This window comes from Apteryx mantelli, chromosome 30, assembly GCF_036417845.1.
Source record: "Apteryx mantelli isolate bAptMan1 chromosome 30, bAptMan1.hap1, whole genome shotgun sequence".
Lineage (NCBI taxonomy): Eukaryota > Metazoa > Chordata > Aves > Apterygiformes > Apterygidae > Apteryx > Apteryx mantelli.
Window position 1 is genome coordinate 4022949 of NC_090007.1, and position 286719 is coordinate 4309667.

General features: G+C 47.5%; 5 protein-coding genes across 9 annotated transcripts in view; 1 reads left to right on the plus strand and 4 right to left on the minus strand.

The window, feature by feature from the left end:
• The first annotated feature begins 11117 nt into the window (after positions 1 to 11117).
• On the plus strand, positions 11118 to 122499 carry FBN3 (fibrillin 3). The gene is made up of 65 exons (XM_067312582.1): positions 11118 to 11259; positions 14055 to 14357; positions 33065 to 33147; positions 35428 to 35526; positions 39400 to 39495; positions 41005 to 41100; positions 58693 to 58890; positions 59231 to 59356; positions 71031 to 71156; positions 80700 to 80852; positions 81543 to 81740; positions 82422 to 82565; positions 83224 to 83343; positions 84042 to 84167; positions 84835 to 84957; positions 85718 to 85993; positions 86879 to 86932; positions 88718 to 88843; positions 89859 to 89984; positions 91016 to 91135; positions 91957 to 92094; positions 92179 to 92229; positions 92722 to 92847; positions 93527 to 93754; positions 93902 to 94027; positions 94409 to 94537; positions 95614 to 95739; positions 96313 to 96438; positions 96848 to 96970; positions 97282 to 97407; positions 97554 to 97679; positions 98124 to 98246; positions 98825 to 98947; positions 99360 to 99485; positions 99900 to 100022; positions 100477 to 100599; positions 101262 to 101423; positions 101972 to 102040; positions 102356 to 102481; positions 102825 to 102950; positions 103487 to 103636; positions 104337 to 104408; positions 104552 to 104677; positions 105138 to 105263; positions 106459 to 106584; positions 106838 to 106954; positions 107239 to 107367; positions 108070 to 108189; positions 108573 to 108698; positions 109112 to 109264; positions 109719 to 109784; positions 110086 to 110211; positions 110454 to 110573; positions 111893 to 112015; positions 112293 to 112424; positions 113000 to 113125; positions 113564 to 113770; positions 114025 to 114150; positions 115342 to 115464; positions 116284 to 116400; positions 116669 to 116797; positions 117451 to 117570; positions 118132 to 118363; positions 118926 to 119094; positions 119909 to 122499. Exons 2-65 carry the CDS (start codon positions 14188 to 14190, stop codon positions 120281 to 120283), a joined length of 8622 nt encoding a protein of 2873 aa, XP_067168683.1. The 5' UTR covers positions 11118 to 11259; positions 14055 to 14187; the 3' UTR covers positions 120284 to 122499.
• Positions 122500 to 125277: 2778 nt separating this feature from the next.
• On the minus strand, positions 125278 to 161611 carry CTXN1 (cortexin 1). 2 transcript variants are annotated; one of them, XM_067312747.1, is made up of 3 exons: positions 161421 to 161611; positions 127967 to 128086; positions 125278 to 126966 (listed from the first exon to the last, which is right to left on the minus strand). In XM_067312747.1, the coding sequence occupies exon 3, from the start codon at positions 126742 to 126744 to the stop codon at positions 126490 to 126492; it is 255 nt and encodes an 84-aa protein (XP_067168848.1). In that variant the 5' UTR covers positions 126745 to 126966; positions 127967 to 128086; positions 161421 to 161611; the 3' UTR covers positions 125278 to 126489. The 2 variants fall into 2 exon arrangements, with proteins under 2 accessions (XP_067168848.1, XP_067168849.1); XM_067312748.1 differs by lacking the exon at positions 161421 to 161611 and adding an exon at positions 134105 to 134261.
• A 40613-nt stretch (positions 161612 to 202224) lies between these two features.
• Positions 202225 to 229226, minus strand: TIMM44 (translocase of inner mitochondrial membrane 44). Of its 2 annotated transcripts, XM_067312812.1 has the most exons (13): positions 229168 to 229226; positions 226710 to 226817; positions 226016 to 226186; positions 224908 to 224988; positions 224357 to 224506; positions 222122 to 222261; positions 221565 to 221650; positions 219641 to 219733; positions 219151 to 219275; positions 217401 to 217451; positions 214960 to 215049; positions 210211 to 210321; positions 202225 to 203696 (listed from the first exon to the last, which is right to left on the minus strand). In XM_067312812.1, the coding sequence occupies exons 1-13, from the start codon at positions 229201 to 229203 to the stop codon at positions 203577 to 203579; spliced, it is 1362 nt and encodes a 453-aa protein (XP_067168913.1). In that variant the 5' UTR covers positions 229204 to 229226; the 3' UTR covers positions 202225 to 203576. The 2 variants fall into 2 exon arrangements, with proteins under 2 accessions (XP_067168913.1, XP_013816897.2); XM_013961443.2 differs by lacking the exon at positions 229168 to 229226 and having other exon boundaries at positions 226016 to 226181; positions 226710 to 226776.
• Positions 229227 to 231566: 2340 nt separating this feature from the next.
• HNRNPM (heterogeneous nuclear ribonucleoprotein M) lies at positions 231567 to 259952 on the minus strand. The gene is made up of 16 exons (XM_067312811.1): positions 259773 to 259952; positions 255498 to 255667; positions 246630 to 246682; positions 245785 to 245792; positions 245607 to 245700; positions 242995 to 243192; positions 241762 to 241915; positions 240583 to 240632; positions 240102 to 240162; positions 237970 to 238071; positions 237345 to 237389; positions 236849 to 236923; positions 236331 to 236429; positions 233552 to 234333; positions 233200 to 233251; positions 231567 to 232002 (listed from the first exon to the last, which is right to left on the minus strand). Exons 1-16 carry the CDS (start codon positions 259928 to 259930, stop codon positions 231839 to 231841), a joined length of 2265 nt encoding a protein of 754 aa, XP_067168912.1. The 5' UTR covers positions 259931 to 259952; the 3' UTR covers positions 231567 to 231838.
• A 4743-nt stretch (positions 259953 to 264695) lies between these two features.
• The window catches only part of MARCHF2 (membrane associated ring-CH-type finger 2), a 34693-nt gene continuing 12669 nt past the window's right edge, over positions 264696 to 286719 (minus strand). For 2 of the 3 annotated variants that reach the window (XM_067312803.1, XM_067312804.1), the window contains exons 2-5: positions 286483 to 286709; positions 281318 to 281513; positions 268307 to 268516; positions 264696 to 265585 (exon numbers count right to left, since the gene is read on the minus strand). In XM_067312803.1, coding sequence (XP_067168904.1) covers positions 265427 to 265585; positions 268307 to 268516; positions 281318 to 281513; positions 286483 to 286658 — 741 coding nt within the window. In that variant the 5' untranslated portion in view covers positions 286659 to 286709 and the 3' untranslated portion in view covers positions 264696 to 265426. The remainder of the gene's footprint in view (positions 265586 to 268306; positions 268517 to 281317; positions 281514 to 286482; positions 286710 to 286719) is intronic. The other variant, XM_067312805.1, reaches the window with a different exon arrangement.

Genomic DNA, 286719 nt, shown 5'->3' on the forward strand with positions numbered 1-286719 from the left:
TGGGAGGCAAGATAGTATTGGCATGTGGATACAAGCCATGCCATGCCACTCAGCCTTGAGGCCAGAGAATAGTGTCTGGTCTATTTAGTTTCTAATATGGACATAGCCTCTGAGAGCTTACATACAGTTTCCAGTAGCAAGAAGTAACTGACATAAGATATCCCACAGAAACTTCTGGACTGATCCTTCTCCACATAAAGCAAGATAAAGTTTGGGAATGTTGCCAGGCTGTGTCCAGATGAAGTCTGAATATCTCCAAGGACAGAAATTCCACCATCCCCCTGTGCTCCTTTCCAGTGTTTGACCGTTATCATTTTAACAAAGGTTTTCTATATATCTGAGGAGAATTTCCTTTGTTCAACTTCTGCCCGTTGCATCTCAGCCTTTCACTGTGCACCTCTGAGAAGAGTCTGCCTCTGTCTTCTCTGTACCTTCCAGTTAGCTAGCTGTAGACAGTACCAGGATCCTCCCCTTTCACTTTCTCTTCTTCTGACTAAACAAACTCATTTTCCTCAGCCTTCCCTCATACATCATGTGCTCCAGCCCCTGATCATCCTGGTGGCCTCTGGTGGACTTGCTTCAGTATATCAATGTCTTTCTTGTACTGGGGAGCCGGAAACCAGAGACAGTGTCCAGATGTGGTCTCACAAGTGCTGAATAGAGGGAAATAATCACTTCCCTTAACCAGCTGGCTGCACTCTTGCTAATACAGCCCAGGATGCAGTTGGCCTTGCAAAGGTGATTGCAAGCAGTCTCCCAGTGATATTGCCCAGCACCATCAGCACCTGTGGATGCATCCCATCTGGTCCTCTGCCTATTTTTGTTTTGAAACAAAAAAGAAAAATAAAAAAATCTAAGAAATATCAAAACTAAAAGTTCTGAATTTCCCAAAATATATGTTATGTCCTTCTTTGTTTTAGCTGAAAGAATTTGCAGATGGTTCCAGAATCTCAAACAATTTTTTTTCAGCAAATTTGCTCTCCACAGTAAAATTCTACCTGTCTCAACCTCAGATCTGTTTGCAAACTTTATCAAGTTGTGCTCATTGCTGTGATGTTAACTAATCTGTTTTGTGTTGCATGTTGTAAAAAGACCAGTATTAAAATAGATAAAGTGAGAGTTCTTGCCCTCACTGCCCACCTGGACCCCTCCAGTTGCAGTGGGTTCTTTCATTTGCTATGTGTCCTTGTGCCAACTGGCTGCTCTAGCCTTGGATTGTGAACAGTGTTCACAACTCTGAACATGTTTTTTGCCCTGCTTATTTGCATGGAAAGGAAAAATAAGGATGTTCTCTTCCCTGAGGAATGACTCCAACCCATGCCTTGCTCATGGTTGGGCCCAGAAGTGTGTGGATGTGCTTGAAAGGCAGGCACAGAACTCTCCCTGATTTTTGTCTTCTCCAGGATAAACTAACTGTGGGTTTCACCTCCCCAACACCTCCACAAAGTGAGTTGCTTCCCTAAAATTAACCTCTTTTTCTTTGGAAAGTTAGTCCACATAGAATTGGTAGATTTTGGACATTTCACTGAGGAAGTACACTCACCTGGTGACTTGTCCAGAGAGCTTCAGACATTGCTGGTATCCTAAAGAAAGTTTCAGCTTCTCTCTCTGAAAACTGGTTTTAGGCTTTTCCTTGGCAGATCCCTAAGTTCATGTAAGTGGGAAGATGGCTGGAAATCCTCTGTGCAGCACTGAGCAGAAGTTGCTGGGATGTGGGGAGCTGGTCCAGTGTTCTCCATCTGTTCCAGCGCTGTTGCCAAGTTAAACTTCTGTGCTACAGTTTTCACAAAGGGGAGAAAAGAGCCTCAAATGAAAAGGTTTGAAAATGGGGAGGGTCTTGAATTCAACCAAGGAACAAGAGAATAATGTCCCGTGGGCCTCTTTGGGGCAAGAATATGCAGCAGTGGTAGGGAGACTTTGCTCTGCTGTCTGGCATCTGCCTGGAGAGTGCAGGGAGATGATGACTCCATGGCTGCAACTCCCCCACCCCCCGCAAGTGAGGGCTGCATGCAAACTCCAGCCCATCCGAGGGCAACAATAAAGGTGTTTGTATCCCTGATTTGAATTTCGCAGGAAATGGAGGGATCACCTTACTTCTGGCAGGAGAAAGAGGCAATTTTCATTCTAAATAAGGCAGCTCCCATGTCAAAAGTTCCACAGTGAAATCCCACTGCACTCACTGCATGGTTTTTATGAATAAAATCTTAATAAATGTCCAGTGCTTGATTTTTCACAGCATACTTGCCTGGCTTTGATCTATACTTGCCTGGGCTCAGCATGGCTGCTGGTGCCTGCCAAGCTAAAGAGAAAAAAGTTACTTTCCCTAGGTTTAAATAAAAGTGCGCTTTTTAAAGTCTTGACTGTTGAGTTGTGTGTTATACATCATGCCTAAGCCCCATCCCTTCTCTCCCCATCTAGCGCGCACACTGAAACAATTTCCCTGTGGTTTCCCTCCTTGGTGGAGTCAAATTCCTAGAAAACAAAAGGAATGTTGCAACTGTGATCACAAGCGCTCAGACTGGAAATGTTGCACACAGACAGGAGCTTTGGCTTGAGCAGAGCACTGATAGCAGCTTATCATGAGTGGGTACCTTGGTTCGATCCTCGCCGCTGGCTCCAGCAAACCACATGCGTCTGTTCTGTTCTGTACACATTACAATTCCCATAGGAACATCACAGTCCTGTTACGTAATGCCTCACACACATGTACAGAATTAAGGAATATTTCTACAGCCCCAGGACAGGCAGAAAACAGTGAAGATCTGGTAGCATGTCTTGGCCCCTTGGCTCCCCTGCAATGCCACTCAGTCCTCCCTGGGGTCAACTCATAACTTCTGGTGACTTCCAATGGCAATCCCATTAGGGACTGGGTCTGTCCTGTTCTCATCTAAATACCACTGACTGAATCCCCACCTTAGAATGGTGATAGACTTTCATCCAAATTAATCCAAATTTAACTTATGCAAAACTGACAGGGCCAAGAATGCATCTTGCTGGAGCTCATGCTGTGACTCACAGCCGAGCTGAACTCAGCTTTCCTCCTTCAGCCCCAGAAGGCTGATCTATTCAGGCAGGACAGCCTCACATGGGGGAGGTGGTGGAGAGGTGGACTAGCCTCATTCCCACCTCAAAGGCAATGTTCCTCTGAGGGCTTGTGCAGACAGGCCTCCAGAGCAGTCAGTTCAGCGTGACAGCAGTGTCAGCATGGCCAGCCCCATGGCTCTGCTTCTCCAGGTGTCACAGGCTTTTGCCACAGCAAACCAGGTTGGCCCTGGGAAGGAAGCAATTGGCAAGTGTGGCATCCACCCAGGCATTCAGAGCACAGGGCTGTCTCCCACTAGCCAGCACACAGTCCCCAGGTGGGATCCCTTGTTTGTCACAGAGGGAAACTTGGACTCATCTCCTCACTCTGCAGTTGCTCCAGCAGGATGTGTGAGGCCAGCCCTACTGCAAGGGGAAAGCCACAACAGACTCTATTAGCGTCTGTGAACCATCTGGAATAGTGATGATTCCTCTGCCAGGCTGGAATCAAGAACTGACAGTGTGAGCAGCATTGACACCAGAGGATTGCTCCTGGTCTGGATGTCTGGAAGAAATCTGTCCTTTTCTGCCTGACTGTAGGTCATCTCTGTCCATCATGACTGGGTAGAAAATCTGGACAATATGACCCAAAGGACTCAAGGGCAAAGAAAATAAGTAAGTGCCATTCAATGCTCTGTGTTTGGCACTTCAGTCATGCTGGTTTTAACAGACCTTTCTGCTTTTGGAAATCTATGAACTAAAAGATCATTTGAACTATTAAAATGCCCTTATCTTGGGCTTGAGAAGTTGCGGGACTTTTCACATCCTGCTCTGGGAACGGTGAGCAATGGCAAGGCTGATGGCTGTGAACCACTGTTAACACATTATTGTCCTGCATCTCTCCTGCTGCTCCCTTCTCACTTCTGGTGCCCTAACCTTTCTCTTCAGCTTTCACTCCTCTCTCCCTCCTCCCACTGGTTCCAACACCTGCAGTAACATCCCCCTGCCAGTACTCCAAGCAACTGAAACTGCTAAATACTCTGGAACAAGGCTGCTAGTTCTTTCCCCTACCTCTCAGCTGCCTTTCACTTGATGTGCTGGAAGTCAGATGACCCTCCTCAGGCCTGGTGCTTCTTCTGCAACATGTCAAGTGAACTTTAGCTTTGTACAAATACCATGATTAATTCTAAAGTGCACTCAATGGGGACATTTGCAGTATCAGATCCCCCCTCCAGAAAATTCAGCTATAGACCCTTTGCCTTACTTGGAGAAGATCTTAAAGAGAGGCATTTTTTCAGAGAGCACGAAACCTGCTTTCATGAGAGCAGCTCCTCCAGGGCTTGCTGCAGACTGCGATGGTTGGATCTGAACTGTACAGTCTTGAGGTGCAATGTGCCTGATGTATTTTAAACACCAGCCTTAGTGTGAGCCTTCGGGATGTTCAGTTTTCTTTGTGAACTATAAAGGACATCTAGACAATGCATGGGAGCAGAGATGTGTGATATTCTAGGAGGTGAAGGCCACTGCTATTTCCCATTGTCAGCAGATGGGCTCAGTTGCACCCTTTTTGGGTCATCTGCTGTCACTGACCTAAACAGATGGCTGTCTCCCATTAACCTGCCACCAGATCAAAGGGTGATTAATGAGGGCAAAAATTCCTAAGGGAGGTAGTCGATTCTCTACTGTGGAGATCAGACAAGATCACATTTTCATGATAAAGACAAGGTAAAGAACATCTCTTAACCCTTCCCATCACAGGCTATGCTGCTCTGACATTAACCGTGGGCAGGAGCATGCCACCTCAGCTGACTCCTGATCTATTGGCAAGCTGTAGTGACATTGGGACTCACCTCAGTAACTCAAGGCATCTAGAAGTAGGAATGCATTTCAGCTGTCCCTGTAATCCCTTGATAGTCACGAGAGAGAGCATCTGGCTATTTTAGATCTTAGTACAGGAATGACCTGTTCCCTAGGCTCATCTATTACCTTCCATTTACTCTGCATGAGTAGAGAAATTGGGTCATGAATCCTCTGATCTCAAGGTCTATACGGGACCTTTTAAAATATATGCTTAAGACATACACGAGTTGCTGGACTCAGCAAAAAGTGAGGTAATGAAATGATCTAGCCTGCATTATTCAGAATGCCAGACAAGGTGATATAACAGTCTGTTCTGATGTTAAAAACCTGGTGAGCATTCTAATCTGGTGATCAGATGATCTGGTGATCATCTATTTGCTGATGTGGAAAGCAAATGAAACAGTTAATGTACAGTGATTTCCCTGGGGAAACCTTTGCCTGAATTTGTTCATGTCTGTGGTGGCTGCAGGAGCAGCAGGCAGCAGGAGGAAGGGATGCCTTGCTGGTTGTTCTGGGCCTAAGGGACGTCTGTCTGTTTTTCAGGAGAAGCCCAGGTGTCACAGCTCCTCCCAGGACAGAGCATCTTTGGCTCCTCATGAAGGAGAAATGGAGCCCGTAGTCACCTACACACAGCCACAGCAGCCTGCCTTCATGGGCTCTTTCTTCTGGCCTTCCTCATCGCCGTCATCTGAGCAGCTGGTCTCACTGACCACAGCACTGCACGCTGATAGCACTGCAAGCCCAGCACATCAAAATTCTCAGGTAATGCAGGTTTATCAGCTGTATCCTCTTCACTGTACGCCTCTCAGCCCAGTATACACACTCCCTTTAAATAAATTCTCTAGCTTCTTAGTTTCAAGGCTAGACAGAGCAGCTGTGGGCCTGCCAGGACACAGTCTTGCGGAGAGCGTAGAGCAGCAGCCTAAACCCCACATTTCCTGACCTCGGTTCTCAGCAAGAATCTGAGCACAAGAGCCTGATATTGATTTTTTTAAATGGCATTATGATAAAGAAGAACTGCTGCTGCCCTAACAGCAATTGTGTCCTCTTGCAAGAAGCAACATGTACTAATTTTAGCCTATGCATTTTTTTAGATTACACAGCTAAAATGAAGTCAAAAATGGAAAAGTTAAAACTACTCAGCTTTGTTATATATTTTTGACAGTCACTGATGTCCATTGAGTAGCAAAAAGACATCTTTTCCTACACATTTATGCAAAAATACAGAAAAAGGATATAATAATATGTAGCATCAGAACTGACACTGATGAAGAGAAACAGAAAAAGCCAGGATCCTCTCTCTCTTTATACTTTTATTCATGAGATCTGATACAATGTTATAGCTCAGAGAGCCACAGGGTAGCCAAATCAACCATTAAAAAAGAAAATGCTGGAGTTAAAACTGTCTAGGAAACCTTAAACATGCTTCCCTGTGCATTTTCATGATGACATTGACTTTAATTCATGATATTCTCATGTAATTTTTCCATAGGATTGTCACACGCAGAGCACATGAATCCTAGAGCTCACCAAAATGAAGAGATTTGATCTTTTTCTCTTGCCTTTCAGGTGACCATATGTGTTACTTATTACCCAGAGGCCCGTAAGAGACAAGGCAAAAATTCCTTGGCATATGTAAAAAGCTTGTGAATTTTTACTGAGTTTGTCAAATAGTTTTGACAGAAAATTAATGACTTGCAAATCTTACATTTCACCAAATGTGAAATTATATGCTATACTTTTCATTTCAAAACAATGTTTTAGGAGTTTGATTAAATATAATAATTTTAAATGAGTTAAAAAAAAACCCTACCAAAACAAAACAAAATGAAGTGCATTGTTTGAAGTCAAATTTTATGTTTATGTCAAGCTAAAAATTTGTTTATTTTTCATTCACAAAACCATCTCATAATGATCCCCCACCTTTATTTTTCAGTTTGTCCAGAGCAGCAAAATTCTATTACTTGCACAACTCTATTCTAGGGACAGAGTTAATAATAATAATAATTGATAAAAAGTATTTTTCCATTGTGCTTCACATATTAAAACTGAAACACTTCACAAGTAGTTTGTCTTCATGACAGGCCTGTGAACTGGGAAGGGGCATTATCCTGTTTTACAGGCAGAGACCTTAAATACAGTACAGTTGGCATGAAAAGTGTTTGCTAATTTTGAGTGGCTAGCAACTGATTGTTCAAAGATGTTAATTTTACAGCATTTCATCTGCTCACAACCTAGGTGCTGCCGTGGGAGTGGTAAGCATTTCTGCAAAGCATCCCCACTGGCAACTCCTCCAAAGGTCCACAGCAATAGGAGCAGCCTCGGTTCCAGGATCTCTGAGCCCTTGGTAACAAGCTTTCCAGAGATTCCAATTTAACCAGTCATCGGAGTCAGTTTAGGCATCAGCGTCCTAACTAAAACTGGCAAGTAGATCCCCTGGCTCCCTTACAAGCTCTCTTGCTTATCGGCTAACTCATGGTTGTAATGAAGATTCATAGGTACCTGGGATGGAAAAAAAAATATTTGGAAACAGTATAGACTAATCAGGTTATTATACCGTGATTTGAATGGCTGTTAACCATACTGATCAGGAATGTAGCAATTTGGATTTTACATGTTATTTTGATTAGATGATGAAAAATGCCAGGGAAATATCTGTTCACTGTATCTTACAGTCTGTTTATACACATAGATAGTTATTAAGCTATGCAGACTCTGCACTGTCACAGCAGTCTTTGAGCCTTTCCTAAGTGAGTGTCTCAGATGACATTCACGGTGAAATGCAGGCCAGAAAGCCTGTCCTTAATTGCACAAAGTGAAAAGAGACATATATGAAACAAAACAGCCTATAAAAAAGGTGATCTATAACAATCGGTTTGGGTGTAAGGGAGAAACACTAAGTGGCGTTTCAGAGAAAATGAATATGGACTTCACATGCACTGCCAGCTCTACCAGTGCGCACACGAGATATTCCTGGAGAGCTTCACAGGATGAGATCCAGAGCATTCACACCAGGTCATTACCATTCTAAAATATGTATGATGGAAACCTGGAGACCAAAACAGGAATGTTTTCTTTTCTTCAGGGCAACATCTTTGAATTGGCCAAATTATAGAGGCAGAAAACGGGAAAGCTTTGGTGCTCAGAATTTTCTTCGGGTATGGTTTTGAAGCCACAAATGTCATGCTAAGAAAATTTCTCTAACTTAATTATTTCACTCAGTTAGGCAGTGTGAATTAAAATAGTGGATACCATACTTGTCCTGTAGTAACCTCTGCTACAGATAGATCTGTCATGTGGTTGGTATTTATCTATCTACAGATTTTTATTTATACAGATGGGGATTCTCCATCTGACTCTCAAAAACTAGAGAAGGACCATTGCTTTTTGTTTAATTATCTAGAGTAATTTTATATGGGCTAGTTACACAGTACATTCTGCCATCCTCTTGCTCCTCACACTTCAGAGTTTCTTCCCGGCAGAATTTTGTGGACCACAAAAGAACTCAGCCAAGAAATGCCAACTGTCCCACTGCTTCCACAGGCACATGTGTGGGCTCCGTGCCAGTTCCTGTTTCCCAGGGGACAAGTACATACCCCAGTACTGCCTGAAAGAAAGAAGACTTTCCTCCAGCTCCCTCCCCCATCCCCAGCTCAAGGCCTGGTGTAAATTTATGTTGGACACAGACATCGGAGGTAGATTACATGCTGTAGGTATTCAGTTACCTTCCCCACGGTGCCTAGGACCAGCTACACCCAGGAACAATCCGGATGAATAGATTACTGTGCACAAAAGCAATACCCAAACACCCAGCCATCCAAGGGGGAAACAGATGGGGAGCTAGACAAGTATATACAAACGCTTGTAACGCCTTGTGGCCAGCAACAAGCGTTTGACAGTGGGGAAATAAAGAACTGGTCAGAAGCTTGAATGAGACTTTGAGGAGATCTTGCTGGGATGCCTGAATCCTGGGGCTTGCTGAGCCCTAATCACATGCAGCTGTGCTGAAGAGCCCAGCTCCAGAAAATCAGGGAGGGAGCTAAAAGCATCACATTCATAGAGATTTGCATATGTTGGATGGATTAAAATGCTCCTTAACCATCCAAAGTGGAATGCAAAGAAAAAAAGCATGTTTCCCTAGTGTGCCAGTGATTTGTAGGACTGTGTCCCACTTGCCACCCTTGGAGAGAGCCTGTAGAGAGAGAAGAGTGAACGTACCAGGCAAATGTTAATTAAATGTGTTCCCTGAGATCAGTTACATGTGAATTAACAGAGGAAGTGGGTTGAGCAGGATCATGCCAGAGGTGAGACACAGAATAGCATCTATTCTAAGCACAAAGAGCAGTCTTCACTAGCCCAGATACCCCACACTGCAGGCCCAAATAAAATTTAACCGGCATTACAAATGCATTCCAAAAGTAATGGTCTGTGGTTGATTTTGCACCTGGAAAAGAAAAAAGAAAACTTCTCCATATACGTCACATCACCTTGTTCAGACACTTCAGAGTCTGCTTTCTAAAATATTTGGTGTCAAAAGTTGCAGTTAGAGTTCTAGGAGCTTCTGAAAATACAACTAAGACCCTATATGTATTTTTAGGTGCCAAAATAACATTAAATACCTGCTACCTGCATAAACACTGTGATGGCTACAATGTAGGAGTTAGCAAAGATTAAACTAGACTAGACCGAGAAAGGGAATCTTTTGTGTCAACAGTTGTCACCAACTTGCTGTGCCCTTGAGAATGAGGAAAATGCAGTTTCTCGTGCTTTCGTTACTATGCTGCTCTTTTCGATGACCCATTTCTGCCATTCTCAATTAGGTAAAGTCCACGTTCATTTTAACAGAAATAGGTATTGCAAGTTTAGGAACAGTATCTTGCGGAGCACTAAAACTCTTCAAAACGCTGCAGACTTCTTGACAGGGCTGCATTCCTTGAAATGCTCTATTATTGGCTGCTTGTGGAAACGAGGTCTGCCTTTTCTCTGTTTGTCTCCACAAGTTTGTTGTTAATTAGGCTGAGCGTGATTCTGACTTCTATAAAGCTAGTAGGGGGCTGATTCGGAAGAGTGAAAAGAGCAAAGAAGACAGTGAGGACATTTCAAAGAGAGGCAGGAGGAAAGGAGAAGAGATGGCGGTCTCCATGTCAGCTTGGGGCTTTCCTTGGAGTTTCTACACCTCTGTGAGCTGATCCGATAGCTGTATTTGAACCCCTATCCACGGGGCATAAAAAGGATCCCTGGGCCAGATGGTAGGATACTAGGGAGGCTTCCTCGCATTGCTCTGTGCTTTGTGCACAGCCTTTTAAGTTCCGTTTGGTGCAGAAATTAATCTGAACCTCTTTGACCTGTAAAGCAGCTTGACTCATGCTTTCTGGGGAGACTTCTGGCACGTCATCCTTCCACACTTAGGGACTTCCATTTCCTGGAAAAGTCACTGGTGTGCAGTGGCACAGAGCAGACACGGTTCAGAAAGGGGGAGGGTCACGTGCACTTTATTTTTCATTTAAAGAAAAGCCATCATAAAACAATTCCTAAACCAAGAGGCAGAGGAAACGGAGCAAAAGAGTGGAATGAGACCAAGAGCTGACATTCAGACAAAGCTCTTGCTTAAAAGGAAGATGTTATATCGCCAACATACTGATTTTTTTAATTTTATTTATTTATTTTGAAAAAATGCTTGCAACCTCAAAAATTTTCCCTTCTGGAGCTGAGGCCACTTCTGAGTGTGAAGGTCCTTGGCTGGGTCACCTTTTCTTCAACTTGTCTGTCTTCCTATAATTGTTTCACATTAGTGGTGCTAAGTGCCGGAAAATAATCAGGAAGAAAAGTGCCTTTTACCTGAAATCTTTTTCTTTTTGCTACAGGATCCTTCTTCAAAAAAAAAGGTACGAAGAATCCGCTACAAGTTGCAAATGAATTATTTTTCACCAAATCTTTTGATCTGAAATCAGTGTTGCTAATGCCCATCTGCCTCCTGCAGGTCCTGCTTAAAGTTGGAACAAACGGTCACTGCATCCAGCTGAACTGAGTATGTTCACTAATTAACTGAACCACGCGAGTCCTCAGCTCACAAGGAATGGCTAGGTGATAATCATGTCTGCATTCAAATGCCTCTTGCTAAACCCAACCTCTCCCCCCGCCCAACCCCTCCTTGAAGTTAAAAACTTTTGGCTCAAGAATGCGGTAGGGTTGTCCTCTTGCTACTCCCACTCCTCCTGCACCCCTTCTCCGCGGCAAGGCCCTCCCCCTGTCCAATTTGGATTAGGCTGTACCTTTTTTTCTCTCCTTCAAGGGTGAGGGTTTTATTCCCTTCTTTTCTGCCCAGATCTCCACTAAACAAAGGAGCTCTGGGCACATCACCAGTTCCAGGACATAAAGGTATTTAAACAGTTTCAGACTAAATCCAGACCCGCATAGCTAAGAGCTGATTTCTTTCTCTTTATCTGTAATTGACTTTGCAATTGCTTAACTGCCTTATTGTATTTTATTGTGTTTTGAACATTTTTTTGATTAATTTAATTTGGACACTTAATGGCATGGTTTTGTAATGTCTTTCCTGATCCCCTCCAAACTTGCAGATCAGTTTTAAATCTGATTCAGTGATTGATTCTCTCTTTGCTTTGTCAATGTATTTCTTACAAACAGTGTTTGATGGAATTTCTCTGAGCTGAAAATAATTTCTGAGTCTTTTTTTAAACTCTCTTCTGATGGTGTAAATGACTTTTCCATACTCTCTTAGTAAGACTTGTGTTAACGCTCTCGGAGTACGTGCCTGTGTATCGATCATTTGTCACGGTTCTAATTTCTCTGCGAGGAAATGGATGCATCTGGAGTCTCTTCAGTTTAAATTTCTGCATGAAGGCTGGAAATGTCCTGAAGTGTACAACTTTGTGCTTTTTATGAGCTCTTTTACTTGTGCGTGCTACCTTGAGAGCTCTAGGAGCAAAGGAAATGCTCCCTTTTGTCTAGCTGAAGATAATCATATCCCAGTCTTCAGCAGACAGGCATGTGCAGCAAAGTAGCAGAGCTCGCAAGGCTGCAGGAAGGGCAGTTTCTTTGTCTCTGCCTCTGCTCCCAGCCCTGCCTTTTCCTTCCCACTCTGTCTTTCTCATTCACTGCATTTGAAATATTAGAGCCTGAAAAATGCATGCCCTCAAGATCCGAGAGATTCCCAGCTGGGACATTGCTCTCAAACTGTGAGGATTTTTTTTTTTTTTTTTTTTTGGTTCAGACACATTTTCTGCCTTGTCTGGGCTGATTTTTGCCTGCTTTGGGGCTGGGCTGGAACTGGAAAGTGCTGCTGTGGTAAAGCAAGGGGGACAGTTAGGGGAGGCTCAGGGGCCCTGTCCCTCCCAGCAGGAACAGACTGAGAGTCTCTGCCTCTCTCAGAAGGAGCAGATATTTCCATTCTGGGTGGAGAGGGGAGACCTGTGAGGATTCCTCCCCGAAGGAGCAAACTTGGGGTTTTGAGGTGAGAGATGCTTTTTGACCCTCCCCTGCCCAGGAGAGCTGAGTGGAGGGTCCCCCAGCTCCAGATGGATGGGGGTGGGCAGCGGAGCAGCTGAAAACTCATTTGCACATGCCAGTGTAGGGCTGGGAGATTTGGGGAATGGGAGGGGCAGTGGGGGCTGGGGGAGGAAAGAGAAGAAGCAGGAGAAGGGGGTACGGTTTGGGGAGCAAGTTCTCCTGTGATCTGTTTTACAGAGTCTTTTAATCTGGCTTTCTCATAGCCTCCGTGGTCTCCCACCCTGAGGCCAGCCTCACAGCCCTGCGTGCTCCTGGCACGCTTTTCCCAGTATTAGCACCCTCAGCCCAAGCCCTGGGGATCTCTTACTCATCACAGATGGTCACCAAATTCTGAGGGCCTGAAGTCCCCTTTCTCCAGCACTCCCATACCTGGGTCTATATTGTACCAGTACCTTTACCCTTGCCTGGAGCTATTCTCTTTGCACCCAAAGGCTAGACCTAGGAAGACTGGAATGACTAAAATAAAGCTGCTTCGGAGATCAAAGTGGGCTCCCTGTCTCCTTGGCACCTTATGGCACAAGCTAAACCCCAGCTTTCCCTCTAAGCTCTGCCACCCTGCTTTCCACATGCTGGCCCACAGCAGAGTCTAGGGGCTGCCCACAGCTACCTGAAGACCTTCTCTCCTGTGTCACTCAATTCCTGGGAAAGGAGAAGGGGTCATGCCTGTCTCCTCCCCAGAAAAGGTTCATGTTCATCAGGACTGATCTACACAGACTTGCTTAGGGCAGAAAGTCTCTAGGGACTGAAGACCTGTGGTGTGATTTGGGCCAAAACCCTAGATCTGGTCCCTGCCCACCTATGGCCCAGCTCGTAGGCTTTGTTGCTGGCCTGCAGCCCTGGCACAGAGCATGAGCACGCTTTCTCTCAGAGAAGTGCTGGCTACCTTGTGTTTACCCTGACGTATACCCACAACAGCAGGTATGAGAGTCTTCCCTGCTTCTTCCTTTAGCCTGCTTTTAGCCCCATTTCTGCCCTTCACAAAGACTTTGGACCCTGCACCCCTCCTCCATTCCATGGCCTCTCGTGCTCAGCTGCGTGGCCAAGCTCAAGGGCTCTGTTCATACATCCCTCCCAACATGCTTCCTGCCTCACCCAAACACTGGCACCCATGTCCCTTTGGTGCGCTATTAGCACCCCCTGCGACTGCTTTGCTCAGTCAGCAAAAGATACCAGGTATCTGAGGTCCATAAATAGGATCTGGTCTTTCTTGAAGAGCTGGTCTCCTCTTGCTTCGTAGCCTTGTGTCTCATGTTGCCCCGGTGAACCCAGGTGCTATGCTGAAGTTATTATCATAACCCACTACCATGGGCAGGCCAGTGAGGACACACACTCATTGGTCACTCTTTGTTTCTCAACCAAGAGGGCAGGAAAAAGAATGGAAGGGCAGGACCATGACTTTTGGAGATCCTCTGTTGGCTTCCAGCTCTTGGGAAAGGAAGTCTTTGGCAATGATGTGGTAGGGAAAGAGAGTGTGAGCATGTTGGCTGCATGCACAAGGAGCCAAACTCAGTGTGATTTTATGACCTCACTGTATTAATTCTGGGGAGGGACAGACTGGGATGAGCAATCATTTTAAAAATGTGAAAGCCCTTAAGAACACTTGTGTGTCTCTCTCTCTTTCTTTTTTCCTCTATCTCTGCTTCTAGAAGGGGAACGGCAGGACGGCATCTTGGCACTTAGGGGCTGCTGCCAAAAACCATCCTCCACCAAGGCAGCAGGGACCCTCCAGCTGGAAGAAGCTTTCAGGGCAGCAAGGGGAATCAAGGAATCCGTGCCACCATGGGGGTATTATGGCTGGCAAGGTTCATGCTGGGATGTACAGCAGTTTTGTATGTGGAACAAGCCCAGGGTCAATATGAAGGGGACTTGCAGACAGACAGATTTGCAGGCTATGAGGAAAGACAGCCAGCAAACAGAGTGAGAAGAAGAGGCCAAGACACTTTACGAGGGTACGTTTAATGTTCTTTTCTATTTTATGATGCAGACCTTGGGTTATTATCATAGCACATAGAGACCAGCTTACAGAATTGGTTTTTATATCTTTTCCTTGAGCTCAAGAAGGAATCTGCTCTGCAGACCTAGGGTGGGAGGAAAGGTCATGCTACAGGGGATAGATAAGCAGTTGGAGAACCCCGATCTTCCATGTGAGTAGGGTGCTGCATATTGATGTGTGCTGCTTTGATCACTGGATCACAGCACCTTAGGGCTCACCTGTTGGGGCTATGAAAAGCCATCAACATCCTGTCTGCTTGCAGGAAGAGTGCTGGGCATATACATGGAGTGATGGCTGTGGTTGGGCTTTCCACCATGACTACTAGGGATGCTGGTAACTCAGAGGTTTGGCCCTGAGGTCACCCTCAGATCTCTGCTACCAGTCGAGGCTCAGGACCGTACTGAGAGATTATTGCCTCTGATGGCTGCCTTTATATGATGGACTATGTCTGGAGGGGAGGTGGCTCTCTCTACTGTTTCTAATGGGCAGGTGTCCATGTTGAGTTTCCTGCTGTGAATTAAAGTTGTGGCTTGTGGCCTCACCCATAGACAAATGGGTGTGAGAGTTGGACTTGTGAGCGTCTTCCACCCGAGGAGGGAGACAGGGCTCAGCTAGAGAAGCCTGCAGCTTGTGCTGCAGCTTAGCTGTGTTTTCATGCTCTCAGGATGGTCCCTGGCCCCAGCATCAACTGTGGGTTATTTTAAGTCTGCCTGGCTGTAGTTCTTGGAAGGTGTTCCTGTGTCAGCGGGCAGAATCAGAGCAGAACGTGTTACACGCGCAAAGTCTGGGCTGCGCCAGAGTCCTCCAGAACTTGCTGGGGAATGCTTCTTAAATGGGTCGGAGTGCCATGCATCCAACCCAGACAGTCAGATGTGCAGTGTTTGGACTGGATCTGGAACATAGATCCTGGCAATAGAGCTGCCAGGGGCAGGGCTGTGGGGCTGGCTGCATTTACTCTTGGAGTTCAAACGTGCATGGCCGCTTGCTAGTGCTGTTGCAGATTCTGAAAAGTTGGACAGTGACTGCTCTGTTGGGACTCAGTCTTTTAAAAATGAGCTATCAAAAGCAGCTATTAACTCGCTCATGGGTAAGGGATCCCCTATGTCTCCCACAGCATGACCCATAAGTACTTTGTCTGTGCTTCTCTTAGGTATCTTTGAGTGTGTTCATCCCTGAGACAGAACATCCCAAATCTTTACGACTGAAGGGGATGCGGGCCATTTCTAGAACTCAGCGACATAGGTGACCAGATCATGTTTTCAAAAATGACTTAGTAGCTTAAATCCTTTCTAATTCTGGTGAGTCTGAAGTGTCCAAATACCAAGTACGTTTTAAAAATGGAGCCCAAATTCCCAGGTTAGAAATGTTTCTGAAAACTTATGTCTACTTTAAAGCCTCAGACATTAGCCAACGTGTAAATAAAGCAATACCAAATTAGCAGTTGTGTAAGTGCCTAAAGGCCACACAGTAAGTTTGTGGTAGCGTCAGAATCAGGCCCGAAGTGTCTGGTTCCCAGTCTCCTGCTGAGAATTAAGGGCCACACTGCTACCTCTTTCATTTTCTCTTCTGCTTTCCTAACACTCTCTGAAGCAATTGCTGTAGGCAGAGAGAAGGCCCCGGAGGGGTAAGTGCAAGGTCTGTTTAAGGAAGTCTGTGCAACTGTAAATTAAGACAACTGAAAAATCATTGTTTCTTGGCTCTTGGGAGAGCAGTCTTGTTGCAAAGGATGGAATCACGATGGGCAACACAGGGAGAGCTGGCAAATCACAGGGTGGCTGGTGCCCAATGCACTTCCATGCTCTGTGTGACCCAAACCGGCTCCTAGGTTTTGTGTCCAAATCTCCCCTTTAGGATTTCTAGCCCTTCAGCTATTGAGCTCTTTCAAATCTCTTTTTCCAAGCAGTGATAAAACCACTTGAGATGAGAAATCTATTGAAGAATGATGTTTTAAGGGATGTTTTACTGGGCTCAGAAAGCAGCTACAGATGTCACCAGCTGCAGTGTTGTAGTTGGGCCTGGCAGCCATCTCCTGCAGAGTCCGAGACCCAGTAATTTTGTTTGTAGACTTCCCAAATGGTATTAATCCCTCATCCTTCTGCTGTGCACTGAAACAATTCTAGAGAGCTCCGGTCAACATCTTGCCTGAACCAGGTCTTGCTACCTTAACACATCAGAATTCCTTGCTGCTGTAAAATCTAACTGCATATGGTACCCTTCTTTGGGGAAACCAGATAAGTCATAATTTTAGGTTTGGTTTACTCACAGACTAGCATTGCAGTAACAAAAGAAGCAAATGAACAGTGAGTTATCTTGGTGCAAGTCTAAGTGTAAGTAAGGGTAGGTTGTTTTGTTTTGTTTTGTTTGTTTTTTAATTTAGTAATTTAGAGATTATACTATACAGACAGGCATACATGTGTGAGACAACCTGAAGGAAAGCCACCTATCTTGATAAGCTAGATCTGGCTTTTGCTCTACCATTTGTTCCTGTATGTGCCTCCTTTTCTCTTGAGTGAACCGTATATTCTCTCCATCTCTAAATTGTGTTACATTACAATTTGGACAAGGACATGGGAGCCCACCTGGTATCCTCCTGCCTAGAAAAGACTGGGTGGGGAGAGATTCTGCTGAACTGGAGGGCTGTGACTCAGATGTCCTTCCAGTTCCTTCCAGCTTGCTGTATGGGGAAGTTTCTACCAACTCTGGAAGAATCAAATATCCAAGCATTTATTCAGTGTTCCTTTTCTCTTAAATATCTCCTACTTCTGAACACATAGCACAGCTTCCTGCAGTACAAATAACTCTGAGGGTTTCCCAGGAAAGCCTAGAGTAAGCTCAGGGCATCAGAGCTCATGTGTTATGAGAGCAGCACAAGATATCTACTCTCTTTTGGTGACAAATGACTTAATGTGAAATCTTAGTCTATTAGTACTAATAGAAATACACAGAATCAGTTAATGTCATAGAGCTCGTGGTGAGAAACTGCCTTCTAATAACTCTGTTGTAACCCACATGAGCTCTCCTTGCTGACTGGCAGGGTGAACTAGCTGTGTGAAAGGACTGAAGGACTTATGTAGACAACCGGGAGCAGTGAGTGCTGGTTGGTTAAAAAAAAAGGTTTCAGCAATGCAGGAAGAAAGACTATATATGTTTCTGTTGGAAAATGCCACTTGCAGTTCTGTTTCCATCCCAGTCCCCTTTAATAAAGGGAAAAACATGAAATAAATGCAAAACAAACAAGCCTGTGATTCACCAATGCCATTACAAATAACAACTATTAAAGTAATATGGAGTGATAAATCACAGCCAAAGCAATGATTTAATCTGTCCTTAAACCCATTAAAATAGAGACAATTTAAAGTGACTGTCTTCTGAAAGGAACAACACTGACAAATCCATTTATAAGGCAAGATTTGAATGGGATTATTAGTTTAATGAACTATTGAACAGTTTCCAAGAGCAAGAATGTGTTTAACAAAGGGAAAGAAAAGATGATTAGTCTGCAGCCAGCTGAGCTGTGTGCTGGCAATATGATTTCCTGTAGGTTTGTGGCTGCCTGTTTTTTCAAGTCAGAATAAAAGCTCAGCTATAGCCTGAGGTTAAACACAATGAGTTATGTCAAGCCCATTACTTATGAAATGGCCACTGCAATTGAGAAGATGGATGACAAGAGGCTGTTTGGGGAAGAAAGGTGTTTATCATATGTCTTCAGTCTCTCTGACTTACACAAGAGACGGAAATGCGTCTAAATGAATCGTGGGGAATCAGGAATATGGGGAGCTCACAAGTTGCTCTACTGTAGACTTGTGACACCTTCTTAGTTTCCAGCTCCATGCTGGAGAAGGGAGAGGAGTGGCACAGGGAGACTGCACTAGAATGGCACAGACGGAGTTGCTGGAATGTAGATAGAGGCTCCACTGACACCTAAGCTTGGAGGTTCAGATCCAGCGGAAAGGGAAAGCCACGGACTGTGATTCTGGGCCACGCGGCACCAGTTTTAAACTGGAGCTGACACTGGGGTGATGTTTAATGGTAGAGGAAGGTTGGACATAGCAGAGACCAGCTTCACCGCATTATCAGTTCACTCTGAGATGTGCACGGGGAGCAGATGAATTCCAGCAGCATTTTAAACAGTCAGTTCCCGACATTGCAGTTCCACAGACATCTTAGTACAAGAATTATTAGCTCTCCTCCACTTTCTTGTCCCTGGGTAATGGATTCTTACCCCCACACTGCTTCACTCCTTTGTGTTAGGGTTGGCGTCAGCCTGGATCGCTTTCCTGACCTGGATTGCAGCCTGAATGCCTGTGGAAAGGATGGTGCAGCACTGGAGCAAGCAGCCAGGTGTGGGGAGAGGATAGGGCTGCTCTTTTCAGAGGCTAAACTAGTTTGCATTGGCCCAGAGTCCTTGTAGAACTAGAGCACAGTGAAACCACAGCCGTGTCCCTTGTGTCTCATGGTGCTTGCTGCTCGCCTAAGTGAATATTATTAACCTTCCTAATTTCACTGTAAAAAAAAAAAAAAAATCAATCTCTAGGACGTATGTTTCCATACACAAATGCTCTGCTTGACAAAGACCAGGTTTGTTTAGGACCCACAGCAACTGTAACTTTCTCCGCACAGTGACTTTGATTTTATTTTAGCAGAAATATATGCCTTCAAGATGAACTGCTGGCCCAAGCAGTACCATCACTGTCAGACATTTCATGATTCAGGGCCTGATTCTGCTCCTGCTAAGTTCAAAGACAACATTTTGGTTGACTTCATTAAAAAGAATAAGTCTGAAATGGTAGTCAGCAAATCTGTTATGCAGTGTTACCAGCTCTGCTGCTACTGTAAGTCTAGTGAGAGGTATCGATTTCCTCAAAGCCCTCGAGTCAGAGGCCTTTAAAATGCAGGAGAAACTCAACTTTCATGTCTTATAAAGAAATCATTTGCTTGACCTTGAAGGTGTAGAAAACCACCTTGAAAACACACATGTGCACAAAAAGTAACAGCGGGCTCCAGTACTTATTAAAAATTGTTGCCTGGAATTGACTGTGCTGCTTGTGGTTGCCCACAGGTCAAATATGATTTTTCTTATGAGACTCTCCATCTTCAGCAGCCAGCTTTGGGAGGCGCATCTCCCCTTAGAAACAGTGAGGAGGAATATGTCAGCAAAGAGCATGGACAAACTCTAGCAAAGTTTTCTTCCCTTCTCCCACCACGTTCCTACGCTGGGAGGAACGTCGGTGTCCATGCTCCAAGGCTTGTTAAGATGAGCACACAGCAGCTGTACAGCAGTTCAGTGAAGGTGCAATCTGAGAGTCTTTTAGTGTGATCCAGTTCCCTCTTTAGCACATCACGGCTGCTTCCAGGCCCACGTACGCCACACATGTAAACCTTGATATTTAGTCAAAAAGCCAGAGATCAAATATTACAAACCTAACAACAGCAGGAACAAAATGAAGGCGACAGATGGAGACTTCTGACTTTGAACTCTTGTTCCCAGATTTCCCTGGTGTCTTGATTTATATTGTGAAATGGTTGATCTTGGACTTCTGGGCTGGTTTCTCTTGTTATTTCTAGGAAACATGAAGGCGGGTATTGGCATGGCAAATAATTATCCGGCCTAGAAGATATAGGGGTTTTGTTTGGAAGCTTTAAGAACTGGATTTTTGATTTATTTAAGGAGGAAAAAGGATGGAAGAGTTGATATTGCTGCTTTCCAAGTGAAACTGCTGTGCAGTTCCTGGAAATCAGTTGCATTTTTAATCTAAGTCTTCTCTATAATTTCTTGCTGATGTATAGGATTTAAACTGAATTTTACACAGGTAGGAGAAGACTTTCCCTACCATTATTCATACAAAATATATGAAGATCCAAATAAAGGGAAAGAAAAAGAACTGTTGAGAAATAAAAGGTGTATAAGAAAAGACTTTATGGACACTCATTGTTAAAAAAAAGTTGCAAGCATTATTGGGCTTGAACTCAGCACTAACCAAAGTAGATGAAATCCAAAAGCTATACAGATTCTTTTGTAAGATTTTCCTTACATTTTTCTTCATTCCTTTTATGAAACTGAAGAATAACTATGCATTCTTTTAAAATTAATTTCCCTCTCTCTCTTTAATTGTAGTTTGTAGCTAAACTTGCTGTAGAGACAGGCTTGTCTTTCTGAAACAGGAGAGAGGTTTTTGGAAAGAGTCTTTGATCACATTGCTTGTCATGCTGATAATATAGGAGGAACTAACCCTCCTGACAATTGGTACCTAACCTAATGTCCTTTCAATAGATGAGATGACTCAGAAGAAAAAAAAAACCTTTTTTTTTTAATGCCATGGCATTTACATTAAAAACAGAGGTACCAACAGCCAAAGAGCAGTTTCAGCAATCTAGAATAATTCACTGAAAAGAAAAACCTTTCTTTTTGGCTCATGTTTGTCTTTTTCCAGGTCTCCATAATGGAGATAATGCTTGAAAAAAAAAGGTGAGATGTAGGGTTTTTTGGTGTGTGTGGGGGGGATGGGGGGGTAGAGTGACACTTTATGTAATTCTTTCATAAGCAAAAGAAACCTGCTCTTTTCTACTTCTAAGCAAGATGAAAAGAAAACAGATGTATTAATATGAGCATGGTTCCGGTCTCCTGCAGTATGCCTTTTCTCACCTTTATATGTCTTGTCTATTTAACCCCACAGATGTTGAGAGATAACAGTGTTAATCTGTGCAGTAGAGCCTATTCCTAGTTGCTCAGTTAAAAACTGATTTTGGGGGACTTTGTGGCAAAATTCTCTCTTGCTGCCATAGTTTAGCTGCCAAAATTCTTCTCTATGCTGCCATAGTTTAGCTGATTTTAATGCTGTTATAATTTTGTTTCCATTTCAGTCCAAAGAGAATTTAATATAAATTAGAAGTAGGAATGTAATAACCATCTAGAAAAATAAGTTCATTTCTTCCCATTTTCCAATATAATAAAAGTGAAAACAATAAACCCCTGAATAACTTCATGATAAACTGCATAATTGCTCAGTTAAAAGGTACATATTGATATCATGCATGCTTCTGGTTAATTAAAGAAAGTGCTAAATTAGGTGTCAAGGCTATCTTTAGTTTCAGATCATCCTTTATCTAGGAAAAATAGCTAAAAAATGCAAACAGGAATTAACATAATTACTTAAATTAAGACTTCCTTCCTGCTATCTCAAATTACAAGGAAAAATAGTCCCTGTTCGCTTAAAACAATCTACACTGGCTAGAGTCAGTCTTTGGTTCTGAGAGCAGGAGCAGTCAGTGACGTACTATTCCACTTCTTTCCAGATCTCCCCATTTCCCTAAGGAGAACTGTGGTGAATATCATTGCATAGGGAATAATTTCGGTTTCCCCAAGATCTTCCCATGGTTCTTTGGACTTGCACTGCTGGTTGGTGCTTTGCTCCAACCCTGCTTCTCCTAAAAAATCTCTTCAGCTCAGCTTTGCGCTGCACTGGCTTTTCCCTCCCCAGAGGACAACAGCAGTTTAACAGCCTCTCTCCCCCTTTTTTTTTTCTGCAATATTCTTTGAATCTCCTGGTTCCTCATCTTCTTGGGGGAGAGTAAATTCTCCATGTAGCGGGTACCACCCTGGGGCAGAGACCTTTCATGACTGTGCCAGACAAAGCATGAAGCAGGGCCATCCTGGAATGGTCTTTAGGGTTTGTTGGGTAAGCCCTCCCAAGAGTACCCAGCCCTTTCCAACCTCAGTGACACGGTGCCTGTCTCAGTTCAGGTCTTAGGAAAGTGATCCGTTGCTCGGCTCAGCACGCGATTTCAGGATGTGAATACTTGTGCAGTGCCAATCTCGCCCAACAAAGTAGCTGTTGCCAATTTTAAGGTATGTGGCTTTACTGGTGTTAACAGAAAGCTGACATCTCTGCACCTTTAAAAACAAATTCTTAGAACCCAAAAGAAATTGAAATCCTTGGGACTTGAACTCATTCCTAAAACCTAAACGTAAGCTGGGCTGCTTTGCAGAACAAGAGTAGGATTTCTCAGGCGGGAGAAATTAAGTACTTCCTTTGCAGGACTGAATCAATATCCTCCCATTAAAACAAGGGCTTGCCTGGTGCATTTCTCCCTCTGCGTATTTATTTCTGATAGGAACAGCTGGCTTCTCTGGCGGTAATGCTCTACTTTCTCATTTGCAAACTACTTCTCAAACTGTATCCACTTCATGAACATGCATAGCCCTGGGGAAGCATACAGTGAAAGTACGTATAGCACAGTCCTAGGCTTGTAAAACAGAGAAATCGCTCTAAGAAATGTTGGCTTCTGCTCTACATTTCAGGGATTGGATGAGTCAAGAACTAAGAGGACACAGATATGCTTCCCTTTAGGCCAAGGATACAAAAGTCATATTCAAAAAAATCTGTTCTCGTGCCCAGAGACAATAACAGATACTTGTGGGTGTGGGACATGTGACCAAAACCACTATCGCATTTGTCAGTAATTATTGCCCCCTTAGTGAGCTCCACTGAGGATGAGGGTGACTGAAGCCTGTAATGGCCCCATTTATTGTGAAAAATGATCCCTGGGGCCTAGCAAAGAATCCATCTAAGATCAAAAACAAAAAGAAGCTTGAATCATAGGAAAAGTTCCCAGCTTTGATGGAGAGGCAGAACTATCTTCCCTGGAAAAGTCACAAGCTTGAGTTGTACAAGACTAGAAAATGTAGTGTTTATATTTATACAAACTCATCTCATTGCACAGGCATGAATTTCGCTATAAGAGAACAAGCTGCAAGAGCAAATAATCTAATAAGAGTTTCCACATCTCATCTTTAAAATAGCTCTTCTGTGGCTAGGAGACAGCCCTCCTTTCTGCAATATCAAATCAGAAATTCTCACTAGCCTGGAATTAGATGAATTGTCACTGACTTGATAAATTTACAGCAATATTTGTGCTTGATGGCCATTCATAAAACTGAACAAGCAGAAGTGCACTGATAATTGGCCAAACCTATTGCTGGATGATTTGATTTCCTCATTAAATATTTCTAAACTGAAATCTGGCAAACAGGAAAAAACTGAAAACCAGAGCAAGGAAGGTAGAGACTATAAGCAAAACCTGTCTCTTTACATGCCCCAAGGGGCTTACATTCATCTCGTTTAAGATGTCAGAATTGCTGCAGCCCAAACTGAATGTGGTGTTAGAGCAGAAGAGAGTTTTACATGTCTCTCAAGATACCCATAGTATACAAAGAAGGGAATAATAGAAGGAAAATTGAGAAGAAGATGGGGCAAGCTTAATGGGCTCCTAAAATTAGGAGATTGTGTTCCAGCACGAGAGGATGTATTTAGCACCGTTTCAACTGCGTGTGTCAGGAATGGTGAAATTGCGGACTACACTTCCCATGGGGCAAGAGTGAGTTATGGAAACAAAACACCCAATTGCAGGTGTAAGAGCACATCCAGTGCTCAGTGGGGGAGGAACAGGATATTTGCAAGTTGGGGTGAATCACAGCTTCCTGCCTTGCAGCAAACTCCACTGGGGGGAAAAAAAAAATGCTTCTGGAATTTGGCTTTGGATATCACAGCCAGACAGATGAGGGTGGGAAATGTCTTGGGAATCTCCTGCTCACCTAGCTCAATCCTGCTAGAGATGCTGGACGTCTGCTCAGACAGCTTTTCTTGTAGGGATGGGAGGAAGGTGAAAATACCACTGCATCCTCTCTCCCTAATCTTTGTCTTTTTAAAGGGGAGTTTGAGCTTGTAGCTCACATGGGGCTCAGCTCATCGATGCCTTGACTGACCTGCCCAGTTTCATCACGTCGATGGTAGGCTGTCCCAGCCCATCTTCCTGAGCTGAAAAGCTCTTACTGGTACACCCTGATCTTTACTGTAGCATAGCTAGAAGGCGCACACCTTCCTTTCCAACTTATGGTCAGTTGAAGATGAGTTAAAGCTCTTGAATGACCTACATGCAGATGGGCATTGCCAGTAAGACATCTAATATATTTAACTTTAAGCATATGACTTAAATGCTGAATGAAGGCAAAAGATCTTTAAATACTTTTAAAATTTTCAAATTCATTATCTCATATGGCCAAACAATTCTTTGTCCTCACAGGACCCACACAAAGTTGAACATGTACCATGTCTGATTTTGCTCAAGAGTGTCAATAAAGGGCACATAATAAAGGGTCATGTTTATAGCCTGGATAGGTCAGCAGACATCTTGCCTAAATAGATTTCTACAATCAACACTCCAGGATAGCTATTTCTTTCGTGAAATGGTAGTTGTTTTAACTGCATAGCAGCTCTAGATGATCTTTTGGTCGAAAGTTAAGAGGAATGTTGTAAACCACTGACAATATGGAGATGTCAAGGAGGAGCCAGAATCATTCTCCATGCTTTTAGTCAATCTATGGAACTCTTTTTCAAAGGAAGCTCTGGTGCTAAACATAAGTTAACGCAGTTTTAAGGAGAGGCCAGAGAAGTTCATGGAAGACATTCACAGAAGGTTATTAGATATATAGGAAATATATTCAGCTCATGAGGTCCTTCATCCTAAAATGATTAAAATTGAAGGAAATACTAGAGGAAATAATCATATATGTGCACACTATTCTTATATTGCTCTGTAGGCATCTGCTTTTGGCCACTGAGAAACATATTGGGCTATATGGTCACTTGGGCTGATCCTGTATGACTGTTCTTACAAAAAGGAACAGACTTTAGTCAGATCCTGTGAAAAGAACTTACTGTTTAGAGAGAATGAACTTTCTAAACAGCTGCTAAGCAAGGTCTGGGGATTGATGGTTGGGAATGTTGTTCAGAGTTCATCTTGGAGATCACTTCCTTGAATCTTTACAAGAGGTTTCACAGATCACCAGTACCCAAGATAAATAGGTCCAAAATATCAGACAGTGAGATTTCAACATGCAAACAGCTTACTAAAAAGTTTACTTCTACACTGACCATAGAGGCAGTCATTTTGAAAAAAAAAGAATCAGGAATTGGAGACCTTTGGAGCAAAGTCCAGCCCTTAGAGAGAAGGAAGCAGCTGAGTAGCTTGCCAGGAGGAGAACTTAGAGCGGTCACAATGGCCATCGACTCTTAGTCCATGGGAAGTTTGTGACTGTTTGTCCCAATGCATTTAATGTCAGCACTGTTTATTGGTTTAGGGCTAAGAGTGTAATTTCACTTGTCTGCAGGATACTCAATGAGTCCAGGAAACAGGGATCAGCTTATGTTTTACTTCGTATCTCTTGGCCTGGCCAAGCAACCATTCAGTTTTCATAGAAATGCTGACTGGGAAGGCCCTCTGGAGGTCTTCATCAAGCCCCTCTTGGAGCAGGACTGTCCCAAGAATTAAATCAAGTCACCAATGGTTTTGTCTAGCCAAGTCTTGAAAACCTGCAGGATAGTGCTTCCCCACGCCTCCAGCGACTTGTCCCAGGCCTGCACCACCCTCCATGGAAAGAAGCTTTCCTTCTTGTGCAAACTGAACCTCCATTTTTGGCTCAGTCATCTTTATAACTGCCCTTTAAGTAGCTATTGGCTACTATTAGATTCCCTTTGGGAATCTAAGAGAGCTGGGATTGTTTAGCCTGGAGAAGAGAAGATTGAGGGGGGATCTTATCCATGTAGATAAATACCTGATGAGAGGGAGGAAGAAAGACAAAGACAGACTCTTCTCTGTGGTGCCCAGTGACAGGACAAGAAGCAACGAGCACAAATTGAAACTCAAGAAGTTGCATCTCAACAGAAGAAAACACTTCTTCACTGTGAAAACACTTCAACACTGGACCAGGTTTCCCAGAGATGTTGTGGAGTCCGCACCCTTGGAGATATTCAAAACCTGACTGGACATGGTCCTGGGCAACCTCTTCCAGCTGACCCTGCTTGAACGGGGAGGAGTTGGACCAGATGATCTCCAGAGGTCCCTTCCAACCTTAACAAATCTGTGCTTCTGTGATTCTGGGAAACAATTCCCTTGGATATGCCAGCCATGCTCCTCCTAATCTAGCCCAGGATGCGATCTATTCATATTGTAGTTTTCCCCATGATGACTTTGTTCAGCAGGAGAGGAAGCAGACCAAATACAGCTTTCATCTCTGTCACAGGAGGCCCAGTGTGTGGGTAGGTGGTGTCTCCTGGGTCAGCTGAAGATATCATATCCCACAGAGTTCATCAGTGCCTACTTGGTAGAGTTTAAACCCTGCACAGTTGTGCCGGAGAATACTGTTGAATGAGGATTCCCTGACTATCTCTGACCAGGGACTCAGGGTAGCTCTGTTAGCTGTTGAAGATGGTCTGAGCAAACACAGCTTACTTTGTGTAGGCTATGGACTCATATGATCCCTTTTACAGAGAGCTGTGGACCGTCAAGGGTTGCTAAGGGGCAGTACCATCTTCATTTGCTCCTGACATTTGCCAGATGAACATCTGGCAGTGTCCTGCGAGCCTTCTACACAGGGAAATGTGCCAGGTGTGTGTCCTGTGAACAATATAATTCCAGAATGTCTAGGAAAATTTCTATTCACAGCCTATCTTACTCCAGTCACTCCTTTTAAGGCTCCAGGACTGCCTTTGGCTGTATTTTTATGACCATATTCTGTCCTATCTATTTTGAGGACCTGTATCATGGAAGAAGTCTCCTGTCTTTTGATGACCAGCTTTGTGGCTGTATAACAAATGAGCTGGAGTACTTCTGACCCTGAAACCACCAGGCACTGATCCCCTGTATTGGCTGGGGAAGCTGCTCACCAATAAAGCAGTGGGCTCCAGACCTAGCATTAAACTGCACAACTGTATTTTGGCAGGGCAGGAGGGTGGTCCTTACTGAGTGTTGTGTCTGAAACAGAGAAAGAAGAATTTGTCTTTGATTGTTTGGCTGACATATCTGTGTGAGGAAAATCAGGACTGGGTCTGATAAAAATGCAAGCCATATTTTTATTATCAAAGTCTTGGTTAAAAAAACCCAAAGCAATACTAATTTCTGAGACTACCTACTCTGTATCCTCCACTTGTTCTTGCCATCCTGAGGAAAGCAGAGATTTGCAAGTGACTGACACTCTGCAGGGCGTCATTAGCTGGAATGGGGGCCCTGTACAGTTACGCTCTTGGAAATGAGAGAAGCATCACTCTCTGCAGTACTCCTGGGTTTAATCTTCAAATAGGCTTGGAGTAACCTGAGGCCAGGGTGTGAAGATCATTAATGTCAGATCTGTGTATCCAATAATACAAAAAGAATCTAGATCTGGCACCAGTATGGGATGTCATTTCTGTTGGCTCACTCAGATCACACAGCAGAGAGACTGTGTGGGCTTTAAGATCACATACTAATACTTGACCCAGCTGAAGTTAAAATGGTGCTAAGAGAGATACTTAACCCAGGATAATGTCTGATAATATTAACTTGCCAGAATTTGTCAGAACAAATCCGAACCAGCAGATTAAATAAGTATTTGAGTTGTGCTGTGCATCAGCTATTGACAGCATTTTAAACTGGGAAGCAGAGCAGTACCCTTCGCTGCACAGAAAGTTGTTCAGCATGGTCTGTGCTGCGCAGGGATCTTCTAAGTCACAGTAGTCACCGTAAGGAGTAGAAGCTAATATTGCTTCTACATGGGAACTTCATTGCTCAGTAGTGTTCTTTAGGCTTTGCTCTCAGTCCAGCTCAGTGGTTCGGTCATTACTGCAAACTCTGCCTAGTTCCCCTTTCCCTGGGACTATTTTCTATTAATTTCTATTCACTTTGGGAAGATACACCTGCAGCATATCTGCTGCACCTCTGCTCTGTGTCTGCTGCACGTCTGCTTCACATCTGTTGCACGTCTGCTGTGTCCCTGTTATGTCTGCTGCGTCTCTGCTGTGTGTTTGCTGCCTGAGCACTACACGTCTGCCGTGTGACTGCTGCACGTCTGCTGCGTTTCTTATGTCTGCTCTGCATCCCCAGCATATCCGCTGTGTACCTGTTGTGTGTCTGCTTCACGTCTGCTGTGCGTTTTCCACATGTACGTTGCATACGTTATTTGCACGAGTGCTGTGCGTCCCTGTGCACTTGCCGCGGTTGTGCCGAAGGTGGAAGTGTCCTGGGAGACTGATTCGGGCTGTGCTGGGCTCCACCAGCCTCTTCCAGCCAGAAAGAGAATGTACTGCCCCAAAGCACTGCAAGTTCTTGCCAAAATGCGGCCTGGAGCCTGGCGGAGGAGCCCCGCAGAGCGCTTTCGAGATCCGCTGTTGTGTCCCGCACCTTCTGCCTTCCCCGGCCCGGCTCGCTGTGCTGCCTTCTCCCGGCCCCCTCCGGGACACGGCAGGCTGAGCGGGCTGGGGGCAAGCCCTGAGTGCGGCCGGAGGGAAAAATCCTCAAAAAAAAAAGAAAAAGAAAAAGAAAAAGAGGGCAATGTTTCCAGACAGAAACAAAGGCAAGTTCAGGAGAACTTGGACTAATGGCAGAGCTCCTGTAACAGAGACGTCCAGGATTTGAGGAAGGGCAGGTAAGACAAGCTCTGCTGGAGTGCAAACACATGCAGCGAGCTCTTCAGGACATGGTTCAAGCGGGCTCTGCAAGGCCACAGTCAGCGATCGGCCTGTTGTTTTAAAGGGATGAGGGGCAACGGAGACAGTCCTTGCCTTGTGCCCGTGCCTTGATGGTGGCAGGATCCCAGAGAGCCCAGTTTGGCTTCTGTGCTTGTGTCAGGACCTGGGCGTGATATTTCAGGGAGGCGATTTGGAAGGAGGAGGACAGAGCAGAGGTCTGCACTTAGCTGGGTGACGCGGTGCAGTCTGTTTGCCCAAGCAAAGCCCAGGCTTTTGGTGTTTGTTACACAAACTAGAGCCGTCCAGACATTAATGTCATTTGAGACGCTTAACTATTTCAGAAGCAGCTAGAGAGAGGCGTGTGTCTTACTGCTTTCAGATATTTAGGTGAGGTGAGTGGTGATATTGAACTACCACATTTTTCCTGAATGTCACGTTTAGTATTTCCCTTTTTTTACTGTTCTCCACTGAATCATCTCAAGGAAGGTATTGGCTGGCTGGGTACGCGTCACTCCCTGGAGGTGGAAACACATGATCAGATAGTCCTTTTAGGTCCTGAAGTCTGTGAATCAATAAATGTTACTTTTTCTTTTAAATATATCCGCAGGATGCACAGACTACCTAAGAGTTTAACAGCACTTTGGTTTGGATGGGAGGTGAGGGCTCATTTTGGTAGAACAATAACATGAACAATGACAGCATCGTCTTTAGGCTTTTAATGTAGATGCTCTGATTTTAGTTTGAAAGCAGCAACCCCAGGAGTATTAAGGGTGAAGACAGCTCACAACTGGGCCTCTCTAAAAGGGCCAAATGAGGCTTGTTCTCAGGTGTGGTTTCCTCACAGCTGCCATCTACAGCAACACAGGCCAGCAGCAGAGTTGTTATAAACCAACAGGGAAATGAAAAGAGAATGTTCCCTGGAAAATAAAATGAATTTGTTGATGTAATCGAAGATCAGGGATGATTTAACAGGTTTTCAGGAAACCAAAACCAAAAAAACCAACAAACCCCAAACCCATGCTTTTGGAGTTTTTGAAAATCAGACGTTGTTGCTCCACTCTGCCGCATCCACACAGTTGCTCCCGTGCTGAGGCACCATATAACTAGAGATTTCTCCGGGTAGCTATGATATGCATATAGCTGTGGAGATGCACTTCACAATGAAATGATTTACAGAAAACATCCCAAACTGCACGGCAGAAAATGCCAAACCTGATTTGTTCAGATGACCCCACCCTTTCTGGGCAGTGATGGTGATAGTTTCTAATTGTCCATCACCAGCTCCAGGAAAATGGCTGAAGTGGTTTATGTAGAACTTTTAATTAATAAAAATTAGAATGAGGATAACGTAACGAGCATCAAAACCCAGAAATTTTGGAGGATTGATTCTGAAAAACTAAATTGATCTTTTCCTTTAGAGTGATGTAACAGTCTACATAGGTGCACTGGGGAAGAGACTTTGTAAATAAAGAACTCTTCTGTTGAGCAAAGAAAGATCTAACAAGATCTAATGGCTGAAGGCAGAAGCTGGATAAACTCAGATCCCCCCCAAAAGCATGCACTTTTAACAATGAGGATAATTACTCACTGGAAAACTTCACCTAAGTGTACACTCCATTGCTGGTGATTTTAGGTCAAATGCTGCTGCTTTTTTAAAAGATGTGATCCCTCAGGCATTTACAAAAGAGGTTGGTGATTTGCTGGTCAGGGTCTAAAAACACTCTGTCTACACTTCTCTCTCCACTGCCCCTTCCCTTGACTGTTTGATTCTTTGTTAGAGTCCAGGCTTCTCTGCTACGGGAAGCATGACTCCACACTTGGCAATATCAGAGGAGTATGGACATTGCATGGGTTTGTGGTTTTCATGGTTTCGTTCAGCAGTTTTTCTTGGAAAGTCAGTTAGTTCATTAGTGGATGTGTAGCATGACACAACATGGTGAAAATGCCATGCTGAAGTATATGCCTGGGCAGGATCTCTTGCCTTCTTTGATATGTGACATTGATTAAACCACCGAACAATCAAATGAAAGCAGAGAAAACCATGACCAGTCTGTCTGAATGACAGATTGGAAGGTGCAGGAATTTGCTAATTGCATCAATGATTTTTAAAGACTTCCGAGCTGCCTCTGCAAAGGCCTTCCATGCAACTCCTGATTCTTAGCACCCTCAGAAAGCTGCTAAATTAACACATTTTCCACTGGGTCCTAGAACCACATACAAAGGGGTGAAGGAGGGGATTTAGGAGCAAAAATTAATGGAAGAGGGACAGTGCTGCTCACATATAAGGAATGTGCATCAAGGGGGATAATGAAGTCCAGTAGGAGTAGTTTTCAGAGAAGAATGGACAGAAGAAGAGTCTGCCATCTCCAGAGCGTGAGTCAGTAAGGAAGAGCAGGGCCGTGTCCACTTTGTGCACCCACAGCACTGCTGAGCTTTATGCACAAGTAACAGATGCCCTAGTTCTGTTCGTTATAAAGGCATACACTCTCTCATGGCCTCTAGAGTTGTCTGGCACCAAGGTCTCTCTGTTCCCACGTGGAAATGCAGGTATCCAACTGGCTGTGTCTAAATTTGGGGATGTGGCCGTGTTCCTGAGCTGGAAGCCTATGCGCGTTACCCTGGTTTCATATCAGGATAGACCTGGCTGTGCCTCACATCTCCACAGAGCATTACAGGGGTCATTGTAGGGCTGTGGGGTTCTTGGCTTACCTAGGCAGGCAGTCTGGAGTGCATCAAGTCCTGGACTAGAGCTCCTTGTCTGTTTGTCTTTCTGTTTCATCATTATGACTTTTTTTTTTTTTTAATTCTTAAAAAATAACATCTCTGGGGTCAGAGCTAGGGCTATGTGAAAAGTCATTCCAATATTAAGCACCTGAGATGTGCCTGTCTGTGGGGTGGAGATGGCTTCAGCTCCTAGGGTGTTCTTGGGAACATACCTCCCCTGCAATGGACACACCTTGGAGAAAAAAATATATAAGCACATTTACTACACACATTGATAGCTATGGAGCTGTGTGCTCAGCCACACAGGGAGTTGTCATGCTCCAGGCATGCCTGCTCCTGCCAGCCTTCTGGACCTCAGGCAGCTCCTGCAGTCTCATCTGTGTCTCTCTGAGCTCAGAGGAGGCACTAAAGTTGGACCCAGGCTGCTTCTTACCCATTTGGGAGACTGTGACAGCAGTTATAAGAGGATTGTACCACAAGTCTCTCCTCTGTCTCCAAAATACTAGCTCCTAACTCAGCATACACCCTCACCTACCTTCCTGTCTTACCTAGCACAGGTCCGCCCAGCCCTCGTTCAGCATCCCCCTCCAGATTCGATCATGCCTATCAGCCTGCCTCAGCTCCCTACAGACTCCCACATCCCCGGACAGCTCAGTACAGGTCCTCTCTTGGCCCTGTCGCACTGATTTTGCTCCCGGATCTTGGCACTCCCCAAACCTCTGCATTGGAGATGTTGCTGCCAGACAGACATAGACTGGATGTTATGGGCCTCAGGAAGGAAGCTGTTTTAGTGCTCAGAGCTTTGGTGGCCTTCTGCCACGTGAATTCCCCTTACTCAGAGAACCAGTCCAGGGCTAGACCTGCTTTGCTGCTTGCCCCTTCTCAAGTCCCTCTCTCCAGCAGCAGAAGGAACTCTATAGAGTTTCTTCCAGGCAAGTCTGTATTGCCAAAGGATCAGAAAAAAACTTCTCCATGATGGCACATGGTCACTGGTCCACCAGCTGAACATCCCTGTCACAGGGAGATGACAACAATGAATTTCATACAAGCCATCAGATAGGCTCGGAGCCAGTGACTGGCAGTGAGAGCTCCATCTGCTCAGCTCTAGTTCTGAGCTCCGTGACCCCAGCACTGTGCATCTTGGCTTAAACAATGGCAGTGTCAGATGTGCCCTCAGTCCCTTTCACACAAATGTGTAGCTAACTGGGGTTGTTCTGCACAGGCAAGTCAGAAGTTAGTTATTAAAATAATGTTTGGTGACTCCTTTTGGTGGGAATTAAAAAACATGGCTTGTTTAAACTCAGAGTGAGGGAATGCAATTTGGCAGAGAAATGTAATGCAAGAGGCTGTTCAGTGTGCTCTCATATAGCAATGATACATGCTGGATTTATCCAACAGTACTGCACAGAAACAGAGGAAAAAATTTGTTTTTAATTTTCAGACCCAATGTTTGTGGCTCAAGGTTCCACTCCTACTGCTGCCCGGGCTGGAAAACGCTGCCTGGAGGGAACCAGTGCATTGTCCGTGAGTATCAGTTTTCCTGTTAAGGGCACCAAGTGAACTAACTGCCATGTGGGAAGGAATACATCTCTCACGCTCGAGCAGATGACAAAACATTTCATAATCCACTGAAACAGGAGCAGTTGTTGTCGGGAGTTCTCATATCTGCTAGCCTTGATTAAAACAGGGTGGTTGCAATTGGTCCCATTTAATGTGTGGCCTTTTATCTCCTGCCAAATTGCCACTGTGTTCCTTGTTGCTAGACAGCTTGTGGTCCTGTTTTAGAAGATCAGCCTCAAACAAAAGCTATTGGTGACTCCTGAGAAAGTTATTTTGGAGCCGCTTGTGTAGATGAAATCATTAGTTGCTAGGACAACAGCTAGTTGCTGACATTGCAAACGTGTTGTCATGAGAAGGTGTCCTGTTGTCATGAGAAGGTGTCCACATGCAGGAATTTGTATCTTCCTTTGAATGGCCTGTTTCTAAAGCAGGATGCTGATTTAGATAGATCACACCTTTGTTTCCATAGGTAGTTGTTCTTATTTGGAGCAGAGCATTATTTTACTAAGAAGTACTGATATATGCCTGTAAAAACATTAAGGGGGATAGGACCTGCAGCTGATGATTCCCATGACTCTAGGGCAAAGACATGAGCTATGGGGAGATGGAGTCAATCCATCCTTTGGAGGATGCTTCCTTGGGAAGTAAATGTCAACACTAGAGTAAATAAATGTGATTCTCACTGGAGACAATAGGGGTTATTGTCCCTGAATTTGGCCATGCTTCAAACCGAAACACAGGAAATACATGGTGTCCTGGAGACACTAGCCATATCTGGTACATACCAAACATCAGACAGCCTCCTGGTATGCTTGTGTCTCCTGGTATTTTAGATTTCTAAATGACTCTTCTGCATACTTGGCGTTGTATGTAAATGCCCTTCTCCAAAACTTCCTAAAAATAATTCACAGTGGGAAATTTCAAGCTGAGGAAAACAGTAGATTCTTTTAGTGAGACCTGCATAGTAAAGGTCATATATTTCAGAAGTAATTCCACCTTCAGAGCTGAAAACTCAGCCATCTTAGAGAGAAATGTCCCATGTTTCCTGATACACCATTGTCTGGGACCTCAAATATACAAAACTGAGCCCAGAGCTGCAGATATTCTCCTGTTAAAGCAGAGGATGTGTGGTATATTTTGAGTGATGGGGTCAGCTTTTGTGCCATTTCACACAATGAATAACCAGTGTCAGAGAATGATGTTTTACTCACTTAAAAAAAAGGGAGGGGAAATAAAGAAGCACGATGACTCAAGAGTTAAACGCGTCAGACTTCACCTCAACCTCATGTGGTGACAGTAAGATCCAGAGTCCTGTGTCCTCCCCTTTCCCCACAAGGAGAAACAAGCAAATCCACAATCCTCCTCCCCTCAGGAAATCCACTGTTCTGTGGACAGCAGACGCCCCACTGAGGATACCAGGCATAGAGTTGATGCCGGCTACAGTGAAGGGTTAAGGAGCTCACAGCCAAATAGCTGCTCGGTGGCATGCGGGGTTAGTGACATTCAGGATTGTCTGCTGACTTTTCTCATACCTGTAAAATGTGCCATCTGGGCTCACCGTCCTCAGGGAACTGATACTGTAACTGTATTTATGAAACACATGGAGATGAGATGCTTTCACAGGACTCTAATAAAATCTGTGCTTACACAGGTGGAGCAATACTGCCAGCTATGCTCTTGGCTTCCATGGCACAGGAAGGGGAAGAGATTAGCAGGGGTCCCAGCCAAGAAGTAGGGACTGATATGAAGGCATCCTTCCAATGCATCTCTGGCTGACTTAGTCTCAGCCCCTCACCCAACATGAGATGCATCTCAGTAGCAGTAAATTACCTCAAGCCAGATTATGGGATGGGAGACACTTCATGGAAACACAAAAATTCCCAGGAAAAGAACAACCTGGCTGAATGCAAAGGTCACTTGTCTCTGCTAAGAAACGTTCAAAGCAGGCAGAAATAGTGAAATATGTCACCCCTTCCCCATCCTCTGCTGGGGGCAAAAGCAATGTGATAACAGGACCTGCTACAGTCTGTGATTAAAGGAAGATGTCTCCTTATGTGTGAGTGGGTCCTTCTCACTGTTGCTCTGCTCGGGCCGAGGTCTTCGAGGGATTTCCCCAGCTTCCTCCCCGGGTTATTCTTCTTAGAAAGAAATGAATTCACACCATTTTGGCAGCCAAAAACATGTTGTGAGCAAGTTCACAGCATAGTACATTGTGCTAATCACTGTCTCCTTCTCTTCCTCCAGCAATTTGCAGGAATTCTTGTGGTGATGGGTTTTGTTCAAGGCCAAACATGTGTACATGCTCCAATGGACAACTTTCTCCCAACTGTGGTTCAGCTGGAGGTAAGAGAACATTGTTGGTAATTTTCCTCCCTCTTGAAAAGTTATTTGCTCTGCTAAAAATTTCCCACTCACAATGAAAGGTAATGAAAGTCTCTCTCTGCTTCCCTTAAATACTTTGGGTTTTGGGAACCGAATTCTGATCTAAATTGGGCAGGACTTCTCATTTTGAATGGTGCTTTTACTGAAGGGTCCTCACTGTCCCTGGTACCTAGAGAAAACTGGCAGTGTGCTCGCAATTTCTGCTACTTTGGTATGAGAAATCTTGCAGGATGCAGTTCAGAAACCAAATCTCACAGCAGCAAATAGCAACATCATTGCCAGAGTCCATCTACTCTGGCTGTTCCCAGAAGTGCAATTAAATGTGTTAGTGCTTTTGTTAACCAAATAAATATTCTCTCCAACACAAACTTTATTAAGTTTTTCTTAGGCTGTGTTTTGGATGTCAGGGAGAATTGCTGAGGTTTTTTGTGGACTTCATTGACATCATGAAGTTACACAGTGGCAGAGTCAGGAATCCAGAAACTGCATTACCACTTTTCCTGCTTTGTTCTCCCATCTCAGGCCTTCAGTGTGAAAACCTGAAAAGCTCTGGGAGAAGGACTAAGTGGCTGAGGTTTCTGAACAAACACTACACAGAAACAAACTACGGAGGGCTCGGCAGAGTGACAGTCATGTTTCCAGAAAGCAATTCCCATATCTTCCTGGTAATCCCTGAAGGATATATTCAGGGCACGATGCTGCTTGCAACCACTCTGCTACTCTGCAGCACCTGGCTTTGCACAGCAAACTCTCCTCCTGTTTGAGTCTAAACACTGATAGTTGATGGTGTTGTGTACTCTCTGGAAGGGAATTATTGCTCTTCTGTAGCATTCTCTCCTCTGGCTTATATTGCTGAAAAGGAGCTGGGAGTTATGGTAGACACCAGGTTGAATATGAGCCATTAGTCATTGTCACTGTGATTAAAGCAAACCACATCCTGGGCTAGATTAGGAGAGTTATGGCCAAAAAGCCAAAGGAAGATATTATCCCCTCTACTTTGCACTAGCAAGACTGTGGCTGGAATACTGTGTCTAGTTCTGGGCCACCAATTCAAGAAAGCTGTGGAGAAACCAGAGAGAAACCAGCAGCGGGCTACAAAATGATTAGGGCCTGGTGCACATGTCCGCTAGAGGAGAGGCTGAGGGAGCTGGGCTGATTTAGTTTAATGAAGAGGAGTCAAAGAGGGATCTAATCCCAGTCTGTAACTACTGGAAGGGCAGATACAAAGACAGTGGACCCAAACCCCTCTCAGTAGTGACAGATGATGTAAAAGAGGTCGCTGGCCTGGGACAGGTCACCAGAGGTGTGGGAGGTCACCATCTTTGGGGGTTTTCAAGACTTGGCCAAACAAAGTCTCGGCCACCCTGATCTGTGGGGAAGTCCTATTCCACATGGAGCCTGAATATGGATCTCCAGAGAGCCCTTCCATGCACGCTCCTGTGAGTTTGTGATTGTATGAAACAGTGGCTTACACTGAATCTTGGACTGGGACACCCAGTTGTTATATATCAGATGACAGTTTTGCCTTTGCTGGTCTCCTGAAGAAAGCAAAGTCCCAGACAGTTCTTTCTATCCACTAAAATAGCAGAAAGAAACAGACAAAACCATCTGGATCTTTCACAGAAGAGACCAAAAGGGACCAGGATATCACCAAGCATTGCACGACTATTGCCATTCTGGGACAGGAGCCGGTGAGGCCTCAAGGGTCTATGTGTGCAGCCCTTCATACTTTCCTCCCTTGCTTTCCCGTCTCTCCCTGGGAAGGGAAAGGATGTCTTCCTTGGAAGCTTCACTCTGCGCAAGGTGGTCTAACAGCCTCAGAGCTGGTTGGATGCAGATAATGGCCCTCGTCTTGCCAACTGGAGTGCAAACACCAGCACAGAGACCATCCAGTCAAGTCAGGGCAGGCTATGCCCAAGCAAACAGGTCTGCCTGAAAGGACTCCAGTTGTTTCTAATGCAAGTAGCAGTGTGTGAACTGGTGCTGGCCTGCACTCCAGATCTCCAAAAGTGGGCAGTGATAATGGGTGTCCCTTTGCACCTGACTGTATAAGCAGCCCATCTGCATATGATGATCCTGCTCAGAAACACCAGTTAAAAAGAAACCTGCAAGCAAAGGAACCGAGGCATGGTGTTAAGTTTTAAAAAGGCTGATTTACTAGGGCTGTATGTAAGATGCAGAAATTAGTGGGATTTTATAAAGTCTTTTAATGTCTCAGATGACCATTGCTAGAGACAACACAGATTTTTTCCCCCCATTATTACCCGTCTGCAGGCAAGCCATTGTTAACGAAGTGACTTGCAGGCATCTGATTGAAGGCCAGGGAACTAGCCCCTCAGACCTCAAAACCACATTCAGGGTGTGACTCAAGGAAAGAAATTCCCAGAATCTGATTCCAAAGTGCCACGTTGTGCTGCAGCCCTGCAGATGTCCCCAGAAAGTGCTCGGCACAGGAGCCTATGCGTGCCGCTGCTCTGCAGACCTGCCCAGTGCTTTGCTGAAAGGAAGGTGCTGGAGCCACAGAAGTTTCTGGAGTGAGGGTCCATATGTTAGCAATCAGAGAGGAATGCAAGGAATGCTGTAAGCAGTTTATACATTTGGGCACAGACCTGGCATTCCCCTGAGCCTGGGGTGAATTTCAGCATGCACTCGGGGGTAGGTTCCTCTGCAGGGGCTCCATCAAATCTGGTGTTCATTCTGGGGATGTTTGGATCTGCATTTTTCAAGAATGCTTCAGGGAGGTAAAGCAGGCAAATTGTGCATTCCAGAGGCAATAAAAGCCACTCTGCCTCTCTCTGTCATAACAAAAAGTTTGGTTTCTTACTTGAGGGAGTAAAGATGTTTTAGAGTAATTTGCAAGTGACTGTTTAGATAGTAGTAGTCAGTAAGCAGGCAGAAAACCTGTCTGCAAAATCTACTACTGAGGGCTAGCAGAACAGCTGCAAGCACTGATCCTTTCAAATAAAAGGTAGAATTAATCCAACCCAATCATGGGAAAAGTTAACTAGGGTGGGCTGCCATTCTCTTATTACTAGAACTTTGGTCTCTGCTACCCTGGAAGATCCTTACAAAGCATAAGGCCTTTAAATTCTTGGTTGAAAGATATTCTTCTGCACTCCAAATCTGCAGGGAATTCTAACAGACTCTTCAGTGCCAGCCCTGGAGATAAGTCAGATGGTGATGGGACCTCAGGACCTTTGGGACCATGGCAGAAGTAAGAAATGGGACCAGCTCTAAGCAGATCCAGTAATAATCTTTGCCAATTAGTTAGGAAAGTTCTGAATGACCATCAAGGCTCTTATGTCCAAACCCTGAACTCCCAAGATTTCTCAGGTTCACTAAACCTGACCCCTTGCTGTCTGTGTTGATTGCAAGGCCTGGGGAAGAGCTCTGACAGGTGGACAGCACTAATGGACAGATACTTTCTAGCTACCTCTTTTTATTGCAGCTAGGCAGCCCTCTCAGATTTGCTGTATGTAATTGCTCTCCCAGTGTTGATTCATTGTAGTAAGCAGTGTAGGGTAAGAATGTGCTGGAAACGGTGCCATTTCCCATAGAGACTGGTCTCATGTCTGACAATCCAGGCAATGCTTTGAAGCCTCAAGCTTAGTGTCGTTAATGATTTTACACCTTCATCTAAATTTAGCCTGATCTCTGGCCATAGAGCAGTAGGAATGGTAGACATCATGATTAATTCAAACCATACTGGAAATGAATGGATACCACTGAGACTAGAACAGATTAAGAAAGATCAATTACATGTGAAGGTATTCGGTTCCCATCACAGACAGTTTGTTGCATCCTCTTGTAATATTTCCCTGCTTTTCTCCACAGTCCAGACCTGCAGTGTGAGGTGCATGAATGGTGGGAGCTGCAACGAGGAATCTTGCCTCTGCCAGAAGGGCTATACTGGAACATACTGTGGACAGCGTAAGTACTTGCAGTAACTGCTCTTTGTTCTCCCTGCGGTATATGTGGTGAGCTAGAGGGCACGGCTAGATTTGTGTGGCCTTATGAATACAGAGGCTACTTTGCACACATTGATGTGCTGTTTGCAGCTCAGACATGGATGTCCTTGATATTTACTCCTCTCTATTGGAGTATCAGCTTACCGTCATTAGGGGATATGTTCCATCTGTGCTGCCTGGCACAGATGGCTAGGAGGAGGGTTGATGCCCAGTCACACCACTGCACACCTCTGCAATCACACCACTGGTTCCTTGTGTCTGGCCTGTGAGCTCAGATTGCAGATCCAAGCTACCTTGTGACATATGAAGAAGCCCTCAGTGAACACATCCATCCAACACAGGCTGTGGGGGCCATGGGATGTTGCTGACCTCAAAGTCAAGGCGACATGACTTGTACTTTATTCACTGAGGTAAGAAGTGAGTTTGGGCTTGAGGGAATGAGGCTGTCTTGAAATAGCAGGACCTAAGAGCATCCATTTTTCAGATCAGTTGAGAGTGTGTCATCACCTTCCAGAGAAGCTCCTACCAGCTAGGTCTTATGCATTCCTCTACCAGCTTTAAATGGTGTCTCTAGAAAGTCATTTCTGTTCTGGAGAGCATCATGTCCTGATACCACTACCAGCCTGAATGGACACGTCCTACTATAATATTAGGAAAAATGCCAATGTCATCAAGCCTAGAATGAGCTGACACAGTGATACCAGAACGCACAGTCCCTCCACCCAAGTGTACCCTGCTAGCTAGAGAAAGCATCCACATCCCCCTGCCCCCCTATGTCCTCCTGATTGCAGAAGCAGGTTTGGCACATGTGGTATGGTCAGAGCAATGGGTTTGGTTTATTGTCCTACTTTAGTCTGCAGGGTAAGTACCCCCAGAATGCATTGATCACATAATTGCTTATCTTATTATCCCTTCTCTTGTTTCTTGACCTTCCTTTTCACTGCCCTTGTACCTCCCTTTCCTCATCCCAGTCTCCTTCCTAGTAAACAACCTGCCCCTAATCACTCTCGTCCCATTGGTCCCAGTTTTGCTACATCCATACCCAAATCTGGTATTTCCGATACCATTATTTAGGCAATTTCATGTTTCACTGTTGTCATGTTCCCCTCTCCTTAGATTTGAACATGTTTTTGCCTTTATGCAGTATCTCATTTGTATTCATTCATCTTGATCCTGACATTTAAATCTCAGTGCTAACCTGAATGAATTGAGCTTCCAGAGTACAGGAAATCCTCTCAAGTGAAATGAGAGTTTAAAGCTCTTTTATAAATGGGTTCACTCATAAAAAGGAAGTCATTTTCCAGTAAAAAATTCCACACTTTTCTCTGTATGCTCATTACATGGAGGAGAGCCCTGACTTGTGAACAACACAAAGCAGATGATATTCCAAGTCCTACCAGAACCACACAGCTCACATTGTAGTATCCCTGATAGCAGAAATCCACTGATTTCTTTTTCTGTTTCTAAATAGCTGTGTGTGAAAACGGTTGTCAGAATGGAGGTCGATGCATTGGACCAAACCGCTGTGCTTGTGTGTATGGATTCACTGGCCCCCAGTGTGAAAGAGGTAAGGAACAGATTTTCATGATATTGTCACTGACAGAGCAAAGGAACATGAGTTGTATATGCAAGCCTGTGTGTTAAGGATATTCACTTTTGCATGAATTTCTGCTGGATTCCTCTGCATGATGATATGGCCTTTAACTACATCCTTATGCCTAAAATATTCTCTGAGACCCCTGATCATTAAGTGTGCAGGTTGCAAAGTGCCTAGTGACTGTGCTTTCAGTGTCTTTTTGGATCCTTCTCATTCCACATGTGGCCTCTTGTAGCTGTTTGTTACACATGAATAAACCCTGTGCTGAGTCCAGAAAGGGTGATTCTCTCTAGGTCATTTCCATGCTTCTGGTCTTGATAACCTGGGAGTGGCTTAGAAATGCCAGCAAAACCCTTACCGTGAGATCCTGATAAGAGAAGGTGATGCCTTCAGCCCCTTCCTAAACACTGATAGAGCAGAGAAGAGAAATACAAGCTGAAATTTTCCAGCTGCCAACTAATTTTGGTGCCCATCATGAGTTACCCACTGCAAGGACTTGTCACTGCATTAAGTGCAGCTCCTGTGCAGAAAAGTAATTTCTAAGGAGTTAGGGACTACAGACATTGAGGGATCACACACAAAATGCTGGTTTAATGACTTGGCCAACTCTGTCAGACAGGAATACACTTCCAGCCACTCAGCTCCCACATCTGTAAGACTATCCAGTTATTTCCCAGAATCACAGAAGCACAGATTTGTTAAGGTTGGAAGGGACCTCTGGAGATCATCTGGTCCAACTCCTCCCCGTTCAAGCAGGGTCAGCTGGAAGAGGTTGCTCAGGACCATGTCCAGTCAGGTTTTGAATATCTCCAAGGGTGCGGACTCCACAACGTCTCTGGGAAACCTGGTCCAGTGTTGAAGTGTTTTCACAGTGAAGAAGTGTTTTCTTCTGTTGAGATGCAACTTCCTGAGTTTCAATTTGTGCTCATTGCTTCTTGTCCTGTCACTGGGCACCACAGAGAAGAGTCTGTCTTCGTCTTTCTTCCTCCCTCTCATCAGGTATTTATCTACATGGATAAGATCCCCCCTCAATCTTCTCTTCTCCAGGCTAAACAATCCCAGCTCTCTTAGCCTCTCCTCATATGAGAGGTGCTCCAGTCCCTCAGTCATCTTTGTGGCCTTTTGCTGGACTCACTCCAGTTTGTCCATGTCTCTCTCGTACTGGGGAGACCAGAACTGGACCCAGCACTCCAGGTGTGGCCTCACCAGGGCTGAGGAGAGGGGAAGGATCACCTCCCTCAACCTGCTGGCAACGCTTTTCCTAATGCAGCCCAGGATGCTGCTGGCCTTTGCCATGAGCGCACACTGCTGGCTCATGTTCAACTTGTAGTCCACCAACATCCTCCTTCTTTTCAAATTTGCTCTCTAGCAGGTTGGTCCCCAGCATGTACTGGCGCCTCCCACCTCTTTCACTGTGTAGCATCAAACTTTTGCAGCAACTCGGTTAATTCCCTGTATTTGGCCTGTCCTGTGTACTACAGGAAACAATTCCTTTGGAGCGAAGGAAGCCGATAACATCAAACTTAAAAAGTTAAAGTATTGATGTCACCAGGCTAACAACTGATGATTTTCAAGTGAATGTGGTCCTGAAACCCCAAAAGTCAGTATTTCTACCTTTGCAGAATTATTTTTACAGTTTATTTCTTGGAAAATAATGAAAATTTTAGCCAGAATTTAAGATTTCCCATGAAACAGCTTTTATTTTAGTAAAAACATTTCAAAGGGAAACATTAGCCAGCACTATTTATTGTAAACCTCACACAGTTCAGAACCAGCTACTCATCCAGGACAAATTGAAACAGCTCCATGAAAAGCCACAGTTTTTCATCAGCAAGATGGCATGTAGCTTTGCTGTATTTCATCCAGCCATCATGTGCTGCATGGCTGAATCAGATTTACCTTTTGGCAGTGTGGGTATGACTGAGGTTCTGGCTCTGAGACATGGAATTCCTACCCTTCCTGTTGGCTTGGATGGATATCTCATGACACTGCTCTGATATGATGCTTGGCAAGAGTCAGAGTGGCACAGAAGTGAAACTGAAACACCAAGTAGATGTCTAAACTCCCCAAATGTGCATCAAATTGCCCTGGAAATATTCCATCTTTCTAGACTCACTTTCCTGAGATTGGGATAATTTTGTTTAACTCCCTGTCCAAGGATTGGACTGCCCTTGCCTTTAATGGCTTTTTACAGTTTGGGAATTATTGAAAACGTGATTTAGAGGGTGAGATAGGAATAGCAGCTGGTTTCCAATAGCCCAGGCATCAGTCGGTCCTGCTTGAGTAGCAGCCAGCGGAAATATGCAGAACTCAAAATAGTTGCTCAGTGTTCCCTGGATTACAGAAGTATCTACTGAACTTCATTGCACAGGTGCCCCTTAAAAGCCTTGCTCTGTGGTTTGAGCCTCACATTTATTGGGTGCAGAGAAGGGAAACCTCTTTAAAAGCCTCCATATACATTTACAGAAGCAACATTACCTTGTTCCATTCTCCTCCTTTGTATTGTGCTGCAAACATGGGTATTGGTGGAGCATTTGTACATATATATTTTTTTTAATCACCCTCCCTGCTTTTCACATACGTGCACACAAAGAGACACATTGCTTTAGTTGCAGAAAGGTGCTATGACAACAGCCTTTCTCACTTGAAGGCTTTACCTTGCAAGCCTTCCTCCCCCTGAACCCTAAACCTGAGCTCCAGAACTGTCAGTGGAGCTGCTCGTTCTTTCCCTAGCTCACAGATATTTGAAATATTGAGACTCAAAAATTGATAAGGACAGTGGCTGTATTTGAAAAGAAACCTAGAAATTTTCTAAAGAAATTTCTGGATACGTTGAAGCCAGGAGGGACTGAAAAACCTAACTGAATTTTCTCTGTCTGTATGGTAGGAGAGGGGGAAGGAGAGGGGTTGGGAGAGGCAGGGAAAGAAGGGGATTGAGCAGGGGCAGACTTTGGAGACATCCTGTATAAAATTCTTTAAATAAAGCGAGCATTTTTACAAAGCCTTTAGAGATTTGGTTTGGTCCAGACTTGTACTAAGAGACAAAACAAGCTCTCCAGCTGTGTATACACAGGTCTTCCCTGCCAAGACAAACAGAGTGCTTGCTTTCCTAAGAGATATTAAAAGTTACACTTTTCAAAGAGGCTCCTGGCTGGGTTGTCTGTGAGTTTGCAGCCAGGTGAGGTGGTTGTGACTGACCTACTGGCAATCATTAGCGTGGCAAGGAATAACTTAACCCCTCCGTGGAGAAACTGAACTCCTCTTCCCTCAGTAGGCATATTAAGATGCGGTCCCTAAGCTCCAGACTTACTGGAGACATGATCTCTGTTGAGTTTCTGTGCATTTTCTCCATTTAAAGCACCCCAGTATATGACATATTTACAAGCATTCTTCAAAGTTGCCAGTAACAGGATACTCTAGTAGCAGGCTTGGAAGCAACATGGATCATCCATAGCTCTCAGTTTAACTCTGAGTTTCATTCCTAAAGATTTTTCTGAAGAAGGATTAATAGACAGCAGAGCCTGAAACCTAATGGCTTTGCGTGTAGGAATTCCAGTTTTCAGCCCAAGGCTCCATAGTGATGCTCTTGTAGCATGCCTGGATACATGGTGGAGCACTCTGAAAAGTCTTCTGATTCCTGCCTGCATCTCTTCAGCGAGGGAGCTTCGGCTAATGCCAAAGTTATTGGCTACTGAGACATCATTCAGCTTCCTCCTTCCCACACAGTAGCTCTTGTGATGTTTCTATTGGGATAACTGTTAGCTGCTAAGTGCAGCACATGGCATTAAGCAATAAGGATGCTCTCTGACATCCTTGTGTCTGCTGTTTACAGAGTGCAAAATGAGATACTCTCCTGGCTACAGAGTATAAAGACAATAGCAGGTAGTTTAAGCTGGCTTTTATTGTCTTCAGAAAAGAAAGCAGAGGTAATGAGATACCTATGGTCCTTTCCCTCTGTTCTGTACAGAGATGTCTGCTGATAGGAACCTATCTGTCCCACTGGTTGTGTTCCACAGGAATGTGCTGGATTTCCCTTGTACTACATTGCCTCGCTTTAGACTCCTGCAGGTGGATGTGTACAGCTGAGCACAGCTCCTGTGCAATGTTATAGTCGATAGAGTGATAGGAGCGCTGGCAGGGTAGGATTCACTGAGCAAATGAAGGCATTGCCTTTAGGTTGAGTGGATACACAGGGGTGATCAGTTCTGTCACAGACATCTGCACTATTGACACACATTTAATTGAGTGAATCCCATTTCTGAAGTCTTCAAAGTAGGAAGGGCTTTCTGAGTATGTGTTGTGGCTAGTCCAGATGTAATAGGGTTTAGGCAAAGAGTTTAGAGCTCAGCTTCTATTTCTTTTCCCTGCTCTCTCAGTGTCATGATCCCAGATTGTTATATGCATGTAAGGTAATGCCATGAAAAGATGCTAAGTTGTTTCCAGGAACACAGAGCTGCATTAGTTCAGCTAATATTTGTACCAAGGAGTCAGGATTCTCAGAAAGTCTCATGAGCTTTGTGCTGATGCAGCTTTCTTGCTTCTAGTTCCAATGCTAGTGTATCCGTTAGCTGCTGTACTGCACAATGTGGTAGTGCTCTCGTACAGAGGATGGGCCTTGGTTTAGACAGGCAAGCACTGAAAAATATGCCCATCTGCGTTAATGAAAAGGAGGCATTCAATACCCACACATCTATCAGATTGCAGATGCAGTTATATTTTTTATTTCATTTGGCTATAAATCATAAAAAGAGATATTACAATTTAAAATTTAACTCTAATAATCTGAGTTCTTGAATACTAAGCAACAGCTTCTGCTGCCGTACACTCAACAAGTTGCACCTTCAACAGCTTAGGGCTCAGTAAAAGGCTGCTTTGTAATGGAAGCAATCTAACAACCTTCACACTTCATTCAGGAAATACTCCACTTCAGAGGTACATACCTTAATAGCTAGGTGCTCAGAGCATCTTAACATCATTTCCTCCCTCTAATTGACGTCTTCCGGGATGAAGAACTAGTGAAGAACTTCCCATCAAAATGCTGAAGTTTCACTGTAAATGTCATTTGCTACCTCTCATGAAAGTGTTTCTTCTTTTATTTTGGAAAAAATGAGTTTCAGAGTAACATTGTTGCTCTTTGTGGAGACCTTGATGATAATTTCCAGTATCTGTAGCTTAGAGTAGTAGGTGCAGGAGAGTCCTAAAACCTGAAAGGTCAGTAAAAATCCCAAGACCCTTGGGATTTTGCAAACAATGGGAAGAAGCAGAGGCAGTTATATGTTAATTGAACTCAGTGTGTGGTTCCTATGATTTGTCTGGTTCAGAAAGCTCTTGCTACATCTGTGTCCTCTCATTTTAATGATGTAAGATTTCCAAAAGATTAACCACCAAACTCATAGGGTGGTATTCCTCAGTACAAGCATTTCTGGGCTGATCTAAAAGCCAGTTGTGCTTTTGGAGCTTTGTGTAGCTGTTCCCAGGTCTCACATCCCAGTGATGTACAGAGGAAGTTTGTTTGCACTTTGGGATGTGTCAGAGATGCCAGGCAAAGAGATACTGAAATTAAGCACTTCAGTACTCTAGTGACTGAGCACAAGGCCAGACACAGGAAAGATTATTACTAGACATTGAATGGATCACTAAAAATATTTGTAAGTGGTTTTGGTAAATGGCAAGTGCCCAGAAACTGCAGTGTCAAGCAGAGCAAAAATATTAGCATTTTTTGGGTTTTAGCCATCTGCTCATTTCTGGGGAAACAGGAGAGGAAGAATTTAAGAATATTAAACAAAGGATTTAACTTTTTGCATCTTTAATGACAGAATTGGTCTCCATTAAATAATAGTAATAATTAGATAAAAAGCTGAAATGACTCTAAAATCCAATATCTAAGGGCAGGAGAAATTCAAAACTATCTTTGAGGTTGCCTCCAGCTGTAGTTTTTCTGATTACAGACACCCAATATCATGTATAAACAGAATATATGCAACCCAAAGCATCATCTTGTAATGTATAGATGGATGCTAGTGAGTCTCTCAGCGTAAACTGCACTTTAATCCACTCAAATTTCCAGATGGTGAGAATGTCGCAGAATACTCCTTTAGTCTTGCTTGTAAGGCCTCCTCAAGCCCTCCTCCTGAGAAGAGTTATTCAGAGAGGCTTAGTCTCAGCTTTTCTGTTTCCTCTTCATAATGTTTTTTTTTTTTTTTTTCCAAAATTTCAGTTTAATTTGGAGGTCTAGGAGAAAAGAAGCAGCCACACAGGATATGTTTGATCCCCATCTGTACATGCAAAAGCCATAACAGGAAGCAGCCAACAGTAAACACGGTCCCTTTACTCACTCCTTTCTAGCTCGGATCGTAGTCCTGAACTTCCAAACATGCTGCTCTTAGTGAAGCAAATCAGTAGAGCTGTACATATTTCATATCTTTAGCTGGGAACTCCCCAGAGCACAGGCATGCAACAACATACATCAGGATAGCAAGAAAGAGACCACAAATACTTCACTGACAACTCAATAATGTTCAAGATAATGCAAAAAGGTTTTTAGTCACAGCCTTTGTGTTTCAGAGGAAGATATGTCAAATTCATTAATTTGAGATGCCCAACAGAATTTTTGTTGTGGGGATATATCTCAGCTTGGCAAAAATATCTCCTCTAGACTGTGTATGGTCATGCCTGAGGTCCATACATGTTGTGAAGCAACCCCAATCCAGCTGCTCTTCTAAAAGGGCAGATTATGTGGGAAGACACCCAGCAGCAATCCTGGAACAATCCAGGAACAATCCTGGAAGAGTGGACAGCTCCCAGGAACGTGGACTGGGATGCGGCTACTGCTGTTGAAAGCATCAGTTTTGTTCAGGAGCTGGGAGCTGATTCCATGCCTCACTTCGAAGGAATGAGCAAAGACTTGAACCCAGCATTGGGAAGCTGGTGACAGATTCAGAGAGGGGAGGAGAGGTTACCTACCTGTTGTGCTTTTCTTCTGTGTGTGTCTCTGCACTGGGGTGTATTTTAGTAGGACAAGTGGAGCCCTCTGCTTTGGTCCTGTTTTGAAGGGGTAGGAGACACTACATTTTTTCATTTATACTGGGCTACAGCCTTGACTTTTGCCTTGGATCTCTTGGGAGCTCTTTGTGCCTCTACTTTACTGACATCCCCCAGTTAGTCCAGTGAATTTGGGACACTGGCACAGGCAGAGAAGTGTTCAATGGGTTGTATTAATGTGAGACAGAACATGAAATTCACTTTGTCTGGGCCTCCCCATGCACCCCCTGAGCTGAGAGACTATTACAGTGTTGCACGAATTCTTATTTATTTCTTGGTTTTCAGTTCTCTGGGGTAGGAAAAAACAAAGGTTCTCTCTGTAAACCACTGGCTACTGTGACTCATGTCTGTTGTGCCCACTTAGAGCTGTCTGGATGGTGTGAATACAGTATGTGGCTGAGACACAAGTTTGTCTGACTCCTGGAAAGCCACTCTGCTGGCAGAGCATTACTAGCCTGGGAGAGGTTTTCAGTTGATCTCTTAGTCCATATACAGGATGGCTGCTGACTCCTATTTCAGTGAGCTGAGCTCTGAGAACTCATTTTCTGCCAGCATCAGTAAAACTGTTAAGGTTCCCTTTTTCTGCATGTTTTTTGCAGTGTCCCCAAAAGATATTCTCCTCATTAAATGCAGAGAAAATACAAAGCCCGTCATGTAGCGTCATGAGAAACTACTGAGGAAGATGAAATGTTTCCGCATCTCTCAGTTGAGTCTGAGAAGAAGCTAATGTGCTGTGTGTTTGGTCATTCCTGAGAACTTTTTTCCTTCTGTTGCAAGATATGTTAGCTGTGGATAAGCCTCTCCAAAGACACCTTGCCCTCCCTAGCACAGGCCATGCACAGCATTGCCAACTTTGAAATATAAAACCTTTGCTGAATGGAGCAACACACTGATGACTCCAGCTCAAGCACAGTAACATGAACACAGTAAGACAAAACCTGTAAAGCCAACCAAATTGTTTGGAATTCCCCCCTCAATAGCATCCTTCCCCTTGCTCATAGCTCGTTGTCCCAGAGAGAAGGTAGGCAAAGTTCAGAAACGCTCTGCCCGTGCTCTCTGCAGACACAAGTTTCTTCTGCCCTTACTCAGCCATGCAGTCCTGCAAGAGGTCTTCTTCAGTCAACTGTCCGGTGGCAATACGCCCTAATCCAGTTGCAGCCCAGCCCAGCCACTGTCTCCATATGCTCTTTCCCCTGCTACCCAGGAGCCTGCCCATAGCCCTGATCTCTGGCAAAGGAGTCTGTGAGGCTCAAGGCTTCCACCTGGGGCAACTTGAGGAAGTGTCTGGAGCTATCAAACACCTATGCCACTCTCGACACCTCCGTGTGTGCACTAAATGGCCAGGCAGCGATACATGACAGTTCACCAGCTAGCGGTGTCCTGAACCCACGGTCTCTTCCAGAGCTGACAACACAGCTTGGCAATGCCAATCCCTGCTCCAGTCCTCCCAGATACTTCTATGATGCAAGTACTGGTTCTGTGTTGGTGTGTGTGCTTTGTGTCTGAGATGTTACTGGACTGGAGAGCCCTTGGAGGAGGGCTGTGTGTGGAGCTCTATCTCAGGTTTCATCAGGCTAAGACTTTGACAGGAAACTGTAAAAATAGGACAGGAAAACTTAAAAAAAAAATTCTCTTTACTATTTCCTTTGAATGTGTTTTTGCAGCACTTGGAATGTCTGGCCTTATAAACTGCCTCAGCCAGCTTTTTCCTTTCTGCGAATGTCCAAACAGTTAACCATAAGGAATGCGGCTGTGTGTGTATGAGGTAAGGAAATGACTAGGTGGAGAAAGTATTTCATGAGAAGGGAGCTCTTTACAGAGACCCTCATGTTGTTCCCCCTTCATCTACCATCTCCCCTCCCGCAAAAGGAGTCACAGATCTACACGGCTACAGAGACTTAACGGATATTTAGAGCTGCATTATGTGCAGAGAACTATAATCTTAATTCCAAAACCTCTATACTCACATTTAGTACAATAGGAACAATTTCAGGGCTTTTGGTGGACTTGCGCTGGCACATATCAGTTTGTCGTTTGGCTGGTGGCTTTTGCATGCTGTTCCCCTGTGTACTTTTCCATACATACCTGTTAATGGTCCTTCTGTAAGTGGGGAATGAATTGCTTCTGTAGGCATGACATCTGCAAATTATCAGCTCTCAGGTCCCCAAGGGCATTGCCAGCCTTCTCTGGGGACTGTCCGGGGAACACCCTTATTATGGGTGGCTGGCGCTGTGTGGGAGTTTTTGGGGTGGAAGCTTGCACAGGGATCTGCTAGATCTGCCTTGCCTTGGTTGCATTAGTACTTGCTCGCTTTCAGAGCTGCGTTGACTGGCTGGATGTCTGTGAGTGCTCTCTGCTCCAAGACCAAGAATGTTACAGACAGAAAGAATTGCAAGGCTGTGCTCTCCTGGCCTGGGGAGCAAGCCTCCCACTGATGGAAAATCATGCACTGACAATAGGAAAATAGATATCAGGCTTGATATCTGCTCTTCCTGTTCCTCTGAACTCATGCTGGAGCTTTCAGAAAGCAGTGTGGACCTCTGCCAAAGCCTGAGGCATGTGTTGTAGTGACCTCATCGTGGTGAGGTCTGTAACTCCCCAGGGATGACTTACAAGCAGCATTTGTCAATACTGCTTTAAGAAAAAGCCTTCAGCAAAAGCATTGTTTATTATGAGAAGGGAATTTGATTTTTAGCAAAGAAAATCTCTTCTTCCTTGCTGCTCTATTTATTTATTTTGTATAGAAGGAATTTGCTTGGCCCGTGGCCTGTCCCGCAAGGGGATTCCAGCCAAATGGTGCCAAAGAAAGGACAGTCTGAAAGAGAGAATGAAAGTATGCAGGAGAGCTCTTCAATCAATTGAAGTTCCTGTTAGCTTGGAATCTGCAGAACTGCTTACACGACTGGGGTCAGGCATATTCAGGTTTCTAGGACTGTGGTTTTAAAAAGCAATGGAAGTAGTGTGTGTGTTTGCTTCTGCTTTTGAATCCTTACCCGGGGATCTAAATTGCTGTTACAAGCATTAATTTATTTGGTGACACCTTGCTGGTTAGATGGATGTTATGGCAGCCGTGAAAACTGTCCTTTTTCTTTTTCTTGTGAAAATTTTCAAACAAAATGTTTCCCTTTAAAAATTCTTTGTCAAAAACACCCTTTTCCCCAAAGAGACAGTAAGAACCAATTAAAGGGGGAAAAATGTTAATACTAAATGCCTTTGTTTTCCACAGCAAAGCTATAATTTAAATTGGAAATTAAATGAAGTTGTAAATATCTCCGTTTCAGATGCTGTTTCAATTTGGGTGTTAAAAAAAGCAATCTGTAGTTGCTTTTAGATTTGTAATGAACATATGAAACATGTCCTTTGTGCAAGTGTTCAGTTTGGGATCTCCTTAAAATAAATCCAAGCTCCATCACAATGAGCAAGAAGTCAAGCAAAGGGGGCAGGAAACCTGCAAAACTCAAACATTAGAAGGAAGCATGCAGAAGGTGAAATCAGACTTAGTTGCTAAAGTTAATATTTACCTCCAAAATAATTGGTTTCAGTGATGCTGTATATCCAAGGGAAACACTTCATACAATACATTTCCATTGTCTTCATTTAGAATTGGGGAAACTGAGCAATAGAGAAGATGCCTTCCAACTGTACTACATGAGTGTTTGATACCTTCAGAGTGGTAATTTTAAATAGTCTGATATGGATTACTCATTTTAATCAGATGAAGCTGCATTTCTGGCATAAATTTTAGCCATGGTTGGCAAAGAGTAGCTTGTTGTTCTTTATTCCCTCTTGTAGGAGGTGAGACGTACTCTGGCAATGAACTTGGGTTAAGTAGCTCATGCAAAGCCAGGGCAAGAGCCCTGGAGGGCATAGAGCCCCAAGCGCTGGAAGCAGGGAGCTGCAAGGTTGTTTGTACTAGCTCAGCTGAACCAGAGGTACTCCAACCCCCTTCCTGCACTGAAATGTCAGACTGTCCAACATGTACCAGCAAGATTCTGTACAGCACGTGGGTGATGTCCACAGCAACTGTGAGGTGTTCCTCCACATACATCTTAGACATGCTAATTAGGAAAGTTAAAAAAACTCTAAAGTGATATTTTCAGGAAGCTGTTTGCAAGCAGAATAGCATGGCTCAATGTAAGAGCATGTGCAGTGACATGGATCCCACCCATTAACTCCCCAATGTTCTGCGGCTTTCAGTTGTCAGGAATGGCCATTCATTAGCTGTCAGGGTTCCTAAAGATCTCCATGACAACCAGCCAAACATGGAAATCAGGAATGAAGTCTATTCCTGTTACGCTTCCTTTCCGGAACACATCTGGGGCCTATATTGGCTGCAGGGTTAGGTAGATAAGACACACTGTAGCCCCAACCTGACTCTGTGGCACGTGCAAAAAGCTGCAGTTCTGGTTAGGTGGTGCTTTAAAATCACACTAGCTGTCTCAGTGGGGTCGGGGAAAAGAGTTTGATACCAAATAACGTAGCAAGGAATCAGATTTCTGGCGGCTAATGCAAACACTCCGTGCTTCAACTCTAGTTCCTTTGCGCATTTTGCGATTTAAGGATTCTTACTCCTCTAGGTGCTCAAGACAAGTAGATGTGAGTAGTAAACTAATCTAACTCTGCAGCAATAGGAAGCCTGCAGACCATGTGTGCTGAGCACAGTCTACTTTTGAGATTAATAGGGCAAGAAAGAAAAATGGGGTCAGTGCATTGATGAGGCTGATGATGGATGCTAGGAAGGAAGCTCATGCCTGTCCTATGATAACTGCTTGCAAAACTTTTTGGGGGAGCTTACGTCAAGCAGTGTCTTTGCTTGTTGTTTTTTGCAGCTACAAGTGATTAGTAACGGACTAGATATGCATGGTCCTGCTGCGTTAAAAATCTCTTCTGTAGGGGTGTAAAGATCCTGACTGAAGTTTTTCTTCCCCAAATAAGGCCTGATCTGGAATTTCTTGCAGTCCCTTTGATAAGAACTTTGCTGTTAGATGGAAAGGTGGAGTTCATCCATATTCTACCACATAAGGCTTACTATAAGGCTGTGTAAGCTTTAAAGAGGAGATAGGAAGAAATCACCCAGCTTTCAATGAGGAAGGCACCTCTGCTCTGCTTTTCTAAGAAATGTAGCTGCAAAGACCAGACGTCTGAAGGACAGCTACCTGAGACAGGGGTCCTGGAAGACGAGATGTTCTCCCCAGACTGTATCAGGACCTTAGACATCAGTTAAATGTGCCTATTTCTTTAATAAAGTTTGATTGGTGCCTCATTAATGATTTAATAATTTGACCCATTAAAATTAACACCAGATGGGAGCTAGAATGCTGCCAGGCTTTCTGGTTGCCAGACTGCGATTTTCTTGGCTTCATTCCCTCAAAAGAAGTAATCTAAATATGAAAATCTATTTTATTCAATTATTTATTTAAAATGAGATGTTCTCATTACAATGGCTCTTTCATTACCGAGCTCAAGGAATTCCTCCTGCAGCACATCCATCCGTGCCTCAGCAAGATGACGTGGGAGGTGCAAGTTTATCCCTTTTCTCTCTGCAGTGCTGCCATGGTTGTATTTTGGGTTATACATTTATGTGCTCCAACTTTATAGGTGAATCAGTGCCCTTTCTAGATACAAACCACAATGACATCAGGCACGTATTTATCTCCATGCTTCTTTTGACTAGAAAAGCCGTAAGGCAGGCTCTGTTTATTACTTGTTTCTGCATTGTCCTAGGGTTAGCAAGCCTTCAGAATAGCTCATAAAATGTATGATATTTCACTGTAAGCACAGAGGCACTGACACACTTAAACAGAGCTGCTGCCCACCTAAGCCACAATCCTGTCTATCACAGCAGCTCCATCTGCAAAGATGCTGCAGCATAACACCAAATGAAAACCAAACCTAAAATACAACTGTGCAGATTGCTTACAAAGCGGTAGGAAGGTGGATTTGGGGCCCTTGCCTGAGATGAGATAATGCCTCAAGGCTCGACCATGAGTCCAGGTTTTTTTGTGGAAATGCAGGTAGTTTCTAATGCTCAGAGCTTTCCCTGAGTCACGTTGAAAGCCGCAGCACAGGCTGTTTGGTAACACAGCCCTGCTTGACTGTGACCATCAGAGAGAATTTCAGCAGCTGCTTTCAGCTGCAACCAAAGTCAGTGTGTTCTGACTCGCGCTGGCTGCAGGGACACAGTGTGCTCTCGGGGCCAACATGAAATGGAAACTAACCTTTGGAACAATTACAATCAAATTTTTTTTCTTCTTGCACGTATTTGTTTTTAAAAGCAAACTCTCACAAGACTAATGTTATACTGCATAAGCAGCATTCAACGAGTTATTTACGCTTTACAGTGAAGCTAAACATAAGAGGAGCGGTTGACCTGGGTCAGGACGAAGATCTGTTCAGTCTCTGAAAGTGTCCATAAACCAGTGACTGGTGAACAATATAAGACCTGGGCAATCCTTTATAGCGCTTCTCCCTAAGACCGTCCTGGGCTACAAGCATCTGTAGCTTACAGTTTTTGACCATTCACAACCTCTGTTGGAAGAATTTCCCTTAACATACGTGTTGCCTGAAGAACCACTTTCTTAATTTATTTTGAACCAGCACCACCACTTATTTTCCTGTGAGGCCTCCTGATACTTGCAATGCACGCGAATACGCTGCTCCTCCCTAGGCCACCCATGATTTTGTGTCCTGCTGTCAAGTCTTCCTCCAGTTGTCTCTTTTCCAGATCGAGTAGTTCTAGCCAGCACAGTCATTCCTCACACAGAAGCTCTTCCACACCTTTCATCATCCTTGTTGCCTTTTTCCGATCCTTTTCCAGTTTTGATAGGTGCTTTCTGATATGGGGGCTAGAACTACATACAGTCCTCAAGACACAGGCAAACCATGGGTTTATACAGAGGTGTGATGATGCTCTCTTTTTTGCTTTTTAATCCTTTCTTAATAATATACTACAGTCTGTTTTCCTTTTTTTCTGTTACTGAGTTGATTTGTCCTTTGATACAAGCTCACAAAGAAATTTCTGGCATGGTTCTTTGGTTTTGATTGCTTATAAGATTTAAATTGTTCTGCGTTCAGAATTGTTCATCTGTGTGGTGATAAATGCCTCTCCTTGGTCTTTTTCTCAGAGTTGAAAATTATGAGTAAGAACCTTTCAGTTTCATAAAAAAAGACAATGGGTGAAAAAACAATTAAAAATTTGCTGATTTCTTCTCTTGGAATAAATTAGAACAAACCATTAAACTTGGCATGTCAGGAGACATTAATGAGGACCATGTGCTTTGGTAACTTGTTAAAATTTGGGTCAAAAACAATCTTTATGATTATTTGAAAATTCACCATTGCAAACGCAGTACATATTTCTCATCTGATTTCCAAACAAAGGCATTTTTATGAGATCGTGTCACCTTTATGCCAATGAAGCTTCAAAATCTTTCTTCTTTTTTTCCCCCAACCTCCTCTTGATGTTTACCTCTCAGTGACATCCAGAGGTCAAACTCCTTTTGACATTTTTATCAGCATTAGTTTCTAAGCATGACAGTGCTGTTCAAGAAATACAAAGACAAGGGAACGTTAGGCTGGAAGTAAGCAATTATTGTGCTAATTGATTTTTTTCCCAGAGGTAAAGGAGAATTCACTGTGTGGTTTCCATGTAGCTTATGCTTAACCTATTGTCAGGTGGGACAATTATAGCACAACTGTACCTCACACAGATTTTACTCGGGACAAGCAATGGGAGGGAGGAAGACACATCAGCAGAGGCATTCTCAGTCCTAAGTCTGCAGTGATTACCAGCATTTCCAGATGATCTTTTACAGAGCAGGATACAGGCACTCTGTCATGATTTCACCCAAGTGTAGACCTGCCAATGAGGCTGCCCTGCAAACATACCCAGTGAGGAAAAGCTTCCTGTCTCAAACCTTTTATTTGATGTTTGTCCTTACTTTTTGCTCTTTTCATGTGTGTGTTAGGATTTAAAAAGAAGGGAACTGCATGCAAAGAACTGGATCATGAAGTCTGAACTTTGCTTTTTTGAGTGTATATATTACACTAAGACATTTTAGAAAATGTTAAATAGAACTACTTGTAAGTAGATTTGAGTCCCAGACTGCCTGTGACTCACCACTTAGCTAGAACTACTTTCCACACAAGTTTTTTAATTGCCTCACATATCAAATCCAAGTGTCTCACTGCTAAGACAGCTGTGAGCTAATCCAGGTATTGTTGCAGGGATTAGGGTTCACAGTCAATTAAGGGGCACTCCAATGTCAAAATCCCCTAAACAACTTCAGAAATCTCAGTGAGACTATCTGAAATAACAGGCTGATTGACCAACATGTAACTTCTTTAGATGGTTAGAGTGGAATTTTCTGGTCTGACAATAACACCATTAAAGGTCCTTTTTACAGCAACAGTTCAAACACTTGCATGCAATAATCTATTCCCAGTAGAAGGGAATTGTTTAAGAATTTTGTTTCTTGAGGAATGCCTGCTGTGCTAATATCCCCAATCAAGGGTCATGAGAGCCCAGGCAGTGGCAAAACCACATTCCTTAGTGCAAACAAGCCCCTCAGACACTTCCTTCCTCCCTCCTTCCTTTCTTCCATCCTTCTCTTCTTTTTCTCTTTCCTTCTTTCCTTCTTTCCTCTTTGTATTCTTTCTTTCTTCTTTCTTTCTTTCTCTCTCTCTCTCTCTTTCTCCCCCCCCCTCCCTTTTTCTCCCTTTCTCAGGAATAGGACCCTCCTTGGTGGGAATGGGAAACAGGCTGGTTGTTTCTCCAGCATCTGGGTTTTAGAGATCTAGTTACAATTGCCAAGGGACCTTTAAGAGTTAACCAGAAGGTATGAATGATGATGAAATGTGTTACTGCTGGAGGCTGCCTTTATAAAGACTGTCAGAGGGCACAGAAACCCCTTTGCCAGCATCATTTACAGTAGACATCATGGGGAAGGAAGGCTTGGGAATTCCCTCCCAGAAGATTTTGTAGTTGAGATCTAGGACTCTCTTACTCTGGAAGCCAAGTAGCAGCAGTCTGATGTCAAGATGTCTCCATCTCTCCAATGTCTAAAATGTCTCATATTTGTTGCCCCTGTCAGTAACTTGAGGGGAAATTCCTAGCAGAACTTTGTTGTCTACAGCATGAAAAAAAAAGGCAGAGTAAGAAAAGGAAGAAATTAAAGTGATGGCCACCATCGGAAACTCAATATACTGCAAAGCACTGAATTCAGTGTTGAGATCACCCAAACAGCTTTGTCTCTCCTCCCAGTCCTCTTTAGCCCTTGACCCATGGCAGACGGTAGTATGTATATTCATCTCAGTGTCGTAGGAAGGTAACAGCCTAAATCCCTTGCTCCTTTGACAGGCCAGCCGGTTAAATTAATGAATAAAGCTACTCTAAGTGCCATAATTCCTTATGGCACTTAGCTGACAGTTGTGAATCCTGCTTCTGCAGCATGTGACTGTGAACCCCATTTATCTTTTACTACAGGGTGTATGGGAGCTAAGATCATTCCAGCTTTTGTATACTGTAGGTTAGTCACTGGGGCTCTCTGTCAACAAAGGAAGATTGGTCTGTCCAGACAGACATTCATTATGTCCTGAGATAAGTGTCTAAGCTGGTGGAGTGAATGGCACCACTCAGAACTAGGAGCACCTTGGCTGATGCGTTTAATCTTTATATACCTAGAGCTGGGTGAGAGGACTCCAAGTGTGGTACCCAGTACCTCATCTTTAACATTTTCCTTGGTGATGTATAGATTTTATCGACTAACTGCTTAGATGGCTAATTTATATTCCAATCCAGTGCAGACTTGCAGCAAGGAAACCAACATCTTGAAACATGTTCTCTTTTGTAGCTTTGGGTGACCTGTAGATACATGGCTCTCATTTGTTGACTATGACAATGTGGCACTGGAGTTTCTTCGGATGGGGAGGAAAGGAGGTCTTTGAGGACTGAAATACTATACTCATCTTGCCTGTATGTTTATGTTACATGGATTTCCAGGCCCTAAAGCTGTCCGTGAGATACTTTTACCACATCAGCTCCAAATGTGCTTTTGCCCTTAACTAGTATAAAGCTTGATTGCTTCACTAGCCCCAAAAGTTCCACAGCATAGATAAATTTGCATCCCTGAAATCTCCCTTTTGCCTGACTTTTCATCTTTGGGGTTCATCCTATGGTGAGGCATTGATTCAAGCCATAGAATGACTGTAACTCATGGGCTGAGCCTGGGAGAGACCAGGACGATGTGGCTTGGAGAGCCTCTAGGCCACCACATGAAACACATGACAGAGAAGGCCCCCACCTCCAGCACTTGACTCCAGTTTAGTCTTAAAATTTTGTACTTTCCACAATGGCAGATTTCTTTTTTTTCCAGAACTCGTCAACTCTGCATTTGGGTGGCTATGCTATAGGTTTAACATTGTTCTGGTAGAAGAGAAGGGAATAGGCACTCTGGGAGGTTAGAGAGAAGACCTTGTGTTTGTGTCTTGACCTAACCTGTGGATATTTTTGTTGTCCCTCAGACTATCGTACCGGTCCCTGCTTTAGCCAAGTAAATAACCAGATGTGCCAGGGCCAACTAAGTGGGATTGTCTGCACCAAGACCATGTGTTGTGCCACGATTGGACGGGCCTGGGGTCACCCATGTGAGATGTGCCCTGCCCAACCTCACCCCTGCCGCCGAGGTTTCATTCCCAACATTCGTACTGGAGCCTGTCAAGGTAAATACCATGAAATGATTCCATGAGGTCAGACTATTTCAGGGGAATGTGCTGCCCTCAGTTAAGTTTCCAAAGGAAACATTTGGAAATTAGTTGAATAAAAGTAGATGCTTCAAGTACAACTTTAGCATTTGATTCCATTTCCTCTGACCTAATACCTACTGTAACATGGTGGGTAATTCCTTTAGGAAGTATAAATCCACCTACCTGGAGGGTAATTGCATTAAGAAATGTAAATCCACCTACTTAGAGCAAAGCTGCTTCTTTCTCAAAACTCCAGCTGAACCTTCTTCAGTTGCAATGCCTGTACTTTCTGATGTCTTTGCTCTTTTTCCTGTAGATGTGGATGAATGTCAAGCTATTCCTGGCCTTTGTCAAGGTGGCAATTGCATCAACACAGTGGGTTCTTATGAGTGCAAATGCCCTGCAGGGCACAAGCAGAGTGAAACCAGCCACAGATGTGAAGGTAAGACTGCGGACATCTGCAAGACCTCAACAGAAAGCTCAGCAGTGGGTTCGCAGGTACACTCTGAGAGCATAAGGGCATTTAAATAACTTGAGAATCTCTCTGCATGCAGCTGATTTCCAAGGCTGGCAAAGTGGAAATGTAAAGCAGCCCCGTGCCAGCCTTGAACCCAGCCTCCATGTAGGAAGGAGTCCTACAAGCATCAAAGTATGTTAGAAAATGTACTGCAATACGAATTTCTGGTCTATTTATCTCCTCCCCAGAGTTGAGAGCATGGAAATAAGGAATAGAACATTCCTGATCTTCTTTTAAACTAGAAAGAGGGTTTTCCTGCAGGTGTTTTCTGAAAACATATTTTAATCTCAGCATAGACTCATTGAAGAGAAGGGATCTCTGGAGGGCTCTAGTCCAAACTCCTACTTAAATCAGTGCAGGCTTCAAAGCTACACAGGTTGCTCAGGGCCTTGTCTGACTGAGTTTTGACAACTCAAAGGATGGAGATGCCTGCATTCTTGGGGTTCTTGTGCTAGGGTTGCACTGCTGTCATGGTGAGGATTCTTTTCCTTATATCCAATTGGAACTTATCATTTTGCAGCTTGTGACTAGTTGCCTCTAGTTCAGTAGAGTAACTGGAAGGAAGACCAAGTGAGTGAAGTGTGACTAACTGGGATGGTGATGGAATAAGACAACCAGAACTAACATCGTGGTTCTCAGTGTACTGCAGAAGACCTGATTCTGTAAGATGAGGGTTTGGAGCATTCAAATGCAGTGTTGCTTCACTGACTTGGTGATATTATTCCAAACTGACATGTTGACCAGAACCTGAACCTTGTGCTTGAGTACAAAGCAGGCATAAATGAAAATCTGGTATTAGAGGCCTGAAATGCCAGTCAGCAGCATGGCTGTGAACATCCCTCCTTTGAGCCAGTGAGCCTGATACTGTCCCTGCCCCTCAGCTACGTGCAGAACATACCTCCCAGCAGCTCCACAGCCTGTCTGGCTGCGCTGGCATTGTGCTCACCTGACTGCTCTGCTGGACGTGAGCATTACGGAGGATTCAGAATGCATGTGGGGGCACCCTCAGCTGCGTTGGTCTACCACCTGGTAAGCTTGCCCACACCTGGAAACACGTATACTTTGTAGACATTAGCAGTCAGCAGGAGGCTGTTTTTTCTGCCTTTCTGATTGCTTTATGACATGCACCTTGCTCATCTTCACCTGAACTGTAGATGGGAATGACCTTTCCAGCCTCAGTATCTCTCCTGAAAATGATACAATGCTTCGGGGTGGGGGGGGGTTGCGCTTATAGTTTGGGATCCTCTAAGGCAGTAAAATTATCTTGGAGCCAAGCAGTAGAGAATGTAGTTTGGCTCTTCTCAGCATCAGCCTTAGCATGGAGCTGTGGACAGGCTGGGAAGCTTAGTGGACTTTCAAACTCTCTCTGTCAGCTGATGGAAGGGAGCTTTGCAGAAACTATTCTCTGCCTCTTCTGCATGAAATTTGGAGGAGTCTGAGCATTAGTTACCTTCCAAACCACTTCCATGGAGGGCCCAGCTGCCTTGATATATGTATCCAGATCAGCAGGTGCAGCTCTGCTTTGAATGTGTGAGCAAGCTGATCTGCAGTGTCAGTAGTCAGATCCCCATGTCCGCATGTAGGGCTGTAGGTGACACACAGGGTTAGACTCAGCAGCTCAGCAGGGTCTGGAAGGCAGTGCAGGGGGAATTCTGCCATTTGCAAGGGAAATACTTTCCAGATGGTTGCAGACCAGAAGATGAGTTTCATTTGCAGTAAGGAAGTCTAACTGTGTCAAGACTAGTTGTGGTGGTTAAAGCAGAACTCACTTCTAGAAGCCCCTGGATCTGCTGTTCACTCACTGATTTGGGAAAAGTTGCTCCGTTGCATTACTTAGTTAAATTCAGGACTTACCTACCCAGTGACAGGCAGTATCTTAGACACCTGTTCCATGCCATAAGGCACACACTTCCATAGTGTGTGAAGCATGGAACAAAAGCAGAGATTAGGTACAGTCAGCATTTTAACACTCACAGTGCCACCAAATCGGGAGTCTCTATGCTGTTTTGATAGCCTGACTCCAGTTCATAAGGTCTAATTTCAGCAGCTCCTTTATCACTGCTCTGCGTGTTTCTGGGAGGTGTGCAGACCTCTGTAGGAAGGACGTGCTTTCTCCAAGCATTTTGCAGTGGTTTCCAAGGGTCAGACTCATACCTAGTCAGACAGGCTGCATCTCAGAGCTAGAGGAATAAATATTCATTGTATTTTCCAAACATCTGGCAAATGAAAAGGAAAACAGCACTAAACTTTTCCTGCCTTGGTTATTTAAGGTCTTTCCTACATATCTTAATGAAACCCCGCTGACCTGCACTTGCCATTTTAGGGATGAAATGTGTTCATTTTGCTGTTGTGACTGTAGTCCCACCTAGCAGGGCTTCAGGAACTCAACATCCCTTTCATTCCTATCCAAGGCTCTGTAGTAATCAAGAAAAGGGGTGATGAATGCACTGGAATCCAGATGTTTAACCTGGAGTTTGTTTCCAGGTGACAAAGTCATTTACAGTGGCAGGATTGTAGGCAGCTAACTGTTATACAGAGAGAGTACTCAAAGGAGTCAGCATGCCAGCAACCTACCTCCATGGTGCTGTAGGTTTCACAGCATACATTGCCCCATGGGGTTTCTTCCAATAATCAGTTCTCAGGGAAAGGGGCATCACTGCTTCCAAGCGACTCTTCCAATATCCCCACCCTCCTGCAATCCAGCCATTTTCCTTGCTAGTACAATTCTAGTAGTCTCTATGTCAGTGCATAAAGTGTGACCTGGGACCAGCCCTTCAGAAAACTTTCCCAGGGTGAGGCACCAGCTACAGAGGTTAATCCTTCAGAGACCGTGGACATTCTTTTAAGTTGAGAAGACATCTGTGCCAGTGGATCTTCCTTGGCAGGATACTAAGAAGCTTTCTAAAACTTGAACAGAAGGTGGTGTCCAGCATCCAGGGACATGGGACCAGTGGCTTACCCAAAAGAGCCCTTTTATATGGATCTCAGGTGAAGACCCAGTTCCTCAGACCGAATAAGATCTCATGCAACTTGACTAGCCGATGGGCAAAGGCTGGACCACATGAGAACCCTGGCCCAAACTCAGGAGGCAAAAAGCTGCTCTTGCCTGGTCCACCTCACCCATGCTGGCTGGGGACCAGGAAAAGCACATATGAAATCAGTTTAGCTGGAACCTCCTATTCACTAATTCTAAAAACAATGCATTGTCCGAATCTGTCATCCAGATGCGAGGGGCCTCTGCATGGGTTCGCACTTCCCGGAATGCCTGCAAAAGCAGCATGGTGTGGCCATAAACAGCTTCCTTTTGCTCTCCTTCCTGGCTAGCCATAAAAATAGACATCTCCAGTGTCTACAGTGTCTGCTCCATCACTTATCATTCCTCAGTTGCTAAGGAGACCATGATGTTTTCCTTTGGTGTTATTTACTGGCCTAGGGGTCCTTCTGGGAGAATGACATAAACATGAGAGGTGCTCTAAACTAACAGTGTTGAGATGGTTTTGAAAGGATTTTTTCCCAGACAAGAATCGCCAGCATGTCCCCACTAGGAGAAGAAAAAGAGGATACTTTTGTCTGGGCCATCACTTCTGTCCCTCCAGGATATGTACCCCATGTGAGTCTCTAGAACTACATGAATAGGGGAATGCAGAGTCAGCATCTTGACAGGGGTTCATCTTACACTAACACTTTATAAAAACAGGGAGATCTAGGCCCTGCCTCAAAGAGTTTTCTCCACGCTTTGATGTTTTAGGAGTGAACTATTTGGTATGGCAGATAGAGCACCTAATTCCTGATTTGCTGAAATGTCTGTACTGCCCAGGTGGCTTGTATCAGCCCAAGCGAACTCTATACACTGGGCCAAGGGTTTTAATCAAAATAATGACAACAACCATAAAAGAGAATCTTTTCTTTATTGAGGCGTGCTCCAAATATAAAATCTCAAAGCTGCAGGAGTTCCCTTGTTGAATCTATTTGCACTAACTTCGCAGCTGGTGAAAACAGTGGTTTCCCAGCTTGCACTGAGACCATCTAGCCTTAGGAAGAGGAGATGGGCTCCTCCTGTTTTCAAATTCCTCATCCAAGTCCAGCATCCAGGAGATATTAAAACTAGCTTGAATGTCTTTGTTAAATTCTTCCCTAGTTCCCAGGATCTTTTATTTTCTGCTTAGAAGATTCCTCCTGGGGAGTGAAGTTAGCAGATGGGATTGCATTTGAGCCAAAGGTCAGAGCTCATGTCACTGTGACTGCTGATTGATGATGCCTCCTTCATTAACACAGCACCATGTACTACTAATCTTCAGGCTGTTTGTTGGTGGGAATAGGCAGGAGTGGAGATAATGTTGTTAGTTTCCCATAGTGATACTTATCTCTCAACACAAATGGCACCTGGAATCAAGGCTCCATTTTCAGTTCCAGAATCCCTGTAGGATAAAGACACTTTCTTATGCAAGATCTGCTATGCTGATAACACAGGCCAGCTCAGGCCCTGATCTCCCAAGCATGTGAGGGGGCTGCAGCCAGATACACAGGATGAGTTTTGGTCAACCCCAGAAGGAAAAAGATGTCCTTGTTCTATCTGCAATACATGAAAAAGTGCGCACAACATCAAGTTTGGATTTGAACTCAAATATTCTCCAAGTTCAGGGCTGCTCAGTTACAGAATTATTTGTGAAGCTCATCTAATGAATGTGACACTTTCAAATAGCCTATTTTATGCCTTTGTTCATTGTATTCTAAGGGAGCTCAAGGGATCAGGAGTTCCTGAGCTTGGGGCTGTGCAGCACATTATGAGAAATTTCTGGCACAGAAAATTGCCTGTTCACTTTCTGAAAGATATAAGCAGTCTGTGAAACACAGCAGGGGGGTGGAATGAGAGTAGAGAGGGCAAGGCTGCTCCCTTAAACCAGCACTGGAGACAAGCCCTTCTTCTTTGCAAAGGCCAAATGGCCACATTTATATTGTCTTTGTGTGAGAAGATAAGTGAGGAGGGCAGATGTTGTCAGCTTATGGCTGAATTGAGAGGATGGGAGGTAGTAGGCTTGGCCAGATCCAGAGCAGGGTCTGTTGATGTTTGCAGGGAAACTAGCAGTGTGTGAGTACTGAGAGAAGGGCACACTTGCAGCAGACTTCTTAACGCTGCTGGAAGAATTGTTGAAGAAGACGCAAGAAAGCGTTGCAGGTAATAGCAGTGCAAAATGAAGAAAGGAAACATCAAAGCTGAAATCAGACACATCTTACCGATACAAAGAGCTTTATCAAGAAATCTCAGGGAAGTGTGGGAGGGTGTTACACTGAATGCCATTTTAAAATTATCCTGGAAACAACCACAGAAATTATACTTAAGGGAGCAATTCCATGGCATGCTCTTACGGGTGGAATCCCTGACTGGATAAAGCTTTTCCTTCCACAATTTCAGTGGTTTTCTTCCAATAATTTCACTTCTTTTCTCCATAGCCCTTCTTATATTGCACAACACAATGCTAAGCCAGCTCCATTATCAGCAAAGTATGTAGTACCAGTGCCTCATCCAAGATGCTTTCCAATGCCCGTGAAGAAGTAAGTGTCTCACGTCCAGAATTGTTTCAGGATGATAGCATACAAGATACAATAAAGTACATTGAGAAACACCAGGCAAGTGAGCGAAAGGCATTGCTCTGTTCATCAAGCTCTGTTCAGATCAGTCCATGAGATCTCCCCTTCTGACAGTCTTCTGCATCTCAAGGAGACAGATTCTGCTGAGGGAGAAGAATCTTTAATTACAAATCTCAGCTCTTTCTACTCCCCTTATCCATTTAGCACTTGTAGAGTGATATGTTAGATGCTAGTCATATCCCTGTGGGCTAGTCTGCAAGCCTAGCGGGACACAAAAATCCTAATTTTCTAATGAAGGCAAGGCTTTGTTTTTTACTCTGTTGAATCTCATTCATATTTCTAAATTGGAGGGAGCTTTTCTACGTTTTCCATGAGCAGAGCCAATAGACTGGCCCACTTTCTTCCTGAATGGAACATGATAGCCGTTTTATTAGCGTGTTTTCAATTTTCTTACAAAATGTCTACAGAAGAGCTCATTGTTTGGATATATTAAAAGCTCATTTACATGGATTTGGTGTGGTTTAGGGGGTTCCATTACTCTCCTCTGTGGTTTCTCTGTGCTTTCTAGAAGGGAAGGTCTGAGAGTCCTGTGCACTGCACGAGAAAGAGTTGATGAGACATTACCTCTGTTACTTGACAGAGAGGTGTTTTCTCCATCAAGTCCTCGTGTTTTAGCAGATGGAAAGGTTGGGGTTTGAACATGATTGTGGGCACCTGTGTTGGATGAGCTTTGCAGACTGCAACTCTCTTTCTGAAGCTCTGTAGCCTTTGACTTCCAGCATTTTCAGCCTTAAATGATCAAGCCAAGTCCAACCTAGCGAAATAGAGACCAGGTCCAAAATCAACGTTTGCATTGAATTCTGCCATTGTCTGAGGAGCAGAGTGCACAGAGTATTGCTTTAATTCTTAACAGAGAGTTGGAAAAATCAAGAAGTAGCCAGGTTACAGTTGGAGGAATTTGCTGTCCAGAACTGGCAGCTGGGTGTTAACGAGAGGTGTACATGTGTGTCCCACTGGGTCAAGCCCTCCATGGACTTCAGCTCGGAATGAATCTAAACTATAAGACACATTACGGAGAAAAAATATAGAAGGCAGATGTAGTGGGGAAGAACTGAAACAGCAACAAAGTCCAGAGCTCACTACCAGCTCTGTTTCTCAAAGTTGCTTTTTTTCTGCTTATTGGGTTGCTAACACCAGTCTTACATGAGCTGGGATTTTCAAGAAAAAACAATGTTGCAGATTGATGTAACCTTTTGAATTGACTCTGTTTTTCCTCAAGAATGGAATGGGGTTCCTGTCCCCCCATCACACACTTTTTCTTGGATGACTGATGCAATGTCATAAGTATTGATCTAATAAGATGCCTACCTTTCAGCTGGCCTCCAGCCCTCTTATACAGTGAACTTCAGGAGAGCTGTGCAGAAGTTTTAGGCTGTTTTTTCTAATAGTACAACCAGTGTTCGCTGCATAAAATTCCTTTCCTTGGCATGTTCTGCAAATTGTAACCCAACACAAGCCTGTAATTAAATGACAGGGGAGGCTATAGTGATAAAATCTCTTTCCCCACAGGGGCCCAGGTGGGGGAAGTGTTTTCTGTAGATTTGTATTGCCTTTCTAGGTTTCAAGTCATGCCTGTCTGTTGCAGGGACTCTGAGCATCAAAGAGCTAGAGGAACTTTCCAGGCCGGAGGCAATGATTCTGCTGTATGCAAAAGGCAGTTGAAATCTGCAGTAAGCCGAAAGTATAATTCTAGCCTTCCTAAGAAGCCAGGAAAATAGGAATGCATCGTCCCCTCTTGATATGTCATCGTTTAATCTGCCCCATGCACTTGGACTTGATTTTATGCATAGAGATTACACCTTCAGTGTAAAGTTGTCTACTTTATTCCAGCCTGAATTTATAAAGCCTGAGCTTCAATTTTCATCTTGTCTTTTCTGAGACTGCAGAGCACTGTGCTCACAGCATCATCTTTGAGTGTTGCATTTCTATGATCCATTCACATCTTCACATTTTCATGGATAAATTAGTAGATTGAGTTCTACTAGTTCTTTAATATCATGCAGGTTTTTCCAGGCTTTGAATCATTCTGCTATCTAGACTCTGAACTCCTCCAATTAGGTAATATCCTATTGTAAGAGCCAGTGTCAGACAAAGCTGTGGCATCCAGGAATGATTTTACAGAGGTAACACCACCTCCCTGCCTCTTCTCGGTATTCAGTCTTCAGTTCTGCACTAGCATGGATAGCCACTGCATGGCACTGTGAGATTGCAGTCAGACATTTCCTTCCTAATTCCCGAATCTTTCACAGTTTCACAATGTACAGGAAACAGCCTACCACCCCTCTGGGTGACCCACACCCTTTTCTCACAGAATACAAGGGCCCTTTCTCAGATCTGTCGCTGTGGCTCATACCTACTGCTGCTGGACATGACAGCCAGGTCTGCTGGCTCGCAGCACAGATTTCTGCTGATTCCTCGCTTGCCCTGAAGGAGTGGGTTCTGGCAACTCTTTCCATGTATGCATACGCTGCCTTTATCACTGAAGTCTGTGAGCTCAGCTCTTCCAAAGACATCCTCCATTCCCACTCCCAGATGAGTGGTCTTTGCTGTTCTGCTTGTTTTTTTGCAGAGGCCTCTTTGCCCTGCAGCAACTCTGATCTCCACACATGCTAATGCCATCAGGCTGTGCAAGGCTGTTATGCTGTTCACATCAGAAAAATCCCATCGAAGGACCTTAATTTGACCAGTTCTTTTTTCATTATCCTCCTGCCAGCCCCCGGCAGTATCTGAATTGCGTATAAAAATTCCCATATCCATTCACAAAAGTGCTACAGTTTTAAAATACAATAAATAAAGCTGCCTAGCAGAGATCATTTATTTTGATGATACCCAAAACATATTTTTTTTGTCATTGTGAAAACTCTCTGGCAAATGTTCCATCTGTCTTTTACCAACCACCTGGACCATGACCAGCAACCAACTGCTTTGGGTGCATTAATCAGAGGTTGAATTCTAATTCCAGATCAGCTTCTGAAACAGATTTTAGTTGTTAATAGAGACAAATCTACAACCCGTATCCAAAACTAGTCCTTAGAGTCAACAGCCACCCAAGTGTGGCTGGGGCCTATACATTTAACAGCATTAACATTTTGGTTTAAACTTTTTGAAAACAAATTTCCATTTGCAAAATTGCTAATTTGCCACTCTGTTCCCTTCAACTTACCCAACCTTCAGATCCTGCCTAACTGCTGCAGACAAAACTAGAGCTGGCTCTCTCTGTGTCATCTGTATAAGAACTTGTTGAGTCTTGTGCCCTGTCCTAACCCCTTTCTGTTACAGTCTGAGTTCTGTTAAGCTGCAGTCTATGGGCTTGCTGTGTGCTTTCTCATCTGTTGTTAACTAGGGCTTCCACAAGTGTATGCAGCTCTTTAAATACTCAGTAGAAGAAGAGCCAAAAAAATAATTAACCCAAGAACTTCCTCAAGGTTGTAATAAAAATGGCCTGGTTATTTTGGAAACCTGCACAGTCCTCCAGCATATCTTGTAGTGCCTCATCCTTCCACCTCAGTTCTTCCAGTGCAAATCAAAATCTCATCCTGAGCATGATTTCAGATATAGATGCTCTGTCTCAGAACCCAGGCTCTGGCAGCCAGGACTTTGGCGGTGGGGTTAGTCTCCATGGTTTGCTTTTCCAGTGGTGAGGGTCTGCCATATCTCCACATTAGAGAGCTGCTTGTAGAGCACATGCTAAGTTCAAATGGCAGAAGCTATATCACTATGGTGGTTATCTCTGAATTTCAGTACTTTTGCAACCTTTCTGCAATCATCGCCATATGTCTAGTCATGAGGGCTGACAGGCACCTCTAAACATCTGAGTTCAGCCCTTGCCCCCTTGAAAGACTCTTGTTGTGATGTCCTTACTTTCCATCCTCTTAAATTCAGCGAGGTGTGCCTTACTGGTGTCAGATGTACTGACAGACAATCCCATGCATGGCAGTGAACTGCTGGAAAATCAGTGTGTGGCAGAACTTGTTGACACAGATGGTCCTTCCTAGACTGGAACCCAGCTGGGGATCGTTTCCTACCCACTCATCTAGAGGGCACTGGCAGGGCAACAGATCAGGGAACATTAAGATTCCCAGATTCCCTGGGCTTCCTTTCAGCTGTGGTATTCGCTAGTATTTCTTTTATCTTCATGGATAATTAGGTGTGATCTCACTGAGGACTCAGTGTATCTCTCTGTCTTGCTAATCTTCCCTGTGACTAGATAAGTAGCTCAAACTATGGCATGCTCATGGGCTTGGAAAGGCTGGGCTGGAGGAAGGAAGAAAACCTAGGACAGAATCAGAAACTGAAGGAAAAGTGTCAGGTATAGTTCTATAAATAGTTTTTCTGCTTCCTAAAATCTGATGGTTCCACCTAAAATCATCAATATAGTCCTGTCCTGGGCTTGTTGCAAGAGCTGCTGGTACCACATAAAATCTCAGTTCCTTCCAGCTCCCAGCCTACTCTGCTGGTTGGCACTCAACAGGGACCCATTACCATGGCCTTCCATCACCATAAAACTAAAGCATTTATTTGGTCACGAAGTGCTGGTAAGAATTCAGGTCAGATATGATTCAATAGGTGGAGGGATTGCTTGCTAGATTGGTACATGGTATTTCAGAAGGTGCTTTAACAGGGGCAAAACTGCAAGGGAAGGACTTTCAATGCCCTTAGCACTTACGCTCCTGGCAGAGCATCTAGGAGAGCATCCCATCCCCCAAGCTATGGAGCATCTGACCTGGACTGCTCATCATCCCTTTGGCTGAACCTTTATGCAAACGGGAAGTGAGATCAAAGGAGTCTGCCTACAGCCGGCTGGGAAGGGGAGCCCAGTGCATGGGGGGAATTCGTTGATGCTGAACGCTGCTCCAGGAGCTCTTTAGATAGTGCCCATCTAACAGCGCTGGGAGAAGGAGCCGGAATCCAGAGTAGGTGTCTTTTGGGCACATCCCAGCCTGCTGGGAAGGGAATTTCGCTCAAAGAAAGGAGCATGGCTGAAGAGGCCGTGCTATAACTTTTGTCATACAAAGGAAGTTGCTTCTTCCTTCTCCAGCAGGCACCAAGGCTGGACTTAAGTGCCCACACTGTATTTGAGAAGCCCCAGCATAGCAGGAATGTCCACGAAGGACTGGTAGATGTAACACAGGACTTCCAGGAGACTTGCATTTTCCAGAGTGACTGGAAGGTAGGCAGAACTCCCTGGGGCATCTCAGATGGCACTAGACAGTGTGGCAACCAGTCTAGCAACAGGGAACCTTCAGTTCAAACTGAAGAAATCTGCATGTAGGCACCCAAATACAGCTGTCTCCATGTGAGCTGTGGATGTGAGTGGAGGTCAACACACTCAGGGGAGCCTGAAGAAAAAATCATTTCACTCTAAAATACATAACTGCTGATTGAGGATCTGAATACAGTGAAATGTCCAGATCTTCCTTGCCTAACTGGGAGTACAGATGCCTTTTCACCTGTATTTGGATGTCTAAATGTATTTGTCTTAATACATTGTTCACTGTATGGAGCAATTCAGTGAATAATGTAAGTGTCCAGTGTTTTTTAAAGAACATGATGTTGTCAGAAGCATCTCTGCCTTCAGAGAGTCCTCCAAGTCACTGGAGGGACTTGCTGCTCAGCCGGAGTCATGCACCTGCACAGATGTGTTTCTGTCTTGAAGCTTCCTTTGTGTTCCAGGGAGCTCAACTTTTTCGATCAGCCTACGCAAAGACCTATTCTTCAATGGAGAGAAGCAGATGACTCCATGAAACTCTCTGAATCACTCTTTGGGGGAGTCTTTTTTTCTTTCCTAATCCACTGGTAGGAGGCCACTAATGATCTCAAACATCCCATGACAGCTCATAACGCTAGCTCCTTTCCTGTGTGATCACAGCTCTGGCCCCATACCCGTTCATGGAAGGAAAGGAGATGATTCACAGGGAAAAGTGATCACTGCTGGTTTGTTCTTTTCTAGATGTGGATGAGTGTGGTGTAATCTCTGGCGTGTGTGATGGCGGCGAGTGTACCAACACAGCAGGCAGCTACGTGTGCACATGTCCACGCGGTTTCATGACCAGCCCCGATGGATCACGCTGCATTGGTAAGATGCTAAATCGTTCTCAGGACTGTTGCAAAAAGGTGAGTCTCTGAAATCCAGACCTCACATCATGATGGTGGTTTGCAAATCACTTCAAAGGTGCAGTGCTGTCCATGTAATAGCTAGAAGATGCTGTATTTCCAGTGCTATCCTTGCATATGCCATGGACTGGCTGCCATGCTCCACCTCAGTTACAGGTTCTGATACAGTCCTACTTGGCTGCTGAAGATCAGGGCTTTCTCCATCTCACAGCCCCACTGAGAATAGCCCTGGCTGCAGTTGTCCCAGTGCTCGGAGTGTTTGACAGGGGGTGGCTGGGGACTCTTTGAGGAAGACGTCTGGGATGGAAGGTGTCTGGCTAGGAGAGTGGTCTGTATCAGTGAGTGTGTTCGAAGAAGGATCATCGTGCTCACTCACAGAATTGCACCAGCTAGTGGGAGAAGCCCGGAGGCCACCCCTTTTTTCCTGCATCAGACATCAGCCAGACAGAGACACCAGTATTCACCCAACAACCGAATTGCAGGCACAACGTGGTTTTGGGGTGTGTAGGTCCAAGGGAAGGGCTGCAGGCCTTCCTGGAGCAAAGAGGGGCCCAGTGATGGGGAATATCCCACAGCTTCACATTCATTCCTTTGCAGAGGTGAAGGGGTAAAGGTTTATTCCAAGTGTTTGCCTAACCAATGCAGATAAACAGTGACCTTTATCGTTGCCTCTTCCTTCCTGCCTAAATCAAAGGTAGCAACTCACAAATCTCTACTGCCCCAAGCTAACAATCTTTAGGGCTTTAGATTAAAAATTGGCTTCATCGCTCTGAACTCAAGCTGTCACGAGTGAGCTGCTCTGCACTGAGCTGATTGTCTGGGATCCCTCTGCAGTCAGTGGAAAGAAAAAGATGCTTCCCAAGCATGGCTCAGTGCGCTGTAGACATCTATCCCCGCATGCATGTGGAGACTGCAGGCTTACACGGCTGTTGTATAAGCTCTTACACATTACCTTGTAGCCACCTTCCTCCCACAGTACTTGATTTTTGACTACCAAATGACTTCCAGGACTGTATGGAAATCACACTTGCGGTCCCCATCCTGCAGACTGCATGAAGGGCTCAGTGGGGCCAGTGTGCGACACTCCACAGGCTCTGGTGTACCTGTTTACCCCTGTTTTTGGCTCAAGGCGCCTATATTTTAAAGCTTACCAGAATTGGCTGGAGTCCAGGCAAGCTTTGCCTAGACTTACGACCTGTCCTGCCTCCAGACTACTGAGCCTGGAGTGAATCTTGCATGTTTAACAGATCAAAATTCCTTTCCAAGCCTTGCAAATATTTGATGGTCCATTTCTCTCTATAATAGACAACAGTTTCTATGATAAATAGATCAGCTCTCTGTTTACTTGCTCTCAGCAGGGACACTTACTTGAGTCAAATTGAATCCCAGAGTTTGTCTCACTGTTCAGAAAGTTCATTCATCTTTAGAAGGTCAAGGACACAAGGATTTATAAAGAGGAACTGTTACAGAAAAGGCAGAGATAAGATCGCTATTAGGGCAATGGAAATGTTAGGTACAGTTTTATGTTAGAAGTCCTGGAAATTAATACAGAAATATTTCATTTCTAAACTGTTTTATATTCACAGAATTTGGAGTAAAAATCAATCATGTTCTAGTTCCAGAAAGAAACTACTGTAAAGTGTATCATAAGAGTCACCTTGTTTGGGAATCTGATAGATTTTGACAAGAATGAAATTCTTTTCCTCCATATTTCCCACACCCTGCTGTAAGCCCAGAAGGATGTGATGGCTGTCTGATGAGTCATATGGACATTTCCCCTCTTTCCTTCAAACCAAGTACTTCAAGAAATAAAAAGTAAATATAATTAGGACCCCAAAGTTTAAAAATAGTCCAGAGCTTAGTTAGCTATTGTGGACTATGACTGCATCTGAACTTGATACATCATACTGCAGCCATTTCCCTGAGCTAATATATGCTGTTAGTGTTCTGTCACGTTTTGGGACAGACAATATTTTTTCTGGCAAAATGTGCTAATTTAACTCTGGGGTGCTGTTGTCCCATGATCCATATTTTGCAAATTCTGTTTATATAGTTTGGAGGATTTTAGTGCTCATTTTGAGAGTTTACAGTATTTTAAACCCACAATTTATGTTCTATGAAACAAATCAAATAAACGGTGTGTAAAACTGGAAATCAATAAAAAATTAAAAACATTAAAGCATGAACAGCTTCAAGAGAGAGCAGAAGAGACCTTGTACTAACACCTCCCAGATGTTTAGACCGGAAATGACCACATTGTCTCATATATCATGGCACACCAGCACTGGGTATGTGGTGACTTTATAGTGGCAGCCTTGATCCATTTCCCCTCCCTTTTTAGTAGAGCAAACACCTTTTTATTGCATTTGAATAATCTCCTGCAGTTTTTGCAGCTGAAACAGCAAGACGTTGAGCTTGAGTTGATCCCAAATCTCGTTAGCTGCTTTCACTGCCTTCCTCAGTGAAATGCAAACAGCGGCATAGCTGGAGAAAGTCTGTCATAGTTTGAAATGAACATTTATTGAATGATCCAACCACCTGTGCTTGACACAAAGAATCCGATTCCACACATGCTCATAACAGTTTCATTCATTTATGCTTGTAAAAGACAGGCTCAGTGTTTTTCAGGCGGCAGAAGGATGTGCTTCAGCAGGCAGTGAACTGTTTTTTTGTACATTGGATTGCTTTTCGAGAAGGGCTTAAAAGAATAATTTTCAAAACAGAAAAAAGTCCTTTCAGATGCATTTCTAATCTTGTAAATGATGTGTAAAAATGTTTCCCTTCTTCACTGCAAGTCAGAGCTCCTGCACATTGCTTTATTTGTGTTTTCTTTCTTGCTGATAGTGCAGCAAAGCTGTGAAAGAGAGATTTGGGTCTTATCTTTCCGTGGGCAACATCAACAAATTTACTTCCTGAAGTTCCAGCTAGGGCCAAGTCTCACTTCTTGTTGCAAATTCCTGGGCTCAGTTGGGGTTGTGAAAGTTTTACTGAGGGCCTCACCTGCCTAGAGAACCACTGTTTACTGCTTTGGTCATTATCTGGGAAGAGAAAGAGCAGGAGGAAAAAGGAAACATGAGTAGATAATATTTACGAAGGCAAGAAATGACAAAAAGGAAGGGATGAGAGGATCGCAGGCTTGAAAATGGATTCATAGGGAGCTGAAGAGGCACTCTGATCAGAGCCCCCTGACAGCTCCCACCACTTCCCGAGGTGTTGAGGGAGCCAGGGAGGCTGCCAAGCAGAGCTCTGCCTAAACACTTGAGGAGACCAGAGGTGTAAAGAGGCTCCATAATTGCTGGGATCCCAGTTCAGCTCCCTCTGACCTGCGGTGGGCGCCAACATGGCCAGGCCCAGGAGGTGGGCAAGAGGGTCCATGACTCAGTGGGAGCTTTGCTGGGCACGGCAGAGAGGAAGAGGCGAGGGAGGCAGTGGGACCAGGACCTCAGCAGAAGGCCAGAAACAGGGCTACAGCCTGGCAACTTGAGGGCCATGTGCATGGGCATCTCTCATTGCAGGAGGAGGCAAGGTGGGAGAGTAAGGCAGAGAGAACCACAGATCCCTCAGCTCAGGTGTGTTGGTGCACCTGTACTTTGCAGTGATAATAAAGCTCAAAGCACAAGAGCCTTCCAGCACTCACTATGAATTTCCCAGCAGAGCAGCTGCGAAGAAAGCGGATTTTTGTTCAGTTTGCTGCAGGGTGATGACTCACAGCAGGTTTCCTTTGAGGTCTGCCTCCAGTCTCTTTGCACTACACCAAGCATGTGCTTATACCTGTTTTCCACAATGGCAAAGCTAGCCAAGGAGTTCCCACCATTGCCTTATCCCTCAAATGCCAGCTCCCATCTCTGCATGGCTGGATGCTGCCCCCAGACTCTGCGGTAATGTGACACTCCTACTGCGTCACTCCCACTTCCCGCTAGTCATGGTTTCAGCTCCACAGGGAGAGCTGTATCAATTCTTCAGTCTGATGGAAGACAAATCTTTTAGTGGATTAGTTTTCCATTGGCTCAATGAGCTGGATTCACTGAGCATGTGGTGGCACAACCAGGGCCAACAGAAAAGAAGTAGCAGGAATGTCAGGGATGGCCAAAGAGAGCAGCATCCTCTCCACTCTAGCAGGATTAAACAGCATGGAATTGCAACCCTTTTTTGCAATGAATCTGTGCAAGGAGTTGCACTGCAAACTAGGTCATTCAATCCATTTTTGTAAAGCTCCTCTCCCCCAGAAGGGTGATTCTTCACCAGATCATTTCAGGGATGCATGTATACCTCAATCTCATGCACAGCTGAACTGGGAAGTGAACTGGAAGAGTAAGCCAGGGAGGGAGGGAGTTTATTATAGCATTTGTCACCAAAGAAACTGTCTTATAATAACACCCAGGGCTTCCCTATTTGCACTGCAGCTTCCCTGTGGTGAGACGGCAGAGGCACTGGTGGCCAGTGTGCGTCATGGATATTGCGGTCTGGTGGGAAGGTGCCCTGTTCACTTTCAGCTGTGCCCAGAGGGATGCGTTGTTCCTCTGTTCTGCTCTGTCTCTTCACTGAGACAGACAACACCATCTAGCATAATCTTATCTAAACAAGAATGAAATAGGTCAGTTTTCCAGAAACGGGGAACACATGATGACTTCATCGGTCCAGACTGAATGTCCACACCACAGCATGACAGAACAAGGCACCTTTTGCACCACTCTTCCCTGCAAATCAAGCACCTTTGGATATCTTGGGTGGGATTCCTCTGGCTGCACGCTGATATCTGCATTGCAGCTCCCTTCTGAGCTAATCACTCTCAGGTCCTTTGTAGTCAGAGCCAACTGGCTTTTGCAACAGCTAGTTTGTTTGGTTTTGATCACTTGAGTTTCCTGGGAATTGCAAGGCACAAAGTCAGAGAAATACCCTTAAAAGCTCTCCCCTGGGATGAAGCGCATGTACTTTTCATTCCCCCTTTTTTTTCCCCTTCCCCCTCCCCCCAAATAGACCAGCTTTTCATCAGGATGAAGATTAGAAAAAAATGTGGATTTTTTTTTAAACTCATAACTTTTTTCGCTTGTCTTTGTTTTTTTTCCACCAGTGAAGGTCATGTAGTAATATTTTTCCCCACTCTTTCATTTTCCTTTGTCCTTTTGTAAGTATAATTCTTTTATAGTTCCCCAGACCCTGGAGAATTTACAGATAACAATAAAGAATTGGGAAAACAGCAAATACAAATAGTCATTTTGCTGTAGAAAACAGTAAATGTGGAGAAAAACAAATGCCAATTTTTTTTAAAAACATCAAGGGAATAGTATGGTATTTTTAAAGAGAACATTTTATGTCCTTAAATCAGAAAAAAATAGAAATCATTTTTCAAAATTATTTTCATTCTCTGACTCTTCCAGTCTTCCTCAAGTGACTTCCATGAGCTGCTCACTAAACCAAGCAGACTTTTGTGTGTATATCATGAAAAAACACTTCCAAAGCATCCATAACATCTCTGGATCATAGACCACTGACGGACCTGTGGCTCTGTCCCTCCCCTCTGTGTCTAATCACGGCTAATCTAATGTGGAATTTTACATCCTTTCTTGCCTGCAGCATTATCTGATTAACTGAAATTATTGTGCAAACCTGTCCCCTTAACAGCTGTGGAGGAAGGCAGAACAATATCACAACAGCCTTGTGTTTGCACCTCCAGCAAGTGGGTGGTCCTGCAGGAGGTCATGGAGGGACTGAGGGGACCCGCTGTTCTTTCCATCCACCCCATCTCTGCCCAAGGCAGATCCAGCTGGGTTTTCAATTAGTTCTGACATTCATTTCTGAGAGAGATTATTACAAACTGCAGCAAAGACAGATGAATTTAATAAGCGTTTGTCCAGATGAATAGGGGCTGGACCATTCCCTCCATTACACAAACTGCTGTGACCTCCCTGCCTTGTCAAACTTGTCAGTGCATGTCTGGCTGTAGGGACCAAGGTTGCCTTCTCAGAATTGCTTCTTGCTTATTAACTGGGTGGCTGTCTCAGTGTATCACAGCCTTGGTGTCAGAGACCATCCCATGGAAGAACAGAAGAGCCAGGTGGGAGGTAAAGGATTTATTCCAAATTACTGCCCTCAGACCTAGATATCTGTTTCATCTCAGCCCTAAGCTCCTCATGCACCTAAAGCAGCATCAGTGGCTTGAGAAACAGGGACTTTGCAGCTTTTTGAAGTGATCCCACTATCCTGCCTTGGTTTGGTCAAAGGACAGCCCCTTTCTGGAGCAGGAGTCATGGCTGTTAAGTAGTGTTCCCAACCTATCATGCTGTGGAAGCACTGCCCTCTTCTACACCCTGGTGCTTGCTGCGCCCTGCAGAGACATGGGTGTTGCTCTTGCACTCTTGCCATCTGCCAGAGAACAAGGACCTGGGAGGGCATGAACTTCCACGTGACTAGTACTTTTCTTCATTAGGTTTAGGAGTTAATCCTGTGTTGCATTCAACCCCTGTGCCCAAATTTGCCTTCTCCTATCCTGTCTCTCCTTTTGCAGGTCTCTTTGGTGGATAAAAAGTTTTGCTTTTAGAGAAGCGGTTCGTGCTGAACTCAGTGTTGCAGAGTGCCTGAAGGAATGTATTTGAGAAAAGACATGCTGGTTTAGTCACCCTGGCTTTAAGTGGGGTCACTGTCCTCTGTAAGTCCCTGAGCTGTGATTAGAGAAGAAATAACCACAGCCCACAGATCAAACAGCTCCATGCAATTAATTTCAATTATTTTTCAGTGAAGTGTCAGCCTGCTGGTTAATGTCACTCTACAGACACAGCAGACAAATCGGACCAGACTTTCCCCCTCATTAAATTACTTCAGAAACAAGGACAAGAGCTGAATGAGTGGAATATTCCAGGTTTTCCTATAGGATTTGGTGCCAGACAGGGCCCTGCTAGACATGGGAAAGGCCTTCAGTCTCCTGGGTCTAGTCCAGAAGCCTCACACCCCAAACATCAGTGCCAGGCTTGGTGTCTGTGGCTTTGGCCAGGCTCATGGACTTTGACCACCTTCCAGGGCTCATTCTCCTCACGGTTCAGTCCAGGCTGTGGGAACCAGCCCATGACCTGAAACATGCAACCACTGGGAAGCTGGAGGGAGGTCAGACTGGAGGGCTGTTGGGACTGGGAACATCTCCATTTGTTTAGGGAGAGATGCTGTGACCACTGGGACCTGGCAGGGAATGCTTCCTCACAGACCATGGGAGGTTTGGCATTATAGCTCTTCTGGGAAGGAGAGGCAGGTCCTCGCTGGGTTCGAGGTGTGCAGGCCCACCTTGGGCAGTGGCAGCTGTGGAAAAGTCCTGGCTTAGCACAGGATTGGGGATCACTCTGGCTAATGCTGGAACCTAGATTCCCCAGCCTGACCTAAGTGCTGTAGGAAGTGGCTGAGCCACATTCGTCTGCCAGCTCTGTCCTGCAAGGGAAAAACAAAGGAAAGGGCTATGTGTAGCCGAGGCTTCAGGGTAGAGCAGGAATGCCTAGGGAATGCCCACTAATTATCTGGGAACCCTCACGATAGTAGCAGGCAGCACTGGATTTTTTTTTAATCACAGGAAAGTGTGTTTATTGGCAGAAACAGCAACTCTAGCCTGAATCAGTTCAGCAGGCACCGGGAGGATGCTACCCTACTTTCTTGTCTGCCATTGCTCCCACAGCTCCTCAAAAGAGGCCAAAGTCTAGGGAAGCGTGATACAGCTCACTTTGCATATCACTGAAAGATGCTTTTTTCCAGAGATTACTCCCATAGGAGTAGTCCTCACCACTGGTTAGGGCTAGGCTAGGCTCCTTCTTTGTGGCACTGCTTTTGTTCCTATGAGTTCGTGTCCCACTCTGTACCATTATGCAACCTGAACAGACAGGAGCGTTGCTCAGGCCACTCACAAGGCTGGAGATCAGGGCTTACGTCCAGAGTGTGGGAGCTGTAAGCCAAAACTCCTCCAATGCAGAGGACTGAAATCATAGGTCTCCTTCCAAGTAGACATCAAGTTATGCAAAAATCGACTATTCATATAGAGTTTAAAGGATGCTGTGAGTAAAATCAAGAATTTGACTTCCCAAGGAACCTTGACTCCCTGTGCACCTCAGACATCTAATGGATTAGATGAGGTTTTCTGCATCTGGTTCCTGAATATCAGGACCTGATTCTTATGAACAGATTCTTCTCTGTGTCTTGGAGCCAGACAGGTGTTGTCTCTATATTTCTGCCTGTTACTGTAACTAGAGAAGTTATTGCTCTCTGCTACTCCCTCTGACTTGGTAATGCCTTATTTGTAGTAGGGGTATTTCCAAATTTGTTGCCTTTCATTTTCACCAAGCCTCTTTTGTTCCTTGATTGCATCAGCAGGTCTTAGTTACCTTTGATGCAGTACTTGAACCATAAGTATGGTAAGGAGGGGCTTTGTCCCCGTGCTTTCTTAGAGATGACTGAGAGGGTCCAGAGGGACACTCGAGCACTGTCTGTGGGACGCTTCCTTTCTGGATCACAGTCAAGAAGATCACATGGGATTTAAAATCAAGTCTCAAATCTGACAAACTTCTGCAAAGGCCGCACAGGCCTGTGCACAAACCCCAGACAGGAAGGGTGCATGCTCTTTATCATTATGCCTTGCGGGATCTGGCCAAGTTCAGGGCCTGCTGTACAGTTATATCAGCACTGATGGCCAACCCCTGGTCACAAATGCAGTCTAAATAAGCCAGACAGACAGTAATGTCAGAGGGAGAACCTGAAGAATGGAGATCTCCGCCCCAGAATTCAATTTTGGTGAATAATGTATTTAGTCCAGAACAGTTTGTCTATCCCAGCTGATGGGATGAGTCTGGCTGTTTGGTAATGGAAGTGTTAAAGTTTGCAGTGAGGTCTCCTTGCAGAACAGCTCCCCTCAGCCTGTTCTCTCTCCCAGCTGCTAGCTCAGGATTTGTGTTGGGATAGTGGGTAGCCCAGCCCTGACCATCATCAGTGCAGAAACTCTAGTGAGACAAAGGAGACACCTGTAAAAAAACATCATTTCTTTGAAATGGGAAGGTGGGGAAACACGAGTCTAAACTATGAATGGAGAGGGCAGAAGACAGCACTGGTGGGGGGAATCTCATCTGTTTTCTGCTCTGTGAGCTGAACCAGAATCTACTGAGTCAGTTTGTCCTTCCTGCAGGGCTCAAGGCAGATCCTGATGGAGCCAATCCAATGGAGAGGGATTGCCCACCTACTGCCCACTTCTGGCTCTCAGTCAGGCTCCTTATAGTATTTAGGAGCCTACATGGCAATGTGAGATTTAATACTAGGGAATGAGGTTCATCACTCCAGCCTTGATGTGCTCCAGATGGAGGTGCTGGAAAACCTCATGATTTGGGAGGGTGAGGCAGAACAGAAGGTCAGATCAGGACATTGGGCAGAAGAAAGAGACACCACTGGAAACAGGCACTTGGGACATGCCTCTCACATTGGCTGGGACCTGACTGGGAATGTAGTGACGGCTTCTTGTGGATACATCTCCTCTCTCTCTCTGCAGACCAGCGGATTGGGACATGTTTCTCTGCTCTGATCGGGGGCCGCTGTGCTGGGGAACTCCCTGGCCAGTACACCAAGATGCAATGCTGCTGTGACTCCGGGCGTTGCTGGGCCATTGGGCAGACTCCAGAAATGTGCCCTGTCCGGGGGTCTGGTAAGTGCAACACCAAGGATCTCCACCTCCCACTGGGCCAGCTTGTGGCTCTGACTGCCCCAGTGATACCCCAGGCTTTCACAGACATGGGGAACCATCAACGTAATGCCACAGAGAAGGGTCACATGGGGATGCTGGCTCACCTGCCTGGGGCTCATCTGAAGGTGAGCCACATGAGTTCAGCTGAGGCAAGAATTTACCCCCTTCCTCCTACCCTTCCAGCTTACTTTGTCTCCCACTGCAGTTGAGCCATGGGGCCAAATGAGGGTGAGCAGGCAGGAGCAGTCCTTGAGAAGTCACAACGCTATAACTATTTCTGTCTCTGCCTCTCTCTTCCTTCATCTCCAGTGACCCTGCCACCATGCAGGGGAGAACTTTACAGAACAAGTCTGGTAGCTTTCTAAGTCCTGTCCCTTCCTGCATGAAGGGAGCCTGCAGTGCCATCTTCTCCGCACACCCTGAGAAGCTCCTGCCAAACACCCTGGCAAGCTGTCCCTCATCAACTGCTTTGGAGTAGAGGGGGTTAAAACCCTCCTCATCCGTCTGCCCGCTTCCCATCAGCACCCACCCCTTTTGCTGTCTGCCAGTTCCTGCCTCCATCCCGCTGCCTGTGTTCTCTGCATCCTGGCAGAGACAGGAGGGGGATTCAGGCACTCTTGGAAAGACACTAAGGCAGCTGGTTTGTTTCAGATGAGTACCGCAGGCTTTGCATCGAAGGACTCCCAGTGGTGCCAGGGTTCCCTGGGAGCTTTCCAGGAATTCCTGGATTTGGGCCCAATGGTGTTGGGCCAGGAATCAACGGGCCTGGAGGCATCGGACCAAATGGGGCAAATGGACAAGGAGGGATCCCAGGTCTGCCTGGAATGGGCCCAGGAAGTTCAAGCATCGGTAAATTAAAATTCCTTTTTTACAGTGCTGACCCGATTTGGCTACATGTCTCAGAACATACACAGCGTGTCTGCCTGTGTGCCTGCCCGCTTCTCCGAGCTGCGCGCACATGAGCAGAGCACCAGTGCTCTTAGCCAGCTACAAGGTTTATTTTGACATTGGGGGAGTGATGGGATTTGACATTAATGCTGTGCAGAATGCTGAGTCCAGCAGCAGATCAAACACCGTCTCCTGGCAGAGCGAGGGAGACCAGCTTCAGTGCAGAATATCTTTCTAATTACCAAATAGGAATGAAGCTTTCATGTCACCATCTCACTCTCTGCCTCCCCAAAACAGAGGAGTGTTTTTCCCACTACCAGAGACGCCCCATCTTGTGTGCTCCTTGCCAAGAGCTTGGACCTGTAAATATGCACTGGATGTTAATAAATATCGATCCCCACCTTACTTTTTAAAGGCTGTGCAATCTTGTGCATGTCGGTAGGGCAGAGGTGCCATAGCACCCTGAAGAGACTCTTGAGCTAGCTGGGTTTGTGTCCGCAGCCCCAAGCAGAGATGGTTGTTCAGGGCCCAGGAGCAGCATTGATCCAGCACAGTTTCTGTACTTACTGACTCTGCTCCACACAGACAGCAGAGGGAAGGGAGCTGCAATTCCCCACCTGATGCTGTCTCTGTGCCTTCCAGGAACTGCCACTTTAAATCAGACCATTGACATCTGCAAGCATTTCACCAACCTCTGTCTGAATGGACGCTGTATCCCTACCCCATCCAGCTACCGCTGCGAGTGCAACATGGGATACAAGCAGGACGTGCGCGGAGAGTGCATCGGTAAGTGGAATCTGTTTGACGCATACGCAGGTCAGCTCCTGCCGTGCACTAGTCCCATGCCTGCTCCCAACAGCACCTTGAACAGGTGCTCCAACAGCCTGTGTCCCAGTCCCAGCTCCCTCTGAGAGGCTGGAGACAGAGGGCTGGTCTCAGCGAATGAGGCAGGGTGATGGCAAGGATGTGCCTGCCCAGTGAGGAACACCCAGGATGACAACTCTCTTCTGTTAGCCACAGCTTGATCAGGGATGTGAAGCAATTGCCACTGGCTTAGATACTTATCACCACTTAGACAGAGTCCTAACAAAGCTTTATTCCCCCTCCATTGCTCACCAGGCAGAGCCTCAGGAGAGGTGACAGGGACCAGCTGACCGCTCTCCAGGCTGCAGATCCCCATATCCCATAACTCTACACTCTATGGTCCTTATCATGTCACTAGGCCTGGCTGGTCTTATATCCCTAGCAGCTCTGTTATGGGCTCCTCAACACAGGGTCTTGCTGCATTCCTCCTTGCTGGCCATGCTGTCAGGATGCTGAGCACAAGAGTTGTGAGGTTGGGCTCAGTAGATCACAGAATCCAGCCTTTGTTACCTTTCCTGGTAGCTCTCAGTGTGTTCCCTGCATAATGGTGTCTCACAGGTTTAGGCTCTTCTTCTTGCAGATGTGGATGAGTGCTCCAGCAGCCCCTGTGTGCATGGTGACTGTGTGAACACACCTGGGTCCTATCACTGCAAGTGCCATGAAGGCTTCCAGAGCACGCCCACAAAGCAGGCTTGCATTGGTATGTCTTTTCTGGTTTGGGAGGGACACGGGGTGCTGCACCAGTGTCAGCAGGGTTATCAGAGAGCTAGGTGCCGTATCGTACAGCACTGTTTAGACAAGGCCGTGTCACTTGGTAAAGCAGCAGGTGAGGCTAGGAGAAATGTAAGAAGTTGGATAGGAGCAATGGGTTTGGAAGGATTTTCAAGAGATTTTCTGCACTGAACAAGTGCAAACCATGTTCTTGAAACACAGCACCTCCCCTGCTGCCCTACTTCCATCAGCCACACTATACCCTACTGCAGTCCTGAGATTCATTCAGCTGAGGCACTGGAATCACATCTCTGTGGCACTTAGCGGTGGGCTTGAGTCCACATTCATTGATCTGAGGGCTCTTGCTGCCTACAGTAGGATTGAACAAGCCTGGGATTGCTTGAGATGCAAGGAGGACCCTGGGGCAGGAAGCTGACAAAGATATCATGGAGGGACTGAGATCCCAGAGCTCTAAGCCCCTGAATACAGGGCTATTCCCAGAGCCTGCAGGAAGCTTTCTCCACCTCTTCTCCATCTTCTGCAGCTCGTACAGAGGGGGAGAGTGCAATCCTCCTGGAGCAGGGCATGCTGTGAGAGTTTGACAGCATTTTTCTCATGGAGCAGGTTCTGCTGAAACCTGTCCTCACCCTGCCTGTTGCTACTTGCCTATGTTTATTTTCTTGCCAGACATTGATGAGTGCATCATGAATGGAGTGATGTGTAGGAACGGCCGTTGTGTTAACACTGACGGCAGCTTCCAGTGTATCTGCAACGCTGGCTTTGAAATCACCCCTGATGGCAAGAACTGTGTTGGTAAGCCATTTCCTCATGTGTTGTTATGTATGGCCTTGGGGAGGCTGGGGCTGTGCTGAGACAGTATCCTCCCTGGGGATCGGTGGTTACTTTAATCTGTGCTGGATGAGTCTGGAATCCCTTTTCTTCAACCCAGGTAGATGCTGCTAGAGCAGACTGCATCTTAAAAACACCCTTGAGGAAAGGAGAGGAAGAGAAATACTGATGCACTGAAATAGGAAGGCAGTTTTATAATGGTGGTACTGCTCCTGAAGTGTGCCTGTAGGATTTTTGGTCCAGAAGCATGAACAGGGATGGGTCTGGACACAGGACATTTTCCATCACCCTGAGAGTTGCCACCTCCAGCCGCCAGTGTGCTAGTCCTGCTACGAGCTGGGCCAGCTGACCGGGGAACTGAGAGCAGCAGGGATGCAGCAGGACAGTTTTGACTTGTGTTCTTCTCCATGCCACCAGGGTGGCACCCTCTACTCCAAGAGTCCAAGCGAGCCTGTTTACAGCTGTTCACCAGGACTGGCAGTGGGAACTTTGCCTTGAGGGTTAGCACACACTGTCATAAGGAGTGATTTTTATCTCATGGAAGGGTAAAAGGGGACAGAAGAGTTTGAGCACAGGGGAGTACTGCTGCAGGTGTCAGGCTCTGCTCATGTTTTCTGTTTGTCCTCCCCAGATCACGATGAATGTGCCACGACCAATATGTGCCTCAACGGGATGTGTATCAATGAGGATGGCAGCTTCAAATGTATCTGCAAGCCAGGCTTTGTGCTGGCTCCAAATGGGCGGTACTGTGTTGGTGCGTAGGTCCCCAAGCTTGGTCTCTGCTCCCTTCCCAGCCTGCCATCCATGTTTCTGGGGACTTGTTATGTGCCTGAGGCCAAGGATAGCTGAGGAAAAGCAAGGCCTTTGCCAGGCACCTTCCACTCGGCTGCCAGAGGTGCCTCTTCACAGCAGAATGGGCACAAGGGGACATGTACTTGCATCTCTGCTACTTCAGTGCAAATTGGAACTTAAATGCACTTTGAGCAGCAGGTTAAGCATTGCTGTGAGGCTCTGTACTGGCCATACGCAGTGTGAGCTGACAGCAGCCATCTCTGCATCTTACCCAGTCACCACAGCAAGTTCCACCAGGGTTTGTGTGTTGCTTCCCAATGGATGTGAAGGTAGGATGGAGAAAGGAGGAAGAGGAGGACATAGCAATTCTCCCATGTATTGCTGTGACACAGGGTAAATTCTCTTGCTTACTGCCCTGTTAACTCAGCAGAGACAAGACCTGGCCAGTCTGAGTAGGGGCTGGGTCTCAGGAGACTAAAGATTCCCAGATTCCTGCAATGAAGTGAAAGGGGAGCCCTTTCCCAAGCCATCAGGGACAGCCAGAGCACCAAGAACAGGCTGGAGACAGCCTGCAGCAGAGCGTGCAAGGGGCACGATGTTCTAAACTGTACTTCTGGCTCCCCTGTAGTCTCCTAGTCTCCCTGCAAAATAGGCTAAAGCCCCTGTCTGTGTATCCTGCTGCCCATGGGTAAGTAACAGCCAGTCTGTGCTTCCTCTTTCAGACATCGACGAGTGCGAGACCCCAGGGATCTGTATGAATGGTTGGTGCATTAACACAGAAGGCTCCTTTCGATGCGAGTGCCTCGGGGGCCTCGCTATTGGGGTGGATGGACGAGTTTGCGTGGACACCCACATGCGCAGCACCTGTTATGGAGGCATTAAAAAGGGCACGTGTGCTCGTCCCTTTCCGGGAGCAGTCACCAAGTCTGAGTGCTGCTGTGCTAACCCAGACCATGGCTTCGGAGAGCCCTGCCAGCCCTGTCCAGCCAAAAACTCTGGTGAGCTCCTCTTCCATCTGGGTGTGCAAAAAGCCAGGAAAGTGCTCAGAGACATTCTGGGTCCCTGACCCAGGGACCTTTGTGAGGTGGCCTAGACAGCTTGGCAGTGACATGGAGAAGCCATAGGCAGGGAGAAAGAAATGCCACCTTGCAGTACTCAACAGATTTGGGTTGGATCCACAAACAAGTCAGAGTTGATAGAAGCTTTCTTTTTTGGATCAAAATGCAGAGTCCCCCATTCTGCAGCATTCAGTTGTGCTACAGAGACAATTCAGCTCCATCCAAATAGGTGTTGTTTGAACTGGTCCCATGTGCCAAGTGATCTCGCTCCCCAAGGCAGTCTTTCCTATTCACCTTTTACCATCCAGCTAATCTTTTTATGGGCAGTGATGGGCTGTGGGCATTTACTCCCAGATCATCCATCAAAATGCTGAATAGTGTTGAATCTTGTATCCTTTCCTGCAGAGCCCCACTAGAAACATCTTTTCTTGAAGAGTTTTCATCAATAACTTACATTTCAAAATGTCTGATGACAAATTCTTAGTCACATGCTTAAAATGTTCCTTGATCTTATCCATTTTATATATGCATATATATAGTATGTATTATATAAATTATATAGCACTGTCCATTAATTATATGTATTAAATAATGCCCAATAAGCTGTCATGAGATGCCGATCTCATTGCAGGGATTCTCACAGTGTTTTACTGCTAGCTGTGAGTATCAACTCTAAAATACTTACTGCATAAGTATAAACCAACACTGCTTGGGAGCTCGTAGGTGATATTCTAACAAATAATAAATCCAATGTTACTCAGAACTGATCTCACTGTACTTAAAATGTCCAGAAAAGCTAATGACTCTGTTGTGTTTTCTATACAGCTGAATTCCAGGCACTCTGCAGCAGCGGCATTGGAATAACGGCTGATGGCAGAGGTATGTGCATCTCACACACCATGTTCTAGAGAGACACATCTAATGTCACCCTGAGCTCTTTCTTTCAGCTGCGTTTAACTGAGTGTGTGTGCATCTGTGTGACCATGGGACTGTGTGTCATGAGAGACTCAGCGCTGTGGAGTGTGTGTTGGAGAGTCAGCCGCGTTCTGCCTGTGTATATGAAAGCTGTTTGTGAGTAAGCTCCAGGGAGCATGCGTAGGCCTAGGCAGGTGTAAATGCATGCAAGAACGTCTACCTATGTTAATGTGAGTGTCTGTGGGTGGGATGTGGGCTTGGGCACAGGGGGAGTCAGATGGTGTGTGTCTTTTCTTCTGCCTAGTGATCAGTGAGTTAATGTTAAGCAAACATCCCTGAGGATTGTGTATTGAATAAAGCAGCTGATTCGTGGCACCCTGCGGGAACTACATTTCTGGGGTTGCACACAGAAGTAGGCTTTACATCCTGCTTTCATAGGAAAGAAGAGCATGACCAATTGCATTCACTTGATCATGTCCCTCATCTACCCTCTATCTTCTGGGTCACAGGAGAAGAGGTCTCCCAGTCTCCCAGGGAGAGGGAGGTGATAAGTGCGTGCTGTGCGGCATGGGACATGTTGCCAAGGGGCTGCTTTTAATTAGACAGCTGTGCTGCCAGCCCTGGGCAGTGCTTGGTTCAGCAGGAAGAGCACGAAGCAGCCTGATAGCTACGGCCTTTCAAAACTTTCCAAGTGGGAACGAGCCAGAGGCAAAACCCTTGTGGCTTCTTGGGCATCCTTCCAGGGCAGCTTGTCTTGACAGAGCTCAATCTCAGGCTGATGATAAGATGCTTTCTAGCAAGAAGCTAATGTAAGACATGCTCTGGTCAGCATCGCACTGCCTGCAGCCAGGACTGCACATGCTCAGCACCTCTCCAAGGCCACAGTTTCCTGGAGATATAACTGAACTATGACCACATGGAGACAAAGGCCAACAGTTTCTGGGAAACCCTGGCCTGAGCCATTTGCCATCTGGCACTATGACACTGCGAGGACATTGCTGTGCAAACACAAATCTGCCCTGTTCTGTGGGGAGGCTGGTTCTTGCCATGGTAAAATCTCTTTGCTTGGTCACCAGAGCTTTGCGCCAAAAAGAAAGAAAGGTGACACTGGTGCACAGCAGGAGGAACTGCCCTCTGGCTGTCACGCCTCGGGGGTACTCCCCTGTGCACAGTAACTTGGTGCTACCCGCAGGGTGCTGTCCAGCATGTCTGCCTATTCCCTGCCCTGTTCTCCCTCCAGCAATGGGCCCCTGTGGAAGGGCTGTGTATGTAAGGGCAGGTTGTCCACCATGCTCTGCCCTTACCCCAGCTGGCCTCAGCATCCTACTTACAACACTTCCCAAGCAGCTTCTTCCTCCTACATTTTCCCATAGGAGGACCAATTAAATGGTTTAACTTGAGCTCCTGGGGTAGAGACACTGTCAGGAGACTCAAGCACATAGCAGAAAGACCTGATTGCCCTCTACATGGAACTGAATCTGGGCTCACTCTGGTGCTTTGCAGCTGTGCACCCCTGGACAAAGTTACCCAAATCTACAGCACCAGGAGGAATGGTGCAAGGATCTCCAGGGCACGCTGGGACACACCAGGAGGGTGGGTCAGACAGGAAGGAGGAATGTCAGCTGAGGGGTGTCCCAGCTGAGGTGCTGTCTGACCAGCAGCAAGGGACAATGAAGAATCAGGGTATGGAAGATCTCTGTATCTGTGGTTGGTCTGGATCCATCCAATTTGGTTTCTTTCTCTGTGCAGACATCAACGAATGTGCCCTCAACCCAGACATTTGCCCCAATGGCATGTGTGAGAACCTACGTGGGAGCTACCGCTGCATCTGCAACCTGGGCTATGAGTCGGATCCCACAGGCAAAAACTGTGTGGGTGAGTTCAGGGCAGCCCACACTCAGCATGACATGGGGAAGCAGGAGTTCAATGCTTGTAAGGAGAAGGCCCACGCACAGCATGAGCCATGCACTCGTCAGATAAGGCTGGGAGCCAGGCACAAACCTCTGCGTGTGCAGCTGCCCAGGAGCCTGAGGTGATACAGCATCTGATCATCTCAGGCACTATTCTCATTCAGGGCTGTCCTGTCCACCTGGAAAAGCACAAGATGCTGTGTGAGAAGTGGCACATATGTGATTTAACATACTTTACACATTGCATTGCTCTGAGGGTGGGATCCTCCCCTTCACCATCTGGCCAAAGGAATGGGTATAGAATTGTTGTACAGTAAAAAAATGGGTGGCCCTTCTAGAGCACAATCCAGACCACCCCAAGACTGGACTGAGGGACACCAGATCACCTGCTGTCCTCCTTCCATAGACTGGATAAGGACCCTGGACAGGATGGAGGAGTGGGTAACATAAATCAAAGGAGTGCTGGTGGAGGGTGATCTCTGGAGGGATCCACTCCAAGTCCTACTTGGAGCAGGACTGCCACCAACACCAGAATCCCTCTCCAGACACTTGCTAGTGCTAGCTTGGTGGCCAGGTGTTAGGCACAAAAACACCAGACCCGAAGGAACACCAAGGGGAGTGATACTTGGAGTCTGAATGGTTCTGGGCTGCAAATGATGGACTAGTCTACTCTAAACAACACTGCCTGAGCTGGGGTAAGTCTCTAGAGAGGGACGTGCATCCTGCTGCCTAACGTCACTGTAAACCATGGAAAGCAATGAGTGTGCATGGGCCTGTGGTCTCTTCTCTCCCCTACCTTCTGGCTGTGTCTGTAGGTCTGTATGTGTTTGCTCACACGTGCCATGCCGTAAGCAGTACTGACCTGAGCAATAGTTAGACCATTTCTGTGCCTCTCAGACTGCCAGGGCTCTGTAGAGCTGACCAGGTGGGAGACTGGACACTGATATAGTAGCTCAGAAACCCCATCTCCCTGCCCACAGATGTTGATGAATGCAGTGTCAATCGTTTGCTGTGCGACAATGGACTGTGCCGTAACACACCCGGCAGCTACACCTGCACCTGCCCCAAGGGCTTTGTCTTCAGGACTGAGACAGACACCTGTGAAGGTAACATGACTCTGAAGGCAATGCAGAATATCTTCATAAGATGTAAAAAATAAACTGCAGTTCTTGACTGTGCCTGAAAGGGAGCTAAGGGTCTAATGTGACTTTGGTTCCTTTCAACTCCAGTGGTTTGAACAGGACCAGCTCCAGGTGTTTGGGGTTTGTTGTTGTTGTTGTTGTTGTTTTCTAGTGGGAAATTTCATTCTTCATTTGGAATAGTAGACATCCAAACTCAGAACATACGGAGTTTTCAGTAACTGAAAACCAGAACAATTTCCTCCAAGCCCCCAAATTTGTAGCTGCCCAAAATTGCAAGTTTGGGGGATTTGGCTGAAAGCTTACAGTTTGGATTGGGGGAAGATTGAGATTTGTTTCCTGACCGCAAAGTCCTAAAACATTTGAGGACTGGCACTTTATGCATAAATATATGTTTAGACAAAACCCTGATTTTCTGTAAAGATGGTGAAATCTGGCAAATGCTATGTAGCCATGCTCAGCTCTGTGGCTTAGCCAGGAGCAGCCCTGAGCAAATGAGTCCATCATTCTCCAGAAGTTTCATCAACCAGCCTCAGTCCATCCATTTCCTCAGTCTTGAAGAACCTCACTAATTTCATGGTATCTGCAGCAAGCGCCCATCCCCTTTGTGATGGTGGATACATGAGTTGTATCGTCCAAGACCCCTATGGCCTGGACTGCTGATCTTCTGAACAGTTGAAAAATCTCCCTTCTTCCTGTTCTTTTCTTCTTGTTGTCCCCTCCTCCTTCCCCTCCCCCCCCCAGAAGTCCCTGGCCCTGGACAGTTTTTTACTGGCCACTGCACCTGCTCAGTGTCCTTAGAAGCCCTGTAGAACTTTTCAAAGGCCTCTTGAAAGTGGCAGAAACAATGTTCTCCTACACCCCTCTTTGCTGAGCAGCCCAATTTGGAGGTTGTCAGGAGACACCTTTATCTTTACAGCCTGGTGGTCACGTCCTGGAAGCAAATATTGGGTCTAATGGCACTCACCACAGTCACAGTCCCTTTCTTCCCCCCGCAGATATCAACGAGTGCACCTCTAACCCGTGTGTGAATGGTGTCTGCAGGAACAATGCTGGCTCTTTTGCTTGTGAGTGCTCCCCAGGCAGCAAGCTGGACCCCAGTGGCACCATCTGCGTGGGTAAGGAGGTCACCTTCAGTAGCCAGCCCTGGGGTGGTGTCTGATATCAGCAGTGGCTTTTGTCCCCTTCCTGTTCACCTGAAGCCAGATCCCACGCTCCTGGCTTAGGGATGGAGATCCTTTGAGACCTCTCGTTCTCTCTCTGCATTTCCTTGGTTGTTGGCAACTATTAAAACCTCTCTTGTTCATACAGGAAGCCTGAAAAGCTGAAACCTCAGGCAGTGCTCTGAGCATTTTGTCAGGCAGAGAAGTCCCTAACTGTGCTGCAGCAAGACAAAGCGCAGACATGGGGTCCCAGGGGACCCTCCAGGATACCAGGATGGCAGGTTCTTACTCATCAGATGGGTTCATAGTATGCTGAGATTAAGGCAGATCAAGATAAAATGGGTCCCTTCTCATCATCTGGATCACTTCCCAGTAGGTCCAGCCACCCCCAGGTAGTCAGGGCCTTGCAGAGCGCCAGGGTATGGTGGTCCAGGGCAGCTGGGCAGAAGGAACTATTTCTACCCAGAAGAGGAGCAGGCTGGGAATAGGAAAAGGCAGGATGCAGAAATAATGCAATAGCAGTTGTATCAGAGAGCACAGCAATGCCTCTCTGTAACACAGCAGTGGGACAGGGCCCTGGGGAAAAGCACAATTTGGGTCCATGCTGCAAAGTGCTTGGCCCAAGAGCCTGAAAGTGGGGCCAGAGAGCAATTAGTCACATTGCAACTGGGGGATAGTTTCTCCTAGATGCTTCTCATCACAGGCTGGCTGCCATAAAGCTAAGAACCTCAGCTGAGGAGCAGCTCTTCACTCACACCCTGTCTTTACCCCTACAGACAGCATGAAAGGTACGTGCTGGCTGAACATCCAGGATGGGCGCTGTGAGGTGAACATCAATGGAGCCACACTGAAATCAGAGTGCTGTGCTACTCTGGGGGCAGCCTGGGGCAGCCCCTGCGAGCGCTGTGAGATTGGTAAGGCCCCGCCTGGTGCAGAAATCAGCAAGGCAGACAGGATGTCACCCATTTCTCTGTTGACATTCCTTTGTTTTCTTGCAGATACTGCCTGTCCCCGGGGCTACGCCAGGATGAAGGGGGTCACATGTGAAGGTAAAGTGCTGCAGGACACAGAACAAAGCTTTTTTATTGGGAATATGGTCATGGTTCATTTGCTGTTTTTCTGCATCTTAGCGTCTGGAAGGAGCTGGATGGGGCCCTGCATCTTCTATATTACCTCTTGCTGTTGGCCTTTGCTCTGAGCACTAGAGCCAGGTGTTTGGGGTGGAGGCCAATCTCCTGTGTGTAGCACCAGTATCTGGAGATGAAATGCTCATGTCTGTGTGTTCTGGTGCTGCTCTGTCAACATCGTGCCAACTATTGGCGTGTGCAACAGGCCCATCCTGCCTGCCAGACCCTCTCTGACAAGGCTCTGTGATGCAGCCTCCTTGCAAAAGTGTCTGGATATGGCTGGGTGCCAACTTGCTCTTTTTAGCCTAGTAGGCAACTCTGGGCTCCTTTTGGCTCTCCCAGGAGCCCTTCAAGGCCATACTGGGCCTGGTCACGTGCCAGCCTCATGCCTGTCTCTTGCCTCCCTGCTGACAGACGTGAATGAGTGCGATGTCTTCCCTGGCGTCTGCCCAAACGGTCGTTGTGTGAACACGGCTGGCTCCTTCCGGTGCGAATGTCCAGAAGGGCTGACCCTCGATGGCACTGCCAGGACATGCGTGGGTAAGGACACCTCACCTCACCCAGACCCCTGGCCTCCTCTCAGCCACCTCTACATAGGCCCAACCCATCCCACCTCATGCCACCACTGAACTCCCAAGACCATTGCTGCCTGAAGAACGTCATATCTGTTAGGACATGCCAAATCCAGTAGCCCAACAGAGGTGAGGCTGCTGCAGCTCCATGTTCTCAGGCTCAGTCAGTAGCGCAGTCATTCTCCTTGGGCAGACTTCGGGAGTAACCAATTCTGTGTGCTCTGTTTTCACTGATTCAGTTACTAGGTTCCTCTGCTTCTGATCATCATCGGGCCTCTGTGTTTATGGTGATTAGACTTTAAATAGCCTAACAATACAAGTTAATGTCCTTGCCCAGCAGCCCTAAAACAGCTCTTGGCTGCTCTCTGGACACACCATGACAAACCTGTCCCCTTGCATAGGGGCTATCTGCACTACTAACTCCCCCTTGCAGGGCCCATTCTCTGGCCCTGGTGCCAACAGTCACAGGCTATGGCTATTAACCTCTCATAGCATTCCAAAAAAGGTGGCCACATCCAAATGCCTACTGGAAAGGTTCCTGGACTCATTCCTGGGCACTGTTTGGAGGATGCTTGTTGACCCCAGCTTGTTGGCCCTCCTGGTTGTCTGGTGTTGCAGACAGGGGCTCAGCTCTGCTCTCTCCGCAGACGTGCGTGTGGAACAGTGCTACATGAAGTGGGATGAAGATGAATGTGCAGAGCCTCTTCCGGGCAAGTACCGGATTGACATGTGTTGCTGTTCTGTGGGCTCAGCCTGGGGCATCGATTGTGAAGAATGTCCCAAGATCGGCTCCAGCGAATATAAGGCCATCTGCCCAAGGGGACCTGGCTTTGCCAATAGAGGAGACGTGCTTTCAGGCAGGCCCTTCTATAAAGGTGAGAAGAGACGGGGGAATTGTTGATCATGGGCTGTGCTCAGCCCGTCTTAGCTTCAGCCCAAGGGACCTGCTCCTTGCCCTGGGACATTAGGTTCATTGCAGACATCCCCTCTCTGAAATACTGCTGTTTTTTCTTTCTCCACAGATGTGAATGAATGTAAGGTCTTCTCTGGCCTGTGCACTCACGGGACCTGTCGAAACACCATTGGCAGCTTCAGGTGTCTCTGTGGCAATGGCTTTGCTTTGGATGCTGAGGAAAGGAACTGCACAGGTAAGGGAAGAGCCAGCCCTCTCCAGACCATTCCAGCCCAACTTGTTACCTTGCCTGCCTCATGGGATGCTTAGCATGATGGTGGTACCCAGAGGAGACATGGCAGCTATCTCATGGAAGTGCTGAGAAGCCAAGGGCAGGACCATGGAGACTCCTCCAGCCTGCTGGGAGGAAGGATCAGCCCTGCATCAGAGAGAAAGGTTAATGGCTGTGTCTCCTTCGAGAGAGAGGAATTCTCTGGGCTGCCAGGCCAAACTTTCCAGGCCAGGAGCTCATTTCCTTCTCATTGAATTGATATGCAGGACAGGCAGCCCAGTGCCAGCTGTAGTGGTGCTCCTAGTCTACCCTGCCTCCACTAGCTGATCTGCTCCATCCCCACAGATATAGATGAATGCCGCATCTCACCAGACCTGTGTGGCCATGGTACCTGCGTCAACACACCGGGCAGCTTTGAGTGCGAGTGCTTCGAAGGCTATGAGAGCGGCTTCATGATGATGAAGAACTGCATGGGTAAGGGCCTGTCTCCAGGGCAAGGCAGCACCTTCCTACTTTGCAATGGGGAAGAATACAGCTGATGCTGGATCTGGTGAGGGCTCCCCATTCTCAGCTGTTCTCTGAGTGTTTGGCTGTCCAGCTACCTCTCTGTTTAGTTCCCCTGGCAGTGCCTGGGCACCACTGATTACAAAACAGAGGACTGGGACCTGTAGAGATGTTGTGGGAAATTAGATTAGCTCTCTGTGCTCTGCTATAAAGTTGAATTTCTACATTGCTTTCTGGGGGTATTTTGGAGACCCCATGCTGAAGAGAGCCCTGACAGGGTCTTCTCTCCCCAGGGTAGTGAGTTTTGGGTACAAAGGCAGAGCTGGGGTGAGTGGCAGCAGTTTTGGAGAGAGGAAGGGTTTGTGTGGACCTGAGAAAGCTATTGATATAACCTTGGGAGAACAGCAAAGCATCTGTAAAATGCAGTCAGGAGCTTAAGAGACACAGCACAGACTCTCTAAGGACTGGGGGATGCATGGGGAGATGCCACATCCCCTAACAAGGCCTGGTCTGAGACTGAGGCCCCTCCAGAGAAGGAGGGCAAAGGGACAGAGCTGTAGCCTCTGCCTCCTGAAGTGGATGCTGTACCTTTTGTGGACCAATAGACCATCAGTGAAGGACCCCATGCTGTCTCTGCTGGCAGTGCATCAGGGCTCTGGGAATAGACCTTGGCCTAGTTGAGGGCTCTCCCTACCCTGATGTCTGTGGGGCATCGCTGATCCTGCCCTGCCACCTCCTGGCTGCTGTTCTCTTGGCCATGGGAGCCCACAGAGGAGTCCTCCATCCTTGCTGGGAGCCCACAGAGCCACCAATCAAGGCAAGAGATGCTGTTTCCCAAAATGCATACTTCAAACATAAATCCACTGGGTTCACTCAAACCCTGGATTCACTGCCTTGTTAACTTTGGGATGGCCCTCTGTTTTGGGGTATATCTCTGGTCATGGGACTGCTTTGGGAACTGTGGTCCATGGCATCAGCGCAAAACCATTATCTGGAAAACCCAGCTGAAGGGGAAAATCCACCACATTTCATGTCACTTCCTGCAGATATCAATGAGTGTGAGCGCGACCCACTGCTGTGCCGAGGCGGGATCTGCATGAACACAGATGGCAGCTTTGAATGCATCTGTCCCCCTGGACATGAGCTGACCTCTGAAGGAAACGCTTGCATAGGTGAGATGATGGAAAGCAATGCAGGGAGACTTGGATCTCATGCTGGGCATGTGAAGCTCTCCTTCCAGTCTCATGTACAGGTGGAACATACTCATGCTTGGCTCTATTTAGGTAATTAGCATAGCCATAACCTGCAAGCTGAGGAGAGACAAATGAACAAAGGGGATTTGCCCAGGACAGTATGAGCTGGGACTGTGTTCTAGTGTGATCGGGAATCCATGATTCAGATTCCTGGGAAACATAAGTAGCACCAAACAACGATGGGAGAAGACAGGGAATTGGGAGGCCTTGCCGACCCAGAGAGGATAGAAGAACACCCCAGAGGAATGAAGAGAGAATGAAACCATAAAAGCCCTGGGCTGAACCTGAGAACTGCAGCTCCCAGTTCTGGGGGGTTCAGCCTGCTTCCTCCACCCAGGACAGAAAGTGGTGCAGGACAGTTACAGGACAGAAAGCAAGGACAAAGCTAAGTTTGGAGACAGCAGTAGGTGTGGGTACCCAGGAATGGGTACCAAAGGATGCTCAGCATGGCATCAGCATGACTGACTGTTCGAAATGCTCTCTCCACTACAGATATCAATGAATGCTCCCTTAGTGATAACCTGTGTCGCAATGGACGCTGTGTCAACGTCATCGGTACCTACCAGTGTGCATGTGACTCAGGCTTCCAGGCCACACCGGACAGGCAAGGCTGTGTTGGTGAGTGTTTTCTTTTGCCAGCTAGCCATGCCAAGATTCAAGTATGCATCCAGGACCCTCCTAGTCTCATACCTCTTATAATGCTCAGTGGGGTGCCTGAGTGTAGGTTAGCACCAGGCAAGGGCAGAATCTCCTCAGGAGTGAACTGCAGCCAGACCTGCACTGCTGGTCACCAGGCATCACCAGCTGTGAATCTGCTGTGAGCTGTGAAGTGGCTGGCAGAGAAGGCAAGAGGTACTTCCTTCTATCTGGGGGAGCTATGATCCCTCTTCAATGAGCCCACTGCAAAGGCATATCTGCCACTTTGTCTCTGTGTGCTGGCATCCACTGTGTGTGAGCAGCTCTGCTGCAAGGCACATGTCCCAGCCCACAACTCAAACAGCCGCCTGACCTCTCCCTTCTCCCCCAGACATTGATGAGTGCACCATCACCAATGGTGGCTGTGATACACACTGCTCCAACTCAGAGGGCAGCTACGAGTGCAGCTGCAGTGAAGGCTACGCGCTGATGCCAGACCAGAGATCATGTGCAGGTGAGCGGCCATCCTGGCTGTCATAGATGGTGCCCCGGGGACCTCTGAGTCCATTACCTGTCAGCCATAGTGTTGGCTTTGGGGTGAGGGGGGGTCTCATTTTTAGGACACTTCCAGGGAAATGATTTCTCTGGACAGATATTCCCTGCTTGTCCTGCTGTGAAAATCCAGACCTTCGTTACAGGCTCCAGAATCTTGTAACTACATGATTTGGAGTGCAGACCCTCCTGTGCCACCCCCCTTACTGCACCCTCAACTCCCCATCCCCTGGCTCTAACTTCGTTACCCAGACAATGGTCTTCTCTTTCTAGATATTGATGAATGTGAGGATAATCCAGATATCTGCGATGGTGGGCAGTGCACTAACATCCCTGGGGAGTATCGCTGCCTCTGCTTTGATGGCTTCATGGCATCCCTGGACATGAAAACTTGTATTGGTGAGAACAATGCTTTGCCCTGGACATGTGCCGTCACTGCAGCAGCAGGCTGCCATTGGATGGAAGGAGGGAGGGATGGAAAGGGCTGCCCCAGAGCCAGGATGTGGTTGTTATGATGCTCAAAGCAGGTTCTTCTTCTCCCACAGATGTGAACGAATGTGATCTCAACCCTAACATCTGCCTGCATGGCGAGTGTGAAAATACTAAGGGATCCTTCATCTGTCACTGTCAGCTGGGCTACTTTGTCAAGAAGGGAACCACAGGCTGCACAGGTGGGAACACACCAGGCCTGGAGCCAGGGGTGCTGGTGGGAGCCCTCACAAACGTCTACTGCATTTGCCCTGCAGGTAATACCATCCCTCTACTGGGGGATGCTGTGGACACTTGGTCCTGCTGGGAGCCCCTCCTGGGCAGGCAGAGATTGCCAGGAAGGCAGGCTCCAGCCAGAAATTGAGACTTTCCTAGTTTATAGCCAAGCCATGGGCCTTCCCTTCCTTTTGTCTTCGTCTTCCAGGGGGCTGCGTTTGCACAGATCAGCTCTTCAGCTCACCGTTATCACCCCCGGGCAGTCTGTTCCCCACAGGAGCTTGTTCCATGGGGTTAAGGCTCCCAGGAGCCACTGGTGTCCATATCAGAGAGCAGGCTGGCACCAAGCTGCCCTCTCCTCTCTTGGGGGACCTGAGCTGTGTCAGGTCTGATGTCCTTCCTTCCTGCAGACATTGATGAATGTGAGATCGGGGCTCACAACTGTGACATGCATGCCTCCTGCATCAACGTGCCTGGGAGCTTCAAGTGCAAGTGTCGCACGGGCTGGCTTGGAGATGGGCTCAAATGCAATGGTGAGTTCTCATCACAGGAGAGGAGGATGTTGGTCTGTTCAGTGCCCTGTGGACACCTGTGAAAGCTGGGCTGGGCTGATATCTGCACTTTAAATGTTCTTGGGCCCCAGGAACTCTGCATGAGAATTTACTGAGGTGCAGGGGGATGTGGGTATGTGATGGAGTGGGACTGTAGATGTGGATGTGTAGGTGTTTCACTGTCAGGATGTGCAACTGTGTCCGGGAAGGATATGAGCTGTGGATGTGGGAGTGAGGGCATATATATACGTGGGAAATGGCGTGTGTATGTGTGGTATGGAGATGTGTGTGGATGAGAGTGTCATTGTCAGATTGTGTAGCTGTGTGGTGGTATGTTGGGGCATGGTGTAGCATGTATACAGGGATATATGGGTGCGGGAGGTGTGTAGGGATGTGCTGGTGTGTATATGGTGCATATGTATGCAGGAGATATGAGTACAGTCACTTATCAGTATGTGTGTGGTGTGTGTGAAGGGAAGTAAGGGGCGGGGGGGGGGGTAAATATGTGTGTGTAAGGCAAGACCAGTGGCACAACACTGACTGGGGATCTCCCTGCCCAGATCTGGATGAGTGTGCAACTGAAGAGCACAAGTGCAACCTGAATGCCAACTGTGTGAATACACCGGGCTCCTACCGCTGTACCTGCCGAGAAGGCTTCAACGGGGATGGTTTCTCCTGCTCAGGTGAGGCCTGTGCACTCACCGAGCAGCAGGAATGTGGCTTGGGTGTCCTGATGGGATAAAGTGCCATCCCCTCTCAACCACCAGCCTGGCTCAACACCTGGCTGCCTGTGTCTGGGATTCACCAAACCAGGCATCTCCAGAAATCAGTGCAGCCTGCCTTGCACCACAGCCTGCTCAGATACTCTCGCTCCACCCAGCCTGCTCAAATGCCCTCAGCAGAGATGCCCCTTTCTCTCAGATGTTTTGTCAGGACCAAGGCAATGAAAAACTTTGCAACCTCTCCTTGCAGCCCCCCAGCAGAGGGGTGAGAACAAGCTAACAGCAAAGGCTTGTGGGATTTTCCTGGTCAAGGTGGGGGAAGCTCCTATCTTTGGGTGGGCACCACATCAGTCTCGCACTTGATTCTCCCCAGATGTGGACGAGTGTGCGGATAATGTGAACCTGTGTGAGAATGGGCAGTGTCTCAATGCACCTGGGGGTTACCGCTGCGAGTGCGAGATGGGCTTCAACCCCACAGAAGACAGCAAGGCCTGCCAGGGTAAGTGCCTAGAGGTTTGAATGCGAGCACCTCCCCATGTGCCTCATTGCTCTGGCTCCAAGATGCTATCCCTGAGGCTATCAGCTCCAAGTGAGACCAACCCTTGCAGAGGTGCCAGCTCTTCCACTTACAGGAGTCAGTCCCCAACCTGCTGAGAGCTTGGGCTAAGCCAAGGATACGTGCAGGATGTGGGGGATCAGCTGAACAGGGGCGAGGGGAGAGGGTGTACACACAGCATACCTGGCCCCTGCTCACCCAGGAAGCGATATCCCTTGGCATTAGAGCCAGCACGAGAGGATGGGTTACTGGGTGGGTAGCTGGAGTTATGACTCTGCTTTGTGACGGGTGCAGGAGAGGCCTGTCCTGGCCCCTGCCCTGCCATGGCTTGAGTACCCAGTTGTCTCTCTCTTGCAGACATTGATGAATGCACCTTCCAGAATATTTGTGTCTTTGGGACCTGCCAGAACCTGCCTGGGATGTTCCGCTGTGCCTGTGATGATGGCTATGAGCTGGACAGGAGTGGAGGCAACTGCACAGGTATGGGACTTTCATGGGGCCATTCGATGAGGATCACTGCCCCATGATCTGCTGGTGTGAACTGGTCCCAGATGCCACAAGGAGAGGTCTAGCAGCATGAAGTCAACTAAGCACCCCTGGGTGATGTGTATTTGCTCTTGGAAAGACCCAGATACTGCTGGATGGTATGCCTGCAGTAGGTAGAAGGGAAAGCTCACTGTGGCTTTGCTCCTTCCTTCTGAGCCTGGTCAAGGTAGGTGAGGCAGGACAAGGTAAGGCAGGGCAGGGCAGGGCAAGGCAGGCTTTGTTTCTAAGAGAATTCTGCCTGCCGTCTCATGAAGAGCATTAGAAATACCATGGCTATGGGCAGACAACCTGTGTGTGTACAGAGCAACCCTGTGTGTACAGGGTTAGGGCTATGATTTTTGTGGCAACCATCCACAGGCCCTGAATCTTCATCTTTCCATCTTTTCAGACATCAACGAGTGTGCAGACCCTGTGAATTGCATCAATGGCCTGTGTGTCAACACCCCTGGCAGCTACCTCTGCAACTGTCCACAAGACTTCGAGCTGAATCCCACTGGTGTGGGCTGTGTGGGTGAGTGGCGACCCATGTGGAAAGCACATCCTCCATCCCAGAGCTTGGTGATCCTTTTTGTTAGGCCTACACAACCAGAGCTGGCCACTGCCAGAGGCTGGGGTGGCTGAACTCAACCAGCCCTCCCTAACACTGGGCTGTTCATGATAGGTTTAGCCCTGTATCAGAAGAAGGGTACCCACCTCCTGTGAAGATTGAGCCACAGAGGTAGTGAAGTGCTGGTGCAAAGTGACACTTTAAGGAGGGAAAACTCATCAGTGGAGATGGGACCATGAAGAGGTCTCTGGGCAATTCTAGAGCTAGTCTTAAGTCTTTGTTTCTTGAAAGGCTCTGGGTCACTGGAGGCAGTTTTTGGGTCATGCTCCTTTGTCACACTGAAGACAGGCCACCATGTTATGTCCCCTGCATGACATAGCGTGGCCTATACCAGGAAAGCTGGCCAAATATCATTCTTGAAGGAATCCCAGTCACACGCTGCAAGGACAGTCTGGACGTTGTTTACTGCAACACAGGTTTCCTGCAGATGACAGTGTGGACCTACGGGACAGGACCGGGGCCTTACCTCTCTCTCTGCTCCTCAGGGCAATAGTGCTGTTCATTCCTTCTCTGCCCACTGGTATCTGCTGGAGAAGCTTTGCTCACCCACTGCTGTCTTTGTGCAGACACCCGTGTCGGGAACTGCTTCCTGGACACCCAGGATCGAGGAGATGGAGGGATCTCCTGCAGTGCAGAAATTGGAGTTGGGGTCACTCGGGCATCCTGCTGCTGCTCGCTGGGTCGTGCATGGGGAAATCCCTGTGAGCTTTGTCCTCCAGCCAACACAAGTGAGTTGGGAAAACATCTGGGGCGAATTTGGGCATGGGCAACCCATGGGCAGCGTAGAGCAGAGGGGAGAGTAGGGGCCAAGTACCAGTGGCTTTTCATCTCAGACTAGAGGTCCCTGGTAAGGATATGTGTGTGCCTGGGTTGAGTGTCAGGTTGGCATTATCACTTGGATGAAGCAAAAGAAGCTGAGGAAGGAGAGAAGGACCAGGTCATGCTATGTCAGCGCAGGGCAAGACAGATAGGCCAGGTCAGGAGAAAGGTGGGGTGGGATGGGGGAGGGGAGGCCCGTTGTACCTGGGTGTCCAGGGTGGGATCCTTCATTCCCAGTCACAATGTGCTGGGGGAGGGCATGGGATAGCCTTGTTCAGGGGTGGGCAAGTGGAGGGAGGGGGGCTAAGTCGGCTTGGGGTGTGACAGGAGTCAGGCTGCTGCATCTGGACCAGTGTCACTGCATCCATGGAACATTTCTTCTGGGTTTCTCCCTCCTTGCCCTGTTTCATGGAGGCCCAGCATGGCTCAGGATCCCCCTGACTGACTCTTTCCACAGCTGAGTACAAAACCCTATGCCCTGGAGGAGAAGGTTTCCGGCCCAACCCTATCACAGTCATCCTGGAAGGTAAGGAGAGCTGGCTCCCCCATGCCTTGTCTCCAGGGACTCAAGTGCCAGGAGAGCCCAGACCTGCTGTGGGCACCGTCTGCCCCGGCCCTGGGCTGGTTGGCCGTGTGCAGAACTGCTGCCCATGCCATGGCACACAGTGAGTGTGTGCCCTCCTCTGACATGCTCTGGCCACCTGGCCAAGCAGCTCAGATGCTAACAGAGCCTGGAGGTGGTGGGTTTGACATACTGGGTGTCCTGGGGTGAGGCTGCTGCCCGGTCTGGTCTGCCAGGTCTCTGGGCAGCGAGCACTTCCCAGCCGTTCTCCCTTCTCAGATATCGACGAGTGCCAGGAGCTGCCAGGCCTCTGCCAGGGGGGCAACTGCGTGAACACTTTCGGCAGCTTCCAGTGCGAGTGCCCGCTTGGCTATTACCTCAATGAGGACACACGCATCTGTGAAGGTAGCTGCGCTATGGTGCCTACGTGTGGGTGCATGCCTGGTGCGTGGAAGCCTCTGTGTGTGTGTGTGTGCATGTGGTGTGTGTGTGCTAACAGCTGTGCTTGTGTCTGGGCTGGGTAGGGACTTCCCTTTGCCCTGTAGGAAGGGTTTGGCAGAATCCCTTCCCCTTTCTCTTCCAGACTTCCCATCCTCATCGAGAATCCTGTGCCTCCATGCCTTCCCAATACCAGGGCAGCCTGGTCCCTATGCACCGCTGCATGTGCCCTGTGCCAGACCGTTTGACAAGTCTGTCCCCCACCTCATGTCAGGCCCAGTGCTCTGACCTGTTTTCCTCTTTTTGGCAGATATTGATGAGTGCTCCGCTCACATCGGAATCTGCGGCCCTGGGACCTGCTACAACACCCTTGGCAACTACACCTGCGTGTGCCCACCTGAATACATGCAAGTCAACGGTGGAAATAACTGCATGGGTATGCCGTTGTCCGAATCTGGGGCAGGGGGCCTGGCAGCGCCCTGGCTGTTCAGAGCCACCAGATCATACTGTGGGCAGCATGTTAAGGGCAATGTGGCTGAGTGGAAGAAGTGGGAAAAGGGATCCACCCAGCAGGAAGCTGGGATTCAGGACTCCTGGGTTCACCAGGTACCTCACTGCCTCCCTGCTCCTATGCTGTGCATGCTGCCTATGCCAGTGAGGCTGATGTTTGCCCCATCACCAGTTACAGGGAGAACAGCTGGCATGGGGTGGCAAGAGCATCCAGCAGAGCTTGTGTATTGCTGCTGCCTGCTATGGGCCAGGGCCCAAGGTTGTCACTGGAGCAGGGCAGCTGGGCTTCAGCCCATATCTGCAGATGCTATTCTGGGCTTCCCGTGAAGGGCCTGTATGTTAACTACAGTCCCTGGGCACCAGGACCGGGCAGTCTGGCATCTCCCAGGCGATGAACATGTTGGAGCTGGCAGCTCCCATTCCCAGGGCTGGCACAAGACAGTGTCTGGGCTGCCTTTGCAGACATGAGGAAGAGCGTGTGCTATCGCAACTACAACGACACATGTGAGAACGAGCTCTCCTTCAACATGACGAAGAAGATGTGTTGCTGCTCCTACAACATTGGCAAGGCCTGGAACAAGCCGTGTGAGCCCTGCCCCACGCCAGCCAGCCGTAAGTCAGCCCTCCTGGAAAGGCATCTTGAGATCATGGCTGCCTCCTCTATTTTCTGGTCAATCTGTGCACTTCGAGGCACAGGCACTGTTTCTCATACACAATAGTGGGGGATAAGGGAGAGCATCACATCCAGCAGGCAATTCCTATGGGTGTGAATGCTACAGGGACACACAGCTTTGCACAGTGTCTTGTGCTGGAAGGACACAGGTGACTGGGTGAGTATCAGCAGAGGGGAGACGGTGTGCAAGATTTGGTGAGGCTGCTTGTGGGCATGCAGTGAGTCTGGGCCGTGTAGGCAGGCTGAGCATAGGGTGGAGATGTCTGTGTGCCTGTAATGCAGTGGGGAGCACGGTCTGTGTGTTGTTTGCAGTGTGGAGGAATGAGTGTGTACCTGCAGGAGAGGCATGCAGAGGTCATGTTTGCATGTCCTTTTCTGTGTGTGTGTGTGTGTGTGTGTGTGTGTGTCTATTGCCACACAGTGTATGCGTGTGTATACTTTATGCACCACAGTGCATGTGTGGTCTGAAGTTCCCCATATGTCCCCTGAGATACCTCGCTGAGCACAGTGCACATACCTTCCTGCCTGTCACCTCATCTCACTGCTGGGTCCAGCCGTAGCTGGCTGCTCTCCCTCTCATCCCTTGCTGCATCCCACTCTGCCTGCCTGCTGGGCGTGACCTTGGTGTTCCCCTTCCAGCGGAGTACCAGATCCTGTGTGGGAACCAGGCTCCCGGCTTTATCATCGACATTCACACAGGGAAGCCAATTGGTGAGTACAACTAGTCCCTCTGGGGGCCATTTCCTTTTAGAGTTCTTTCTAGAGTTAGCCAAGACAGCAGTTGTCCAGCTATGGGGGATTCTTTCCTCCCTTCTCCCTTCCTGGGATGCTGACAGAGATGTTGTTGTGCGCAGATATTGATGAGTGCAGTGAGATCCCTGCTATCTGCACGAACGGTGTCTGCATCAACCAGATCGGCAGCTTCCGGTGCGAGTGCCCCATTGGATTCAGCTACAACAACATCCTTCTCATCTGTGAAGGTAATGGGGAAGCCAGGGCGGTGCTGCCAAGGTGGGGGAGTCTCAGCACGGCACCAACACCTCCCCACCTCATGGGGCATCAGGGTCAGGGCTGTCAGTAGACGTGCACCGAGTCCACATGTTCTTAGCGTTCTTGAAAGTCTCTTCATTTTCACCATCAAGGGGTGGACAAATACTGCTGCTTTTCCTGAATGTTCCTGTCTGGTTTCCTTCCCTTGCTTTTTTTTTTTTTTTAAGAAAAAATTACTAGATTTGAGTGTTTAAAAGATTTGAGTTGTACTTAAAATGCATCACTTTATGGTAAAACAATAGAAAAAGTGATTAGAATTGACCCTCGTTGGAACAAAACAGTGGTTAAAATTGATTTGACTCCAGTGAGCCACTCCAGTCCTATCAGCAGGGTGCCTGGTGATGGCTTAACACTCTGTACAGTCAAGGTTTTGCTTCTCTTCTCCCACAGACATCGATGAATGCAGCAGTGGGGAGAACCTCTGCCAGCGCAATGCTGACTGCATCAACATCCCAGGCAGTTACAGGTGCGAATGCTCAACTGGATACAAGCTGTCGCCTAGTGGAGCCTGCGTGGGTAAGATGGCAGCTGTTCACTACCTATTCCAGAGACACATGTGGGAGGCGCTGACAGAAGAGCCTGCCTAGGCTCTTCGGCTGGTTTTGCAGACCACCCTGTGTGCACTCAAGGAAGGACAGGACGAAGGACATGCCAGTCCCATGTGTGGGTTCTTGGTCCTTTGTCAAGCCTGGGGACCATGACGTAGCTGGACTGTGCTTATGGATACCTATACTTATGGAACAGTTTCCAGGGACTATGAACCCCTGAGAGATGAGGAAAGGTCACTGTGACATGTAGCTTTAGTTTGGCATCTAAAGGGCACATCGGTTTAAATGTTGTGCCCAGGATGCTGAACTGATGCCAGGCAATCTCAGTGCTCTCCCTTGTCCTGCAGTCACTGGCAGGTTGGCCTGGGCCCCTTGTGCATTGCTGTGGTTGATTCTATGGTCTAGGCTGTAGAGAGCTAAGCCAGCTTAGGTGCCGGTACAGGCGCGCTCTCCTCACTCAGAACTGCAAGGTATGTCACAAAACTCAGCTTGGAAAAGGAGCTGTCCTTTATATTTTCACACGCTGTCTATGCAAACTGAGGGACTGATTTATCCATTTCCCCATTTTCAGTGATGGAGTTCCTTGGAGGAAAGAGCCTACCAGTTACACAGTAGCAAATCTCAACCCCTTTTCTTCCCACCAGCTGGCTGAATCGACTCAGGCAGAGTGCAAATCATAAACCTCAACATCAGCCTTGAACCCATGGTGAACAAAGGCAGCCCTGGAAGCAGCACCTCTTCTCCTGGCCCTGGGATGGGTCTGTCCAGCTAGTGTTTCTCCCTCAGTGAGGAACTCGCAGTTTCTGAATCAGACCTAGCAGAAACACACAACTGGCTAAAATGACAGATTAGAAGAACAATTAATTGTAGCTCTATTTTATTTGAAGAAGGCAAACCAGGAAGCAAATTGAACTTTCCAGGGCCACACTCTCAGGCCATTTTCTGCAATGAAATTTACTGTTTTAGAAATGGGAGCTCATAAGTCCTCTTGCTTGGTGTCTATGAAACCACCTTTCAGAAAACTGAGACCCAGTCCCTCTGTGCTGCTGCTCACAGCCACAGCTCCCTACCAGCAAGCAGGGGTCTAGAGGAGGCCAGTGCCTTGACTTTTCCTGTTTGGTCCATCTTTTCTGCTCACTAGTGTCCACCTTGCTTTGTTTTAGGTCGCAATGAATGCCAGGAGATCCCCAATGTCTGCAGCCATGGGGACTGTGTTGACACTGAAGGGAGCTACATCTGTATCTGTCACAACGGGTTCAAGGCCACGGGGGAGCAGACCATGTGTATGGGTCAGTATGACTGCCAGAGCCTTGTGGTGCCCTGCTGAGTGAATCACATGTCAGGATGGATGTGAACTCTCTCCCACACCTTCTGGCTAGCGCCAAGGACAGCCAAGGGCAGGACCATTGTGTCCTCTTGGCCCAGGCTGCTCCTGCGAGCCAAAGGGGTGTTGTGCAGCTGCTTGGACCTTGTTTGCACACCCAAACCAGTGACTCTCAGCTCATTCAGCCCCTCAGTCAGCTGTGATGATTTTCTCTGCAGATATTGATGAGTGTGACCGACAGCCCTGTGGAAATGGAACCTGCAAGAACACAGTTGGCTCCTATAACTGCCTCTGCTTCCCTGGCTTTGAGCTTACACACAATAATGACTGCATGGGTGAGTCACATGCAGCCCTGTCCACGCAGATAACTGACTGGTGTCCTGACATGGCAACAGCCGTGGGGCATTTACTGGGTGTCACACAGTGGCGTGCAGGGGGTGAGCACAGGGTGCCACATGGCACCAGTTGTAGGAGTGACCGCTGGGTGTTACATGGCAGTGGCTGTGGGGGGAGTTGTAGGTGTCACCAGTCAGGGGTGTAGGGGTGGTTAAGGCAGCACGCTGTTCCTCATATGCTGTGCATGTCTCTTCCCGCTGTGCTTATCATTTCCTTTCCGCAGACATTGATGAGTGTTCGTCCCTGGTGGGGCAGGTGTGTCGAAATGGCCAGTGTATAAACAGCATCGGCTCCTTCCAGTGCCTGTGCCAAGAGGGGTATGACCGGACCCCTGATGGGAAGAACTGTGTGGGTGAGTGTCTGGGGAGCAGGGTGGCCCTTCTCAGTGAGTCAAGGTGTGTGTTTTCTAGCTGCACAGCTGGCAGTGTGCAAGGCCTGGTCCAAGGCTAGTCCTTCTAAAAATATCCCCATCAGAGACAACTGAGCAATGGACTCTGCAGAGCCACTCACAGGGCCCCAAGCTCTGCAGAGCCAACACCTTGTCATTTGGCTGCCTGTGGAAAGCTGGACTGGGCCCCCACCATGCCTACATCTCACTTTCCACAATGCAAGGAACAGTCATGCCAGTCCCGTTCCATATGCTGAGACCTGCAGGCAGTGAGGACAAAGGTTGTCCTGTCTGTGTCTCTGAAGCATGCAGAATTGTACCAGGGATGCCTTGGTAACTGCCCTACAGGCAGGACAGGCTCTTCTTGAAACAGTGCCAGTGCTGTGTGCAGCCTCTGGGGCTGCTGTGGCAAACAGGCACATTGTGCCCAGGTTACTTGTGTCCATCACACTGCCTCCTGCAGCACCAGGTCCTGCAGGGCTGAGTCCTTGTCCCCAAGGCACACGAGGTAGGGCATCCTGGAAAGTGCCTCATCTGCTTCCCCTTGGGTCTTCTGGGCAAAGCAGTGTGCCCAGGTAGGGCCTGATGCAGCAAGGCACCCTGCACCAAAGTCCTCAGAGCTGAGCACATCAGATACCTTCACTGGTCATTTCCCCTCCTCTGCAGACATCAATGAGTGTGTGAGCCTGCCCGGGACCTGCTCTCCGGGGACCTGTCAGAACCTAGAGGGCTCCTTCCGCTGTATCTGCCCCCCCGGGTACGAGGTGCAGAACGACAACTGCATTGGTAATGTTGGCTCTCTGCTTCTTCCATTTCTAGCTCAGCATGTGCTTGCTCTATTCCCAGAACAACCACATTCTTCCTGGGTAGGATGGGGAGTGTGTTACCACCCCCAAAGGTCCTCTTGAAAGCAATTGCCCCCAGAGCAATGGAGAGCCTGCTCCCAGGACAGTGGAGGCTCAGTGGTTTTGCTGAGCCCTTGCTTCTTCATTATCCCATTTGCCCTGGGGGTGGGTTAAGGGTTAAGGCCAGGCTTCCTGTCCCCCAGAGAGGTGACGTCCTGCAGGCATCAAAGTTCACCAGGCATCACAAACTCAGCTGGCTTGATGCAATGGAAAAAGGAATGACCTTTGGCTGCTCTGCAAGTAACACGTCCATGTTGCTCCCAGATATCAACGAGTGTGAAGAGGAGCCCAACATCTGCCTATTCGGGACATGCACCAACACCCCTGGCAGCTTTCAGTGTGTCTGCCCTCCTGGCTTCGTGCTGTCTGATAATGGCCGACGGTGTTTCGGTGAGTACAGCTCTGCCCACAGGCCTGTGGGCATGCAGGACCCATGGCAAAGCCAACCACTATGGATGGAGCAGGAGTGGGAGCTGACAACAGTACCACAGCTACCTGCTGTGACCCCCCTAGGAGTATGCCCAAGGCAGAGAGAGTGTCAGTGGGCCTGGGATGTTAAAATATCCTGGTTTTCCAGCAGTTCCTGCACTGCTCCAGGACAACTGACGTTTTTGTGCCAGAACACAGGAGTGGGTGGGCTGCTCCCTTCCTCCAGGCCAGTGTCACCTCCTCACAGAGCTATCCAAGGCACAAGCCTCTGGAGGAGGAGGTGCCTTCCTCAGGCTGAAGGGTCATAGTGGGACACCTGGGTGTCCACAACTACCCTGGATGGTTGCCTTGTGCATTTCCCTATACTCCCACAGATACTCGCCAGAGCTTCTGCTTCACTCGCTTTGACAATGGGAAGTGCTCTGTCCCCAAGGCCTTCAACACCACCAAGGCCCGGTGCTGCTGCAGCAAGATGCCAGGAGAAGGCTGGGGAGATCCCTGTGAGCTGTGCCCACAGGAGGGAAATGGTAGGTGTGCTGGGCCCCAGCTCCAAGGAGGAGATGGCTGTGTGTGTGCCTCCAACCTGGTGCAGAGCGTGGGAAAGATGTACAGCCATGCAAGCTGCCCAGCAAAGTGGGTCCTTCCCTCTGAGGAATACTTCCCTGAAACTTAGTGCCTCTCACTGGATTACAGTATCCCTGGGTCTCCAGCAACTATGGCCAGGCTCTCGGGAAGCAGATTGATTAGTTCTGCTTTGGATCTGTTCTCAGGTCTCTGCAGGGCTTTGGAAAGCAAAAACACCTCAGTATCTCCAGATGTAAGAGAGGTGCAAGTGTTTCCCCCCCAGCCGAGTTTTTGTGGACTCTCAAGTGCAATGAGCTGTCAAGCTCTCAGTCATGCCCTAGAGGCCTCAAAATCACATTTCAGCTGCTGGGAATGGAAGCACTTCTAAGCACATCTTACTTCTCTCCTTTTTTCCAGTTGCCTTCCAGGAGTTGTGCCCATATGGCCATGGGGCCATCCCAGGCCCAGGTGATACCCGAGAAGGTAAGATCTGATCTAGGGAAGAGGAGAAATGTGCCCTGGAAGGTTGGGGGAGGCATCAACCTAGAAACAACCAAGCTCAGGCTGTCTGGATCATAGGGTTAAATCCCTGTTGCAGAAGAGGAGGGATGTGGGACTGGGTGCCCTCTCAGGCTCTTGGTCCCCAGCTGCCCGCCTCAGCCCTGGTTGAAGCCATCAGTTCTAGACAGAGAGGCTCTGGGGTTGCAAGGCCTGTCCTGAGAGGTCAGGGATCTTTGTGGCCATGTTCTCACAAGAGGTTTCATTGCCTCGTCTTCCCCTCTAGATGTGAATGAATGCTCAGAGAACCTGGGTGTCTGCATAAACGGGGCCTGCATTAATACTGACGGCTCCTTCCGCTGTGAGTGCCCCTTCGGATACAACCTGGACTACACGGGTGTCAACTGTGTGGGTAAGGGTCTCCATGGTCAGCACCTGCTCCCTTTTGCTCCAGCTGAGTTGATTTTCTCCTCGTTATGTCAAGGTTTATCACTCTGTGTGTGTATATGTGTGAGAGGGAATTTTTGCTTGAATCTTCCTTCCTCCCTCTCCCTGGCTTGCTAGGGCTGTTTGAATTCCCTGGCTGCAAGTAGAGACCAGGCTGCAGCTTTCCTGTCTAACCCATCCATCTAACATAGTATTGGCTTCCCCCAGATACAGACGAGTGCTCCATTGGCAACCCCTGTGGGAATGGGACCTGCACCAACGTGGTGGGAGGCTTCGAGTGTGCCTGTGATGAGGGCTTTGAGCCAGGTCCCATGATGACGTGTGAAGGTAACGCTGCTGTAGGGCTACCCCTTCACCCCTATCGCATGCTGATAACCAGACAGCACCTCGGTGAGAGGTGGGAGAGACTGAGCAAACCCCTATCTGCCTTCCCCTGTCTCCCTTGGCTTGGACAGTGCTTGCCCAGCTGGGTTGGGATTCTGGATTCTTTCACTTACCAAGGCCATTTTTCATTGCTTCTGTCTGGATTGGAGACTCCAAAAGGATCTGAAGAGTTTGGGCTGTTTGGGAGGAGCCCTTGGGCTTTCTATTCCAGCAGACAGTGGGGAGCAGGCTATACAGGGGCTGTGAGAACCTGCATCCTGTTGTCACCATGGGCATGAGGGCTCAGACCTCTGAAACCCGCACACTCCCTAGCTGATGGGTTTTGCTCAGACTTTTAGTGCTGGACTGGCTGGACGTCTGGGATGATATCTCCCACTACCACACTGGCAGGGACCACTGAAATGTTTTTTGCTTCTTTTGTCACACAAGATGGGAATTTCATCTAGGAAATCCCCAGCTAGAGCAGAGATCTGAGCACTAAGTGATATGAGTCTCCCCAGTTCACCTTGGATGCACTGCAACTGTGTTCTTCTAGTCTAAGGTTAATTGGGGCTGGGAAGTGGTTAGTGACACATGGAAGAATGTGGAGCAGATATGTGGGGGATCCCTCCTGACTTGTTCATTACAGGGTTTTTCTACTTGCCAAATGGTTCTTTCAGTCCCCTGTCTCTCTCTCTAAATTCTTGCCTACCTGCAGGCTCCCCCTGGAGCCAGCAGGTACCTTAGCCTCTTTGGTAAGTCTGTGTCAAGCTCTGAGAGTGGCAGTAGTTTCCACAGGGTCCTTCATCCACCTGCCTCCTGTACACAAATTGGGTCATTGTGCCAGCAAACCACAGCCACGTCCAAGCTACATGTGTGACCCCACTGGGTCACTGCTGGAGTGAGCAGCAGTCAGGTCAGCTTCCAAATGACAGTGCGAAAGTGCTGGCTGGGGCTCCTCTCCACGTGAGGATGCACATTGAAGCAGGTCTCCTTTGACTTCCTCTGAGGCTGGAGCCCAGTGGGGTGCTGGAGCCCTGCTTGAATACAGCAGCTGCCTCACCAAGATGCCAGGACCCTGTCCCCGTCCAAGTTGCTCAGACACCAGGTGTCTGTCCCTCTGCAACTGAAGACCATGACAGAAGGCCTTTGTGGAACACACAAGGCTTTCATGAGATGGGTGCTTAGGGGGCAGTCTGTCCTGGGGAGGTTCACCACCATCAATATCCAGCTGACACTGTCCAGAGCATGGACTCAAACTCTTCCTCTCTCCTGCCTCCCAGATATCAATGAGTGTGCACTGAATCCCCTGCTCTGTGCTTTCCGCTGCATCAACACCTTTGGCTCCTATGAGTGCACCTGCCCATCTGGATATGCCCTCCGAGAAGACAGAAGAATGTGCAAAGGTAAAATCCCCCTTCTGCAGCTCCCACACCCTCCGCAGGCCCCTGCACTTAGCCAGTCTCTGGTGCTGTACAGAGAAAATGCGAGAATTCTCAGCTGGCATCTCTCAGTTTGCGCCCACTCTCCCACCTACCCTGGTATCTATGGTGTGTGGTGTGTGTATCTTGCCAGCCTGCACCAAGGCAATGGGGACTGGCAAATCGGTGCAGGTTTGAGCCACTCCTACAATGGTGCAGAGCTGGCAGGTTGAACTCAGTCTCATGAGGTTCTTGGTTGCAGATCTGGATGAGTGTGCAGAGGGACTGCACGACTGTGAGTCTCGAGGGATGCTGTGCAAGAATCTCATTGGCACCTTCATGTGCATCTGCCCCCCAGGGATGCAACGCAGGCCTGATGGAGAGGGCTGCACAGGTACCAAGGACCAGGCTGGAAGGGGTTTCCAGTAGAGCTCGAGACCATCCTCTTCTAGGCATTGTCCACGTAGCTGTTTTTGTATATCTTTCTGTCAAACAACTTTCTGGGGTTTCCCATGGGTCAGAACTTCCTGTATGCTCCACTAGATGCCTGTACACCTAAAATATTGGCTCATTTCTGTGTGTTGGACCCACACAGTGCCAGCACAGGATGACACTGTGTTATGCCATGTGTGCTTTCTCTGAGCTGCCTTTGGAAGGGGCATTTCTGGCCAGCCCAGACCTGCACGGTATTAGGCACAGAAGGAATGCAGAGCTGGCCCAGCTCCACTCCTAGCCCTGTGGCTCGACTACTGGCATCTGGTGCAAACCAGGGAAGCCAGGCACTCAGCTACCCTGGCTAGGGGGAGGCCCAGGGCACGTGGATGGGTTTTACAGCTATCTGAGTATGTGGGAGTATTTCTCCAGGACACTGTGAGGGTGTTTCAGACTCAGTGGAATCATGGGGACTTATGGAAAGGTGAAATTTGTCCCATGCCTCACTGCAGCTCTTTGTGGCTCCTTCCTTCCTAGATGAGAATGAATGTCGTACCAAGCCTGGTATCTGCCCTAACGGCCGCTGCATCAACACAGTGGGAAGTTACCGCTGCGACTGCAATGAAGGTTTTGAAGTCAGCCCCTCTGGCACAGAGTGTATTGGTAATTACCAGCTCCTGGTAGGTCCAAGCAGGCTCTCTTTAGCAGCAGGAGGTGCTTGTCAGGTGTTCCTGGATTTCTGAGGGGAGTTTACCAAGAGAAGATTTGGAAATGTTGAAACACGGGTTCACTAAGCTGTGGGGACAGGAGAAAAGAGCAGAGATGAGCAGAGCATGTTGGAAGTGTGCAGTTCTGGGTTGCTTTCATGGACAGTTTTGTTGTTCATATTCAACCGAGGGGAGCCTGTAAGGAGTGCCTGGATGGTCCCAGGAGATCAATGCAGGGCTAGGCAGGACTGCTGGGACGTCACCTTTGCCTTCAGCATCATCCAATCCACAGCCTCAATGCTGAAATTGGCACAGGTTGCACTAGCTGCCCCATCATGCCTGGTGCTGGCACTGTCTCAGATCCTGAACTTCTCCCCTCACTCTCTCTGTCCAGACACCCGCCAGGGATTCTGTTTCACTGAAGTACTGCAGACGATGTGCCAGATGTCCTCCACCAACCGTAACCTGGTCACCAAGTCTGAGTGCTGCTGCAACAGTGGGCGCAGCTGGGGCCCCCAGTGTGAGCTCTGCCCCCTTCCCGGAACCACCCAGTACAAGAAGATGTGTCCTCATGGGCCAGGGTACTCCACTGATGGGCGAGGTGAGCTGGGCCCCAAATCACCTTCAGTGTAAAGGGAAGGAAGCAGAGATGTGGGGACAGGCAAAATTTGCCTGGGCACTGACAGTAACAGGCCTACACAGTGCCTGGAGTAGGCAAGAAGCCTCTGGGACATGATCCTATAACTCCCTGAATCTAGTCCCTGGCACCCAGGGAGGATCTGAGCTACCCTTGCATGGGGGTGTGGGGGTAGGGGCAGCACTGGTACTTACAGGTCCTTCCCTTCCTCCCCACAGATATCGACGAGTGCAAGGTACTGCCCAACCTCTGCAAGAATGGGCAGTGTATCAACAGCATTGGCTCCTTCCGCTGCCATTGCAGGCTGGGCTACACCGCAGATATCACAGGCACAGCCTGTGTTGGTGAGTCAGGAAGAATCCTACTTCTTTGGACAGCCCTGCCCTTGGTAGCAACCCACCTCCATCTGCCCCTACCTTTCAGCATGCAGAGAGAAGGTCTTGTGGCTCACACCTGGGGCTGGCCCTCCACCACTGTCCGTACTGTCCTGCCCATCCATGGCAAGATTCTGAGCACTTTGCCCGCTACAAGGCCTACAATACATCAAAGTCATCCCTCAATGCTGTTTAACTCTTTAAACCCCAAAGCTCCTTGTCTTCTCCTCCCTCTGTCCCCAGAAGACAGTCTTGAGGTCACAGGGACTGCTGAGGACTGGGATCCAGAGATCAAAGTCTGTGAGCAGCCAAACCCTTCATTGGCAGGGCAGTTGGTCCTAGCCCCCCTGAGTGTCACTTTGGGAATTCAGGTGTTGACATAAAAGGCACCCCTGGAATCACAGCAGCAGGCATATGGGGAGGTACTGAAGGAGCTGAGGATGTGTCACACTTCCAGTACTGAGATGGTGTTCAGGTCCATGCTAGCAGTTGTGTCCCCCAGACAGAGAGTGGGAAAGAAGCCTTGGCTCCCAGGGGCCAAGGCCTGTGCCTATTAGGAGGACAGATATGACCTTGAGCACCAAGCCAGGAAGTAGCTCCATCCTGGCTTACAGTGATGGGCTTTGCCATAGTCATGGAGAGGCATCCATTTTGGCAACAGCATCCTTGTGTCACCTCCTGCCAAACCATGACTGCTACTCCCTTCTAGGCAGTGGTGACACATAGCCCACAGGGCTGGCCCCATCCTTGATGTCACCAGTACTCAGGAGGAGCATCTACCCATGTCTTCAGCCAGGAAGGGGCTGGGCAAGGTGTCACTCAGATCTACCATGTTCCAGGTCTGAGCAGGGAGGCAATTCAGCTGTTTTCCTGCAGTAGATCCCATAGATTGGTTGTGCTGACTTAAACGGGGGTGCTTCCTCCAAGCCCCTGTCTCTGTTCACCTTCTTCCTGGAGAGTGGAAAAGGTGCATTGGTCTGCGGAAGTGAGTGCCAGGACCCATGTGACAGCCACACAACAGCTTAGATACATGGGGCTGCGAAACCTGGGTCACCTTGTATGCAGGAGCCCCTTGCTAGCCTGAATGGCCCCATGGGAGGAAACGGCCCAGCCCAGCAGCACAGCCTCTGAATGCTGATGTGTTCTGTGTCTCGAGTCTAGATTTGGATGAGTGTAACCAGTCCCCCAAGCCATGTAACTTCATCTGCAAGAACACAGAGGGCAGCTACCAGTGCTCCTGCCCCCGAGGGTACATCCTGCAGGAAGATGGGAAGATCTGCAAAGGTATTCACCCGGGACAGAGAGGCAGCAGAGACCCTGCCTCATCTCTGACGACAGGGGCTGTGTGCTGCAGTGGGAACTGGGACACCTGATTAGCATGTGCCAGAAAAGCCAGGTCCCTGGGCTCACTATCTCTACTTTTTTTCAGCCACAGGTCCAGGCTAAACCCCCCCAAAAGGTGCAATGCTGGACCTTTGTGGACTGATGTGCCAGAGTTTCATCCCTCTACTGACACTTTAGACCTGTCTCATCAGAAAAAAAACAAACAAAAACACCCCCCCCAAAAAATCCTGACCCTTTCCTACACTCTGCACAGCATCTCCCAAGCTGAGCTGAGCTCCGGGAGCCATTACCTTGAACCAGCATGTCTCCTACATGTGGGCTGGGCATGTCAGACACTCTCAGGGCTACTACTCCTGGTGCTGGCTGCTGCCTGGCAGCTGCCAGGCTGGGGAGGGCTGGGCTTTGCCCGGCTCTCACAGTGCTGATGTATTAGGGTAGGAGTAGGCTGGCCTAGGAGTCTAGGAGAGTCTGGGATTAGTGTTTTACAGGAAAGGCAGATAAAAATCTCCTCATCTTCCAAATATACCTGCATATGATCAGCACTTGAGGTGAGGGGAGGCTCCCTGGGCTTGTGATTCTTGTGCAAGAGATTCTCTTCACCTCACTTGTGGTGTTCTTGGGGCTAGTCCAGGTCAGCTCCTGGTCTGCCCAGGATCACAGTGTACCATGTGCACACAGGTACACTGTGTGCACGTGGTACACTGATTGAGAGCACGAAGCCAGCAGGATAATCTGAGACACGTGTTCTTGTTGCTTTAGATTTGGATGAATGTTCCACCAAGCAGCACAACTGCCAGTTCCTGTGCGTGAACATTATTGGAGGTTTCAACTGTAAATGCCCACCAGGGTTCACTCAGCACCACTCGTCCTGCATCGGTGAGTAGTGCTAGACAGCGCCAGCAAGGTGCCCATGGGTTAGCCTCAAACCCAGCAGTCTTTTTAGCCCCCAACTCTGGCTCTGGAGTACAGCCATAGCTCTTGGCAGCTCTCCAGCGAGTCCTGCCTGCCCCTCTCCAGTCAGCCTGGAGTTGTGCATCTGACCCATCTGTCTGCTAAGCACCATGCTGCAAGGTAGCTGTCTGCAAAGCTGCACACAGCCACATCCTTGGGATTGGGCTTATAGCTGGCTGGTGGTGTTTTGCAGACAATAACGAGTGCACAGCTCAGCCCTCTCTGTGTGGAGCTAAAGGACAGTGTCTGAACACACCAGGCAGCTACAACTGTGAATGCCAGAAAGGATTCTCCTTGGACAGCTCTGGTGTCAATTGTGAAGGTGGGTCTTTGCCTCTGGGGCTTTGACAGAAACATGCTCCATGTGGGAAAGTTCCTAGTTCGCTCACAGTCTCTATGGCAGCTCAGTCCAGCCAAGAAGGGACTATTCCTCATTGTGGTACAACAGAAACACAAATGGGAAGCCTTATTGTGGAGGAGAGGTCAGTGGTGATTGCCCTGACCAGCCTGGAGACACACTGGCTCTTGGCCCAGTGTCAGCAAGTAGATGGGGGTCTTGGTGATGCAACCATGGCAGCCAAGGATGGGAAAGGAATGGGCCTGTATCTCATCACAGGAAATCTCCTGTCAGGAGAAACCTATCATGTGCTATGCTAAAGAAAAGTCTATGTTCAAGACATAGTATGAGGCAGAACAGATCTAATAATGGTCTAAGTCAGACTGACAGGCCTTAAAGCAAAAAGCATCCAAGCAGGGGCTGCAATGGGATGTAGGTGGACCTTGGGGCTGAGGGTGTGATTCAAGTCCAAGCTGCAGAGCCATATTTAAGTGGAGAACTGCCACCCACATGAGTACCCTGGCTCATGGATGTTAGACCCCAGGCATGCACCATGTGCACATGGACCCCGTGCACCTGGCCTTGCCTGCAGGACAGACAGAAGGTGTCTCACTGTTGTCTGTGTTATGTTGCTGCAGACGTGGATGAATGTGATGGAAACCATCGCTGCCAGCATGGCTGCCAGAACGTGCTCGGAGGCTACCGCTGTGGCTGTCCACAGGGCTACGTGCAGCACTACCAGTGGAACCAGTGTGTGGGTGAGTGTGGGTTGGGGCACAGGGAACTCTTGTATCCTGTAGCTATACGTACAGGCAGTAGAGGGTAGGAAAGCCACTGAGTCCTTCTCCAGCCACCCCCAGCTATTCAGCACAGCCACCTCTGGGCACTGGATCTTGGGGAGTTCATCTCTGCAAACCCAGCACTGAGCTTCCTGCCCTGCCCCAGGGACAGCCTGGGTCAGGGCAGTGCCTGTGTCCAGAGGCAGTGCCCCTGCCGTTTCCCACGCTCTGCGCTACTTAAACACCTGCCAGCCAGCCTCCCTCTGTGCAGCAGGGGCTCATGGAAGGCTGCTCTGCAGAGTGATGAGCTCCCGCTGCTCCTGACACCACCTGGAAAATCAAGGCAGTCCTGCATGGGATGAGGCCCCATGTGTGTGGCCTCCCTTCCCTCCTGAACCAGGAGAGGGAAGCCCGCTGCCAGCGTTCAGCTCAGTGCTGGCTACAGGCCGGTTTCCTTGGCCTTTCAGGGCAGGGAGGATCGGTGGCACAGGAATTCCCTTCCAGTAACTTTCTGACCAGTTCTGCTCTCTTTGGGTGCAGACGAAAATGAGTGTTCCAGCCCCACTGCCTGTGGCTCTGCTTCCTGCTACAACACTCTGGGAAGCTTCAAGTGTGTCTGTCCATCTGGCTTCGACTTCGACCAGGCCTTTGGTGGGTGCCAGGATGTGGACGAATGCTCGGCAGGTGGCAGCCCCTGCAGTTATGGTTGCTCCAACACAGACGGCGGCTATTTGTGTGGCTGTCCTGGAGGCTACTTCCGAGCAGGACAAGGGTGAGAGAAGCAGCCAGTAGGTCACTGTCTGGTGCCTTTTGCATCAGGCAGATACCAGGCACACATCTGGAATGCATGTAATACGGACGTGAACCCATTCATGCCTGCTCTGATGGCAGCACCAAACCCAGCCTTTTGCATCTGTATGCTTACACTTCCACACACACACCAGGAGAGCCAGTTAGCTCCCATTCCCACATGAGTCCTCAGCTTCTCCACTGCCAGCCTGTTCCTTCCCCCACCACAGGATTCTCGTGCTAACGCCCATCTTCTCTTCCATTTCACTAAACTAATGGTTAATGGAGCTGCTAACATTGTAGCAGATGTAGGATTAATCTAAAGTCCAGAGTTCAGATAGATTAAACCTACTGCCTTATTAAACAAGATGTGGCCTGATCTCCTCCAGGCAGGTGCTGTACACAAGCCACTCTGCACAAGCTCTGTCCTGTATGTGAGCCTGATTCCCCATGTGTTTCTTGGTGTCACATGGGAATCCTGTGAGGGCAATGCTAAGATTTCCCTCCCGAATCTGAGCTAAGTCTCTCTGTTCTTCTGCCACCAGACACTGTATTTCTGGCCTGGGTTTTGGGAAAGGTTCCTATCTTCCTGCCCCTCAAGAGGAGGATGAAGACAACCTGCTCTCCCCTGAAACCTGCTACGAGTGTAAGATAAATGGCTACCCCAAGCGGGGTCGGCAGCGACGCAGTGTCAATGAGACTGAGATGCACCAGGTAAGAAAACCATGGCATCCTGGAGGGGGTGGAGCAAGACGAGACCCAGTTCACTTGGGGGATGATCTGCCAGGAACAGATCCTATGCAGTAAGCCCACTTCTGTATGGTTGCCTAAGCCAAATCAGACAGAGCAGCTCACTCTGCACCTGCACACACTGGATGCTTGGATGTTTGTGTAGGGTACTGAATCCAGAGGTCCTGTAGGAATGGAAGGTCTTTTTCAATAACTTAGAGCAGGCCAGGGCAATCTAAGTGACCCACGCTTGTGTAGCTTGGCCACAAAAGGTAGAGATACATGCAGTCTAAAAATAAGGCATGTGTTTCCCTGCAAGGGCAGCTGACCAGGGGAAGAGCCTCCATGGGGCCACAGGGGACTGTCAGCCCTTACTGTTTGATTCCAGACTGGAATTGTCACTCTAAATACAGGTTCTCCCTTGGAAAGGAGTTCTGTCCTCAATCCAGGGCTCCTCCAAGAAAGTCACAGGCTGGGGCTGAACAGGTTGACCTGGGAGGTCGTTATGGTCTCTTTAGGCCTTGGGAGCAAAGAGCCCATGAATATATTGGCGATTCCCCTGAAGATGAGGGCTGTGAAGGGGTTGGTTCAGTCACCTGCTGGCCAGGACAGGACAAGGAGGGAATGAACTGCCATTGCAGTCTCAGAGGTTCAAACAAGGAACCAGGCAACACTTGAAGGACAGCAGGGACCAGAGAAGTCATACCTCACTTCTCAGAGCTTCCTTGGGGTGGCCTTCTGCACCTGGCCATGGACTGTTTTTTGTGTCTGCCACTGACATGCCTTGTTCCTTCCCTAGGACCACACCGTGAACTTGGCCAGCATGGATGTGGATGCTCCTCTGTCCATGATGCTGAACCTCTCTGACCTTGCTCACAAGAAGCACATCCTGGAGCTCCTGCCAGCCGTGGAGCCCCTGGAGAATCGTGTGCGGTACCTCATCTCCCATGGGAACGAGGATGGCTACTTCCGCATCCACCAAAAAGAGGGGCTCAGCTACCTGCACCTCGGCCGCAAGAAAATAGTGCCTGGCACCTACCTTCTGGAAATTGTGAGTGTGCCTCTGTACCGCAAGAGGGAACTGCAGAAAATGGAGGCCAAGAACCACCTCAACTACTTAGCAGGGGAGCTGGGCCAGGCACTGAGGATGAAGCTCCAGCTCCAACTGTACTAACAGCCATGAGACCCACCCGCCCAACTGACAGTACAGTCCTTAGCCTTGCCATCCACACCTGGAAATAACTGCCTCTTCTCTTGTTGCACCCCCTGCCACCACCTCCCCCACTGCGCTGTACAACTGATGGGAAATGTCCCTCTGGGCTCAGTACTCGCCTGGGCCGTGTGGGGATGCTCTGCTTCACGGGGTGTTTGGGATAGAACCAAGCCACACCACAAAACAGCTCATGAAAGCTTTACCAAAGGTTCAAACCCTGTCAGCAGGGACTCCCTCCCTGTGTTCAGCTCCTGCTCGTTTCCCTTAAAATAGATACTGTTAGTCCAAGCTGGCAAGGGCTGTCCCAGGGGGAAGTTCCCTGTTCTTCATAGCCACAGGCCACACACCACCCCATAGCCCAGGAAATGGGAGGGGGCCTGGGAATGGCTCTGGAAGGAGCTATGACATGGTGTGGTATTAGTACATTTCCCAACAGCTCTTCTTCCTGCTTTGCTTCTGCATTGCCATAATGGTGATAGGGAAACCCTCTCCTATCTGCACTGGCTGCTCTGTCTTTCTGTCCTCTCCGTGTCTTCTGGTCCTTTTGTAGAACAGAAAAAGTCACCACTGAGTGAATGGGTTGGCCAGATTTCTAACCTCACATTGCGAAGCAGCCAGGCCACAAGCTCCTGTAGGGCACCTAGGGCTTTCACACCACAGTAGGCTGAGCACATGCACTCTCTCCAAAGATTGGAGCTGGAAGGGCTTTTCCAGAGCTCCAGAAAGTCCAAGAGTTAACGTGTCCTTGTATAAGTGAGGAGGAACTCTGGTGGAGGGCAAATAATTGTGTTGCTGAATGTGATTGAACAAACTAAACTGGCAGGAAAAATGTCATGAGTCTGGTACAGAGCAGTTGGATCCTTCCCATGCTGAAGGGGGTGGAGGGCTTGGCAGGACACGTTTGGCACACTGCAGGGGTAAATTTGCTGGCCAGCACTGCTGGGAGTGTTTGAAAATCCTGTGAAAATTTTCCCACCAGCAGGAACAAGATGGGAGGGTGGGGGACACTGCAGCCTGTCAGGGACATGAACATCTAGGCCTTCATTTTCCAAACAGTCCTTGATTCTGAACTACCCATCTGCATGATTCCAGTGCCTATGGCCAGATTCTCCACAGTTAGGACCACTTCTGAAATTGAGGCTGCAACTCACTGCTGTCCGGTTGTCACATTCATCTTGATCGGTCCAAGATAACAACCGAAATAGTCTCTGGTTAATACAGACAAATGAAATGCCCTAAAAAGTGTCTGGAAAATATGAATTAAGTGAGTTGAAGTCTCCCTGCTGCTTCCAGTAGCCTGTCCAGACTGTTCTGTCCAGATGGGCTTTTCTTCTTCCCAAGAGGGTGTTCTTCACACAGCTGGTCTCTGCAATGCCATTTCCTAGTTTTGCATGAATCTGTTTTTGGTTCTGCATCAACACTGTGCATCACCAAAGGAAAGAAAGGTGCTATTTCACTCTGGTAACACACAAGACTACCTGATAGACAAATCAACCAATCTAAAGGTGCTTTCAGCTTTCAGAAGCTGGTGCTGGTATTGAATTGTCAGCGTTAGTGCACTGTATCCATCCACTCTTTCGTATTTATGTATAACCACCAAAGTTATGGTTGCTCGTTGTTGTGAGGAGTGCATATTCCTGTAGCTGTTTTGGTACTTTGGGGGAGAGTTGTTTTTTTTTCCTGGTACACTGCCACCGCATAGGGTGGGGGGAAGTGTATGTATGCTGTATTTGGGCTAATATCAAACTTGAAAACTCTTTTGTATAATGCAGCTCCAGACTCTGGATTTTGCAAGAGTCCCAGAGCTCGTGACAGGATGGGTGGCCTGATGTTTGGGTATTTTTTATTATTTTTGTTTTGTTTTGTTTTTCCAACAGGTGCTTTTTAAAAAAAAAAAAATTATTAATAATAATAAATTAGCAGAGGTGGGTTTGTGTGTGTGTGTTGAGCCAAAAGTGTCAAATGAAAAAGCTCAAGGTTTCCTTCATTCCTCTCTGGTGCGGTGGTTTTTTTTTTTTTTTTTTTTTTTTTTTGTATTGACATTTCTTGCTGGTTGTTTTTGGGAAGCGTTGAAACCCGAAACCTGTGCCCCCTTGTCCCGCAGAGAGAGACAGCTCTTTGTGGAATTCCTTTTTGTATCAGAAGCAACAGCAACAATAAAATTATTTTGGGTTAAATGGTTCTGCGTCTTCCTCCTCGTCTGGGCGCAGTGGTGGCTGTGCCAGTCTGCCCCGGGGTCAAGGTGCAGCAGGGCGGCCAGATTCAGAGGGAGCATGACGGAGGTCCATCCCTAGAATATCTGAGCATCCCCTGGCCTTCCAGCCCTGCTCTCCTCTGAGTCATTTCTGTGGCAAATCACAGAGTCATTGAGGTTGGAAGGGACCTCTGCAGATCATCTAGTCCAACCCCCCCCTTACTGAAAAACAAGGGCAGCTAGATCAGGTTGCTTAGAACCGTGTCTACTTGGTTTTTGAATTTCTCCAAGGGTGGAGACTCCACAATCTCTCTGGGAAAACCGTTCCAGTATTTGACCACCCTCCCGATAAAATAGGTTTTTCTTATGTTTAAATGGAATTTCCTGTATTTCAGCTTGTTTCATTTTCTTGCTTCAGTGTGTCCATGTTGCTCTTGTGCTGGGAGTCTAGCCACAGCTCAGTATTCTTTGTAGGGAAGCTGAGACGCAAGACACTAATCCCTCCTTACTCTGCTCTGATTACTTGAGCTTGGAACCCTGATGTACCAGGGAAAGTCAACAGTGCTCGGGCTCTCTAGCCTGCAGCCTGGCCTAGGTCTCAGCCCCAGACAATGTCTTCAAGAGAAGAATGGCTTCGTGCCGAGACCAGCTCATACCCTCAGCATGTGTCATTCTGCAACATCTCCAGGGCAAAGACAGAGGAATCACCAGCTTGAACCATGCCAAAAAGTCCTGGAACAGCATTTTGGAAGAGAAACTGGGCAGGACAAGGTTTGGCCATGCTGCATTGCACTGAGAGCCAGTTAGAACGAGGAGCCTGATGAAAGTCAAGGTGACAATAAAAGACCATGGGTTCTCATAGCCCGGAAGGCCACATTTCCACAGACTTGCTTGGCAACTGGTGAGTACTGTTCTGGCAAAAAAACACTTGCAAGGGAAGGCACTGCCAGACCTCCTTCTCTTCATGCAAAGAGTCATGCTGAGATCTGCTCCCTCAGATGCCAGACCAGGCAGGTGCTGCTGGCTCCTTTCCTGTTCCTTGTAAGGGTGCGTGATGTGTGCAGTGGATGGGATATGCAGTGGCTGGCTAGGCTGTGCAGCAGATAGGTGTGCTCTGTGGTGGTTGTGCTGTGCGGCGGTTGCATTGTGCTGTGCAATGAGTTGTTGGGCTGTGAGGTAGATGTTCTGTGTGATGGATATACTGTGCAGTCGCTATGCTGTGCGGTGGTAGGCTACACTGGAGATGCTGTGCAGTGGTGCAATGCAGTGTCTGTGCTGTGCAGTTGTGCTGAGCAGCGATTGTGCAGTGCAATGATTGTGCAGCGCAGTGGTTGCAGTCAGTGCCCTGAGTGCACTAATAGTCCATAATTTCCCTAACCAGGCTCACCTGGAAACACCATTCCATTTAAGGCCAGGCCTGCCCCTTCAGTCCCTGCCTGAGCCTTATTGTCCTGCTCACCCTGCTTGGGTGCTGTGGTTGGGGAAGCCACCATCCTTGCTGCTGCCTATGCCATGGTCACCCTTGAGTCCCAGCTCAGCTCCCCTTACAGAACAGAGCCACTCTTGCTGCTTCCTGGCGGTTTTGCTGAGCAGCGGCCATGCAGGGCAGGGGTTGTCTAGATTGTGCAGTGGATGCTATATGTGCAGCATGTGCTATGATGAAGGTGCTTGCCTGCCTGTGCTTTGCCAGAGGTTGTGGCATGTGGCCCAGTTGGTTGAGTTCCTCTTAGGCCCTTGCTCCAGGTCTCCACTCTTACTTTTAGTGAGCTCTTCTTGGCCTGATGCTGCAGAAGCAAAGCTGGCACTGGACTGGCCAGTGGCTGAGCCCTGTGCCACAAGAGGGCAGGCAGAGCCGCAACATCCCTGCAACTGCAGGGATCCCACCACCTTCCTGTGTGGTGGGAGAGCAGGGGTGCCGCTTGGTTGTGGGACGGTCACACAGTGAAACCTGGGCAAGGGAAAGCATACTCCTGTTGCGATGGAACAGCTAGAAACAGCCTCCAAAGCAGCTCCCTGGTCTGCCAGACCTGGCACTAGTGGGGTGGTGTTAGGCTTGCGTCGGACAGTGGAAATGATGCTCTCAGAGGAGCTGCAGGAGCAGGGTGCGCTGGGCCTGGCTGCCTGTGTCCTGCCTACCCCGCTTCCTTGCTTCCTGTGTGATGTTAACCGCACCATCAGCCTGCCCCTGCACTGGCCTGCCCAGCCGGATCAGAGAAGGCTCCCAAGGGCTTTCCCAGCCGGGTGCATGGCAGCCTCTGGTCCACCATGCTTACAGGCTGGGCAGAGCGTCACAGGGCTGTAACCTGCTGCCTCGACGCTGTTCCTCCTGACACAGCCACGGCGAGCGCTCACCCCTGGGCACAGAGGTGCACAGCCCCCCCCCCCCCCCCCCGACAAGCCCCTGAGCCTCTTCCCCTCTGAGACACCGAGCAGTGACTCCTTGCATCCCTCCCTCATGTCACCCCCCCCCCCAGATTGTCCCCCGAGGAAAGGTCCTTCTGGATGCAGTAGTACCCACCAGGCTGCTGCCTGCTCAACCTGTGCGGCAGCAGCACTCGCCACGTGGACCCAGCCTGCTGCAGGAGGCATTTCCAGGCAGAGCCCACCAGCCCTGTACGGGATGTGGCCAGGACTGGCTGCCCCTGCGCAGCAATGCTGGTCTAGATGAGAGAGGCGGAGAAGCTTGCCATTGCTTGGGGAGCAACTGGTGCTTTTTCTGAGTGCCTGATGGGATGCATCAAAGAGCAGAGGAAGAATTACGTGGGGTCAGCACAGTGCAGCTTTATTTCCATGGTGGGGGAGGAGGGTCTCCCCTAGGGGTCAATCCCTTAGCCCAAACCTTCCCGCTGGCCTGTGGCCATAAACCCCCAGGGCTCTTGCTAGCCCCACGGCAAGCTGCAACTCCCCTGCAAGACAGGCACAGCTCCTGCACAAGGTGGGAAGCCAGCTTTGTTTTCCCCTCAGCTTCTTCCGCAGCCCATCTGCTACCCAGGTACAGGATGGCCAGGGAAGGGCTGGCCACTCCCAGCACCCCTGGACACGGGGAGGCCACCCAGCTCCCACTGGAGCGGGGAATGGCTCGAGTGGGCTCCTGCTGTGAGGCTGCCAGGCCTGGGCCGGCTGAGGGGCATCTCCCAAACATCACGCAGGGCTTTAGATCCCTGCTGGCATGGCTGTGGACCCACCGTCTGTGCCAGGGAGGCAGCAGGGCTGCCCAGGCACTTCTGCAGGTAGCTGCATGACTGCGCCTTGCTCAGACCATTTGCACTAGTTGGGCAGGGACAGATCGCTACGGTGTAAAGCGGAGAGCAGGCTGCAGGACGTGTTGCCAGAAGGGGGCTGTGCACGGGGGTCTCCATCTCCCCCTCACGTTTGGGGGGGACTGGGGCTGCCACACAGAGAAACAAAGCCAGCACTTGGGTCTGGTGCCTATAAGCCCCCTCCCAGACACAGCTCAGCTACATGGGCACACACACACACACACACACACACACACAAATACGGGACCACAGTCAGCACTCCCCAGGGGACACGGACAAGGGCAACATGAGGGGCAGGAGGAGATGGGGGTCAAAGCTCTGGCCTGGCAACAGGCAGAGCCACCCGGACCTGGAGCCGTGCAGGCTGTGGCTGGAGGCAGGTTCTGCCGTGCCCTGCCCCATCGCCTCCTGCCCCTCACCGCAGCACATGGCACTGTCCGGGGGGAGAGTGGACAGAAGGGACCAGGCAGCCTCATTTCGTCCTTCCAACACATCTCCCCAAGGGTGCTGCAGACTGGGAAGAGAATCGAAAAGTGCTTAGAAAAGACAGAAACCCCTAGAAAACCCGCCCCAGACAAGAGCCCCACCTTGCCTCCCTGCCCAGAGCATCCCTGCTGGCCCGGGGCAACACCACAGAGGAAGGGGGGGCCGGGGCCGGGGCCAGCTGGGGTGGGAGGCACACAGAGCACCCAGGCTCGCCCCATCCCTGCCATCTACACCAAGGCGTAGTCGAACTGGCCCCTCTCCAACCCCTCCTTGTGGTCAGTCCAGGAGGAGGCGGGCATGCGGCTGTAGGGGTCCAGCAGGATGCGGAAGCAGCGCACCATCAGCATCACCAAGAAGACCAGGAGGAAGATGACGAAGGCAAAGACGGTTTTCTGCTCAGCATCCATGCCCGCAGCGCTGGCCGGGTGCTCGACCAAGGAGGGGGACAGCAGTTCATAATCCATCGTCGACGCATCATTCATGGCAGAGGTGAGGCACGCCAGCAGCGCGGAGTGTGCGGGCAGGGCTCAAGGCACTCACAGGACGGCCATCTGGCTGCCCCGGTGCCCAGGCAGCCGCCTTCAGCTTCCCGCTGTGCCCACGCACCCAGAGCACTGCCTGCCCCTGGGTTACTCCATAGCCACTGGCGCTGCTACGCCGAGCTGGGGGCGCTTGGTGTTCACTTCTGCACAGGCCAAGAGCTCCTGGAGGGGAAAGCAGAGATGGTGAGGGAGGAGAAATGGGCCTCAGGACACTGCTAAATAACTGGGGGACTGGAAGGGGCAAGGAAAGGCTCTCTGTCAGCAGAGCTGCAGTTACCTGCCCGCTGATATAGCCAGACAAGCAGATGTCTGACAGAAAGGCCAGAAGACACTAAGATCATTCATGGCTAGGGGCTGATTCAAAATACAGTTTTAGCCAGGAAACCTAGGAAGTACTTTTTTTTTTTAGTTAAACATTCTTAATTTGAAACTTTTTCTTAATTCGTATTACCCTTTGGCATTCCACTTAAAGGCATGGGTCCTAAACTGGCAGCATGCCTCATGGGTCATTTTTGCTATAGTTCATTTAAGAACCGAAGGGGTTATTTTTTCGCTTTTGCCAGCTGGAGAACTGAGAAAGTCAAACCAGAGTGCAACAGGGGGAGGAGAATGGAAATATGAGAAGGAGACACCTTGTAGAAAATCCTAGCGGGGAATTTTCAAAAGGAAATCTCCCTTACTTGAGAACTTCTGCTCAGAAGTTCAGGCAGAAGCTCACGAGTGGATCCCTGTTTTTCCACACGCACCTATGCAACAACGCCACTCCCCGGGGCACAGAAGGGACAGTGTGGCTGGGCAGCCCCATGCACTGCTACAGAATCTGCCTGTCTGGTCATAACCCCCCCCAAAATCTTCTGGAGAGGGTGCCCATCTGCCAAACCCAGTGCTGTAGCAATCTTTTGGACCAGTTGCCTGGGATCATGTGATAATTCAGGTTAAAAGGGACCTCAGCTCTGAGAGCCCTTTTAGGGGACTACATTGCTCAGGGTTTTATTCAGTCTGGTCTTGAAAAACTCCAAAGATGGACACAAGCCTAGAGATGGCCCATTCCTATTGAGGGAGACATGTCCTGCTGCCATATTTCCCCTGACCCAGTGACTGCCTCTGGTTTTTCACAGGGCCTAAAAGAAGCTGATTCCCGACGGTGAAGGAGGGCACCTACCTCACTGCAGCCACACAGGGACACAAGCATTGCTATTACAGCAGATGGAGGAGGAAGCTGCGTCCTGACAGCCACGTCCCTGAGGCAAGATCTCCGGGGTCAACATCCAGCTTTCTTGGGCTAGGGATGCAAAGGCAGAAGGACAGATAACAAAAGAAGTTAAAAGGACCTTAGTCACTACGAGTCAAAGCAAAGAGCAGCAAGGCACCTCTGGAGTTAGCAGCTACTACAAGTTCCCAGTGTCTCCTGTCGGATCAGCGCTGGCTAGAGTTCACCGAGGGGAGCATTCGCAGCAAGCTCCCCTTGCATCGTCCCAGAGCCTGAGTGCTCTTCGTGCTGTGGAGACTCCAGTGAAGTGCCACACGGGGAAATTTCAGAAGCAGCCAAAGGCCCCCACCAACCTATCCTCACTGCCTTCCCAGGCAGCGATACTGACTGGGAGCAAGCGGGAAAGGAAAAGGCAGAAGCCTGTCTCAAGGCCAACACACCCAGATATGGACACAGCATGTCCAGCGTGGCTCTGACTCATGCTGAAGACCTGCTAACTTTTGTTTTTCCTGCAGCTCCTGGGACACAAGGAGAAACAGTGTTTGCGGGTTTTAAAAATAATTTCAGATCACAAAAGCAGGTCAGTAAAGGGTGAGAGCAGCAGTAAGGTGAGAAAGCTGGACATGGTCTTCATCTGCTTTCCTGACTCCCAGGGGCTGGATGCTGTCCATTGCCAGACAGCAATCCAGTGCCCTATGATCTACATACAAATAAGCTATTCCTATTTCCAAGGAGCACGAAAGCCAGTGTGAGTGGAAGTGGTGATGGCAGCAGGAGGGTGCACTTCAAGCAACACCACCAGCTTCCCAGTGACTTGCTGAGGCTCCAGATAACCTTTGGGCTGAGTGAGGGGCTTTGCCATAGTTTGCCAGCCCACCATTGCTGGGAAGTAGCCAGGCCACTTCCCCAAACTGGCATTAAAGGGACATTGGCCACCCCTAGTGTGACTCCATCCAGAAGTCCCCTGGATGAGCAGTGTGTCAAACTTCCATCACACTGGAGTTTATACCTCCCCCCCATATTTACCCAACCCAGTGTAGGGTGCTGGGGCCAGAGTGAGATCCCAAACAAAGCAGAGCCAGGGGCCCAGCGGGTGTCAGTGTGACCCTCTGATCCTCTGGTAATGCAATGACTCTCATGAGCCATCACTCCAGGGCAGCACGTTTAGGGTTCCCAGGTCTCGAGACCAGGACTGTTGGTGCCACCACCAGGGTCTGCAGGAAGGACTGTGCTGGCAAAGGCAGAACTGGCTCTGGCAAACAGATTCTGGCCTGTGGTGCTTTCAGACAGAGGCCTCTGATTTAGGGGAAGGGTCCTGAAGGGTCTTTATAGCTGGGCACTGAGGCAGCTCCAGGACACAGCCACCTCCTGGCAGCTCTGTGCGGGAAGACTGTGGCTGCTGTGATGCTCAGCCAAGCAGAGTCATGGCTGGAGGGGAGCACTCCTCACACCTTCTCTGCCAGGGTGTGTGACATATTTATCATCATCTCCTTAATGAATAAGGATAGTAATTATTGGACTCGTCCAGCAGTTCCTGCCTTCCCTGACCTCTGTTGCCCAGACAGTGTGTCAAAGAAGGCTCCCTCAGTCCCACGCTGGCAGCCCTCCAGCCCTCCATCACTCATGTTGTTTATTACCACGACACAGGTTCCACTTCAGGAAGGTGGGAGGATGGAGATGAGTGAACTGAGCTGGAGAAGCTTCCACCTGGGCAGAGAGCACTTGGGTATCCCTTTCCCAACTGGCATCAGCCCAGAGAACAGCCTAGTCCAAGGCCTGGTGTCTGAAAGTGCTAATTTCCTTGCACATGGCAAGGGCAGCGAGATCTGCACAGCCCCCAGGACCTCATTATACCTGGGACTCAGCACCTCGGGGCCCAAGGAGCGTGGCTGTGGGTCAGAGGAGCCAGCTGCCGTCCATCTCCGCCTGCAGCTGAGCCTGGAGCAAAGGAGGGCAGTGGGCTCAGTGGCCTGGAAATGGAAGTGGCCTACGGAGGTGCAGGCAGCTTGGGAAGCATGATGTATCCCCAGGGTCTCGCGGAGACCTGCTTTCCAGGCTCCTTGCCTCAGTCTGATGCCATTCCCATGGAAAGCTGGCCCTCCGGCACAGGGACAGCATGGGAGCAGATGATGGCTAAGTGTGGCCCTGTCCGTAGAAGGAATCCACCTTCTGTATTAGCTTCTGCTCATGGAGGATCATAGCCAGGGTCACGGGGCAGAGCATCCTGCTCCTCTCCACAGAGCTCTTTGGGGACAAGCACAGTACTGGTGGATAAGGGGACAAACTCTCCACAGCCTCCTGTCTCCTTGCAGTGTTTCTTGTGATGTGGAAGCCCTCAGGAAGCCCCTGAGGTGTGAAAGCATTGCCATTGCCCGGGGACTGCTGTGTCTCCTCTGCACCCCTCTGTGCTTGGAGAGGCGATCATGGCTCATTTTGGTGTCTCAGCCCAGCCACTCTGAGCTCAGCAGGGCACAGGAGATGCAGCATTGGCCCCGGAGAAGTTGTGTTCCTCTGCAACCTGTCTGGAGCAAGGAGAGCTGGAGCCGCTCGCCCAGGCAGGGTCCTGCTTCCTCCACAAGCTCAGGCTCTCACTGAATTCAGAGTGTCTGAACAGCCACAGTTTCACTGCAGAGACCAGATGAAACATCACCTTAATGAATTCCCGTTTCCTTGGCACAAGGCAAGCTGTAGACCCCTCTGAGAAAAAGCAGCTGGTAACCCCTGGATGCTGAAAGATGAGGTCTGGGAAGGGGTCTGCTGCTTTGTACCCGCATCATCTCCTGACCTGAAGCAAGGCAAGCCTGGAGCATCACTGCTGCTTGCACAGGCACTGCCTCACCCTGCACTGAAGTGGGGGTCTCTGGCAGGCATCCTCAGGCAGGAGACATTGGCCTCGCAGTCCTCAGCTCTGGCCTGTAGCAAGGAGCTTTTCCTGGCACCAAGTGACAAGTGGAAAGCAGTGGATTGCACAGCTTGCTGCTTGGAAAATGGCTGTCCCTGCAGGGTTGCCACGGCAATGCACAGGCTGAGCATGAAGGGACTAGCTCTGGCTGGAGTGCTGTCATCTCAGTACCTCATTCCTGCTGGGCGCCTGGGCCAGACATGGCAGGGCTGTTTCTTGGATGGACAGGAGACACCTAGGGATACCTTGGCTCAGCCATCTGGGTTAGGAACAGTTCAGCCAAAGAAGCCAGAAGAGAGGTGTGAGTTACAGCAAGAGTTAGAGCTGGAGATCAGTTTTAAGAACCTTCCAAAGGTCTCCAAAGATCCCAACCTAAAAGACCGGGAGCCAGGAAAGTTCATGCAGTCTTTTGCCATTTAACTTTGCACAGTGCAATGAAGTTCCCAGCTAACATGTACATGGGAGAAGTGAGAACCAACTGGTCCATGACAAACATTCAGAGACACTGTCCAAAATGTCCACATAGAGCCAAGGGCTTTCTTGATACCATCAGAAATTTTTGACTGCAGTTCTCAGGTTTCAGTCCCTGGTGAGAAGTGCTCAGGAGTCAAACAGACATGAAATGACCAAGTTCCTTACCACAGGCTCCTCCATTCCCTGCTACTGTTTCTCCTCCCAGAGAGCACACTGCACAGGGTCAAAGCTTGCAATAGCCCCTGCAGAGAAGGCTCTTCCCAAGCACTACCCATGTATCCCAGCTTGGTGCTGGGACAACTGGGCGCTGTTCTGGCATATTCGTTTGTAACTGCACGGAAGCAGCACCTGGGAGTCTAACCCTGCATGAGGACCACGTATGTCATGTGTTGCACAAACACCAGGGACCAGGAAGAGCACCACCGATCTGTCATTGCCAGAAACAACGGAAATTGCTAAAGCAGAGAAACTCTAGCCAAGCTCCCTTCCCCAGCCACAGCTCTCCACCAGAGGCTGCAAGGGAGGTTTCATGCTCCCCACAGACACGTCTGGGCAGGAAAAAAAAATCCTTCATGGCCCTTGGTGACAGCAATATTCAGGGCAGGCCCTGCTGCAATGCAAGGGGCGCAAGCACAAATCATTTACCTGGAGGTGCCCAGGTGACCTGTGACTCACATTAAAAGAAGTGCCAGGAGGAACAGGTGCATCCAGGACAAAATACAAAATTTTCTGCTAAATAACAGCCCCGTATTTATGATAAAGGATTTCCCTCACGTTTGAGATGTATTGCTTTTTTATTACTGTGTGAAGAATCAGATCTTAATTTCCAGGGAATTTTCAGCAGAGCAAAAAATGCTGATAAGACAGTTAAATGAATGCAGCTGTTATTTAAGGACTATTTGATTGAGTTTTATTAAGATTCATGTTCCCTTAGTAACTGAAAAGAATACATCCATGAGCAAGGAAATTGCTTAATAGGGAGAGATCTCACTTGCAAAGGAAGAGGATCCCTGTCAACAATTTAGCAACACTATGGGGAGATTTTGGTCAGTATGAAACGTGCATTAAAAGTTAATTGAAGAATGGCAAATATCTAATGAGACATTTACTTAAAAAGAAGTACAGAACAGCGTTAACCAACGCAGGATGACATCTGGCATGAAGGGCTTACCCTTCCCACTGCAGACGCATCCAAGCTGAGCGTCTGAGCCCACGAGTGGGCAGCGATCAGAAGCTATGGGCTCTCAGCAGCGATGGGGCTGCACAGCGCCGGCATGACTCAGCCTGCTCTCTTGACTGCACCCAGACACTTCTGCTAGCACCAGCTTATTCTGTCCTTCAAGTTCTTGCAGTTTTTTGACCAGAAGTCAAGAGCCAGAGATAGGTACTAGATAGCAAAGCACAAGAAGTGTCCAAAGCAGAGTCGGATTCTGGATATGGAAAACAGCTGGAGAAACAACCTTCTCTGTCACCAAGCAGCAATTTCTTGATGCTAACATTTCAGATATTGTTTGCTCCCAATTTATGGTGTCATAACCTTGCTCAAAAATCTCTTCCTCCTTCAAATAGTAGATGAAGCTGTGAGCTTTGGCATAGCTGTACTCAGCTCTGCTTTAGTGCACAGTCCATTCTCTGAGCAGCTGATGCACGGGGGGGGTCAGTGAAAGAAGAGCCCAGCTTTGGATCCAGGACCCAAATGATAAGGCAGCCGACCTAGTCATTGGCAATTTTATCTCAGGGTGCTAGGAGGTTAAGACAGCTTTGCAACAGTGTGATTACCATTAAAGAAAACTGCACCCCGCACTGAAAGCTGTGCATTGCATTAGCAGGAATTTAAAAAGACCAATGTTTGGCACAGCAAAATAGAACTGCACCAGAAAGGTTGACCCATGCGAAGAATGAAACTCGGAGATGGGCACTATCCTAGGATATCAGCCACAGTGAAGCAGGGTTTAATCGTGCTGTGTGATGGACGCAGTCCAATAGCTACGGAGTTACCCAGTTTACACACTTTTAAATATACGCCATTTAGTACTGTCTTGTAACCAAAATAGACACTTACAATTATATAACAATGATAAATGAGACTGATGTTGTAAAAGCAGAGAGTGGAGCTAGTTTTGATGGAGGAGAGCTAGCAGGGGCTAAAATCCTTAAATTCAAATGAAACTTTCACCAAGACCAGAACAGAATAGCTGCACACAGAATAAGAACTAGAGCAAATTCATTATGATCGGACTAAAATAACCCTGATTTGAAAGGCACAAACCCAGTGTTGCTCCGTTTGCATATCTATTTGAGACATCCTGGAGAGAAATCCGAAAGATAGATGCATCTGAGGTCCTGGGAATGTCTAACAAATATGCTTCTGTTGCCAAAATGAAAGGGGCAGGGGAGCAATGTAGCACACACAGTGCCGCTGTTCAGGACCCTGCCAAGAGCTGAGAGAACATCTGCTGCTCCACGGGAGTCGGGGTCTCACAGGACCTGGCTCCATGTGCTCCCCCTTGTTGATATTCGTTCTATCACTGCATGCAGTGTGCAGCCTCCTGTTGCAACCATAGAGCAAATGCGATCGCCAGGTGAAAGCAAACACCCCCACGAGGTTTGCAGGCAAACAAGTTTTTGCCTAAGCAGGAGAATTTCCAGGGCCTGAGAAAGCTCCTTAGATATAGGAAAAGGCCTTGCAAGTGCAGCAGGGGTGCAGTACTCACCAGGTCTTTCCACTTCTGCGCTCTCAAACCAAGGGGTCTGTCTGTCTGAGGCTGGTCCACTCACCCCTGCTGGGAGGGAGACAACTGGACGTGTTTCTGGGAAGCACACTTTTGTGCCTGGCAGCATTATATGAAGCTGGAATAGGGCTCATGAAGCAGCTGAAATCTTTGCAGGGTTTACATTGCCTTTTTCAGTAAATGTTGCTGTTGGTTCAAATGAACAAATCCCACTGGGTTACTGTGCAGCTGCCAGCACAAACACAGCCACAGCCATGCCAGGGCCTGCACTTCCAGAGACGACTGGAGAGATCCACAGCCTGCGCAAAGGTGGAGGCGAGAAGAGTTACCACCTCTCTTAACTCCTTTCCAAACACTTTATTGCATCCAACCAGCATTTCACGCAGCCCACTTGTGCAGGTTACACCCTGCAAAGCTAAAAAGCCCAGCTTTGAGAAAAGAGGTGCAGACTGACAGACAGCCTGTGCTCCAGCAGAACACCTGGTCATGGAGTCTTTCTGGGAAGATCTGTTCACCCTGAGCACAAGCCGATGGCAGAGAAGGCTGCAGACAGTTTGGTCTTTAGTCCTCCCCTACCCCTGGCATGTTTTGCACTGAAACTGAAACTGTTGTTGTCATGTCTAACCCAGAGACGGTCACGCTTGGAAGAGGCAGCTGGGAACCATTTCTGGAGGCTGGCACCCCTCCCAGCCCAGATTCCCTGTTCAGCTCTGCGCCTCAGTGGGGTTCGTCGATCGGTGCATGGGATGGGGGGAATGGCTGGATCACGGGTGTAATCAGCACGCAACCACTCCAGATCCTCCTGCTGTTTTCCTCAGCTACTCTGCCAGGGAAAGTCAAACCTCCACAAGTGTGCAGGTCCCTGGAGCAAAGCGGTACACGGTGTCCTCAGATATATTTCTGCCCCACATTAAAGCACATCGTCAACCTCCAGGCTGAAAGGTGCTGAGAAACACAGTGCTGTGTTCTCTGGCTGCTTCATGAGCTGCACCCTGAAACCATGAGCAAGCAGGGCTGGGACTATCCAGATATATTTCTGTCATCCCTTCCCATGCCACTCATCCAAATTCCTGCCTTTTCCCTGGAGATCTGCTCCCATCCACCCACAGCTGCAGTTGTTTGTACGGGGCTCACAAGTGCCATTTCTCCTGTTCTGCCTCACTATGCTTCTCAGGCCCACCAGGAACGAAGCTGTGTCCTGCTCAGGGCACCCAGTCCACGAGGAGAGCAGAGCAGGGAATCTCCCCTTCCTGGCCCCCCCTTTTACTGCTCCCAGGGAAGTGCCCAAGCCCTGTGCGTGGAGGGGCAAGGGCATGTGGAGCCACCCTGCCATGGGCCTGGCTTTGGTCCCATGCCCAAGGAAGACCTGCAGGTCCCAGCAGGATCCTCCCATTGGAGTGATGTGGCCAGTGGTTCTCTTGTTGCCTAAAGCCTGGTCTCAGCACCTCTCATCAAGCACCTTCCACCCCGAGGGACAGGACTCCTGTCCCATGGCTATACAGGCTAGGAGTGCTGAGACTGAGGGCTCCTTCCCCACCACCACCTCCTCCGCCAGGCCTGGTATGCAGGGAGGCAGCAGGACAGGGGCTGGGGGAGACCAGCATGCCCCCAGCATAGGGAACCAGGCAGAAGGGGGTCTCTCCACAGTCAACTCAGCCTGGGATACAGTACGACACCAGGCATGGAATTTCTGCCCACTGGGTGCTGAGCTTCTTTTCAGAGCAAGGAGGGCCCAGAGACCCCAGACCAGACCAGCTCCCCTGCTATGTCCATGCCCCAAACCTTGACCTAAGAACTTGGCCAGTCTTGTGTTAAACAAACCCAGGGCTGTTGGGGGGGGCAAGAATACCACTGCTTCTCCAATTCCATGCAGACACTTCAGAGGAGCTCCCCCAGCAAGACAGTTCTGCTGGGCAGGATTGCAGTCAAGCCCAGCAGTGGAGGAAGATGAGCAAGGCCAGGACGTGGATAGGAGAATGGAGCTGACTGGGCCAGGGCAGGAGTGAAGTAACAACTGACTGTGAGATGCTCCTGGCCCCCGGAGGGAGCAGGATCGGTGCTGTGGCTCCAGGGTCTTTGGCTGCACCACCATCACACATCCTGTCCCGTTGCCGCTTGCCTCTCAGACTGACACCAAGCTATACCCACAGTCAGCCCCACTGGCACAGCACTGGCTGCAGTGCCCCACTCACCTAGCCCTGCCCCTTCCACTGCCTGTTTTCCAGGTCAGTGGTGGCATGGTCTCTGGCCCATGGTCCTAGCCTCTTGGGCCAGCCAAGCCTCTGATGCAAGTAGAGTGGGTGACCCTTCAGCCAAGGAGGAGCTTTACGCCTTCCTGAGCTAAGCAGAGATGCTTGTTCCAAACCCTGGGCTTTGTGATCCCTGGTGCCCCTCATGGGTGCAAGAAGCTCAGTCAAGCACAAGGTTCTGCACCACACCCTACACATGCTTCCTCTCCTCTGCCATCCTGGCACACATGGAAATGCCACCACTATCAAACCAAGCCACCCAACCAGCAGTTAAACCCGCAGGAAAGCTGGCTCCTCCCTGTCCCACCCCAAAGCCCAGGGTTCTGCTCTCTAAGGCCAGACTTGAGAACCCCCATCAGAAGACATACTGGGCCCCAGCACCAGACTAGCAGAGCCAGCCCCATCTCCTGAGCTCAGCATTGCGAGTGGTGGTGGTGGTGGGGGGGGTCCCTGAAAACTGAGCGCAGAGGGAACGTCCCCCATTGCATCCCCCGGCCCTGCAATCCCTCTGTCCTCCCCACAGCATGAACACCTGGGAGGGGATGGGATCATGGAGAGTACCTGGCTGGCATGGGCCGGGGGGCCCAGCCGCTCAGCCACAGCCACTTCCAGCTCCACCGCTTGCCATCTCGTGGGAAGGAGCAGCCGCCTCTCCTGGAGAGCACGCAGGGAAGGCAGCTGCTCCTCACTCGCACTGGAGCGGGTTCCTATGGCGATGCAGAATCAATTATAATAAAAGGTGGAGCACAGCAATTGGATCTGAGAGAAGTTTCGTGAGCTGCCTTGGAGAGCCAGGCTGTGGGAGAGTGCAAGGCTGGGGGCTCAGCCTGCCAGTCCCCCGAGCTATGGCTCCTAGATCCCAGTACTCTCTCCGGTCACTTCAGGCGCTCCCAGGGCGGCACCCAAAGGTGTCCACCAGACGGGCCCCCTGTTCTTACCTGCACTTCCCAGCAGGCTGTCCAAGGCCTCGGGAGGAGTATGGATGACCCAGCTGCAAATCTGTCCAGCACAGGCCTGTGCACCCCCCCAGGCTTCCCACCATCCACATCAGGCATGGAGGGAGCAAACCTAGCATGACAGACTTTGTGTAGCTGCAGGACAGGCAGCCCTGCCTCTTCCAGAGGCTGCAGTGACACAACCTTCCCTCTGCATCACCCCACCAAAGCTCCCTCCAATCCCCAGGGCAAGATGTCTGCACCACTACCATGCAGAGGGGCATCCAGGGCCTCTCCCCGTCCGCAATGTGCCCACTGCTGTCCCAGACCCATGGAGCATTCCTGGGAGCCTGAGATGCGCTGGAGCAAGCAGAGCATCTCTGCTCAGCAGACACACCCCTGCCATGCGTGCTCTGCTCCCACTGACAGAGCCAGAGCTGAGCAGAGCAGACAGAGGACCAAATGACAGACACAGGCAGTAAAACCAAGCCTCGCTGCCTGCTGCACCCAAGACAGGGGACTGCACCTCCAAGGTGCAATTTAAGCAAGGGATGTTGGGGGCACAGCTGACCACGAAAGTGTTCAAGGGTTGAAAGAACACGGTACTGTAAAAATCTCACTACAGCCCTGTGTGCATCTTCCCACCTCAGGCTCAAGGAGTGATTCAGCTTTTAGTGACTGGAATGCAAAGAGCTTCAGGAGTTGAACGGTGTCACACCCAGCTCACAGGGAAACGTGCCCAGGCTCCAGGAGCTCTCCAGGAACCTGAGTACATGCCTGGACCTGAACCAAAAGCCACACACAACCTTGCCATCTGGCAGTCCCGCACAAGCTCCCTGAGGACAAGCCTGTGTCACCCACTGTGCCCACCTCTGCCTCCCACCAGTCACTGCTGCCTCCACTGGAGAAAAGGGACTCATCCCTCCCTCCTCATCCAGGCAGTCAAGAGGGGGCAGAGTGGACCTCTGTCCCTCCACTGGGTATTGGAAATGCCTAGAAGTGTGGATTAGATGCCAAAGCTGCATGTAGCTGCTGGGAGCTGATGCATTCCCTCCCCATGTTGCTTCCTTTTTGCAGTTTTAATTATTTTCCCAGGGAAATATTCATCTTGCAAAAATTAATCACCAAACCATAAAGCAAACTCCTCTATGCTTAACAGTATCACAGGAGCGTAACTGCGATCCAAAGCCCCTTCAGCACAGTGCAGCATTCCCTCTTCCTACAACAAGGTGATTCATTGTAAAAATCTGGAAATAACCATGCTATTTCCTGTGCAATCCATCTTAGCTGCTAATTGAAATGATTTTCCTGAAAGTTGCCTGTGGAGCGCATTCTTACACTTAATCAGTGCAGAGACACTGCTTGCTGCCTAGGGCAAAGGGGAGACAGGCCACATTAGTGGCCTCTCTGCAAAATTAATATTGCTTTGCTAATTGTCTGTCCTCTGGCAGGACTGGGAGTGTGAGAATGTACAGAAACTGGAACAGTTCCTGAAGGCCTTCTTCACATCTGCTCGTGGAAGACTCACAGGAGCCTTTAGCCTTTGTGGTTGCAGTGTCCATAGGACACTATGGTCCTGCGGCCCCTGAAGCCCACAGGACCTTCTCACGTAGAGGACACTACGAGCCCCTCTTCAGTCCAGTCAAGCCAAGCCCAGCTCAGTCCATCCCTCCCTTTGGGCCTGCAGCTGTGATTTGCATGGGGCCATCCACCATGGTTAGTCACGTGCAACCTTACCACATCCTCCCCCAACATGTGAACACCACAGCCCTAGGCCAGAATGGGGCCCCTGAGCTGATTACACACCAACACAGTATCCAAACTCTCAGTAGCAGACGGTGCCTGAAATGATGGCAAGGGCTTTCACAATTTCCAGCTGTTACCTGTTTTTCAGACCCAGACTCCTCTGGGCTGGTCCATGGCTCATTTGCTCACTGCACTGTCTCTCCCTGAGTGATTGTGTCTTTCCCCGTCTCCCTTTGCTTCAGGTTGCAGGGCTATGAACACAAAGGACAGCAAAGCAATCCCTCTCCAAATGCCCTGACAGAGGGGGCAATTTGGGTGCTTTCTGTGAGGATGCTTAATGGAGCCTTTGCTACCATTTCTGACCCCAAACTGTGGAGAGAAACACTCAACACCTCTTTCAGCTGTTCTCGCTCAGAAGCTGTCTGTGTGCAGTGCAAAGAGCTGCCATGGAAAGCCAGGCCACAGCCAGCAATGCTGCACCAGCCCAGGACGGACCATTCACTGCCCCGGGGCATGTGGCAGCACTGAGCCTAGCTACTGCCGCTCCTCCCCTGGGCCAGACCCGACAGCTGCTCCATGGTGGAGACTGTGGCTGCATTTCAATAAGCTCCTGCTGATTTCATCTCCTTTAAACTGATGAGGATTGTTTGTGCAAACACAATTACTTCAGCCAAGGGCTCTCCATGAGCCACATTATGGGTCAGGCAGGATTTCCCTTGCTGGGACTGTCTCCAGCAGAGCAGGCTGCATCTGAGACACTGACTGGTGTCTTTGCAGTGAGTGCAGCTGCCAAGAGCAGGAAGAGTGGTGGGCGGGTGTGCTACAGTCCCAGTCTCCATCTTCCCAACAGCACAGGGGATAGAGCATCTGTGGGCAGCAGCAGAGCCCAGGCTGAGTGAAGAGCCTCACTATTGCACCTGTTTTGCTTTGGAATCTTCCCAGGGCAGCACAAAACCACACCAGGCACGAGGGTCACTCCTTACTGCAACAGTGGCAGCAACTTTTATTGTTCTGCCTGGTGGCACCTTGCAGACCATCAGAGCAAGGGTTCCTGGTCAGACCAGCAGACCTTGTACATGTCGATGCATGTCCCAGCTCTGGGGTCAGTGTGGGGAGAGCAAACCTGTCTCCCTCAGGGAACTGCCAGAAGGATGGTCAGGGCATGGCTTTGGTAACCCCATGTGGTGATCCCCTGAGGTCAATGACTCTGGGTAAGTCACCAAGCATCCCTTTATAGTCAAGGGAGAGCAGAGGGTAGCCATAAGGAACACATCACTGCATCCAGCACAGGTATCTGAAACAGACAGGGAACTTGAGCCCTAGGCATGATTCTGTCTCTCTAGGGACAAGGGACCCTGCAGCGATGCGGAACTAGGTGGTTTGTGCTGCACATATCTATTGGTAGGTAGATGAATTGCACCTGCTCGGCTTGCTGTTTGATTTGTTTCAGGAGCGCCTGTCACCCTGGCAACCGGGCATTTAAATAACAGCGTTTAGATCCAAGGCACAGACCGTTCATCCCATGCTTATTCCCAGACAGGGCCAGACGGATTCAGACAGCCCAGTCTCCAGGCCTGGAGGAAGTGAGGACTGGTCCAGGGGAGAAGGCAGGGAAGAGCCGCAGAGGCAGCACCAGCAGCTGCAGGGGCCTGGAAGAAGGAAGGACCGGCAAGCGTGGGCTTTCCTCTCTGCAGTGCCCACCTCTCACATCTCAAGGCCAGGAGCGGAGCTGTGTGTGGTGCATCTGTGCTGTGGTCAACAGAGAGAACCACTGTGGTGGGGTGTGCAGGACTTAAAGGGCTTAATAACTAAATGAAGTTCAGCCTTTGCATTATCTCGCTACTCGGCAAAGCCCTTTTGAAAGAAAAAGTGGAGTGTTTCTCTAATCAAAAATCTATTCACCTATGAAATGCAATAAATCTCAAAAAGGGATCTAAGCACTTTTTTTTAGTGCTGACACAGTGATATTGTAAAATACTGCAGTGGTTGCACTGGGTAAAACCCTGTGGCATGAAATGTTTTTGCCTTTGAAGGCAGTGACTGCAAATGCACATTTGGATGCTTTAGTTCAAGCAAACACAGACATCCATGGCTCAGTGAAAATCATTCTTTATTCATGCAGTTTTCACCAATTAAAGATTTTAATTTGTCCGCCAATGGCAATTAACTTTATGAAAATTAACTTCTGACTTATTGTGAGATTGTATTACAGTGAGTGCAGCTGCTGCTTCAGAAGGGCTGGAGGACTTAGGAAAGTTTCTAATCTCTTATTGGTGGGAGGGCGATGGGCTGAACTGTTGTGGGATGCCAAGGAGCGAAGCAGTAAGAACTGAGCCAGATCAAATGCACTGCACTTCTTCTTTACCCTCTAATACTAGCCGGGCTCATGGCACATGCCCATCATCTTTCCTGGAAAGTGTTTAACACTGACCTGAACCTTCCTGCTGAGGGCTGAGGCCACTTTTCTCAACATGCTTGGGTGACAAAGAGGGAAGAGAGTGTACTTTCCATGGCTAATCCAGAGCACTTGGGAGCAGCTGACTCCTTCATAATGTCACCTGATGAAGCAGAGAATTACACCTCATTACTCTTTGCTGTTAGCCGAGTTCAGCTTTGCAAAGCTATTATGGATAACATGAATGGTGCTTTACAGTTGACCTGTTCTTTGATATCTGCAAGTATTAAAAACCCTCCCTGTGCAGCCTTCAGGCCCCAGCAGCTACCAAGAGCTCCCTTAACCACTACAGAGAGGGCGTATAGATGATACTGAGCATTCTGCTGCCCCAGAACCTCTTTGTTCCCAGACACCTCCACCTTCCAGTGCGTGATGCTCTGCCAGGACTTACTTTGTTGCCTTCTGAAGCAGACCCTCCTTTGGCAAAAAGATCCATTAGACTCAGCACAGTCAAAGCCAAAGGAGCCTTTCCTGCAGCTCCCAGAGGATGGTGGCACCCCTAGTGAGGCAGAGAAGTGACTTTGCTCTCCTTTGCACTGAGCAGCAATGCCACAATGTGGACAGGTCCTTGGCAACTGCTGGATTAAGACCCCAGATCCACAGCTAAGGAGTGTTATTGATGTTGCAAGACCAAGCACTTGAAAGCCAAGATTTGCCAGACAGAAGGTTGCCTCAGCCACTTCAATTAGGCCCCCTTCTGCAATTGCATTATGATACAGCAATTAATGGCACAATCACTATTTCTTGCCATGCCTGGGCAGCTGTTCAAGGCCTCTCCTTATCTTCCTTATTTAGTGTTTGGCCCTCCCATGCTCCATCCAAACCTGCTTGGAATACAACACTGTGCAACTCCTTGCCATTGCTATGCTGGACTCAAACTCCAGGAGTATTAATGAATCACTGTCCCAGACCCACAGGAGACTAAAGGGATTCTGATTCCCCCAGACAGGCATGAAAGCTGAGCTGAAAGACAAACTGACATTTGCACAAGAAGCCACAAAGAACTGCAGATACTTTGGTTGAGGCTGACTGCCTGGGTGCAAGGACTCAGCACCAATGAACGAGTGCCTGCCCCAGCAAAGAGCATGAGGACAGAAAACAAGTTTTTGGAGGACTTTGTTGCTGGTTTCAGCCTCATCTCATCAGATGTATGAATTGATATTTTCTTACCATAAACAAATGTGGGCCGATTAAAAGGCAATCATCATCACTGTGTTTCAAGTTCTATTTTAAGACACAGAGGTTTTGTTTGCTACAAGAAGGAAAGAATTATGTTTCCTCCCATTTCATTTAAGTCAAAATTTTCCTTCCAAAATATTCACCCTGTGATAGACCCACAGCAAGATCTGGTAAACAGGTAGACCTGTGCAAAGTGGCAAGCAATCAAAATGTGATTTTAAAATGAAAACAACTGGGCAGCACCAGCTCTACAAGAGCCAGGGGAATGAGGAGAGACCTGGTCTTTTTACCCCAAATCAAGGGCACATACTTTGTCAACCTAGAGATGTCCTGCTCCCTGCAACACACACACGCGCGGAGGACAAGGGAGTTCCCCCAGCACTTGTGGCTATGAGATCAGGACCTTGTACCCACAAACAAGATATTGGTGGGGCAGGTGGAATGTGAACTCTTGGTCAGAAATTTCACTGCCATTTGCGAAATGATGGCAAACCCGATGCCAAGAAGGACTGGAGATATGCTTTTCCCTGTTCCATGACCACTATTGGCCCTATAGGCCATGGTCACCACGCCCTGAGGGGATGCAGGGAACGAGAGGTCTGCAAGAGCCTTGCTGTTGCATAAACCACATCATATAAGGCCTGGACTTGCTAAAGTCCATGGTATAGTGGTTCAGTCCCTGCCTCTCTTGCAACAAGTTGTTTTCTTCTTCTTCCTTCCCTCCACTCCCTTTTGCTTTTGTTGTGGGAAAACACATCACCAAGGTGGGCCCTTTGTTCGCCTCAGCCACACTCTGTGCCAGGGAGTTATTTACTGTGAGAATTGTCACAGGCCCTTGGGACCCGATAACTGTCAGGACCATCATACTAGGAGCTCTCTGCAGCCAGCAGAGACAATCCTGCTGGAAGACCACCCAGGCCGTGAGACAAACACCCAGAGCTTGGCTCAACCGTTGGATCAGGGATGCTGAGCTCTGACATCCAGCAAAAAACAGGCCTGTTTTTAAGCAGCTCTCACAAAACATCTCTCAGTGTCACCCCTGCAAGCAGACAAGCCCTGAGGAAATGGGGCTCGCATGAAAGGCTTGGTTACCACTGTGTTGCAGACCAGAGAGGGAGCATGCTTGCCCTGCGTTAATTAGTGTGAATCATTAAATAAAATGTCCCCTTCCTGACTTCAGCATGTGTAAGTGAAATAGCTCTATCAAAGAAGCCTTGTCAGGAGGCAAGATGTGTCTTTCTGCTGGGATTATGTAGCTGTGGAATTATCCCTCGCATTTGACAAGATCAATTAATTACTTCAAAGTCATTTGCAGTAATAAATTAACTTCTCTTCTTTCCTCCCTGTTGAGCCAGAGTGTAGCTGCTGAGTAAATAGAAGCTTCTGGGCAGACACACAGCACCCAGCTTGTGACTCCAACGGCCAGAATCTGAGCCAGTTGAAGGGTGAAGTTTGCTCCCTGGAGGTCTCTGCTGGAGCCTCTCTGCTCACAGCTCAGTAAGCCTAGTCTCATGCTGTAGGTGTGCAATTGCAGTCTAGACATACAGGAATCTGGGCTCTTTGTGACCGAAGTCCTGGGGCTCCCTGTCCCCTGTCCCTCACTGTCACAGCCCTGCATGAGAACATGCTCTCCACCACCACCTTGAACTGTCTTCTTCAAAATGCAGAAGACGATGCCTTGCAGCCAAATTCATTCATGCCAGTGGGATTGGCCTCCCTGTTTCTACTCAGGCACCAGAGAAAATGCTCAGCACCAGTAAAAGCAGCACAAAGAGCTGTCCCAAGGAGCAGGGAAGTGACTGGGAGTTTGTGTTGGGCTAGGGTGTGAACACTGGGATGGAAGATGGAAGAGTCAGTGCAAGCCTTATGAGCCCTTATCTGTAAAAGTTTGTGCAGATCCAAAACCTGTTTTCAAACAGGCTTGGGTGCAAGGGAGAAGGGTTGTGAGGGTCATCAGTGGGACAGGAAGTTTTATGATAGGAAACCAGAAGAGCTCAACTTGTTCAGCCTAGTGAAACAGCAGCAGAGAGGAACATGACTGCTCTCTAATAAAACACTAGAGGATAAAGAGCAAAAAGCATAAAGTGCTGTTTAATGTAAAGACCAGCAACAGCTCAGAGGAAAAGGCCAGCTTCACAAGGCCCTTGCTGCCACATCTCCCACTGTGAAAAGAGGAAACCCTAGCAGGGCTTGTCATAACCTCACTGGCATAACAGGGACCCTTCAGCATCCCACAGACTTCCAGAAAGAGGGGTGAGAAACTCCCTGGTGAGACCAAAATGAGCGACATGGGGCCTTATGAACTGCAGTTTTCAGAAGGCAAAAGGCTAATCTGTAACAGGTTTCATAGCATGAGTCTAAATTCTGAACAGCCAAACCACGACTCAAGGCACACTGCCCCCCCCCTTGCTTTTCCCCACCCCACTAGCCCTGTAGACCCATTTAGAGCATCTGCAGCAGGCAGCGCATTTGGATGTTCCTACCTTGAGCTAATTCCCCACTATCCAGTTCCAATGTTTCAGACCAATCTGCACTCCAAACACTTGTCAGCAAACCTAAGGCATTCGGGAGCATAAAACAGATGCTGACAACTTAGCTGACAGTGTTGTAGCAGTGAAACTGCAAATGTAGATGTTCACAGGGGAAAAGAAACCACCCTGGTTCTGTTCCAGGGCTGGATATACGAAGCACTAGGAAAATCACCTTGTCCGGAAAAAGTCATGTGTCTCCCAAGGGTCTGCTGGTACTACAGCAGAATTGTATTCTACGATGGCTGCACCTCTGCTGGGACCATGTAGCTGCACATGTAAGTGCGGGGTGGGTCAGTACGAGACACACCAGCCCTGACTAAGGATGCCAGAGCAGCAGGACTGCAAACACAGCAGCAAACTGCTGGCCCAGTGCTGGCTCCCACAAACCCTGCCCCACCCTCCACCCCCTCCGGGTTTTCAGCTCTCTTCCCATGTGGCAGGTGAAGGAGGGCAACGAATATCCTGCTCCCTGGCCCCATGGGCGAGTTGCTGCTATGCATGCGCCATATGGGCAGCGAAGTGGCTTGGCCAGTAGCCAGCATGCAGAAAATGAGAAGCAGATGTAACCTCAGTAGAACGGGAACCAGGGGACACAATTAGAATGAATATCTCAATAATTAAACCCCCTAATGAGTATGCTGTCAGGGAAGGTCTCTGCCGCTACACTGCAGGTGAGGAACTGATGCGATATTCTCACCACGGAGAGAGCTGAACTTTGCTTGCTGTGCTCCCAGAAGCTCTCTAAAGCAATTCCCTTGGCAGACCTTCTAAGACATGGGCTTACAGTGCAGGGCTCAGCCCTTCGGGTTACAACCCCAGCTGACCTACAGTAGTGGTAGCTCTTGGGAGGAGAGGGAGAGATAGTTCCATCTCAAAGGAGCGCCTTGAACACAAGAGCAAGAACAGTGCATAACCAAGGGACTATGGGGAGACTGGCTCCCCCACAGCAGCAATAAGATGTTCCCTCAGGTGGCCCTTTTTGAGCAGGGGAGGCTATAAGGACAAGGGGGAGGTGAGGCCAGATTCAGTGAACTTAGCAGATGAATGCATCCCAAGACAGGAGCAGAGCTAGGTTCTGCTCAGACCATGTCAGTCTGGCAAGAGAAGAGGAAACCCACCAAAAGAGGAAGCTATTCTCAGAAAGGCAGAAGCCAGGGCTCTCTGGAACCTGCCCAGAATCCCATCCATGCTGTTTCCTGATTTTTCAGGTCTTTCAGTCAAGAAGTACCTGCCAGTTCTCAACATTTCCTCATACTTCTTGTGGTGCTGGAAGTCTCACAATGAGCCTCTGCCTCTGGAGTTATAGAATGATGTCTTTCTTCAAAAGACAGCATCAGCTCTAACACTGCAGCTAGAAATATGACACAAAGCTCAAACAGTCCACACACAAGCACTCAGTAGATTGGTTTTTTTATATCCTTATTTTCAAGTGAATGTCATGAAGTTGAAGTGCTTAACCTGCCCTGAGGTAATTCCTCTTTGTAGTAGATATTTAAGAATAGAAAGATGTGTTTTATTCTTGATGGAGAACTGACTATGACCTTTGGTTACTGATTAATATCCTTAAAAACTGCACCTGTGCTTAGCCTGAGCTTATCTAGCTTCATTTTTCAGCCATTGGGTCTAGTTACACCTTTGCTTGGTAGAACAATGTGCAGAATTAACACCTTGTGTCTAAAACACCTCAGGTTATCTTGCAAAAGCCTGGGTGACTTCACCAACTGGGCTAGGTCTTGGTGAAATGCAGGCAGGAAGGATTCATCTTTGACAGTCTCCCGTAATGTCCTGGTAGACAAACTGAGGCAATGTAGGCTGGACAGTGGACTGTGAGGTGGGTGAAAATTACATGGACTGTCAAACTCAAGGTCAATTGTTTAAAGTTGAAGGGGCAGATGATTGCAAGTGGTGTTCTTCATGGGGCGGTACTGGGGCTGCTGTGCCCTCAGAACATCAAAAACATTCCTGTGTTCAGAACCAGGACTGTGCACGCAGTTTGTAAATGATGAGGACTTCATTGCAGAAACACCAACATATGAGTGATTTTATCTCTTAAAGGAGACCCGACTCCCCAGCAACTTAGTTCCAAGGGGCAGCAGTCCGTAAGACTAACCTGGTTATCACTTTCAACACAGTCTCCAAGAACTCTGACAACCAGTGAAAGCCTCCAGAAACGCCACTGCTGTGGGACAATGCACAACATCATTGTGATGAGGACCAACTTTCCTGCCCTTTTCAGAATTCACAGGCACTTCCTTGCTGCTGAGAGTCCAAGAGGGCGGAAAGCAAACTGTCTTATGCAAAAACTGCTTGCACACAGCACTTAAAAGACAGTCATTATCTCAGAGCTCTGATTATCACTTAATGTAAGGAAATGACACAGCCAAACAGAAGCTGGCAGGCTAATATTAGTAATTATTTGATTCCTTTGCTAAACTGGAACCTCAGCCAGCTCAAAGCCCCTTCCAGGCCCCTTTTTGAGCTACAGGTACCCATATTCTCCACTGTAAACCACTCTCTGAATCTGGGAGGGGATGTAAGGACAGGGCAAGAGTACATCTGGGGATAGGGCTGCTGTCCTGGGATCTGAAATATGTTTCAGCCTGATGGTAGATAAACATTTCCACATGTAGATTCCCTGAATGAAACACTCCCATTGTTAACAGGAACAAAACATTTCATTTCAGCACTAAGCATTTCAATAAAATGTCTAAAGCAGACCCCTGTCATCTTAATTAACATTTGAAACTGACTGTTTTCATTTAGAAATGAAAACAGCATTTTTTCTCAATATGAACATTTTCCCATGGAAAATAGCGACCAAAATGCCAGCTTCCACCAGTTACACTAACAAGAAAGGCAGCCTGGACAGAGAGCTCGGCTGCAGACACCCAATCTCCTGCCATGCTCCTTTGAGTCTGCCTTGCCACACATCTAACTGCACCGCAAGTTCTTTGGAACTGGGACTGTTGCTTGCAACAGGCATGAGCAAACCCCATCACATCAGTGCCAGTCTCAGCTGGGGCCACCGGACAGGCTTGTTCTGGAGTCCAGGGTGAACTCACCTTCACCATGGAAGTCCTGGGTTGTTTGAGGTCAGCCGGGTGATTCTGAGTGGGGCACAGAGCAGATGGACATGCTGGTACCACGTCACCTCATGGCCCATCACCAGGCTGGCAACGGTTGCACATGACACACCCGGTCCTGGGAACATGATAAACGGCTGCCTATGGAGTAGTAAGGCGTTGGGCTGGAGGTCATCGCCCCAAAGGCTACCACTTGCTTGAAAAAGTCTACGCTCGCGTCTCAAAGGGAGCAAAGGCCACCTTTTCCCACAGAGTGGGAACATATGTGAATCACAGACCTCAGAGAGGGGACACAGCAGGTTTGCCCTGCAGAGTCCCAGCCTTGCTTTGGCCTTGTGAATGTGGCCTGTCTCCCTCCCAGTCTTGAAAGCTATGAGTGAATCATTTGAAGAGGCTGTGTATTGAACTGACACTGAGTAAGGATGCGTGACTAGGAACGTGTGACTCCTTAGGAATATTTAATGACAAGTCAAGAGAAGCAAGACCTGTGAATATCCCTTAAATTCCCCTCAGAAGAGCCGAAAAAAACAATTGTTATTTCTTGGGATTTGCATACATTCCCTTTTCCACACACACACATATATTCCCTTTTCCAAATACCCAGATCCTCCCTCAAAGTCATGTGCACACTCCACCCCCCGCCCCCAATGTACACACACGCATACACACACACACACACACACACACACACACACACACACACACTGACTACGCCTGCACAGACTTCTCCTTTACCCCTTGGACAGCCCAGACCCAAGCACCACTGGTCTGCATTCAGATCTCTCATCTGATCCAGCCGTCCTGGATCTTTTCTTTCTGAGAGTCTTTCGGAAGACTGGACCCTCCAGCCCCTGGGTTGTTACATCTAATTCACCTTCTGATGCCTCTGCACAATGTAAAATCTCCCATCGTGTCTCACTGCCTCCTGAGGGATCTTTCCCATCAAATCCAGATCTAACGGGGAGGGAAATGACCTTCTGCCCTCTTTGTTACTCCCGACTTGGAAACATCTTCTTGGGTGCTGTGTACCACTTTCTCTCCTGGACACAGCAAGCCCTGCCCTGGTGCTGTGCACTACACACAGTCCAAGACCTATGCAGCATGTAAGTGCGGGTGCAGCAAAGGCTGGCACTCAGGGCACCTTCCGCACGGAAATGCAAGGAGGAACATGGGGAACAAAGCCAGGCACTCGCCACAGAGACTCTCCATAGGTACCCTGTGCTGCTTAATTTTTCTGGAATTAGCATTTTCCTTATGTTTTTAATGGCCATTAAATGACGGTGGGGAACATGCCTTCCATCAGCACAAATATAGGGACAAAAGTTTGCAAAATAACTGCTGAAAGAGGGTATGACTGTTTATGCATTATGCAAACAATACACAGAAATGCTGACTAATTCTTATAAGATGGCATGTAATTGTATTATGTTTAATTAGCAATTAAATGACTTGGTAATTTCTTGTATTTAAATAGTAATATAAGTACAAACAATGCAAAGCAAATCAGGTCTTTAACATTTAATTACCAGGCATTCCTATGAATTATTTAGTGACTGGGCAAATATACCGTTTGAAAGAAAAACATGGGTGCTATTAGGAGATTTTAAATCACCTCTTGGACTGGATTGCTGCCCTACCCGGCACTGTGCATGTGGAATGGTGCGCATGACGGTGCCTGGGTATTTCTGTGGATGGTGGAGCCAATTCTTCCAGAAGAACCACACAGCCTGCCTGTAAACGTGCACGTACTAGATTACCTGCCCCACAGCCTGCCCTCCAACAGGGTTACACTGAGCTCAGCTTCCTTGTTGTCTTGCACCTGTGTGGATCTGGACAGCATCATGTGTGCAGCTAGCACCATCAATTACACAAGCTACCCTAGAGCTATCTGAAATGGAGAGGCAATTTTCAGGAAGGTTTTAAATGAGGAATGTTCTGGACTCGTGGAAGCGTAGGGACCTCTGGAAACCATCTGGCCCCAGGACTGAAATAAGTCCAAGGATGCTCAGACCAGTCAGTTGCTTTGTTAAAACACAGATGAAGGGCATTTTGCCAGAACTCCTTTTTTGCTGGTCTGTATCTCACTCATACCTAACCTAAATCTCATTATCTCCAAGCTAAACTGATCACTTCTCATGCTGTCCCAGCAGATGCAAAGAACAATTGATCACTTTATAATGCTTTTGTGTGTCGGGAAGAGCTCACTCCCCTCCTTTGCTGATCTAACTCAGCTCGTTCTTTCAGCCCTCCTTGTCCTTCCTAACTCTCTCAAGTGTTGCTGCTTCCTCCAGTGAGGTGGGAGCCGTGTTGAGAACATGTGTGGCTTTGCGGAGAGCTCACAGAGGGATACGTCTTGGGCTGGGGAACCACAGGCAGCCAGCAGAAGCTCTGCTAGACCTTCCTGCTCCCACCCTTCAACATGACTTCCCAAATTAGATGCAGAGCATATTGCTGGGGTCTACACCAGTGTGAGACAGCCAAGAAAAGCCTCCCATCCCATACGAGCCTATGCAGAGCCTGCCTGGTGGAAGGAAGGCTGGCTCTGCTCTGCCTGGGATACAGCCAGGCTGGGCTGGATTGTGCTGCCCTGTGCAGGAGGAGAGATGATTTGTATTCAGGTCAGTCGGAGGGGGAACTGGAGCCTGGCAGAGTCTGTCCTGGGGCTGAAATTGAATCATTTCTAGACAAGTCTCCTGCTTATATAGTAGCATCCTCACCAAACCTGAGTGCCTGCCAGGCAATGTGGTCGTCAGCAGCTCCAATTTCAGAGGAAAATGGATAATATTAACCACATACAGAGGCAGACTTAAATTAATGCATTTTTGCTCGAGTAGTACCCTCAGCCCTGTCCATAGATGCGTGTCTCCACATTGGCAAACATCTGCCTGAGGACTTGAATTATTTAAGCCAGGCTGGCAAGGTAGCCCATGCTTTGCCCCAAGCTACTCCACATATCTGATTCAGCGCTGGCAACATATGAAACCATCGCCTTTTGCTGCTGCCGACTTCCCGCCCACCAGTAGGCAGGACAGTGGCTTAACGCCCACGCAGGTGAGGAAACAGGGAGGAATTGCACAAACTGCCTTTCCTAGCAAGGACTGTGCCTTCTCACACCTTATTCGAGGCAACAGCAAAACAAGGGCTGTGACAGAGCCAGCTCCTGGGGAGTTTCTGTAACTCCTGTGCTCAGTGACAAGGAACCTGGGACTGGAAGGGACCCAAGAGCCAGACAGTCTGGCCTGATGCAATCAAAGGTTGTACAAATCCTTCCAGAAACACATCATGCTCTGTCAAACACATCTCAGCCTCTTTTCCCCAAGGCTGTTCCAAAACCTGATGGTTTGATGGACTGGTTTCCAGCTAGAAGATACTCATGTCCAGGATGTGATACTTGCTCTTCTGTCAACACCAGACTTCACCTGCCATCCTGGCTTATACCCCTGCCCATTTTACATGGGGGTCAGACCCTCCCCCCCCCCCCTTGCATCCAGTAAAGAGAAGTTGACAAACTGAAAAGAGTTCAGTGGGGGGGCCAGCGAGACAACTACGGTCTAGAGAACACGAGATATGAGAAGAGAGGAAAAGGAAACTGGATTTGTTCAGCCTAGAAAAAGCTACTAACAGTTTACCACTCTGGAAAGACAGAGAACAGGCTTTTCTCAAAAGTGTGCAGTGACACGAGGCAACAGACACAAGTTGCAGAAAGGGAAAATTCTTCATCAAGAGAATAGTACAGCTCTGAGACAGGGTCCAGAGAAATGAGGAATCTCGACTGGGCAAGGTGCTGAGCAACCTGATCCCACTTTGAAGCCATCCCTGCTCTGATCAGGAGGTTGGATTAGAGACTTCAGAGGTCCCTCCCAACCTGTAACTTTCTATGAAATGCCACCACTTTCCCCTGGAGACAGAGCAGAGATGCACGATTGAACCCAGGACTCCTGGTATTAAATTCACAAAGTTCCTGCTGTCCAAATGAGAAGTCAAGGACTAATGCTGGCTCACAGACCTGACCAGTTATTCCAACAGGGACAGTTCTGTTTTCAACCCAGCTCCTGCTAAACCCAGAGAGGACAAGAGGAGTTGAAAGGCATAGCCAGGAAAGGGCAGGTCTGGAGGGGGCACAGGGGGGCAAATTGCATAGCCAGGCTATACCTAGAGAGAGGCAAATCGAGGGAATAGCATCCAAAAAGATGAGAGCTTCCTTTGCCAGGGGACTGACACTACTTTCAAACCCAGTCTCCCCATACAGTAATAAATCTGAAGGAAAAATGAAGTTTTCAAATGCCAGACTGGGCTAATTGCTCTCATCAAGTGTGATCAAAGGAAGAATAGCAAACACCCTGCCTTTGTAAGTTGAATGCTCCAGGATTTATCTCTCCCCAGAGGGAGGAAGCGGGAGACAGAGAGGGGAAAACTGAAGTTACAGACAACCTTGCTGGAATCAGTCTGCCTAAGGCACCTGCCCTGGCCTCTCCCACAAAGCACCACAACAGTTAACAGATCTGTGAATTTTGGGGGCAAGGGCTGCCCAGTCAAACTTCAGCCCCCTGGGAGGCTCTTAACTGGAAGAACATTCCTCCAAATCTTTGCAGGCTAATGCATGACTTTGCAGGACCCTGCAGAGGAGCTGAGGAGCTCAAGCAGGCAACAATAGCAGTCCCAGAACAGAGCTCTTGTGCAGCAGTGTCAAAACATCTCCCGTCAGCTGAAATAGGCTGATAAAAATGCAGATCGATTCCAGGGCCAGGTCTCCAGCTCGTGTAAATCGATGCTGTTCCCATGACTGGAGCAGTTGCTACTTACTCAGACTGATGTTATCTAACATCAACACCAGGAAACACAAAGCCGCAGGAAGCCAGGGTTTCCTATTTCTGCTCTCCTCAGGGAAGGTGCAAATCAAAACTCGTTTCCATCACAGTTCCCAGCATCTGAGGCACTCCTCCATCCCAAACTAGATTTCAACAAGCAGCAAACTAGCCATGTAGACTCAAGAACTGGGAGTTACCGGTGGATTGAGGTGGCTGCTCTGGGATGGTCGAACCTCCTGTGTCTAACAAGCAGCTCCAGTGCCTGCTCCAGGGCTGTGCTGGAAGGGGGCTGATGGAGAGCATGCAAGAGGAACAGAGCCAGAGGCAACCATGAAGACACAGGCCTGCAAGGATGCTTGGCCAAGCACTCCTGGGCTGATGACTCTCTAGGGCTCGCGAAGGAATATTTTGTAATCCACTGACTAGAGCCAGCTCTGGTGTTCAGCACAGGGCAAGGCTGCCCGATCCCTCCCTGTATTCAGGAGTACAAAAGATAGCCCTGATGTTTGGTGCTGCCTGTTATATTCATTTGCTGTTGGCAAGTATTTTAGTGCAGATGAACCCTTGTGATCTAGAGGCACTGAAAGATTGCCTTCAGACCAGGAAGAGTTCACTAATTTCCAGAGATTCAGCTATTCTTTTACCCCCTGCTAAGGGCAGCCTTGTGACTGAGTCACTCCCCACCCCCTAGACCTGCTAGGAGCATATATAGAGAACCTCTTCACTTCTGCTGGAGGAGAGGTGCTCTGTAGGGAGGCCAGGTAAACACTTTCTCTCATGCTTGCCCTTGCCCACTGCACAGCCACTGCAAGGTCGTGCTCTGCTTCTTCCCTGCCGCAGGTACATCGACTTCAGTGACATGGTGCCCATGTTCAAGCAGAGAGGCCCGGTGGCCCTCTGCCAATGGGCAAGGGGAGGACGGCTTGGCTGGTTGCTGTGGGAAGGAGGTCTGAGGCAAGCAGTACATATCCTGCATGTGGATCAGCGTTGCTCGATTCCAGCACGAGGGAAGCAAGTTGGAGGCTGCTCCAGGCGGAGGGAGGGAAAAATGGGGGGAGAAGGAGAATGCAATAAAAGGGAAGACCTTGAAACAGGAAAGGAAAAGTTACCCTGCATTGCTCACCCTCCTGGACCTTAATCCCTTCATTAGTACGCAAGCCTAATAATACAATTAAAGACAAGCTCTCCCAAATCTGCAATGCAGACTGTCTGCGCCAGCAAAGGGTCCCATGAATTCATCTCTGCATTTACCAGTATCTTCCGAGTCGAGAAGTATTTCCCATGTGGTGCAGCTCTATGGGGCTGTCTCCAGGAAGCTGCCCCTCGCAATCAGGGATTGAGCGCTGTGGAGAGCCCCCTGCACTGAGGATGCTCAGACTGGCTGAGCTACAACAGGTCTCTGGGGCAAGCAAGGCTGGAGTTCACTGCACACAAGCAGCAGGAGCAAGGGCACAGGCAATGCAGAAGGAGTCACCAATGCCAGGAGAGAGCATGTTGTGGGAATGGGCCAGGAGAAACGAAGGAGGTCATGAGGACAGGGCAGACAGGAGATGAGCGGGCTGCCTCATCTCTGCCTGCATCCTCCATCTTCCCCAGTGGAACCTTGCACTGTTGCTGGGACTCTAAACACCGCTCCAACACAAACAGTAAAAAGCAGCATATCACAGCAAAGGACTAGCTCTTTGGGGCAGCCCCATGCAGCCTTGCGAACCCAGTGACACTGCAAGATCTGGCACAATTTGCTGGAAGATTTATCCCATCCTGAAGCTAGCACCCTTTACTCTTGTCTAAGTACCTTCCCACAGTCCCTGCTCCTTGCTGGGGCGGAATTGTTTCACACACCCCCTTACAAAACCATCACACATTCAGCAAGCACGACTCCCAGTAACTTAGGCAACAGCCTTCCTCGGCTGAGGGCCAACTGTGCCAACAACTCTGCCACTTCCAGAATTTGTACAAAACACCAGCAATCTCTAGGCTCTTGCCCTGCCCAAAGTGTGCAAGCCCCCCCCCGTCCCTCCCAGCTGCCCACCAGCTCCATGGGCACAGCTGGCTAAGCCTATTTATGTTGGCAGGGGCTAGAAACAAGGCATTGCTGGGTATTTGCAGACCCTAGGCAGTGCTGAGATTGAGAGTCTGCAGCAACAAGTGTGGTTCTGTATTCACCCCCACATACAAGCAGAGAGCAGCACGAACCAGACCTGTGACGTATGAATGAGACTGCAGGAAAAGGAGAGATACAGCAAGATCTGAAAGACAGTGAAGAGTGCCGTGGACTTCCCAGTTTTCACCTTAACACCATGAGCGCTGCTAGAGCCAGCATCACCCCAAGATCCCATACCCTGTGGTCAGAGCCTTCATCCTGCAGCCCCTGGCGTGGTCCATGCAGGAGCTCAGCGGCACAGCAAAGCTTTGGACAGTGAGGAGTGGCTCACTGCCTCTGCACATACTGCTGAGCTGTGTGCGACCACGCATGTACGCACTGCCACAAACACTTCTGCATGTCTTCATGGGCATGCACATCTGTCTGTGTGCCTTGCCTGCCTCTGCTCATATGCGCACTGAAGAACAATGAACGTCTCCACTTCTCCCCGAAGGCTGAGTGTTTATCCATTTATTACTGCTGTTCTTGGCCTATCACTTTCTGGTTTATTATCCCCTTGGATTTATTTCTTTATTTTATTTAATGCACTGAAGAATTGATATGCTCAGAGCATCGGCACGTAGAGATGCTTTCAGAGCCACCTTGCCAGCTCACTGTGCTGGCTGCAGTGGCAGGTCTGGTTTGCTGTTGCTGCCTGGAGCAGGCAGCTGGGGTAGGAGAGCTGCTGTGATGGGGACAGGCGGTCATTGCCATGAGAAACAGCTCCATCCAGCCACCCACCCTCAGTGACAGGGGGGCAGGGATGATGCCTCTTGTGGAGGCAGTCAGGCACCACGGAGATGAGGACTGTGAGGCATATAACCTATGGCGAGAAACACCTCCAGTCTCCTTGCTTAGAGAAACAGCTTGCGAAGTAACTGCTCTTTGCAGAGGCCCAGAGGCTCAGAGATGAAACAGAGGCAGTTAGCCTGAGTTTACAAACCAAAGCTGATATCACCACCTCTTGGGAAGAAAATCAGGCAGGCAGGTCCCACAGGTTCTACAGGTGAGTGAAATAAGTCATCACGAGATCTCTTACAGCATTAAGTCCGATGTCTCCATGGGTCGCCAGAGAGCTGTGCTCACTTCTGTGGCTTCACCGCTCCCTTCCTGAGGAAGCAGTGACATCTGCCAGGTGGAAAGGACACACCTGGGGAAGATATGTGATGCTTTTGCGTGGGACATGGAAAGGGGATACACAGCAAAAAGTAGCTGCTTGGAGGAGAGCCTGGCCCTGCAAAGATGCCCAGCACCAGGCTCCTACATACCTCCCCACGCCGTGCGGTGGAGCGTGGCTCTCACTCTCAGTCCACTGCTGAACTCGGATCAGTTTGGGAGGATCTTACGTTAAGCAGAGGAGGACTGCCTCAGACTCAGACATACCAGGAGTCATGTGGATCCCCAACCTCCCGCCCCCCACCCCGCCAACTCTTGCACCACGAAAAAACCAGAACAACTGCAGAGACAGGCTGAGGCAAGGCTTAGCCCTTTATGGCAACTGCAGGACGGTAAAGCAGAAGGTGTGGGCTCCCTTGGCCCGTGCTTCTGGCACAGACAACAGTCAACCTGCTGCTTCTGACAGCTCCCATGAACTGTAAAAGCTGGTGCTTTAGGAGCAGTACTGTCTCCAGGTAGTAGGAGTATCAGCTCTCATAGCGAAAGGGAAGATTTCACGCTTGGGGAGAAAAGTGTGATCCCAGCAGCCTCACGCAGCAGGCCCTGCTTGGACTGCTTCTGTGCACAAAAAGATTTTTAAGCCCATCTCAGGATTTCTAGACTTGTGATATTTGATCCCTGGGTTTGGTCATATTGCAACCCCAACTCCCATCAGCACCCACAGTCTCTACCTTCCCATGGTGGTCTCTTTGTGAGCTGGGATGGACAATGTGGTCAACCTAATGGAGGCGTGTGTCCCCTCACCAGCAACCTGCCAACCAGTGTCCCCATGCATGGTGTCCAGAACCAAAGTTCAGAAGGCACCACAAGACTAACACAGCCAGCCCAGGACTGCCAGCTCTGACTCTTCATGTGTCCAGATCCTTGCTGTCCTACCCCGTTCCCCCACACACCACAGAGGAAAAGTTCCTCCAGGCAAAGGGCTCTGACCACATGGAGCCACACATCATGGAGCACATTATGGCAAGAAAAGCTGACAACAATGTGATGCAGCCAGAGCCAGAGCCTGCTTGTCCCCCAGGAGATGAGCACAGCCTGCAAGCCCATATCCAGGAACCCTAGCCCTGATCAAAGGCTAGTCCTGCCAGGTGTTGGTCAGGACGCATGAACTGCCACAGAGGCAAGGTCCATGGTGAGGGGCAGGTGCTAGGACACCCACAGCCCTGCCCATGGAGCAAGTCACTCTCAGGTATGGGATTAGGAATATGGACCTGGAAGGGGTCCCTAGCCACCTGCTACCAAGCCTTGTAATCCCTCCTGGAAACTGCACGCTTCAGGCATAAACCAGCCTGCGCCTCCCCAACAACCGCTCTGACTGGAGGCTGCTCCAGAATCTCACTGAAGAACCTGACTATGGGGCAAGCAGCGTGGCTGCAAGACAGACATGGAGAGGGAGGCTGGCAGCTCCAGAATCTCTGGATCCTAGAGATACGGTGACTGCTGACAAGGGTCCAGGTGCTTTAGCAGATGGGGCTGAGCAGGCAGAAAAGAGCCAAGTCTGGACCTAGCCCTCACCCTGCTGCTAGTCTGCTCCTGAATGCAAGGTGCAGCACAGAGAGGAGGGGAGGCAGAGAGCCCGGATTACAGGGCTGTGGGAAAAGCAGCAAATCCATGGGGAAGGAGCATGTTTCAGCTTTAGTAGGGGAAGCGCAAAGAAGAATTGGCCCGATGTCAACATGCAGCAAAGGATCAAAGCGGACAACAAACATGCCTGAAGCTCAGCAAAGCTCTCTGCTTCAATGTCAGTTAAATGGCAACCAGCCGAGCAGGGAAGAACACCAGACAGCAGCTCTAGGAGCCACAGCACAGGCTGGAAGGAGATGACCAGTCAGTTGGGGTGGGACAGGCGAAGACAGAGAAGGGTTGTGCCAGCCCCAGGTGTTCATTGCTTTCTTGGCACACACAGACCCTGAGACCTGCCCAAGGATTTGGTCTGCTTCTCTCCACAGTGCAATCAAAAGGACCTCAGGGCAAAGGTGGGCAGCAGGTCTGAGACTGACCTTTGTCCCGAAAAGAGCCCGCAGGCTTGAGAGCCATGAGCAGGGCACTGTGGATAGGAAGAGATCCCAGCACAGCACCAGGAGACCTGGGGACAGCCTGGCCAGGGGAGATCAGGGATGTGGATCCCTGGAGGCTCAGCCATTTCAGACCCAAGTGACAGGTCAGGTTACCACAGCTCCTTCCTGGCAGGCAGCAGCTCCTTACACACGTTCTCCTGCCACAGGCCGCTCGATAGCCTCCCCAGACTGCTCTCTGGATGCCTGTGCTGAACAGTCCTTGGGCCAAGTGGTTCTGTCTCCTGGCCCCATGCCCCCAGAGCAGCCAGGCCCCTGCCACCCATCTGACAGCCCTCTTCATTTGTCTTCATGCCTTTAACGCTTTAGTTAAATGAAGCAGCTTTGCACTCAAAGCTGGAAGGAAACAACCTAATGGCCATTAAGTTTCCCTTCAGAATATTAGATTACAGATCCATCAATTTTACTTTGCAGGAATATTTGCAGTAAAATCAGAGCAGCTCCTGGGTGCCTGACAGCCCAACAACATTTTCTTCCTAGGAGCAGCTGTTCCGAAAAAACATCGACTCAGGATTTACTGACAGCTGGCAACATGAAGTAGTTCAAAGCCATGAGACAAAGGATGCCACCCATTTCTGTCACCCATTTCAGCTTCCATGTGGCTTCAGCCACAAAGCCAATAGCATAGGCCTGCTGCTATGCCCCTCTGGCTTTCCAGCATCTGCCCACAGCCTGCTGTTATTCCAGCCCTCTCCTCCCCATGCCCACCAAGGAAGCCCTGATCTCTGGTGTGCAACCCACTCCATCCTGTCCAAGGACTGGGAAGACTTTCCCAGAAGTTCTGCAAACAGCACAGCAGAGCTGGTCAAGCACTGGAAAAACAAACATCTTCCTCTGGCAGAACCCCAGCGAGGAAGGCAGTGAGACTTGCCTGCACTGCCCTGTCAAGGCCACCTTCAACAGGTGAACGACAGGCTGATGAGCACAGCACCAGCCACTGCCAGGCTGACCAGGACTGGAGAGCTGGTTAGCAGGCAGGCGGCAAGGCAGGGGTTGAACATCGCCAGAGCAGTACCACACTGCTTGCAGGCAGACCTGCAGGTTGGCTGGTTTATCAAAAAAAATGTGCTTACAGATAGCCAAGTCAGCCCTGGCTCTCCCTTCCCATCCCTGAACCAGAGTCATGGGGAGCAGTCCTGAGCACATGTCCCGCAGGGCTAGGGCTCAGGGAAGAGCACAGCCCTGCCCAGCAGCTTGCATTTTTCCTGCCAGCTAGGAACAAGCCAAGACTGAGCTGCTGAAGGCAAGACCAGAGGTATAACACAACGGAACCTACTTCCATCTAATCCATCTACCAGGACAACCTGGTGGCAGCCAGGGCTGCACACATCTTCCTCACCACCCAGCCACTGTTTCCAGTCCCGTGTACTAACCTCACCACAGCACTGCCAGAACCAGTCATGAAGTAAAGCGAGATGATGTTTGCAACCATGCCACCTCCCAGATGCAGGATCAGCAGGATCTCAGTGATATTAACAGCAAGGACCACTACCAGGCTGCTTTTTCATCCTGCAGTGTCTTGCCCACCTAGCCCCAAACTGGATGTTTCTGGGACAAGTTCCTGCTGGGTGCAATGCTCAGTTCTGGTTCTGGTTCAGCGCAGTTCAAGATTTGTGCCCCAAACTGACAGATATTGAACTGGGCAAAGTGATCAGCTGCTAGGCCTTGGGCACCTTGTTACAGCATCACAGCCCGTGTTTGGGTTCACAAGGCGCTTGCAATGCACAGGGAGGAGACCTGTCAAGCAGGCAGAACTAAAGCCATTCTTTCCCAAATACTGCAAACAGGTCTGCTCTGCCATCCTAAGGAGGTAAAAGCTTTTGGGCAGACTTACTGGAAATAATAACAGCTGGGAGTATGCAGCACTTCTCCAGGAATGGTAGAAAGTTGAGGCTGGGAGTCAAGTGCTGGGAAGCCTGCAGCTATCAGAGATCCACCCTTGCCATTGCTTACAGCAGCTTTTACCCCCCCCCCCCCATTTGACATGAGACTCTGCACCAAAAATTGCCTGTGGCAAGTCCAGTCTTCCCAGGAGTTGGGAGAGCCGAATTCCACCTGCCATAAGCAGGGCTCACCGACACTTTCCGCTGGAGAGTTCCCACAGCTCTGACTCTTCCCATGGGGGCTGAGGTTTAAACTTCAGCAGCTCCTTCGTGGGGATGGCTTTGCTGTTTGGCTTGTTCCTTTGCTCTACGGCTCTGTGCAGTTCTCCCCTGCTCCCACACAAACCCACAGCTCCAGAGGGAGAAACCAACCCAATTTAATTCAAAAGTTTCTCAAATTCATGCAGGCTTTCCAGACACGGAGGGCAGGCATTTTCTAAGGCCCTTCGGTACAAGGGGCTCTTTCACAGACCCCTGTCGCTTCCCCCTGTCAGAACTCTAAAACCCTCAGTTCTTCAGCAGCTGCAGAAATTCCCTGTTTTCATTTCTTCCTCCCCAAAATGCCCATCCTGGTTTTCCGATTTAGCAGCGATGTTTCTTCCGAGCTCCGATTTTTCTTCCAGAGCCGTCACAGCCCCCGGGGAGCGCTGGCACCCCCGAGACCCCCCTCCCCACCTCCTCGGGTCCCCCCTCTGCAGGGCGCCCCGGGGGCGGGCGGTGCCGCCGGGCGAGGCAGGCGGCGGCGGCTCAGCCCGCAGCGGGCAGCGGCGCTCGGGCTCGGCGGAGAGGCCGGATCGCGCCCGCACAGCCCGGCGGGGTGCGGGCACCGAGCGCGATCCCCGCCGCGCCGCGCCGCCCCTGCGGAGCCGCTGCCGGGCGGAGCCCTGCGCAGCCGGGCCGGGCACCGGCGACCCCGCTCCGCCGCCGCCCCGTGCCCGCTCCCCCCCCCCCCGCCCCCCCCGGCGATGCCGCGATCAAACTTTCCGGGACCCCCCCAGCGCCCGCGGCGGCGGCGGCGGCTCCCCCCCGGCTCACCTGAGCTCCGGGCGGCAGGATGGGGCCGCGGCCGCCCGGCGTTTCCCAGAGCCCATCCGGACCAGCCCCGCTCCGGCCGCTCAACGGCGCAGCCTCCCCGGCTCGGGGCAGCAGCGCCCCGGCCCCGGCCCCGGTCCTGGTCCCGGCCCCGGCCCCGGCTCCTCCCGCAGACCAGAGGCGCCGCGGGCGCTTGCGGGGCCGGGGTTTGAATTCGTTCAGCCCTCCCTGATTGGGCTGCGGAGAGCGGGGGGGCCGGGGCCGGGGCGTGGGGAGGCTCCGGGGAGGGGCCTGCGGGTGCGGCGAGGAGGGGGCCGGGGCGCGATGCGGAGCTGCGGGGGATGCGGGAGGGCGTGGGCGTGCGGGGCGATGTGGCACCATGGAGGGCCGTGAGGATGGGGGGGGGGGATGCAGGGGATGTGGTACCACGGCGGGGGGGGGGGGTGCGTGGGGAGGCAGGGGGGTGAGGTACCACGGAGGGCCGTGGGGATACGGAGGGGTGTGGTACCGCGGGTGGTGGGGGGAGGCAGGGGGATAGGGAGGACGTTTTGGCATGGTGTGATAGGAGGACCTTGGGGATACAGGGGAGATGGAGGATGCAAGGAGGAGTGGTGCCACGGCGTGTCAGTGGGGACGAGGTGGCAGGGGTGCTATGGGGATGCAGCGAGTCGCTAAGGGAATTTAGGGAGGTGCGTGGGGGGGATGCAACTGCATGCGGGGCACGGCTAGGGCGATGCAGGTGGCATGGTGCCATGGGGAATGATCATGGGGATGCAGGGCGGCAGGACTGGCCACGGAGGTGCCGAGGGCGTGACGCTGTGGGGATGCACAGGGGTAGGGCTGCAGGGTGGCGTGGTGCCTTGGGGCATTGCTGTGGGGACACAGGGGTGCTGTGGGGGTGCGGGGATTTTGGGAGGGGCGAGCAGTGCTGCAGGAGACTGTGCTTTGGGGATGCAGGAGAATATGGGGGGTGAGGGTGCGCAGGAGGTGGTGCTGTGGAGAGGATGGTGGCCCTGAGGGGAGCAGGGTACCATGGGGAGGGGTGGCTGAGCAAGGCGCACGGTGCATGGGAACCACAGGCACTGTCCCCATGGGTCCCATGGTATCTGTGGAAGCACAGGAGGTGATGTGGCTGCTGGAGGTCAGCAGGAGGGTGCAGGTGGTACCTGTGAGCAGCAGAGGAAGGGGGAGAAGGCACAGCAAAGGGGAGGTTGTGGAAGGGGGACACAGCCTCAAAGTAGGCCAGTCTGCTGGGGCGGTCAGGAGGGATCCAGGCAAAGACTTCACAATAATTTTTCAGTCAGTGTAAGATCCCTGCCAGATCCCAGCACGGGCTTACAGCATTGCTGCTGCTTGTGCTCAGCACCAGCTCTGGAGCTAGGAGCATGCTTTTCTGTCAAAGATTAGCAAAACTCCCCTGTCCTGCGTGGACATCTCTAGGGGACTTTTGGGGCTAACACTGGCTGAAGGCAGGGGCAAGAGTGCAGCAACTGAGCTCCTAGCCCTTGCTAGCTAAGTGCTACCAGCACATGTTCAGACCACCCCTGCAGCCAGGCACAGCTGCTGCTACTGCACCACAGCCGTCCCCTGGCTGGAGCCATCCCTCTCTGCTGTCCTGAGCAATGCACCAGTCCCGAGAGCGGAGCACGGAGAGGGTGACCATGCTTCTGGCTGCTCTGTTCCAGCCCGGAGGGCTTTGAACTCCCAGCCCTGCTGTGCACCCTCCCATCTCCTGTCCCAGCAGCCCCTCAGGCTGGAACATGTCACCAGGGTTTTGCGAATATACCCTTGCACTAGTACAGAACAGATACACAGAGCGATACATATATTAGAGAGCCATTCAAAGCTGTCACTACTGCTAGTGGGCAGGACGGGGGGGGGGGTCACCATAGGTGCTCAGCCCATGCTAGTGAAGCTATGTCCAAAAAAGCTCTACCTATCTCCCCCACACGCTCAAGTTTCTTCTAAAGTTCCCTGTGGTGGGACCCTCAGCCAAAGCACCCAGCAAACTCTCTCAGTAGCACTGGACTTACTGCACTGGCAGCAGTGGATGATGCTCCCGCCTGTGTGCCCCTTCTCCTGGGGATGCCAGCTCTGGGGAACGCGGGGTGGATGTTCCCCCAGCACAGAGTGCCGAGTGTCTGAGCTGTGCACAGGGAAGACCACTGCAACAGACCTGCCATTCTGTGCGTAGCCTGTGCAGTGCTCTTCGTGACACATTGGCTGTGTGCACAGATACTTTCCTGCAGAGTCCTTTTCCCCTAAAAGTGCTTTGTTCCTGCAGAGCAGATTAAACACTCGCTGGGTGCCGGACTTACGGGTGCACAGACATGTTACCCCAGGTCTGGCCAGCCAGACTCAGGGCAACTGCAGGATACTCCCAGAGGAATTGGGACAGGGTGGGATTTGAAGCTACAGGATGAAGCTACAACCCCATTCAAGCTCAGGCAGGGCACCGTCCCAGGGAGATGCTTTCTCTGTGCTCCACGCTGGTATTTTATGGCAATGCAGCTTTCTGTCCATAAAGCAGCTGCTCCCATGGAGATGTGGGCCCACACCGCCAGATGCAGTGCAGCTCCCTGGAGCCGATCCCTTCCCCAGGATGAGTGCTCAGTCACCCCCCAATGGGATTCTTTTGACACTCAGCAGAGAGGACACATTGAATCACTTGGTTTGGGGAGGACAGAGTGGCTGTGTCTTCTTCCCCCACATTCCAGCAGCTTCAAGAGCAGCAAAAGCAGATCCTTTTCTCTTTCCCCTGCCTGGGCACCTGCTGGCAGCCCGCCTTGCTGTGTCTGGCAGTGCAGGCAGTGAGGTCCTCTGAAATGGGGTACGTTCCAGACGCACAATGGCAAGCCACAGTACTGCAGGTGACGAGGAGTAAGGGGACATCACCAGACACCCATAGCAGAGGGTAGAGATGCAGTCCCAGCACCTGCCTTGAGAACAGGCTGTCTCAGAGGAACATGGGTGCCTGCATCCATGATGCAGAGGGTGAGGAAATCCCAAGATGCTGCAGAGAGAGAAGTTGTGATGACAACCTAGTCTGGAGGCTGAGGCTAGAGACTGGTTTGCAGGGCTGGGAGACAACCGAGGCCAGAAGCAGAAGGGATCATAATGCGTTTAGACATCACACCCTGCTCCACTGCTCTAGTTCCCCTTGCATTTCCCAGGCACTGCAGGGTCTGCCCAACCTTAGGGAGCAGGCACAAGGGCAAGGCATGGCTGGCAAAGTGCATGGGCAGGACCCACATCACCAGCGCTCTGCCGGAGCCGTATGGCACCTCTCTCAGGTGTCCTCAGGGACTGTCACATGCTCCTTGGAAGTTCTGGGGCCGTTTGAGATCTGTCCCTACAGGACATGCCAAGGCCAGGATGGACCAACGCTGCTGCAAAATTCACACCTCCTGGAGATCCGTACTGATTTTATCCAGCAAGCAGCTTCCAAAACCTCATGTGCAGCTAACAGAGCTCCTACCACATATTTTCCCCATCCTTTCTTTCATCTAGCCCTGAGGCTGTCAGGACAGGCTTCCCAAGGGAGAAGAGCACAGCTACTTGGATGGATGTACCAAAGCAGAGCTTGGGCCAGAGGTTAGTTATGACCTTGTTATCAAACGGGAAGAGATGTCCATTGGTGGGACACAGGCTTTCACAGGTAGTGGGAGGCTCAGAGCAAAGATAAGCTGTAGTAGGGCTCTCCCTCCATTGCACTGAAAGGGGCTGCTTAGCCCGAGCTAGAAAATTCACAGATTATATTTGCTGTAAAATCTCAGCCTTGCAGAGTCTTGCTCCGGTAGCAGCCCGAGTCACTGCACACCCGAGAAGGCTGATGGTGTCTAAGAGAAAAACATAGAAAACTGTTGCCACGCACTGCCTATGTGTATCTATGGTTACAGGAGACCGTGTCAGAGCATGTAAGACATTACCAGGGAAATCAGACATGATGGTGTCGATAGAGAATGCAGGAGCTCATCCTCCGTCAGGGCAGCTTTGGATGCTCAGCACAGACCCACACAGCAACTGATGGGGATAAAAATAAACGCCAGCCATTTGGAGAAGAAACCATCCTACACACAGAGTGAGGTGGCCCTGGCAGGGAAACACAAGCACCACACGCCGCAGCAAATGTTTGGCATGTGTTCCTAGGGAAATTTAAGCATGTGCTGAAGAGCTTCTCCTGCCTGGGCAGCAATTGCGTAGTTACAGACCTCGCTGCAATTACAGCTCGTCAGAATGTTTTAATCTAGCATTGCATCCTTTCCAAAAGCAAACATTTTTTGTGAGAAAGAGTTCTTTCAAAATCATACGATATTTTGGTAAATTTTAATAAAGTTGTTTCATTAACTTTTTGCTGCTTTTTCGTTCAAAAATTGTGGCATTTTCTGATGTTATTTTTTTTTCTCTTTTGAAATACATGTAAATCCTATCAAATAGTTCCATTAACCAATTAGAAGTATTGCCGAAGCAGAGTGAAAATGAATGAAAAATATTTTAGAAACAACTCATTTTAAAGCGTACCTGGAAAATATAAGATTTAGATCAAGGACAAAATAGAACCAATGGATTCATTTATTAATCTGTACTGATTTCTCAGAATTTTTTTTGAAAATCTTCAATACAAAAACTGTACCAAAGCATGATGACTTTTAAGCCCAGGAAGATAAATGACTGTAGGGGTAATGCAGATGTGCTGGATCCAGCCTCTCTGTAGGTTCTACTGATCCCTTCCTGCCCTCACCTGTGCTCCATCAGCCTGGGATTTCCTTTTAAGTTTTTCCAAAGGTGTCCGCAAGCTTTTTGTGCCTTGTCGTTGGCAGATACCAGCTGCAGCATGTTCAGCCAAACGCTCTAACTTACTTCAAACAAGGCACACCGTGTCAGGGTGCGTCTGGTTTCGGGCATCAGCCTCCAGCCACTGTAGCATGCATGCGATTTTTGTAAGTGCTGAGCACTTTCCCTCTGAAAGCAAATTGCTGATGGCATCTGCAGCTGCTGCCCAGATCGTAAGTCAGAGCTGACAATTGTAGTGTAGCTATTATTTTAACGATGCTCCGTGTCTTGGTTGTGCTACTGGCTTTCTGCTGATGCCATGCTGGAGTCACAGCAGTGACTCCGCAGTTTGAGAGACTACCTGACTTAACATGTGCACCTTTAAAATCCCCTCCTGCACTGGGAACAGTCTACTTGCATTTTCAGAGCACAGCCAGGTATAAATGAGATACAGCCCTACCTTAAGGTGTTTCCCCTCACTAATGCTTTATTTCAGAAAGATCCTTTCAAAGTAGTATTTCCCCTCCGTGTTTTTTGTCACAGGGAAGGTGTTTTTAAAGCATTTGCTTTAAAGCAGCTGCAGGTTTTTTGGAAATGTGGGGGCATAGTCATATTCAGAAGAATCCACAGGTCTTGGTAACTCATTCCTCCAGTGAGCTTGGATAAACTTACTGCTGTTCTCTGCAGTAGCACCAGGGAGAACTCACAGTTCACAGCTGATCTGATAAAGGAGACGAATCATTCCGGAGTCATTCACTGCAAAAATGAACCTTTCTCAGAGGCTTTGGCAGATGATATGAGCATCTTGAGAGATAGCGCAGAACGACTCTGTTCCCCAGACCTGTACCTTGCCCAGTCAGGCGTGTTCCTGAGATGAAATACACCTCGTTCAAAGAACTTTCACCACTAATGAACTTTTCTTAAACAAGGTTGATACATCAGTCTTGACACAGCACTTTTCTTGTAGCTGTAATTTGGCAATGAATGTTCTGTATGCAAAAGTCTGGAAAGAAACAACCCCGAGCCAGAAAGCCCCGGGGAGGACAATTTGATCTGGCAGTACAGGCTGCATCCTTAATATACACTATCTTGTGGAGGAATAGAGGACCAAAGTATGCCTTGGGAGCCACTGGTGGCATGTTCAAGAGCTATCATGATCATTGCATCTCATCAAAACCTAGCACCAAACTTGGAAATGTTTGAACAAAATCTTCGGTAAGAGTTTGGTCTGCAAATACACTGCCTGAATTCAGACACAACAGGACTGGTTAGAACAGCAGTGCAAAACCCTAAGTGTTTGGAGATAACAAAAGGGGACACGCAGTATGGGAAAGTCTGGGACTGAGACCCATCCCATTTCCCCTCAGACTCTCAGGAACATCCCTGCATGTTCACAATATGACGGTGTTTAACACCAGAAGAGACGAGCAGATCATCTAGTCTGACCTCCCATTCGATGCAGGCCAGGTACCACATCACCGTTCAAGATATCTAATCCAGACCTAAAGATCTCTCTAAAAGGAGACACCCCCATTTCCCCAGGGCTTTGTACCAGAATTTAGCCACCTTCACTATTAAAATTTGAACCTTAGTTGTAGACAATACAATAACAACTTGTATGAATTGCTCCTTTCCTCTTGAATCTGAACTGAGCCTGAGCACAATTTTAAAATCTTAATGAATTCAAACCATAATGAATCCAGAATTGCTCCAGGCCAAAATGAATCTGAATAACACGAAGGACAGCTGAGCTAAGACTGGAACCTGTTGGGTCAGCATTGGTCCCTACTGAAGCCAAACCAGAGACCAGCCAGAGTCCGTGCTCTACCATGTCTGAGGGAAGAACCGAATCCAAACAATGTGATTCAAGGTTAACTCCACCCAGTTCTTACTCTGAGCAGCATCAGTTTCTGAATTATAGCCATGATTTGATGTTAATTCATGGATAAGTGGGTTAACACATTGCCAGCCACTCCTGAGTCTAGGCTGCCCACTAGGCTTCAGTGGGGAAGGGATGCAGGAGGTCTGGGATAAGGTTGATCTAGTTGCTTCTGCAACTGCCCACTGAGAGCAGCAGAGGATGGAATCATTAGGAGAGTCTATACGCAGGGGAGATGAGAGTAAGCAGGAGGCCTCTCAGTTTCCTGGGCAGCGAACCCCAGCAGATAGCCAGGACAGCTGGCACAAGGCCTTCAGTTGGACCCGGCACTGCCCAAGGGCAGCCAGTCCTCCACAATTTGCCCTGGCTCTTGTTCTGCAGAGCCAGTGCCAAGAGTGGAGCGCTCACTGAGGGACAGGCAGCAATCATATGTCTATACACCCACCTTGGCACATTGTGCTTCATAGAGTGCCCACTGCTTTCCAGGAAGGAGACACTTTCTCACCAGACCCTCCCTGTAGGCACAAAGCAGCTTCTGGCCAGAGCAGCCTTGGGCCCTCTGGCCCCATCTCTGTTCTCAAAGGGCTCCAAATAATCCAAGTAGCAGAGAGATCCATGACAAAGCCCATGCACACAGTGGCCCACTTGTAAAAGATCAGGCCCCTGGGCCCTGCTCATCAGCCTATCCCCAGTGGCCACAGAAATGGACAGTGGCCAAGAGCCTTTCCAGGGCTTTCCAGGCAGACAGTGGACGATGGATGACGGAGATTTGGGTGTGCATTTTACTCCAGGACACACACCTCTCAGAGCACACAGCTGGAGGCCAGAGCACTGATCCTCACAGCCAGCACCTGCTATCCAGCTTCACAGCACTTGCAAGACCTTGCACTGTCCTGCACAGTTCTTCCCAGTGCCCGCAGCTGCCTCAGATGGCTTTGGGGGCAGGATACCCTGGGTCTTCTTTTCTGCTTCTCCCATCAACCACGGGACTTGGTGCCAGATGCCACCATAGATAAATCATAACCACACCAACTTCTTCACAGCTGCTCACAGCTGACTTTACAGAGATGCCTTGTGCTGCAAACCGTAGAGGCAGCATGCCTGGAGCAGGCAGCCCAAAAGGGCAGGGCAGGGCAGGCTCTGCTTCAGCCAGGCCCCAGAGCTGGTTTGCTCTCCAGCTTAGGTCGCCCCAGGGTGGGCTATCAGCTCTGAAGAGTTCATGTTCAGTTCAGGGGTTGTCCTCATCTCCTGGGATCTGTCTGCTCTGATCCGGCCTTTCCCGGAGCACTTAGGATGCTAAGGAAGGATTGAGGAGGCTGTTCCTTCCCTGTTGAGGAGGAGACAAGGGACTAAAACAGCAAGATGAGCAGTCAGTACCTGGACATGACACCAGCTGCCCAGGCTTATAACAGCTCCTAGAAACAGAGGGTGCGTGGGGAGCCCAGGCAGGTCCCCATTAAGCAGTGAGGAGCTTGTGTCCTGCTATAGCCAACCCACTTCAGGTCATGCCAGGACCCTCACAGCTGGTGCATTCCTGCACCATGGAGAGGCTGGGTGAGGGAGGAAGGACCATGCCCTTGTCCCTGTGCCATATACTGATGACCCAGGCCAGGTGGAACCCGTGCGGGACCCTGCTGCAGGAGGCAGGCCCTGCCCAGACCATGCCTGTGTGGGATGGACCTGCCTCCTCCCGAGATCCCCCGTGAGAGATACAAATTGCTTTTCCCCAACTAGGACTATTGATTGTGGTCAGGCCAGTGGCTTGGAGCTCACTAATGAATTGTGATTGGAAAGAAGCTCCACTTTGACACGTTTTATTTTATTTATGTCAGGATTTGCCATGCATTAAGGCAGGGGCTCATTAAATTAACAAGGCAGACAGTTTCTGCCAAGGTGGTCTGAGCTAATGGTGCTGGACAGACTTCAGCCAAGAACTGGCAGCAGCTGGGATAGGCGAGAGGTGACCTGCAGAGAGCTCTGGGGTCCCCCTCTCCTCAGCTCCTACCAAATAGCAGGAGGCTCCAAGACAGGCAGGAAGCTTCACCTGGCATGGCCAATGCCTCCCTCAGCCCTAAACCCTGTGGTTGCCTCATTATACTTACAACCCTCTCTCAGTCCCAACTCCCTTTCCCGAGGGATTTCAGCCTCCCAAGGCAGCCCCTTCTTGCTGTAAGGGTGAACGCATGGGATGGCACCAGGCTGGGCTGGTTGTGCTCTGACCAAGCCCTATGCTATGCCCAGCTCAACGCGGAGCTCTCTATTTGTTTTGCCTCTCCTTCACATCCCACTCTGCTGGCAGCCACAGTGCCCTCTGGCCTCCAGACAGTCTCTGGGCCAAGACAGGACTGGAATTTATAATACTGTGAAAGGCGAACAGAACATAGAAAAAAAATCTCTCTCCATCCAGCCTGTTGCCTCCCTGCATTGACTTGGTCTGCTACTGTTTTCACTCGCACTTTCCAGCCCAGCCTTTGCTTTCCACAGAAATCATCAGCACCCCATTCCCTGCATCTGTTCTTTTCTCCAACTCTTTCCCCAGCTTCCTGATGTGTTTCTGGAGCGTAACCCACTTCCTCTTCCCAGAGTCCCCTGGTTTGCCTTCAAGATGTTTTTGGTAGGAAGTCAAAGACCTCCTGCTTGACTAGACAGGGAAGTCATGTCATGCAGTGATATTATATGCAGAACAGAGATGACAGAGCAGTGTATGTACTAGATAGCTCTCAAAGTGATAATTGGAAGCATGCTCCCACACTGTGGACCAGTCTGCACTATTATTATATATGCATATATAGTACATTTAACACCTTGTATGTTAAATGCTCACCTTACTTCTAAGTGCCAGCACCATCTTGACATTAACCACAAACTCAAAAGAGACCATCAGCCATGGATAAAAACAGGCAGCATCTGAAACGAACACAACCACATGGAGATTCAATCTGAAACTTGGCCATAACTCAAACTATCCAAGAACACAGCTGATAAAATTCTTGTTTGAATGCTTTCTATTTATCTCTGGGTGAAAACAAGTACAGTGATGGACAACATGGAGTGTCACAAGAAAGAGTTTCTTTCAAGATTAATTAATTAATATGCAGTTAATAACAAAATCAATCAAAGCCCTAAATTAGGGCATTAAATGGGGTTAGTAGGAGATTAGGTGATGAACAACAAGCTAGTTATTGATGTAGGCTACAGAAAGTAAGAACATCACACTCCTGTAAAACTGTATTTCAACAAGAAGCCAGAAAAAAAGGGGAAAAATTGGCGATTCTCATAATGGACCTGAGATTTGAGTAAAATACTTGTTTTTGGATGACTTATGGAATCCCACCCTCAGGGCAACATTGTAATGCAGATCAGAGATCTCCAAAGTGAAAAAGAAAAAGATGCTAGAAATTGCAGATTTATACATAGAAAGAAAAATGCTGCTGTGTAAAGATGAGAAAGACAGGTTTTGGTGTGGGAAGGAGTACAACGTAGTGACTCAGAGTTACAAAAGCAGAACCTAGAGGAGAACCCGAAGCAATGCTATAAAGGCAAGTGGAAAGACACTGCAGGAGCTGAACTGTGCATCAAGTGGGGAGGCAAACTTGGATCTAAGCCGTGTCTTCTCTTTTACCAGACGAAGTTGATCTGCAATGAGCATGTATAAAGCATATACTTTGGGCTGATATTGTGAACAGATGGTACATATAAAGAAATACATCTGAGGAGAATGTAATGTACCTGCAGAACATATTCTGCAGAGAGGAGTAGCAGCAGCAGGACCTCACAAGATGTATTGGTTGGAATTTGTGGAGAGATGACTATGTTCAGGGACAATTATATTGAATAAAAATGGCATAATTCTTAGAAATTAGACTAATTATTCTGGTTGGGCCTGGTGCTCAAATGAATGGGCTTTCTGAAGTTAATCTGTGAAAACTAGAAAGAAAGAAAATATAGTTGCATGGAACTCTCCCAGCTAAACCTTAAATCATACCCTGGGAATCCAGGTGATTGTGAATTAGATGGGAAGGTAAAATAAAATCTTGAACTGCTTTGGTTTCAGGAAATAAAACAGCTATTCTGAGGCTGAAAACACTCAGTCTACATGAAACAGCCAATACAGAAAAAGGAAAGTGATGGCAAGGAGCAAAACCAACATCACTCATATGCACGGGATGTTAAGAACAGCAAGAAGGGCTTCTTCAAATACATCAGTAACAAAAGGAAGACTAGGGAAAATGTGGACCCGCTAATGAATGGGGCAGGGCCCTGGTGACAGAGGATACAGAGAAGGCAGAGATACTGAATGCCTTCTTTGCTTCAGTCTTTACTGCTAAGACCAGCCCTCAGGAATCCCAGACTCTGGAGACCAGGGAGAAAGTCTGGAGAAAGGAAGACTTTCCCTCAGCGGAGGAGGATCGGGTTAGAAATCATTTAGGCAAATTTGACATCCACAAGTCCATGAGCCCTGATGGGATGCACCCACGAGTGCTGAGAGAGCTGGCAGATGTCATTGCCAGGCCACTTTCAATCATCTTTGAAAGGTCATGGAGATCAGGAGGACTGGAAGAAAGCAAATGTCACTCCAATCTTCAAAAAGGGCAAGAAGGAGGACCCAGGGAACTACAGGCCAGACAGCCTCACCTCCATCCCTGGAGAGGTGATGGAACAGCTCATCCTGGATGCCACCTCTAATCATGTGAAGGATAAGAAGGTGATCAGGAAGTCAGCATGGATTCACAAAGGGGAAATCATGTTTAACCAACCTGATAGCCTTCTGTGATGGGATGACTGGCTGGGCAGATGAGGGGAGAGCAGTGGATGTTGTCTCCCTTGACTTCAGTAAGGCTTTTGACACTATCTCCCAAAACAGTCTCATTACAAGCTGATGAAGTAAGGGCAACAAATGAACAAATAAAATTATGCACTATTTCAGGACTATTGTAATCACATCCCAGATATTGTCTTTCTAGAAAAGGCAACTGCTAAATGGGATCTGACATATAAACTGGCATCTGCTCACTTGGATGTCTGCTGGGGAACCATTACTTTGTTAAAAGTATCAATATTTGGCTAAAGATTACTATATTAAACACATGAATTCATGTTCAGTATCCACAATCCAAACATTGCGCGAATTGTCGTCAAAGCCATGAAAAAGACAGGCTAAAAAAACTGAAGAATCTAGTTTACAGCCCTTTCTAATTGCACAAAATTATGGAGTGAGCACATTAGAAATGGAGGCTCTTGCCTTCTGAAATGTTGTTTAATAGAAGTTTAAAACCAGTTAACCTGCCTGTACCATAGTTGGGGGAGAAGAGACTGAAATGGAAATGCATTGTAAAAATCAGAAATAGCCACAGACAAGCCACTGGATCAAAATAAGCAATGGGAAGAGAAGAAAAATTCAGGGACCAAAAAACTGCTTCAAAGATCTCCATGACAAAGGAACCAGCCCTGACCTGATAAGAACATTTGATGTATCTACTGTCTAACCATTATTTGCATTTCCTTGGAAAAGGGTGGTGAGAGGACACCTGGCCACAAAACCATGTACTGCAATGGGATTCTCAGCATTGATGCACGGCAGCTCAACACTTCTGAACCTCTTCGCAAAGCAGAGCTGGGAGAGCAGAAGCCAGCAGCCAGCTGAACTCCCTGGGAAGCCGTGGTGGCCCAGGAGTGCACATGAACCCAAGCGGAGAGCAGTCAAGCTGTGAGGAGCCCTGTTTGTAGCCTTGCAGTGCAAAAGGCGGGCACTTGCTGTCCAAAGCTGTTCTGCAATACCAGGCTGGGACAGCAGTGGCTCTCAGACCTGCTCGTCCTCAGGGCATTAACGTACAGAGTCTCCCTGTGAACAGCGCTGTTGGGGAGGCTGGAGATTGCTTTGCACACTGCTTGTGCAGGGGAAATGGTTTCATGGGTGGCAAGAGAGCACCCCCTTGGGCTGTGCCCCTCAGGGTCTCCGGCCTGGGCTTGGAGGCCATCCAGCACCCCTGCCCTGCTCTGGAGCAAAGGGTAGTTCAGAGCCAGCCTGACCATCCTGTTCTCACTCAGAGCGGAGGCTGCTCGGCAGGCAGCTGGAAAGGGACATCTGGAAACACAGTATCATCCATCACTGAAATATCTTCCTGCAGCAGAGAAACACCCTGGCTGAACGGCCTCATTAACATGTAAATGAGCTGCTCCTAAGCACAGCTGGGGCTTCCCCCCTCCAGCAGGTCACAACCACTCATTTACTTGTAACTACCACAGCAATCCAAGGCGCTTGGTCTCCTATTCCTTACTCCATCCTGAGCCACCCTTTGAGCTGGAACTTTCACAGACTTCAGAGGCTGCAGCAGCACTAAGCGTAGTGTGGGCTGACCACAGAGCATGGTGTGGATGGACTGCAGATAGTGGTATGAGATGACCTGCCTTCAGTTTCTCCTCATATATCTGGCACACCTTGAGAGCTTTCTAGCACTTCCCATGGACCACCTCACCCCTACTGCTGTCACTACTGTAAGGGGGAGACCAAGGCATCCAGGGTGACATGGTGGCCATCCTGAAAGCCATGGCAAGACTGTAGAGGGAAGTCAAGAACCCCAGCTCATAGTCTCCAGCCATGACCACAAAACCAGAGTACAAACAGTCTGGTCCTCTGGAGCAGTGGCTGGGGGAGGGGGAAGAGGAGAGGAGGGAGAAGTTGTTGGGATTTGTGGGTAGGAAACATGCTGCAGGCTCAGCTTGGCAGCCCTGTGGAGCCAAGGATACCTGCAGCTTGGGCACAGTGGGCATCTTGGAAGGCAGGGATGCAGCTCCAGTGGGCTCTGTTCATGGGCTTCCCCACCGCAGCAATGCATGGGGCTGTGGCCTGGTGCTCTCAGCACGGTGTTAGGTTCCCTGATGGCTGGCATTGCTGGGCTAGCTGAGAATGGAGCCTGGGATGCTGGACATCCTGGGTCATTCCCTGCCATTTGCCCCTCACCTTCCTCAACAGAACAGGGGTCTGTACAAGCACAGGAGAAACACAACTGCTCATCAGGATGATCTGATGCAGATCCAGTCTCTCCTGCTGCCAAGAAAACCAAGAGCCATAAGCCTAAGGACACCATGGCTCAAGAAGATGCCTAAGAGTAAGAGCAAAGAAATCTGTCTACTTCTCCCCCTCCTGCTCTTTCAGTCCCTGACAGGTCCTGCCATGTCCCCCAGAGCACCCACCTGATGGGATACTTCACCTCCAATGTTCATCCTTGTGGAGTCACCAGGCAGCACCATAACCAGGAGGAATGGAGCCCCCCTCCCCATCCCTTGCCTGTCCATCCCCCATTTCCCTTTCAGGGAGTGGGTGTACCTTCGTAAGTAAATGCCTTGGGGTCCTTGGCTGGGAGGTGCCTGAGGATAGGGAGTTGTAGTAGGAGCGATCTGTTCTTGCAGACTGGAGCCACGTTTGATAAGAACTTCTTCCCTAGTTGAGAAACCCATCTTATCAGTCAAGGCTGCAGTTTATTCTACAATAAGCCCCCTTACAGTCCACCTCTGTGCCTCAAAATGACAAAAGAAAACTCCATGCAATTCAATTTCCCTAAATAAAAGGATATAAAACTGTACAACCTGCCCAAGCTCCTCCTGGAGCTGTTCCTTCAAGGACAGTTGTCTTAGAAATACACACAAGCCCATGTCTAATTTTAACCTCTTCATTCCTTGTGTCTGGAGTAAAGTATGCTCCTGTATAGACATGAAAAGGCTGAATTTTTTGTGAAGAGCCCTGGCAAGAACATAAAGTGAAGGGAGGGAGAGTTACTGTGCATTTGAACTGTCAGATTTAGGCAGCAGTCAGATCCAGGCAGCTGTGGGTGGGTGTCACAGTGTGACTGTGAACTCGTCTCATCCAGCATAAGCCAGCAAGACAGGAGCAATCAGATCCTATCAGAAAAGTTGTCTGTATCCCCTCCACAGGGGAGAGGCAGCCAGGCCCAGGAGGAGGGAGAGGAGCTGTCTGTTGCCACTGATCCCACATATACCCAACATGCTGCAGGGAAACACAGTTCTTCTAGATAGGGCGATGCAACTCGTTCCCTGCCCTTACTCAGGGAAAGGAGACACTAACTGGCTGGGGGAAGAGAGGGAGCCCACACTGTCCTCCCATGCAGCCCAGCCTCAATGATCAGAGAAGCCTTCAGCCCCTGCACGGGAAGATTGCAGTGGCTCTGTCTGTCCAGCTCTGCTGGTCCATAGCTCACCCTCACCATTGCAGGATCCTTCCTAGCACCGCAGTTATCTGATAGTCCAGGAATGAGAGGGAACGTCCCTCTCATTGCAGAGAGACATCACGGGCACCTAAGCCGCTGGCTGCTATGCTTCCAGGGCCCCCTCACCACTGGCTCCCCATCCCTCATCCCCCTGTTCCCTTCACTCCTCCTGCTAGAGCAGAACATCAGCACATTTGCTCTAAGTGTGTCTGCTTTGGTCTTTAAGAAAGCTGAATTTAGTCAAATTGGTGCTAACATTTCCAAACAACATTGAATAAAAACCATGCAACTTCTCTCCCTCTGTTTCATCTGCAAAACAGATTTTTTTGTGGCATTCTGAATATCTGTGTAGGCATACACACACACACAAAACGTGGGCTGAAGATGTTTCAAAAACCATGTCTGACTGTAAGAACTCAAGACACGCTAGTCACTGGTACAATGATTTTGCAAGATTATGTTATTTTTAAATATACAGTGACTGGCGCAACAGATGTCTTGCACCTTAGCTCAATATACTATTAATTATATACTATTAATTATTATATCATGAATATCATTATGATATATATGAATGCCATATATGGTATACATGATTATCATTATAGTATCCTTATTATTAATAATATAATAGTGATAAGAATAATAAAGGATTTCAGGAGCATTTGTAAATTTGAAACATCAAAAAGTTTTCATGAGGGGTAGGATTAGGAGTATGTTCCTCTAATTATTCATCCTGCAGGAATAAGGCAGTGGCCAGCACCTCTGTAGAGCTGACAGTGAGTGCGTATATGCATCTGGGTTAGAGCGTGGCACCTGTTTGCAGAGTCCCTAAGCCATCAAGTCCATGGGAAAGTCTCTGCCCTGCCTGTGAAGCCATCCCAAGGAGGACGAGACCTGAGGCTGGGGGAGTTAGGACACCCCCACGCCAGCCCAAACTGTCCCACATCAGGGCCTGAAGCCATTTGCCACCCTTGCTTGTGGTACAGGAGTCTCAGTTTATCAGAAAACTGGGGCTACACCATGGAGGGAGTCTTTGGGTCCTGGGAGCACCCCCCACACTCCTGGGGCCATAAGAGGAAAACTGAAGCACTAGGACACGAACGCTACTGCTGCTGGAGGGAGGCTGTGCCTCAAGCTATGCTGCAAAGCAGCAAACTCAGGAAGAGAGTTCACTTTTATTTATAAAAACAGGCCATGTTATTAATAACACGTAATGACTATATTGCTATATGAGGCACTGTAAATATACACATCGCATTACAGAGCAAGGCAAATTTCCTGCTGCAAATTGCTTGCAATTTGCAATTGACTGTGTCTATAATCATAGTGACTGCATGATTCTAGCTTTCAGCACTGGGAGTCTGGCAGGATAATGAGTAGCTCTGCTAATTGAAGCTCTGTTAACTAGAGTTTCTTGTAGGGGAGAACTGCCCTCCAAGCCAACTCTTCCTCCTCAGTGACAAGAGAGCTGATCTTTCACTGATCAGCCCCATTCTGGCCCGAGGCCACAAAAACTTTTGCCTCGGGCCTTTTTGTGGACATATTGTATTTGTTTCCTATGCCTCGCATCCCAGTTCATGCACAATCCAGATTCCCCTGGCTCATTAAAGAATGGCATTGCTTTGGGCTGGGCCTCATCTACCTTCCACTGCTCCATTGCAGCAGATTTTTAGAGAAAACTCTGTTTGCACAAGCACATCACAGAAACCCTCCATGTCCTGGCCATGCTCCATGCATTGGGTGTCTGACTGCGATAGGCATCCAGCAGCTGCTGCTGGTCAGACAGAAAGCCAGCCAAAAGCTCACTGAAGATCTTGTACTGCTCAAAGAGCCATTAGAGATGGATGTGGTCACACCGTCATAAGCTTGAGATGGAGGATGGATTTTCAAAGGCATCAGACTACATAAGGGTGCAGGTGGCTGGTGGGGAGATTCCCTACTTGCATCACTGGGCAACTGAACAAGCAAACTGGCCCATAACCCAAAGTGCCTCCTCTTTGGTGCTGTAGGGCCATGCCACATCTAACATTTGCACTCTACTAATGCTACCCAAGAACATACAACACCCAGGCGCCTGTATGACAGCCCCTGGTTCCTTCCTGCAAAGGACCAGCACCGAGAAGTAAGAGCTTGTGGCTTTTCTGCATGTCTCATCCTGATCTGTCAGCAGTAGTCCCCAAACTAACCACAGGTCAGAAAGTAATACAGAAAAAGCTTCCAAATGCCGTAGCGTGTCACATGGGTGAAGCCAGGGCAGAACTAGAGCCTGAGCTGGGGTGTACATGCAGGGAAACCCCTCTGGTGCACTGCACCAGGTGACAGCAGAAGCTTTGGCCAGGCAGGAGATGCCAGAGGGACCTGTACTGGGAGGGATGTGCCACATGATGCAGACAGTAAACTAGGTCCTGAGAACTTTCAGGGAGGGAAGAGCTCAACAATCACAGAGGACAACAGCAAGACAGGAATAAATACAAGGAAGAGGGGGAGAGAGAGTGGAGAGAGGGAGAGAGAGAGAGAGAGAGAGTGGAGAGAGGGAGAGAGAGAGAGAGAGAGAGTGGAGAGAGGGAGAGAGAGAGAGAGAGAGTGGAGAGAGGGAGAGAGAGAGAGAGAGAGTGGAGAGAGGGAGAGAGAGAGAGAGAGAGTGGAGAGAGGGAGAGAGAGAGAGAGAGAGAGAGTGGAGAGAGGGAGAGAGAGAGAGAGAGAGTGGAGAGAGGGAGAGAGAGAGAGAGAGTGGAGAGAGGGAGAGAGAGAGAGAGAGTGGAGAGAGGGAGAGAGAGAGAGTGGAGAGAGGGAGAGAGAGAGAGTGGAGAGAGGGAGAGAGAGAGAGTGGAGAGAGGGAGAGAGAGAGAGTGGAGAGAGGGAGAGAGAGAGAGTGGAGAGAGGGAGAGAGAGAGAGTGGAGAGAGGGAGAGAGAGAGAGTGGAGAGAGGGAGAGAGAGAGAGTGGAGAGAGGGAGAGAGAGAGAGTGGAGAGAGCGAGGCAATAGTGGGCACAAGGGGAGCAAGGTAGTGGCAGGCTGGTGCTTTGACTGGCCCTCAGGATGCGTGGACTCATTCCCCAGCCACCCACCCAAGTCCAACGAGCCTGTGACAAGAAGCACTGAGGAGGAAAAATGCTCCTTAGTCATTCCCTTGGCTCCTGTGGCTGAAATATATCTCAGGGAGGTGGCACTGACAGCTAGAAGAACACTGCTGTTCTGCAGGTTTGTCTTATCTTATACTTAATTTCCAACTCTTGCTTTGCCAGGCTGATGTGCCCATGTGGCCAGAGCAAGGGACATGCAGAAAACTCAAGAGCCTTCCCCTCCACAGGCTGTTGGGACTCAAAGAAGAGGGGAGATGTCACCAATCCATCTCCAATCATCATTCTGAGGACAGGAGATGGATAAGGGCAGAGTCTCCCTGGTAGGCACTGAGACGTGCCCCCATCTTGAGCAGGAGGAGGGCAGGCTGCTCAGGACCACCCAGCCTTCACTGCTCCCATGTCTTCACAGGACACGGCAAGTTCAAAACCCATACTCCCCACACAGGCTTTGGCCTCTTTTCCAGGGGAGGTAGCAGGTCTCTCCTTCCTTTTCAGCTGGCACCCAAACTTCTGTAAGGTGCATTGGCAGCAGTGTCAATGCTCCCCAGCCCATTCAAGGTGGTAACAGCCCTCAGCAATGAGCATGTGTGTCACATTTGCTACCTTCTGCCTACCACTGCTCTGGCTGTGTTTAATTCCTCATTGACTCTCATTCTGTCCTCTGGTCTCACACTGACAGCCTCAGGCATCTCCCACAAGCAGGAATGATAGCCACTCCGGGCTTGTGCAAGTGGGAAGTACCCAGATTTCCTTTGCTGGCTGTCCCTAACTCTCTGACCGTCCCTCCGCTTCCTCTTTGTCTCCTTCAGACCCCAGCAGGGTGCCTGGCTAGTTGGGGTCCTGCTGGAGAAACAGCACAGCTAGTAGTGGTGGAGTGTTAGCTAAGCAAGGATTTACCTCAGACAAGTCCTTTGTGCCATGGATTCGTCAGGTATATTGCTTTCCCACCAGTGACTCTGCAGCTCAGCTTCCCTTGTTTGCCCAGTTCTCCACCAGCAGCCGTCCTGGCAAACTCCTCTGGCGGTCTTCGTGTCCTCCTCAGGGGTCCTGGACCCAGGACAGAGCAGGGTTCATGGCGCTGGGCTAGTTCCATGCAGTCCTGGTGCAGTCTGCAGCTGTAACTGCTGGCAAAGCAGTGAGTCACTATTCCCATGGCAACTCCACTTATCTTGAACACATCCTGGAGATGTGAGCCACCATCAGGGCTCGGTGCCCCTGAACGCCAAGTGCCCTGTAAGCCAGGCCAAGGCCCCCTCCTCCCAGTACTGCTGGGATGCCTCTAGCAACCAGAAGGGACTGGCCAAACAGGGGGAAGCGCAGGCTGGCCCCACAAAGCCCCACAGCACCAGAGGATAGGGTTCCCCATGGGTCCGGTGAGAGCAGACAGAGGAGGACAGGGGGCTGCCAGTTTCACTCCTCCACAGGGAGAAATGCGGGAAAATCCTGGCAGAGCTGCTTTTATCTCTCCTATCACATAGTTGCCTCCTCTTAGGAAAGCCTGAAGAACAGTATAAGACAGACTGGAGCAAAGCATAGCAAAGGGCTAAGAAGAAGATGGAGGGCTAGGAGCACTCCCGCCAGCTGCGTCCCACACAGGTGCCTTGGTAACAGTTTTGCAAAGACAGAATGATGTTTGGAAAGCGCTTTCCACCTGCAGGGCAGGTCACAAGCAGATCATTTTTCACTATGATATAGGCACAGGCCTGCACTTAAGCCAGCAATTCCCATCACGCCAGGCTAACAGCAACGCAGATGCACTGCCAGCAGAGCAGCCTTTCAAGGGAGTCACCAGAGACCCTTTAGAGCTCAGCCACTGTGCAGGGTCTGAGGCTGGCAGGTTTCTGTGGCTCCAGAAACACCTTGTCCTTGAGAGCAATGCAGAGACAACTCCTCCTGAAATGCTCCTGGGCATCCCCAGGCCTTCTACTGCTCAGCACAAGGGCACAGTGCTGGGCCCTGGTGGGGATATACCTCCTCTAGCAAACTGAGCCAGGACTTGAAAGGGGAGCTGTAGTGAAGGGTTTACCCCAGGGCAGCTGCAGGGGTCCTGGGGAGCCAGACTGGAGATGGAAAGGGGCTGCCTGGAAAGTTAACATGGAGTTGGGTGCCTGGGGTCTCACAGCTCTCTTCTCCTTGGCTCACCCGCTTTCCTGTCCAGCAGGACCCCTTTTCTCTCCCATTTGACACCCCCAATGCCCAAGAGCCTGTCAAGCAAGTTAGCATACCCCTGTTGCCTCCCCGCATCCTTGAACAGCCTCCTACTGCAATAACCTCCGTCTGAGACTGCTCAAGGATAAATCTGGCCACCGCACTGTCTCCAGTGGAGCAGAGGCCAAAATACTTGTCATGCGTGTGTCTCTGTCGGACAAGACTCAGTGGCGAGTTAGTGCTATTTAATTACCAGGGAGATGTAGTGAAAGGCCAGGCTTGGCAAAGCGAAGACTATTCGTCTTGCCAATGGTGTCTGGGCAGCTGGGTGTCTGGTGGCTCTTGCATCCTTCACAGAGTAGGAAAGCAGGGAATGCTCAAGGACGTAAACAGCTACTCAGGACTTCCAAGAGGGGGTCTGTACTTTCAATTACCTCCATGTGAGGACCGAATGACTGCCTGGCCACAAGCCCTCACCAGGCAGGGAGGGTGGACAGAGCAGAGGGATATGGACAGCAAGCTGGGAGTGCTGGAGACGTGTGCACATAGGTGAGGGACATGTGCTAATAGATGCAGGCAGTGAGAAGGGCCCCTCCTTCACCCATCCTTGTGCCCAGGTGGCTGGGCAGAGGCACTGGACTGACAGGCAGGAGGAGCCAAGGGGTGAGTGCAGGGAGCCACAGGTGATGGGGGAATGAGGGTGTTACCAAGGGATGTCCAAGCAGCTAAACACAGCTCCCACAAAGCTGTGATGTGGGAAGCCCTCTATCCATCTACCAAGAGACCCTTCCACTGTGTCCTTCACTGCGGCCTCTGCTCCGCCTTCTCTTGCAGCTGGATACAACCCCACACAGGTCTGTGCCCTGCTTTCCTATTTCCCTCAACCTGTTACACCATCACCCTTCCCACCTGCCAGCATTGAAGCAGACAGGCCTGAACCTTTCTTTTGCAGAGACAACCCCAAATAGATGCGATGAAGGGAATTCACAACACATGAAAGCCACTTCTTGTCTTCACTTCTTGCATGGTGCCCTGACCTATCCCTTTTGTCCCCACCAGGAGCATGCTCCCACCAAAGGGACAGTTGTCAGCAATGATAAAGTCAAAGGCATCACTGGCAGAGCTCCCTGCCCTTGCCAAAAGGCCAAGGCTGGCACAGTGTATATACATGTATCCAGGGGATGATAGACCTCACTGCCTCCCTGCCCTGTTTACATGGGCACAGGGAGCACCAGGGCCTGGTGTCTCATCACAGCACTGCCACAACATTGGCCCCAAAACACTACCTCAAAATGGTTGTTTTGCTGCAGAAAATGTTTGTCACAGGGAGGAAATACAAAGACAGGATATGAAGAGGGAAGGGGAGGGTTCCCATATCACAGGCTGCCCCCATAAAGCGACAGTCTGGTCCCTGCACAGCAGCTGAGGAGTATTGCTTGCATTATCAGAGGAAAGCAAGACCTGGGGATAAATGGGCACCCACCTGGGGCATCACTGGAGATTCCTGGGCAACTCCAGGTGAACAGGAGGCAGGTCCTGTTTGCAGAGAGAGCTGAGCCAGACTGCTTTTCTGTCCCTGCTTTTCTCCACCTCTTGTCCCCTTCCTCCAAGCCTGTAACAAAGGCCGGATCCAATCTGATGGAGTGTTGAATGTCCTGGGAACTCGGCACAGCATCCCACATCTGCTTCTTTAAGTGCTGTCAGGCCAGGATGCCAATGGCCTTCTTTGTCACAAGGGCACATTGCTGGCTTATGGTCAACTTGTTGTCCATCAGGACCCCCAGATCTTCTCTGCAAAGCTGTTTTCCAGCTGGTCGGCCCAAGTCTGTACTGGTGCATGGGGTTATTTCTCCCCAAGTGCAGGACTTTGCAATTCCCAATGTTGAAGTTCATGAGGTTTTTCTCTTCCCATTTGTCCATCTTGCCAAGGTCCCTCTGAATAGCAGCACAACCACTTAGTGTATCAGCCTTTCCGCTAGTACCATCTGCAAACTTCCTGAGGGTACATTCGGTCCTGTCATCCATATCATTAATGAAGATGTTGAACAGTATCAGACCCATTATCAATCCTTTGGGGGAGACCACTAGTGACTGGCCTCCAGCTGGACTTCCCACCGCTGATCACAACCCTCCAAGCTTGGCAATTTGGCCAGTTCTCAATCAACCTCACTGTCCACTTATCTAGCCTGTACCTCATAGCTTGTAATGAGGCTGTTATGGGAGACAGTCTCAAAAGCCCTGTTAAAGACAAGGTAAGCAACATCCACTGCTCTCTCCTCTTCCACCAAGCTCAACGTAGGAGACTTGGTTGGTTAAGCATGATTTCCCGTTCATAAATCCATGCTGGCTACTCCCAATAACTTTCTTGAACTTCACATGTCTGGCAATAGTATCCAAGATTAGTTGCTCCATCAACTTCCCAGGGATTCAGGTGAGGCTGACAGGCCTGTAGTTCCTCTGATTCTCCTTCTTGAAGACAGGGGTGACATTAACTTTTTGCAGTGGTCAGGAACCTCTCCTGATCACTGTGACCTTTCAAAGATAATCAAGAGTGGCTTCACAATAACATTGGCCAGCTCCCTCAGCACCCATGGGCCATGAACAGGCTTTGATCAAGGGCAGCCAATAGAGCTTGACAGCAGCTGGTAGAGCTTGCTAAAGCTTCTCAGAAGTCAAGACTTCCTGTGGCTATCCTTACCTGGCTATCCATACCTGGCAGCAGCAGGCACCCTCAGGTTTCTCAGAGGGTTCTCAGGAGTCCCCCAATGGCAATGCTAGCTCAGCAGGAGATGCAAATCTCTGGAGAGTTTCAAGTAGCTCACACTCAGTAGCAAACAGAGGTGAAACACAGGGTACCTCTATCAATCCTTCTGCCTCCTCACAGCCACTGACTGCAGCCTCTGCAGGAGCAAGAACAAACAAGATCAGCAGAGGCAGGGCAGGTCCCCAAACATTTTCTCTAAAGGGTATTTTGGTCTCAAGGTTTGTCCTCTCCCTCCCAAGCAGGACAGTAGCTGCAATTTCCAGAGACAGAGCTCCAGGCGCAGCAGGCATGAAAGGCTTGCCTCGATCAAATTACACCCTTCCAGGCCTGGTGCCTGTTTGATCTCATGAAACATAAGTAGATTTCTCCTGAGAAGAAATCAATAAGCTAAATGACAGTGTCTGTGCTGAATTCTGAGCTGGCCAGAGTTAAATAAATCCCATGGCTCTGTGCAGCTGGCCCTTGTGCTTCTGCTCCTTGACTCAGGGCAGTCTCCGCCAATGCAATTTGTGCAATTATATGACTAGGGGAGAGATCGTCAAAATTTCCCATTGGACGTGAATGGGAATCAAGGTTTAAGTCCCTAGAAAAACGTTTAAATTGTCCACTTCCCACCTGATTATGTGCAGTCAGGGCATGTCTTACAATGAGTACTGGTGTGAACAAAACAGCTGTAGGCTTAACCTGAAATGAGGAGAAAGAAGGTAAGCCCATGGGCCCAAATGCAAAAAGAGCTGGGGAGAAGTGGGAGCACAGGAGTCACCAGCCTACACCCAGCAACCAAAAATGGACCCCTATGAATGCACAAAGGTGTCTACCAAGCATGTGAGCTGAGTCACCTAAACTTTCTTCTTCTGGTGGTGAGAGAGTGTATGGAGCAAGGGCGTAACCAGTGAGATTCAGACAACCTGATCAGTAAGTGTTGCCGGCATTTCATCTCCTCCTAGACCCCTAGATTCCAACAGTGAGACTTCCATTGAAGGTGGAGGGAGCCACATGCAAAGCACTCTGCTGTGGATACCAATAGGAGGAGGGATGAACCCCCACTCCCCAGAAAAACAGGCTTCCAGGCCAGAAAGGATCTGGAGCAGGGCAGGGCAGCTCCACCTGGGATGACAGGGCTGGCTCACTCCTCCACCTGATCACCAAGGAGAACCCCTGCCTCTAGACCCTCTCCAAGTCTGCCCACCACCTGCAGAGCCAGGCTGGAGAACTGCACTCAGAGATGCCTGCAGCAAGCACTGAAGTTATCACTGAGCCTGGCCAAATCCAGAAGTCTCATATCTAGACACCTCAGAAGACAGCAAAAGCACCAGGTCGCTGTGTAAGCTGACCTAGCGGTTAGAAGCATGGAGGGCTGGCCCACTCCCATGAGGGGTGAAGTGGATCAGGCCTGTCATTTTGCTGAGGATGCTCAAGCCGGCTGGGAAGAGGGCTGCCATCTCTCGCCACATTTCTACAAAAGACTCATCCCGTAGTTTTTGCAAGTTGGGTCATTGGAGGTGGGAGGAGGAATGGTTCCCAGCAGTGCTCCCAAGGATGGTGCCAGAACACAGCTGAAGACATGCTGCTCCTCTGTAACACAACCAAATGAAAATTAGAGATTCACAGTCTTTTAGCAGCTGCTTCACACATCAAGCTTGGATCATGTCCACTTTCTCACCCCTTTTTGCCTAGACTCACACAAGCCTTTGCATTGTCCCTTTGTTCTCACCCTTGCAGTTTCTCCTGGGTGCGTGCAAGTTATTTGCCTTTTACTGGTACACATATTTGCATCATCTTGGTGATCTGGAGCCCAGTCGTAAAGGGGAGCACAGGGTACTGGGTGCTGTACAGACACAGTAGCACAGACACATGCTTAAGCTGTGTACTCAGGTACTCAAGGGTGATACAAAACACAGTGACGAATACAGAAAGACAGAGATTCCAGGGAAAACAGGGGTGGCAGCTCCCTTGGGGGAGCCTGTCATGATGGTGTCCAGTGATGGCTGTGTAGCAGGATTCTGGACACAGCCCGAGAACAGTACAAACCCCATGTGCAAGCAGCTGTCAGCCAGCACCTCCTGCATCCGAAACACTACCATTACCCTTTCCCTTCCCTTCACAGTCTTTCATCCAGTTTAGATTCCAAATAGTTTCCATCTGTAATAACAGGATCTGAAGAACCAAAGGATCTACTCAGATCTAAATTTCCCACCTGTGTTACGTTCTCCTCACTCTTAGATTCCCCAAAACTGTTTCTTTTGATGCCAGCTCTCACCATGTCATCGGTTGTATCTCAGGTGAGAGAGGGCACAAAGGAGGTGAAGGCTGCCTGGCCCTACCAAAGGCACCGGTGCTCTTGAAGCAGGCAGGCTGACCTCCTTCCCTAAGTCCATCCCAGGAGCATTACCCCTGCATCCCCTATGATCTGGGAGGTCAATGAGCTGTGAAGTTAATTAAGTGCAGCACAGAGTAACAACAAATCCCTTCCCAACCTTGCAAGCTGGTTGTATCTCATCGTATCGACAGTCTAATATCAAAGAAGAGGAACTTCCCAGACAACACTGCACCACTGCGTTATGACAGGACCTCGGCACCCCCAAAGCAGATCAAGAACCCAAAGTGTGTAAGGCACTGTACAACCAGAACAGACATTCCCTGCCCCAAAACATATTTCTACACAGGTGGCTCCAAAGAGGGGAACACAAGGAAACCAGAAGACAACATTGTAGTGATCCTAACCAAAAGACCATTGTACATTGAGGTGACCCACATAACAGTTAACCTAAGTAGGCACAGGTCTGTGCTGTGCTGTGTCACATGTACATCTCAGCCTCCAGGCCTGTGAGGTGCTGCATATGTCCCTCGGCCACAGGATGAACGCAGGAACCGGTAGGCAACTCCCACTTGGCACCAGCAATTGCACCACCTGCATGTCCTCATATTTTTCTTAAATGAAGCAGCATGGTCTCATGCAACCATCCTTTTGTTTGACAGTAGGAATGATTAACAGAATTGCTTTCTTCTAAGAAAATCCCATAAGAGTTCTAAAAACCAAAATGCCTGTGAACCACTCCACTGACAGGATCTGCACCACATGTCGTGCCCTGACTGGAGGTCCATCCAGTGCTGCACAGCTCGGGGTTCCCAGCATCTGAAAGGATGTAAGATTATCAATCCTCTTTTTCATTCTAGTATTAGCTTCAATAAATGGTATTTTAATCAATACCTCCCCTAGTCTGAATTCCTTTCTTGCTGGGATCCCCCAAAACACTAGCCCTGGTGCATACAAACGTTAACCACCACGGTGGGCAATAACTAACCTGTAGGCTTCACTGTCTCCTGGCTGGGAGTCAAGAGGACACCCCAGCCATCATTGGCTCAGTCCCCTGGCCTGCTTCCACTGCTATCAAAGCAGAGTTGCTTAGTCAGTCCAAGTACAAGGGGTCACATCTCCAAGTCACCAAGGTCTTGGCTTATGGAGGCTCACGAAGACTCCAGACACTTCCACATTTGTTGTCATGCCATGAATGAAAATAAGCTCTTGAGCCGAGGATGTGCAGTCAGTTGATTCATACATCACTGGGGAGAGGCAGAGACATTTCTGCAATGCATTTTGTGCAGCAGCCACGAGCTGCAATGCGGTGTCATCAGATAAATCTGTTATTCTTTGCTGGAAAACCACTTGGATTGCACTCAAATTCTCAAACTTCCAACTGTGTTCCAGACACTATTTTTGGCTTACAAGAATCGGGAACCATTTCATAAATTCCCACCAGAGAAAGGCCTCAGTGTCTTCCCTTTCACTAGGCAATTTCACAGCTGTGCTCTGAGAGAACACTCTTTACTCTGTTGGCCTCTGAGAAGCCATGTTCTCCATGTCCTGCTCTATCTTGCACAGTGCTGTCTCTTCATCTGAGTGCAGGCACTGTTCTCCTGCACAGCCAAAGGTTGCAGACATGAGCATGCTCCTCCCTGTCCATGTCCCGTGAATCCCCTTTCCTAATCATACCACTCACTGGTGTGACAGGTATCATGATAAGACCAGGAGCAAGGTCTGTTGTGCTGGTGCTGCACAACCAGAGGAAGAACTGGTCTTCATAGCATCTGTATCCATTAGGAGCCGGTCAACCAGAAGCTGGAGAGTCACTCCACTAGCACCTCTGGGAGCAAAGGTCATTTTCAAGCAAGGGCTGCAGACGTGGCTTCCTGGGCTTCCTTTTCGTGTGTGCTGGAGCACTCCAGCCATCACTCAAGGCTGTGCTGCATCATTCTGGGAATAGCCGCATAACAGCCAAGGCAGCCACTTCAATTGCCTGTGACTCTGGCCCACATGTGTTCATACAAAGCTTAGAGCTCCGTTCAGTAGCTTGAACATAGCTGTCCAGTGTCACCTACTATGTCCTGGGGCTTTGGGCCAGGCCTCCAGGTGCCAGTCCAGTAAGTCATGGATCTGCTAGCAGTCATAACCACTGGCTTCATAGGGATTCCTCAGATATCCTGGGCCAGCATTTGGTAGTCAGGTTGAGCCTTTACAGTCTGGTAGGCAGAAAAAGAGGAAGAGAAAGCCATGGGGAGGCTTTGCAGCTCACAGACAGACAAACCCAGGATTAGACCCAGGCATCCTGCCAGCCAAGCCGGCAGCCACTGACTCAGCCCACACTCGCTCCCAGCAACACCCTGCTCCAGGCCTATTTAACCATAAGTATGCAGTTAAATAGTTGTTTTGGCTCACTAGATCCAGCTTTCCCCCCAGGAGCCTGGATGCTCTTTCAGGGGCAGCTTGAGTCTGGCTCTCCCTAGGCTCAGCTGGCAGATCCCTGCCAAGGCCCTGGTTCTGCCAGCTTCTGTCAGTCGCTGCCAGCTCTCTCCAAGCAGTCTGTAGTTTCAAGCATGGTTCTCGAGGCAACTTCCCTCTTGGCAAAAGTCACACTGCTAGTGGTGCCATTTTTTGTAGCTTAATCCCCCTCCCCAGGCATGAATGGTCCACACAGACCCCCAGTCCCACCGTGTAAGCTCCAAGATGCTCATGACATCAAGTTCAGCCCTGAAGCACTGAAAACCAGGCCTCCACCTTCACCCCCAAATACAGCCCTCAAGCCATGTTCCGCAGACACTGTTTCACTTAGATTGTAGCCCAAGCAGCTGATGGCACCTCAGGCTCATAGGATGACCTGGACCACCAACACACAATCATGGTTTAGTCCTGGAGGACCCTAAAATCATGCGGCACCTCCACCTTGTGTCACACAGCTCCCTGAGAACCAAAACCCAAGGTTCCTGCATATGCTTGGGACTGTCTTTTTCTGGGGACATGGGCACTGACTTCTGCTGATCCCTAGGGATGGGCAGGGAGGTGCCTAGGTCCTTTTCTGCTCTGCCCCATGGGTCTAAGCATCTCTGCCAAACTCTGGTCCCAGCAAGAATCCCTGGGCACAGGCACTGCTGTCACAGCAAGCCAATCCCCTAGTGCAACAGCTATGGCACTAAAGCACTTGCCTGGCAAGCAGGAGTGCTGTGGTCTAGGCTCTCTACAATATGAAGTAGGTTGAATTTAGAGCAGTGCTGGTTGGGGCCAGTGTCCTCCCACACTCATCTGGGGCTGCAAGTGTCAAGGGCAACACAGAGGGGATGCTCTGGGAAGGGGACTCCCCCTCCCCCACTCACCTTCCAGTGTCCTCAGTTCCCTATTTCCATCTTCTTCCCTTCCACAGTGCGTTGGAAGGAAAGGAGCCAGGCTGTCATTCCTGGCCACCCATCACTTCTTCATTTCCTTGTCTGTACCATGATGGGTCAGGACTGTGGTCAAACAGAGTCACAGGAATGGGCTCTGAGACACCCAGAGTCAAGGCTTATCCAGCCCAGCCAGCATCCCAAGAAGCTGTCGCCACAGACACAGGACTGGAGGAGCTGGAATACTGCACTGACCCACATGGCAAATAGCAACATGAAAGTCACAGAAAAAATAGGTTTGGAGGAAGAGATGGAGACACAAAGTCAGCACTGGAGACAATGAGACCACTAATGAGAAAAGCTGCTCTGGGCACCCTGAAACATCCAGACGATAGCAAGAAGAATCACAAAGTCAAATAACAAATTTCAACAGTGGAAGCAGGAACCACTGGGCTCTTATGGTAGACACACAGACTTCTCTGGAGCGTTCCCTGAAGCTGAATAAAGGAAAAAAATCCAAGAAAACAGCAGGCTGGGCTTCGCCAGAAGAGATCACACCACTGACTAAGCTCTCAGTAAAAACAGTTCTTGGAGCTTCATTGACTTTCGTGAGTCAGAAACTTGGCATAATGTCTCAGTCAGTGGAAACGTCTAGAAGGAAACCCTGCCATGACCCAGACACAGCACCACTTTCAATTGATTTGGTCATGGAAAATCTGTAATATACAGGGCAAACTGTGATTGTTCATCTTTAATGTGATTTTAACCTTAATATATGGCATGAAGGCTGGAAGCCCACCAAAGGTGCAAATGGACATCAGAGAATTGCTGAAAACAAAGAACTAAGGAAAATATGAAAGGTAGAGATCTTCCCCAAACAATGAGATGCATTGCAAAGGCCAGGAACTTATCTCCAGAGATGTCCAGAAGAAAAAATGAAATCTCTGGGCAATGGAATAAAGCTGGAGAAGCTGCCATGGCAGCCTTTGCAGTGGAGCCAAAGAGCAACACATAAAGGGAAGTGCCCATGAGCTATCCTCCGTCAGACACTGCTTGGAGAGAGAAACCTCTGGGATTAGGGTGTGAAGAGCAGCCCAGAGCAAATACAGAAAGCAGAGCCCTACTCACACTTCAAGTGATCCTTGGCAGCATAGAAATGCCTCTCATTCATGGACTGTCTTCAGGAATGGATTCTCCTCCTCCATCTTCCTCTGTAGAGGGGCAAAAGACAAGCCCAGGGTGCTTGGGTTTGATTTGGGTGCAGAAAGGCTAAAGCAAAGGGCTCCATTGCTTGTCCTCTTCTTCTTGGAGAGCAGAGTTATCTCTTGTCATGCGAGGAAGCTGGGAGAGGTTTGAGGGGAGTAAGAGGGCCTGACATCGGCGGTGATTCTTACAGAGATGCCAGGCAGGGAGAAAAGGAGTCCAACAGAAATGAACTGAGCAGTGGGTGCAGCACAGCCAGGTTGGCTGCCTGGTCCCATCTCTGCTTCACTGCAGCAATGATACCAGCAGCCAAGTACCTGCAGTCACCAAGAGGGTGAGCTGCCCTGAGAGTTCCCTTCTGGGAGAGGAGCCGGAGAGAAATTACCACAAGGAGCATTTTGCACAAATGGCTGTCGGGCTGTCTCCCAACGAGCAAATCAACTTCTCCTACCAGTCCCACAAATCAATCCGTCCAAACTGTCTAATTAGACAGGTGGCTGGCTACTTCCACACATCAGAGGCCACCAGTAGTGTCTTGCTAAGCAGCAACAAGTCTTTTCATACAGAGGCTGGCTGTGCTTCCAAGCAGGAGAGGTGGTACTGTAGGATGTGGCTTCACCTACTCACATTGGCTCCTCTCCTACTGCTTCCAAAAGAGAAGATGCTTTCAAAAAGCATCAGTTGGATTTGGACCAAGCATGCAGGAGACTCTGGGCATGCCCACACTTCAGCAGGGCTCTGTAAAGACCCCAGCCTTCTTGCTCCTCACGTGAGCATGAAAACATCTCAAAGCAATCCTGTGCTCCATTAGAGGGTAAAACCTGCATGTCCCAGCCAGGGGATCAGACCATCAGCCACCCCATATTCATTATCTGCCGCAGCCTGTCTTCCTTCCCTGTGTAAAACCATGGGAGAGAAGGTATCTTGCTTTCCTTTGGATGGGGTTTAGCACTAGCAGCACCCACTGCCTGTGCAGCTCCACTCACCCAGGACTGCGAGTGATGAACAGCACATCCCACCCTTGCTGGAGGGCTGCTCTCCTTGTATCCACTCCAGCATTCCAACAGAGGGATCTGGGGAGAGAATATTTTAGGAAGGGACAGAAAGTTAGGGGTCTAATCAAACTAATATTATCTCCTGAGATTCCTATTTGGCTTGAAATCGTTCAATTTTTTCTTTGGAAAATCAAAATGAGAATGTTTCTTAAGAAAATATAAACATATTTCCCACATTTGGGCAAATATATCTATGCAGGGAAGCGGGGTTTCTTTTCCACAAAAGATTGAAATTTTCCACTGCAAATATCCATAACCAATGTTGCTACTTCCATCAAAGAATTACATGAAAAGCTAATTCTGACCAGCTGCAGTGATTCATTTTTATTTGTTTCTTTACGATTTTTAAGTAGAGCCTCTGCCTATAAAATTATTTAATTTCCTCAAAATAATGAGCCTTCTTTTGAGAGCTTTGGCAAATCCTGGAAATAAATCAGGCAGAGCCTCTGCCTGGTGCAGAGACAGCACATGTAGTCCCATCTCTCTCGGTTGCGGGATGCCATCGCCCATGGCTGGTGTAGCAAACAGACCAGCATTGAGTCACCCATCTGCTTGCTTGAGAGGAGAAGAAAGAGTTTGCCTGCCCTCACAAATTGCTTCATTGCCAGCAGCTTGGCAGTGCCATGTCCTTAGCCATCAACATCCCCCTTTAATGATATTAGCAGGAATTTCCAAAGACATGTTTAATATGCCTGAAAGGCTGCTTAATCTTCCCTCATAAATCACTGTTATAAATGTGTAGCTGTAAACACAGCAATGTGAGGCTTATTTTCACATGCTGCTCAGAGTAATGGGGCTTGGAAACAGTGCACTGGCGGCCTGTGGTACCCTCCCCAGTGCATGGCCCAATAGACCCGGCCTGCTCACCCATCGCATCAGGCCAGCATTAGGTCCCCCACAGTTGCATCCCCCTTACATCACCCTTGGCTCTCCGGTGAGGAAAGTCATTCCTCTAACACCCAGCTACAGCTTGGAGGCTACCGGGGAAAGCCCAGGGTGATAGAAGTGCAAGGCATCAGCAACTGATGGTGATGGAGACACTGAAAGATCTTTTAAATGATGAAAAGAACAGTTTGAGTTTCTGCCAAGACTTTTTCTGCATCAAATGGACTATATGTTTGCATTGCTTACCTGGTATACGAATTGCACTCTTCTGTTGGATATGCTCTTAAGTGAAGCAACGGAGATTGACGGCAATGGAGGCCAAGGCTTTGTCACAGCAGAAGGCTGAACTGTCCTCCTCCTGGCTCCCTGAAGGATACCACCTCCATCTCCTAGTGTGATGATCCAGCCACTTGCTATGCTTCAGGCCTTGCAGTTGACCGCAGCTTGTCAGCCTGGTTTGGGCACAGTTCACTGGTTAGGAATAGGGATCAGAGTCTTGAACTCCCTTGAGCCTTCAAGGATACTCTGGACATGCTCCAGGGAGCCCAGGGACCCTAAGCTGAGGTATCACCCAACAGGTACCCATGCATGCTCAGAGTTGGGGGGATCTAGTCTCTTCAGACAGGAAAACAACCTGGGCATGAGTCTTCTACATTCACAAAACAACTTACAATAAATGTCTCCATCTTGTCCTGAGACCATGTTGATAGGGAAGGATCTGCCTAAGCCTCCTGTTCTTAAACAGAGGTCACCATTGCAAGGCCTGAAGGACAGGGAGATCTGCCTACAGCCAAGTAAGGCCCCAGCTCCCTTCAGGACTGCAGATTCCTCTTGGTGAGTGGAAACAAGCCTCAGGCAGACACATGCTGTCATAGCCAGGTCTGTACTGGGTGTTCATGCACTGCTCTCCACCTGCTCCTGGTCCATTGCTGCATGGGCATCACTGCTCTACACTGCCTGCACATCACTCTGCAGTCACTGGGCTTCAGCCACCATAGTCAAGACTTTGGATTTAGCAGCACAGCCACACTGGGAAGGACAGAGCTGACAATGCAGGCATGGGTAGGGGTTGGGCAGCTTGGAGCAGAGATCTTTCTTCCTCTTACCAGCTCTGGGAGCAAAGAGATCCAGCAGGATCCTTGCAAGAATAGGTACAATGATTGGGGGTGCCAAGTTGGGGATGCAGGTTTATGAGGAGCACCCAAAGCCTGGGAGGTGTGCAGGAATCAGTTGGGCAGGGATAATGGGAGGGGAGGTGTGGAGGTATGGGGTGCACCAAGAGGCTGGGGCTTGCAAGAATTGGAGTGTGGAGGGACAGGGGAGCACCAACAGCCTAGTGACTGCAGGGATTGGGGAATACCAAGGTTGGGGGTGCTGGGGTTAGGAGGAGGTGTGCTGAGGAGCACACCAACAGGCTAGGGCTGTGGGAGCCGGCTGAAGGGAAACTGGGGGGGCCAGAGGTGTGAGAAATATAGGAAGGCAGGCTAAGGGGACACACTGAATGGAGCAAACTGGCAGGCTGCTGGGGCAAGAGGGTGGGTCAGGATGGTAGGAGTCAGCTGGGAGACTGCAGGGCTGTGCCCTGGCACACAGGGGATGGGTAGGGGGACCAGAGGAAGCCGTGGGACTGTACAGCAGGGTGCCTGGGGATTTTGAGGGGGTAACAGGGCACAAGAGACAGAGCTGGGCAGAAGGAGATATGCCAGCTGCCAGGCCTTCCTCAGCAAGGGAGGGCATATGCTTCCCACCCCAGCAGGGAAAGGTGCCTCCAACAGCAGGTCTGAAGGGAAGTCCTGGCATGGAGACAGTACCTGTTACATAAGACTGGGGAACCACATCTCCCCCACTAGTTCTGGTCTGGATCCCTGCTTTGGGGGGGAGATGACTAGGGTTCTCCCACCAACAGATAGAGGCCTTCGCTGGGGGAGTTTAGCCAGGGTGTCAAACAGCCCCACTGGGCTCTTGCACACTCAGTGTCCTGTGTTGCAGACCCATTTCCCCTTCCTCCCACTCAGGCCCCACTAAAAGTCACCCAGGATAAATGTAAGAGCCTATTTATACTGGATGAGTAATTGGGCAATGCTTCATCACCCAGGGTAATTGCTGCTTCCCTTACCGTGACCTCGGCGCTGCCTCACGTCCTTCAGCACACAGCTTCCCTGAGCTTGTTAAACACCGCAACACGCCACCTCGAGCGATGGCCACTAATTGGCTATGCCCCAAAACCCTCCACTTAAGCAAGGTTCAGGCCTTAATTATGGCAAATTATCCATCATTAACTATGGATTTAATTAATGAAATGCAAATCCACATGAGCAAATGGTCCCCCAAGGAGGGACACAGGGTTGCAGTGAAACCTGCTTGCAGGTGTCTCTTGGTGCCAGCTCTAGGGGCAAGAGTGGCTAGTGTCCCTAAGCTCCTGGTGTCCCTAAGCCATGATGCCAGGCTGGTGGGATCATGCAGGAGCATGGTCCGTGATGAGGGAGGCCAGGGCAGCTGGTGCCTTTGGATATTGGTCCAGCTGGGGTTGGGGATGACAAGGAAGAGGCAGGGCTTGCAGTCTACCACGGCCCAGGCTGTGCTTATCATATTCTGCACTCTATTCATAGTGGGGTTCAGGGAGTGGCAAAGGGGTAGAGGCCTTCACTGCCCCCACAGCAGATCTTGGCAGCCAGATGGGGCTATGCCAGGCCTGGGGAGCTGGGCTGCCTCCCCAGTGCTGCCAGGGTAGGGGCAGACAGACCCCAGTGCTTCTGAAAACACACTGACCTGGTGCTGGTGGCCGTGTCCCACTGCTGAGCTTCCTCTCCTTCCAGCTTCCTCTCCTTGGCAGGGAAAGGGAGAAAAAGGTGCCCTCTGTGAGGCTAAGAGCTTCAAGCAAACGGCAGCCTCGGCTCACTGAGCTGCAGGGATGAGCTTGCTCCTCACCGCAGAGCGCCCAGTGGGTGAATGCTAAGGCAGGTGTGAATCCATCCCTGCTAGAGAATGGGTGAACTCACACCACTGGCCAAAATAGTCTCTGCATCCACTTCAGTCCTGCTGGACCAGGGCCTCGCAGGTTCCCCCTCTGCTGTTGGTTGGCTTCACACAGTGTGCGGAAAGCTGCTCACCAGGTAGCACGGCTGAGCAGCCTAGGGGCTAGAGCAATCAGGTGCAAGGGGCATGTTCAAAGCACACTCAAACACTTCATAGTGACCACGCTCACCTCTCCACATCCAGGCCAAGGTGCAAAAACTGGCTCCAGCATCCTAATGACAAGAGCTGTGAGCAGCGTTAGAAAGTGCAACAGCTCCAGGGAGCAGAGGGCCCATCCGAGCCCCATCCCGTGCGTGGCAACCTTGCGATGGGACAGTCGGGCTCAGGGAGCAGAGCAGACACGGGCACGACCTCGGGAGGCTCCAGCTGTGCCATGTGGGGATGTGGTACGTCACCCTTTGTGTCGAGGACCTGTTCCCTTCAGCCTTTATGGCTGGGCTGCCAGGACGATCCCTGGTCTGGGTGCTGTCCCCATGCAAGAGGGTGAACCACTTCCACCAGCAACAGGGCCCGGCGACAGGGCTGTCTCATGTGCTGGCACAGAGGGTTTTGCAGCTAAATACCTCTTCCCAGGACTTCATTGTTGTCACTTCTCTATCAACACACACTGCTGAACACATCTACAGAAATAGCAGTTGGGGACATGCAGTTTCAGCCAATTACTGATATATCTCCAACCTGACAAGCATTTGTCAAGCGAGCTGCACATTTTCATAACGATGGAGTACAGAAAGTAACCAGCTACAGAACAAATGGTATTTATTATCTAAAGCAGAATTAAACCAGGCTTCACAAACACACATCCAGTACTTGGCAAAGGATACTAGTAAGTGCGATCAAATATTTTTTGCAGAGCATAGCCAAGTAAAACAGCAATAACCTAAACTTCAAAGCAAGTCACAGTGCAACAGGACCTGTGAAATGGGCTCTAGTACTGGTGGAAGAACAAGAAAATCCGGGGCTGAGGGGGAGTCCTGTTGCGAGATGCAGCAGTAATGGCAGCTTCTCTGAGGTAGGTTATCTGGGAAAAGAAATAAATCTTTTTCTCCAATACAGAGAATCAATGTGATGGTAAAATTATTAAAAAGTTGGTGATGAGGTATTGGCTTAGAGATTTATAATGCTGTCACAATGATCCCAGATCTCTTCATCAAGCAGAAAAAAAATCTGTAAAATGTCTCCATGCAAAAAAAAAAAAAAAAAAGGGAAATACTGGAAGGAGCCAAACGTCAAACCTGCAGATAGATTGCTGTGGGACTAGAAACACGCACCTGGGTCTCACCATGAACCTTGTGCTCTGACTCAGGCACTTTTGGTGCTTCAGAGCAATGAAGGGGAACCCTCTAATCCCTGTGCCCCATATCTGGCTGGAGTGGAGGAGCATGAGGCTTCCTCCCAGTTCACTCCCAGTCCTTGGCACCAGACAGCCTGATGGCCTCTGATGGGAAGATGTGACACTTTCCAGACATTTCTTTTTTTTTTTTTTTTTTTTTTTAGAAGTTACATTTCTGCACTGACCGTTCCTTCTCTGCCTAGGTCAAACCCTGCACCAGAGACACTGTGTGCAGCCAGGGAGCAATTGCTGAAAGAAACCAGGAACAGTGACAGTTTCTGGCCTGTGTTTCTGGCTTTGCATTGGTTTCTTGTAAGGGGAAGCAGAAAGGGGAGGGTTACTGCAGTGCCATCGCTTACTTGATTCATCAATCAAGGTCTGTGAGGCATCCGGAGGATAGGAAGTGCCACAATGATCCTGTGGCCCCAGAACAGTCCAGGGTTAATCATTTGTATGTCCCAAATCCATCCTTAGACACCTCCAAAACTCAACTGTACAAGGCCCTGAGCTGCCCCAAGCAGGAGGCTGGGCTGGAAATGCCAGAGGTCCTGTCCAACTGATGCTATATAACCATGTCAGCCCCAGTCCCAGCTTAGAGAGTGACATGCAAGAAATTCATCCCAGTGAAACTGAGCCCTTGGTGCTGGGGCCAGAGCAGGCTTGGGGATCTCCGACTGCTTCCGACAGGCACAGAAAGTGAGGAGAAAGCTGGGGAGGGAACTCTTTCCTATGGGAAGAGCAGCACTCCAGCACCTTGGCTTGGCCTTTGGGGTGGGGATGAAGGACATTAATGTGTGTCCAGCAGTAAGTGTCGAGCCCTGGCTAGAGGAAGGTGAGTCCAGCCACGGCACAGAGTGGAAACATTGCTCTGCCAGGGCAGCTGGCAGTTCTGCAGCAGCGTGGCTGCGCACTGGTGAGGCATCCCAGCACTGCCACCATGGGCAGAATGGCTATTGCAGGCAGCACAGCCACTGAGGGCAGCCCTGCCATCACAGGCAGCGTGGCCTCCACCCGCACAGGTAGGAGGGCTGGCACCTGCCTCTTGGGGATGCTCTGAGCCATGCCCATGCTCTGAAGAAAGGTGGAAGAATAGGACAGGCCAGCTCAGTGCTGACAATCTGGCTGTGGACCTTGATGCCTGGGCTGCCCCTCCTGCCCCACAGATGGGTCAGAGCCTGGTAGCTGCCTGCATCTCTTGCAGCACTCATGGACATGCTGCCAGCAGGGTGCTGCACCCAGTCCAAGTGATGGGTGCTCTTGCCCAGTGTGATGGGCAGCCAACAGCTGCATGCTGCCTTTTCTCACATCCATCATGCCACATCATGTGCATGAGCTATCAGCACTGGTGTCTGGGACAAGCCTGGGACTCTTAGGGGACCTTCTGAAATTAATTAATGAAAAGGAAGAAAAAAAATGAGTTGTTAGTGGGGAATCCCCCTACATCTCCCCAGCCTTGCCATGTTCTTGACAGTGCTCAAAACTCTGTGTAATACCGGGGGTATTGGCAATAATGGGAAACCAGGGCACAAAGTGGGGGAGCAATTCAGAGGAAACTGGCTGACACTTCTCAATCCAGAGCTGGGAACCCACCAAGTTTCACTGCAAGCATTTATGCCATACAAGACACTCCTGGCCTAGCTTCCCCCATCCCAACTCTGTCCCTTGTATTTAATGTCCAGTGAAACAGCCTGGAGAGGCCAAGCCCTGGGATGGGGTGTGTGGGTGCAGATCTTCCTGTCCTGGCTGGGATGCTAGCAAGCCCTGGCACCGCTCTGGATCAGAGTGTTGTGGTTTGGGACCATGACTGGTGTCAAGCTTTGGGTTCATCCTGGGCTGGGGATTGCAGAGATTTGCGGGGCGGAAGAGCTGACCCCCCCTGCCCTGCCTGTGCTCCCCTGCCTGGCCCTGCAGCACCACAGACTGCACCCACAGACTTACCAATGGAGACAGAAGAGGATCAAATGCCTGAGAAACCCAGCACTCTCCTTGTATCAGCTTCATCCATTATTTTTTTTTTAGAGAGATTTATGAGCACCGCCAAGATCTCTCCATGCAACAGTGTCTTTACAGCAGTGCCATCGTGATGGCTGCCAGCAAGCCCAGGCCTGTGCAGTGCTACTATAACTCAGTGCCACAAGATATTTACAGCCCACTGTAAATCTGCACACTCATGAGAAATATTTAGAAATAATTTAAAATCCTCCTCCTGTCTCTGTGCAGGCTGAGGACTGCCTTTCAATCCAAACCACCTGCATCTCCCAGGACATTGCTACTTGTAATTACTACCAAAAAAAACCCAAAAACCCAAGATAACTAATTGTCCCAAGAGCTAAAAAATAATTATTTTGTTTTAACTACACTTCCTTCCGAGCTAGTGAAATCTCCCACTGTCCCCTTAGTGCAGAGCAGTTGGGCCTGGAGAGGAGCGACATTAGAGGAGGAGGCTGCAGACAGAGCACAGGGTAAAAGCAAGGGAAGAGGAGACCCCAGGCCCCAGCCAGGGAAACATCCCTGAGGGAGAGTGGTGGAGCCAAGCCCAGCTCTGGTCCAAACCCAGCATGGCCATGGATGTACTGGGGCGGTAACAAACATCAGCAATGCTGCCAGGGTGCAAAGGGGAGCCCCTGGACTCTGAGCCACCAGCTGGAGGGCGAGGGTTGCCTGGAGGAAGTTACTAGTACCTCTTCCTTCCACAAGCCTATGGAAAGGGCAAAGACTTGAGGGAGAAGAAGCCAGGCAGTGACAGCCTCCATCTCCGCCCCCACCTCTACGAATCTCTCAGTCAAGCAGAGCTTAGAGACAGTTTATTTTGACAATTCAGTGATTTCTGCTGCTTCCTGAAGCTCCCTCCTGATTCCCAGGGCTGTCTGACCCAGACAGGACACCAGCTCATGCTAGCTCACCTGCTTGCTCAGGGCGAAGAACAACTCCAGCCTTCCAGGCCCCTTATCATGCACCAACAACACAGATAAACTGAGAGGTGAGTTTAGCACCTAGTCAGCTAGAGTCCTAGGACAACAACCAAACCTGTACTGCAGCTGTGACAGGCTACAGCCAAGAGCCTGGCAGAGACAGCAGTTATTAGTGCAGAACTCGCATTTACTGTGGTTATTGCCACCTCCTCCCCCATGGTTTGCATCTCATTTTGTTTCTCTAATTGCCTTCATGCCACTGCATCCTTAGAAAAAAGCTGCTAGTGAGCAGCGAGCAAGACTATGGCTGAGGGAAACAGCCCTGGTAAATGGAGGAAAGCCCTGTAGGGAGCAGTCAGCACCACCACTTGCTGTGCTTTTCTACATAAGGCAGTAATGCCACCTGGGCACCAGGACAGCTCTGGCACTCTGACCTCCAGTTCTGCTCCCTCTGCACGTTGGGGCCACGCAGGGCTGGGTGCCTGTGCAAGCCACTACGCAGGATTCATTGGCTAAGGCAAGCAAAAGGGCATTATCAGTTCTGGAAGGGAGTCTGACTTTTCCAGAGAACGTATATTAAAGCCAGCTGCCCTCCATACATCCGGCCCACTAGCCATCCAAGTCAAGGGCAGCCAGCTGCATTCGTCAGATGCTACAAACTGTCCTGCACGCTCAGGGTTTGGCATCCAAAGCACAACTTGTTTCTGGTCATCTAAAGCCCCACTTGTTCCACCATGAAACTGCATGTCCAGAGGGCTGTCAGACATAATCACACTCACAGGTGGAGGGACCCCACTCCGCCTCCACCTGGCCAGCAGCCTAGTTCAGGCTTGGACTGTTCATAAACTGAGAGGTACGAAACCACCGTGGGGGCAAAGAGATGTTGCTACTCACCAAGGTTAAGTTACTACAGCTATCCTAAGCAGACAAACTATTTTTACACTCCTAGCTTGGTGCCTTCACTTTTTTTTTTTTAAACACTGGTTACAAAAAAGCCTAAAACATATCAAATAAAAGGACTTGTTTCACAGAAACATCCATAAAGACTCAGACAGCACACTATAGATTGCACATACATACATACTCCTGTAGTCTTCGATTTGATCAGTGACTGCCCACATCCAGCTAATGAGGAAGCATGGCAGAAGATACCAGTCTTGATTTTGAGGCCACTCACTCAATTTCTGCAGATTCTTGGTGATAAGACCTTCCTCAGCCCTGATGAAGTTCTGGCATTATCTCAAAGACAATTAATAACAACAACATAATTTGAGTGCCAATAACATAATAAGTGGTCCAGATGCTCAAATAAAGAATTAGTCTTCGCACACAGGATACAGCCAGGGTGCAGAAATACATTAGAGGGGATCTGTCCCAGGAACAGCCTCACTGAATGAGCCCCACAAACATTCATCCTCCATTTCTGAAGACAGTCAGATACAGGGATTCCCTGTTACACAGCTGCTCTCTGCACTGTGGAATTTATTTTGTTCAGATCCTTATGTACCAGTGCTTAAGATACTTGAGTTAAAACAAACAAAAAAAACCCCACACACCACTTGAAATAATTTCACTGGTAAAAGCACCAGCAAGAGAACTGCATGATGAGGCAGCATGGACTCCATCCCACCTGCAGCCTGCCTTGAGAGAAGATCCCAGCATGGTAGCCAGACAGCAGGTTTGGGCATCTTCTGAAGAAGGCAGGGCAGACAGTGCTACTGAATTTCCTGTGCACACCAGCTCTCAGACTACAACGGATGCTACAGAAATTAAACATCTCACCCAAGAGCCATAATAATTCCACTTATGTTTAAAGGACATCAAAGGATCTGGACACTCACAAGAGAAAGAAGAATGGGCAAATTATTCTCTTTAATCACAATGTCAAGGAAGTGCTATCCTGCACCACCCCATTTTGTGTACAGGCAGAAAAACAGCAGCAGACCCATCCTTTGATTTTCCATTCCATAAAAGTTTTCTTTACCCCCCAACCTCACTCTCCATTAAGAGGAGGCAGCTGAAGAATCAACACACATGATAACTCCCAACTGAACCTCCAGCAGAGGCCCAGAACCAAGAGTCCGTGCAAGCGTGCCAGCAGCTCACTCTGACGTCTTCCAGTTGGTACCTGGGACTCCCAGGCCAGGTGTGCCATCCCCCTGAAGCACGAGTCCGCCTGGTGCAGAAAGCTGTGCTCATAATACACTTTAAACAGTAGGTAAGTGAATTGCAACCTCTTTACTCACCTCACATGATAAATATCCAAGCTACAAGAGGTGATGTTCTGCCTGTTTTTGCATCATATTTGCTCATTTGTTGCTATTCTGTCCAACCCTATTCCTGGTGACTGTTCCAATGCTCTGTCTGCCTCCCTGCAGCTGGTTAGGGCCTGTCCCCTCCACACTGTCAGATTAACCTGGCAGGGAGACACAGTCATGTGCTCTTTAGTGGCACCAGCTGATGCAATGAATAGAAACACTGAAAACACAATTCCCCCTGCAAAGTTGGGGATACATGAACATCATCACTGGCAGCAAGCTTCACCTCTGCAGCTGATCTTGAGAACTTGCCTGATGATATCAACATCTCCATTATGGCTGTGCCCCCCACACCTAAGAGTTGCAAAGACCTAATTGTATTTGGTTTGGTAAAGTGCAAGACACTGCAGCAACAAAAGGCTTATTGGTGCAACCTCATATGAGAGATGTATGTTAGTAGAGACCTATGCGCCTTAAGAGCACCTCTAAGTGCTTTTCAGGGATGCTGTGAGGCCACCAGAAGATAACAGCAGATGGAAACTAGACCAGACACTGTGGCTGTGCTCTCAGATACCCAACTCTGTCCAACCCTGGAAGCACTGGTGAACACAGAGGAAAAAAAACCAGCCTCCTTCAGCCACAATTAAAAAAGGAGCCAACAGCAGCTGCTAGTGTCTTAGATCATTCACATTTAAATCTACCATACATCCTTACAGTGCAGTTGCTACACAGCAAAGCATAAGGCAGATACGTCAGACTCATCCAGTTCATAACAGGGATTGGTATAATGATGGCACACCTAACAGCCTCTTCGTCTGAAAAGGAACCAATCTATCCTCTTCCCTCCCCACTCCCGCCCCCACATTTCATCATGCAGTAGATTGGTGCAAGTTCAGAGATGGCATCGCTTTGAGAGAGGTACTGGAAGCTCTAGGTGGTAATTCTTCTCAGAGAACCTGCTCGGTGCTTGATGAGGAAATGTCCAATAACCTCCAAGCAGCATAAGGGTTGAGTTCATCCTGGTCTCTGCAAAGCGCCCACACATACAGCATTCGCAGAACCTTGTCCTGGAAGGAAAACGCAGTTGTTAGAATTTGTATGACGGTCACAGACTTCCCACATCAGTGCTGACCAGGAACAAGCTCCACACTTCCTCCAGAGATTGCTCTCGTTGAAATTTTGCTTTCTGGATACTAAGCCCAAAGATCCCAAATAAGGATAGGTCCTGCAACATTTACTGGGTTGTGGTTATAAACTCATTAAAGTCAGGAACACAGACACTTTTGATTTCTGAACACAAAATCAGGATTTCCAAGTATCTGTGGAGGGTGTACATTAACTGACACCACTGTCAAGCTTGATAATAGTTTACTTATTTTCAATATAAATTTCTGGTTTCAAACTCATTTTGACTGCTAGGGTGCACTGCTATCCATAACTTAGAGCTTAGACTCTTCCCCACACCTATAACTCTGCCTCTCCCATACCAGCCTGTATAACTGCTGATCAGCTGCATCCACAGCTATTACTAGGTCTCACACTTCAATAGGAGCAGCTGGAATTATCCAGAAATTATAATCATTGAGTCTGAGGAGAGAGAGAGAGAGGATAAAAATCATCATTTATTGATGAAAATCAGGTCTTACCGAGCCTAACCACAGTTTTATCTACAACAAACACTAATTCTTCAGTCAAATCTTTGCTGCACAAAATACAATGTCTTCACCACAGGAGTTTACAGGCTATGAAAAATAGCTGTAAGATTTCCCCTGCTTGATACATGTAATGAGAACACTTGCAGTTTTGTCCTTAGTAAGTGAATAAGGATAAAAAACATACCTCAGCACATCCCGAGTCAATCACTCGGGTCTTAAGAAAACAAATCCCTGAATAGTCTCTGCAGCTACTGGTGACAAAGTCTCTGCAGCTCCCAGGAAAGGGGTGACACTACCTACCTATCAGACAGAACGGGCTGCCAGGAGAAAAATCTCATCACCTTTCTAATCACAGAGAGAATCCAACATGCTCCTGTTTATGGGCAGCCAAAAATCAAGCCACAGAAGCTAGCTAAGTAACAAGCAGTCATACAATTTTCCCTTGAATAGCCAAGGTCCCATCTAAATATGAAGAAGATGCTCTCTTCCTGGGTAACTGTTAGCTCTGCTAATTGATTCTGAGTTAAGTTACAGGTGATTTGTAACTGCCCAACAATGATTCTCACTGGAAAGGCTGTAAGAGCACTGGAGCACTGCTGCAACCACACAGTTATGAGGAGTGCTGGTTTATGCAAGCCCAGACCGAACTGAACTGTTTGTATCTGGGACCACAAACACTGAAGTACATTTATAAACATAGCAGGTATCACTGATGGGCAAAGGAAAGGTTGTTTTAGTAACGCTGGCATATATTTTGATATTAGTAGGTCTTAGATTTCAGTGAAATATAAGCACAAATCCAGTATTTTCTAATATACCTTAATTATAACACTAAATCAGTTACATTCTCTAAGAATTCAGAAGTTAATTAGAAGAATTAGAAGATAAATAATTTACCTGGAAAAAGATTTTGTTACTCTATCTGCACTGAAGTCAGATAAACCAAGGCCAAAGATACATCCGATGAAGAGAACGACTAGGAACAAGTACTTGATTTTACAAACTCATTTCCAGACAAACCAAACCAAAAAAACAAAAAAAATTATCTGACTTACTTCAAGGGAGTTATATTTGAACAGATTCAAGAATGTTTGGGATGGAACAGATGTATAATGTGAATAGCATTAACTGCAGAGGGACAAGTATTTCCCTCAGATAAGGAAGTGTCATTGAGGGATCAGACTGAGCATTGGCTCAATTCCCAGACGTGTACTTAACTACTATATTTTGATTCAATGTGTGAATCTTTATAGGTTACAATTTAGGTATAGAAATGTGAGGGGGAGACTTTCTGTACCAGTGCAGTCATTAGAAACTAATGCTTTAGAAATACTGTGCATCATAAAGCCATTTTTTCTTAATGTTTCAAAAGCTTAACTTGCTTTAGTTCTGGTTGGAAGTGTTAAAATGAAAACGTGAGTCATGCAGATGTTTGCGATATGTAAGTAAGAGGAGCAGAGGAGAGAAGAAAAGAAAAACAACAGAACACTTGAGTGCCTGAGAAAGCTGGAGAGCTGTGAATCCTTCAAGAAGGATCTTCACAGCATTCATCAGGCTACCAGAGCCTAAACATAACTCTGGATTATGAAAGGCCAAGGCATCCCAAGCTCACAAAGAATGTTTTTTAATCATTGTTTCCTTTCATTTTTTGGCTTGTTTTCTAAGTCTTCACATTTATTTCTTTTTTCTTGTAAAAAATAAAAAATCCTGCTAATACATCAAGACCTCTGACTTTGGCCAGTACAAGATACCGTATGGTAAAAGTAAAACAGGATTTGTAGCAAGCAGGTCCCTGTGTGACTGACTGCAGGGAAGTGTCAGGGGTTTCCTGGGACTCAGCTCCATCTGGACTTGCTTGTTCTCAAAAGCCATCAACAGATCTAATCCTTCATGAACTTGTTCAGCTGCGGTTGAGCTAATTTACACTTTCAGCTTTCACAGACCTCTGTCACAGTAATCACATTCTACATGAGTGAAAACACTGTCCTTTGTTTCAAGTTTTCTGCCTTCATTCAACAGACACTACTTGTTCTGGTGTCACAAAACCAAAGGGTTCTCTTATTTGGCACCTTCATGGCAACCTATTTTACAGCCCTTTATCCATGTTTATCTCTTTTCCTAATTCATTTGCTTTTTTAATGGATACTCTTCCATGCCTCTCATTGCCCTGATGACTCTGTAATTCTTTTAATTACACTACATATGTTCTTGAATATAGGGTTTCTGAAGGAAGAACAGCAGACCACCTTAGAATTGCTGGTGATCTCAGAACATGCACTACTAAACAAAGAGCACAGCTTTCTTCCTGAAAATGAGACGTGATGAAGCATAGAAATGTTTTGTTCCCGAAGCTGAGAGATTTCTGGCTTACTGATTTGGTGCTTTTATTAACAGGGTACATCTTAATCCTGAATGTACGGTGCATGCTGCTGCATATAGAATGCTGCATACAGAAACTGAGACAGCAAACATCTGTGGACTCCCAGAGGTGGGTTTCAATCATGGCTATGCATAGAAGATAAAATTTCTCCTTTAATCCCACAGTCTACTACGAGAAACAGCATCCTGTCTCAGAGTCCCTCAGGATTCAGTTTTAAAAAGATTCCTCTGACCTCCTAGCACCGCTCAGTGGGCTGTGTAAGGCTTAGCTTCCCCAGATTGATCGTGTGGTGCTCCACAGGGATCTCCTGCGTTTACTACCAGAACACCTGGCCCAATTCCTTCACAGACTGCCCACTCTCCCCCCATCTCACCGGGGGTGAGCATGCAGCACAGCAGTGGGAGCTTGAACAACTGCAAACTAGGTAATACCGCAGCAATTACTAGCACATGATTTCTATTTAGAGAGTTTACAATTTGAGGCTCTTTTTCCCTAGAAGGTCATTTGTTCAATGCTCTGCAGGAGCAGCTCAGCAGTAACACCAAATCATAGTTACCAGGCAGCCTGCATCTGACATTTGATTAAAACTAAAGTTTCGTTTCCTATGGAGAATTTTAATGCATCTCCCTGATTTATTGCTGCTCCAGAGAAATCAGACAGCAAATGGACTTTGATATCCTGTTTAATAATTATCACATCAATACCTATCTTCTAGGATTGGAGAAATTTAATGCAAGAAATCACTGTATCAGCTGTTCTGCCCCCTGCAGTCAATGTGACAGGTCGTAAATCAGTCCAGATGGGCCCCATCTTTAAAATTAGTCCATTTCTTGTAAACTAACAGTCTGGACTAAAGAGAATGGTTGCAAAGCCAATATTTATTAAATGCATGCATTAATTTTAATGCAAGTCTGCTAGAAACGCCCAGCTCCAGACTTCTCACAATGTCACCCATTATACATCATTAAACTACTTAAAACATTGCACAGACACAGTGCAAGCCAGAGCTGTCTGGAGAGCCAGCCACTCAGGAGCAAAGGTATTCCAGAAAAAAGCACGGGCTCATCCAGCATGCCGTGTCATTAACTCTGGTAACAAGCATATTCTGTGGTTAAATCTGAAAAGCTCAGTTTAGCATCAGTCACAACAGAACCTGCAGTCTAGGACTTGCACATTTAAAAGCTAAATCACGGTGAAGTACAATCCACAGAGACGTCAGATTTGCTGCACAGCAGTCACTCTACAAAACACCTCTTGTCAGGGTTCCCATTAGAAGCCTGTATCATAAATAACATTTAATACAAGTGGATATGGGAGAGTTCCAGGAAGAAAAGGCTTGTGACAGTGTAAGACATTTTGTACCAGTGCTGCAAGGCAGTAGCAAAAAACCTGAACTCCCACTTCCACTTGGTTCCTGTGATTTTTCCCCATCTCCAACAAACAACCTAGTTAAGTAACTCCAGCTTCTGCCCTGTTTGTGCTCAGCTCTTACGGGGCCCTTCATGAAAGGAAGAGGGGGAGAAAAAAAAAAGAACAGGATTAAGTGGAAGCTGTGTGATGGGACTTTAATATGTAGCTTTCCAATCCTGTCCCAGAGAGCACTAAAGGAGCAGAAACACAGGTGACAAATGTGCAGACAGGGGAGAGTTGGCCAGGCAGCAGCAAGAGGAGAAAGTGCTGCTGGTGGTCACAGCTCCGGCTCTTCTCCTCCCCATGATCTAAAATGTTCCTTCTAGGTGTTTGCAGACTCTTCTCACTTAAGATAATTCTCAATTAATGGGTTGTAACACTTGTTTCAAGAGTCTGACAGAAATAAATGGCTCATGCTGAGCACCACTAAACACCTCACCCAAAAGACGCAATATTATTCATATTTACACTCTCCACCAGGTTTCACAGCCAGCCAATCTTGTGTCAGCCAATTTAAGCTAATTTTCTTTCAGACTTGCATAAGGTTCTCAAAGGTTTCTCTAGAGTCTAGCTATTAGCACATCTGGCCCAGGATAACCTAGCAACCCACAAAGCAACAACAAGAACAACCTGGTTACATGGGATTAATCTATCTATCCTCCTTAGGAAGCTAAGGGTCACTAAAGAAAATCTATGGAGCACAAGTGAGAGGTTTCATGGGGTTTATACCTACCAGTTACAACCTCTTTTCTAGCCATCTATTTGAATACACAGAATATATCATCAGTGAAGACAGATGCTGTATTTGAGTAGAGAAGAAACAATTCTGCTACAGCCTTATCAAGACAGCAACCCCAAGCAGCAGAATCCATTAAAGCACCAGCCCTGCTCCTCTCCGCACGGATAGGAACAGAAATGCTCTTTTCTAGGCTTCAGCAACTACTGGTGCTTTCCATACCTTTATCTAGCAGCTTTGTGACGAGACTGACAAGAAATACAGCTGGAACAGCCTGCAAGAATGAGTTCAACTGCCGCAGTTTTCTAACTCTCTCCAGATTTTCACTCACCTTTTGACCCCTCCACCACTGCCAAGAATATTTTATTTTAGTCCAATATTTCCAAGGGTCTGGAAAGACTGTAAAACCCAGTACCCCATGTAACTGCACGACAATATCTTGACCATGGGTGATGACACCAACCAGTCAATGTATATGTACAGGCAGACACCCACTGTTTGAGATGCATTGCTCTTTCCCTGGTTTTCCTCAATTTTACCTGGGGCTAGAGTTGATTTCTTGGGTCAATCATTTTCATCTGTAAATATTCAGATGATTTTTCTCACTTGATTTAATTACTTGGCAAATGTTTATGTGAACACATGCAAACAAGTCCATGCTTTCTCCATAGTGCTTTGTGGTGAGGGGATGTGAGCCAGCTCTGGTCCAAAAGCCACAGAGCCATGACTGTAAAGCACAGAACAAAGCTGATAACTCTGCTGTAGATTGATTAACTTAAGTACAGAGTAGTATGGACACTTACACTGCTTCCAAAACAGAGCTTGTCCATTCTTCCCAGGTCTGGAGAACAGGCAAAGTCTTTAACCTATTCATCTAAAAAAGTTTCTCTAGCCCTACCTATTTTCTCTTTCACTTGTGTTCAAGTCACCTGCTTCATCCTCTAGCCCTGTCTCCTTAGGACCTCTAGGAGACACACAAGCAGACTAGACACCCTTGCAGGGCACAGCTTTCCCGTCCGCTGTGGGGGGGACCTCAGTATTTTACAGTGCAATTCATGAAATGGCAGATTAACAAGTGCATGAACATCCTAAATAACAACAACAGTTTGTATCACTATGCATTTATTCATTTGACAGCCTTCTTTTTAATCACTGACAGCTCACAATGTTCTAGTGGAGACTGTGAGGCACCAAGGGTCAGCAACACCAGACTCCTGCAAAAGCTCTAACAGCAGAGAAGGCACATTCTTGTGAGTGAATCATATAGAACATGGATAAACAAAATGCAAAAGCACTACAGACTGCCTTAAGGGATTGCTAAAGGGACTGGATCCATCACAACTGAGATGGCTAGTAGGAAAACCCAGGGAAACCGTAGAGAGCAGGTGAGCATCACTTACCGGATTACCTTCCACCACTTCCCCTTTCTGGTTCTTAACTACCATCACAATCTGAGCCTGAAAAGTGATAATTAATACTGGTCCCTGCTCCATCATCTTCCCCATAGCCAGCTGCAAAGAAAGAAAATTCTGTTAGGAAAAAAGAGAAATTCTGAAGATTAATGTAAAAGCATCAAGTATTTAACATAACTGCTATGGCTTGACACAGCTAACAGTGCCATTGCCTCTCAAAGCTGAATCTAGTCACTTTAATCAGGTTATACCTGTTCTGTTGACACCGCCGCTGTAGACATTATTGTAAAGCATTTTCCCCAAACCTTTCCCTGTGCTTAAATACTTTCCAAAAATTGTTCTCAAAGTTTTCATAGTTTTTCCTATGTTTAAAAATTTGCAAAACATGAACAAGCTCTATTTTAAGTATTTCCAAAGTAGAGACTAATAATAAAAGAAATCACGCTCTTAAGAAACATTTCCCAAAGAAAGCATACCAAATGAAGCTTCTTCACTTGCTTGTAAATGGATCTTTAACATGAAACTGTACTGAACTAGCTAAAGAGAACTAAGAAGGAGAAAGACTTTAAGGTGACAACTTTTTGTTTGACAGGTTTTTTGTTCTCTATTCCAGGATCACCCCGTTAAATCTTCTAAGAACTTAGTAGTTGAAACACAATAAAGAATGGAAATACAATAAAGAATGGAGAATTTTGTTTCCCAAAGCTGTACTCTTAAAAAATACAATCCTCTTTCTGCCTCTTTTGTAGGAATGTAGTAAGCTACAGAATAATATTTTTTATCATGCTCTTGAGCAACTCTGGAGTTATTGGGTATTTTACCCAAAGAGTTGATCATACTACCTCATACTACCTCAGACTTAACAATAACTTTTCTGTATATGAGATGCACTGTTTCAAAAACATTGCATTTCATCACATAATAAAGAATGCCTCACAAGAGAGTCACAAGAACGTGCCCTAATTCACAAAGGCACGTTTCGGACTTTATGCTCGCACTTTGCTGCCTTAAAGCAAACAGTCAGAGATCAGTACCTACTTCTCTGGCTGACACAGGGGGTAAACTATGAGTAGAACGTAGGACTGCAGTGAATAACTGTGTTCATTCAGGCAAGAGGACAGAACTCTGCTAATAACTCTGCTATTTTTGATAGGACCGGAGGTCTAGGAAAGGAAGGTATGCAATTTATTCTCCCCTGAGGAAAGCTCAGCACTTCTGTAATGCCCCTTTGCTTTACCTACTGAAGGAATCAGTTCTCTAACGCTGCAATAACTCCCACCATCCCAGTCCAGGCTGGATTTATGGAATGGGCCCCACTCATTCAGCAGTGTGCAATCTCCTTCCACCCAAGTATCTAAAACTACATCTCACAGCCCTTTGACAGACCAATTTCCATGACAGCCATTTTATATTACACCACATAGCAAGGGATAATTTTCTGACAATATAAATTGCACGTGTGTTTCAGGGAAGAGGGGGACCTCGTCAGTGATCAGACTATATCCTTCATAGGCACCAAGATTTCCACACTGGTGTTCCTCTATTCTTTTAGTACTATGAACTCCCAGAAAACCTTTAATCAAAACAGTATTTATAATACTTCTCTCAAATCAAGTTAAGAAACCCAGCTGCACAAGTTACATACTTAAAACCACATTTAGGCAGGTAACAAGTAGCCTTAAGAAGCATCAAGGATCCAAAATTTAACTTAAGGCAATAGGTGTCTAGTGAGGTAGCAAACTAGAGTGCTTAAATGTGTACCTGGCCTGTGAGTTCCGATGCAGATATTTGAAAGTCTCGATTTTAATATCAATGCTGCAAACTCTGCAGCATGTCAACTCCTTTAAATCTTCTAAATATTCTTCTTCAATGAACTACTTTTTCTGGACAAGATCATTCAACATACTACCATATATCTTTTCTAGGGAAACACATTTAAAAATTTAAATGTACAACACCCTTTATCCCCCCTTTCTTGCAACACAGACAGTATAGTAAGAATTGTACCCATTACATTCCATATCAATCATTTTCAGGCTAACAAGATGTAGTTTTCTTACAAAATTTCATGCAAACATATAGGCATCCAAAACAAGTTAATAATGAAATGTCTTTCCAGCCACGACTCAGAATCAGTGCGCAGCTCTATACTAATTAGCACCCACAGAGGAAATAGCTTATTCAGTGTGCAATAAAACCATGTCTCCTAGACACTAACTTAATACAGAAAACCCTTGATTTAAATAAGACACTTTAATTTAAGTATGTCTCTTACTTCCATAGGTTTAATTTTGTTAGAACATGTTATTTATTGCTGAAAATAATCAAGGGAATTGCAGATGCCACAGAAATTTTCCTGCTCACTTGGCACACGCAGTCAATTTCCAGGGTTGCAGAAGAGGTAAGAACGACTTCCTCTGAACCCCAGATGGAGGAGAGAAAACAAAAAGCCTATCAGACAACAAAACAACAAGGTCTTAAGAAGAGTTAGCTGTGTTAGGAGGTGCCCTGTCTATTAACGGTAGACAATTTTCTTTCTCCCTGTGAAGATACATGGTCATTAATCAACTCAGCTCCCATAGTTCTTTTGCAGGGCTACACATGTCAAACTCTTCAAGCCTCTTGCTGTAGAGAATTTCCTCAGGTGTTTCTGAAGCTCTCCTGCACCCACTCCAACTTCTCAGTATCTTTTAATAACGTGGGCACAAGAAGAAAGAAATTCCGACAGAAAAAGAAAAATCACCACAAATAGTCCTCTTTTCAGCACACCACTAACAGCCTCCAATTTTCATTCTCTTGTCATCCACTGCAACTGATGAATTTTTCCTGACTTCTTGCCTTGGAGGAGTGTGACTGATGGTAGACAACATCTGCAAGCCAATATACCCCAAAACAGCCAGACCAGCACTCACTTTCTGGACAGCATCCTTTTATCACTATCCTCCATCTTCACCTCCACTTGAGATCTTCCAGCTCTCCACTTCTGGCCCTTGGACTAGATCACCTGTGGGTATAGACCCCCCCACTGCATATGTCTAACTGTGTTCTCTGTTCCTACAAGAATGACTCTGCTTTTGGCTTTATTAAGGTACATTTGTCTGAATGGATTCAGCTTATAATCTTAGTCAGGATAACCGCATACAGCTCTATTGTCAATTTTTACAAGAATAGCAAGAATGCTGTTCTGTACATCATTTACATCTCTATCAGAAAAAAAAAATTGTACTCCTTTCCAGATTACTGGAAACAGATGAAAACATTGAACAGTGTCTCACCCAGTATCAGTCCCTACAGAGCTGCTTAAAAACATAGCAGTGATTGCCCATTGACAACTCAGTTGACAATTCAGCAATATATTTTAATACAAATACTTTGTAGCATCAAGTCAGATGTCTTAAAAATTGCCAGTATGCCACAAGCGCCTCCTTTTCTCTCCCAGCTAAATTGACCTCTTCAGAAAGTAAGATCAAGTCCAACATGAAGCTTTTTTCTCTTTGAAGTCCACGAAAACTGGCATTAACCATATTACCATCCTTCAATTCTTGAAAAATCAAAGCTTGTTTCAGGTATTCAGTTGTTTCATCAGGGAATGAGGTGAGGCCATTCAAAGCAAACTCTCTCTTGGTCACTGAGAGAGTTATATGAGCCTCTTTCCAGTCTCCTGGAATTTCCCCAGGTATTTTGAGATTAAAGTCAATCAGTAGGCAAGAAATTTCTTCTTTTACAACTCTTCAAGGACACTTAAATCAGCAGACCCGTTTATCATTGGCACAGGTCTAATATCTTCATTGGTTATGAGTGGAAGTACACAGTATAAATATACTATCATACTCTGTTCCAACAGAAACATGTAGTGAACATTGCTACCATTGAGCTAGCACCTTTGACAACAAAGGTAAACTGCTGTTCTGACTTCAGACTATTTTCCGTGTGTGTTTTAAAGTGCTATTGCGTAGCTGCCCTATTCCCCTCCTCCCCTGACATATCTCCTTTGAGGCAGAGCTGGCTATGGAACAGGGAAGGGCTGATCAAAGGTAAGAATTTCTTTTTGAAGATGCTTTTGCCATTGAAGGAAAAAGATCTGAAGGGAAACTTGTGGGCCAGTGACAGATGGAAGTATGAAAGTACTACTCTAGACTTACTGCTAAGTACAAGAGTAACAGTTCTGGCTCAATAAAAAAGAATGTGGAGAGCATTAAGACTGTGCAGACATTTGGCAAGAATCCCCAACTACCAACACTGATCCTAACCAGGCCATGGCTTCACTCACAACCATTACTTTCCTCCTCATCAAGAGCCAACAGCAGTTAAGTCCCTCTAATAGCCATTCCTGCATTGCATGACCTTGAGACACAGAAATATCACACATTATCATCCAAAGTAAGCATCAACAAAGTCCTTCATGAAAACACTGGGTCAGTGCTATTTGCCTTTATTATTAGCCTTTCTAAATCTATACCCAGATGATTAAGACCAAGGTGCCCTGGCAGAGAGGGGACAAATGACAGTGCTGTAATTTAGGCTTGATCACACAGTAGGGAATTACTTCCTCAAATCTGCCCCCATGTGCTCTCCCTTTCAGCAGTGGTGATCTGTTCCTCTGTTAGCAGAAAGAGCAAATACAAGAATAGCATGAGGCAAGAAACAACACTCACAGCAGGAAACAAAGCAGGAAAGTCCTAAAGTTATGAGTTTCTAATTCAGCCCCCAAGGTGAAGTACAGAAAAGGACACTCACATCAATGTTGTCAATGTCCAGAATCCTGGAGTGGAACTGGAGACCCATGGTTTTGGCTTGCTGGATTGGATGAGCAAGTTGACTGTAAGTCTAAATGAAGCAACAAACTTGTGTTACACATTTGAATTTGTTCTGTCATAAAGAAAAAGGGATTTTTTGCTTAGCAAGAACCATCAAAAAAGACAAAAAAAAGTCATTTTCTTGCAAACGTGCTGAATACTTATTTATTGCAAGATATCAAACAGCTGTATCAAATGTGCTGGGTTCCACATAACTAAACTCTCACTAAAACTCCCCTCTCCACTGGGCATAAGAGGAGATCCATCATTCACCACAGAATATGCACACTGAGTGCACCTGATAGCCAAAGCACTCGCGGCTCTGATTTGACAGCAAACGGGGAGAAACAATCTGGGAATCAAGCTACTTTCCTAGTACCCAGCCAGACCCTGGAGGCAGCCCAGTATTTCCTGGCTCCTTTGCAGGCACACACACATATGCTTCATTATTTACGCACTGAGAACTGTTGTCAGGAATAGTGAAATTTTATTTGCCTCCAGCATTATCACAGCATTCTTGGCATCTGTCAAACAAACATGAGGCAGTCCCTACCATGCCTCATGACCACAGATCTTCTAACCCTCACCACAAGCATTTAGGTGCAAATAACTTAAAGAAATATACTGGTCAAGTCACTAGACTGCAGTTGGAGTTACAGAACAGGAATTCTAGGGAGAGTAGGCAGCGACAGTTCTGTGAACCACAAACTATACTTAAGTTTGTGGGCAGACAGTATCCTGCAGCCTGGTTGGATACTTGCCACTGTTTTAAGTTTTTGTCTTACTGGTTGGCATTCTAACATTTTAGCCACCAGTACCACACACTTAACACTTATGGGCTGACTCTGTGCAAGAGCCTTTTTCTCCTGGACACTCATTAATGAGACTCTCATTCTCTCCCTTGGCTTATTTTACATGAGTCTCAACTTATGAGCTTAATTTACAATTACAACCAACTTAGAAGGGTTTGCCTTGTGTCTTACGCATTGCAGTAAACTTGCTACCTCCCTTTACAGATTTGAGAGGAATTCTGTGGTGTCATTTCAAAGGCTGCTTGAACCAGTAAAGAACTTTCTTTACTTTCAGACTGCTTTAAATATCTTACACTTACATACTGTAAAATTGTTAGGAAGACCTAATAGAACAAACCACCATGAAAATTTTAAACAGAAAAGGTTTCCTCCTCCATCGTGTGTATTTCCAGCCCTCTGGTGGTGGTGATCAGCAAGGAGAACATTCACTTTAAGCAGTTAAATTCTTTAGAAACAAAACAAGTATGGCTCTGTGTTGCCAACAGCACAATTATTTTGGAGCAGATTGAAGATTGAGCAGAATAAACATCCTCTTACGTTTAAATGCTAACTTCAGATAAGGATCTACTTCCATGAAGTTAAGTGTACAATAATACAATCACTGAATCACAACTAATTCATATACACTGTGTTTCAGGAAGTGGATGCAATACTGAAAATCTATCCCAGTAGGAAAACAAAACCACCATCTTAACAGTAAATTTTCTGCAGTCAGATTATTCAGGCTGCGGATTATCTGTGCTGCAAATTCATACAAATTTGAGCCTGCCAAGATTATTTGCTGGGATACTGCAGTGGAGCTGCATTTATGTACTAGCTACATGGACAGATCAACTCTGCAAGCAGAAAATCACCACCATTTCGGGTCAGTTCAGATGTCTCTGCACCTTCTTCCCCCGTATCAGGAATGCAGAGAAATGCAACGCAGACACAGTCAATGAATTCATAACCATAGCAGTGCAGATGGCTTGCATCTCTTTTAACAAACTATCACAAGACGGCCCAGTGCCAAGACACTCAAATGGTTTCAGAAAAGTCAGGCACGCCATGGCAGTGCTAAGCCTATGCTAAATCAGAGCGGATAGGTGTGAACTGGTGCCGCTGAGGCACTAAGGTGACTGTGTGTCATGAAAGCCCAAGCTCCAGGTTGCAGGAAAGCTCATTAGCTCTTGGGGACTTTCATACCAGAGCTAAATCCAGAGCTAATAAGGTCTCTGGAACTGAGAGCACACAGCGCAGCAATTCTCAAAGGCTCTGCAAAAGTCCATCGAAACCCAGAAGGGCAGTGCAAAACTGGAGCTAGTTAAACTAGTTTAGCTCTTAAAACAGGCATTATGTGTCTCTGTAAACAGCTTTCCTCCATTATCCAGACTATTTCAGAAATCCAGAGTGTAAACTTGGCTGCATTAGTGTTTTGTAGCATGAACATGTTACACAGGGGAGCAGCTGGGCAAAGCAGGTAAAGCAGTGTCACAGATACACGGCTGGATGGCTTGCAAAGAGCGCACAATGCGCCTACTTACACAGGAGAATCCTAACCTTTTCAGACATTTCTAGTAGCTCTACTTACCGCTTCATAGCACCAATCTTTGAGGATATCAAGTTCTCCAGACATCATAGCCTAAGAGAGAAAAATCAAATAAAATATGAACATTTTAAAATGCCTCCCATATCAGAGTTGAAATATCAGCACTTTCAGAAGCAAACTACTTTAAATCCTACATCATCTTGTGAGAGTTTGAAACAGGATAGGAGCAGAATGAATTACCAAATAAAGGCAAACAGCCGTAAGAACTTCTATAAATAAAAAGATACCAAGTAGAACAGACATAAATCTTTAAGTACTTAAGATACAAGCTATCTTCAAAGTTACTTTACAAAAGGTCACCAGAATGCACACTGCCCAGAAGTCCTGAGAGGTGGGATCTAACAGCCCAAGTACAGGACAGATGCAGATCCTTAGTTTTCAAGAAGGCAAAAAGTCAGGGAACACAATGAACAGAAGAATTGCATTGCAACTCATGAAAAGATTTTTCTTTAAAACACTGTGCAATAAACACCTGAAGCTTATAAGACAGACACTGTGAATTTACCAGATTTCAAAATAAAGTTACTTGTATGTGGCAGGATGTTTTTCAATATAATGGCTATAAATCTTTATACTTGAGGGCATCAGTAAGCTGGCTGCCTACAGTTGGAAAGAAACTCTCCTACGAGAAGTACATTTTCCAAGAGTTGAGAACACATTTTTTGCAGCTTGCTTTAGTGACATGGCACTGTTAGGAGTAGGAATTGGACTAGACTGATCACTAGGCTGATTTACTACAACAGGTCCACCTTATTTCCCTATAGACATTACAGTTCCAGTCACATACACACAAGTTAGTCACTAGAAAGGTAGCAGTGACAAAACATAACCGTACATCACTTTGGATGTCTGTATCTGCAGGCATCATTCTTTTTGACTCATCTTATGCTCATTACCTCATGACTAGGAGCATTAAATACTTCTACATGCTTATTAGCATGTATCAGTTTGAGATATGATCTGGCAACATCATTACACTCTAGTGTATTGTACGGTAGGATGAATAAATAAAACTTTGTTCTCTATTAACATCCATTTCTCTTCAGAAGTCTCAGTTTTTCCAATCTCATACAAATCTCTCAAAACATGATTTTTGCTATCTATCTTTTAATCCCCTACCTTCACTTTGTCTTTTCAGACATACTGTGACAATGAGATGAACTACACACGTTCACAGTTGAAGTCACATCCTTAATCAGTGCTATCTTTTGAGTGTTTTTGTACCCTAGTCTTCAGAAACCTTAAAGTTTCACAAAATTTCTTGACTAGTGCCAGAAATATTTTCACTGAACCATTTGCCATGACCTCGTCTTCTTCCCAAGCAGTTACGGATCATTTAGAATCCAGTAGTGCATTTGCACCAAATTCTTTCCTTCCTCAATATTTGATATCATCACTAGCCCTGTACTGCTCATTAACTTAGTGCAGTTTGATTCCTCAAATGCGCATACAATTTCTCATGGGAGAAGAAGGTCAGTTGCTTCCCAGGCCAGAAAGTTTTTTGCTACGCTATTAAACTGTGTAACATGATTTGCAACCAAATTGTGATGCAAGATCAAGCTTCCCATTCCCAAGGTTATCTCATGTAGGATGTTATGCTAAGCTGGATGCTTGAGAAGCAAATGCTGTCCCAGCTTTTAATTTTAGCATTAGAAAACTAAAAGCAAAATCTGCTATGCTGTGATAAAGGAAAAAAACAAAACAAATGCATCATACTCTGCCTCCACCTTACCTCCAGGACATTGGGGATTATATCATTCTCGCATTGCTTTAAAAAACGATCTTTGTCAAAGGATGGATCCACTTTAAGTATCTCTGTCAAAACCTCAGACATTTCTGTCTTCGAGAACAACCCACCTGATAAAACAATTCAGTAAGACTGGTGATATGACAACTGTTGCCAAAAAAAAAAAAAAGGAGAAAGACAGATTTTTGGTTATATAACAGAAGAAAAAAAAGAGTCGCCTGGGAACAGCTATAAACTGCACATTAGGTTTGAGATTTATCCCGTAATAGCACTTGTCATTGCATTACATTGCACTTCTGATCCAGTAACAGGTTGCTACACTGCATGATACTGGATAATGATCCATGCAAAGTACTATAAAGCTCCAGAATCTTTCCCAAAGGTTAGTAATACATTGAGGACAACAGCACTAACAGCCATAGGAACAGAGCTAAAAGGCTAGAGATGCATTTTCACAGCAAGGATGAAACATTACCTATTAAGTCAGTGACTTTGTCTGTGACAGCTCTGGAAGCTCGAATGAAAGCATTATCACTTTCATCATACTTCATTTTCATTTCAAAGAACCCTGAAAGGAGAGAAGACATGAGTAGCAGTGCCTTTTCACTACATTCCTGAACTGGGAACAACATGCAGCAGACTGTGGATTTAACCTACTAGTTCACTTCTAAATCTTTTCATTGATTAATAAGTTTCAATTTCAAAAGCTATGTTTCTCCTTATCTTCCTACCATGCTCTTAAATACTAATAACTGTCACCACCTATGGGATTAGTTCCTTTACACATGAGTATTAGGGTTCCTGTAGAGAACAGGGTCCCGCCAGAATCTTTCTGGTCTAGGAGAATGATGGTTTCTCTCACTTTAACTGCCAGAGCCTCTGGACTTGCTTAGAGCAGTAACAACCCCCCTTGACTCAGTCTGCTACAGGGAGCAGCAGAATGTAGCAATGCGAAGCCAACACCAGAAAGCGTACCTGGAAAATCAGAAGTAGACCTTAAAACTTGTCAATTTTTGATAGAATAGCAAGACACTGGTGAGGATGCAGTTTTTAAGCACCTCTGTGTACTCCTCAACCTTGAGGAGAAAGCAAGCTGAGCTATCACAAAAACACAAAAGTTACTGAAGGGGAAGGAGAACTCCTTTTCCCCCTAATAAAGCAGCGTCTCAAAGGCAGAAAGAAGAGCAAGGGCAGCGGGGAGGAGACGGGAAGCGAAGCCACTTAAACAAGTGGACATTGTTACAATAAAATCACTGTCTGTCTCTGAACACCATCGGATGAACCAAAGAAACTGCAGTAGTTAGTTGTGGGATAATGGGCCCACAGGGAAGCTTCTTCCGACCACATCAATTAACAATTGGAATGCTGCCCTGAAGCGTATGCTCCTTCCAAAAAATCACACCGTGTTCTTGGTACAGGTGGCACATAAAGAGAGAGCACACACTCTAGAGCCTGGTGCAGCCACATCTTCAAAGCTTCCCAAATTGTGAAATTACAGTCTGGGAAATATGCACAAAAAACAGAGAATGCACAAAGAGCTCATGCAAATGGCACAGGATTGGAAGATGCAATATGTGGAGAATCTCAGGAGCTATGAGTGTCTCCTTGGAAAGATTAACACATGGGACACAAAAACCCACTCCTGGACACTTCCCTAGGAGCTCTGCTTTAAAAGAAGGTGAGAAGAAACAGGGTCCAAATTTAAGGATATGATCCAGTTTTATACAACATTTTTTTTTCCTTATTTACCCTGCAGCTACAGGCAAGGATTATTTTGATTTGCTGAAGGATTCTGGTTTCAGACTTCTTTATGCCTTTCAGAAACATTAAGCATCTAGATAACCATCAAAAATTATTGCCCACTGCAATACTGATATCCACTATTTTTATGTTTTGAAGTAAAAATAGAAAGGAAGCAAAGTTCCACATATCCCAGAATTGTAAGCAAGTGATAGCAGAAACCAGCTCACTGAAGACAAGACTCTTCCTCACCTCAAGCTTGAGGTCAGGAAGAAGAGATCTCCCTGCCCTCTCCCTGATAACAGGCACGCATGCCCTGGCCTCTTCCAGGAAAAGCAGAGGTCAGTTCTCTTTGAGCAATAATGAAGGCAAGTTTTGATATCTACAAGGAGCTTTGATATTTTATTGATCAAAGGCAATACAAGTTTGGGGGGGGGGGGTCCCAACAGAGACGGAGCAGCTTGGAGAAGCTACAATGTTGTCAGCTACGCCTACTTCCCATTCACACCACCTCACAGCAACAGCTACAACAACAACAAAAAAACTGGCCATAATTTGCATTATGTTGAGACTAGTTGGATCTGATGCCATCTGTGCAACACAACAACAATCGGATCACTGAAAATAATGTGCTACTCCTTCGTCTTTGGAACACTTACTGTTGAAGACCACGTTGTTGTCCTTGAAATCTTTCCACTGCTGATACCATTTTGAATCCTTATGCAGCACCACACCCATAGCCTCCCTAGAAAAAGCAGAAGACATGGCTACTCATGAACACGTACTTAATATCTGAGCGAGAGTAAAAAACAGGATATACTGGTGAGCATCACTGCAGCATGCAGTACCACTGAGGCCGACACGTCGCATACAAGATACGTGACTTAGTGGAGCAAGGCAGTACAGAGAGGAAAGGAGCTCAGACTTGGTCCTGCTAAACTTAAATCAATAGCAAGATGTTAGAACTGAGAAAATATAACGCATGTGCAAATAAAAATGTCATGTCAGAACATTTTTTTCTTAATGCCCAGCTTCATTATCATCAACATACGGTGGAATTTTGCTCCCATATCTACCTGCTCTGCTAAGTTGTGCCTCACCCCACAGCCTCACTTCAGCTCTCAGATTTTACCCATTCCTGACCTGCAGTTAAATTTTAAAACTTTTATCAAATTATACAGAGAAATATTCACCCTAAATTACATCCAATACTTACTCATTAGCTTCGAATATTCGCTCCTCTTTAATCCTCTCGCCTGAGAATTCTTTTCTTTTTCGTAGTCGCTCTGGACGTTTGTAAGGACCTGTCTGCCCTAAAACACTTTCATCTATTTCCTTCTTAACAGTTTCTACTCCCTGAAAGGGAAATATTCTTATTAGGGCGATTTACCTTTCACAAAACTGCAAATCACTTCTGTTTGAAAAAAGATGCAACACCACAGGTTATTCTCCTCTCTGTCTACTCAGCAAATGGCTCTTTGCTAATGCATATGGAGAAATACACCAATATTAAGGCCTTCTGCTTAAGAAGTTAACAGTTTGGGACAGCAAACAGACAGTTCTATCTGGATCAACCTGAAGATAAAACAATAAAGTAGAAGGCACGGACACAGCCAAACCCGATGGCTGATGAGGTGCAACCTCTACAGGCTCTCTACAGAGCTTAAATTTGAGTAAGTTATGTTAGAGGAAGGAAGGAGTATCAGCTCCCAGCAGCTGCTGATAGAACAGCAAGATACATGTAAAGGAAGAATGATTCCTAGCATCCACAAAGAGGGGAGAAGAAAGAAAGTCTTCAGGAAATCAGCATTAGCAGCAAAACCATCTGAAAGGTCAACAAAATCCAGGTCCAAGAGACAAGCTCAAGCAAACAGAAGTTTTGCTTTTCCTGAAACACTTATTTTAGAAACATATTTTAGACTTCATAGCAAAAGTCCACACATCTCCCAGCTGAGAAAATAGCTATGAAGTAAAGTGTTTTTTGCCAGAGAAAAGGTGCAGAAAAATCACAGTAGCACAGCTTATACTAAAGGAGAGGTATGAGATATTCTCTCTCTTCGATGAGGTTACATCAAGAAAAACAACTTGATAAATCTGGACTGATATACACCAGAGCACAGCTACTTCCTTAATCCATACTTTGCTGAGAGGAAGCCACATCCCACTGTAATGACTGGAGGGAATTTTGTTATACACTTCAATAGGGATTGGGACTAAAAGGCATTTTTAATGTTTCTGCTCTATCTCGGCTGCACTGCTTTTATTAATTTACTGAACTTCTGAGCATTAGTTCCTCTAGTGACTGTACCTATAGAAGACTTGTTTCACAAGTAGTAGAGTTTCCTATTATAACCAGATACACTCAGGCAGAAAGTTGTTTTATATACACTCTTTCTGTACAGCTTTTTCCCAAGCTGCATGTTTATTTAGGACATGTAGTTTATCTAGCCCAAAGCACCACGTGGCTTTATGAGGACTGTTAATTTTAAACTTTATTTTATGCAGTAATTTCCTGGAGAACGCTCAGAAGCGTCCACCACAGCTTTGCCAGAATAAGACATCCTCTCCTATTAAAGTCAATGTGATTTCTTCCTGAAGAAAGTTACAACAGTGCTCAGGAACTAGACAGAATAGAAGATACAATATGAAGAAGAAATTGGACTTCAAGTGATTTTAAACATCACAGAAAAGCAAACAAGAAGCTCTGAAGTTCAGTCCGTTCCTACAGACTATAAAATACCGTCTGAGGGATCTGGCAAAGAACTGAACAAAGCACGAGCCCCCGTGGATACTACCCAGCCCTAGACTATCCAAAAAAATAAGGCACCTCCTAAATACTGTTATGGCTAGAGGGGGCCTTTAGCAGATGACATCCTATTAGGAACACAGAAAGAAGGGGACTGACATGACTGATGAGGCTGATAGTCCATCTGGCCAGGTATTCTCTCCTACAAAGGCTAAAGCCAGATACTTCAGAGGAAGCATGAGAAACCAGTGAGGAACATTTCTTTTTACACTATTTGCCAGTTGATTGGGTGATGTCGAAACATACAAGGGCTTATATATTTTCTAGAAAATTAGAGCTTTAGGGATGCCAGCTTGTCAATCAGTAGTTCCCAAGAGCACCACCAGTACCTGTCTACAGAAGCACAGAAACAGAACAGAAGCACAGAAACAATTTTTACAATATCACATTTTAGCAGAAACTCAGCTACTTCAGACTTGCCCTTTTCTTGGGCACCTGAATGAATGCTAGACCTGCAAAATACAGCTCTTTAACCTATCAGTTTATTCCAGCGGCTCACAAGCAGTAACTTTTTATGGCAAAGGTCTTGCTCTAAGAGTTTTGCATTTAATTTTAGACTCAGCACAAGCTTGCACATAACTTCCATGATAATGACTTGTGTCCACAGGACTGGGCCTCAGGGAAGCAAGGCACCCACGTATGTACCTGAGAAATAGCTTTGAAGGCTGCTGTCCTGCCTAGTTTCTCCCCTCCTTTTGTCACCGACTCTGCAGACTGCTTTGCTGTTTTTGCTGCTTCTTCCACACCTTCCTTTATCTTACGGCCGATATCACTCTTACTTACTTCATCCAAACTCTGCAACAAAAGAGGGAAGAAGAGGTCATAAAAAACACTGGTCAAAACTCCTTGAGTAAGTCATCTTTGAGTGCTACAGACATCCCAATGCATACCCAGTAAGACTAAGCAAGCCTAAGGTGAATACTCCGTTACGTGCCACAGGGGAGACTTATGGGGACACAGCAGCCAACACCTCTGTGCAGAGCAACAATTTTGGCTAGTCATGAGACCACATGCATTTGCAATAACTGCTATTCATACATTTTAAAATTGTTGACACTAAAGAGAAGGACCAACAATGCCAGAGTTAAAATACTCTAACCCTTTCCTTTTTTTTGTGTGAATAATTCAAATCCACACAAAACACAGTCTTAGGACCAAATTGCCTCAGGAGAAGGTTCTTCCATGTTATGTTTTACCTCTTTAACTGTACCAGTTATTTCTTCAAGTTTCTTTTTAATCACTTCTGATGTCTTCACTGTTTCAGATTCAATGGTTTTCTGTGGAAAAAACATGCGTGATATAACTATGAGAAGAAAAAAAACACTCAATCAACAACAGTTTAGCATATAGCACACCCCATTAACACTGTAATTTAGGACAAAAAAGCCACAGCTGCTCAGGCCTGAGTAGAATTAATAGATTCATTTCTCTTCCTAGCATTTTTTTAAGGTAAATAAACAACACTTTCTCACTACAAAAAAAAAATAATCAGAATATAACATGTTCTTCGCTGATCAATGCAATGTAAACTAACAGCTATTCTTAAACATAGGAAAAAGGAATTAATGAACAAATTTAACAGACTGAGCAGGACAACAGCTCGAAATGAGTGAGTCAGGGATTCAGAGCCCAACAGTTAATTCCATCACAACTGACTTAGAGAGCAGGTTAGAAAAAACTTTACAGTTCAACTGAAGAGCAAGTAGATGGCCAAGGTGGTTTTTTTTTGTTGTTGTTGTTTTTTTTTAAGTGCAGAGAAATCTTATTTTGAGTGGTCTGACAAGCAGTTTTTTTTTTTTTTTAAAAAAAAACTATGTCTGACAAAGCGCAGAGGAAGTGCAATACAAAGCAGTAGTATAAATACAAAGTAATTTATTGCCAGCTTTTGGTTCCCTTCCTGCCCTGAACTGCCCTATGTTCTTATGGAGCACACAATACTCAAGTAAACATCAGTACTTCACTACTGCAAGTAATGCTCTTTTTAATCCTTTAAGATTACACAGACAGCATCTAAATACTGACAAAATTACATTCAAGGTCTCATTATTTTATCTGCTCATTATTTGGGAATCTAAAGAAGGATCTGCTGGAAAGATTTTCCACCAAAAAGAAAAAACAAAAAACCCACTCTAAGGCATTGATTGTACTTGTCAGTATTTCCAGCCAAGCAGAAGTTCGTATGAGAACAGGCATGCTGAGCTGAACGGAACAATTCATTTGCACAAAGACTGAAGTTTAACATTCAGAACAGTAATAGCGTAGTGACTAGGCAATGAAAACATTGAAGGAATTCATGGGACTTACATATTTCCTCCTCGCTTCTCGAAGTGCATCAGATTCTTCTAGCTTTTTAGCTTCATCTCGGAACTTTTTAATACTTTCTTTCATCTCTTTATTTTTTGCTAACTCCTGTTTGATGTTCTCCACAAAACCTGATATAAAACCCTTTCTTCCTCCAGAAGAGTAACATCTAGACTAAAGAAAATCATTACATATTGCAGAAATCAAAGAGACATTAAATTGAAAAAGTATTAAAGACAGAAGGTGGATTTACTTAAGCCAAGCAGCGTGTCACTTCTAGTGTATTTATTGTTGTGGAAAACATATAGCCACCTTGAAAAAGCAGCACCTTACTGTCATAACAGCCAAAGGTCTAACACACTTGTAATGTCTTGTGACATACATCTATATAGCCATGAAAAAAGCTGTTTCTCCTCAGGCAGTTTGACACTAGCTAGGCTTGAAACAGTTGTTGACAATCAAACAATTTCTATGGAAGATTTATGTGGTAGGTGAAGGAGTTATTGGAACACCACTCCTAAACTCTGTCACTTGTACTCAATTACTAAGAAAATGCTTGGATTCATCATCTTAAAAAGTTGAAACTTTCACCTAGAACTGCTGTTCTCAGAAACATATCCACATCTAGTAGATTCAGTACTTTGATTGTCAGGAAAACACTTTCAGCCTGAAGTAAGAAATTCAACCATTAACCAACCTGATAAAGCTCTAAAACAGGCCTGCTCATTCTATACACTGTGCTGCTGTAGACTGCGGGAACCGGGTATCTTCCAGATATAAGCCATATGCCACTGACAAGACATTTCTGCAATCAAAACATAAAATTAAGTTAGCACACAATACAAGATGACAGCTGGCTTAAAGAGCCAAGAAAGAAAGGAAAGAATATTGCGAAAAGATAACATTCACTGGTCTTTAGGGAACAGATTGTAAGTGCTGCCAGGAAATATTTGCAGGCTGGCATGAGAGGACAATCCATAACAATGCTGTTATATGTTTAAACAGCGTTGCATCCTCTTAAAGTTCCTTTTGATAAAACCAGAGTTGCAGTCCAAAATGGGCAATATACTTTTCATCATTACTTGGAAAAATATATGTGCTGCACAGAAAGCTGATTTTATGAAAACAGTGATGTGAAGGTAAAGCCATCCTTTATATGTAATCAGTAACTGGCTGAAACATCTGTTCATGATGAGAAGTATACTGTTTTTCTAGGAAAACTGGCTCCAAAACTAACTACCCCCGCCCCCAATTACAGAGGACAACCAGGGCCACTCTGTGCATAAGCTTTGTGCTGCCTGGAGTCAGAGAAACATCTTTTGCCCCAAGACATGAAACAGAAAAGATGCATTTGAAGTCCACATACAGACTGTTCACCGAGAAATTTTGCTGCATCTTGCTGACACCACAAGCTGCAAACTCTTGTATCACATAACTCATCCTTCAGTTCAGCGTCCTATATTGACAGCAGACTGCACACAGCTCACAGCTTCTTGTCTTAGCTCACTCCAAATGATCTGTCAGCACCCAACTAGCTCCTCTTCCCCACATTCTGGGAGAACCTATTCAGCCCATCCTTGGCCTCCAGTCAGGCTAAACCTGGAGCTTTTATCTCAAACTAACCTCCTGTTCTTGAAGGGCCTGCATTACCCAACTCATGCAACCCAAGCTGCTTCTCTATAAGACCATCTCTCAAACCATTCACCCTAAAAAAACAAATATGGGCAAATTAAGTCCTATAGGCCTTGCCAGTGGAAACTTTGAAAAAACTTTGTAAGCCGAGAATATTTAGTTGTGTCCAAGACTAGCAATAAGGTCTTTATGTCAGGCTCAAAGCTGTTGAAATGGTGTAAACAGCCACACTGTCCTGTCCTGTAGCTTCAGTGAAAGCACTGACAAACAGCACAAGCCAAATCCAGAGCTTACCTCTGAGACAAAGCAATGGCATAACTGCCCCACATATCCTAGTGGCCCAAAAATATGCTTTGCATTAACTCATTGGTTTCCACATTTCTAGTAAGTCACATCTTTTAAATTCAGCTACCTTTTATTTATTTTCCCTGCAGCTATAACTAAGCTTTGTTAATTGGATTGCTGAACTTAGAAGTACCAAGTTTAAATCAAAGAAGTAAGCATTCTCCACAACCTATCATCAGGCCTTGCTGCTCAAATTATCACCAGGTCCAGGCTTTGTAGCATGCAAGAACAAGCTAGATATTATATGAAAAACTTGAACATCTGTATTCTTTTAACTGTGAGCTACATTAAAACCTGGGACATACTGCCTAGTAGACTTAACAGATCACTGCTCTTAACCAACACACCAATTTCTTCATTTGCTCAGTATTTAAAGGGAAAAACTTAACCCCAAGTTTTGCTTTGGGGAAAAAAAGAGATCATCAACAACCTTCAAAGGATATCAAACTCTGAAGTGGCTTTTAAAGTCAGAATCTTAGCATTCAATTCATACATCCACTCATCTTCTCAGCACAAAGAAAAAAAATCATGTTTAACTTGAACCTTTGTAGCAAAGAGCATCAATAGAGCAGCCTAATATTGCAGACGGCTCTGTTAAAACTTTCTGGAAGCTCAGAAGGCAGATGGAGGCTAAACAGACTATTTTTTCTCGGGTAGCTTTCCAGCAGCTCAAATTCACAGTGGGGGCCACCGCGCAGCATACTCGAGCTAAAGGAAAGGAGCGCGCAGGGATGGACACGGGAGCGGGGAGAGAAGCCAGCGCCCAGGCCCCGCCGCCCCGCAGCGCCCTCACGATAGCCCGGGCAGCCTTCAGGGAAGGGCTCGAGCCGGAGCCGAGCGAAGCAAGTCCCGGTGCCGCCCGAGCGAGCAGGGCAGGGCAGGGATTCGGCAGCCGGGCCGCCTCCCCCGGCAGCACCCGCCGGCCCGGTCCCAGGCGCGCGGCGGCACCGAACGCTCCCCGTGCCGGCCCGGGAGCCGCCGCGGCACGGCAGAGGCCTGGCGCCCCCTTCCCCCCCCCACGGCGGCCCCAGCCCCGCGCCACGCCGGAGCGGGCGGCGCCTCACGGGGCGGCAGGCGCGACGCGGCGGAGGCTCCCGCCTCCCGGAGCCTCCTAGAGCCGGCCCAGCCCTCGGCGAGGGCAGTAGCTCCCCCGCCCGCCGCCGCCGCTCCGCGCTCACCCGGCAGCCCCCGGACCCCGCCGCCGCCGCCGCCATCTTGAGCGTGTGACCTTCGCGCGGCGCCGCGGAGCGACGTCACCTCCACGCGCCGCCGCGGCGCAGGCGCAGGGGGCCGGGGGGGGCGCAAGGGGCCGGAGGGGGGGGAGGGCCGGAGGGGGGGGAGGGCGCGGCGGGCTCAGTTCCGGCGCCGCCGGCGGCTTGTGCGGCCCCTGGTCGCTGTCAGCAGCGGGCACCAGCCGGCAGCTCCGATAGAAACCGCCCCGTGAACAAAACGGGAGCGAACGAAAGCTCCTAGCTGCGTCCAACCTCAGCTGTTCCCGTGAAAGAGGCAACCGGAGGAGAAGTCCATCTGCCACGAACGGCACCGATACCCCCCATCAGCAAGGGAGCGCCTGAAGGCAAAGCAGAACCAGCCCAGCGCCTCGCGATCTGCTCGAGGTCCGCGCTGAACCTTCCTGACAACGCGGGAGATCTACCAGGCTCCCGTTTACACCAGGCTGCGTCGGGGTGGGGGAACAAAAGGCCGAACATAAGGTGAACCGGCGCTTGCCAGGTTATATTCTGAATTACCACTAGCCCCCAAAGCACGGCCTAGGAGAAGCTGTCTCTGAAACACGCAGCTGGATTCCTGCGCGAGTATTCACGCGCCGGGCAGCACACCCCCATCTCAACAGAAAGGCTAGCTAGAAGGAAAGTCGAACAAAGTTTTAACTAACATTTTTTTTATTATGAAGTAAAATGCAATGTTTTTTCTTCTAAAGTACAAAGTATCAAGTGAAGCATCTGCACACGTTCTCTCCAGCATACCGCTCTGGAATGTCAGCAGCATCCTGAGTTTCTCCTCAAAAGCCTTTCCAGCAAATATTCCTCCTGCTCTTCTTGTAGCAGCTGAGCCCGTAGTGATCATTACCTACTCGACCAAACATACAGTTCATCATTTACGTTTTCTGCAGTAGCAAAGCTGGTTTGTGGTTCCTACACTTCCCTGATTCATTTAGCTGTACTGCTGAAAGGTGTGTGAAAGGAAACTGCTTATTAATTATCTGTAATATAAAACCTTGGTGAACTACAGCTGAGTTTCTTAATGCAGCAGTTTCACCCCACAGGTACTTCTATCAGGACAACCCAGGCGAAATAGGCAGGAGAGAGAATGTGCTGTTGGAAAGGGCAGGAAACTCTTATGCTACCTTTCCTTGAGCGAGAGGCAAGGTGAAGCTGTAACGCAGTAGTCTGAAGTGTACAGAAGGCATTTGGGAACAGTAAGTCGTTGTGAAACTTATTGCGGGGCAAGGGGGAGAAAGGGTTAAGAGACCAAGAGCAGCCAGTTACCAGGCTTTTTCTTTCTTTCTTTCTTTCTCCCCCTACAGTGTAGCTGTAAGAAGATATTCCAGTATCTAATTCAATGTATTTTCCACATTTAAGACTACCCACACCAGTCTGGCCTTTGCAGCACAATTCAGTCATTAAGTATCATACAGCACTCATCTTAGGAAGCCAGGTGACCCTTCACCAGAAGACAAGTTTGTTAAACTTTAGCCTATTGCACTAGATTAACACTGCGAATGGCTGTCTATCCTTTCTGACTGGGATACAGCCTGGATGACATCTTTACACACCAAAGCCTGTTCGTGAATTTTTAGTGGCAGTCCTTGTGTCTCTCAGGCAGAGTACTGCAGATAGAATCAAGCCCCTGAAGAGAACATTTACTCGTTTCTTGTTACTGTAACTAGAAGTTAATCTTGGAGCTTTTGCAGACCTCAAACCAAGGAAAGGGCAAGAAATCCTGTCTTTAGCATAAAATTTCAGCTCTCCCACCAAAAGAATTCCTCCCAATCAATTTCAATTTGTGTAGCTGAACATTAAAACTATACTTGTTGCAGGTATAAAATCCCACCTTCTTCCTCTTCACCTGCAGCAGCTGTTTCCCACTTATATCTGTACTTTGCCCCTCACTGGGACTGATACAACAGTGTGCATTGCCTCTGCTGAAGTGGTCCACATTAGAAAGAACATGTGTGTTTTTAATCTGTGTTCAGTTTACAGTTCAGGCCTTCAGAATGGCTCTGACGCAACTGATGGTGCAGAAATTTTTTTTTAAACCAGCCTTGCCACTGGAGAAAAATTAAAATTGCTAGCCCCAGGTCTTCTGCTAGAGGAATGGTCATCTACTACATCTTAATGCAGGAAGAGAAGTCCCTCGTACCCTGAAGACATTCAAATACTAATGCTAATATGCAAGTGCATCATCGTAAAGACTGATTCATACTGTCATAAACTGACAACTGAGATGAACATTCCTTCTTGACACTTCACAGGGAATACAAGTTCTAGTTTACTGAGCTCAGATTACAGATATTTTTGCAAGCATAGGATGTGCTGCCAGTAACAGATGCAATGACTGAAAGCTTTAACTTGCATTTATTATCAAAGTCATACTGTTTACATCTGTAATGTCAACAAGATGCCACAACTACAAAAAAAGATTGTGCACATTGCAGTTTCAATGCAAAAAACAGTAAAATGGAAATCCATTTGTTAAAAAAGTAATTAAAATTACTCCAGAAAGCAACTGAATCGTTTTAACACCTTTACATCCAGTCAAATTAAAATGGTTAACAAGAAAAATACAAATTCAACAAAAATCTGGTATAAGTCTTAAAAAGGCAGCTACTTAAGCATTTCTATCAATTCGCACATCAATCTCCCTCCCACGAAGCTGTATCCCATTCATCATACGGCAGGCTCGCTCAGCTACTTCTGGGGACTCAAATCTAACCACACCACATCCTTTAGACTTCCCATTCTCCATCTTGATATCAGCATACAGCACATGACCTAAAAAAATAAATAAAAATATGATTTTTTTCTTGTTTAATCTAGAACATATCACAGAACTCTGTATCAAATCACATTTCTCTACCTTACAGGCAGGGGAAGTGTAAATTTAAAAACTGCCATTACTTTGAAACGTTAAGCTGCAAGACAACTTTACCAAGTCATTCTTTTAAAGGAATGTGCTCAGTTTAAAAGATGAATTAATTCAAACTGGTTCTCTTGAACTCAAGTACCTGCATCAAAAGTAGATGAATGGAGCAAAGTGCAAACTAACAACCCTGCCCAGCTTGCCAACACCTAGTTCACACCATAGCTAACGAGGCTGGAACTTGGTTTTGCCATCAGGCAAGCAGCACAAGATATCAGGGAGGAAGGCCTGGGTAGTGACTATTGCCATAAGAAAAATCTCCCAAAAGTCAGAAGTTTATCCAACTAACTCTGCAGTCCAGGGAAAACAAGTATTTAAGTTTTCCTTCTCTCTCAGTACCATAGCAAGCAGGAGGCCAGAAAGGAAAGGCATGCCCAGGAAGTCTGAGAACCACCATACTTTTTAAGGAAATGGTATAAAAGATTGTTAGATGATGCTTCTCAGTCCTCTAGAAAATAAGTTTATTCCACAGCGCAACACTGGAATTTTGTCACTGCTGTAGTGAGCCAGAAGTCTTTATGGGGCTAGCTTCACTAAAGCTAACATCAAACATCTTGTGAGCTGAACACACTAGACCTATCTATATCAAGCTGTATTCAGAAATCCTTTCTGCTATCTGACTCCGTGGTACATTTCAGCAGTTCTCAGAGTTTTGCTCTTAGAAAAGAGCCTGATCAATTGTCCTGGACTTACTTCAGCATCGCTATTCCTCATCTCTTTCTGCAACTGCAAAGAGGCTGTCTACAGGATAAAACCAGCCCCTCCTAACCCTGAGATGGAGAAGGGAACAAAGAGGCACTGAGCTGAGAAAGAGCATGTGTTGACCAGCTGGTCACAACATTCCTTTTCACCATTGCAGAACTCTAGCTGGCATAGTGGAAATAAAAACACTGCAAACCCTAGTGAAAGTTAACAGCTAGCACTTCCCCAAGTTTGAGCAAAATCTTAGGTAAGATACTAGTGTCAGGGACATACAGTGCCAAAAGTTACTTTAAGTCATACCAGTTCTTAGAGTAATTGGTAAAGACTGCCAAGACAAAATAACTTACCACATTCATTAAATTTATCTTTCAGCATTTTCCATGTAAAATCAAAAGGCAGCTGTGAAAAAGAGAAGAACAGACCATTACTGAGGATCTACTGAATGACTTATCAGTACCGCAACTCTCCAAAACATGTTTTCCATCCAGGGGCAGCCATAGTTGAGCAGCATCATTTACAAATGAAGAGAGCTTTTCTCCTGTTGAGGAATGGCTTCAACTCCCAAGAGACTAACTAATCCTGCTTTGGGCAGCATCCAATACTATTCTAACTGAAGGCAACAAAGCACAGAGGTGGCCAACATCTCAGTACCATTAATTTCATGATTGGTGAAGGAGAGGTAGGAAGAAGGCTACTCACATTTCTCACAAATATCTGACAGGCTTTTCTGGCCACCCCAGCTGCAGGTCCTCCAGTTCCTCCAAGGGAGCCTGCAAAATTGCCTGCAAAGTTTCCACGTTCCATATCCATTGTTCTTTCAAAATTGCTTCCCATTGCAAGTCCCATTCGATCTATGCCTGCTCCCATGCCCTGCCCCATAGCAGGACCCATTCTTTCCATATTAGTGGCTCCAATGCGCTCCAAGCCCATTCTCTCCATGCCAGCAGCACCCATACGATCTATTCCTATTCTTTCCATAGGAGTGGCACCTATGCGATCCAAACCAGCCGGCATTCTCTCTATGACCTGACCCATTCCAGTTCCCATTCCAGCAGGGACCATACGCTCCATACCTATACCCATTCTATCCATGCCAGAACCCATACGTTCTACACCTGATCCCATTCTGTCCATAGTGGTACCGACACGATCAATGGCAGCACCCATTCTCTCGATACCAAAGCCTATTCCAGAACCCATTCTTTCTATGCCAGAACCCATTCTCTCGATAGCTGGGCCCATCCTCTCGATGTTAGGAGCAATGTGATCTATGCCCAGAGGGGCCATTCGATCAATTCCTGAACCCATTCGATCCACATTGGAACTCATGCGATCCAAAACAAGACCCATCCTGTCTATTTCTGACCCTACTCTCTCCATCCCGTGCCCCATCCCAGAAGGTATTCTTTCTATTCCCGAGCCCATACGATCAATGCCAGGTGCCATCCTCTCAATCCCAGGAATGCTGGCATTTCCACCACCTGGAATACAACACATGGATTATCAGTAATCATACATGGACAAAACCAACCTGATACATATTTGCATTCCCAAAAATGCTTTAAGCTCTACTATTAATTAAAAAGTGACTGTGTGCTGTGTGTTCTGTTGCTGCAGAATGTGAAGCAAAGCTGTATTTCAGAGCATGAAAGTGGCAGGAGTGTTCACGCAGACTATCATGGCAATAACGCATGACTTAGGGGAGCGGTAATCTCACTAGACCACACGCTATAGTTCGGAAGGAGAAAAGTTTACACCTTTTCCAAGATGTTTAACTTCTGTATGGACAAAGACTTCAAAAGACAAATGAAAAGATTCTGAAGGCATATGCAGACCTCAGACAAAATCAGGAGGCAAAAGTGATATTTTAAATTAAACTTCAGGTACTATTTGGCCACTGAAGTACACTGGGAATAACACAGCAAGGATAATCATTTAATAGATAAAATTACACTTCAAGCATTGATTGCTGGGAAGAGGAATGAAATCACATCATCCTTGCTATGTAACTCAAAAACCCCTTCTGCCAAGCCAGGAAGACTGTTACAAGAAAAGCCTCCCCAAACTTAAGAGTCATCTCTCTCCAGAGCTCAAAGAATGGAGAAAAAAATCCACACAAGAACCACAGCAGTATGACCATTACAAATTCACAAAGCATGCTTGGCCTTTTAATGTGGGAAGAAAGCATAAGAAGTTTGCCTGTGCCATGAAACACTCTTCCTACTTGCATTTTTAAGATTTATGTCACAAAATCCTGACTGAGTTCTTCCAACTCTGCATCTTAACAGTAGCATTTCAAAAATGGGCAGTTGCCAATGAAGCATAGTCTAAAAATATTTGTCTTTTATTTTTCTAGTGATCTTTCGTCTTTCAGAAGTGTTTTAATGAGTGCAATAATATGGCTTATCTATTTAAAGATTATCTTCCAGAAAGCCATTTTTGACTGCACCACGCTATATCAAGAAATGACAATGCAACGAATTACCATCAATGCATTGCTGCTTTAAGTTCTTGGAGTTTTTAAAGTCAGACTGTATTGGTTTGCAACCTCACTTTTAAAGTAATTTGTCCTTTTGAATGACCAGAGCAAGATCACCTTCCCTTGCATCTGAGATCCAGTTTTACAAAGACAGAGTTGTACCAGCAACAGTGCAGCACATTTCACTTTCTTTAAGAATGAATTTAAATTAGATTAACAGAGCACAGCAGTACCAGAGCAATCTAAGGAATAAGAACAAGTTAACATACTAGCAACTGGCAGAATCAAACTGTACACATGTGGAACAGATGCTCACAGAAGACCTTAAAATGTTCAAGTTCTGAACCTTTCCATGAAGCATAATACCTTTTGCCATCTCCAAGCTACTACAGCCACAGAACAGCACTGCTATACTTGCTCAGTTCAAGTACTATTTTATACTATATTATTTGCTACACTGATAGTCTTCCTTTTCCCACTGAGTTTCAGAAGGAAAGACCCACATTAAGAGCACAAACTTTAGTACTACATGAACTCCTGAAGTTGCACAGTAATGTGTTCTTGTCAGTCATCTGATGCATGAGGCTACACCAGGTTCCTGCAATGTCTGGGAGGAAGGGAAAGAAATTAAGGTCATACCACATTTATCCTCCCTGCTGTCTAGGCTGCAGACTGTTACAGGCTTGGGAATGCATCAGTCAGAATTTTCCTCTTTGCCATGCACAAATATGAAAGCTTAGAATGAAATTTCCGGACACAAGGCAGTATATTACACTGTCAGGAAGGTTCTCTTTTCCTATCAGGCTCCCACTACACAGCACATCAAATCACTACTGGTTTATATAGCCATCTTCTGTACAGCTCTTAGGAGTTTGATCAAAAAGTATTACAGAAGCTATATAAAAAGTTTGGTCTGTTTGATTATAACAAAGCATGCATGATTTTTATGTATAGTTCAGCTGTGACAAGTACTAGAAGTACTTATCATAGCGTACTTACCTATTCCTCTCTCCAAGGTGTCTCCAAAACTACGAGACATTCCCATTTCATTTCTTCCAAATTCTCTCTCAAATCCTCCACCCATTGCACGATCCATCTCTGTAAAGATTAAGTTTAATATGTTCTTAAGGGTGTCTAAATGACCACTGAGAGAACATTTTACACTAGGCATAATTTTTCAAGATTAACCGTAAGGCAAAGTTTTATCATGTCCTCTCGAGACAAGAAATGGGACTCATCTCATTATATACAAGCACATCTGAGGCAGTCACTTTGCTCTGAAGAAGGTTTTTTCTGTTGAATACAGATATAGCGCAGTTTATCTCATTCTAAAATAGGCCTTCAAGAGAGGCCCAATATATTACTTTCTGTGACTTAGAGGCCATGAGGGACTTGCGAATACTGTGTCATCTGTAAGCCCAGAGTTCTTCCAATAAAAGGGCCAATCTAGAGAAAGTTTCCCCAGTGCTAAGCTTTCAGAGACCATGTGGAATTTGATATAAAAATCTAATACCTACCACTCATTCTGCCCATGTTCATTCCAGCTGGAAAGCGACCAATGTTTTCCATGCCACCAAAAGGACCTTCCATTCCTGAAATAAAACAGTGAGACTTTAGTCTCACTTTTCAGTGAGACTTTAGTAATGTTTTTCAACTTAGCATCTACACTTCACAAGGTGAGCTGTTTCCACAGAACATTTCCACAGGCACCAAGATAACTTTAACACACATTCACAAAACAAAGTTTGGTCAGAATTTGGTCACACCTTATCTCCTAAACCAATGGCAATTTTAACAAGTCAAATGACTAAAGCACTGGTCATGTCTTCTCTGAAGATTTAACACTTCTCCATACATCTGTCACAGCAGTTTTAATAATACTTAAAAAGGAACAAGTCATTACTAAATTGGTGAAAATTTTAAAGAACACAAGTGTCTGCTAGGCATATATGGCTAAGTTTACATAACTCGCAGGCAGTCCAAACTATATACATTTTAAAAAACACAGCTTACCTCCCATCTTATTCATTCCAAAGCCCATGCCTTCCATTCCCATTCCTCAAAATAAAAGAGAGAGCTTTATATAGCAGACATAATTCTACAAAAATTCAGCCATTAGACTGGCTGTAGAAAGAGATCATATAGCGTGTCCGCTGTTCGGACTGAAGAGCTTACACGGGACAGCTCTGAACAGAGCACAAAGTTCCTTCTTAGGGGGTAAAAGCAGCAAAGGGAAAAACCCACAGGCATTCACAAACTGAAAGCTGAATGTGTGCTACTTTTTTGGTGGCTCTTTAAAACTTTCGCTATTTAAACATATCCTAAACACAGATTTGCAAGCCCACTGACAAATATTAAGGATGACAGATGGTTTTAAAAGTTTAATGTATATTTGCAGTGTTTGCTGCTCAAGCTCAAGAGTCAGAAAGTGAGAGCTGTGCCTTGACCATGGTGAAAAATGGAGCAATCTGTTTAGTTCAAGTTTCCTTTGCCAAGCTCAATATTTAGCTCAACAAAAACCCAGTCGCCTTTAACACTCCTAATATACTTCAACTTTTTGTGTTGGCAAAACAAAGCTATCTACCTTCTATATAGCTTAAAGCTCTCATGAAACAAAGCATAGGAGTAATCTTCTTACCTCCAGGTCCCATGTTGCCCATTCCCATGCCTTTGTTTAAATGATTTGCATCAATAGGTTGACCTCCAGGTCCTAATCCCATGCCAATACCACCAAGACCATCTGAAGAAAATATTCAGATATCAAAAAAGCCTTGTTTCCATAGTTTGACAAAACAGCAAGTTTTATTCTTAAGTAATTGACTTCCATTCTCCAAAAAGCTTGCTGTGTTCCCACCTTTGGGTCTGTACTTGAAGCATGAAAGCATATAGTAAAACCAGAGTAGATGTGTCTTGAAGTAGACGAAAAACTATCTCAAATATTCCTTTTCATCTTCCACTTTCCATCTTGCTATTGAGAAACTTGCTTTTGTGTGTGTGTGTTTTTGAGCTGACTCCTGAAAAAATAACCGGCTAGAACACTGCTTTCCTCATTTTATTTTGTGATGCAACTCCTCAAGCTAAGGAGAACCGAGTGGGCAATTTAGCGTAAAAGACTTCTAACCTTTGCAGAATATTATCCTTGATTGATAAAAAGCTTATTTCCACCTTAACCAAACATCTTCCCTTGTAGGTAAGAATTTAAATAATCAAAGATCCATCTATCATTAGATAGCCACCTATATAATCCAGAGCACACAGCCAGCCTCTTCCCTGAGCAAAGAAAGTATATCATTCCCAGATATGATTTTGCATCTACCTGTACCCAAACGAATTAAGGGTTCTCAAGTCCAAAGAAAGAACAAAAGAAACACCACTCCTATTTTCCTCATACTTATCAGAAAGAAAACTTTTCTACTTGTACTTACAAACAGCTTAAAAGAATTGTTTGCCAATGAGCAGGACTTCCTCCTTTACATCTCAAAAAAAGTGAACTTGGGAAGTTTTGAATCTTGTTTTAGAAAAACACAAGATACCACTTTTTCCTATAAAGCCAGGAAATAGGTTTCCAATGGCATTTGTTGAGTTTTATACACAGGTAATTATATTGGAACCCAGTGACTTTCTCTTGAAACAAAGTATGTCATTATAGAAAGTCAAGGCAGCAATAAAAACTATGAATAATATTGCTGCTGAATAAGGCTTTGACAGATGAACAATGAATTGTCAAAATTCTGACCTAATTAGGGGATTGATTGACAAGCAGTAAAATTGTGCAAACTGGCAACACAACAGATTTGGTTCCCATGCCTAAGCAAACAGCAACTGGCTGAATTAACAACAGAGCTACATTATATTTTAGAACAGTCAGCCACATTTTACATTTTTGCTGTATTTAAACAAATTAAGTTTCAGCTACATAGCTAGTGTTCTCCCCACCTCTAGTCCTTCCTTTCCCCATCAGCCCTCTTCTGTTCAATACTTTCAATTTCTTATCCTGAAGACCTGAAAAATCCTCTGGCCCTCAATTCATTCCTTAAAATTTGAGGAAAATATCAGATACCCAGAATACCAGCGCACAAAAGGATGCACATTTTCCTCCATTAACCAATTCATTAAGGTTCCATTAAAATCTACTACTAACAGCAGTACAAGAAGTCATCATGGCCTTTGGATTACAACTGAGAAACTTGGAAGCTTTAAGAAAATGAATGGGATACTGTTTTAAGACAACCTAGCTATGAGGTGAAAGAAGGATCCAAAAAAGAGACAAGGAGAAACTCTGCATTACTATTTTCTCCTTTGATGTTATTCTGACAATTTGGATCCTAGTTTTCAAAAGACTAAGCTAGAATTTTATGGGGGCCAGGTTCTAAAAAAAGTATGTGGCCTCAAGTTGGGGGGGGGGAGGGGGGGAAGGAAAAAAAAAAAAGGCTTTACTTTTTAGGTGTGTTCTATTTATTTATCTCTTCCTCCTAAGGATACTGGGCTACAAAAGCACTACCTCTTAAGCCCAAATTTCTTGTACCTAAGGAGTACTACTAGCAATGCAGCTTTGTTTGCCAGCAAGGAGGGTGTCAGCAGACTCAAATTCAGTAATACACATAATCTGCATGAGTAATATTCAGTAATACATGTAAATATAAAGGAAGCCTCTCTAAATGCAGTGCTGAGAGCAAAATATTTTCAGATCATGTCTCGTGCTGCAAACATTCAAGTTGCTGCACAGCAAACTAAAAACTTAACATGTTCAGTCACGCAGGAGAGACTTACGAGGAAGTTGTTGAGGTCGCTCTGGAGGAAAGAAGTCTCCTTTCGGAAAAGCTCGTTCATCCTAGATATAATTCAATATATTAAACAAACAAACAAAAAAATTCAAGAAAGCATTTCTTGCTCTTCTAGCCATAAGGTAGGATCTCATACAAACTTTAAACAGAAATGCAAAGCTAAAGCAATCTTTACTGTACCCGTGATTGTTTTCTAGCAAAACAATCAGAAATAGCCTTATGCGGGTTGTTGTGGACTGCATGGGTTTACATCACTAGGAATTAGGCAAATCTTTAAGCAGAATTCACATTTACTTTCATATTTCAACCCATAAGCTAAAATTGAGATGCAAAACGCATGGCTATATACCAGCTCCTTTCTCCGAACTATTTAGTTTCTCTGCTTACCCAGATCACTATCCATACACCATCCAAAACCGGGATTATGTTATCAGTCCAAAAAGCAATGAGAACTTGAATGTACTTACCATTTTTACATGCATTGGTCTGTCAAACAGCAGCTGGCCATTAAACATTGCTATTATTTCGTTAAAGATCATCTTTCAAGTGCTGGAACCACGCAAAGTCTTAAAGCTCTAAGTGTTTCTGATGCAGAGCACAAAAAACCCAGTCACAGAACCACATCCCTTCAGTTTGCTTCTTACACTGTCATTCACAGATTATCAACAATCCCTCTGCCTTCTCCAAAACCAAAAGGTTTCCAAATCCAGTTACTGAATGTTCAAAGAATGTCTTTTTTAATTTAAAACATTAGTTGCAAAAATATTCTCCTGGCTAAGATTAAAGTCATTAAAACATTATATAAAATGAGTTTGCGTGTCTCCAAACCAGTCTAGGTGCTTAAATGTTTCATCAATACCTTTAGATATTTTGAACATGAAAAAACCCGCACAAGTCCAACATTTCCAAACCAAAGAATATACAAATGTCACATGATTCACTAAGGTGGCTTACTTCAAAATTTAGTCAGCTCTTTCTCTCATATGTCCAATAGCTGAACTGAAAGTATATAACCAGCAGCCTTAACTTCTTAGGTACATAAGGAAAAAGGAATCAACACTCAAACAGCCAAAAACACTTTGCGGGGGGAAGAGGGGGTTATTTTCCTCCCTTCCATACCATAGTCCCAGTTGAGAGCACGCACACAGTAAGTGATCTGTACTTGGGTGTTTTTAGAAGACTGCTATACATACCAGACCGGAACTTAGGGCAACGCACAAGGTCAAGCCTTTCTACATTGCAGATGGATCTGTTGCACTCGCTCTTTACCTCCATTACAGAAATTTAAAACAAATCTTTCCTTAGAAACTGCATTTAAGTACTAGCTACAACACAGACAGAAATTCCGCATTTGGGCTGGACATTTATTTCCCCATATAGAAAAGGGAATCTACTCAGTCATCTGAGCAAACAAAAAACATTATTTTAAGCGGGGCTTTTTTCTCTTTTTTAGTTTTCCTTACATTCTCAAGCCACTGTAATGGCTTCACATCCCACAGCTTGGCCATTCTCTCAGTTGTAATACTGAAAAATTATACTTTCATCCTGCTTTATTCACTGACAGTTATCTGCTAATTCATGGAAGTTAGCATAGGACATACTGGCAAACTTGCCTACTGTTTACCATCGTTACCCTTCAAGGATACATATAGCCTGAACAGCCTCTATAGCTTGCTCAAAAGTGACGGTGCCAATTCCACGACTTTTGCCATCTTTATCTTCTAGTATGTCTGCCCGAACCACAACACCAGCCATGCTGAATACTTCTTTCAGTTTCTTCCAACCAACCTTGTAATCCAACTGGAAGACAAGTGATACCAGAAGTATGAATAAAGTTTTCCATCAAAAAAAATATTTTTTTTTCAATATTCTTGAGTTTACTTTCCTGATATCAGCAGTCTTGAGAACAGAGGTAGGATAAAGTTTAAGTAACAGAGAATGCCACAAAATTTGAATAAAAGCAAGAACACTGGATCAAAAATACAAGTTATCAAACACCAAAACGCATAGGATATGTCATCATTTTATAACATCGGTAGCACATAGAATCACAGAATAATTTAGGTTGGAAGGGAACCCTGGAGGTCATCTAGTCCAAATCCCTGCTCAAGCTCAAAAGAGGCCTAATTAGGTCAGGTTGCCCAGGGTCACGTCCAGTCAATTCTTGAATACCTTCAAGGATGGAGATTCTACAGCCTCTGTGGGCAACCTGTCCATTATTTGATCAGCCTCATGGTAAAAAGATAAATAAATAAATAAAAGCCCTAATATCTAATTGGATTTTTCCATGTTCCAATCTGCGCCTGATGCCCCCCATCCTATTGCTGCACACCTCTGAGAAGAGTCTAGCTCTGTCTTTTGATCAGCAATAAAGTCTTCCCTTTAGCTTCTTTCTTCTTAGGCTGAACAAACCCAGGTCCCTCAGCCTCTCCTCCTATTTCATGTTTTCCAGCCTCCTGTTCAGCTTGGTCAATGACCCTACGGTCTAGTCAATTTTTTTTCCCCTCTTCCTTCAGACAAGCTGCAACTTCCTCCACTGATCAAGTTTAGTTTTAGTATTTGATAATGTCAAATGTCTAACATCAGTTAGATCTAAAGACTCGGGGAAGAACAAAGTGTCCACTTCTAGTCTTGTTTTTACGCTATTTCTATGACAAAGGTATCACCACCATGGGGAAAACACCTTATTTTCATTCATATAAAGTAGTGGAAGTTTGTTTCCACCCAGTAAGTATTTCAACTGAAGAGAGCAGAACTAGTCACAGAATGAATCACTACTCAGTTTTACTGCAACAGAGCTGATCCTTGACTTCTCCTCTAATCCATTAGATTTAATTCAGTTAAGACCCACATCTGTTCTCAGACGACGTAGTACTTACATTTGCAACAAATACAGTGCTTCCTAGTCTCCCTGCCTGTAAGGCATGAATGATCTCATTAGGTATGTTGGGATTATTGAGTATACTAGGTGGGATATTGATCATCCCAGGGCCACCTGGGCCTGGACCAATACCCATTCCACCAGCTGCTGCCATGACCTTCTGCATTGCTCTCCTCGCATGCTCACCATCAGGATCCTACAAAAACCAGAAACAAGCATATTCAGTTCCTCTACGTTCCCATAAACACATGGGGATTCAATGGCATGACTAAAACAGACAAAAAGAGGGAGTTTCCCCGTCTTCCGGGCTATCTACTCCCTATGGATTTCCAGCCAACTATTTCACACATCATAGCCACCCACCAAAATATTTTTAATCAGTGTACTAGCAACCTTCAAGTTAGCAAGTTATTCCTTTTGGTTAATTCACCCTGATTCTGAAAGTGTTTATTATTCAATACTGAAGATAAACTTCACAGTTACATTTGTTCCTATAAAGCCAGAATGGCAATGGCAAGGTTTTGGAAAACAAACGCCAATTGCCTTTTGGAATCTTCAAAACAATGCAACAACTCATTTATCTTACAGTGCGTACAATTTAAGCAAGACACATTTGGGCAAGTTCCCCCCCCCCTTTTTTTTCAAACACAGCTTTTAAACTGAAAAACATGCTAAGGTGTGCCCCTATTACTGCTGAATCATGATTTTAGTACATGCTAGAGAACAACGAACACAAAGACTTCAAGGCAGGAAATAAGATTGTCACTTCACTTCAGATAGAAAGTGAAAAGTACCTTCACAATACAAGGTAAATCTATGTAACAATGGAAAATTTCTAACTTAAGTATTCAGTGAGCAAAATGTGGCAGCATCACAAGTCTGCTAAAGAAAGTGAAACCACAAATAGAATTTATTAGTTCATAATACAAAGGTCCTTAAAAAAAACCCCTATTTAAGTGAATTTAATTTTGAACTGAATTTAAGAATAAGCAAATGCACATTTTGAAAACAGAAGAAAGGATAGCTTTAACAAAGTCATTTCAGAAAATCATAGTGGTATCAAACCAGCAAAGAACACATTAGAGTGAATACAAGTCAAAACTCAGTGTAAATTTCCTATTTCACTGTTAAAATAAGGTATTGCTTAAAACCAGATTGGCTCCAATATAAAGCCAAAAGCAGCAGTTATAAAACTAAAGCCTGCTGGTCAGATAGAGACCTTTATGCTGCCTCATAACTTTTATTATGTAACCTAAACACTCATGCTCTTCAGTAGCGAGACAGCAAACAGCAGTCAGCAGAACCTATGTTAATGGTCATCCACAATAACTCAGCTCATCCTATACAGTCACACTGTGGCTCTTGGCTAGGTTTAATGTTGCTAAAATCCCTAAAACTGGTAAAATGCTGCTATGCCAATTTCAAGAGTCATTTGTGTTCTGTCCATTCCATATGGACAGGAATGTTCAAGTTTAACAACAGTTTAAGGAAGAGTTTAGCAAACTAAAACTACCTCTTTTCAAGGACTGATAAGAAAGGGGCAACCTGACTTCCTGTACTAATGGTATATCATTAACAGGAGAAGGCATTCAGGTCATGACCCCCTTTCAACGGCCTTTCGTTCCAAAGGCCCCTCAGAAAGGTCAGTGCCCGATGACTTCCAGACACAACTACCTCTTTCTAATCTTTAGTTTCACCTCTTCCTTCAAAGGACAGGGAGAAGTCAATAGTTTTCAAGGAGCGCTTGCAGCCAGAAGCAGGTTGCTGCCCCTGGAAATCATTATCCTGCTTGCAATCAACGCTGCCAGATCCGAGAAGTGCTGCCACTTACTGTATCCATCCTTCTTTTCAAGTGCTCCTCAGACTACACAAAGAAGCAGGTTGCTAAGGGCAGACCTCCTGCATACATATCCCATCTTATGCATATGCAGACATATTTTCTCCCACCATTAAGAAAACATGCAGTTTTCTTAGCTAAGAGTATTATAGCTCATATACCATAAGGCCATGAGCCAATGCTAATACTGATTTATTTATTTTAAATTGGACCTTCAACGCAGCTACAGGTTCCAAGCTATTGGAAACAAGTTTTAAACTTGTCAATAAATAAGTATTAATGCATGATACAGTTAAGCATGTCATACTATTTGAGAAAAGGAAAGCAAAATGGAAATAAATCTTCAAAATGTTTCAGAAACAAGGTTTCCCTGTGGAGTTGTTTGTAGCATACATGCATTACAATGCAGAATTAAAACAGAGAGCAGTCAATGAAGAACAAACAATACTTACACAGGTTTCTTCTTCAAATCATTAAACAAGAAAGCACACCTGCAGTTAAAGCCAAACTCTTGCTTTGTCTCTTTCAGTTCTGCATTATCATCATCAGCCCCTATTCTTTAAATCAAGTTTACTCTTGATAATCATGTTCAACCTCAAATTCAGCAACGCATGCCGATGGCAAAAAAAAAAAGTCAGTCTTTTTTAGTTCTATTTGATGAATCCTACTTTTCAAATATTCTTATCTGCAAATTAGTCAGCCATAAAACTTGAATAAGAACAATCCCTTCACCTTAAAATCCAAGATACTGAAAGAGCAGATACTAGTCTTACTTCTTTCACTTTCAGTGGTCTTCCACCAAGGCTATGCTTGTTCAAAACCTCTGCAGCCTTTTTCATGCTTTCTTCCATCTTGAATTCAACAACACTGTGGGGATACAAGACAGCTGAGAACATTGCTTACAGCTTGGAGCTTCCCCATTTCTTGCTATAAACTAATAAGTGAACTTACGCGCATCCCTGACGAGATGATTTCAGTCGAAATAACAAGGAAGAGAAGAGGGAAGAAAGAAGAAAAAAAAGTAAATAAAAGCACAAAATACAAAAAAATGATTTTTAAGTCCAATTACATTAGTTAACCCTAATAGCAAAAATAAATGTAATCTTACCCAGTAAGGCCTTCATTACTTGAATTCCAAAAGATATAATTTCTTACACATTAACAGGATTAAACTGTAGTTTCTGAAGTTGTAACAAACAGAACTAAGTCCAGTTTCTCCAAGAGAAATACCACACGCTTTATATGGCCTGTTCTTCTCTGTCATACATCAAAATCCTTGCCATATTCTCTCACCCTAAATCCATATTCTTCAGTACAGTTAAGCGAGCTCCTACTATTTTTTCCCTGTAAAATTCTTTTGCTGGACTAAAGGAGTTAAGTACCTGTGAAGGCTATATATGTTTAAGTTAAGAGGTTGACTTATGTTTACTGGCACAGGAAGTGTAGTTTACAGAACCTGCTTTTACACACTGGCCTTACAAATTCAGCAAACCACTACAGTGACATTTGCCAAAACACAAGTTTTATATTCCATTTATATTCCATACCACTGCTAGGGTCCATGCGTAATTCACACAGCCAACACCAACTGAACACAGTGGAAGACCACCCTAACACTGTTTACAAGTCCCCATCCCACCTCCTCCCCATCCCAAGAGGAGCTTTAAGCACTACCTATGTTATAGCCACTAAGCATACACACTCTCTACCTTCCTGACTTCGTTTCGTTCCACGCCACCATACAGTTACATTTGTCATGTAGAAAATCCACAGAAGAAATTCTCTCAAACACTTACCCTTGACTTTCCTTCAGCGTCCATTAAGAGCTCCACGTATGTTACCTCACCAACTACAAATCAGATTCCAGACGACACATATACCAAGGGAGAAAAGCCAAGAAAACAATGGGAATTTAGAACAATCAACAACCGTGTATGGAGCCTCTGCCTTATAAGAAAGCCCAGAAACACTCCATATTCTCTAAACCACAAAACTGGACAATTACAGGTATGCAGTAAAGTTTTAAAACAGTTAAACATGTTCTTGATTTTCCTCCACTTCAAAAGCCAGCTATTTCCACAATATCAATTTCCTTATCTTTAGTACCCACTCATTGCTTGAGGCAATCCAAATCCATGGGAAAGTCTGCAAGAATAAGTTTCCTTCACATTACATAATATGCAGTCTTGTCTCCGTAGTCCAGAACTTAAACAGTTACCATTTGCTTTTTTTCTGGATCTAAAGGCAAACTTCCAGAAAGGAAGTCAGACTGACCTAACAAACCAAGACATTATTGACTGCCTAATATTTGTTTCAGCACCTTTTTTACCTTTTGTCAAGCTGTAATAAAATTTAAGTTCATTTTTTAGCTTCAGTAGGAAGCATTAAACTCTGCCATATTCACTCTCAAGACAAAACAGTCTGCAGCAAAAGGCAAAATGCATCAGAAAACTAAATCCGCACCTTTCCACACAAGATTAGGATTGCCTATTTATGACCACATAACCATATCATGTGCCTCCAGAATACAACTACCGAAATGGCTGCTGCCTTTGAAGTGATTGGCATACAGAAGAATAACTGAAGAAAACAATTATGACTTTTTTCTGGGTTTTGTTTTTTTGTTTGTTTTTGTTTTTTGTTTTTAATTATGACAGGAGGACTCCAAGTTTTATTATCTGAAAGGTGTAACGAAAGCAGTCTTCGTGGGAAACCACAAGTCCTACAGTCTGAATATTGACAGAGTACTTTGAACAACAGATTATTTATTCAAACTGAACCAGGAGCTAACTGGAGTCTCACATTCAAGGGTCTACCTTTTAGTAAGGGACAGAGGAACGAATTTCAATTTTGCCTGCCAAAGGACCAGTCACTTTACAGGACACCTAATGTTATTAATGAAAACAAGCATTCTGAAAGTCCATTCCAGAAGCTGGAAGAAAAGGAATGCTTAATAGTCTCTACAAATTTTCCTCCATTTAAAAGAGAAATTAAACAGTATCAGCATTCCAGGCAGAGAGCAGATAGCCGGACATATTAAAGAAACGCTGATCCACTCGTGTTTTTATGAGGACAGTAAGGGTTTGAGACTGGTAAAGACTAACAAATCCCTTTTAAAGGGACAGGGATCACCAGACTTCAATTACTATCAGTATCTTCTCTATCTAAGCAGTAAGTACTTCTTGAAATAAAGCCTAACAAAAAAAGCAACTCCATCCTATAATCTGAACAGTGTGAGATCATGAAAGAATACCGTATACATGGAATTCTTTCCACAGTCTATTTAAAGGGACTGCATTGGATACAGCCCTCCTGGAGTAGCCCATGGTGGTACACAGGGGCCGTGCACTGAGTGCAAATATTCAGTATTACCAGGACATTCTGAAGCCATCCATCTCAACAGCAGCAGCCAGAGTCCAACCAAGCTTTTAATCAAGAATGAAAATGTGATTCAACAAGTTATGTAGTAAAACAACAAATTCCCAGATTACCTACAATACAAAACCACTCCATTTCACAGAGGCCAAAAGTCACAAGGTTAGAAGTCTGGGACTCTTTGCTCCTAATAACACTACTGAGCCCCTAGATTTATGGCTCTCCACTCCCAATCACTAATCAAGTCAGCTGCAATTCTTACCTAAGATCTACACAAACTCTTCCAAAACAAGTTTGCCATGCTTGAACATAACATATGTTAAATATGATTTAACATAGGCTCTTTTAAGGAATCTCTGACCTCTGAACCACAAGATTTCCTAGAATCTGCCACAGAAGCAATTATATCTCACTTGGAAAGTATTTTATGTGCCAATTTTGCTCAGAGCTTCATGTTCAAGGCTTATAGAAAGCTTTAACTAAAACTGAATATACATCTTGGAGTAGCTGTTTTCCTTTAAAGGATGTCTGAACTTCCTGAATTAGCCAGATTTCAAAAGAAAAAAGAAAAAAAAACACTAATAGTCCAGTATCTAAGACACCAAGTCCAGAGTACAGAAGTGCAAAAGAAAATGTACCTGAAAAACACGTAATAAGATTCAACATGACACTTTCCAAGAGACTATGGTTTGAGACTACCAAAAGACTTTTTTTTAAAAAAAAGAATCTACACTGGGTCACATTTCAGTTGGCTTCTTTCTAGATCTCAGACCAGAGTGTATCATAAGAGCAGGCATCATGGACAGAGATCTGCCTGCTACAATAGCAGACAAATGCAGCTTATAACACTGCATAGGCAATTAAGCCATGGAAAAGTACCAACAGCAGATATCCACAAACCAAATCCTGCTTCAGAGGGCAAAAGAAATCCACAGTGATCCAGGCAGATGTTCCTTCTGCTAGAGAACAGCTGGCTCACACAGGGAGAGATATCTTACACCCAGAAGTGAAGGAATCTCATCCAAGCACAAAAAAAGGTTATTCAAGGAATTAAAGTTTATTACCAAATACACATACACAGGGGGATTAAAAATTAGCAGAAAATATTAGCTCAATGTTTCAAGTTATTCCTCAAGTTAATTATACTTGCATTATGCTCACCATGGTGCCTTTAGAGCAGAAGGGGTTTTTTTTAACTCACATTTAAGAAAGCTGAGAAACTCAGTGTTTCTAAAACAAAAAGTTTAAGCAGAAGTCTTCATTACAAGAACTGGAAGTACAAACCAAAGGAATCTCCAGTGTAACAGATCAAGAACAGGTATGATTTCATACTGTCATTGTTTTTTCCTCAATTTTGTATCCACTCTGCAAAGTTTATCTGCATGGAAAGTTAGGATGTGCAACCAAGCTTAGTTTGTCTGCATCTGGATGTTCTCCTTTGACTGTTCAGGATGTTCAGATAAGTACACCCATATGGTGACTTGAGGCATGGCTTAGTTACCTCTCCAGGGCTAGATGAATGTATCTGAGAGCCTAGGATAATGAGCTCAGATACGGACATTCATTTTAAAGATTAAGCTGGGCAATATGATTCTGTTAGTAAGAAACCAAGAAACTCTTGAAAGGTGTAAGAGATCCATAGATGCATGTCTCAGCAACTGAAAAGAGAACACAGAAACTGAAAACATGGTAAATGCTTAAAAAAAAAAAATCACGGTAGTCTCCTTGGCCTACATGGTCAAAAGTAAATTGCTACAAACAGAGAAGGCATCCTCTCAAGACATTACCTTCAGACTGCACAGATTTTATTATCATCTTCAGAAGCAAAGAACTGCAATCAAAGTGACTGATTCTAGAATTTGGAGAACCGTACCATCAAAAGCCAAACACCGTCAACATAAGAATTCAGAATTTGTCACAGTTCCTCCCTCATTTACCATATTTAAATCTCAGGACAGACTACCTCTAAAAAGTTACCTGTGGGCAGGGATGGAAAGAGAGAAGGACACTTGATGTACAGATGGATCTTTAGGCAAAGCAGGAGAAGAAAAGTACACTTCTCCCAAAGCAAAGACAGGGAAGAGGAAACAAACTATCTTTTTACTACAGAGGAGGAAAATTCTTCCTTTTCAGTGAGAGAATCTAGAAAAAAAAAGCATTGTGGAACTTTGGCTCTTTAAGAGCATAGCCAGGAGAGAAGAGATGAAAAGCACATTTTATCCAATGACATCCACAAAGACAATGTCACCTCCAAAAGACGGTTAAGGCTATAAAAATAGAGGAGGATGGAAGAAACAAGCAGAACCCACCCACAAATTTCAAAGTCTAACTGAATTAGCTACACTGAAAGTTTATATACTCATTAAAAAGTTTTAAAATACTTGTTTAAAATGTTATTAGCATTCCAGTGGAACTGAAGTCTCTTCTGTCTATCTTGCTAGGAAGTCGATGGGACCATGTCTTGAGCAGAATTGCTGCAAGGTGACAGACAGCTCAAGAACATCCAGTACAACTTCTGCTCTTAATAAAATTGGTGCAGCTTTTTCAGAACAGCAAAACTTCCATTAAACATGACAGCCACAGCAGAAATGCAAAATTTAAACAAACTTAGCTATTGTTACACCTGAAAGTCCTATTATAAGGTACTGACCTCCACTTATAATGGCTACTCAAGACATTTTATTGAAGTGCTTTACACAGAAGCCAGATCAAACATTAGTCAGAGATGCATGTTGTGAGCACTGTGCAAGGTACACAGTTAAGATTTAAACTGAAGTTTCACCTTGAAGAAGATCCAAGGTTTTTTTTATGAACAGAACCTACTGACTGCACAGAATGAGTCTTAAGGAACAAAAATTAAGCAAGAGAAATCACATACAAGTTAAAGGCTTGCAGTTGCTGCTGCTCTCAACTACTAGGGTTTTTTTTTTTTGAACATTTTACATGTCTTATTTTAAATATTCCCACTATACATTAAGTATAGTCAAATCTTGCCATCTGCAGTCAGCACACATGAAAAAGTTATAAAAAAAAAGCAGGTAATCTAGATAGTATTCTCACATTGTCCAAAGAAGAATACACTGAAGTTTTGAACCATGGAAACATCAGCCAAGGTTCTCTTTTCAGCCATGATAAAAGAAAAAAGGAAAAACCTTAAAACTAAGGATGTATTCATCTCTGTACTGCAACAGAAGTCAACAACAGTCAGTTACATTGCAGTCTGCACTGAAGATTCCTGAGTAAAAGCCTTAGAAGTGATGAAACTTTCTGCTATGATCTAGAAGTAAATCAAGTTGAAACAATCACAGATATGGGGGTCCAACTGAGAGGTTCAAGTACTGCTCAGAGCTTTTCAGGTTCTCCTCTACTTCACAGGAAAAGAAAAACCCCTTTGAAAATGAGAAGGAAAGGTGAAGCATCCCCCATCTCCCTTACTGACACTAGCGAGCAGTCAAATCCAGTGCATACTTGCCACAGCAATAGAACATCGGTTCTCAGATTGGTGCTGTACTTAGTATAGCAAACAGTTTTCTTCTGCACCAAACAAGTTATGAAACATTTATACACACTTGGTTCTAAATTTCAATTAAGTAATTTCAGTTCAAGTTAAGATACATAACTGTTCTTACACAAATGAATTCATCTAGCTGCATTTCACAATAGCTTTGAACTGCAAAGAACAGACTGAAGAATAAAAACCATTTTTCTGCCTTCTGTAGAAATTGATATAGGTGCCTGAATATAAGCACATGGGAAAAGGAACACAGTAGATCTCCCCTTTCCATAAGTAAAGAGAGTATCTGTTTCCCAGAGGAAGAAACAAAATGGTAGGCTTGCTTTTGCTTTCACACAAGCAAGCTGCCTGTTGACTGACATTAACTATTAAAGAAATTAAACTGCCACTAGCATCTAGCTGTGGAACGAAGAGAGAACATCATGCTTTTTATCCGTGATAGATTTTACTGATGTTAAATTAAATTCTAGTTCATTCAACAGAAAGGAATAGGCAAGTAGTAAGCTGCAGTTTGAGACCGAAGTTTAATTTTAAACTGACACACACAAAGGTGGTGGTGCCTAGTGGTAAAGAATGGGAAGAAAGGCAGGAACCGTACAGGATGGGAGGATCTTGGAAGGCCTGTAGAGGATCCAGTTGTAAGTAATTCTAGAACTAGGACAAGGAACCATTTTTGTGGAAAGATGCTTGTCATACTAAAAACTCATTAGCATGACTACTGAAAGTAGGAGGGAATAAGTCAGACAAATTAGCACTACTACTTTATTTCTTCCTTTTCTCTTTGGCCACAAACTGAAGTTTGTAAGCACGTTGTGACAGTATCTTCTTAGGTACTGAAGCCCAGGGGAACCTTCAGCAACAACTGTCTTCAGGTAATGGAGTAACTGCCATTAGTACCCAAGTGACAAAGGTGCTCAACAGTGCTACCATTTTGGATTAAGTATAGTACCAAGAGCGAGTTACATCTGTAATCAGCTGCCAACAATTCCTGGAGATGGGGGAAGAAAGGCGAAGTCAGCACATGAACAGTGAAGTTAAGCAGCATAGCTGTTCCCACCTTATAATGACTGAAGAAAAGCAGCTGCTACTTTTTACCACATCTGTTCACACATCCAGGTTTTGATATGCAGAGTTAAGCACGCCTGTCACATACTACAGGTCGGCATTACATAAAAGTGGGTGCAACCGTGCTAATACAAACGGCCTACAGGCTCCCTTGAAACATTTGAACTTGACTTGAGCATAGCCTTGGCTGCAACCGTTCCTAGCTTTGCAACAGAGCAGAACATAGTTATTTGCTCATTTTATAGCTAATATTTGTGTTGTATTCTATCTTGCTATTATTGTCAGCAACAGTAAAGAGATTAAAAATATAAAATTCTGTTTTTCCTAAAGGAATCAATAAGTATCTCAATAAGTATCTCAAATTCAAATACAAGTTTGTTTTTAATCTTATGGTATCACATCATGTATGCCAGCTGCCATGAAGCATTACAATTTTTCTCCCCAAGACAGAGCCATTTGTTGGGGGACAGATTAAGACAACTGTTTAGTATTCAATCATGATCACATTTAGAATCCACTTACATGCTGAAGAACTGCTGCCTCATTCTTCTCCTGAATCCATTTACCAATTACCAGTTATCAATGCTGATGACATCAATTTAGCAGAAGCTTGGGTTTGTCAGCCAATACAAGGGAGTTTCAAACAAGAACATTTGTTAATTTTTATTAATAAACTGTGTCATACTGCACACCTGTAATTGAGTTTCACCAACAAATACGCTGAAATGACTGAACCAAGGCATTGCTCTTCAGAGCGATGTCACTGTTTTAAGATTTCAGATGTACGCATCTGAAAAAAACCAGGTTGCAGAAATATAAGCAAACCTCAAAGCTCATGTCTCCTAAACCATACTTACTGACGCAAAACAGCCGATTGAGGTGAACTCCTTCTACGTTCGGCAACCTGCTACGCCATTGCTGCTAACAGCTTAAGTCTTCTACGACTGCCGAGTGATGGAGCAGTAATGAATCGCCTATATTTATCCTTTATGTACAGAGCTGTTTCACATGCTCCCAAAACCTTGAACGTTTGGCCTGTAATTCTTACACTTACAAACCAAGAATTCTAACAGTTAGATTTTTCACAGCCACATTCCTGGTTCTTGGAACTACTATGCCTTGTATCAGGGAGTACCGATTCAGCAAGTTCAAGCACAGCACAAGAGCACCAATTTGGTAAAAGTCAGTGACTAATTAGAATGAATCCCAACTACACAGCAAATCTAAACTGTTATATTTTAACAAGCAGTCCCAAAAACCAAGAACAATGCTTCTCAGGATTTAGCATAACAAGCCCTGCAGACAGAATGAAGAGGTTTCACTGTTCCCCTAGAAGTATCTGCAGGAATGAGTAGCTGAACAGCAAGGCAGGAAACAATCTCACATCGGACTTTTCCATCCACGTGAACTGGAGAGAAACCACAAGACACTTGGAACGGAATTCAACATAGCACTTAAAATATTAGACATCTACACATACAGATACTCCTATTAACCAGTGTATCTTGTGTAGCAAAGTATAGCTTAAGGCAAGGGACCGTTCATAATTAGGGTCTGTTAATGCAATCTTAAGACTCTATTTCTTCATATTATGGAAACCAGTTGTTGAATCTCAGACATCAGTGTTTCACAGCCTCTAATTATGAACACTTCCCGAGGCTTATAGTTTGTTACACGGACTCAGTTCCGTTTTGCCTCCAGAGACGGATGTTTTAAAACCCTTTTGGAAATTTGTTTTCCAATTCATTAGGCCACAACTTATGAACTCATTAGCCGTAATTCCTTACCTAGTTCAAAACACAAGTGAACATTGATCGCTATTTTGTGAGATATTTATGACATGCTATGTATTTTAGAAGTGACCCACAAGAGGAATGGCTGTATTAGTGACTCTTAACATATTTTCAGACATTTTAATGATGGAGAAGCCAGATATTTTCTTGCCACTAGGCTACATTTCCAAGATGACTTGAAAACCAATAGGTTGGGCATCAGCTTAAAGAAATAACACTAAGTGAGCCAAAAAGATGCATTTAGACTTATCACCATCTGAGAATAGTCAACTCAATTTCTTCATCTTCTTGAAGGGATGAAGATGCTAAGCCAGCAAACCAAGAAGGCTCCCATTCATACGTGTAGGTTAAATAAAAGTAGGGAAGGGGGAAACACCATGAACAATTTCCAAAGCCCTATCCATGTTGCAGCACATGCCAAAGCACAAACCTGATTTTTCTCCTTTGCAGGTCACCCTTAAATACATGTTACTGCTATCGAATGGCAATATGGATTTTTATCTAAGCACAAATCACTACAAAGTTTGGAGACAGCTATATATACACCAGATCAGCAGTAAATAACCACCTTCAGTAACCAAAAGACATTAAAATGCTTCAGAAAGTTTTCTTGAATTTCTTGCAGGTCAAGACTAAAACCTGATAAAAGCCTGATCACCCCCCCATTGAGACAATGGATCTTTTTAATTCTGATGAAGCACTATTAACCATCTGCCAAAATGCCTATAAAGGAACTATCCATGTGGAATTCTGCCACAGAGTAGATGTTGCACAACACCAAAAAAGGCTTTAAGCAGACCTTTTACAAAACTCATGTCACTAAGTCCACCCAGAACTTCAACTGTTAAGTTTAGAAACAAAGAGTCGGCCACAAGTAAGATGACAGACATCACTTGGCCACCTGAATTGTACATTACCTTTCTCTTTGACCAGGTCTTTCAGAGACTGCCACTTCACATCAAATGGAATATTTGTAATAAAAGCTCGGTATCTTTTAGCAGGGTTGGCATATGGCTCAAAGCGATTTCCTCCTCTTTTGACACTTTTCTCTTTTCTTTTTTCATTTTGGCTTGGCCGTTCACCTTCACTGCAAGCAAAGAAAGATATTCAGACACATTAACTACTCTGGCATTTGACCCAAATCATGCCACCTCCTAGAACATAGTTTTCATATTCTTAAAATTAAATCAAAACTCGCAAAGTTTAGTCTATTACTGTTATTTGCAGAACAACTATAGAACTGTACACCTTTATACACAGTTGGGACCCACAGTACTAGTGCTGCACAGCATATTGTAACAAAGACTTTCTAATAGCAGACGGCTTATAGTCATCAAGACCTACTGTTTTTCCCCACCTTCCTCCAACTAATTTAAGTCAAAAGTTTTCAGTTTTATAGGCTATCTTTAAAGTAGACCAAGCCTAACCTCATCTCCTCACAATGCTCCAGACCAAACACATCCAACCCTACTTATTTTTTTCTTAACACATGGAATTACTTAAACAACTTCAATAAAAATAATGCATTGACCCACCATATTTGTAGTTTTGCACTAGAAGAATCTTAACAAAATGATCCTGCATGTAAGCACTCAGGTCACTATGACTGCTAACAAACAACATTTTTCCCCCCTAATGAATATCATTTTTGGACAATGCCACTAATTCAGAGCCTCCGTGCCTTACAACAGATGTACCGGATGATTCTTTTAACTATATCAGAACACCAACTCTGACATGTCAGATTTGGAAAAGGAAAAATGAAGACTATTTCTCTAACAAGCTATGTGAGCATCAGGTCTTTCAGTATACAGACCTTTCATCAGGTGTATATATTGAACAGCAAGTGTTTAAAAAAATAGGATGATGAAAAACTTCAGCACGGCATGACTCCATTAACTGATATAACTAACTTCCATGTTTACAAGATGCAGAAATGCACCTTTACAAAGAATTAATGAGAAAACATTAACCACAGAAGCTGATAAAGTTTCTAAAAAAAATGTGCTGTACTTACATTGAGTTTTAGCTCAACTTAAGTAGACCTGTAAATTCCAAGCCCTGTCAGAAGTTAGTATTTGTATGAAAAATCCTAGCTCTGATATGAACCTACTTCATTAATACTATTCTTTCCTTTAGAATCATTTCAATCAGTGATATAACAGCCTGCAGTGAAAGTATGAGGATTTGTAAGAAGCTGCATATTTGAGTGGGTTCCTCATTTTTACTACATACTCATCTATGCTTTTTCAGCTATGAGCATTCAGCTACTTTATAGATACAGCTGTAACTGCAAGCAGAATTTGGCTCTACATATGCCCATCAGATATCATTCAGTCTCAAGGCCAAAGACAACATAGATTCTGCACATGAATAATATGCTGGAAGAAGAGCGTGCATGCGCATGCATAATTCTTTACTTATGTAAAGTATTTATTTCACCAAAAAAATGAAATGCTTAGACTTCTTCCTCATCAAGTTTTTTTTAAAATACTTCTTGAGTAACAAAGTCATTAAAAATCCCCCCCCCCCCAAAAAAAAAAACAAATTCAAATCAGGATGATCCTTTAAACACCATAACTTCTATTTAGCTGAAGAAATAACACATATACACATAAAACTGAACACTTGTAGTAAAAGCTACATCCAGTGCTCCAGTTTTCTATGGTTAATCCTCAAAACAGAATTGTTCAAGTTCCACCAAGGTAGAGCTGCTGTATAGGATGGTTCAAAGTCATGAGCTACAATGCAAACACCTTTGACAATCCTGCATTTAATGCTCCCAGATCAGCTTGCATACACCTCAAGTTTTGATACACCTTTAAAAAAATTCAGACAAGCCACAGTACCCACAATTAAAGGCAAGCTTTAGCCTAGAACATATTCCTATCATACTCAATGTAACAAAAATCCAGCCAAGTACAGGAAATCCAGAAGTGTCAGAGAAAATAGTTAAGCTGCAGTATTTTTCTTTTGTAGCATTTCAGACAACACTTCCGCAGTATCCCCCAACACACTGAAAGGACCAGAACGGGCAGGCAGAGGTCCACACAGACAGCTTAAAAGATATAGTCAGTAGGTATGAAGACAACTGAGCTTTTAGGTCTCTCTTCCCAGGGAGTTCTAGCTAGCAGGAGAGGTTGAGCTCCTCTCAATCCTGCATCATCTCCCCAAACACATCATTCCTGTCAGTATCACAAAGTTAGGAGAATAGGTGAGATAAAATTCCCAGAACAGGTTTCTCCATCCCAACAAGGAACAACTGTAAATAACTGTGACCCATTTATACCAAAAGCACATGAAGCTAAAACAAGATCTATAAAGAATAACGCATTTAAGTTACTACTTACTGAAAATATTTTCTCTACTTTGATTTTTTACCTTGGGTTAGAGAACTGAAATGCTCCAGCAAGTCTCAAGAAAAATTCTGTTTGTGATAAGTGTGTGGAAGGAGGAACTGAAAGGGGAGCTCTTGTTTTCTCCCAAGAAATGGACTACTACACACAGTACTCTTCAAGATATATTTCAGAAACATGCCACTTATACCCAGAGAAAGTGGGCCACAAGTCAATAAATACAGCAAGAATCCAAATACATTATACATAGACTCCCCCCCGCCCAGAACACTGGAAGTATGCTCACATGAACACTGACATTATCAGTGTAGACATGTTAGCTCTGCTACATAGAGCTTGATGTTAGATACAGAACTGAATCTAGAAAAAATGGCAACCCCCCTGGAGAAAACCCAAACACCTAGAGGGTCAGGAAAAGGTCTGCCTCCTGAACCAGAACAAATTCAAAATCTTTATTTATACTTTCAGGAATGAATCTTCACCTCATACAAGACAAACTGTTGTAGTCATATTATCCGGAGCTGCAGGATCTGCTATAGTTGACAAGATCAAGCTTTGGTGTGCAATCAAGGTGTAACCACAATCCAACGTTTCATGTGAAACTAAGCCTACAAATACACCCGGTAGAGACAGATGAAAGAAACTTTTCAAGCTAAGGTACCATATTCGCCTCTTCACCATACCTCTATTATCTCCTATCAGCTACACACCAGTTAGCCGGCCTCAATTATTCATATCTTGTCAGCTCTTGGTTGGACAGCAGATATGCAACATGTCTGGGCATAAGTCTTCAGCAGCTTGAAATGCAGCTGACATACAACTATGTAACATGCCTCAAGAACACCAGTTAAACAAATCTGACCTCAAGTCCAAGATTGCTCACAGAACATCAGGTTCAAAATGCTAATTCTTATCTTCAAGGCCCAGGGTCAAAAAGCAACTGAAAAATTGCTGCTCATTGCATAGATTTCATATTAAAAAAAGTTTCTCTGAGAATGAAACTTCCCAAAATGAGATTAATATCCATCCATGCAAGTTACATGCAGTTCAAGCTTTTCTTGTTTATGACCTCCACATTTACAGGCCAGTAATTGTAAGCTCTGAAGCTTCTTTAAAAAAAAAAAAAAAAAGTTCTATAACATTTTCCTTACAACAGGCACGTAACCCCTAGCTAGTGCCTGGCATCAACTTCAGGCCAGCTCTTGCCCATGAGGCACTTGAATCAGATGTCTTCCTAACCCACACCACTGGGACATCATTAACCATAGAAGAGAAGCACACTTTGATCCAGACTCTGCAGCAGTGAGAGAAGATCACTGCCTGAGCAGAGCCTAATTATTATCACCCGTCTGCTAAGGCTAGGACAAAAAGTAATTAACTTAAGACATCAAAACCCAATCCTCTGGCACTAGCTGTATCTCTAGAGGTGCACTTCAACCGTACCCTAAGGCTTGCGCGGTGCACATAGCGCCAGGACGGGGTACTAGCTACTTCCACACCCCGGCCTCAGGCCAAGAGCGCTCCCAGAGGCGCCTCCCCGGGGCGGCTCCGTGCCCGCCGATCTCCGCGCCGCCAGCTGGGCCGCCATGGCAGGCGGCGCGGCGGGTAGGCCCTGCGCGGGCTCCCAGTGCCCGCGCGGAAGCGAGCAGCGCCACGATGCTACCGACAGGCCTGCGCGCCCGAGGCCCGCGCGGCGGCGGTGCCGCGGCGAGCCCCAGTGCCGTCGGGCGGGGGCGGCGGGCTGCCCGCCTGCCCCGGGCCTGCCCGCGGCACGGGGAGGCCGCGCGCGGGACGGCGGGCCCAGGCGGGAGCGCGGCCCGGCAGCAGCCGCCTCACCTTTTGACGGGCGCGTCCCCAGCACTGCCTGCCCCGTTGGGCGGCGGCGGCGGTGGCGGCGCTGCTGCTGCCGCCGCCGCCGCCGCGGCTGCCGCCGGCTCCTCCATTTTGCCGCCAGCGCTCTCCGCAGCCGCCGCTACTGCCGCTGTCGCCGCCATTTTCCCAGCGCTGCGCCTTTGTGTGAGGAGAGCCCGCCCCGCGCGCTAGCCGCGCAAGGCACGCTGGGAGGGGAGCGGAGCGGGCGGAGCCGGAGGGGGCGGGGCTTGAGGGGGGCGGGCTGCAGGCGTTGCGGCTTCCTGCGCGTGCGCAGTGCGGCGCGCGGGGCCGCCTCATGGGCCGCCTCGCCTCGTGGCGCCCGAGCGGGTCTGAGGCGCCGGGGCTGCGCCGAGGGGGCTGCTGGTGCCCGGTACCCGCCGGGGCCCGGAAACGTGGATCTGAGCCTCCGCGGCTGCCTGCGCCGTGCCTGCGCGGCAGAAGGGCTGCTGGGGGCCGTGTGTGCCCTGCTGCCGTGGGCTGCCCGCCAGAGAGGCCCCACAGGCTTCGCAGCCTTTCTAGAGCCAGCAAACGCAGCTCCTTCACGGCCCGCGTCGGTCGTGTCTCCCATTCCCCATCCTCCTTGCGCTCACGCTTAGCGGCCTGCGTCGGCGCCCTGAGCTCCTCCAGCTCTTCCTGTTCATCTCTGGGCCACGGCTGCTCGCGGGCCTGTTCTGCCACTGAAGGCCTTGCTGTGTGTGTTCAGCTCTTCTGCCTGCGCACTGATGCTCTCCTTTGCCAGAGCAGCACCTTGCATTCGGCAGTGGCTCAGTCGCGCTCTCTTAGCTTTTGGGATAGCTCCAGCTCCGTTGCTCCAGCAGAGCAATGTCTTCTTGCTAATGCTATCCTGCAGGGAACAGCCTCTCAGCCACAGTTACACACGCACAACCGCCACGCTGATGAAAATAGCGAGCTGAAAAGCCTCGGGGTCAGGGGAGCAGGGACTCATAACAACCTTTCGGTATCCATGAAGACGTCATCAAGAAGACAGCGGAGCTCTTAGCAAAGGGGAGAGGGGGGCGCATTTCCTAGTGCAAAAATCTGCTTGCAAACGCCAAGTAAAGGCGGTGAGTAACTCTTCCCAGCTGGAGAAACCAGCCTGTGCCTTACAACCTCGTAGCTTCCCTTCCTATAGGGGTTGTGAGTTCTGATAGGCAGAAGTCAGTTTCAAGTGCGGGCGAGGTGTAACGTCTGCATTCGTGGGTGCTGTTGGCGGATCTGAAAAAATCTGATTCTTCCTGCATTCGCTTTGTTTTCTTCATCTTTGCAAGTCATTGCTGTTAAAGAAGAAACGGTCTTTTTTAGGGACCTAGGGCCTAACTCTAAGGGCACTGAAACGAGCTGCTGGGGAACGTGTACCGAGTACCACCTTTGCTGAGGGTTACGTTGGCTTTGTCTTATTTGTTCCATGTGATTCAAAAACTCTCTTTCCCCAGCAAAATCAGCGAAGAGACTGGATTTTTTTATGTTCCACAAGTACAAGCTTAGAAAAATAAAACACAATTCCCTCTCAACTGATTTTTTGGGTTTTTTTTACTTTTTGTAATTGAAAGAATCTTTGGAAGGGGTGAGAAAGGGAGAAGCATGAGTGTTTAAAAATGCAGCTGCAGGGACGCTTTTGGTCCTCCTGCTTCCTCCACAGGGGCTCCCCAGATACTAGTGGTCACTTGGGACCAATCTAGCTGGGGAGAACAGCACCATCCCCAGCTCAGCAGCTCCCAGGTGCAGGGTTGTGCGGGATATGAGGTCTCTGCTCTGGGTGCCGGATCCAGCCGAGGGCAGAGGTCCTGCCCCCACACCAGTCTGCAGGAACAGACTCAGCAAGCCCTGCTGGGGCTCTGCACCCCAGATCGTCCTTGGCACAAGCTGCAGAGCACTGTGTCCCGGGAGCCTGGATCAGCCTCTCCTGACCCAACCAGTTTGCAGCTCTCGCATCCTGCAGCCTCGGATGTAGCACTTGGCAGGACTCGGACCAAGACTCCGAGGAGCTCCTCAGGATGGTGGCAAGGCCTTGGTGTATGGTCCTGCAGCTCTCAGCACCAGCAAGCAGACTCCTGGAGCAAAGTGCCAGGCAGGACTGGCTGGCACAAGGGTGGATCCTGCTCAGACGATTCACTGGAGCAATGCCAGCAGCACGGAGGGGGGAAGATCCCCTTGTGGAGCATCCACTAGGACCACAGCCTGCAGCACTGGGAGGCCAGGCCAGGCCAGGTCGGTCTGGTGTAGCCCCCTGGCCTCTCCCTGGAGGGGCTGCAAGGACCCCCTTGGCCCAGACCTCACCATCACCCTCGCTTCCTTGCTTGGCCCACGCCAAGAGAAACCTGCGCTCAAATCACAGCAAGCCTTGGTTTTGCCCAGCTTTGGCTCAAGCATAAAGCCTTTCGCCAGCTCTCCCAGGGGCAAGGCCAGGAAAGCTGCTCACCAGGCCCAGGGAACCCAGCAGTGGGGCACCTTAGCAGGGAGACAGCCCCAGCCCTTCGGGCCCTCCCATCTTCTCCAGTAACAACACAACAACCCAAAGCTTGTCTCACTTTTATTTACATAATTGCACGGCCCGTTTCCTCATGACACTGGAATGTGGCGGGTCAGAGACACTGATTTCCCACATCCACCAGAGCAGAGCATCTCCGCTGGGAAGGAGAAGGCTCAAAGAGTCGTTATCAGCTGTTGCAGGGGCACATGCAACAACTCCAATTATTGGCAACTATGATAAAGACAACGAAGCAGAGAGTGAAGCCACAGCCCTGCAGCAGCACAAGGCCAGGACCCATCTGCCCCAGCCAGGGACATCTGGCTTTCACAGTTGCATATTTGGATTGACATCAGGTTTCCCAAGGTTTCCCAGCTGAAACACTGGCTCCATTAACTCATTACTATGGGAACGCAGTGTGGGAATGCACATCCTCAGATACCTGCCAGAACTAGATGCGTCAGAAGACCAAGCTCCTAGGAGGCAGCCAGGGCTGGGAAGGTTTAACTAGACCCCAACATTTTTGTTGCAGTGGAAATATCCTGGCGTCATGAGTGTTGGTGGGGAAGGGCTGAATCAGGGGGGGACAAAGCACCAGGCGCAGAGCGGCAGTGCAGCGCTCACTGCCAAGAGAAGGGGTTTGGGGAGGGAGGCAGCACCCACGCGGGAGCTGCGGTGCCTGCAGGCAGGGCTGAGCCCCTCCAGCGGCACAGTCGGCACAGCCGGGGAGCAGAGGAGCCACCGCACGGCCCCAGCACACAGGCAAACCTTTGCAGACTGGGGAGCAGCAGGCTGGAACTGTTAGGAGCAGGAAGAGCTACTCTGCAAAAGCTGATCTGAAATGCGTGCTCGTAGGATGTTACTGCTGTGCAGTGACCACGACTGCAGCTGGACTGAAGAGGCTTCTCTCTACTGTAAGCCTCCAGGAGAAAGGGGGCCAAGTCATCCCAAATTACAGAGAAAAAGAAGGAAAGGAAAGAAAGGAAGGTGCCCACAGGCAAGTGGTAAAAGGGAAGAGACCAGACCTTTCCAGGAGCCTGGCAGAGAGAAGGGAGCAGCTATGGCAGAAAATGTTTGTCCCCGTGATCAAACACGTGGTCTGACCCTTGTGCTCAGAGCAGAGAGCAAACTGGACCAGCATCTGCAAGCCCAAGGCTGGGCAGACAGAGGTTGCTGCAAAATGTGCTGGGATGTCACCGAGTCACACAAATAAGCCTGGGACATGAGAGAGAGGAGGAAAGTGGACACAGGCCCTGGGGTTGGAGCAATCCTCCTGGGGAGACAGGACACTGGCCACTGCTGCTCATGCCCACCTGGGGCTTCCAGTGTAGGGTCAGGCAGGAAAAAAAAATAAAAAAAAATAAAAATCAGGGAATAGAGAACATCTAAGGAAAAGCATCCAGCTTTGCAGCTAGAGAGGCGCAGGAATAGCATGTGGTGCTTTGAATTCAAGAAGCTACAGGTCTCAATCTAACAGGCCACCAGACTGATCCACCTGCATTCAAGCAAAGGGAGCGGAGGAAGATGGTGCACAGCCATCGCCCACCCCAAGGACAGGGGCACCGTTGGAGGCCGCCTTCTCCCTGCTATCTACCCTCACCAGCGCATGAGTCTGAGCCGAGGCTCGTGTCAAGCAGCAGCACATAACACTGGAGCACTCAGCAGGGCAGCGCCAACGCAGGCGTCCTTACGGCCCGCTCTGCTAGCGGGGCTCTGGAGAGCGCAGCACCAAACGCGGGCATTGTCTGGCACGGCGGGGAAGCGGTGGAGAGGCAGGGACAAAAGCCAAAGTCAGGAAGAGGGAGAGACTCTACACTAGGTGCTAAAGACCTTTGGCAGATCAGCCCCGCCAAGACAGAGGGGTTTCTTAACTAGGTGGATGGAGGAGGAAGAGGAGCGCTGGCCCTGCAGGAGAAGGGACTCAGAGCCTGTTCTCCTCCAGGAACTAGTGGCCTTGGGGCATTTCTCTAGTGGACACAGATAACAGGCAGGCAGCGATTTCAGGGATGAACTAAACCATAGCAGCTCCTCTGGCTTTTGCCAAGGAATGTGCAAGTAAAACGCAGAGAGGCAGCCGAGGCTGCCTGCGTCCTGCTGAGTGACTGCAGAGTACGGCCTGCCCTAGTAAGGTACGTGTGTAACTGAGCAACGAGAGGTCCAGCCTCAAGACAGTGAAAGGATATCAGCAAACAGACACTCCAACTCTCACCTCTTGGGGTCAGAAAAGGTCCTTTCCAAGCGTTTTAACAGCAAAAGGCAATGGTGAGTTTAGCTAGTACAAGCCATCACTTCCCACCCACGGATCCTCCATCTACCTTTGCTAGGAGGACGTTCATACAAGAGCTGAGCGCATCCGCGTCCTGGGGATGAGCGGGATCTGGGAAGAAAGTGTTTTGTGAGATCACATCTGCACAGTAGAAGATTTTCTCATTCGAAACTTCTTTTGAAATTCTCAAAATTACAGTATTTTACAATACAAAATGTCTCCATTCAGTATTATGTCATTTTACTCCTTCTGGGATTATAATAATTATTAAAAACACACAGCTTCCTAGAAAGGACAGAAACACCACAAAAGAGACCAAAGAGCAACGGGAAAGGCTGCTGCAATATTATCAAAACCCATTTAGTGCAAAGGAGAAGGGGACTTTCAAGAACAGTCAATGAAAAGTGTTCTTTAAATGCTCACTTGGAGAAAAGGCATAGATTTAACCTCTGAATGAGATCAGGCTGCCAGCTTCTATACTGAAGCTTAGAACATCAACACAAAAGGACTGAAACACAATATGCATGGCCATTAAAAAATAATATTATATATAGATATACATATATAGAGGGAGAGATTTTCCACATACGGTATTTAGTTATAGGAAAGTGTCCCTGCAGACAGGCACATTCGCCATCTGGCTCTTTTGGGCCGTTTCACACGACAGACTTTTATCATCTGTCTGTTTGCTGTAGCATAAAGTACGTGCTAACTGCAAAGTCCCTTTGGGTGGGATGATTGTTTCCTAGTGCCTCCACAGCTATCAAGTTGCCGGCACACGCATGGAGACCTGAACCTCTTTTCTGTCGCCAGCCCCGAAGGGCTGCCCCTGCTCCGGCCGTAGGTGCAGCCTCGCGGCACGGCAGGCAGCGGCCGAGGGATGGCTCAGACGGTGGTTTCATCCGCGGTCTTCTTCATGAGCTTGGCGGAGAGCAGGGAGTGGGGCATGGGGTGAGGGCTCCGCGAGGCTGGGATCATCAAGCGGACTTTCTGGTTGGTCCTTCGCCACTCCGAGTACAGCTGGCAATGGTAGCGGAACGAAACCTGGTGGGCAACAACGCATCAGCCTGGTTACCGTATTCCCGGTAGAAATGCCGGAGCCCATAGGGGGCTGGCGAGACACCAGCCACCCCATTCCCCCTGTTCACGCTTTCTAGTTATTCCACCACCACCCCAAGCAAAGGAGGCAGCATTAACCCCCAAACGGTTTGAGGTGCTCCGTGTCCCAAGCCGTTGATGAGAAATCCATCTCCTGGTGACACTGGACTGGGACAGCCAAAGGGGCTTCCTGGGCAGCACCAGGACAGAGAGCCAGAGTTTGCTCAGCTGGATTTGGGAAACAAACCACAGAGATGTGGCGAGGAGGAACCACAACTGGCTCCTTCACCCCAGACACAGGCTGAAGCAAGCACCAGGGCTGGACTAAACCAGGGGTTCTCAACGGCATCAGCCTAGAAGTGGCTGAATCCAACCAAACTCCTCCAGCCTCACAGATCCCAGTGGATCTTACGCACCCTCTGCAGAAACCTTCTCTCCTTGGTCTGCAACAGCAGAACTTTGGTTGATCTTTTAGCATCACTTCTGAAAATGCTCTTGCTCGGGAGATGGCTATTTCTACAGAGTCCACCAGAGGGAGACAGGAGAGGATGCCAAGGCTGCACAGGACCTGCAACAGCCCGGCCCAGAGGCAGGAGCTGGCCGTGCAGTTTCAGAGCAGCCCTGCAAGAGGGAGCTTTGAGCTTGGCTTCCCCAGCCGGCCGGGCTCCTTGCTTTGCCCCGTTGCAATCCTTAACACCACTACGGATTTTCTCCCAGCTCCTGCTGCTTCCTTAGCTTTGATATTACACGTCTCTAGAAATTTTTGAGGAATAAAAGGAACAAAAAGAGCATATATTTTCCTTGCATTTTTTTTCCCTCAAAATTGTGAGGAAGAAAGTTAAATACTTAATCCAGTCAGTCACTCATCAAAGCCAAAGATTCTTGTTGTGTAAAAGTAAAGGAAACGTGTCATTTAGCTGGTATACCTGACAAAGAGAAAGTCAGTACTCCTAATACTTTTGGATAGTACTCACATCTGCTAGCAGAGATGGAGCTGGGCGGCACATGGGGTAATTTAGCCTATTCATGTGTACGCGCCCATCTTTTTCTAATATAGAGATACAACTGTGGAAATAATGTTATTTGCTTATAAAGGAGAAGCAGATGCATCTTGTAGCGTTGCTGCAGCATTCAGAGACAGCAAGGAACGGAGAACTAATAACGCGAAACTCGAGGAAAGCTCCTGCTCTATGGGAAGGAGCAGCAGCCCTGACCACAGCACCTCCCGCAAACCTCCCGCTGGGGTTCTCGCCACGGCACATCACCACGAACCCGCGCAGCAGCCCTCCGCGCTGCCCAGCCCGCAGCGGCACAGAGGTATCGCAATAAGTCTGAATAACAGGGCTCCAGACCCGTCCCAGGACGGAGAGGACGGAAGCATTTCCTCTGAAGGTTTCCAATTTTAGCTCGGCTTTCTACAGAAACGAAGCTTATGCAACCGTGCGTCAGAGCGAGCACACGCAGCGCCGGGGTTCTCCCTTGACAGCTCCCCAGTGCAACGCAGTCGCTGCCCGTTTTGATGGCAGCAGAGATCACACGCGCTCAGTGCATCGGCTGCTACCCACACGCCTCCCCCACCGAAGGGGAGGCTGCAGCACCAGCTCGCCCTTCGCCAGAGCCCATGGGGAAGAGTTGCAAGGAACATCCAAACCCCAGGAAAAGCTCAGTTTCTCCGAGATCAGAGCACGAGGTGGCAGGGAACCGGGCTGTGGCTGGGCTGCCCACAGCATGGCCAGCTTTTCCGGGCCCCACTCTTTCTCCTCTGGCCACTGTGCCTCTTCCCTTCCCAAGATGGTGCTTCCCAGCAAGCAGCCAGAAAAGGGCACCAAGAGGGTGTGAGCACATGCAGGGCTTAGAAGAAGGAGAGTCGAAATGAAAATCCAAACCCATGCAACAGAGCATGAAAGAACTGGGTGGGATCAGGAGAAAGTCCCCGGCCTGGGAGCCTCCGGAGAGAACAGGAGCAGCTCGGCTGGGGGAGCCTGGAGGGGCTCCGGGAGCAGCGGGGCAGGGAGCTGCTCCCCAGCCCAGCCGCTCCTCTGGGCTCTCAGCTGGGAGAGCTCCCGGACTACGCAACAAATTCTGCTTTCCTGCTCTTATGGCCCTGCTCCAGGCTGCAGGCTCCTGGCTGCCTAACTCAGCATGTCCGAAGGGACGCAAAGCCCGGTGTCTGCGGGAAGCCCTTTCCCAGCACAGATCAGTTAAACATCCAGACAGAATCAAGTGCCGATTTCCGCTAACTGTGAAAGAAGAAACTGCGTTTCTTCTCTTACTTTAAAATAGGAACAGGCACAGCAGCTGGATTGCTGCCTGCCCCCAGCACCAGGGCTTTCCACCTGGTCTCAGCCACGCTCGGGCCTGTCTGCGCCTGGATACATCACAGCCCGGGGAACACGGCTCCCGTGTCAATCTGGAAAGCAGATGATCGGGAAGTGGTTTCTCATTCTCAGTCATAGCCAGCAGCTCATTTTCAAGCAACAGCTTTAGCAGCTCCCGTTTAAAGATAATTAAATGGACATTCAAGGAAAAGAGCCAGAGCTTTGCTCAGGAGGGGAGTCAGAGAAATGGCTGGCTGCACCGAAGCGGCGTGAGCCAGTACTCCGACCTCCCTTTTTAATAGAGCAAGGCCCTGGGCAGCGGAGAGCGACGCTCTCTTTGCACACTCACCAATGTCCAAAGGACGTAGATTGTAAAAAGTGCTATAGTTAGTGCTATGAGTCCAATGGCCTCCAGCCGGCTGTTGAACTGCAAATGATCCTGGGCTCCCCGAAGACACAGCCAGCCTGAGATCGCCGCCAGCGGAGTAATGAACAGGAAACACACCATGTCACAGAACAGGGTCCTCTTCTCATTGCGGGGACCAGGATCCTTCAGCCACTGCAGGAAGGAAAGGAGAAAGGGCATTAGTCAGCGCTGTGCCGGCAAAGCAGGACAAAGCTCTCACGTGCTCTCTGCAGTCTGTAACGTGCCTGGTGGATACACTTAACTTGCATAAACCTTCATCAGAATAGGGCTAGAAAAGCTCCAAGTGTATTTTTAACACCAAACAGGGGAAAGGGAAAAGACAACTGAAGAATGTGTGTAGGGGAAGGCACCAGTAAATACAGGAGCAGCCTGGGCTCTTCCCTAGAGGAGCAAAGCCCAGCACAAGCTAGCAGACAGAGCGGGTTTAGTTTAGTGAAGTTTGGTCTAGTAAAGCTCTGACAGGTCTTGGACTGAGCTTCAACAGAAACATATCCGTGTCTCTACAGCTAGTGTATGGACTTCAGGAAACAGGGGGCTTCAGGGTCCATGGCCAGGTCAAGCCACCAGGCCAGCTGCCCCAAATCCAGCATTCTGGTTCCTTCTGGAAAACCCCAGCATTTTAGGCTTTCACTCCTTATTTAAATCAAAATCGAATCTGAAAGACCCGGATTCTCCTGTGAGACTGTGCAAGGAGACAGTTGTGCAGATGGAGCGCTGTCAAGGGCACTGCACTGTCCTCAGGGACCATGGGAGCTGATGCAGCGCTGCTCCCCAGGGAGCCCAGCACCCACTCGATGCCACCAGTGGGAAATGCAAACACCCACATACTCAGTATTTTCACTGAGTTGATGACAGGGAGGAAAAAAAAAGCATATCACTTTAGCAACTAAGAAATGAAGACTGCAGGAAAAAAAATATATCAAGAAAAGCAAAAAGAAGGTGAATAACTAACAACAGGCTTTGCACCTGAGCAGGCAAAGCGGGACGGCAGCCAGGGGGGCTGTGGAGCGTAGCCCTGGCAGAGAAAGGTAACACAAACCCACTTGCTTTTACAGAACAACCTGTGCCCAAATCTGCATCTTCAGATGCAAAAGATCCCAACTCCCAGGGAAAGGCTTCAACCATTTCTAAAGAAAAAGCAGCATGACTGTCAGGCCAGGAGGGACACAGAGCTCGCCTTGCTGGCGAGAAGATCCCCTGTTGCTTTCTCGCAGATCTCAGCGGACTACAGGTGACCACGAAGGGACAAGCCATGATCACAGACACAGCTGTTGAAACCGCCACCTTTATGTCTGCAAAACCCCGAGGACCTTTCCACTGCTGGTGGCCATCCACAGGCCACAACGTTACAGGCCCTCAGGGCAGAAGAGACCTGCCAGCAACAGGACAGAGCTGATTCTGGTGTGTGTCCCCTCATTTTTCAGGCTTGCTTGCTTTCCTCCCGTGCACTAAGTGATCCATCACGGTGGAGGTTACTGCACTTTTGCTCTGCGTTACCAGGAAGCTTTGCAAGTGCTTCTTCCTTGCAGCGCTCACAAATTAGCAGGTTGCAGAACAAATGCGGCTCTGTTGCAACAGGTTTCCCCTCCCCTCGACAGACAACAACCTCTAAACATCCGCTTCTTTTAGGACTCCTCATCCGCTTCCAACGTTGGTTCGTTTTTAACTTTAGGCACTTAACTTTGACAACAGCAGTTGTTCTGCTTTTCCTGGGATTATGCTATTTTCAACCTTTCCTTTCTTTCTGTAGGAAAGCAAGCAGCTCTAGTTCCTACCAGTTCCACAGAGTCGCTACAGTGCATTTTTCCTGGGAATTTTATATGCTGGGCTGCTGGATCCTTCCCTGTTTCATGCACCAGGGCTTCTGGGCTTGTTTAGGATCTTTTACTCAAAAAAAGAGAGAACATATCCAAGAGGCACAGTCCCAGCAGGGAAGGGAACGATCGCAGGAGAACCCGGGCCAGGTGGGCATGTCCACCAGGGCACAGAGCTGCACTGAGGACCCCTTCCCAGTAGGACCACTGGGGACAACACAACCACACAGCCTAATCTACAGAGCTGTTCCAGCCTGGGGCACCCAGAGGTCTCAAGGGTGCCACTTCCAGGGAGGGCTTCTTTCGCAACGGGCTCCTTAGCCACACGCTGCTGCAGATGCTGCACAGGCCACAGATACGTTCCCTAGAGAACAGGTCGGGCATCACACTGACGGCAGGGAAACACATCTGGAACGAGCACAGCACCAGTGCACTGCCCATGCCTTCTTCCAAACCCTCCGTGAACATCAGTGCTACAAGGCGTCCTCAGCTGTGAGCCACCCCACAGGGTGACCAGTCCCACCACTGGGGCTGCAGCTCTGATTTCAGCCACGGCATTTGCTGCACTGGATCCCTCTCTTCCATGTCGTAAGATACCTAAACGCATGGGCCGCAAGACCCCTTACCTGATCTCCCCTGCTCCGAGTCTGGGAGACAATTTGGGGTTGCCTGCTTTCAAACAGGCAGCGTTAAAAGGGACCAACTGGCAACTCTGAACACGGAGTCCCTTCCCTACATGAGAAATCACGGTGTAAGAAGAAAGCGATACAGAAGTGCTGGTGGCAGATATGCAAGTAGCGAATGGGACAGCACCAGCCAAAGCAGCACCAGCAACCCGAGCGTGTGGCTGGCCAGAAAGACAAGCAGAAGAAGTTGGCCTGGAGGAGGAGCCTGGAAGGATGTATGCAATTCTGTGCAGGTTTAACGAAGGGGAGAGTCTAGCATCAGGGACGTACAGCGAGACACAGCAGAGGGGTGAAGACAGGCTGCGAAGCACAGACAAATAACTCGTGTGAGCTGGGAAAGAGGAGGAGACGGTGAACATGGGCAAGGAACAGCACCGTGGCTGCGGCATCAGATCCGCAACAGCAGCGTGCTCTCCAGACACCTGCGGTGGGATGCTGAGCTGGACAAGGCCAGAGGAGAGGACACTGCAACAACAGATAAGAGTCAGGCCAGGAATTTCAGCTGGGAGGACTGGCAGGCGAGGCTGTATTTTAGAGACGCGACCTGACACATCCAAGACACCCAGATGGAGCGCGAACAAGTGAAGCTAGAGAGCAAGCTGCAAGCTGAAGAGCACAGAGATCTGGGGCCCGAGTAGCGTTCCCACAATAAAAAACAGCAAGTAAAAAGCATTTTTAAAGCCATTCCGAGCCTGACTTGACGGTCAGGCAGCCACACGGAAATTTCAGAGTGGCCACAACCACGGTTTGGACAAGAGGAGCCGGGAGCGGGGTGGCAGACCTGCAAGTCACCCTCTGCGTGGCTTTGCGGATGAGATTAGAGGGCGATGAGCTGTGCGGGGAAGATAAGGACCACACAGACAGGCCTGAGCAACCCCGAGAGGAAGCGAGGGTGGACGGCAGCTCATCTGCACAACTAAAGCTGCTCCTACAAACGGCGTGTTGGCAGCCCTCTCGTTCACCCCCCGTCCCAGCACATGCCCAGCTTTTTCCCTATTCCAAACAGCAAAGGGCTTCCACCAGCCTGCCCCGGCTATACAGCACTCGGGTGGATGCTAAACTACCTCGACCTGGACCAATAACCCTCTAGCAGCAATCCCAGAGCATCCCATCCCATCAAACGAGGGCAGTTTAGGTCACTTTTGACCCTTGTATAATAAGAATCTTGGTGACTGAGGGCAGCTAGATATTTTACTGCATCTTATTCTATTTACACGCCTTGTGACCTTTGAAACTCCCCCTTCCTCCCCAAGACAGGAGCCAAGCATGTAAAGGCAGGAAGCAAATTAATTTCCTTTTGAAGTAGTTGATTTATTTTGCCAATATGCACTGACACAGTGAAAAGAGAACACAATAAGCCACCCTAAGGGCACAGGGGTTTTGGCGCAGCGGCAGCTTAATGCACAGGGGACTTAAAATAAACCTTGCAAACAATCCAAAAGCGGTCAGTCAGATTAAACAATTTTTGCAGGGAAAACTGTCAAGTAAACATGGGAAAGCAACAAAAGCACAACTTGGTCGTCTTCCAGGCCGAGTCCAAAGACAATTGCTCCCATGCTGCAATCAAGCGCGAGTCCAAAGGGAGAGAGGCAGGGCTGGCTGCTCTCTGCCCCACTTTGGCTACGAGCTGCCTCCCAGACCACCCCGCTGGGAACAACCTCTCTCTGCTTGTGCAATAAGAAGTTGTTCCGGGTACAGATTATTTCTTTGTCCTCCAGCACAATCCTGGGGCTTTTCCAGATGTTCGTTCTTGCTTGGATCAGCAGGGTTGTGGAAGGGAGCTGATTCTCTGACCCACGGCAGGGCACCCTCCTACACCACCGCTGTGAAATGCCTGCGCCGTTGGCCACAGCAACCACGCGCCACCTCGAGCGGCTCCCTCGGGTGGGCTCACGGCAGCCCGTGATGGGTGCTGCACCCCCCAGGCACCCGCGGTACAGCATCTGGGGAGGATGCTAGGCGCCAGCGCCAGGCGGGGAGCAGCCCCACGCCTTGCTGCCATATTCTTGAGGTGACGGAGAAAACTTTCAAGCGGTTTGCTTTCCTCTCCAGGCCACCAGTCCTTCAAAGCTACTTTCTGTATTGCATTTTATCAGGGGCCTCATCCGGGCATCCTTTGCACCGCATGTAAAGCAGACCTCAAAGGGGGGAAGCACTGAAGGGAGGCGAGCTCTGATGTTTGGGGGAAGGACGAAGGAAAGATGAGTTTCTGATCTTTGGGCACTCCGGTGCCCAAGGATCTAGGATGCAAGAGTCTAACACAGGCTTGCACTGAAAGAGAAGAGAGATCAGAGTGACAAGCTGAGGAAGGGGACAGCAGAGCACAGGGGAGATGGAGAAGAGAATGGGACAGCGAGTTAAGCAGAAGAGTTCAAGGAAAGCTGAGCAAAAACGTCTGTGAGGAAGATAAGTGCTGGAGGAAGGGCGGGGAGAGCTTACGTCACACCTCTCACTTCTCTGAACTGGAGGGGGGGCAGAGGCCACTCCCGCACCGGGTGCTGCGTCCGGAGGCAAAATTTCTTCTCCTAATAACAGAAGCTGGACTAAGAAAGATATCACTACTGCTCCCTGCAAACCTCGCTTCACTGGTACTGGAGACATCCCAGCAGCACCTCCACCAGCTACAGGAGAGTAGCAAGGAGTGGAAAGATCGCATGCAGCAGACCTGCTGGAAGGGTCCTGTACTCCCACGTGATCCAAACTGCCATGCAAACGTGCCTGGGAGTTTCAAACACATTTTGTTGCAGACAACGCTTGCATTCGGAAGTTGTATTTTCCTTACCAGACCAAAAAAAAAAAAAAAAATCCACTGACCTGCATAAAATACCCCCAGCTTAAGTGAACCAAGAGCATTAGCAGCCAGTGAAAAATAAGCATCTTCAATCAAAAATGCATAATAGAGCGCAAAGAAAAACAGTAGGAGCAAAAAACACGGCAGTCTCCAGTACAGCATAACACACTCGGAAGCAATTGCTTTGCAGAAGCGTAAGGACACACAAATATCGCTAACGCTGCCATTTTGAAATAAAACACATTAACAAGCATATTGCAAGGAGAACCAGCACTGAAGACACGAAAGCAGAGTTTTCTTGGGGCTCCATCCCGAGACCAGCTTGCAGGGACAGGAATTTGGGAACAAAGAGCATCGCTAAACTGCTCCAGCGGTGACAACGCAAACCAGAGAAACAGTTTGTGGAATTAGTGAGTTGTCTCCAATGACTTTTGCTTTAGCAAAGGTATTAAACGCTTACAGAGGCATTACGAACAAGTCACGCCTAACGCACATTAGCCTTTGCCACCAGGGTACGTTGGCTTTAGACATCCTGGTGATTTTAGCAAAGCTGGAGTCCCCCACCCTCATCGCCAGCAATGCAGGTCCCCTGTCAGAGCCCAGCCCTGCAGCTCCCGGGATGTAAATGAAGGGCGGCCAAAAACACATCCTTCCTCTTTAACGTGGACTGACACGTTGCTGGGATTAAACAGCTGCCGCTCGGACGCCTGCACAATCCGGCAGCCCTGGACACTTCCGCACAGAGACCTCAACTGCTGGGCAGAGGCCCACAGCACCCGTGACACGGATTTCCCAACACCAGCCCCCGGTCTGAGTAAGCAGCGCTTCTCCAGTGGGGATGCAGGGCCAAAGGCCACAGGAAATCGGATCTGACTTGCAGCACGGGCGGACAACGGCGGTTGCTGTGGGACGGCTCGTGACGGGACAGAACGGCCTGCAGCAGGAGTCCTGGGGGGCTGGAGGTGGTGTTTCTCTTAAGCCCGTTTAGAAAGACTCAGAGAGGAGAAAGCTACCAATAGGGAAAGGTTGAAAGGCTTTAAAATCGGTTAACAAATGGAAAAGACAAACGGGAAAGGGTCAGTGCCACAGCCAGGATGCCAGCAAAATACGCAGAACAACGCGGCCACGGGAAGGAAATACTTTCTCCGATAATCTGAGGAAACAAGGAGGGTAAATGGGCCAGAGGGAGCTCGGGAACAAGAAACACAGACTGACCAGTTCTCCCACTTCCCTGGCCAGGGAGAAGGACGGGAACCGGGCAGAGGGGGCGGCACTTGCTCGTGCCAGTGGAAACAGAGCCACAGCATCACCTCTGGTAACGCTCTCTAGAAATACCTGATCCAGTAGCGAATGTCTTCATCCATGCAGTTCTCCCTGAAACCCTAGGGGACAAAGCAGCTTTGGCGGGGACAGCACTTTGCAAGAGAAAACAGGTTCATGACGGATTGAGCCACAGACCAAAGAAAGGAGTTCAGCTGGAAAGAAGGGGACTAAGAGTCAGGATACATTTTGCTTCATTTTATACTCTAACAACTGGTTGTCTAAATCATTTCCACTTTCTTTGACTCTTCCTAGAGTCAGAAAAAGGCAGGCACCTCCCGACGAGTTGTCCCTTCCTAACCTAGATTTCTAAGGAGACAGGGACGAATTGGTCAGAAGAGGTATTTACTTCACCCCATAGATTGCAGGACTCCAGAGCGCAAGGTTTGCTCAGGCAAATTAAAGGTGTCTAAAGTTAGGGCAAATAAACCCAACCATGCCTGGAGAACTGCGTGGCCATCCACGGCCCAAGCGAAAGAGCTGTCTAAACTGACGCAATGTCTCGTTTCCAAAGGCCTGTGGCCCTTCTGCTAAACCACTCTGGACAACAGAAATACAGATGTTTTCTGAAGATCAATCCTACACAGTAACTAAGCATTTTGTGTGCCTGAGGTTATTTGAATGAAGCAGAACGAAGCACCTGCTCCAGAAGAGCTGTATGCACTTTGACTTAGGGTTTGAATGTTCTCATCTAAACATCTACTGCTGAAGTCTTCCAAATAATACAGTGATGCATTTTGCTCTTTTTGACTTTGTCAATGATGCTGGCTAAAGTCTAAAGCATTCAGACCACTTCCATGTAAACATACAAATGCATAGTAAACTAACATTAATGTAGCAAAGTTAATTACCAGGAACCGGTCCTTCTCCAAGGCTTGGCCATCTCGTTCTCTGCTGCGGACAAATTCCTCGCTTGAGAGCCCCAAACCACAAGCCTCTTGGGGGTGGAGGCCATTTCAAAGGGCCAAACAGAAGCTGCTCAGTCCTTTCACAGCACAGACACCTTGCACACCCAGCCAACAGCTACAGACCCTCCCTGCCCCTGGGACTTCAGCTCAACTCTCCATCCTCACCTGCAGCAATTAAAACATGCCCCCAAAAAAGCGCTTGGCCCAAACTCACACCCTAATGGTTAACAAAAGCCTTTTGTGCTTTTTCAGCTTTCAAACAGTTTCCTAGTTAAAAAATAACTAAACGAGGTTGCACTGCCAGAGATATACTCCCCACACCCATGGGCCAGCCCGCGGCTGCCAGAGCCAACTCAGAGCTCGAATGAGTCCCCCACTCCAGGTTCAGAGATCAGGCGCACTGGCAGCAAACACTATTGCTATTTTTAAATTGAACAGACCACGACATAAATAAATGGCTGCTTAAAGAAAATAATATCCAATTCTATTAAAAAAAACAACTTTAACCAATGCTGAACAAGGTTGCTGCGTTCCATCCCAAAAGGGGGCTGCAGAACTAAATTACTGTTTGTGAAGTGCACAGCGGTAGGTGCCCTGCAGAAGCCTATGAGGATACGAACAATTTTGTCTCGCAAGCAGGGACAGAAGAGCACAGAGCCACCCAACACGGTGGGACAAACCAAGGTAGCTGGCTAGTGGGTACCTTTCACCCGCGCACTGATCCTGGAAATAGGAGTCTGATCACTTAGAGACCACAGTGTAATGCAGCTCTGCAAGAAGGCAGAACTAAGGACTAAGGCAACTCTGATCTTTGCATTTCCTGTCTTCCAAGAACTTTCTGCAACTTCCGTAGAAGCATTTCGACTCAACCATGTAGCCTCCCCACAGTCTTTGCCAAAATGATTCCTCCAGTCCACAGCCAGCACAGTCAGTTCTCAGCCTCCCTCCTTCTGAAAGCTCTTCACGCACACGTAAGACAGAATTATTTTCTCCCAGGGCTGATGGCCTGTTCCCACTTTGGAAGCACTAAGCATGCTGTGCCCAGAGAGCAGCTGTGCTGATCATGGACCATCAAAGCCACTACAAGCAGCTGCAAGTCTCTCCAGGCTGGAAAGCTGCAGAGCAAACAGCAAGAGCAGACTGCGTCCTCCCCCGAGGACCAGCACCAGCAGGTAGTGTATCACGTAATTCACCTGTGGGTTTCATAGCTGCTGCATGACAGCAAAGGAGAGCTGTGACACCTGGGTTCCCTCTCATCAACCCCACTGCCACCAAGCATGCTCCCACGTGGCTCCCCGGCCTGGTCTCCATGCCGTTTATCCTCCTCTGCTCCCTAACTTCCATTTCAACTTCCCAGCTCTCTTTCCCACAAGCCAAGTCTCTCCTTCACCTGCCAGTCCAGGACTGTTTCTTTCCCCAATTTTCCAGCTCCTTGCCCCAGCATGCAGAAACTTTCCCTGTACCAGACCCGGGACCCAACGCTGCTCAGGTTCACAGCAGCCTTACGAGCTGCCCACACCCGGGCTGGAGGATGTCCACTTGGCCACCATGGGGACTCAGGGATGGAGCAGGCTCCAAGGGAAGCGTCTGCTGTGTGGCCATGGGATCACAGCACTCACACTCTCCGGGGACTGTGGCTCTTACAGCACTATGGAGCTGCTCCCTACCACGTGGTGACCAGCTTCACTTGGTGAGCAGCGGGTTTTCATCACAGCTACTCAACAGCAGGTCCCCACACTAAGATCACTTCCCTGAAAGTTTCCAAACGGCCACTCCCTCCCCACAATGTAAAACGGTAGCGGAGAATTTCTCAGATAAGAGAGTTTAGGAAATCATGTCATTTTTAAGTGACTATGCAGTGTCCCCTTCCCTAATCCTATTCTCAGAAGTGGCTGAACAATTTGGGGCTGAAACTTCGCAAAAAGTATTTGATGAAGAGTTTCAGCCCAATCTGGTGTGCATGAGATTAAACCAGACTGCAGACAGAGGGTATTAATGGGAAATGCAGGCGAGCTGGCAAAGTGGTTATCAGCTCTTTCAGAAGGGCTTTGCACTAAGGGGCAGAGCCTCCACTAATGAGACCTGCTTCTGAAAGCAACCCAGTTTCATAAGTTGGCCTCTATGTGAATAAAAAGCCCAAGAAAACGTTTCATGCTCACGTTCGTTGCTTCCGACGGGCACAGATTTGTGCGGCGCAGAAGCTCAGAGAGGTTATAACTCACAAGAAAATGAGAAACTGAAATCCAGGGCACTTCCCCTGTGCTCCTGATAGGGATCAGAGTGCTTTACAGCGTGCTGGAAACTGTACAACAAAAATACGTGATCCTTCCAGCTAGGTGAGCCATTTCACTTGTAGCAGGGCCCCCCCTCTACTCTTGAAGTGCCAGATATATAGTGTATGCGCAGACAAGCTGAGCTGCGAGGTCCAGAGACCTGGCATGTCCATGTGCCTTGGCCCCAGCGCGTACACCAGACTAATTCGCACCAGACTCCCCGCGCTCCCGTCGCATGGTGGGCAAGTGCTCCTGGCCCACGGGAAGGAGCAGGCGCAGGCTGCCACCACCAGACTATTTAAACGGGGCTACAGCTTGTTTCTCGAGCCAGGGGAAAAGCTTGCTGCCAACAAGCTGCAGGCAAAGGAATTGCTCCAAGGCTGTATGAGAATGGCAAGCTGCAGGTTAGACTCTGCTTTACAGCAGGGATCACTCCCGCTGGCAAGTTGGCAATCGTTTTCAGCAGAGGTTTAGCCAGCCTCTGAGCCTGCAAGGCACTAACACCACGTTACTTCATGCAAGCTGTTCTCCTAAAAGACAAGAGAGACACCAGGATGAGGCAGATAACCTCCTTTGCTGTGCTCACAGGCTCTCCACAAACCCAAGAGCTAATGAATAATTCACATCCCAAAGCCTTTGACAGCCATCAGTTAGTAATGGCTTCAGGGGTCTCTATCTCTCTGTAACCACAGTGGCATTTCCCTTGCAGTTTGAGGTTCATTAAATGCTGCCTGACCATCGCCGCTCAACACTCACTGCTGCGTGCTTTCAGCCTGGATCGCTTGTTGGTCGCTACATGCTTACAGGCTCCATTTCAGAGGGTTCTTCACAGATTTCAGCAGGAGTTAAAGGCTGATTGTCCTGGGCTGCTCAGTCATCCACCTTGGAATATGGACAACAAAGTGCACAGAGGACCCGTGACTTTGCTGTCAGCACTGTCACAGCAAGAGCTTCTCTCTCCTGCCGGAAGCACAGACCTCAGCATTGCAGGAGAAACTACTCCAAGATACACCAGTCTTTCAGCCTTTGCTCAAGCATCCTGTTTCCTAAGCCGCTTCTTGTTACAAGCTGCTACAGCATCTGCGAGCTATGACGAAATGCACTTCCACATGTTTGAGCTTAAGGGCTAGTAAAGTATTCAGGCACAGAAAAACATCTGAAACCTGCACTCAAAATTTTGGCCTGTGTAAGCCTTACCACGCTCGGTGTTACGGGGTGTTCCTGCAGTGTGTTCTCAAAGCTAAGATATGGCTCTTCCCAAGTGTTTTAAAGCAGTGGTTTTCAACCTCTGGAACACCCCTTTGAAAGGTTTTGGTCAAAGTGACATTTTATATCTGTGTTAGCAGCTGGGGGAAAAGTGATAAGACTCAGACCGTACTAATCACTGACGTAAATGCTGTTTTATGAACTGCAGTTCTAACTACATGATTCAACTTAGCATTGAAGTCTAAGGCCATCTCCTATCTGGTGCTGTCAAGCCAACGATAATTGTTTTTAAATTAAACAATCATTAAAACCGAAGAGCAGTTTTCCAAACTGATGATCGAATGCTTCTCCAATTGGAGGGCTCTTTTCCCTCCAGGACTCTCTGGGAACCTGAAGGAGATAACAGTGCAGGAAGGAGAGCTGGGGACTGCAGGAAGGAGGAGGGGGCTGGTATCATTTCCTGAGAAGGCTGGGATGGGAAAGGAAGTAGCCTCAGGAGTTGATGGGAATGGGAACAGAGCTGGGAAAAACAGCTTAGAATTGTAATTGCAACTCAATTTTAATCTGGTGTGGGGCTATGTAATCTGGTATGTATAGTAGGCTATAACCAGTCACAGTTACAAACCAGAATTAACCCCCACACACCTCTGATGGCAGGTACCAGCATGTCCCTAGCTGGCAGATAACAGGAGTCTGTTAAGAATCATTTCACAGACCTCCTTCTGCAGCCTCATGGACCATGGTGCAGCAGCACTGCTTTGTAACAGTTTGAAACACAACAAACAAAAAAACCCAGCTTCTGAAACTAAACCTAGAGCTAAGTGCCGCTCCAAACAGCCATGGAAGCAGGTGATGATAAATTCTGTAGGGGTGCATGCAAAGTGGAGTATTTATAGTGGTGGCTTCAGATGATGCTTCCCCACTTCTCACTGCTGATGTCTACAGTACTGGTGGGGCATACAAAACTGTTAGCTGTAAACCCCCACCTTCCAGCTGTGGCTTCTCTGCAGCTGCACGTTGTATCTAACAAACGCCCAGTCCAACCTAGAAGCGAGCTGACACAGGGAGGAGCCTGCCTGCAGTTTCTTGGGCAGGGAAAGGGATCTGAACGGGACGCAGGCAGCAAGGGCTGCTGGAGCTGCTTTGCCCTGCCAGGCTGGACCTCAGGCATGCGAGCATCACCTACGTGGTTCTGCAGCATAGTCAGAAACCCCAGCCGTGTCACCATCACCTACTCACTTGCCAACACAACTCAAGCTTATTTAGATGGATTCTGCTTCCAGATGATTTACTTGTTCCCCTTTGGGGGCATACAGCTGAATTTTCTGAAAGATCACAGAGTACAAAGTCTAGATGTTTAACAGAGTGTTTATAAACCTGTGCAGAAATCTGATGGGAGGATGGAAGGAGCCGGACCCAAATGTTACAAGCACACATCAGTACTACTCAACAGAGGACAGGTCCCTAGTGAGCAGTATTGGCAGTCGCCACATCTCACTTTTCAGAGCAAAACACGGCAAGGAAGTCACACACAAGAGAGCTACACTAATGTAACACTGAGATAAGATTAAAGCTAACAGGAAAAAAGAATCATATTTCCAAGAGCTTTGTATTTCAGAAGGTTGTGTGGTGACCTCTGTGTTTGGATGTTCAGGCATTAAAGTATGTCTATAGGCATGCAAAGTTTTTCCTTCCTGTAGTTCTACAGCCTGCAGTTGGTAGGTAGCGTACGAGGAGTTCACAGATAATTTTTGCCCAAGCATTGCCACTGCATTTTTCCAACTACATCACTTTGGCCTCTCTACATAAATCTTTCCTTGCCAGTGTTAAGGTACTGCAAGGAGGAGACAGCAGGAACCACAAGAACAGTAGGGCAAATCAATCATTTTTTGTTAAATAGCAGGAAATAAAAGTGAAGCAGGAAGAAAGCAGTACCTCTGTCAAAGGCCTTGGTCTTCTCTCTACAACAAATTCTGTGTGGCAGAGCTCACAGTAACTTGTGTTGGAGGAGGATAACCATTTTTCCAGGCAGCTCTTGTGCACGGTGCCCAGTGTTCCTGTGCAGTCACACGGGGAAAGCAGTCCCTCCCCATTTCCACCTTCATGACAGATTCGACAGATGGGACCATCACTAAAGAGGCAGACAAACAGAATGAAATCACAGTCAGAGCAGGCAGAACGATACAGCTACATCCAGAGAACGGGGTCTGAGGCCACCAAGCCCCAGAAAGGTGCGCACAGAGCAGGCAGCACATGTGGTAGCGTGCCAGGTGCTCAGAGACTCTGCAGAGCAGCCTGCTGTGACAAGAAGTGGGTCTCAGGGGACCGTGAAGGTGCCTGGGACACTTCAGGGTCAGGAGCACCCGGAAGCTGTGTCCATGGACACTGCAGTGCCGAGGGAAGCAGGTACGTCAGCCTGCGCCGCTCGCCAGCCCGCCCGCAGCCCTGCCCGACGTGGGGCAGCTGCAGAAGGGATGGCTGTGTGCACGTCCTGCAGACTCCAGCTCTGCTAAAGGAGGGCAGAGCGCCTGACACCGAACCAGAAGCCAACCCTGTAGTGCTGGCGCAAACTGAGGCCCAAAGCACAGTCTGATGATCCATACCAGTCGCAGGCAACATCGCATGCCCCCAGCTGCCTGGAGCCTCTCGAGGGGTTCGCAAAGTCATATTTATCAGATCACCTACCCATTCTCTCCCCATCCCTGCTCCGCATCCTGGGTTTAGCAGGAACTGCATAAGGAACAGCAGCATCTAAAGTCAAAACTACATTAACCTAACACAGAAGTACTCTAGAAGCCAATGTCTCCAAGGTCACAACACATTTAACGAAAAAAAACCACTGAAACAAAGTTCTTGGCATACTAATCCTCTGTCTGTCACAGTGCAGTAACCCACTCAGCATCCTATTTGCACACTGTCAGACAAAACCATTCTGCAGGATTCGGGTCTGTATCTGGCTGCAGAAATGCCTCAGGCAGCACCGCAACAACAGTCACTTCTCAGCTCCCCTCGGCTAGAAGTTTCAACTACAGAAACCTCTTTCATTACGCTCAAGATCTGCTCTCTTGGGACCTCACAGAGCCAGAAATACTTTACAAGGTAAGTACCAATGCTTTCAGGGACTTGCAGCCTTTCAAGTAACAGGCCTGTAAGCAATCCAAGCCACCCATTTGTTCCCAAGATGTTCTCTCATGCCTGTATCCAACACCCTCAGTTGTGGACTATCGGCACTATTACCCCAGCATCTGGCAATCATTAGCTCAGGTGGTTCAGAAGATGTTCATGAAACAAATTTCCATCACAGACTGAAGTCATTTTTTTGCACCCATGTAAACTTCGAGCACCCAAAGTCCTCCTGTGGTGAGGACTTTCTGCACCTGCACAAAGAACCAAGTCCATTTCACTTGAAACCTCTAATTTTCTTATTTTGTTTGATATCGCCTAGTTCTTGTCTTGGAAAAGACATTGTTTTCCATGGCACTCAGATCTACAGAGCTCCATCATCTCCTACTCATTTGCCTCTTTCACGAGCAGAAGAGACCTAGCCTATTCAATCACACCTTACACAGAAACCGCTCCACCTTCACTGCTCTTCCCTGTACCTGTTACATTTCTAAAATATCCTTTTAGAGCTGCAGGCATCAGAACTACACAGAGTTTTTGAGATGTGGGCACACCAGGGATTTTCACAGTGACTATATTTTGTTTTCTGTTTCTTTTCTAAATCCTAGCATTTTGTTTGCTTTTTGGTCACTGCTGGAATTTGCACAGAACTGCCACATTCCCAACATCTCCCTTTACTGAACCCATGAATATATATGTAAATCCAGGACTACTGTTTCTGTGTGTGCATCATCTCACAATGAACTGTATCTGTATTTTAGCCTCCAGTCACTTCTGATAGTACTAGATGCCTAGGTTTAGGCGACTTAACACTATCTTAGGTCCATAGGACATCCCAGGTGGCCTCCAGCTACCATTCCCCAAAGGCACAGGTCTCCTGGAAGCCCTCTGCCACATCTTCCAGCCCCATGCTGATGATGCCTTGGACTCCCCGGGGAACCTCAAAAGGCTCTAGATGCCCAAGTTTGCTGTTCTCAGTGATTCATTACATCCTCTCAGCATTCGCCTCTCATCGAGGCCATTTAGGAATAAAATGCTGGACAACAGAGGATTGCAGCTCTGCCCTCCCTGAACTGCGAAAAACAGCCGTCACTCATATCTCACTTCTCTGTATTCCAGCCAGACATTTCTTCCATGCAACAACCCTCCTCTTATATCCATAGTTTCACAGATTTGGGGCTGGGAGGCAGGGGGAGAAAGGAACGTCTTTTGTTGAATGACCCTATTCAATGTCCTTTGGAAATCCAAGTGAGCTGTGTCAGCTATCACCTTTGTCCACACGCTGTTGACAGTATAAAAGCCACACAGATTTCATCTCACAGTTCATACTCGACTGTGACACTGACTTAAAAAAGGAGAAAAAAAAAAGTCTGCAAAAGAAGTTTGCGGGATTGCAACACAGCACAGCCAGGATCTTCAAAATCAGCAACACTTTCCATTAGCTTGCACAACCAGGCAAAGCAGAAGGCAAGAGCAAGACCCAACGGACCAGACTCCAGAACACACTCCAATGGGAGGTAGCATCCTGGGGAAAAATATTGGTGGGCCATGAAGGGAAGGGAAGGGCCAGCAAGCAAGTGCACTTCAGCTCAGAAAAGTGGGAGCAGGTCTCCTCCTCTCGTGGAGGTGCACTGTAGGAGATCTTTGCCACTCTCAACTCAATTTCTAACAAGTTTCATCTCAGTCAGACTTTAGATAGTTAAAGTTGGGGGATCCAAAGGACTAGGAAGAAGCAGCAACATGCAGAGCAAAGGCAGCAGCTTCTGGCCCCATTGCAAAGCCCGAATTCAGTGCTATAGTGAGCCAGGTACTTTTGGTAGTGAAGCAAAGTGAAACTGTTGCCAGGGACCCTGCGTTTGGAGACACTGCAGCAGAGCTGGGTCCGGTGGAAGCGAGATGCTCTGCAGGAGCCAGTCCACAGGAGCGCAGTGACGCACAGTCAGCGGAAAGAGGAAACCCAGGACGTACTGAATCAGCAGCAGCAGCCATGGAAGCATACGCATGTACCCCCTATACCCCCTCCCCTCTCCTGGCCAGCTGAGAGATCACATCCTCCAGAGGATACAGCCCTGTACGACTTCCTCGTATGCACACAAACATACACACATGCACCCGTGTCCTAAAGAAGGGGGAAGGAAAGCGTCCATAGCTACTAGGTGCTCGAGAGCTTCCGCAGTTAACAGCCATCTGAGCAGAGCCGAGGAGCACAACCCTTAACCCCTGTACGCGGGCCAGGCTCTCAGCTAGCACTATGCCCACCCACCGCACTGCGCCCCTCTCCCTGCCAGACACCACTGCTGGTGAACCACTGCCCCTTGCTCTCTCCTAATTGTCACTTGCTTTTTATTTAGGGGACTACTTCAGCAGGGACGGTCTCCCCCGACAACAGGGGTCTGGAGAGGTGGTAGGATCTCCATCCTTGGAGAAGGCTCTGAGCAACCTGATGCAACTTTGAAATTGGCCTTGCTTTTGAGAAGGAGCCTGACCAGATGATCTCCAAAGGCCCCTTCCGATCTGAATTACTTGATGATTCTGCAACCTTTATTGCAGCAAAGCTCAGTGTCGTACTAGAGTGACAAAATTAGAGTCCACTCACATGGTCTCAGTAACAGAGACGGACCAAAAAAGCCCCCAAGCCTCAAGTGCTCTCATGCATCTGTTATTTCCTAAGAAATGCATCTGTAAGATATTTTATCTGCTCTCTTCCTGTTCGAGAAGTTTCAGATTTCCAGCACATTAATATAACCTTGGCTACCAATAAACAATCCAGAAGGAAAAAATTTGCTGACAAGGCGAGGAGGGGGAAAAAAAAAAAAAAAAAAAAACATATCAGACTCCATTTCTCCTTTCCTCCTAACTGGAGGGGGAGGGGGATCTGATCACCCCCCCCACACGATACAGCCTCCAACATGCTTCTCCAGCATGCTGTGGAGACTGTATCACTAATCCAACCTTTCAGTACAGTCGCACTGCTCCTGGCGTTGTTTCATTTGTAAGATTTTGATGTTGGCTGCTGCGGCAGTTTATATTAAAGCATGGTGCCTTCTGCCTTCCTATCTGGATTCCAACTTCTCTTTTATTTCATGCATTTCCAATAATTATCTGCGACAAATGCTTGCACTTGGGGATTTCACGCAGTTCTGCTAGGCTCATGTGCTGGCATTTTGGGCAGGCCAGAAACAAGCCGAGTCACGTGGCTCCATCTGGCTTTGCTTCGTTAAGAACTTGTGACAAGGAAGAGACTTGAAATAGCTGAAAACAACAATCAAACTGCATGAACTGAACGCAAGGAATCCTGTCTTTTCCCCTGTAATGCCAGGCCATTTCCCCACCTGATTTTCCCACCTCGACTGCTTTTAAGGGCATGCACAACTCTCCACCCAGCCTGTCTGTCATTACAGAGCAAGCTGACCTCCCTTCGTATTTTTATCTCCCTGCTCCAGATTTGCTAGACACAGCAATTACTTTCGCCTCAGTTCTCATCTAGCCTTTCTGCTTTCCTCCCCCACATTTACACTCGCAGCTTTCACACCTCATCAACGTTCAGCCTACTTCACTGAAAAAAGAAAAACAGCTGTCGAGATAGGATTTGAACCCCAAATTTGACTGGTCTCAATAGCTGAACTGAATAGCAACGCCAAGTGTCCTTTGCTCCGGACACTGCTCAGTACACACGATGAGAAGTCACGCTGGGAAGGGTTCAAGCAAGCAAAGCTGCCACGCGTCTGCTCTAACGATAGCTGGACGCTGCGGTTCCTGCAAGCCAAACACCCTCCTCCTCTTGGGGCTGCAGAATCGACACCAGGCCTTTATTCCAAGGCCACCTCGGCACCGGGGATTTACTCCACCTTCAGCAATCTCCATGGGGCAGCATGCTGCCCCCGCTAGCGTGGTGTCCCCCCTTTGCTACCGCTCACCGAGGACAGACGCAAGCAGCATGAGCGCCTTCTCGGAAGCAGCAGGCAGCCCTGCCTTACCTCTGCGCGCCCAGTGCCTTGATCACCGTCGAGAGGAGCCGGCCGTCCTTCGCGGTGACCTGAGTGACGTACTGCGGGCGCCCGATGTCGGAGTCCTCCACTGACTTGGACAGGGTGGCGCTTCCCGGGCAGTCGCACAAGGAGCCGGGGAGGTGGCAGCAGTCGCCTGTCGTCATGGCAGCTCCGGGCCTCTCTGCCCCGGGGACCGGCGCTGGCAGCACGGAGACCTGGGGGGAA

What these genes read in the sequence shown, in the direction of transcription:
- TIMM44 (XM_067312812.1), bottom strand. Translation starts at nt 229,203, where the DNA reads ATGGCGGCGGCGGCGGCGGGGTCCGGGGGCTGCCGG. An exon ending in CAACAACGTGGTCTTCAACA is followed by an intron (nt 219,734 to 221,564) that starts GTAAGTGTTCCA and finishes CTCTCCTTTCAG; the next exon opens with GGTTCTTTGAAATGAAAATG. An exon ending in AAGATTGGTGCTATGAAGCG is followed by an intron (nt 215,050 to 217,400) that starts GTAAGTAGAGCT and finishes TGCTTCATTTAG; the next exon opens with ACTTACAGTCAACTTGCTCA.
- HNRNPM (XM_067312811.1), bottom strand. Translation starts at nt 259,930, where the DNA reads ATGGCGGCGACAGCGGCAGTAGCGGCGGCTGCGGAGAGCGCTGGCGGC. An exon ending in AGACCTGGTCAAAGAGAAAG is followed by an intron (nt 246,683 to 255,497) that starts GTAATGTACAAT and finishes TCTGATTTGTAG; the next exon opens with TTGGTGAGGTAACATACGTG. An exon ending in GACCACTGAAAGTGAAAGAA is followed by an intron (nt 243,193 to 245,606) that starts GTAAGACTAGTA and finishes TGGTTTTTGTAG; the next exon opens with GATCCTGATGGTGAGCATGC.
- FBN3 (XM_067312582.1), top strand. Translation starts at nt 14,188, where the DNA reads ATGGGGGTATTATGGCTGGCAAGGTTCATGCTGGGATGTACAGCAGTT. An exon ending in CGATGGATCACGCTGCATTG is followed by an intron (nt 71,157 to 80,699) that starts GTAAGATGCTAA and finishes CTCTCTCTGCAG; the next exon opens with ACCAGCGGATTGGGACATGT. An exon ending in AGACAGAAGAATGTGCAAAG is followed by an intron (nt 112,016 to 112,292) that starts GTAAAATCCCCC and finishes TCTTGGTTGCAG; the next exon opens with ATCTGGATGAGTGTGCAGAG.
- CTXN1 (XM_067312747.1), bottom strand. Translation starts at nt 126,744, where the DNA reads ATGAATGATGCGTCGACGATGGATTATGAACTGCTGTCCCCCTCCTTG.